The 288,358-nt window shown below is 37.0% G+C and overlaps 2 protein-coding genes and 1 long non-coding RNA gene across 5 annotated transcripts in view; 2 read left to right on the forward strand and 1 right to left on the reverse strand.

Moving 5' to 3' along the window:
• LOC146439219 (uncharacterized) overlaps positions 1-10,241 on the forward strand; it is a 10,547-nt gene extending 306 nt beyond the window's left edge. Inside the window, exons 1-2 of the long non-coding RNA XR_014851232.1 lie at positions 1-528; positions 10,030-10,241. The exon at positions 1-528 is cut by the window's left edge and continues 306 nt beyond it. This is a non-coding gene — a long non-coding RNA (uncharacterized LOC146439219). The remainder of the gene's footprint in view (positions 529-10,029) is intronic.
• A 15,554-nt stretch (positions 10,242-25,795) lies between these two features.
• SPATA17 (spermatogenesis associated 17) lies at positions 25,796-114,960 on the reverse strand. 2 transcript variants are annotated; one of them, XM_085054787.1, is made up of 10 exons: positions 114,756-114,952; positions 110,883-110,972; positions 108,616-108,697; positions 103,037-103,087; positions 97,333-97,436; positions 75,797-75,920; positions 59,094-59,306; positions 53,806-53,957; positions 45,151-45,289; positions 25,796-26,252 (listed from the first exon to the last, which is right to left on the reverse strand). In XM_085054787.1, exons 1-10 carry the CDS (start codon positions 114,860-114,862, stop codon positions 26,172-26,174), a joined length of 1,143 nt encoding a protein of 380 aa, XP_084910913.1. In that variant the 5' UTR covers positions 114,863-114,952; the 3' UTR covers positions 25,796-26,171. The 2 variants fall into 2 exon arrangements, with proteins under 2 accessions (XP_084910913.1, XP_084910914.1); XM_085054788.1 differs by lacking the exon at positions 103,037-103,087 and having other exon boundaries at positions 114,756-114,960.
• GPATCH2 (G-patch domain containing 2) lies at positions 96,244-233,597 on the forward strand. 2 transcript variants are annotated; one of them, XM_085054786.1, is made up of 10 exons: positions 96,244-96,272; positions 123,991-124,704; positions 129,772-129,833; positions 136,304-136,486; positions 137,476-137,555; positions 198,601-198,665; positions 201,371-201,410; positions 203,866-203,936; positions 217,821-217,903; positions 229,883-233,597. In XM_085054786.1, exons 1-10 carry the CDS (start codon positions 96,259-96,261, stop codon positions 230,050-230,052), a joined length of 1,482 nt encoding a protein of 493 aa, XP_084910912.1. In that variant the 5' UTR covers positions 96,244-96,258; the 3' UTR covers positions 230,053-233,597. The 2 variants fall into 2 exon arrangements, with proteins under 2 accessions (XP_084910912.1, XP_084910911.1); XM_085054785.1 differs by lacking the exon at positions 96,244-96,272 and adding an exon at positions 115,033-115,301.
• The last annotated feature ends 54,761 nt before the right edge of the window (positions 233,598-288,358 follow it).

Consider the following 288,358-nt stretch of genomic DNA (forward strand, 5'->3'; position numbering starts at 1 on the left):
GGAGGATGCTCTCAGCATTGCAATGGAGGGCAAGGCATCTCCTGCCGCCTGCCAGGCCCTGCAGCCGGGGAGAGCCTGACGTGCCCGGAGCTCCTCTGGGTCTGCCACCACCGCCTCACCGGGCAGAGCCAGCCAGCCCGTGTCCCTGCACACACCGGGAGAGGACACGAGGGTGTTCAGCTTCCCAGGGGCCAGCAGCCGGCTCGGGGAGTGGCCAGGCAGTGTGGCAGCTGCAGGAGCTGTGTGGTGGCCATGGCTGGCCAGGCTGGGCGGGCGGCCCGTCGCGCCTTGTCCGCAGCGCGACTGTTCTTGATTATTTCAGTGTTTGCTCAGTCAGGGCTCGGCACAGGTGCTGCTCAGCAATCCTCATCTCTGCTTCGCATTTCTGATTGCGTTTCAGAGTATTTGCTGAAGTGTTTCCCACAGCATGGCGACCACATCTGAGCAGGCTGAGGTTCCAGCCTCGCAAAGCTCTTGTTGTGCTGGGGACAGTCACTGCTTCTTCTGTTTTTACTGTTATTTGTTCAGGTAACAGTTATTTGTTGCGTAGATATTTATATAGAATACAATTATTTCTAAAGCATACAGGGAAGCTGGCTTTTCACAGTCTGCTGTTTCTTTGTCTTAATTATTCTCTAGTGGTAAATATAAAGAGTCTTTGAATTCTTTAAGATAACTCTTCCAGACAATACTAGAATAGCACTACCTACATGAAGAGTTTAAATATTTAATTAAAAATAAGTAAAAAAATTAAAATGTATTTACTTTATTCATGCACATATTTTCTCAGATGTGATTATGAATTAGTTTGTGCATGTAGACAACTTCTTTTGAGAGAGCATTGTGAAGTATTCTAGGAAAGCAGAATTTTTGTTCCTAAAAATTAGTGTTCTCACAATTGGACTCCATAACAGACTTATACCAAAACTAATCAATGCACTCTGATTTTGCTATCAAGTGTTCACATTAAACTCTTCATGAAAACAAAGGGTTAGCTATGCAAAAAAATCATTCCAGCTGCCAGAACAGATTTGGTCACTCATAACATCTTCAGGCTAGGTGGTGATAGATTCAAGAGCAGCCTGCGAATCTGCACTTCCTCTTGACTACATGGAAGGATCAAGAGTTTCCTCCCAGGTTTTTTTGTCTTCTGTTTCATACACATTGCAAGAGTCTAGGTTTTCTAGCAAAGGCTTGTTTACAGACTGTGGGCTCTTGAGCTGGGGGCCACCAAGACAACATGTAGTGTTCTGCATGTGGTCTGATGGATGCTGAGATGCACCCATTAGATAGTAATTTCGTGAGCAACTGGCTTGCTTTGTTAACATATAGATTGTTGCCTATAGAGACCTATAAAACTACAGATTTTGTAGCAGCCACATGCTGTGTGCCATTGGGTTGCACACTCATATTGTCCAAAAGACAGTGGGGAGGTCTGGTCATACTGTGGACTATCTTAAAAAAAAAAAAAAGGGTACAATTCAGGAACTGGTAGGTTTGTAAGAATTTTTGAGATTTTTGAGGATAAAAGTGTTTTGTTTTTTTGACTTTGTTCATATGTAAAATGTTACCTTTACTCTGTAGACAATGAGGATGTGTATTAAAGTGGAGAGAAGATACTCAAGTGCAGGTGGTCAGATTAAGATTTTCCCTTGTATGCTTAGAATTTAAACATAAAAATGTATTATATGGTTTCAGCATAATTTTTCTTACTTTGCACTAACTGCCAGGTTTCGGTGGTATCTTCAGCTCTGACTAATTCCTCACGTTCATCTTCAAACATATTATACTTTGTTATCTGTTTTGTCCTGTCACTTTTCTCCCCCTGTGCTTATAGGGTAAACAAAGGCAGAATGAGCCAAGATGGTCTTGTCTAGCTTTTGTTGCCTTCCCTTTACTCTGAAGTGAAAGCAGATGTCATAATACTGGGACAGGATATTTTTAAGTTCATGGGAGTTTCCAGTGGTTGAAGCAAAGCTCGGTTTGTTTTTGAAGTACAGCATAACTCTTGCCAAGAGTGCATCTACAGTGGTTCTCAGATATGCTCAAGACATAATTTTTTTAATTTATTCATTGATCAGAATGTTTTATGGGGCTGGGAAACAATGGGAAGTCTTTATAAAGTCAGTCTTTATTAGTCCAAATCCAAGTTAAATTACCTTCCTTGATTTCTTACTTTATTTCAATCTGGGTCTCATCTTTCTATCACAAGTTATTTTACCCAACACAGCACTGGCTCAGATCTCTTTGGTGCTAACTCACCACTTAGAATGATGCACCTTGCCTGACAGCTCTTCATGTCAGTCAAAAGTCTGGGTCAGTCACTTATCAATTGACCCTGTGTTAAAGGCAGACCCTCATTTCAGCACCCGTCAATAGCAGCTTTTGATGCATTTAGAGCCGAGGCTGCTTCAGTGGAGCTATTTGTAAGTTAGCATGTACAGGCTTTAAAGAAAGGGAAACATTTATAAAACTCTGAAAGCAGCTTGGGGTCTAGTTTGTTGGTATTTAGTACATAGATCTTCTTTTTGTCTTTGGAGGACAGTTTTTGTTACACCAGTATCACTGGGAGATGTGCTGATAGTGAGAAATGGGGTAAGTCCTACCAATGTACACAGCTAAAGCCCTTGCTAATCTCACGTCCCTTTCCTAATACAAATGAACACAAATAAAAGGCTGGTCTCTTGTACTTTGCTAATGTGGAAGGAGAACCTTTTGATTATTAGCTGCAGTTACCATGAGCTCCCAACCTGGGATGGTGTCTACGCTTCTCCTTCTGAGGTGTTAATCACAAATCTGCCAATCCTGTCCCACTTACAAGACAAGGAAAGAAATGTGAACATGTAAAAATTCACAGAGGGGCCCAGGAAAATTTCCCTGACACACTCCTGCTGTGACACCACAGCAATTGAAGAAGGCCTGTCATTTGGTTGTCAACCTTTGACCTCAGCCAGACATATTTTGAAATGATGTGAAAAGAATTGCTGTGCTGTACGGCTGGCTCCTTACAGCTTTGCATGTCTGTCCTTGATGTCAGTCAAAAGTAGTTAACTGGCACCCATGGAGTCTAAAAAAAAAAGCTCCTTTAAAATATCAGTAATGACTTCTGTTAGCAAGACTAGCTCTTGTCAAGTAATGACTTTATGACATAAGGTATTGTTTATCTAGGCATCGTTCTCTTACTTGCATTTTAATGAGCCTAATTAATAATAAGTTAGAAGTCCTCAGCTATTTCTTCACAGCTGGACCATATGCACTAATTACACTGAGTGTGCAAACTTAGGCTAATCCCTTCGTCAAAAGAAATATTTTAATTTAAAAAACCTCAATGTACTTTTTTTTCACCTGATTACTAAAGATGTAATCTTTTCATTCTGGCAAATTTGCACAGAATCAAAGTAAACCTGGGAGTGGGGGAAATCTATAATTTATAATTTTTCTAGTGGTAGACTTCATTCTTAAAATAATTGAGAAAGATCATTCAAGAGCAGAGAGGTGTCAGGTTCATTTCGGATGTGCGTTAGGTTCCATAAAAGTAAGGGATAATAATTTTTAAGTTGAAGGATAATCACCAGTCTCTATGAAAAGATCCTTGCTGAATAGGAGTATAAAGGATAAATATACTTTGGTGCAAACAAGTTGGGAGTGTTTCTATTCTCCAAATGCAACAGAATTCATAACACCAGTCATACAATTCCCCAAAAGTGATGAGACACTATTAGTTCCAGTCTAATAATAATGTAGTCAATATTAGATCAAGTATTACTGTTTGAAAATAGCCAGGGTGATTTTGCTGTAAATGTGTACATCTGCAAATTAATGAAACACAATTTACTAGGGTTTTTTCTTATATGGTAACTTACTTGACTGATATAGTGGATTTTGATTCTTTTTTCAGCCAGAAAAAGACCATACAATACTTTAACAAACCATTGACAACAACTATGACTACATAGCTGTCCATAGATTATAACATCAGGGCACATTAGGAGCTAGTATTAGGAGTTATAGCTAACTTCAGACTGTTTCTATCATTATGTGAGATCGTAAAGTACCGATATCAAAATAGTAGTGGTATTAGGGATCCATTTACTGAGAAGGGGATGTTAAATAAAAATTCAGTGTTCAAATCCTGTTGGCAGATACAAAAATGGCCAGTCATCAGACATCTATGTTTTCCAGCTCCATACCAGTTCAAACTCACATTTGTCTATCTTCACAGGAGAAGCAGAAATCAAAGAACCACCTTGGATGGCAGCACTGTTCTCCCTTTTGACCTATTATTTGTTTGAAGCCACCAGAGAGCTGAAGAGTCATCCATTATGCTATCATCCCTCCTCCTTCATATCTTCAGCCCTTACCCCCGTGCCAGTCCCAAAATAGTTTCAGTACTTTCAATCAATTCCCCAATATCTGCAACCTCATCCTACAGCTGGGTTCTTTCTTACCAGCTATGCTGTGTGCCTGAGCCCAAGCGTCTATTCTTAAAAAGTTACACTGCTGTGCATGGCTAGCAGCACTGTTAGCTGAGGTATCCATAAGTATCCTATTTATTGGCATATGGTTTTCAGTGGCAGAGCTGGAATGAGCACATGTTGCTAGCAGAAGGGAAAAAACTTTGGTCACCTAGTAAACCTACTATGTGTACACATTGAAAAGGTCTTTTCTAAGTTTGGTTATAAAGGAATGCTTCACTGATAAGACATTTTTCCCAACAAAATATGACAATAGGCAGTTACCAGTTAGCCTGGGTGCACATAAAGAATATGAGACCTTTCAGCAAAGGAAAAATTGACCTGATGTCATGAAATTTGGTTTTCCAGACAGAGACCCAGTTTCAGCCTGGAAACTCACTGAAGTGGAACTAAAAGCAGTTATTTGTGGAATTCCTACCCCCATGGGCTGGTCAGGGGCCACGTTTGTATAATTCACATGTTTTTCAGAGGTCTATGAAAACATGTCAGTTTTTGGGGTTTTTAATATATATACAGGCACAAAAACTATGTAAATGTGGATTTTTTTTTCCTTTTATCTACTTGTTCTGTTCCTCCCACTTACATTTTGGGGCTTTCACTGCAGTGTCAGGACAGTGCAATGAAGTGATGTAAGCAGGTGACGATAGGTTAACTTCCTTTTCTTGGCACCAATCCTGACATTGCTCTTACCACTATGGTTTATTCTATTGTATGTGGGTTCATTTTAGCTATTTCAGAGAATTTCAGTCATTCCAGTATATCTTTTGGGAGGCTGTTTGTCCATGTAACAAATTTTTCCAAACAGAATTTTTTCCTGATATGCCCACTCTAAATTTTCCATTTCTTATTTTCATTCCAGTAGTCTTTGCTGCATTTGACTGCACATTTCTATAATTATTTATCCCTTCTGGCTCATCCACCCTACAGACTACTGCAAACCATTAGCTCATCCTCCCTTACTTGTTGCTCAACTGAGCTTTCACTTTCTATCTTCAGGCCTTTCAACCTTAGTTTCAGTGAAGAGTTACTAACCTTTCAAATATTGACTTTGCAAATATAATAGTTCTTTTATAAGAAGCAACTCCACACATAGTAGTTTGCATGAAAATTTAATAATGATGCTTTATCTTCTATTTAGAAAAACAGTCACAATAAAAGAATATTTTTTACAGAACTATAACAAGCTATTTGATAAAACTAAAACAAGAAACAGAGAGAAACTTTCCAGGAATACAATTTTTTTGTTTGTGAGTTTGAGGTTTTTATTCTCTGTTGTTCTCTTGGAAATCTGAATGCTATTGATTACTTGTCTAATTTGTAGTATTTCCCTGGGTCTTGCCAGACAAACAGGGTTAGTACTGCAGACGATCTCCCCTCTTAGAGTTAAACACTTGCAGTCTAATCCTTTGAGTCTGTCTCTCCATGCACAGAAAGCCTGTGCCTGCTCCATGTAGCACCTTCCTTAATGAACAGACCTCACTGCTATAAAGGGCAATGTGCTGCTGGAATAGATATTTTTCAGAAAAGACAGTTCTCCCTTCCTGTTTGGCATTGGCCTATGTTCACCTTCTTTCTTGTGGAGATGCACATTTTTGGAGTATCTACAATACATCTAAGGGAAGTCCTTGATGTCAGGGTGAGCTCTGGAGCCAGATGCTGTCAGCTCCACTGACCTCAATGAAGCCTAGTGCTGAGCAGGGAGAAGAAAGCAGGAAGGACTGTGAGCTGAAGCTGAAGCTCAGGTGAAGATTCTTCCTAAAGAACCTGTGGTATTCAGGCCTGACCCAAAGCTGCTGGAAATCAGCCTGCTTCCCTTTTTGACGTTGTTATTGTATGTGGCAGCACTACCACTGCATGCTCAGGAACTCCAGTCCTGAACCAAGGCACAGACAGAAAGAGACTAACTGTACCTAAATTACCTCCTCTGTACTTAATTTATGCTGATGCTAAAGTTTGTTCTCTCAGGACCTTCCAAATATAGACACAAACCCCTGTTTCCTTTGGAAAGTGGAGAATGTCTCCCCTCCAGAAGGTTAGTGCTCCAGTTTATAACCTTGATATATTGTCTGAGCCTAACCTTGTTATTTAATTAAGTCTGGGCTCCAGAGCAGTGCAATTCTGAGGTGCTAATACTGTGTTCAGTGAAGACGAGGACATTGCTCTGCTTTTTTCAAGGGAAAGTAGCAGCGTAAGGATGAGTGTTTAAACACAATGCTAATTATCAGCCATAGGAATTACTTTTAGTGTTATAAAGCCTTTTATTCTTCTTTGCTTCCCATAAAAAATGATTCAGCTAATTTAGGTACCTACACAATTATTTTTAGCAGTGATTAATGGATTAATCTAACCATATGGAATTAGCGTATTAGTCTCAATATTGCATTAGATGTCAGATTATTTTTCTGGTTTAGGACTTGGAGAGTTCATAGAACTGTTCTGGGGAGTGGGGAGGGCTTTTTTTCCCATTTTTTAATTTTCTGGTTTTGTTGCCATTGTTTTTTGTTTAGGCTTTGGATTTTCTTTTTTAGTATAGAGTGCTATTTTTGGATTATGCTGCAAGCCTCACCTCTCAGTCCCATCATACAGATTTTTCCAGGGACAGTAAGATCCCTGTTGAGAGCTACAGGAAGTCTTTTTCATGTATTGTTCCACTCTTTTTTGCCATTTATGGCCCTTTAAAATGACATGAAATAGGTTAGCTGAAGGTTGCTGACATATCCAGCATTTACTATGGTTAGATAAACCTGCTTTATGTATAGTGGCAAGTTGTTTTGTGGGTTTTTTTAAGGGAGCCATTTGATGTTGATCAGATCTTTTAAATGATAGAAGTGGTCCCAGTGGAGATGGATTAGTAAGCAGAGGGTAGATGAGGCAGTCAAAAGCGCAAACTGCAATTTACCACATGGTCTGTGTAATTTATCACACAAACGCCTCTGACACATACATGGTACGTGTGTATCCTACAAGTTTGATTGTGTTGTGCTTATCTACCTACTTAAGATGTTACCCAGTCTTCTCCCAGCCCTGGAAAAAAGGCTAAGTTGCACTGGAGTTTGCTACTATTTGGTCTACAAAGCATGGTGTAATAATGAAAATATTTAAAGCAGAAATTCTTTGTGCTGAGGATCACCACAAAATTTATGTTAAGACAGATGCTGAAAATAAGGCTAACCCTCGGGTTAGATACGAATGCACAAGAAAGAAAAACATAACCTTAAGAACCTGACACAGGTTAATTTAGTCAGAAAATACTCTGTGTATTTCTATACAACCTAAAGGCAGTACTGCAGAGAGGTATCTGTGCTAGCTAATGCATAGAGATGTATTTTTCGTGGTCTGCAGATAACTGCATGGATATTAATGAGATTCAGTCATTTGTGCTAGAGGCAACATTTCTCCTAGATCATTTTATTTGTTCCATATTGTTATCTAGTGCTGCATCAAAAATTTTTTTGTTTGCTGGAGTTTCTTCAAAAATTACATCGTGAAAACAGTGCAGGCATCATGCTGTGTGCACCTGATAATGTTCTGCATCATCAGTAATTCCTACAACACTTTGTGCTATTATGAAAACACTGAACCAGAATCAATGCTTTCATAGAAAGAGCCTATTGTTTAAAAAATAACACATAGATACTATTTTTTTTCTACTGGGACTATAGCTCTTATGTAGCTCCTTCAACAATGAGAATGTTACCAGGAAATTGTGAATAGTTACCACTTCTTGTTCACATATAAAATGAAAAATAAATTCTATTTTAAGACAACATAAATAAATAAATTCTATGTTAAGACAATGTATAAAATAAATTCTATGTTAAGACAACAATGTCCACATGAAGAAAAACATGAGAATAACACACAAGTTTAAAGATAGATTTTTAGTGATGATGTAACTTGGAAAATGACTCATAATATTTTGCTATTTGTTAATATTGCCTGATTATTGATTGTAAGTATTTGTATGTGTAGCAAGGAGTAGATCCAAGATCTAGGATGAAAAATAAGAATTTTATTGTCTGAGGTTTTACCAAAGAGGTAATACCCAAGACAAATCAATATGAAATAGCTTGAAAAATACATGAATTCTTAAAATTCTTTAAATCCTTAAAAATACAGTAGCCAAACAGGATAACTCTCAAAACCACAGTGGAGATAGACAAGAGGATTTGTCACTCCTACCTGTGTGTACATGAACAATAAGTTATTTATCATCCCAGCTAAATTGCTGGTGAAAAATGGATTAAACACTGCACTTTATTCTATTTTGAAGGTAAGTATATTCCACATAATCCTTTTCAATGTTACAAAAGAGGGGGAAGTTGGAATTTAAGACAAATTTCAGAATTCAGATGAGTTTTGCTTTGTGGAATGCTATGAAAACAATGTATGCCAGTCACCATAGCTGGATTTGACTCGAGTTTTCTGCATAAGCCGAAAGATAGATTCCTTAATGGAAGTCCTTTTTTTAATAGTATCACAGCTTGAGCTGGGTGCTTCTCAAGAGGGACCCCCAAAAAATAAAACCCAATCCAAGTTCCTGACCCCTCATGTAATAATTTGGATGAATAGTAATATTAAGGTCTGGCCTTACTTTTATTTATTTGCTGTTTCGTTACAAAGCTGTTCTGGCTGGTTCTGTAGTTACCTGTTCATTTGTAGTATGGTTGCTGATGAACTGGTACTTAAGAAACCTACTAGAGTTGCCAGAGGAAGCTTGTGACATGCTGTAAGTTTAATTATGTTCAATTCATTAACACAATTAGAGCTGTGAACAAATCTATCGACACAGCCAGAATCACTTAGAAACAGCTAGTAAGTCATAGATTATGGGGACTTGTTCTCCATCCCTACATGTCGAGCAGGATTCCCTGGCAAAATACATCAGTCAGTCATTTGGGAACAGAGATTTGATGCCAGGGGTTTCCTCTTTTCCCTGGATGAGATTAGTCATGTTTCAGCAGAAAGGCCTAATAATGAAAAACCACCTGAAAGCGAAGCCTTTAATGTGCACTGACATTGTGTAGTAGTGAATGATTCCTTTGCTGGATGTACCTAATGATCTGTTTGTTGATAAGGGAGAGATACATTTCAGGGCCACAACTTGATCAAAATCAGAATTCCTGCATATTTTGGGGGGAACCCCTCTGAGAGCTCTAGTTTTCTTCCAAGCATTTGTAACCAAATAAGCCAGTGAAGTAATTTATAGGGGATTCAAGGAGGAATGTATAGGAGAGCTCTAAGGAGAAAAAAAAAGCTTCCTGAAATTTCTATTCTGTACTTTTGCCACAGCACCAATCCACTCCCAAAACTCCCAAAAATTTCTGCAAGGTCAGAATGCTCTTTGTGAAAGTCTTGTGATGCCATTGAAACTTCAGCTATTTCCCAGCAACCAGACTGCAGTTGGGTAGGATTGCTTATAAATCCCCTGGTTGTTTTCCCAGGCCCACTGCGATAAGTGAAGCAAGCAGATGGAAGGAATATACATGAAGTATTTTTGGGCTGTCTTCCCCAGTCTGTAGCTTGATTTCTCTGCTTTTCCTCCACCTTACAGGTCAAGAGATTTAAGGAAGTGAGCTAAGGTGGAATGAGCATCTTCACTTTGGACTGTGTGAGAAGCTTGTGTGAAGGGTTCCTTCAAATCACACATTTCGGAAATATGTTCAGGACAAGTCTGTGTAGTGCCAAGCTATTCCTAAAGATTGTTGAATGGTCCCAGTTTTATACTTTACAGATGGTGAAAGAATAAAGGTTGTGTGCTTATTAGTCTTTTCCTTTATTTTCTTTAATATCGTTTTAAGAGCTCTTTCACTTGAGCTTCAGGGCCTGGAATAGTCCCAGATAAAATATCAAGTTTCACACAGGTTTGCTTTTATCAGGCAGCTAGGAACAGCCTAAAATTCATAGCCACTGGGAAATCTACTTATGGAGGTGTGTAGTGAAGCATTGCAGATGTAAAAATCATATAAACATTTTGTAGGCACTTACAATATGCTAATTGCAGAGATGTATATAATATTATAGTAGAACTGTCTGATCTACCTTAATTGCACTATTAAAAAACATATATACTGTACATACACTATTTCACAAGCAATCCATAGAGCATCTGAATGTTTTTAATAGCCATCATAAAAATAATAATAAAATATGTAAAGGATAAGCTACCATGAAAATTGCAGAGGAAAATGATGACCTGTGTATTTTGAGATGAAGTATCTTACATGTATGTTATGGTGTTACTTACATTCACCAAAGGAGTTGTTATTGAAAGGATTCATTTTAGGGTTAGATAACCTGGTGGGTTAATGCACAGGCTTTCACATCAGAAGACTGAAGTCAATTTGATTTTGGCTGTGAGTTCAGTTTTGGTTGGTTCCACTTCTTAATGACTCTTTCAAGCAGCAAAACTATGATGGAGTTTGGTGTAATTCATCAGAATTAATCTTTCCTGCACAGGAGGAATCCAGGGTAAGTGTATCTGAGGCCACGAAAGAGGTTGCAATGGAAAAGCTGAACTGCAATCTGACCAATTACACCTTAATGTTATTAAGCAAATAAAAAATAATTCACTGAGTTGCTGCTATGAGTATTGCTCCAGAGCCAGTAATGGCCTGGTGATAACAGACAGCCCTTTTTACCATTGACTGAGAGACTGGAGAATGTGATTATCTGTAATTACATACATATCTCACTGTGCAGCTCCAGGAAGAGGTCCCAAGCCAACCCCAGGCAAGCTAGACCCAGCACTTTTAGGTACATATGCTCTAGTGCAGGTTCATGTGTCCATTCTGTCCATGGCACCTCTGTTTGGCACTGCACTGCACTGTGCTTTGTTGGACACACCCACCCGATTCCTGCATCTGCAGGAGTTTCTGCTGCTGGGCTGAAATGCACCAGTGGTGACTCCAGAAACTGATTTACCTGGTTTTTTACAACCCAGAAAGCTAAAAATGCATTACATTTGTAAACAACCCAAAACTTTCAATCTATAGTTAAGCTTTTCACTGTCTCTAATATTTTTCTTCCCATTAGCTTTGTGCATCCATCAGTCAGTGCATAACAGCAGAAAGTCACAGTGGATGTCCCATTGCCTTGGCAATGGTATGACACTTCCCTCTCATGATCAGGGATACAGCTCTGCCCCTGGCTGCCCAAAGTCAGGCTAACCAGCCTCTTGCCTACAGCACAAGGACTGTGTCTGCCTGGAGTTTGCATCAGGAGAGTGGCTGAGACCAACTCTCATGCACAGAAGCTGATTGATGAAGCATGATGCATCCCTTAATTAAGCAGAAGCTACTAATAAAAATGAACTTACTGGATGATTTGTGTGATTCTTGCAAGGCAGCCATATGTGCTGCACACTGGTAGTGGGAAAGGGTGGTATGCAGCTGATGCTGGGAAACTACAAAAGAGGAAACTTGTTAAGGGAGGCAGTTTGGGTGCTGTCACTATTCAGGGCAGTCCATAATTAATGCCCTCCTCGCTTATCCTTGTTTCTGTGATAAGTTGTCCTCTCCTCTCTCTCTGCACCCTCTCAGCATTAGTCCTTGCCATCGCTGCTGCTCCCACAACTGCGTCTATTTTTGCTTCTTCTTTAGCTGTGACTGCAGCATTTGGGGGGGATAAAATTCCTTGAATCTGCACATCTGTTCCCTTTTCCATGAGCCATAAGCATGTGTGTGTTTGTCTCAGCAAACCTTCACAACAGTCGGGGTCCAGATGCCTCTTCCTGTGCTTCTCCACAACACTTCACTGCAGCATTTTCCAAGGGAGCTGGAATGGGAGCACACTTGATGCACGGGATCAGGAGGAGGCTCCTGGAAGTCCTTCTCTGTGCCATTGGCCACCTGCAGTCGCTTTTCCTAAGTATGCTGTTCACCTCTAAGATCCAAAGGGGTTTCGGTGAGATGGTACAACCTTGTAGGGTTGTATTGCCAGCTAATCAACTAAGTAACAGCCTAGAGGTCAGGATGTTGTAAAAACATGGCAACACTTTCTTGGTTACTGTCAATGATCCGCAAGAATTCCTGCTGCGCACCAGAGATACGAGCACAGAATTTAAAGGGAGAAGTGATGTGTGACGCTCGTATCCTCAAGCTCCCCACTCCATATGTCTGAGAATTAAAATATTCCTTCCAGATGTGCATTCCTTTAACAGGCTGAAGAAAACTGACTCTTTCACCTCATTTGCTTGGGGGACATGATAACATCTTCATGTGAATAAATACTCTTACTCTGCAATTGTCTGCAGTGAAAAACAGCAAAGAGATCCTTTCTTCAGTATAGTCAGTCAACTTTTATTAAAAGCAAGCTGGAAATGAGTGGCAAGAGCTGTGTAGGAAAAGAACATGAATTTAGCACAAAACAAGAAATGCTGTCCTTAACATGTGATACAGGCCTTTCCTTCTGCAGGCCACAGCTAAGGGTGCTGCTGCTATGTTCAGTTTGCGAGAGATATCCTAATAAAGGGCAATAAAGGTCCTAATAAAGGGAAGGTAAAGGTCCTAATAAAGGGAAACCAAATGGTCAGAAGTCTAAATGGGAGCAAAATTAAAGAACTGGGATTCCTTGGTCAAAAAAAAAAATTAAAAATAGCAGGGAAACATAGGAGCCATCTTTCCATTTGTAAAAGACACCTAATTAAAAAAAAAAAAAATAAGAACAAACTTTTCACCATGTCCTTGGTCTATGGAGTGAAAAAATAGTGAGATTAAAATGGAACAGCATTGATTCAGAGTTAAACATTAGGAAAAACTTTCAAACAACAAGGATAGTTAAACACCAGAATAGATTGCCTAGGGATGTTTTGGAATCCCTGTGATTGGAGCTTTATAAGAACAGGTTAGACAAACATCTGTCAGGAATGATTTAGGTATAGCTGATCTTGCCTTGGGGTAGGGGGATGAACTAGACGACCTCTAAAGGTTCCTTTCAGCCCTCTTATGATTCTATAAAAAAATACAGGAAATGATTGCATGTAGAATTGAGTTTGGCACCTTTTAGTAAATCTCATTGTTTCTGCTTTTCTGTTGTTCACTTTGCAGCTCAGCCATGCTGAGGACTCCAGGTTTCAACAAGAATCTTAAAAGGCTGTTTGATGCCAAATAGTGCTCTGGTTCTTTTACACTGTTACATTTAATTAGGGTTTCTAATTAATCTTCTCTGTGTATTACACTATATCCAGCCATCAATGTTAATAAAATCTTTGCTTAGTTTAAAGATTCTCTGAAAGTTTTCATTTGGAAAGTGAGACCATCTGGCCTCTCTACCTCACTAGGATTAGATTCTGGGTAAGGCATACTCCATCTGTTTCTGAGATTCATGTACATATTACACAGAAATGTGTGTTGGGGCGAGGCTAAGGAGGGATTTCATTGCAAAGATAACTAAGATAGAGTCAGATCTGTCAAGAGAATCTCTTTGATATCCTTGATGCAAAAAATAAGTAAACTTTCTTTACAAAATGTTCTCACCATCTCTTCAGAGAAGGGTTATTTATTGCTTCCCATTGTGATAGGTGAAGTCCTCCACTGAGGATATACTTCAGTCCTGAACATATGTAGCATAAAATACTGGAATGGTAAACCCTGTTTGGCAATCACTGGGGCTCCCAAGAAAGATTCCTCAGCCTACCCTGGGTATTGCTGAGGAGTCCCTGACATACCAGGAGCTGTGGAACTGTGCTCCTGGCAGACAGTACAGCAGTGCAGAACAAACCTATATATTTAAACAGTCTGTGAGCTAGGATGAGCCTGATCCCACCTGCTTGTTCATTCCTTCAGGTCTTCTTAGAACCCACATATAGAGTCTGGCACCTTCCTGACTTTACTAAACAGGCAAATCAAAGGCCTTGGTTTATCAAACGAATCCTATATCTGATTTGGTATTGAACCACAGATCACGCATTGATATGTAACAGGAATATCAGTTTTCTAGGCCTTTTTTATTCAAATTTGTTTGCCACATTCTACAGATTGTATTCTCAGAAAAATGCCACGTCCTGCTGGATTCTCATCCTTCTTGACTAAAACACACCGAGAGAAGAGCTTTCCAACATCAAAACCACTCCATTAAAAATTGCTATGAGTATGTGGAATTGCTTCCTGTTGATTCAGCATGTCCTGGTTTTCTTCATGTGCAGTTTACCCAAAACCACGACCAAACAAGCAAACAAAAGGTAAACAAGAAGCAGAAGAGTTTTGAAAGGGGAGAGCATGACAATTTGGCTCCTGGATGCAAAGAAGCATTAGCTACAACTTAGCTTCCTTAGCACAGCCATTTAGAACCTCGAGTAGATAACAGTGACTTTCATTGATACTGGCAGATTTATGGGGCCATCATTAAAAAAGAGCAAAGTGGCCTTGATCAATGTTTTCAATGGATGAGGTACATACTTGCTTTCCATCAATATCAGACATGCATCACTACTTTTCCTGCCTGTTCTTTTTTTTTGAGAAAAGATATAAATTGTGACCAAGGAAAGACAAGATCTTCTCTTAGGCTCCCTGCTGTAGTTTTTCAGTGGAACAGACAGAGATCCACACAAAAATATTCTCCTCTTTGCATGTAACTCTTTTCTGATAACTTCCTCTTCAGGCATCCAAGTAAAGATTTGGGTTAATTGGGCATCAATAGTAATATTTTATATTTTGGAAAAAATCAACATGATTACTTTCTTTGACACATAAAAATAGAGAGGGTATCTGTCTTAGAATCCATCGCTGACTAACAAATACAAGCAGGTTTCGTTATCAGAAAGGGCATCACTGGGATCACAAGGATGAATAAGGTATTTTCAGCTTCTGATTACAGTTGACATAGAAAAAACTTCTGTTTCCATAATGTTGGGGTTTAAGTGTACTTTTTATAAAGTCAGCTCTGTCAAAAATTGCAAAGTGTTAAGAGTATCCAATTTTGCAAACACTTTCAGCAACCCATCAATGTATTATGATGGAGAGCTGTAAAACACACAGCTGCTCCCTCTGAGGTTCAAGGAGTGGTCCATAGCAAGGGTGGCAAACAGTGTCTGAATAGCCCAGTACACCAAGGCAACATGGCATTGGGCCCACAGACCCTAACCAGGGTTAGCCCCATCACTCTGAATTCCCTTCTCAGGTGGATTTTAAATCCCTTTCATAAAGCCATGTTTTCTACTTATAAAATTTTGAGTAAAATAAAAATAAATTTTGAGCAAAATACTTTTGCCAAATTTAACTTCTTTCTCCTGTTGGAGAATATTACTCAGTTGTTTCTAAGATTATTCATTTAAAAATTCTGCATTGAAAGTGCCAAGACAGATCCTTCTAGTCCTTGTTTCTAATTCCTAGACAGCAATAAAATACTTAATATTTGAATTGATTTGCTAATTCTATGTGACAATCTGAGTAACAGATGTATCAGCTAAATGTGTTCTTGCTGTGAAGAGACAGTTTATCAACATATTTTGAGAAAACAGCATGGCCAGACTCCTTTTATCAGTGTAAAAACTGGGGCAGCCTACTAGTTCTCAAGCTCATCAGAAGGTTAGTAGTGACTTGTTCAAGGTGAATCTTCTCTCCATCTATCTTTATGTACACATAATGAGGTGAAAATCTGAGTCTTTCAAATTTCAGCTGTTTATATGAGCTCTTCATATTTATAATAGAATCCGAGATTACCCAGAAGAAAAAATTCTCAAGAATCATTGGCACAGACACTGTTATTTTCTTCCCAAGTGGACATATACCTACAATTTAAGAAAAAAAAGTAAAATTATTAGCTCTGGCTAGTTGCTGGACTTTGAGAAAAAAACTATAACAAATATTCACAAGACTGAAACACAAGTTTCACTTTGTTTCTGATCTCTTAAATTGTCTGAATAATTTTTTCACCCACTAATACAATCAACTTTGTAAATAGATACCTGTACTTTCTTTGACAATCCTTTATCTGCTCTTCAATAAAAAAAATCTATGACCTAAGAACACATTTTTCCATCTTGAATGCCTTCGACAAGAACAGCTGTGAAAATCTTTTGCACCTGACCACCCTTACAAGTTTGTCTGTATCAGTCAGATGTGTGCAGAATGGAAGCAAAGACGAGTGAGAGGTGAGCAGGTACTGTTGAAATGTGTCGATGTTCGGAGCAATCATTATCGAAGGAGAGCCAAACAAGTGAAAGAAAATTACTGGGCACAGAAATAAAGATACTCAAAAGAGTCAGATTTTACATTTATCATTTATATCTCAAGGATCTCAAGATGGTATCATAGGAGAGATTTTCAATATTGGTAACACTCTCTGCATTCAAGCAAATAGTTAGTGTACAAATCCTCATTCATACCTGCCCTTATTCAGAGCTTCTAAAACCTCCCACAAAAGGGCTTTGCTTGTACAATGTGACTCTTTGCATTTTAGATAATGAATAGGTAGATAAGTAAACCTGCCAGAAACATTTTCAGTCAGAGATACTCTCCCAGTCCAGATGTGGTCAACTACCAGGCTGCTACTGAGCATCAAATCAACTTCCACATGCAATTCCTGACAGAGCTGTGAACTTTTAAGTCCATACAAGTGGAACTATTGCAGCACTGCTAGTTCCCAGTTGGCCATAGATTTATAATTTCTTCTTCGTTATCAGGACAGAGATGTAAGTGGGTCAAACAGTGATGCAGAAAAAGCTCCTTTTTTTATAACAATTGTACTGGAGAAGGAATCATGCAGTCTCCACTGTAAAAAAATGAAATGTTGAACAAGAATACGCACAATTGGAAATCTTTCAAACATCTCAAAGATGATTACTAGACTTGTTACAACATAGGTAATTTCATCTCAACACATAGGAGCTATGAGAAATTAAATAAGCATGCTGATAGTTTTTATGAGAAATTAAATGCACCATCACTGTTTTAATATTTCCAGAATGTGCTGGTGGTTAAACAGAAATAAAAACTTCAGAGCAACAGGAGAAATTATTCTTTTTTTTTTTAACAAGAAAAAAAACTTGGTATTGCAAATGATCAGATCTCACCATTTGATTATGCACTTGTATAGAGTCATCAAAAACCTTTCCTGATTCTTGGTGTTCAGCAACAGCTGTGAGATATATGACCATGAATAGACATGAATGAGAGCTAAATCATGTGTTAATCATTTCCAGAAGTAGGTCAGACATAAGCTCTCTCTTGATGCTTACAGACACAGCTGTCTGTCACGGTCATCCTCCTCAACTGTCATTAGACTGCAAGTGACAAGCTAACAAGTTGCAGGAGCTGTGGTACCAAGCAGTGAAAAGTGGTCTCTAAGAATTCCTGCCTTCTCATGGGCAGCATGAGATTACAGTGAATTCCTTACCACAGAGACCTGGTTTGAGTCACTGCAGCACAGATGAGTAGCTATTGCTGTTACTGCCTTGCTCAAAGCACTCAGTGACTCAAGCCACTGCCCAACACAGTCCTTTCTCTTCCATTTTCCTGTTTAAAGCCTGGATAAAGTGTTCCCAATACTTGCAATATATGGCACTCATTGGACAACATGAGCAAGATGGTTTCTATGGTGCATCCAGCAACCACTTTCCTGTTTGCCATGGCTCTCCAACTTGTCCTCTATTTTCCCTTTGAATTACTCTCCTTTTCCTTTTGATTTCTTCAGCAGTAACAGCAAACAAGAGGCTCTGTTCTGAATAAGACACACGACCACTTGTGAAACCGTAGCAATGTCTATCCCTCTAACAGACCCCTGCAAAAATGTAATGAGCAGAGAGCTGGACATGTGTGTGTGGAGAGATATATATATATATGTACTGCAACCCTAAACCTCTCAGTTGTTCCCAGTAGCCCAAAGTGTGGTCCCAGTAGCTCCCAGCATGTCCCCAGTTGGCTCCCAGCATGGGAAGAGTAGCTCCCAATAAGACCAAGTCAGGTTCCATTCACACCCACTATAATTCCAGCATGACCCTAGTGTGATTGTAGCCACTCACAGTACAGTTCCAGTCACTTCCAGGATGATCCCAATTGCTCCCAGTATCAACCCAGCTGCTCCCAGTGTGATGCCATTTCCTCTCAGAGTGATCCCAGTTGCTCCCAGTCACCCCCTATATGGTTCCAGTTGCTCCCAGTATGATCCCAGTTGCTTACAGTCTCTCCCACTATATCCCAGTTGCCCCAGCATGCTCATGCCCAGTCATCCCAGTTGCCCCAGCATGGTTCCAGTTGCCCCCAGCATGATCTCTTTTGCTCCCAGTATATCCCACCAGTTGCTTCCAGCACACACCCATCATTCCCAGTTGCTCCCAGTAGCCCCCAGTATGGTCCCAGTGTTACAAACAAAATAAAAAGTTTGAGTTCACTTAATCACCAGCAAGGGGATCAGTAAAAACCTGATTTAATATTAAGTGACAGCATGACAGAGTTCGTTGGCAAAGGTTCGCTCTGCTACTTGTGAGATGGTTAAAACACACTGAGGGAAAAAAGCAACAAAATCCAGTCAATCTAAACAGGAATTGAACTGAAAAGTGTGTGTGTGTGTGTGTGTGTGTGTTTAGGTGTGTGTGACAAAAAGATAGAAAGGGCAAGGACAAAAAGGAATATGGCCTAAAGGCTTAAAGGCACTCAAAAGTACTTAAACTTGACTTATAACTTAAATTTGACAGTCTAGCAATGAAAAAACACTTAACAGCATTTAAGTTAATTTATAACCTAAAATTAAATTATTTACAGGCCTAACTCACTTAGATATCTGGGGTACTTAAACATCTAAGAGAGCAGAATTTCCCCCAGATTTGCCATAGCATTTGCACACTTGTGTGCACACAGACAGAAAGAGTCAGTGCAAGGCATCTGTGAAAAATTCCCTCAAAGGCAGCGAAATGCTCACTCTGGATGCTTTTGCATCTCCCCAGTGGGCCAAGGGTTGAGCCTCAGAGAGTGAGGGAGCTCACTAGACAGCACTAGATCCTGGGAACAGACAGTATATATATATATATATATATATATATATATATGTGGGTGTGGGTGTGGGTGTGTATATATGTGTGTTTGTATATATATTTCTTTTTTCCCTACTCTTCTGTATCTAGATTAACACTACAACAAATATGTACTTCAGGGGAGTTGTAGGTGATCATATTGATTGCAAAAGACTTTGGAAACAGAGCCCAGAGCCTGGCAATATGGATAATTTAAGGAAGCATCTGGCCTAAAGAGGATTTAGGATTATTCTAAATTCTAGAAAACATACCTTTACATGCTTTAATATATTCTGAGTGGGATTAAGATATAAATTTATTCAGTCAGACTAAGAGTTGCATAATGATTATGTTTCTGGCACTGTCAAAGGTGTGTTCAGAAGACTGTGAGGAAGTCAGAAAGACCCTTCTGTTTCAAATATCTAGGTGTTGTTTAAGAGCCACACAGACTGCCTCAGAATACTCCATTTGCTCTGCTGTCTAGAGCAAAAGATTGATGGCAAACCAATTCTCCCCTCATATGCAGACGGCAACACTTGGTGGTGGAGGAGATACAGGATCTTAAGAGGGAGAGAAATATTGCAAACACGAGTATTTTAAAGATTTGAGCTTTTTACTCCCAACTGATCTGTAACTAATTTCCATCAAAGTTTTTTTATACCATTATTAGCATATAGTAGAAGTATCCTGTGATGCAGGGTAAATGGATCCAGTGGTAGGATAAAAGCAAAGATCAAACAAAGAAAGAAAACCATTGGGGTGAATGATTCCTAGCAGGTACACAGGAATCTCACCTAAGATTGATTTGCAAAATAGGAAAATGAAGCTATCAAATGTCTTCTGAACTAATGAGAGACCCACACTGGCAACTGTTTGATCATTGCTGAAACAGAAGTGACTACTAGGCATGAGTGAGATTATTACTGCCGCAAAAACAAAGTATGAGCAGCCTTTTAGTTTTTGTGTGTTTGTTTGGTTTGGTTTGGTTTTGGTTTTGGGGTTTTTTTGCATACTATGCCTATTTTCTCCTCTTAGCAGTGATTTACTGGCCCAGATTTAGGTCAAAACACCAATGAGAAAAACTGAGAGCAATCCTACACAAGCAAGAGAAGCTACATTAAGGGCACAGTCAAAGGAAATTTAGCACTTCTTGTGCTTATGTATGAGTGATCACAGATTCACAGCTCGCTTGCTTGCTTTCTTCCTTCCTTCCTTTTCCTTTTCCTTTTCCTTTTCCTTTTCCTTTTCCTTTTCCTTTTCCTTTTCCTTTTCCTTTTCCTTTTCCTTTTCCTTTTCCTTTTCCTTTTCCATTATTTTCTTTCCTTTTTTCTTTTCTTACCATTGAGTAGCTCAGACTGTATAAACCTGCAGAAAAGATGATAAAGGTTGACAGTAGAAATGATCTGATGGAATCAAATGAAACATGTGGACAAGGAAACACCACTATATCATGCTACAAACTCAGAGTAAGTGAGAAGGTGACTAAACATGGCCTCACCATATTCTCACACGAGTACACAAGATGCATCTCTCTCCAATTTATAAGCATTGTCCCTTCCTAAAAATGGAGTAATTTTGTGCACAAACTGCAACTGCAAGTTCCCCTTATTTGTCCTACACATACAGAATGTAGAAAGTTGGGATGTTGACATTGTTGAATATCTTCACACAAAACAAGAACAACCTTAACTTTCATTAGACATAAATAAATTAGGAGTAAGAAAGAGGGTTCAGTTTGGGATAATTCTAATCTAATTTGTACATGTTATTAGCTGTTACAATAACCTAAATTTGCATTTGAGGATGTCACACATAGAGTAGCGCAGTAAATGGATTTTTTTTTAAACTAAATATTATATACATGGAATCTCAATGCTTTTTTTGAAGTGGCTGAGTGATTTACCTCAACAGATTTCTGCACTTAGGAATTTCTTTACTCAAAGATTCTCAAAGGAAGCAGTTTAATGCAAACTCCCAATATGTCACATTTTGGCAGTGATTGCTTAATGCAGCAGTGCACAAATGAATTGCTCCACTGCATCCTCTGATCATGAATATGAATCTGAGTACTATAAACTGAACTCAATGTACTGATAAGTGACTGCATCTGATTGTGCCAGCAGCCAGATGATTTTCTCATTAATGAGCTGAACTATTAAAAGATGGAAGAATATGAAGCCAAGCCAGCATTGCCTGAGCCTCTTTGCTGACATTTTTCCAGCCGACCAGAAACCTTTGTCAACTAGTGAAAGGAAATACATCCCAAGAAATATTTTGTGAATGAAGTTAAAACAAATAAAATCTTCAAGGCTCAAATTCTGTTTCAGAATACATGGATGTGACTCCCTTGTAGTTGTAGTGTTTCTATTTTAACATGGGATAACCCAGATTTTGCTATTAAGGGATTATGCTCCTCCCTTGATTTTCAGTCTCAGCTGTTTCAAGTATAGGAGTCCATGGCTGCCAGGAAAAGACAGATAGCTTCATTGGACTAAGCAGGAGTTCTAAATCCATTAAACTGGGAGCCATGGATTTATGGAAGGCATGTGGCAAACACATCCTTTGGAATACCAGTAAACTGTCAGAAATATTTTCAGTTTGGATGCTTTCAGAATCTAATTCAATGTCAAGCATTGGTGTTTAAAAATCCATTATTGTTTTCAAGCATCACCATGTTGCTGTGCAGTTTAAACAAGGTCCCATCTCAGTTGGAAGCACCTTCAGTACAAGTCCAGAACAAGGCATCTAGATCAGTAGCAGAGCCTCTAATGTTTCTAGATCTCTGCTCTTTTAGAAATGTGACACGTGGCTACTTAAGGAAAAAAAAAAAAAAAAGGAAAAAAATAAAAAAGGAAAAAAACCCCAAACCTGTTTCTTGAAAGCCCCAGTACTGGACCAGAAAAGTGAAGAGCATATCTGCAGTCACCACCACTACTATGGCAAATCAGCCTCTAGAGGGCATTGCAAGCTAAATGTTTTCCCTGACAAGTGTTGAGAACATCTTGGACCAGCCCAGAAGCCAGTTCTTAAATTACCTAAATTAAGAAATTTTGCTGTTTACTACATCAGATATATAGCAGTCAAAAAAACTATTGGGCAGCGTTACTGAAAGATCTTTAATCCACTGAGCAACAGCAGATAGGTTTGGTTAGGATAGATGTTACCAGACATTTTCTGATAGCTGAAAGCTTCATACCTGAAGCTTCTCGGGATGGGACAGGTTGTGAGCAAATTTTTGCACATAGCTGCTCCCTTTTAATGACTTTGCCTGGATTTTTCTATAAGCACTGCCATCCCCACTGGTGGCTGAATCCAAAGATCATTGGTCATCAGCAAAGATGTGCAGAGAGGCTTTGAATCCTTGGCATCTGGCATGTAGGCCAGTGCATCTCATATAGAAATAAGTAACATTATTATTGGTCTCTTTCAAGATTTGTGATCTATTCAAATTTCTCTGATATAAGTGGAGATCAAAGTATTATGTTCCAAGCTTTTTGTGGGTTAGACAAAAGTACCTAAGTGACACATCATGACATCCTCTGGCAGTGAGCTGGTAGGATGGGTTCTTCCCAGTATGGGCTGTTTTCTAAAGGTGTTTTTAAGCCTCTGCAGACATGCAGTAGGAAAAATATAAACAGTATTTTTTTCCCTCTGTACACGTGAAGTAAATCAGTTCAAATTACAAAAACTACTTTTCAGCTCCTGAAAAGAAAGGAACATTCTCGTCTTGCTGCACACTGAAGCCAGATTTTGTTACTGCAGAGAACAGCAACCAGGTCCTTTTCCATAGTTTGGCTATGCATGTTTTATTATTCACATTTGTTCAACTACAATTAACTGAACATATAATTCAATGTGGCAATTCGAATAATTATATTTCTTTTTCTGAAGACTGATTTCTTATATTTGTCTATTTCCCTACTATCACAGTGATTCTTTTTTGATTTTCAGGCACTGCTGCAAGAGTTTTGCTGAATGTCATAGCCAACTACATTTCTAAGAGGCTAAAAGTCTTGTAGACTTATCAAGGTTCAGGAGTTCCTTACAAATTTTCAGAGTGCTCAGCTCATTTCTTGGTGCCTTTTTTCCTGGTGCCATTCCAGGTGTGAAGATTTTGTACTGTGAGAATAGATTTTTACATCTCCTATAAAACAAAAATGTCTTCTCTGAAGTACACAGCATGTTATAAAACAAAAAATTTTATTAATAAGGAAAACCCAGAGCATATAAAATGTAAAAAATGCAGTAGCCAAATATACTAGAAAAAGCAATTTGATAATTAAAACTGCAAGGGTAAACTATATCAGTAAGAAAGTTATACAGGAATAAAGTAAAATCACTTACACAGTCAGTGTTTATACTGATGGACATTTGGTTACATAATGATATCAAAATTCTTATTGTCTTGTTCATTATATTATCACAGTGAATAGAAATATCAAAATTTTAGTTTTAACTGGCTTTAGTTAAAACTGTAAGTTTGCTACATGCAAAGATTTTGATTTAAGCAAGATGGCAAAGCAAAATTGTCCCTCTAGAATAATTATCAAATGGTTTATGTAAATGTAAATGAGTAAGGGCTGAATATACGTAATGAGAAATAAAAGGATTCTGGGATTACACTGTGGCCACACAAAAAAAAATAGTTTGGATGCTATATGCCCATAAATGACATAAATTCTGTTTGAACTCCAGACAAAGAAAATTGGATTTCCTGGGAATTACAATTTGAGAAAGATGCCCAAAATCCAAACCTCACAGGTAATGTGTTTGCCACCTTATTAGTCTTGTGGGTGTTTATTTATCTAATAAACAAAACTGACCTGTTTTTGTGTGAAAATGTTTCTGGTTATCTGCTTAGAAACAGAAAAGTTTTGTGGTTTTTTTGATAAGAGGAGGAAAGGTGTGTGAATATCAAACAATCACGATTGGAAGTGTTGGGTTTAGCCTCCCTCTGTGCTCAGGACCCTCAGCTAGGAGCACTTCCACCCTGCAGCATGGGCTGCATGGTAGGCTCTGCTGTGTCCTGGGGTCAGAGATACTGAAAGGAAGAAAGAGAAAGAAAGATTAATCTGATAAAGGCATTGCCATTTCTAATCGGACTGATGGGAAACTGTGGTATGAAGTTAAAGAGGCAACACAGGGTGAATTACTGTGATGAACTACCTTAAAGCTGAAGCAATCAAATAGATAGCTCCCACATATAAAAATTACTGTGCCATCTTTATTCATCAACAGTTTTGCACAAGTGTCTCATGTTCAATCCCTTCCAGGAACAACTAAAGCACTCTGATACATTGGATCAGATTAAATCTTATCTGGGAGACTCAGCCACTGGGGTGGCTGCTTCCTGCTTCCCAAACTTAATTTCCTATAATAGAAATAAACTTTTTAAAGCTTGAAAGTAACAAACTCTAAAAAGTAATACTAGTAAAGGCCATGCCTGCACTTGGAACTTACGGGAATGGAACTGAAAGGGCTTTTACTCTGGTGTGTGGTAGCAGCAAAACTTTTTCACATAGGCTGACAAGTGGGAAAACCTGTAGGAGGGAAATTTGTAACTCCTAGTTTATAGAATCATAGAAAGGTTTGGGTTGCAAAGGACCTTAAAGATCACTGAATTCCAACCTCCATGCTATGAGCAGGGACACCTTCCACTAGACCTGGTTCAGCAAGTATTCATACAAAGAGACATCGAGGTTTTCTCCACATTTATAGGGGACAGAAGAATCACAATAAAGAACCAATAATTAAGGGCCTACCATTGAGTAACAGATAAACAGATATATTTGATTCAAATATAGTCAAATGATATGAATAGTAAATACTATATATTAGAAAAATCACCATAAAACTCCTGTAAAAATTCACTCACATGATTTTAAGAATCATCTTATAATTTACTCTTTAGATATGCTGAGATCTTCCCGTGATGCTGAAGTCTTTGAGCCTTATGAAGTGGATGGGCTCTGATACTAAAGATTTTGCAGGACTACTTGCTAATGAACAGAGGAAACAAGCATCAGTTTTGTGCCATCAAATGTGTTCTTCTCACCAAGCATCACAAAATTATGCATTCACAGCATACAGGACTAGGAGTAAAAGTACAAGTTGTGACAAAGAAAATTAAGTGGATATGGACCTAGTAATAAGGTATATATGTTTTCAGAATTTTGTCTTTTCAACACTGAAGTTCTTTCATCCACAGAAATGCTAGCAGGATGTAAAATACTTTCTTATCTTCCATGTAAATGCTTATCCTGCACTTCTGAAGTCACAGATCAGTCAAGGACACCTAACTGAAGAGGATGAACAGTGATGAACAGATACATTTATAGTTGTGAGAAGAAAAATATTTTTAAAAATTTTAAACTTTTTTTCTTTTTTAGTGTTAACCTCACTTTATTTATTACACCTCAAATGTGTAATAAATAAATGTGATTCCAAGTATTTTACCTGATGACTCTGGTTTTGTATCCTAAATTATTTATACTAAATAAAATATAGCATTTTCAGAAATTATTTTCTTAAGATAATACTTTATTTTTAAAGAAAAATACTTTTTGATAAATCTTGGAAGCCATATTGCTTGAAGATCAAGTTAAATCAATTAACATTACTTCAGACACAGTATACATCACAAAAGGAGTATTTTATGGAACATTCAGTCAACATGCTGCTGTGTAGTTGCTGAAACACATTTATTGATGACTTTTGGTGTGTCTTATGGTCTGTAGTTTCCAGGAGAATTACACTATTTTCCCAGCATTGGAGTAAGTTTTTCCAAACTTGTCAAAGAGAACAATCGATGGAAACAGTGTTTCAAAGTCCTAAGGAAAAGAGAGACAAAAAATTATAAGTTTGACTTAAATGGGTTTGCCCTTTATTTTTAGGTATTTTAGAACTCCAAATATTGTCTAGTTACAATTTATTATATAAGATAGAATGCAAATTATTCAAACTAGTGAATATTAAATATACATTTTTACATTATATGAATATTATTTTGAAGAAGAGCACAAGAATTGATTTAATTGCAAGAAAATATGTTTTCAAACTCTCAGCAACTATAAGCTCTGCAGAAATTTCCTGATCTAGAAATCATGGTATACAAAGATTTATTCTCCTCCCTGGCAACCAGGCAAGTTAAAGAAAACACGATAGCCTTGCTATATTTTAACTTTTCTACCTTTGTAAACATTGAAATATGGATATTAAACCAGGTCCATATGAAATGGTAAAAAAAATTGGTATATATAATATAAAGTATTAGCAGCAAAAAATTGATTGGGAGAAGCAGGGTGATTTCTAAACACAGGTTTTTTCCCAGGAAAAATCCTTGCTTATAACATTCCATTTGTTAAATGCAAATGCTTGGAAATCTAAATTAAATAAGAAAATGCAATTGAAACTGTGCTTTAAGGGTACAATGTCAATTCAGCCATAAACAAGAAAGTAAAACAAAGTAAGTGTTCTAAATTATATTTTGATTTGGCTACTTACTAATAAATACTCATGGTAAATGTTTAGCAAGTCCATGGTATTTTAGCGTTAGGTTTTAAAGCATTCTTAATAAAATTATTTTCTTTGAACCTGAAATATTGAGAATAGCATAACAATAGAAAATATATGTTTTGCGTCAAAATGGTTTTTACTTTTAGAAAGTAACATGCCACAGATTAACTATCAGCTTTCCAGGACCTGATGATTCATTTTTAAGAAGCTGGCCTGAACACTTTCTACCGTTTTCTACTGTCAACTTGAAGCTCTGCAAAAGTGCATAAAATTGCAACATCTTCATGGAATGTCTGAAGTCATGAGTGAATGAAAGTTTTACCTTTTCAACACATTTCACCATTTGAAGGGTTTCATTTTCTCTTAATCTTTTTTTAATGACATGAAACAGAATTATAATTCCCTGGACAATTTGGATTTAGCTACTTCACAGTTCAGTTGCATCTCTATAAAACAGAGCAACTCTGATTTCTAGTAAGTTTCATGCAAACACTGGCTGGGCCAACCTGTGTTTCATCTGCATTGCATGTTGCCAAACTGTGACCACATAATTTCTTACATAAATTTGTTTAGTATCATTCCTCGAAAATTCTGGTGAATAAATCTTAAATAGCAAGGCAGACATACATTCCAAATTGAATACTCCGTGTGTGGTGTGAAAGTGAGCACTATCCCATTCTTAAACGATTCACAAGATTTACTTGTTAATGTTTCTCTGTGCCTTGTACTGACCAACTTCTTACTCAACAGAAACAGCCTATTTGCATATTTTCATCTCAAACTTTAAGAACAGCACGACATTACTGCGGGAAAAGTTGTCCATATAGTTATTACAATAAATATTATAGTATCTGCAACACAGCTGCAAATGGTTTCCTTCTAAAGTAAAGCCAGTTATATTTAATTCAGTAGATTAACCAGACTAATTCTGTCCATGGGAATGGAAAATCAACAAACCAGCTCTTGATGCTGAGAAAGGAAGCAGATAATCCAGCAATAATTTAGGATTAAGCAGTAATTCAGAGCAGAACATGTATGCTTTATTTTTAAAATAGAAAGCATCTTATTAATTAACATGCAGGACAGTTATGTACAGTTTAACAAATGGTGTGTAGTTTAACAAATGGTGTACAGTTTAACAAATGATGAACAGTTTAACAAGTAGTGAACTTGGGGTAAGAAGGGAAACCAGTAAAACCTGTGCACCCCCATATCAGGATAAAATCAGGAATGGTAAGGCTGAGCATTGCAGAGATCTTCATTGCTGGAGCAGACGGCTTTTGCCATTAGGATTCCTGGCCAAACAAAAACAATTGGCTGCCAGAATTAGCTCCTTGGGACGATTTAGGAGCCTTTGAAGTGAACAGTGGTTTTGAGCTGGAACTAAGCCCAGGTCCAGCTTCAAACTCAAATCAAAATGACAAAGAGGAAATTTTCTATGCCACACGCCCCCTCAGTGTAAGATTACTTTGGTTTGGCAGCTGTACTGTTTATCTTGTTATTTAAAACTATTCCACTAGATACTCACAACTGAGCATTTAAACAACTGGCTCTGATTATGACGACAGCAGTTATGTTTGACTACATTTAGGAAACATTACAGAGTCTGATGGATGCATAAAAGCATGCTGGCTTTAGAGCTGCATTAATTGTAGAAGTTTAGGATGTATACTAGATAAATGTTGCACAGTATGCATAGAAAATATAAATATCTTTTTAGGAAAAAGCTTTTGTTTCTGTTGTTTCTGCATTTGAAGATAAAAATTTTAATCAGGTTTTAACAGAGTGATAAAGTAAGGCCTGAAATCACCACCTGGCCTTGCAAGATCCACCTAACAGCACTGAAGAGAGACCATGTCACTGTACCATTGTAGCAGCATAAAGGGAAGGGAATTGGAAGCCAGGTTCTCACATCCATCTCATTTGCTGGTGAAATGACAGCTCAAAACATGCAGAGAAGCACAGTGATGGACTGCTCATTAATTCTGCTAGGAATCATCTTGAATTTAAACTGTTTGCTACATAGCATAGAAGTTAAGAAGTTATGTAAATAATCCTTTTGAAGAACACACGTTGTGACTGGAGAAAAATAAGCTTTGAAATTATTTTCACCATTAGTTACTCACTATTGGAGTAACTAATGGAATGGAGTAACTAGCTGGAGTAACTAGATGGAATGAATAAGCTTACAAATAGGAACTCACACATATTGGTGAACTTGACCCTATAGTTTTGCACTCTTGGGATCACAGGAGCTTGGAGCTGAGCTTTATGGAATTTTTCCACAATACATTTTTAAATCAGGGCGTATAATTCTCAGCACTGAGACCTACTTTTAAATTCCCAAACAAAATTAATATAACACTTCCTTTTAAAACTTGTCCAGCTTTGACTCCTTTCACTCCAGTAAGTTGTAAGTGACTCAAGTTCAACTGACAGAGCATAACAAGACTTCTGGACCCTTTCAATGTATTTAACTACTTTACTGTTGTGAGCTCATCAGTTCGAAACAATGCAGTCAGAAAAGGTGGCATAAAGCCACCAAAGATTTGTCTCAATCAGCACTCTGATGTCATAGATTAGACTTGCCAAATGGTTACATAGTCTAAATTTGGAATGTTATTAAAGCAAATTCCAAAGACATTTTTCACCTGACTATGCAGACTTACATAAATACAGATCACGTACAAACGCTGGCAAATGAACAAGACCTTGTAGACCTTCATATTGGTTTGGAAGCCTTTGAAAATGCCTTCTGTGATATTCTAGAAACAAATTTGTACTAACAGTGTTTCTTCCCAAGCAATTTTGAGAGTATTGTACAATATCCTGTAATATAAAAATGCAGATTGAAATGAGATAGGAATTACAACTGAGTATCTTCTTGGAAATATAATGAAGTAGAAAGTCAGCTGCCTCAGACCAAAGCAAGAATAGGCAAACAGCAGTAGCATATCTACTCACACATTTTAAGGCCAGAGGATACTATTTTGACCATTTATTCTCAGCTCCTGCATACACACTTGAGGTGATTTTGTATATCAAATCTCTCAGTTCCGTAATAATTATGGAACTGGTAAGCTTGTGATAAACTTGGAACAATAAGCATACAATAAACTTGTGTTATCTGATTTATAACACAGTATAGTCTTTCCTTCCTCTGTAATGACAAAACTGGGGTTTGCAGAATAAGTAGAGATTTGGTGGTGTAACTGGAGATTAAAGTTGTGTTAGGTTGTACGAATATAGATTTCCTTCATAGTTTAGTAGAAGCAACATGTGCAGAGGTTTCAAATATGAATTGTATAATGAAAAGTATTGTCTGTAATGTGAAGTATTCCATCTGTAGGAGATATCCAGAGCTATGAGTCCTCTTCTGAGCCAATCTAAAAATACTGAAGACAGTGTATAAATTCATTTTGTCAATGAATTGTGTCTGTGTGGTGTGAAAAAGGTAAACAATTCATGAAAAATTTGCATCTCAGAAAAACTCTTTTGTAGTGCTGGAATTGTATCTGTTGCTCTATAATGATTTTAGGTCTCCTCTGTTCTTCTCTATATAGAACCCTAATTCTGAACGTAAATTCTGTTCATTAATGGCAGAAGGAATAACTGAAAAATTAGTGCAGCTGCTGGAATCATAATTCTATCTTCACGGTACTAGGTAAAACCAGGAAGCAAAACTTTGAAACCAATGTCCACAGATACACACCAAGACTTTAAAGGATACAGTGGGAAATTCTGCACAAATGTCCCTGCAGCAGGTACATTCTTAGTGTAGGACAAGCCCACTGTGCAATCTTGCTTTCTCACAGAGCTGGGAGACTTCCCATGTGCACACCTCCTTTGGAAACCAGGCAGTACTGCCAAGTGTCACTGTACAGCTCTGGTCTACAACCTCACCTGTTTAACATTAAGTGGTCATGTTTAAGTCTTGTCTGTGATCCTAATGCTTCTAATAGTAAAATTAGAGTTTTAAATTGAGCTGTCATAGTAAGCCTCCTGACCTGTTAATAGCCACAGAGGTCTCCAACAAGGAAGCAAACCAGAAACAGCAAGCTGTTAGACAAGTAAAATGTTGATCCAGCTAACTTTTATTCTCAGCAAATTTATCAATACTGGTTAACAATACTTCCAACTAGTACAGGGCCTTCTGACATGACAAAATGAGTGTAACAACCCATTCTGTCAATACAACACAAATGTCATTTCAAGTGCTCAAAACCCACTAAGCTACCCTAAAAAAGATTGATTTATCTGCTCCAGTGTTTCTTTGGGGCAAACTTTTCTCACAACTGAAACCAATTAGTGGGCCTGGCACTTGTAGTGCAAAATGTAGGTCAGCATCAAGTAATAAAAAAGTATTGACTTTTCTCTGTCTGTAAGCAGCATGAAAGGGGTGCCATGGCCTTGTCGTATATGAAAAGAGCTCCATTAATTTCACTTATTTCAACCAGGGCTGTCAAATACTAATGCTTCTATTGCACTTTTCACACAAAGTACATTGACACCAATCCTGGCCCCAGTGTAACAAGTTTACAATATTTCAGTCAGTGAAAGGGGTACTATAATTTTTAATTCCCTGTTGTACATTTAGTCTCTTTAAGCAGCACTGCTCATAAGACCTTCTGAGAGATATGAGCTGGGACATTAATAATGGCTTCACACTTCTTCCCATGGGCATCAGAACCTATTTCTTGGGCACAGCTTCAACAGCTAATTAGCCATAAAGTTCAGGACACAGTTGTTTGGCACAACTCTGCTTTTGTGGCTGGTGGGCACAGACTGCCAATTTTACTTTCTGCCATGGAGAAAAAAAACCAAAACTGAGGAAGAGGTCCTCTATGACTTAAGGCTATAAAATTGAAAAGCTAATGTGTTAACCAATTGGGTCAACCAGCCCCTTCAAATAAGAGATAATAACAAAAGCCTGGATCATGCCTTAGGGACTGGATCTCATTGTGTCAGCACAGAGGTATTGACTGCCAGGGAAAAGCGTGCCTAATCAGAGTTCCCTGCCCCACAGCTCACAAGTGACCACTGCTGGGATGAAGGCGGTAGAATTGCACCTTTCCCTATTCAGCTTACCAGCATGATGCAGAGGAGGAGAAAAAGGAACCATCATCTATCTCCTCCTTGCTTCAACTATTCACTACTGCTACCAATTCAAAAACCCCTACATTTTCTTCTTTTTGGTAGGAGCAATAAAGTTTTCATGGAAGCATAGGATGTTTTGTGAGCTTCTCCATGTTGTGGGTAGACACAGCAGAGGTCAAACTGACCCAAAATGTTATGATCCTGTTTCCCTCTATTCTCTGCAATTTGCCTTCTAAACTGACTTTTCTTTTTTTCAAGTGAAGTTTATGGTTCTTGTTGACAAGCTTGAGGGCTCTGAGTGTGATGTCTAACTCATTCCCTAATTACCTCCTGCAAATGCAAACATCACCACCAACAATAAAACTCTTTGATTTAAAAAGACTGGGTGACTATGGTAGAAGGCAATTTTCTACTTGCTTTAATGACTTTGTAAGTCTTACCCTTTGAATCAACTTGCTATTAGATCTTAAAATAAAATGATATTGTATAGCCATCATAAAAGGCAACTTTATAACCTTCTGCGTTATGCTTACATCAGGCAAGTTTTTTTCCATTTGTTACTTTTAGTCTTTTATTGACATTATGATAATGTGTTGTAAAAAAGAATCAGGAAATTATGTTCACAGTAGGAAATTTAACAACACTATTTTAATATCCTATCTTCCAAACAGAAAGAGAAAACATTAATTGCTACTTAATTTATGTAACAAACATTTCATTATTTTTACACTTAATTTTTCATGGATATTTATAACTATCACTGACTCTTACACATTTTATCTTTCATGAATTAAAAATGAGAAAGCCAAACTCAAACAGTGCTTGCTAGAAATAATGAAACATTTCTAATGATGGTTCATGAGTTAGAAAAACCACTGACCTGATAATTACATAGGTTTAGATACTTTCTGTGTGATGTGTCAAGTATCCACAGCACAGCCATGTGTGCTCCCCTGGGACACCCTAACACGGAAATTATAACTCCATTCCTCTCTTTCTGTAATATTTGGAGAAGGAAGTGTTCTGCTACTAATCTGTGCCCCCTGAAGTTTCCTTTTGTAGCTCAGCAGCTAAATTGTGTTAATTTGTGTTTTGGAGATAGTTGGAGACAACTGACACAAATCAAGGTCTAAAGCTTCTTGTCCTCATCAGCGCAAGGTGGGAGAGGATGTGTTCTAGGCTTGAAAAAAGCCTTTTTAAGCCTCCTGCAGGGTCAGAAGCAGCTTGGACAAAGGAACAAAAGTGTATCCCCTTTCAAAGCTGCACCAATTAAGCTATGACTTGACAGAAAATAATAATGCTCTTCAGAATGCAATAGTTTGAGGCATTGTACGAGGAAAACACAATTTCTAAGTGAGTAAGACATTCAGCGATAGCCGTGTTTACTAAGGATTACAAATGTGTCAACCTTTACTGTCCTTTCTCAAAAGCAAAGGCAAAGCATTTCTTGGCTTTGATGGAAGTCTTGCGCGAGGAAGGACAAAGGAAAAAAGGGGAAGGATTTGGTCCAACGAATTACTTTTTCCTGTTAAGTATTGCCTCTGTAAAATTAACCTGGGATCTGAAACTAGGCTGTCCTTTTTGTCATGTGTAATATAACCAGCAATGAAGATTTGTGGTCCAAATTTGCATTTGTTACATTTACTTAGTACCCTGCAGTCATTGTGGTTGCCCAAGGGGAAGGAAGGGCGGGATTCCCAGCTGTACCCTCTATGTTCATTTATTCCATTTATTAATGATCTGCAAGCCGGGCACTCTCTGGTCCTTCCTCTCAAACATGGACTAGCTTTGCAATGTTTTAGAAAGCAATACATTTTCCATTATAAATAACTGTTCAGACAATTAATTTCTTTATGTGTATAAAGCTAATCTACTGAATAAGGATAAGTCACCTCGATGTAGACACTTTTCAGGTACTTTTAGACCTGTTCAGAGTCAGTGTCAATACCACAAGTATAGTTTGCCACACAAAGCTACAATGCATGCTGTACCATACTTTAAGCAATGTTATGAAACAACATCACCCAAATTTTATACTGAATATCTGTATTTGAACCAAAATTGCCAAAGATAATACTCTATTTTTTCAACTATGTATCCTTTTTTTTTACAAGTAAATTAAATTAAGAAACCAATGTGAATTTCTCCGCAAGCTATTTCATACTTGGATACCCTTGAACTTTACTGAATCTGGGCTAAAAAACAAATGTGCAGTTGAAATAGTTCAATAAGTATTCAGAATCCCAAGAGGTGTTTATTTGCCATTGTCATGCAAATTTCTACCTCTTGCAGTGTATTTTAACAAAATATTTTTGAAGAGGGAAGTAGAAGTTCATCTTAATCTATTTAAGATGTATAAATAACATTGTCAAGAATGAAAACCCTCTAATGAGAAACATATAACCCTTTAAAGAAGTTATTAAATCTGAGGTGGAGCTATGCCTAACACTACATTCCTGTGTACAGAAAAGTACAGACTTAAAAAGCATCTGATGAAAAAGAGTAAAGGACATATTTTTACCATAGTGTTTGTATTTTTAAACCAACTTCTTGTCCTGCCCATCACACACACTCTGCTATCAAGAGGACCTGCAGTAGAAACTATTGCACTTGGAGATAAACGTCTTGACTTATGCCCTTTGTAAGCTGCCCTTTTCATTGCCTAATCTGTTCAACTACCACATTCTCTTTCCAGCTGAAAAAAAGCCAGTGCCAAGTGCTGACTGCCAGGACAAATTCAGAACCACTTTTAACCTGCTAGACTGAAGCCAGAAAATGTTTAACCTGACAAGATCAAGTTGCAAATCTCTCTAACTTGCCAAAATCACGCCACCAGGAGTTAAGGAGGAAAAATCTTGAGTCGAAATCCTCCAGTGAAAATACGTTTTATCTTATTTGGCTTCTGATATGCAGTAAAACTAGTACTCCCGTTAGATTTCATCTGGTTTCACATTGTTCTGGATGACACTTTCTAACCTGATTGCTTTCTGTGATGAAATGACTAGATATGCGGATCAAAGGAGAACAGTGGATGATGCTGTCTGGCTGAGCTTTAACAAAGCTTTCAACACAATCTCCCAGAGAATCCCTTTAAACAAGTTGGTAAATTAGAGTCTAAATGTGCAGACTAATATAATAACTCCCTGGAGTATCAGGTTCAAAGGGTAGCAATGAATGGCTTCTGCTCTAACTGGAACGTGGGTACCAATGTATTTCCTCAGGTGCTGTCTTGTGGCCTATCTTTCTATCTTCCTCAGTGACCTGGAGGTGGAGATGGAATGCACTCCCCTCAAGTTCTTGGATTACATAAAGGTAATGGGTACCATGCATACACTTGAGGGCTATCACTCAGAGTGGTGTAGACATGCTGGAGAAATGGCCTGACAGAGCAGCTGGTATTTCTAGACAAACGTTTCAGTTCAACAATGTTCAGAAAAAATTATATGGATTGCACTTTTTAGCACAGATTTTAAAAAGAGATTGCTGAGCAATTCAAACTAAAACCTTGCTGCACTGGTTCTGATATGAATACATGTTATGTATATACTAAATGTAACAACTTGTGCAATGATATTCTATGGTAGTGAATAAGCAAAAGTTTATTTAATTTTTCAGCTGGATAATTTCTGAACTAAATTCTACACTCCGTTGGCCACGTTGAGGATAGAATTTAGCCTGACACTTTAACATTTACTCCTTTAATGTCTATACAGAGCTTTCAATGTATGGTTGAGTATGATTATATCTTATAAATGAAGAGGAACTGGGAAGTTTTACAATGTTTTATATGCTAATTTATTCATTGACAGTGTAGTATCAATATAAGTTATATTGTAAAGTTTCCCATACTTCTCTGAAAACTTCAGATTTGAACTGAAGCATGGAAATTCTTTAAATAGCAACACATTTTGGTCTTCCTTTTGCCAAAGGCTTGGACATCTGCAAAAACTACAAATCATGCCAAACTCTATGAGTGATATATGGAGGACCACAACCCACTAGGAAATAAGCTAAGACGAAGTCATTCATTTCATTTAGGTCTTTCAGAGGGATTTGAACCATCCAGCCCACAAACCATGTCTCATGAGATTGCAGTGTACATCCAGCCCACAGTAATAATGATTCATATACATATATGTGTATATGCTTTATTGCTACCTTTAGCTGGATTAAAAGCAATATATCAAATTTTATATTTCTGCTTCTTTTATTAGCTTTCTAGCACTTGATCAGCTGATAGAGGCAATAATGAAATATTTTTTTATAAACTGGAGTTTGTAAGTCCTGTCCTGAGAATGCAATATTTCAAAAAACAGCCTAAGCTTTGGGGAAAAAACCAATTACAGAAACAGCATTAAAAATGCCAAGCACTGGGCAGAAGCAATTCTGGATCAGTTTAAAAAAGTGATTGATGAAACTCTAATCTGAGCTGAAGGAACAGTTTCACGACAAGCTGTGACCATTCCACACACTTCATTAGCTGCCATAATTAGCCTGGTGTTTCAATTTGTTAGAACTGGTGGGGACAATTTTACTCAGAATGCAAACATCAAAAAACAGGGTGCCTCAGACTTCAGAAGAGGCTGATGAGAAGCTTTTCTAGTCTCTGTTAACTAAAAGATTAATTACAGCTGATGGGAGGCTGTACTCTGATTGTCACTCTGTCTATGTGCATTACTTTTAGCATTAGAAGAAAGACATGGTTGACACTACACTGCTCAATCAAGCAGCTTTGCATTAGTGTGCAAAGTCTGTTAATATGCAAGGTTTTTATTGTTTCTCTTTTTCCTTTTCCCACCCCTAAGTTTGAGACTCTCAAACTAACAAGTTATTCTTTAAAAGAGCATGGTGTTTGGTTGGTAATGGTAAGCACACAGCATTTCTGCTGCCATTCCTTCACACAACTACAGGTGAGAAATTCTAACACATCTCAAATCTACAAGTTGGGAATATTATTAGTTCCTATTATTGCAGTCAAAATGTAAATTCCTACTCAAATAGTCTCACTATGAGAAACAAAACCAATACAGCTGTGGGAAAGCTACTGTGTGTTTCATAGTCTTTGTGCCCTAACCCCTCTACCTGAGGTGTGCTTACCTCTATACATTAACTCATCAAAGCTTGTCAGATTATTTATATGGAAGTGAAGTTTGAATTTGAACTGCAAAGGTTATTCCTGAATTATTCTGTAACTTTCATTCTAGAACATTACCACATGGCAATACACCTACTCATAAAAACACTCCTTACATGGATATGCCTTTCAGTTTCCCTACATGTATGATGCTGAGATCAACAAAAACTGTAAGAGAAGAAGTAATATAGTTTATCATGGTGGAACATCCTTTGAACCTGAGTTTGTAAAGGGCATATTGAAACCAGATCTTCATTGTATTAAAGGAATAAACACTGATCTATTCCAAAGTGGGTATCATTCTATGATATAAAATGGGGCAAATGAGTTCAGAATTGATTCATAATATAAATTTCAAAGAAAAAAGCAGTAGATACTTACATCAAATCATTAAGACAACGTCTCATTCACTCCAACATAACTGCACAAAGCTTTTAGTGTAATTTTTCCTTTTCAAAGTATGTAGGTTACTCTAAAATTCATTTTTCTGCACTGAAGTCCTGCTGCTCTGAGAAAAATCTACTTTTGTTCTCTGGATAGAACACCAAAACAAACAGAAAACCTCCAAACTTACAGACTTTCTAATAACTTGGGCTCATACCTGGCAAAATATCTTAGAATTCTTCCAGAACACCTATAGGTATTATTAGCATTTAAATTATGAAACTATACAATCATAATGAGTCAGTGTAACAAAATCTCTAATTCAGATATCATTTCAAGATGCAACAGTCTATAGTCCTAAATGTATCTGTTGCAAGAAAGTCATAAAAATGTCTCTGATCTTAGACCTCAATTTTGCAAACTCACCTGGAATGTGCATTTAAAGACGAGATTTTAAAAGTCTGTTTTTCTGAGAACATAGGTAAGACCATTTTTCCAAGAACATTCTTTCTGAATGGCATGTATTTACATATTGACTATATTCACTATGGGCCAGATCCTTACTGATACCAATTAGCCTAGCTCCATGGATATATCTCAATTATTCTAGGCCTGAGGATCAGCTCTCAAACCTGCAGTTTCCACAGTTGTATGGCCCATGTAATTCTCAGAGGATTGTGAAAAGCTTTCAGTTACTTTAATTTCAACTCTATTTAACAAGCACAAACAAGGTCGCGGTGAGCATTATCAAATAATAAGTAGCTTGCTTTTGCAGATAAGTTCCATAAAGAATTTTAAGTAACTTCGAAATATAGCCTTTTTAATTCAATATTGTGGCAAATTGAATTGAGTTGAAATACATTATGTTTGACATACATATAAAAAAATCTACTTAATTCCAAGAACACTGAACAGCCTATTCAAAAATGACATGACAAGGCAAAGCTATGAATTTCCCAGTTCAGTGTATGGATTTTGAATTCCAATGAACAAACTCATATCCAAATAGTCAATGCCTAAAACCAATATAAACAAAACAAATTAGGTGTAACTTCAGTATCTACTGTTTCTAGATTAACTGATTCTTTTTTCATTAAAAGTTCTGCCACAAGTTACTGTAATGTGCTCTAAGCACATACTGAAGGAATTGGTCAAGATACTCTATTTCTGAAGTGTTTCTGATTAAATAAGAGGCTTTAAAATGTTTAAGCAATGTGTACAATGGGAATTTATTTAGAAATCTTAAACATACATACATCTCCCTCAGAGAAATACTGGTTGAAGTTAACTCTTACTAAAAAATCAAGATTTTTCTTTTATACCACTAAGATGCAAGTTACATTATTAAATGAGGAAGGCAGGCAAAGCAAGACATTTATCATCCAACAGACAAATGACACAGGATTGCTAGTTAGACAGTATAATAAGTGCCATCTAATTTTCTCTTTCAAATCAATTTATTCTTCAAAGCCTTGGATCATCATCAAGGGACTGCATTTTCCCACTCAGAAATTACAGAACTGAAAATCAGGTTTTATAAAATATTCAACTGGTTGCTCACAAACCCTTACAAAAAACCCCTAGAATGTATTTGATTAGAATAATGGTGACAGTATCTCTTCTTATGCAAATAATTGACCGATTTGATTCTTCTTAGTCACTACTTTCTAGCATTTCTTCAAAATCAGATTCAGTAAGTCAGTAAATAAAAAGTTTTCAGCCTTCCAATCATCCACATGTTCTTTTCTGCATTTAGTTAAACAGTAGCCAAGGATACATTTTGTGTGTTTTAATTTGCTTCACATTGTTTATCATCTTTCTACAACTAAGAAAATTGTCTGAAAGCTCACTGATAGTTAATAATCATTAATAATTGTATATCAAGCATAGCATTATCCAAAGGCAACCCAACAGTGGTGGACTTTAAGGATTTTCTCAAAGGAACCAATCTACAGCTCAACAACCTTTCCAGTGGGAGCACTGAAAGTGATCTTCATAACAAAGTGTATTCCTGTAAATAAGATACAGTCATAAGGAACCTGGAAAGATAGTTATGTAAACCGTCAAAAGTTGGAACAGTCATTTGCTTTCCTGCAAGACTGAATGGGTGCATCTTACAAGAGATTTAATTCTAGTCCTGTGAATGAGAGGTAATGTCTAGTGTTTCCATTTTTGGACATGGCAGACTCCTGTTTTCCTTTATACCTTTCCTGCTAAACAGTATATTATGACATTTACCAAGAAAAAAAAAAAAAGAGAGAGAAAAACATCAGAAGTAGAAGTTGCAAAAGTGGCTTAAGAACATTTTCTGCTACTCAGTTTCAGAGGCCACATGCTTAATAAATTGGTCTGTGATATTCAATTGGGCAGCACTACTCCTTTTTTGTACTACCTAACCTGGCAGCCAAACACTGGAGCTCACAGCTCTCAAGAGTAATGCTGCTGTGGAATCACCCTATATGGAGGCAAGGAATCACTCAGGTTGATTTTCATGTGAAGATACAGCAGCATTCTGACTCCAAGTGGTTCTTGTGAGAGCAGACATTACGTTACAAGGTAGAAAAGACAGAGTTTTCGTGAATAGTGTGAGATGTATTGTTGTAGGACCAGACCCTTGGATTTAAATGATCTGGTTTGGTGCAGGACTCAGGATAGCAAAAAAAGTGAGAGAAAGCAGTTTTTTGTTGGAAGCAGATAGTTGATAACTCAAACTAAGGGTCCATTTGGAGCCTCTGAATAGATACATCAAGTCATGCCAGCAGCAATAACCATACAGGAGCCATGTCATCACCCAGGGATCGCTGGAGTGCATCACACTTTGGCAACAACTCTTATTATCCCTGACATGGCTCATGAGGAAACAGGTACTGAAATAAGCAAACTCTTACAGCTCGTCTAATAATTCCCTTCTGGCTGCTACATTATGCAAGCTCTGCATTGCCTTGGACAACACTGAGGCTGGCCTGGGGAGCTAAGAGTCTGGTATTCCAAATACACGCTAGCTCTTCTCATGTGCATTAGTAACTTCTGTCACAAAGCACACTGGTAAATATGGCCTTTAAAGTTCTAAAAGGTAATAAAGATGACAGTACAGATGCACATTCATTGGCCGCTTTCACACTATATTAGAATGTATTCTTGGATAATCTTTTTTCCTAATTAAAATGAAAACAAGCAAATTTATTTAATAAAAATGAAGTCACAGTCTGAGCAAGAAAGAATTTAAAACTTCACACAGGTCATACCTATTCTCAAGCCAAATCACCGGAAGGTTAGAAAAATTGAGTTAAGATGGAATTTAAATAAATTCCAGTATAGTCAGGGATGGGAAAGCACAAATAGTGTATCAAAAATTCTGCCTCATAATGACATCATCCACTGGACATGACTGCTGTGTGTGTTAGCCCAACAAGAGATAAAACTAATTTTCAAACAGAAAAAATCACTTGCCCTCTCTACAAGAATTTTTTTCCATAATTTCTTTTCTCTGTTAACCCAGATTGAAAATCTGTCAGTTCTTGGACAAAGAGCCAAATTTATGCCTACTGTAAAGCAATGAAACTCTATACTTTTCATTATACTTATGTTGTAACATTCTTTATATAAATGCTGGCTTGAAATATATACTCATGCTTGTGTTTATCTGTTATATATGTCATGATTTAATTAAATACTTCTTCAACTCCATGCAATTGCAGTTGAAGGCAATCACTGTTCAACAAAATCAACTGAAGCTGTTGATTGTGCTTTTATCTACACTGGCTGAATCTGAGCCTGTAATTCTCTGCCTCTGGTGACAAAGATGTAAGTGATATAATTTATATATGGGACAACTATTGCCTGCTTTAATGGCTACACAGCACAGTGTAAAAATGCCAGCAGTGTTGACCACAGCCCTGTTTGCACTGCTCCACCAAAAGCAGAATTGTGTTGGTGGTGAATTACAAGGGCTATTTTTTCTAGCCCAGGCAAGGCCATGATAATCAGAAATACTGAAGTTGATATTTGATTAACACTGGCAGTACTCTATAAGTGATTTCCACTAGACAACATCTAATTATTTAATTATTTCCCATTATTAATGGAATGAAACAATTCAAAACAAACAGCTAGAAAGACCGTTTTGCAGGAAACATAAACATCAATTCATACATGTAGAAGACTTACTAAAATTATATCAAGCTGGCCTACTGAACTTGAAAGGCATATTTTATCCCAATCAATGCATAAAAGTAAAATTATCTATAAGTAAGGCATGTTTCTGTGCTGTACAGTTCAGCTGTAATGATCCCCACACACTGCACTTGCACATCAATTATGATAATCATAATCACGGTCATTAAGCTGAATGTTCATTATTATCAGGATGCTGGTGACAGCAGATTCAATCATCGGGTGCAATGGGCAGGCAGTCACAGTCCCACCCAAGTTTCTGCAGACAGCGTTGTGCCACATTAAATCTACGATGTGTTCCACATCCCACTCCATTCCAAAAGCTTTAGACGGTAAAGGTCAACTTTATGTTCTGTGCAATATGCTTAGGTTCTCTAAATTAATTCTTTGCAGTCCTGGGTATTTTTATGCTTTGTAGATAATAAAATCCTGTTTAGGGCCAAAATGCCTGTGCAAATAATGAAACCGTGATTCAGATGTACTGTAATTCACCTATAATAAGGCATCAGAGGGAACAAGCTATCAGAATGGAACATCTTAAACTATCACTTCCTGAATTTTACAAATAAGAAAACATTAAGTGCTGTCATTAAAGTCGGTTTTCTAAAATGCATATGCAAACTAATTCCAATACCGATTAAAGACTGTAAGCTATCATTTCTGCCTCAGCAAATATGAACATATGTGAGTGTTTTGACAACTGAAAGATTATAGTTAATGTATTTGATCCCTTGACTGTCCATCTTCCCTGGAACCTATCATTGTAGATTAAATTCACAGTGACTAGTAAATTCTTTATATTGAAACTTCTCACATAAATTCTATCAAAGGCATTCCAATGTATTTAGATATATAATGTGAAACTTAAAATATGTAAGCATTTTTATTTTGTATACTGAGTAAACTAAGTTGATTCAGTTTCACTTAAGGTATATTTTTTCCATTCCTTGTTTATTTATAATGAAGAATTAGAACACTTTTTCCCTTAACTCAAACTTCTTTGAAATGTAAACCAAGTGAGATAAAAATTTTCAGATTATAACTAGATGAAAAAAGGAACTATTAACTTTTCTTCACATAGATATGGTAATTATTATGTTTAGAGGAAGCCTGTGTTAATACCCTTTCATTTTCCAGAAGAAATGTAACGAGGCAATATTTTTCATTGTTGTTCATTTTGCTTCTAAAGTAATTATATCATTTACATACTAATCTTTTTGTGACTTGAATTAAATTGCCTATTAATAAACACATGAAAACTTCAGGAAAATACAACTAGGACATGCTCGTGCACAAACACACAAGGAAACTTTTTTATACGCAACATTAAAAAAACCCAGCTAATATCAGCTAATATCAAATAATACTTCAGCAGCTCAGAGGGGTCACAACCACTGACCACTGAACTGACTTCTTGGAAGAACTTTTACAGTCTTACCAGTAACAATACATGAAAATTGTTTAGTATAAGACTGTCAGAAATTGAATAGAAATCATGGCAGTGTTATCAGCTATTCAGATTGTAATAGAAGCTACATCCACAGAAATATAAGCTCATAGGAAACTCAAAGGAGGGTTGTGTTAGGAAGACAAACTGTTAAGCAAAAACCTGATTTTTTTTTTCTAATATTTTGTTACATGACCTTTAGCCGTGTGATTCATTAGAACAGGATAATTTTGTTCATAGAACTAATATATCCAAAGTTTCCATATAGTTTAGAAATAAGAAAGTGACAAAGAATTCTATCAAATTTAACAGCTATGAAAGTATGACCTCACACCTGCCTATAGGCCTTTTCCATTAAATTGCAGTGAGAAGCTTGAGGTTTTGTGGTTCCTTTTGGGTTCTTTTTTCCTGATAATAATGACCCATTAAAGCAGTAGGTATGTCATAAATAGCTCTTTTCTCCTCTTATCTCTCTGTTGGGGTAAGCGGCTCCTAATGGAAGCTTCATATTGATTTAGAATTGGGGTTGGAAGGCTCTGTGTCATGTTGGGTTAATGTATACAGCTATTCACCTCCAGAGATTTAGGTTGATATCTCCCCAAGATCACAAGTAAAATGAGTTGTTTCAGCTAAGTCCATAGTTTATATATGTGTGATATTATATAGAGTACAAATATCTTTAGATTTTTGATATCATCGTCCACGCCTAAGCAAGAACTACTAAGAACTGGAAAACCAAATCTTTACAGAACAAAATGAGTGCCAGGAAGAAGACATTTATGTCCTTTTTTATATATCACACTTATGCTGTGGGACTTCAGCCAGTCATATCTTCCACTCAATGCTTCTGAAAGAAAATAATCTTTTGTTTTTGTTTGTTTGATTGTCGATGTTTTATTTGAAAGGAGATATAATTAATGCATGTTGAAATAGCAAAATTTTACTCTGAGCTCATTTTTAAAGCCTAAAGTTTTGAGAAAAAAAATATTTAAAAATATATGGCTTCTCACACAAAGATACCTTGGAACTTGCTGTATACTTATAAAGATTAAACTGCTTTCAGGGAAATAGATTCTCATATCTTACAAACTCCTCAGGTAGGAAAAGACCTCTTGAGATCACCCCGTACTGCCCCCTTACTCCGCTAGAGCCAGTTGCCTAGACCATGGGTATATCCAAGGATAATTATTCTACAGCCTCTTTGGGCAACCTGTGCCAGTGCTCTGTCACCTTCAAAAAAAAAAAAAAAGTTTTCTTGTGTTCAGAGGAAATTTCATGCACTTCATTTGTGTTCACCCTGTTCTTCCTTTGTGACTATCTGGGTAGGGAATGCAGCACAGAGCAACAAAGTCCATAATCTTTTTTGTACACAGGAATTTTAACGTGATTAAGACACCTTATACAAATAGAAGTAAGGCAAACACTATGCAAACTCATGTTTTGAGAAAAATTACCTCTTGCAGCACTACAGAACCAGAAACATAGGGGATGCTCCTGACAAAGCAGGTAATTTAATGAGATGATCTTAAAATAAAAAACAGCTATTCACTAGTTTTAAGATTTTTCCAAAGAATATAAACAGTAAAATATTGTGTTATTTTAATCACGTTTTGCTATAATTTCCTAAAGGTTTATCTTAATGTGCAAGAGTAAATATACAACCTCTCTTAGATAGGAAAAGGCAATACAAATAGAATGAAACTTAGCAAAACACATATAACTGAAGATTCACTTAATGAGGGTCTTAAATCCTGGTCTTGTAGGGCTGACAGGTGTTGAGTTTCCTCAAAGTGAACTTACCAGAGAGTCAAGGAAATCTAACATCTCATCACATCAGCACTAACTATGTGTTTTTATAACATGCTAAAAAGAATCCCATTGGATTCCATGATCTCTGGATCATACCAAAATTCACTTAGTTCTAATAAAACAGCAATCTCAAAAAGTAAAAAAATCCTTGATTTTTGCAGTGACTTACCTTATCTACTATCCACTTCTTAGGATATACGTCTCTGAAGTGTTTAGTTCCATAAGCTTCTTGGCCATATTTGCCTGCCCTACGAAGTGATGGCTCATGCTTCTCTTTATTTTTATGGTATGAAGAAAATGGCAGAAATCTGAAATTCAAGAATATTTTAAAATCAGTTATGCTCTTCTCTAGATGCCATAGGATTGATGTAAATAATGGATATCAACGCTGCAGGAGATGACATGGACGCATGTTCCTGCTATTTTTCACTACCTTCTTAATGTTTCCCCCCAGTATTGTGAGAGGATTACTGCAATTTCTCCTGCAGCTTCTTTCAGATTACATTTGGAGCAAAGAGATATAGAGGATAAAATGAAGACTTCATGCACAAGGATCTAGCTTGGTTTGCTTGCATTAGTAGATGATTGCTTTGTCTGAATCTGCACTAACAACTGATGGAATGTACAGAATGATCAGAGTTCCATTTGCTGGGATGTGCATGTTGATACCTCAGGTCTTTGCAGGCAGTGCTGCCTGTGCCAGCTGTCAGTGGCAGGCACTCCCCATGCCCAAGGATAGATATCACCTATGGAGATAGGTATTCATTGGTATCTGATAACCAAAGTTAAATAAACTGTATTCTTATTTAACAACAGAAACTTGCATGTATTGGTAAACCACAAAACAGAGAAATTGTTTCTTCAGAAGTTACAGATTGTGTACTTTGCTCTTAAGTTATAATTATGTCCTAATTAGCAATCTTTTTGAGCCAGATTCTTTCATTTTAGGTCATAATGATGATGGACTTCCTGCTTACACAGTGCCAGTAAGCAGTGAAACTCCAGCTACCTGCTAGCAGGGGTTTTCAGATGGATGTCCCTAACTGTCATGGACAACCACAGGTTTTCTGGGTAGATTCCACAGCAAACTGCATGGAGGAAGGTGAAAAACATCTTATATATAGAAGATCTGATATACAAACATATCTTAGTTCTATTTCTTTTTCCAAGAGAGTCATGAGAGCGAACACATTTGACTATAAAGTAAAATATTGGGAATTAAGTTTATGGTATTCTGAAAAACTAAACATGCATTCTTTATTCTAGAAGTGCAGGAAAATATATTATTCAGTAAAATTAGACATATTTGCTTCAGAAGTCTAAAATAGCACTTTTAACTGCCATGACAAGTGTAGTTAATTAGAACCCTTTCCTAGCTGAAAGCTGTTCAGAATTCAGAGTGCCTATAAGAGTTAGGCAAACAAGATTTTGATAAAGATGAGGATTAAAATACCCTTTGTCTCTCATCTGATACAGATGCAGAAAATTATTTATTTTGACTAACTGATTTATCAGCAACTGTTTGAGTTTTTCTTAAATTATTTTTCTTTATTTCCACATCATAAAAAGAAATTGTTTTAAAATCTTTCCAGCTATATCAACTTTTTCTCTCATGTGCCACAAACAAATGTCATATAAAGTTAGTGAAAGAAAATCCCTGAGTTAGCAGACTTTTAAATAATAAAAAGCTCTAGTAGCATGTGTATACCCATGGGAAAGGACACCCTCACACAAGACAGATTAGGGTACTTGTAATGCTAATTTGCACATGGGATGGACATCACACACACACAAAAATTAATGTGGCCCCAGTGTCCCAGAGAATACATCGAAGGTGCTGTGAGCCGGCTGCTCCACTTGCAGTTTTTATCACTTCTGAATTGCATTTTAATAGTACATTTTTCTTTTGTTCAGACATGAAAGAAAATTGGCTTTCTCAGGGGATTGGATAGCTGAGAAGACAAGGCTTGCAGTTTAGGGATTTGCCCATATATGCATAGAATTTAGTTGAGCCATAGCATTTGTAATTTAATATGAATACCATGTCTGTAAAATTTCTACACAAAATGATAAAAAAAATATTGAGGAAAGTGGAAGTAAATTATTACAGTTTTCACTATAAAATTTTCTACATAGAGGTTTTGATTTTACCGTGGATCAGTTAATCTTGGTGGGTTTGGCAAACAAATACTCAGAGTAATGCAGGTTCTACTATGATTCCAAAAAAAATAGAACCCAAAATGAACACTTTGAGACACAAATAGCAGTATGTTCTACATGCAATTTAGCACAAAGGTGATCTGCATTCTGCTGTATACCTCCTCTAAGAGCATTAGTTGGAGTATGTGCCATACAGCTTGGAATGGATGTCTATGGCTGTGTAAAAAAAAAAAAAATTTAAATATCAACTTTTGAGGAAGAGCACTGCACAATGAAAAATACTAAAATTTAAATGAAAGAACAATAAAAATACAATAGGATATAATTGTATCAAGTAAAAGCTTTTTCTTCTGCTTACAATTCTGCTCTCAGAGTTAGGGGGCAGATCCCTATAGTGATGATGGTCTAACTACAAGAAAGGATCATATGCTTGTAAATTCAGTGTCTCTTTAAAGTAAATGACAATTTTCATTATGTGAATAAGTAATTTAAAAAACTACAACAATTTTTCCTGTTAAGTAGGGTAACCAAATTAATGAGAGTCATACAAAAGTCATTATACCCCCCAACCAATAATAATAGTAAGTAATAGCACTGCAAAACACTTCAGTAATGGTATTATGTTCTGTATACACCTGACAGAGCTTTTCCCAAAACTAATGACAGTATGTGCTCTGAAAGTGACAGAAGAGTGATGGAAGAAGAAAATTAAATTCAGACAATGATATGATACCATTATCAACTGCACAAGTTTAGATTTTAATAGTTTACATTTCAAAACATTCACTCACTATTCCTACATCTAGGTTTCAGTTTTTCCTTGCAATTTAAGTGCAATTTCAGAAATCCTTAAAGGTTTTCAGTAAACATGACAGAGGCAGAAGTACTAACCAAATCAGAATTAAATTCTGTATTGGTGTTTTATTGTGCCATAAGACAAAATCAGTATGAGCTGACTTCCCAAAAGATGATGATTTAATGGAAGGGGATCTTTCCCTAAAGAAATATATTGAAAAATGAAAAATTATTTAATGTCAGCCTGAATGAGAGATATGCCAAAGAAAGGGGAAAGTGTTGGAACCAAAAATGGGACTCCATCTCAGATCCCATAAATGGCAATATTACTCATATATAACCTGAGGAAGGACCAGGACCAAGGCTGGCTGTGTCACTGGTGGTGAAGTCCAGCTGCACCACTGCCAGGACCCTGCTATATGGGAAATAATTGGCGTAAAAAGACCTAGAAGCCTTCACTTAATAGCCAAACCAGGACCTGACAGCTGCTAGTGGTGTGAATTTAAATTTCAAAGACACCCTAGATATTTTTTGTTAACAAAAGTAAAAGTCGCTTTATCTCTCCTCTTATCCTGTCCTGTACCTTTCCTCTACTATTAATTTCATCTTTCTAATCTTTTTTCCCCTCACATGTTTACATCTCCCTCCATGACTTTTGTTCCTGCATTCCTCACCTACCATTTCTTCTCCCTGTTCTGTCTCTTTTATTTCAATCTCTCTGACTATTTTGAAAGGAGATGGAAGAGGCCTTTTAGATGCTGAAGCCTTTCCAGTTGGATTGACAGATGACAGAAGCAGCAGCAGGAACTGGTTCCTAGTGTCTCTGGCAGTGTGAGAGGAGCACAGCAGCACCAGCAGGAAGGAGTCAGGTCCATCATTTGTTGCTGGGCAGCAGTGTCCCAATGCTATATGTTACCTTCCAATAGGACACAGGACAGAGGCAGTGACTGTTGATCGAAATTTAAATGACAACAAAAAAACAGTGGTCCTTCAGTGTGTTCTCCAAACCTGCCAAAAGGCAAAGTCTCAGCAGTCTAGCAGAGCAAGCTGGTAATTTTGAACCCAGAAATGCTTCAAAACATTCACAGGCTTCTGAGAAAGAACGGCCAGATCTACTGCTGGACTTCCAAACGTGCTACACTGCCAGGGCACAGCAAGAAATATAAAACCCCGAGTACTGCTTATGTGTTTTTTCAAACTTTCATATTGGTATGTACTGTGCATTTTTGTAATTTAGTAATAAAAATACCAGAATAATATTAACTCTGTATGACATTGTTAAATTTTTATCTAAAGTGTTTTTATGCAATAGCAATTCAATTCCTTGTTGTCTTGATTTAATTCAAATAAGACAATTTTATCTCACTTTGAAGAACTCCATGAACAATTAGCTCCAAATAAACCTTGCTTCTCTATCAGGAATCTGTGACTATTTTATCATCTTTTTTTTTCTTTAATACAACATGACATTAATTTTAAGCTTTCAAATTTGGGTTATACCTGAAGTAATTTTTTAATCAAATCCAATAGTGTCTATCTCTTTACATAAGGTACAAAGAAGGAAGCATAATGGTTTTCCATAGCAAAACAATTGCAGCAGGGCAGACATTATTCATAATGCATATATATTAAAATCAAAATATTAGATACAAGAATAAAGATGGAATATATTACTTAACATATCTAGTGACATTATCTTTAGTGCACTATTTTCGCCATGAGAAACATGCTTGGGTAAATTAGTACAAATACTGTTTTAGGTAATATACTAAATACACAGTTTATTGAAAAAGTATCAATCACTTTGATTGCAACATCAGTAAATCTAAAAAATCTTCTGCACATTTTTATTTAACCCCTGTCTGCAATAATGTCAAGTGGCAAATAAAAGCACAGCCTAGTTCTTGTAGGAAGTAAAAGAGATCTCTTCTGCAGCAAATCCCGGAACTTCTTAATTATACACAGACTTATTATCTGCATCCCCAGTGTTATAAAGTACCAGAACTTCATTAGAAAAATTAAGATGGAAAAATGAAGGCGCTACTTTGTAAATTTCCAGTGGAAATTAGCTGGAAGAAGCAGAGGAATACTGGATCAAAAGAGGGTAATCATGCTTAACTGTGCCCTAGAGCACCCGCATGTATAATACGATTTGCACAGTAACTACCTCTCCTATTACTGCTTGTTTGGAGTATTCTGTGTTAATGGGGTTAGCTAATTTAGTATTTTAACTTAAAAAGACTCTGCTGATTAATAAATGTTGCACACTGTGCTAGTAATTAAAATAAATGGAAGAGTTACAAATAGAAGTTGAATTGTTACGAAAACATTATCTGAAAATATATGATAATCCCTGTTTATCATAATACAATAACAGTCCGGAAAATATGCAAATTGCTGAAGTTGCAAAGCATATGACAAACTAAATATAATTTGAAAAAAGTTTTCAGATGTGTTTTATTCGTATGACATAAAATGTAGTAGCCATTTTCACTGCAGCTAAGTCAGAAATACTGTAAAAGATTTTATAACTCTGGAAATTAATTTTTTTTTTCTAAATTCTAAATCTTAAAGTGACTTGCTTTTTAAGCCTTCTTACCATTAATTCCAGGCAGTTCATAACACCAGTGCTCTCCAAGTACAGGACTTATTTAGGTCACTAATTTCTCTGCAAGTGTACCTGTCATGCCCAGCACAGGATAGAACAGCAGCACCTAAGGTGTTTCCAAAGAAAAGCCCAGTCTTGCTGAGAATAAGCCCATGAGGATCTGGGTGCTGCAGTATTCACACAGCATGTGAGAGGCAGAGTGTGCAAACATTGCTGCACACGAGTGAACCAGTGTGACCAGGACCAGGCTGTGCATCTCCAGCACAGCACTGAGCACAGGCATGGCCAGAAGCTGAGATGTGACTGATGTCACACCAGAACTCTACAATAAATCAGGAAACCTAAGCCTTACACTATTGCTATCACCCCACTGCATCTCATTCTGATGTTCGTTGACTTCATAAAGATGTTTAATAGTATACTTTGAAGTATGAGGCATATTATATGAGACAGATTTCATCAAAGTTAATGAAAATAATTTACATTTTTGTTCTCTGGAAAATTAGGCCAGCTGCACATAACTGAGGAAAGAACTTCTCATGCTTCGACTAAAACTGCTGGATCCAGCAATTGGCATCTCAAACTAGACACTATATTAAGTGGCCATCCCAAAGGAATGCAATTGTCATTCCTATCCAAGCAGAGGGGGAAATCACTTCATTTGTATGAAAAATAGCACAATAAGCTAGTAACAGCTTCAATTACATGAGAAAAAGGAATCATTCTTATTAGGCTGGATTACCCAGTTGCTCTTTCATTACAGAATAGGAAATTCCAGCAGTTGCTTTAAGTAAGCACAGTATTCTCTCTTGGTTTCATTTGTACTGCTTCTGCCTGCCTCAAACTCTCTCACAGCTTTTCCAATTTTTTTCTATCTTTCATCAAAACCAAGAACTTTCTCAGAGCTTGCAACACTCATCCTATCATCCTGTAAACATCCTCTTTAAAGAACCCTAATAATTAGAGGTGTGTGGAAATTCTATAATGTTGAAAATTTCAGGTACATGCCAACAATCTTTCCGTCTTAAAAGACATCATACTCTGGAAATATACATATCAAGGATTTGGTTTGTCATTTTATGCAAACACGAGCTTTCTCAACAAATGCCACATACTTCTGCTGCTTGTTTTGTCCTTATTTTCTAAACCAGAAGAATAATCAGCATAGGAAGCACTACCAGGAAGAAATAAAGTCCCAAAGTACACAATTACATAGCAAGAAACAGAAATTTGTCAATTCATAATAGACACTGCTGATAAAAAAGCTACTGTAGAATCTGAGTAACCCTTTGCTGGCTCCTCCCTGGAGACCAACATCCCACACAGCAGCTGCAGCATTACTAGTGAGCATTAGTCCTGGTGATGACCTGCAGCTCTGTCATCACCTTTTCAAGGTTACAGATGTGACCCTTGCATGGTTGGTTGAATAAGAAGCACAAATGGAATGATCACAGCCTGAAAATGTATAATACACTCTGCATTTGGTGTGCATGAAGCTGAGAATCATTGATTGTTAGGACATTGCTTCTGTGCATTAAGGATAGCACTAAATGCTTCCTTACCCACGAGGTAAATAAAGACCCTGTATCAAATAGTATCTACCAAAGTTGGAGGCTCCAAATTTAAACTATTCAAGACCAAATATTCACAATTGCCTCACTGAAGAGTCAGTGAAATATTTATTACAAGGTCTGACCTTCTGAAACTGTTGACACAGTGACATCTGGGGTAAACTTCATCAAATAAAGACTGGGCAATGTACTCATGCCTACAAATGAAGGACATAATCTATCCTCAGCTGGAATGCATCAATCACTACTAATTCAATGAAGAAAACACTTTAAATGAGAGGTAGAATATTAATTACTACCTAGTGATAGGGGTTGTTTTAAATTTTAGCAGAAGAAGTTACAAAAATGAGAAGACAAAGCACAAATTTAAGCTGAGATGTGAAAGTTAGGTTTCTTCCTCCTTACACCAATACATAAAAGAATAGAGAGGAATATAAAAGGGAAGTATATTTGTACTTGTAACTGAACTCCGTTAGGATTTTAGTATGAAAGAGATAAAAAGTGCTGTATCTCACTAAAGAAAAAAAAAATTAAAAAGACCACCAAAAACATTGTTCAAAAGTGAAAAAGTAGTCCAACTAAAATATTTTCATAATTTCAAAACTGTTTTTGAATAGAATTTTCATTCAAAGACACCACTAATTAAAAATCAGGGGAAACAGTCCAACAGTAAAAATATAGAATCTAAACCATGTAAACACAATTGATTCTGGCACCTTTAAGTCCCAGTGCTGAAGCTGATACATAGCAATATGGAGCTGATAAAAAAGCATGAAACATATCAAAGATAGCAAAGCATCATGTGCCAGTGAATCAGTAGATCATGGACTGCTCATGAGGAAAAGCGATTCCCTTCTGTCCTGAATTCTGGTATTGAAGGGCCAAAGGACTGCCAAGAGCAGTGAATTCAAGGAAAAAGTTGAGAAAACATAATTCTTTTTCTAGTTACAAAGCCAGAGAAGGTGACTTAGCAGGCTTTTATTATGACTGGACAAAATGGTGTTTAACAGTCTATTGTGTTAAAAAAAAAAGAAAAGGAAATATTTTGGCAAAAGCCTTACACCTTTGGGACAGCAGCCTTAATTTTTTTGGGATGGATTATGCCTGTATTTGAGATTTTATGGAAAAGAACTGGCCTGTCTGACACTATTACAGATGCTATGGTGTAGGAAATCAAACTGCTTCAAAGATGATTCCAGTTTTTGTATCATGTTCTAATGTGAACATATGCTCCCTCCCCTTCCAAGTGAGCTGTGCTACTCTACTGGGAGAGAAGACAAGTCTCATTGGCATGCAACACCATTTTTTTCCTCCCATAACCAGGAAACTCCCAGAACATGAAGACTGAAACAGTATTTTTCCTTTGGCATGGTGCATGTGGCAAGACAGAATTTGCATTTATTTTCTTATTTCCCATTAAAGCCATCTGTTGCATCACATATTATTATTATTACAAGTTTCTCTATAGATTCATAGATTTGGATGGCACATGTCACGCAACTACAAGATAGGGTCTCTGCCCTGAGCAGTTTATAATCTAAGGACACAGAATTTAAAAGCATATATACAAAATGTTTTCTAGTAAGCTGTCAGGTTTGACACTTCATTTTGTCAGGCATGAAAGGTTTCTGAAAGCAATGGAATAAAGAAAACATGCTCATAACAATATAAGAAAAACCAAAGAACTTACTGACTGCCATGTATAAGATTTCTCCATTCCTCACTTCGTGCTCCCTCTATGGCCTTGGCTGGGGGTGAATTGCTGGATTCTGCCACTCGCAGGGTTGGCTCCAAAGGCTTGTAGCGCTGCCACAACACCTCCGCGGGATCGCGGAAAGGCCCCTGAAAGGTGTAGAATAACACAAGGGTTTTATTTTGGGGCTACAGTTCTTTTCTTTCCCCCTTTTATTCATGGCACATCACTGACGAAACGGGATACAGAACGTCTGGGAAGTGTAGCAAGGCTTTTCCTCCAAAATGATTAAAGCAGTTTGTTTTGATAGAGATGTACAAATAACACAAAGGTTGGTAACATAGTCTGTAGTTTCAAAGAGAGAGTGAAAAATGTGCACTCCAAATTTATCTAACTACTAATATATACTCAGTACTTTTAACAAATATATTGTTAAAACTGATTAGGAGAACTTAGTTTTTCCTTAGAAAAAAAATTGGTGAAATAAAAACTAAGTATGAACTATACCTAAATTCTGCTTAAGCAGAAAACTTAAGTCTTTTACTTTGCATAGAACAAACCTTAAAGACAATGCTCTATTCAATGTAACTATAAAGCTAGCTGGAAGGGAACTTCATGAATGACTTTAGATATAATTCTTCTAATAGAATTCAAACTCATAACTTCAGTAGTATAGGCATATAGTCCATTTTTTAAAAGTCTGATTTCACATTAACTTTGTTATTCCTAAAAAATACACCTATATGTCTTTTTTTTTTTCCAGAGTATGTTGCTTAATAACTGACTGTATCAGCATCTACCATTTAACATAGAAAAATAGCAGCAGGAAATCCTCTTTTGTGCTGCTGAAGTGACATATCCTATATGTCTCGCTTTTAGTATTAAACCTCAAAAACTTACCTGGAATATAATTCGTGCCATGTGCCACTCAGGATGGTTTAATGGCAACCCTGGACTTATAAGTATTACTAATTAATTTTTATTTTCATCATTGTTGATCTTGCAATGAACTAGTGAAACCTTTTGAAACTATGAACAGACAAAGAATCCTAATCACAGCCTTTATTCTTAAAGATATCCTTCTTTAAATAGGTTATCACTAACAAGTCACAGCTGGAGTTACTGCAAGCACTGAGTGAAGACTGTGGGGCTAATAAAAAGAAATGATTCACGCCTCATTTATGTTCACTTATGTTTTACATTAATAGAAACCAATAATAGGAACCAGTTACCATAAAAGTCATGGACCGTAAATAACACAAATGGCAAATAAGTATCATCTAGTACTTTTCACAGCTGGACAGGAGGATTGCTATATTTGAAAGTAGTTAATGGATTTTTATTGGAACTTTACTTTTTAAAGGCACAGCACCAAGATTTGGAGATCATTTTAAAAGTTCCAATAAGCCAATAAGCATAATAAATACACTTCTAGCTGATATTTTCTTGCTTCTGTCTTTAAGTCTAACTAAAAAATCTGTTCATTCCAAAAGAGTGTAAAAGTCTTTAAAAACAGAATGAAAAGTATTACCACTCATGAGAGAATAATCAGTGTTAGAACAGGTAATTAAAATTACAATGTTCTAGTAATACGTAACTTGATCAAGTTATAAAAAAGTTTAAAATTGATTAAAAAATGAATACTTTTTATTACAAGATGCTTGCATTAAGTGCATATATGGAGGAAGCAAGAAAGAAAAGTACTATTACCAAATAATACCAAGATAAATATGTTTGCTTTTAAAAGTAGTCTTTCAGAATATTGTATTTTTTCTTCACTGAAAAATATTCACTCGTATTCCACCAGGGTAAGGGCCAAATCAGATATCCAAGAAAGGGGTTTTCTCCACTTTTAATTTCTAAGACCTAACTAGGAGTTAGGTACAGAAAAAAAGCCCAGTCCATAGTTGAAATAAAATTGCAACTGCTAATAGAAGGAGAGGGGGAAAGGATGTAACTGAGCAAAAGCCCCTCAAAACAAGACTTTGTCATCACTAATGAAAGCAGGGTATATGTATTAGAATACTGAGATAAGCCTTAACATTCCCTGAAGACTTTTCCATTCTTCTGAATCATGTATTTGAAGGAATTATTTAGTAATAGGGACCTCAGGAATGTCACTTAAATGAAAACATCTAAAAAATCTGTGTCTGTTTCCATTTTACAAGACTTGTGGAAACTGTGGTAGAGTAGTGCTTAAAAATGTTTTCAAACTGAAAATGCTTGCAAGCATCCTGCTTCAAAATGGAAATCTTTCTGAGGAGATAAGACTGTGAAAGGAAGGAGTCAACCAACAATTTTTACCCTGAAGAAAATTCACACAGCTCTATGCTCTATGTTTGGAATTTGTACTGAGTAGCATAAATCTTGATACCAACTGGTTTGCCAAATAAAGGTTAGCAGATCAGCATTCTTACTACTTTACTATAGCATCAGAAATTAATGATAAAAAATATGATCTGCGTGAAATTATGTATTCCTTGCTGTCCCCATTCCACAACAGATAACAGCGTACAAAAAATTTAAATGGTAATGTGCATTCTGTTATTAATGCCTTTTAATGAACAGATGACTAATTTTAGCATTATCCATGTTTCTATCAAACTTTAATTCTAGTTAACTCAGTAATAAAAATTATAGATCAACTGATGTATAAGCATCATTAAAACCTTTCTTTTAAAGGCACTATCTTACACACACAGAGGTTACCTATTAAACACTAAATACCCATTTCCCTAAGACAAAACAGAAAATAGGGTTTTTTTTTCTTTTAAACATATATAATTGACATCCTCGTATAAAACACCTAAACCTATGGGCAATAAAAATTTTAGATACCTGAAAGAGAGGAACAAGTGTCTCACAGTGAATTAGACATATTAGAAAAAGAACCTTGTTGCCAAAAAGTGTTACCACAAAGAACTAGGACACAAGTATATCTAGTAATTAAATTTCTTATTGTCACGCCAGACAACTTTCAGGATGATGTGTTCTGATGGGTTTTCATTTCCAGCTGTTTCATCAGCTCAAACCAGTGTCCTTTTCTTAGACATACCACCCTAAATTGTCAAAGTGTTGTGCAGGGATTTAGCCGTGTGACTCCCATTAACATCAATAAGAGTCGGGCAGCTAAATCCACGCGCTGTGCTTTGAAAATTTACCCCACAGTGTACATCCCAGGGTGCTGAAAGGATTAAAGTATTATATAGTAAATTCCCTCTTTGAGGTGCAGAAAATAAACAGAACTCTTCTGGTTTGTTCTAAAAGGCTATCTGTGCATGACTGCTGTGAGTGTGTCTGAACTTAGAAAGGTTTATAAAATATTCCAAATCCAAGCAGAAGCTTGTAAGATACTTTATATACGGTAAAGCAATTTTGCAAGAACACCTGAACAATGGAGAAACTATGAGTTATCTACTTATTTAAAAGCCTGATTTCTGCACCATATCCACAAGGCAAAATCTTTCCCTCTTTCCTGAGAGACAATGCATCTCAAGGACTGTCATAGCCCCCTTGGTCCCAGAAGGTAAAGCTATAATGTCATGTTTATGTCAACTCCAAACTCCCTGATCATCCAAACTGCTTGTTGGCTCACATTTTGTCTCAGTTCTAAAGTGAGTCAATGAGGTCATTCAATGAGGAAGCTGAAGCAGTCAAGGTAGGGAGAGCACAGAGAAGGACAAAGGTGGAGAACTGCCCTGAAGTTGATTCTTACTGTTATAAGCAGTGGGCTCACCTCTACTTCTCCTGAGATATTCCCACAGGCCTGCACCTTCTTAGAATCATAGAATCATAAAGGTTGGAAAAGACCTCCAAGAACATTGAGTCCCATCTTTGACCAAACAACACCTTGTCAACTAAACCATAGCATTAAATGTTACATCCATTAATTTCTTGAATGCTTCCAGGGATGGTGACTCCACAGGTTCTCTGGTCAGCCTGTTCCAATGCCTGACCACCCTTTCAGTGAAAAAATTCTTCCTGATGTCCAGCCTGGACCTCCCCTGGCACAGTTTGATGTTATGTCCTCTTGTCCTGCCACTTGTTGCCTGGGAAAAGAGACTGATCCCCACCTGGCCACAACTTCTTTTCAGAGAGTTGTAGAAAGTGATATTGATTCAGAGGAGTAAAACACCAATTAAGACATACATACATTGCTTTTTGCTCAAGTTGTTACATTTCTGCAGATAGGTGATACCTTCACTGAGAATTACTAAGAAGGATTCATTTAGAAGCATTGTCTTTTTAACCAAGATACAGATGAGAAAATTTAAATACAGAATGGAGTAGAAAAATGGTCGGAGATTCTCAAGACATTGTGTCACTCAAAGTGAAATCAGCGTGAAAAGTGTTTTTGTGAGCTAAGCAGAAGATTCAGTAGACTGGGGAAACTGAAAGATTTTTCAGAATAGAGGGAAAGAGACTATTTCTATCCCAAAAGTCATTGTATCTGGCACCTACTGGCAAAAGCTACATGTCATTGTACAGCCATCAAGTGAGGAGCACAAAGGTCTCAAAAGTTTGTCTGCTGTATATATTGGTCACATTCTGAGCAGGTTTTGATAATAAGGTGGTAAAAGCTGTTTTGCAATCTTGTGAGGAGTTCAGTTTGATGCATTATCTCACAGATGTCCATTACTTTACAGAAGAGAAAAAACTATCTGCAACATATGTCGGCATCAACTGAAATTAAAATTAAGACCATGACAGTTAAGAATGGAAACTGGGCAACTCTGCTGTGATGGAGGACAAAATATAGAAATCTTTGTAATTAAAGCTGACACACACCTAGTGGACACAAGAGAGCAGGAACTATTTCAAACTGAGAGCATGCCTCAGTCTTCATACAGAAAACAATTGCAAAATGAGGAAAAAGTTGTCACAACTGTTTAATTTGTCCTGTTACCTTTCACTCCTCCTTTTTTAAAATTGATTTAAGATTGGAAATTAAAATTTCTAGCTCTTATGAATCATAATATTGAAACTCAATTATACCAGATCATACCTTTGAAATATCATAAATTACACCTTTTTTCTCCAAAGGACAAAAACAACATATAAGGAATCATATTTCCCTGTTTTTACATAACACCTACATTTCTTTTTCTTTAAGTCAAATCTGTGTCAAAGACTTTATATCTAAAATGCAAGCACTAGATTTATATTAAAAAAGAAAATCCACAAAATGGATTTTCAGACCTGGAGATCCAACTCAAGAGATTCTGTGATAATCTATGATAAAAGATGTGAGGAGAAGCTGCCTCCAAGACACTGGAAAATGTTACCTGAGGTTTCTGTCTGTCAATAGGCAGCAGACGCAGTGCTGTGACGAAAGCTGGAGGCTCTTTACAAGTTGGCCAATCATAGAACTCATAGACAGTGGGACTCTTATCTTCCTTCCCTTGCTGCTTCCTGTGGGTCAGTGGCTTTGACTTCCGTAGCAGCAGTTCCATTGGATCTGGGGATTTTCTGAATGGTGAATTGTAGACGCCTGGAATCTGAGCAGAAGAAGATGGGCTTATCTTTGAGTTCAACTCAATTAAATGTCTATATACAACAGGAACAAAATCAGACAGTGGCACCTGCAGCAATTTTCAAAGTAAAACAGTCATTAGTTGAGGAGAAATAGAAGAGAATCTATGGAATACCAAAACCCAGTAATTGTTTTTTCCCAAACTGCCCACAATAAATTCCTGAACAACTATTACAATGTCATCTGTCTTAATAGCATAAAACATGTGAAAAACAAAAATGTAGCACAAGGATTTCTAAATTGTGACTAAAATTGAAAGGTTAATTCGTCACTGAATTTGATATTTCAGGTTTTTGTTACATCACTAATTGTATCACTAGTGTGATATACCAATTACTGAAATAAAACATACATTTCAAATTCTGTTCTAGTAATCTACATCGTTAGCAATCTGTGAATATCTGGCAAGTCAAGACTATGTGACAGACTGTTCCCAAATCATACCTATAAATGTAGGGATTTTATCAGTTGTATATAAACAATTCCCAAATAGACATATGTGAGTTTACTGAATTAATTATGAACTGTTAAATATGATAACTCCTATTCCATATTGCACAAGCCACTAAATTTCCTATAAAACAGATAATATATACTTAAAATACCCCAAAATCAGATCAAAGACACAGTGTTGCTTTAAAGATAATTATATTTTCTAAAATGGTATACTAAAATTTTTAAAGTAGACTTGCTCAGTTTAAATATATTGTCCTTTGCTTTTATAATAAGTCTAATTACTAATAAATATTGAGTAATAATAGTAGGAAAAGAAATCAGTTTCATGATGCAGGGAAAGTTAAGGAAAAGAGTAAATATTTAAAATCTTGTATTGCTCCTTTGGAACGCTACTAAGGACCCATGAGAAAACTACGTATGGCATCAGCCACTTCATAAAGTATTAAACTCTTGGGGCTGAGAGGATTGAACACCTCCCAATTAGCTCTAATGCATTTTTCATTAACATATCCTACTGGGTAGTTCCAATTTCTTGTGTCAAAACAATTAAATAAGGCACTTATTAAACATAGTGTCTAATACACAAAAGTATTCAGAGATGGTAGCTTATTCAAAATACTGTTGGGCTATTCAAAATAGTGTTGGGCTATTCAAAATTTTATGGGCTACATACTTCAAATCTCTAAGTGATATGGGTCTAATGATAATTTATTTTGGTCCTCTGTTATATGTTCTCTTCTTGGTGCAAACCCTACAAACTATTTCACAAATTGTGTAAATGTACAATGGGAAAGAGGACATGAATAGAGGTAAGTGGTAGAAACATATGTATGCCAAACAAACACTGGTTGTTCCTTCAGCTCTTCAGGATGCCAAATTAGAATGGCAGGGATCCATGCTTCAAACAGCAGGCAAGCAGAATCTCTGGAGTGAATGTGAAAGTCCAGGTCCATCTCTATGAGCTGTAAAATCTGGCTGCAAATTGATCTTTTGTTCTGCAAGTCGGGCTCTTACTCACATAAACATCTCATAAAGTTACAGATTCTCCTCATGATGTTACTATTTTTGTATTATTTCATATATTGTTGCATTTTCTTATCAGCCCAGTAGAGTTTTGTGTCTTTTTACTTGGTGCCCTGTAAGTGCTACATAAAAACAAGTTCCATATGTTGTCTCAGAAATTATTGCACTGTCCCACAATTATTGAATGCATTTACACCATATACATGTTACATAAGTTCTCTCAAATATAAAATGCCGCAGTAAATACAAATTCCATATAAATGGAATACATTTGACTCATGCAAATTAGATCCCTTCCTGCAGATACACAAACCATCTCTGTATCGTGGTCATTATATCTCTTCACTCATTAGTCCTACCACAGCCTTCGGATCTGCCTACATTATTAAAAATTATATTTTCGCCTTCACTATGTTGATGACAGTAAACAGAAAAGTAATAGCCTGCAACTCCCTTTTTTACATATTTCACTGAATTGCTACTTCATCTTTCCACCCCTTCCTACACCATTCATATTCAGCTGTGGAGATTGTATTCTAGCCATGCCATAAGTGTGCAGAGGTCCCCAGCTAGAGCGAGAGGTTTTGCTCTCATGGTATGTCTGTGGAACACATATTTTATAGAACAAGACAATGTCACTGAAAATGGAAACGTTATCCAGAAGAAAAACATCTCCATATGCATCACTGAGAATCAGGGGGATCCAGAAGAAAACACTAAGGCATTATAACAACTGCCTAAAGTTGGCAGGCACAGATTTGTTGATCAGTAATTGATCAGGGCTCTTCCCAAAATATACACCCTTTTTTAAGCCTTTTCTTAAAAAAAAAAAAAAAATAAAAAAGAAAGCTGAAGAGGAAATTTTAGAAATTCATGAAAAAATATTAAAAATATTAGATTATTTTAGTCTACAAAGCACAGGTTTCGGTCTTGGGTTTTGTTGCTCCAAAGTGGAAAAATACTATAAATGAAAGAATTTAAATGCTTCTCCTCTGAAAAATTAAACGCAACAATGACTATAAATTGATGTGCTGTCTGGGCACTTCTTTTAGTCTCACTGAGAGATAGTATAAGTGTCTCTGTGAGTAAAATGGCTTTCTGAAACTGCATTTTGCAATCTCTACTGAGATACTATGTATATTCTACTTTGTATTTCTTTGATTAAATGTTTGGCAGTAATAAAAAAACTATAGTTCATAAAAGGTCCATATACTGTGAAATGTTACTGAGTATCTCCAAGTGCACTAATAGAATTAGCTTTCAGCACTTTTAATGAAACCAAAATTAGACTTAATAGATATGGAAATCCATTGATTCTGTACCTTTTGAATTATTATTCCTGAAAATGTATCTTAACAAAAAGTCATCTTTTGTTGCTCTTTTTTTACATACTGTCAGGTCAAATGCATACAGATATTATATCAACTATGAAAATGGATTTGGAGTTCAGGGAGGCCAGCTGGACACTTTAAAATTTTTGATTCTTCTACAGATGAAACTCTTTGTAAGATCTGGGTCAAAATTGATTAGAAAGTGCATATTTAAATAATGATTTTTCAAGCAATCCTTGTTAATTATTTTACATTTTAATTATATATGTTCAAGTATTCAACAATACACATAGCAGATCAATCAACAGAGTTAGTATCTAGACAGATAACATTAGTACTAATTTACTCTAAATTCCCCAAGGTTTTTGGTAAGGTTAGGCCTAGATTTAAAATCAGTAAAATTTGGTTGGAGAGACAAGGGGATGAGTTTGATTCTACTTTCCAGTTCAGATCAATCTCTGGAAAAATTGAATCCATTATTTTTTTTTTAAATATCTCTTCAAATCTTAGTCTTGTTTTTGGAATTTCTTGCACTGTGCAGTGTGGTAATGAATATCCTATTGAGTCTGTCCTCTGCAGGGAGCGGGCAGTATACAGAAATCTAAGAATTTAGGGGATCAAAGCCTTTGGTACTTAATATATTTGCATATTTTCTTCAGACAAGTAAAAACATTATTTCATTTTTCCCTACTTTAATAGAATATCCTGTCAACTACAAAATAATTGTACTTAATACTGCTTTTTCAATGGTAGAAAAGTATCTGTCTTGGATATTACTTCATAGTATGCTTTCAATATTTTCCTCACCTTTAGACCATAAGAAAATACAGAACACTCCAAAATATTATCATAGATTACAAAAAGTACCTCTGGTCTGCAGGGAGAAGGACACATTTTTCTGTACCCATGCTCTTCAACACTAGGAAGGGACTGTGTCAAAGCCATCTTTCGGGACTTCATTTCCAAGAACAATTTTCTAAAGTGACAAACACTATGGGGAAATCTGTGCTAACTGTTAAAAAACTTACAACTGAATTATTTGCAGTACTGTCATGCTAACTTCCACCTCAATAAGACCAAAGAAATCTCAGGAGGGGACTCTGCTAATAGCTTCTTACTGACCTCCTTACATCAGGCCCTTCTGGTGAATGGTGGCCCAGTGGTGAATATGGCAAATGAGGTGTGAAAGCAGAGATATATTTTTTTTAAGGCTAGGGCTCTGACTCGTCAGGGAAAATAAAAAAAATAAAAAATGAAAATAAAAGAGAGAGAGAGAAATGAGTTATACAATAGATATATTTTCCCCTAGAATTCTCTGGCTCAGACCTTCCATCATGGAAACCCAAGCATGACCTGGAATATTAATTGTGTCAGGTCAAGCATACTGGCAAATGTACCATTTGTTACCCAGTCATCCTTAGCATTACATTAATATTTTGAATCATTTTGCATTTCTAACACTCTATCATTTAGTTTCCTCCCAATCATTTTCTTATCTTTATAATTAATGGTCACATATAAAGGAAGAAAAAAAACATAAGAAAACAAATATTAATTTAATGACCATTTGCAAAGAAAAGATTTGGGGGTTTTTTATAGCCTGAATTGCTTCCACCACTAACGCTGTATTTACTCAATGCTAAAGAAGATCCATTTTTGTCTTTTCCTGTTTATGATTTCAATACAGAGAGAAAGACTTAACTGTCTTTCTTTCTGTCTAAATTAATTTTTTTTCCATAATAAAAGGGAACAATTATTAAGGAGTTGCCTTCAAAGCTAAACTATGAAGTAAGGCAGCAGCAAAAGAAATAGAAAGGAAGGAAGAAAGGAAGGAAGAAAGGAAAGGAAAAAGGTGCAGGTAGAAAGGGGAAGACAAGGCTATGTTGATTATGCTGGACAGTTCCTCAGAAAAGATAGGTGACCCCAGGTGGTGTAATAAATCCTGAGTAGTTTAGATTCTGCAATTTTCATTTATTAATTAATTATTTCTAAGTCTTCTTTCCTACTTCTTGGCTGAGGTTTTAAAGTCTACGTAAAAAATTGCAAACCAAATATGTTCCAAGATACGGCATAGCTACTATGCTGCAAATAATTACACACATGCAAAATTAAAAATTGACAAAGCTGAGCTGAAGATAAATTGTAAGCATTAACTCAATGGAAAGTGTATTCTGATATATTTACATATTTTTACTGTAATTTAACTAAACAATAATAAAGACATGCTCTATTTTAATTACTTTTCCACACCAACTCTCAAAGACTGAAATAATCAACATATATCACGAATATAAGTGTTTCATTTAACAGTCATTTAATCTTGAAAAAAACAGCTTTGTAGGAGGAAGCTTGTGCAAGTGGTTGTCACAGTAAGAACCTAAATAAAGTGCTACTTTCTCACTCTGGTCTTTTTATGAGGAGTTAAATAAGAAAAAAAGAACTTCAACAAAAAAGGGACTTAACTTGAAAATCCTTTCTTGCTCCATTGTAATTTGTAAAAAAACCCTAAGCAAGCTGAGAGGAGAGGTAAGAGATCTTTAAAGGCCATAAAAGTAAAAGCATGAAGGAGAGCTGTGAATGAAATATTTGCTAGAGATGGGATTGCTGAATCAACACTGACCAGTGCACTTCATCATAATTATCAGGACATACTACTGCCAGGGGATTTATAAAAATCCCACTCAGCAAATAATTGCCCTGCTGTTAGGAGATAGTCGGAGTGTTAACACACTGTCACAGTCCAGCGTTTAGTAAGATATTCAACATTCAATTACTCTTGCTGAGAACTAAAAGGAAACATGATCATTTCTCAGCTACTGCAGTTATGCTTCCACATGAATTCCAGCCAACAATCCTGCTAATCCCTAGATATAGTTTCTCTAGGAAGGAGAAGAAATATCTTAAAACATATATGATTCACAAGGAAATAAGTGTTTATATAATGCTGCAAACATGTCTGTAAAAGAAAAGGAATTTTAAACTTCTAAATGACTAGCTTTTTACAGACTGTCAGAATATTTCATATTTAGTGAAAATAAAAGGACAATATTTAATGTGAGATTCATTGTAGAAAGAAGATCTATAAAAACATCTGTAAATACTGTTCTGGCAACAAGTATAATAAAACTATGTCTATGAACTCAAATTTGAAACATCAAAATATTTAAGCTACAATGGAATGTATTCTACTAGGAAGAATTTGCAATTTTTTAACTAATGTGAACAGATTTTTGTATTAACAATTACGAAATACATTGTAAAGTTTATGCAGATGTTGGAAAAATACCATATTATGGTTTAGCATTCCAGTTTGAGATAAAACTTTTTTACCATCCCTGACAACAGGAAAAATGTCACCCAGCTTTATAAACATAGGTTCAGTTCTCACTGAGCTAATGCTACTTCTTAGGCCTGATCCTCTAATCCCTAAAAAATATACTCTCACGAATTTCATCTAAATAAGAACTGGAGTACCTAACCTGTTATTGCACCTAAGGTATTTTACCTTTCTTTGAGATACTGCTTTTATGGAGAGACTGAAGAATTCATAAATGAGTGATGAGTAGCGTATTTTCTTTCAAGTGGGATTAATTACCTGTCTTCTGCTTAATATATATTCTGTTTAAACAGAGTAATAGAAGCATTAATTATTGTTATTCCGCCTTCAGATTGTAAAGCTTGGCTCAGTCCTTTTCATCTGTGAAATGTTTGCTTGATATCAAAATAATAGTGCAATCACATTTTAAATGCACTTGTATAAGTAAACCAGGCAGCAATTTTATGGACTATACAATGAGGTGCTCAGGAAACATTCAAGTCCGGTATCCTGGCCACAGCCCATAAAACCAACCTCTAAACCTGCAAGGCACTAAGTTCAATTGCAGGAAACAACACTGTAATTGAGTCTCCAAACAGGTACCAACTGCTTGGGTATTTAGGCACCAAGACAAAAGAGAAACATAAGCTTAGTTCACTGCATGAATCACTGTGGCACAATATCCAAAACACAGCAGCCCAGCAGATGCAGAGGATCCCAAAAATGCATCCACCTTTCATTGATTCTCTCTCTTACTGAGGCTTACTCTGTCAAATCTAATTCTAAAGCAGGCTCTTGATGACTTGACTAGATCAGGGATAATAACTTGAATGAGTGAGTGATGGCATGGGAAACAATACTCTTATGATGAAGAGACAACAGTGGGACAGCAGATTCAAAGTTCTCTTACTCTCTTCACATTTGATTTCTGATTTCAAAACAAGCAGAAAAATACAACTTAATTGATGAATGGCTTTATTTAAAAATAGGAATGTGACATTCCACTAGTTACTGTTATTTTCTCTTTAAGAAGTGCTAGGCTGAGTATGGGATAATATATAAATTATAAGAATCTCAGAAAAGAAACCTGTTTTTATAACCACCTTGTTTGAGTGGGAATTAAAAAGCTTAGTCTTAAAAACAATCTCTGAAGGTGATTTTATTCTTCTGTGTCTCAATAACTGCCTGTAAACACACAGACAGTATTTTCTTCCTTTACAGAGCTATTTTGAGGCTAAAATTATTTATGCTGGTGAGAAGTTTTCAAAGCCTTAAAACACATACCTACATATGTGATATTACTTATATCTTTAAAATTAAAATTCCATCCACTGTCATTCTCATAATGGAAAAGATTAGCATTGTACAAAAAATCTACTTGAGATTCACTCATTTTCTAACTGGACTGAGAAAAAATCCTTATAATTATACCACTTAGAATCTTCGAATTTGTAACACCCAAGTCACCTGCAACAACATATTAGAAAACAGGAGAAACTCTTTGTGACAGCTAGAGATGGAAATCATATGGAGATTTCCTTTGTCAAGGAAATAATTTCTAAATAGGGAATTGTTTCACTCCTCAAAATACCTAGGTGCAAACAAAACAATGCAACATATCCTTGCTTTTCCTTGTGCCTTATTTCTGTTGCACTGTGCTTAGATGTGAGTATTCCCTAACAGACATATATTCTGACAGATTTATTAAACAATTTGCTGTAGTAAATCTATAGGATTAGGCAATGAGTAAAAACTCAGAACGTAGCAGAATGTTTAACAAAGCAGTCTGCAATGAGACCAATAAACAATGAGGGGAAGGTTTAATGAACAGTCATAGCATTGTATAAGGGAAAGAATAATGAGGGAACAGAACCATGTTAGTCTGATTAGCAAACGTAGTCAGAAATTAGTAGAAAAGAGTGACATAATCAGAAAAAAACCCAAAGATGAAGACTTTACTAAAAGATTGTTGAAATGGAAAAATTGAAAGCAAAGTAAACAACAGACAGAGGGAGAATAAAGTGTTCATCATATCCCTTGCAGGATAGACATGACTCCCAAATTAACAGTATATATTAGATACTAAACTAAAGCACTGAATATTGAATAAACAGCGCAAGTTAAGGATAGAACTTTACAATTATATATTCTTTTGCCTAAGAGCTGAAAAACAAAAGAATTGGTGTGTACATCACTCATCTTGAAGTCTCATTAAAGCAAGGATACCATCAGTGCCACTTCTTAATCAACAAGAAGGTTTGCTGTTGAGACTGCATGGTATTTTATCTTCATGACTTCTCCCATGCCATTCCTAACCTCTCTTTTCTTATGCACTTATCTCGTACTTAGCACTTAGCATGTACTTCTAATATAAAAGGAGAAAAAAATTACCTGAACAAGACCATAGCTCACATCAAACATGGTTAAATACCAGATGGACTATATGCATCAACCAAATTTATATCAGTAACTATTTCAACAATGTCAGTGGAGTTCCACTGCTTCTAAATGGGGCTTTGTGAACTATTTAGCTAATGTTGTACTGCATTGTGATTTCCTTGCAATATAGATTCTTTCTTAAATGTTTTCACCGTATCATACACACAGCCAGCATTCAATATATAACTCATTTTTACCAGCTTTCTGACCCTGCAGCAATCCAACCCTTTTGCCACCCCAATTGACAGTAATACACAAAATGTGGTCATGTTTTTCTAAGATCTCAGCATGTACACTTTTTGATAGATCACACAGCTTGTCCTTTAAACTCTGCCATTAATCCTACCCACAGGAATTGAGCAAGTTTGTTGCCTAGAAAAAATCCACACGAATAGGGATTATGCAATTCAGATGCTGAAAAAGACAGTTTAAGTGCAGGAACCTTCTAGCCAGTGGATTTTTAAATGACTAATGCTGAAATGCTCAGTGCTATAATACATGGTAGATACAGAGAGTCACTATGCCATTATATCAAGCTTTGTGTGACATAGCTAGTAACAAGCTATTTAGAAGAAGCTCTGAGAAATATTGCCATGTCTACATGGATATACCTCTAAAAACTAAGCTTACACAGGATCAATCAGAAAACAGCTCTCAAACTTTATATTTTATTGTGTGTTAAGATCTTTCTAATGAGAGATGAAATTTTTATGCAAACTTTCATTTCTTTGAACAGTTAACCAGTTCTCAAACAAACTGAAATTATTTTGTAACAAGCAACCATTGGGAAAAGTAGAGTTTACAATACTGTCACAGATAATGCTTAAAAGCTCATTCACTGACTATCTTTAAAGAATAGTAAGTGAATACCTTGTTTTCTGGAAGTGGGACAAAAGGAGATATTATTGATTTCTGTTGGAAATACTTTCACTTACCACTTGTGCTAGGCTGAGACTTGAGAGAAGAGTGAATTGGAGGGAAGCACTGTTCACTGACACTGGGAAGAAGCACATCTGAAGTGGTGCACAGCCATGGATTTCACAGGAGATAGGTTATGGTGTGAGCAGATAGCACTTCTCCATCCTCTCCCCACTGCTCCCTAACCTACACAGTTGCCCTTCATGGGCATGAAGATCACCATGCTTACCATCTTAGTTTTGACTTTGACTGTACTTGTCCTCCCTAGGGAGATAACCACCATTTCTTAGAGAACAAAAATATGTGATTGACAAGAATATGAGCAAAACTGGAAAATCTATGGAAGTTATAAATTTTGTAACTAAATTATTTTGGCAGTATGTGCACCAGATAGATTGTGGAGATTTATTTTGGCTTTCAGCTCTTGTCCTCTTTTTTACATCATAATGATACTGTTGAGTAGCAGAATTACAGTTCTCAGTGTCCCCACGACAAGTTATCCCAAAGGGCAAGAGAGGGCAAGAGCTGGACTCAGTTTCTAAGAGAACTAGAGATTTTCAATTGTGTATGCAAATAATTTAAAGGTCGTTTTTGGAATTTAGAGCAGGTGTTCAGGTACAATGTCTTTCAGCATCACAAAATTGCTCAGTTGCTGGCTTCTTTCAATTTACCTTACTTTGTCCTTCTTACTGACAGAAACATTAAGCAACATGAACTGAGATCCCTTCCAAGTGAACTGAGATTGTGTTTACAGTGCCCCACGAGGCACAGGATTTGAATGATTTTCCTAGAGTGAATACCTGTGAATGGACTGATACTTCTGGCTTCCAATGAGAAGTGAATGCACAAAGAAAGCATGCTGATCAAACATACCTGTCACAAGTACTGTCAGAAGGAATGTAATGTAATTTCCAAAGTTGTGAACCCTATGGAAATAATATTTTATAAAAACAGAACACTGCAGCATAAAATGCTTCACATACAAATGCAATTTAAATGTAGCTGTAAGCCTGCCTGAGAACTAAGAAAGCTCACTCTCTCCTCTTTAATTTAAATAGGATTTTTTATGGTACAAGCTTTGGAAAGTAGTCAGAAACATCTGACTGCTTGGCAGAGAAGTGATGAGTGGATATTAAACACCCAGGGATAGGTGGGGATGTTCATTGATTGGGGCACCTAGAATAAAAAAAAAATTGACTATTTTAGTTCATCTTCAGGAAGTATTAGTACTTATAATGAATGATAATTTCATCCCCTGAATGTTTTAGAGACAGGATAATAAAATTACAACAGTAAAGAGGGTGGAAATAAAATGTAAAAGATAAGAGCTAATTCATTCTTCATGCTAGCTCAGTCCTTGGCCTTTCCTGAGCAGACACTGCCAATAGTAACAAATTATGTATAATCATTTTGTGATGTGGACTGTTCACTCGGGACTAAGCTCAAATGACCAAACTTGCAGCCTTGTCTCTTAAACTGTGGATCTGAAGATCAAAGGCTAGGGCTTTATCCACTGAGTCCTCACCTTTATAAGAATAAAACTGCCAGCTGTCCAGAGACAGAGTGGATGTCAAACAGTGTCATTTTAGACCAATTGTTTTTCAAGTTCTTACAGGACAGCACATTAGGTTAGAAGCATATTAATCAGTTGTGTCTCCTGAATATTCATTAACCTGCTCCAGGAAGGATTTTGTGGCCTTTTTTCTTTCTCACTTAGAACATTAGACATTTAGACCTGAAAAAGCACAGTAACTTCAATAGAATTAACTCCTGATTTCCAGCTATGTGAAAAGGGGACAAATGCAGTCAGTGCAATGATTATGAATTGCCATCTCTGTTGACAGGAAAAATTTAATAAAAGAATACCTTAGCATTGAATGGAATTTTAATTTTAAAAATGTTACTCTAGGAACTGACAAATGCTAAAAAAATATGGAAAATTTTGATAGAAGTGATTTTGAGTTCTACAATAACTACAGAAAATCAAAGTGAAACTGGTCTTAGAAACAAAAGATGAAAAACTGGAGCATGTTTTTACTTCCTTTATATTCAAAAGCCCTAATGCAGAATCTAGAGAAGTTTGATAGATGGTTCCCACTAACCTAAGGTGGAATTGCTTATGGAGATACACAGAGAGAGTAAAAATGGAAAAAACTTGGTTCTTATTTGTCCTTTCCAATGCATAATTTCAATGGAAATAAATGTGGGCCAATACCAGCCACATATCTAAGTGCATCAGCCTTGACTCAGCAGAGAGATGGTGACACACTGGAGCAGGCACTGAAAGCTGATCTACTGTGATCCAGAAGGATGACTCATGTCCTGTTACTAAGAGGAATGTCATAGTTTCTAAAACTTCTACAGTTATTACACATGGACTTTGCTCTTCCCTTGCAGCTCTAAATTACCAGGAATTTATGGGCAGTTCTGTTAATAAACTGCCAAAGGACATCAGGAAAAACTGTCACCCTGCTAAAGAAGGCTGAAAAGTAATGGACTTTAGTGCTGTTTGGAGTGGAACAGGCAATCCCCAGAACTACATCAAATTGTGGGGAAAAGAATAAGGCACTTCACAGTTGCATATTCTCCTGTGACAGAATTACAGCAATGCTGTGAAATGAACATGCATGAGCAAAACGACACTGCAAGGAGAATGAGTGAACCTGGTCTTCCATGGAAGTACAACTTGAGAGCTTGTGTTGTGGGCCCAGATCTCTTAACCCACTCTCTCTGTCTAGGTTATTCCTTCTCTGGGTATTAAGAGAGGCAGGAATGGAAGTAATACAGAAGCAAAAAAAATGAACACGTTAATATTTCAAAAATAAAAAGATGTACAACTAAAAACTACAAGACCTTCAACTACTGTTTGCTGGAAACTAAGAGAATATTTTTGACAGTAATTGTATTGCCCCATTGCTCCATTTTATGCCTCTTCCCTAGGCCCTGCTATTGGCCACTGTCAAAGATAGGATGCTGGGCCAGAGGAGTCATCAGTCTGACTCAATCAGGTCTTCTAATTGGTCAGGGGCTAACAGTAAGAAGATGCTATACAAAAATCAAGAGTAGACATACACATGAACAGCATGATTAACTTTTCTTAGGTCTCAGTAGTTAAAACATTCAGATAGGACAGAAGTTCCCAGAGAACAGAGGACCAGTATTAGCTCATCTACCCTCAACATGATTTATCACTGAGCAGGAGGTCCAGGTTTAGAAATGAGGCTGTGACTCAGTCCACCAGCCACAGCAATGATAAGCTTAAGCGATGCATGTATAACATCCCACTATCAACAATGTACAAATACGTTCTGCACTTTCATGACAAAGCTCTCAAGCTTCTGCAGATCAAAAGAAATTTGGCTTCCTGGATTAGTTGTACATTTATTTTGTCTGAAAAAACGTAATTGTGTTTGTCTGTTTAGAAAGAGAAGAAATGTAGAAAAGATAATTAAAATTCTCTTTTACCTCACCCAGTACTGTTTGCTATATAGTAAAAATCTATAAAGGGAAAAGATCTGTTGCTCTGCTGCTTCTCCAATCCCTTTCTCAATGACAGGAGAAACTGAAATAGCAAAAGGTCTCTTCAGCTGTGGCACTTGGAGCACTTTCCATAGGACTCTTTTCCTGATCTCAGTATTTTAGAAGACATACACCACTTCTGCTCTGTATTTCAGTTACCACTGGCTTCTGTTCTCCATCCCACTGTGGACTTGCAGGTGCTGATGCACCTTCTCCCACTCACAGAATCACCTCAGCATTACTGCTTGCTCTGTCAGCAGATACTTAAAAGAATACAGGTCTGCATTCTAGTTCTATTCTGGATCTCTGGATGTAGACTGTCATTCTCCTGACTCTAATCCCCATTGCAGACAAAGAACAACTGCAAAATTTCTTGAAAGGTTGGAAATACCAATGACAGGAATCATGCAGTCACATATTTCAACACAAGTGGGCTCTTCATCCCCATTTCTACAAAGTGCCATGAATGTATTCAGTGCTTCCCTCCGTCGTTGACTTTAAAGGTCATTTGTCAGCACTTGGCAGGGGATGGCCCTCACTACAAATGTTGGCCTTGAAAATACAGCAAAGAGCAGAAGCAAGAACCAATTCAATTTTAGGGAAGGTTGTTGATACAGAAAGAGGAACTACAGGGATATAGAATAATAATCTGCATAGGTAAACATGTTTATAATGGAAAACCACATTTAATAAGCAGTTCATTTATTAATGACAACTTGAAAAAAAAGGATCATTACCACTGTAGTGGAAATAGCATACTTTGATTCTGGACTAACAAGAAAAACTTAATTATTGTAAGTTTCACGTCTCAATAAGAAATCACAATTTAGTTCATGATAAAATAGGTAAAAATGATGAAAACAAACTGTGTTACCAATAGGAAATGACAAGAAATATTCTTAACAAAGACCTCTTAAGTATATAATTTTTATTATGTTCATAATAAAGTTGAAATTTATCAGACTGATAAGGTAAAAAACACACAAGAAAATTATGGTGTTATATAAAAATTTTAAAATCTGAAATATAGAGAATCTTATTTTTAAAACTGAATTTGGTTTGCAAGACTCACAGCTGCCACCTCATAGATTTATTTCTTGCTGTATTTTACATTGGAATCTCTTACAATAAGCAACCAGAAAGTGTTTTGTCTTTATAAAGGTGACAATTTCTGAAAGAAATATATGCTTGAATAGCAAGTTAATTCATGAAAAGGACAAAACATTGACTTAATCATAGGCCATGTTATTATATACATACAAGACACCCCTGTATGTTCCTGACACTCACATTCTTCAGCTTTACTTCTTGAAATGTAGAACAATGGGAGCAATTGGGAATGGGCACACCTTGCATACAGACATAGATCCAGATATAAAGATATATAAACACACTTCTGAGATGTTGTTGTGGGCTTCAGCTTGTAGGGAGCAGAGAACAAAATTTGACATGCCTTTCTTTACAAAAATTGAGGGGCAACAACACCTTAATTCTTTTCTGTCAATAAGTAAACACCCTTTTCTCACCCTTTTTGCCCGTATTAAAACAAAAATATTCCAAACTATAGGATATATTTGAAACAATTATTGCAAGTACAGATTTTGTAATGCTGTCCACATAACAGGGCATGGAACCAGTAAATTCTGCATGGAGATAATTTGCTCTGTTTCTTAGCAAGATTTTGTATTCTACAACTATGTGCAATTCTGGAATACAGACTTTGACTGTGGTAAGTAGTTAACTTCAAATATATCTTTGCTGGTTTTCAGATTGTCTGTAGGTTTTGTATTGATTTACACTTATTTATGTTTTGAAATACTACCTGCAAAAGAAGAGGGTTTTTGGAGCTCAGTTCTGTGATAAAGAAAAAATTCTGTGGCCTCTGAGTCTCAGTATTCACAAATCATTTCAGCACGCAAAACCAAGCATTTTTTTGTTCTGCAAAACACTGCTGGCTAAATTCTAATTCTGACAAAATTAGCAACCCAAATTCATCAGAACATAACAGTTACTGCTGCCCTCTACCAGCAGTCTTCCAGGTGGATGGCTGAAATGAGGTACTGCGTGCCATTCCTTAAAAAGTGTTACCATTTGCTAAACCTGTATCAATAGAGGTGAACTAAGCTTACTAAAATCTTATTAGACCACAAATCACTCAATATCTCTAACCCAACAATTTTTGTACTCCAGATAAGCATATTAATATTCATGCATTTGTTTATACAAATTGTACTGTTCAAAATAAGAATTCCCAATTTTCTACAGTTTAAAACAATATAAAATACTGTGCAGATTATTCTAAATAGCCTTGATATACACGTGGAAAAATAAATTAAAATGAGCTGATTTCAGTCATTAACTAGCTTCCCTAGTAGCTACTGAGAAAGGTTTCTGTATTATTTTTTTTACTTATATTATACTATGCTTAAAAAAAACCAAAAATTCTTAAACTTGATTTACCCATTGAGTTCTCATAATTGATATCCAGTTAATCCAACTGCATTTCTAGCTATAGGATAGATCGCAAATGAATCCCAAACAGAAGGGAAGATTAAATATTTTGTCACTAAGTGTCACGGTATTTTTCCTGCATTCTTTAGGATTAGCAGTTCTTACACAGATTATAATTAACAATTTATGAAAAGCAAGCATTTAGTTCATACTAAAATGTCACATTAATTTCATATTCATATGAAGAATAACCAGCGACCAAACTTTCATGGAGAAAAAAATTATTTTTTTTTAATGAAAGTTCACAAAGGAGGACTAAAAAAGGGCAAATCCACAAGCTTTACCAATCATACCAATTTTACATAAGACATATCTACTGGCATATTTACTTGCCTGTTTAAAGCAGCTTGCATAAGAAAGCTTGGAAAAATATACTAGTAATACTGACACAAAACAAATTAATAATAAATATTTAAAATTTATAAGGAATTTTTCAGTGAAAAAATAATGCTAAATAAGCTGATTCAGGCAGTTCTAAGAAAAGCTTTAGCTGAAAACCCACATTTACAATCTCTCCTAAGAACAAGCAGAACACTGCACCAACCCAAGCATTAGCTCAATTAAAAAAGGGGAAAAAAATGAAATCCCTTCTCAGCTTAATAACTTGTTAGTTCTTGACAAGTGCAACAACACAACAATAAGCCAGTCAAAATGAGTTTTTAAAGCGAGGTTATGCCCTTCATGTTGTGTTATCACAGTGGCAGATCAAACTGCTGACTTGGACTCTTTCTGCCAGCAGTGCTGATGCTGCCTCTATGAGCTACTGTCACAGAATAGTCATGGTACCTGCTCTTGCCTATAGAAAAGCACTAAATTGAACTCGAAGTAGTGTCTTTGTGATATCTTTTCAACAAGTCATGTCCCATTCAGCCTGCTAGTTTATCTCTGTCAGGCTGGGGGCCCAAGTGGTTTGCATGAGCTGTCAGGGACAGGTCTACCAACCTGCGCAGTGCTAAGGAGGTAATGCATCTTTCGGGCTTGGTATTTCTTTTCCTTTTCTTCCTTTTCTAGGTCTTTTATTTTGTCTTCATTTTCCTTCATTTCTGCGTACTCTTGAAGTTCACTCCTGTAATAAAATAAGTCTGCTAACTACATTAAAACAACAAAAGATGTGCTAGTGTTCTATTTTATTTTAACCCTTTCATAGCTTTGCATTGTTCTGTTCTTATATATTAGCAATATACTGATATCACTGGAATGTAAAATTACTGTTCTTTTAGTTCCACAGCAATAGGATACTACATGGATATAACAATGAAGAAATAGGTTAAAATGATGAGAAGTAGGAACAGCATATTGGTTCACATTGCTCACAACTCAATAAAATAGTATTCATTTATGTCCTTTTATTTGCCTTTAAGTGTCATTTTACTTTGAATTTCTCTAAGCAGAAACTATTATAATATAGTGATTTTCCTTCAAATGGTTTCAAAATATAGGTTGTTCACTTATGTTTTGGCTAGTGCCTTGCAACACCCCCTGATCTGCAGACAGGGGAGATCTTATGGAATGAGAGAGGATAGTAGACATGGGATAAGAGGTGATATTCACTCCTGGACCCTTGAGCCTTTTATAAGGTTGAAAAAGTAGCCATAGAGAAAACCTGGATGGGAACCTTTCATGCATTTCATTGTCCTTAAGAGGAGCTTGTGTGGCATTGGGCTTCTTGCACAGGTCATTTCTGCTCTGGCTTGATGGGATCTGTGCAGGCCACCACAAAAGTCAGGAGTGAAACTGCTTCATGAAGCAGACAGAGGTGTGCAAATACACAGAGTCATATAAATGTGTGAGTCTGTGCAAAAAATCCTTCCATCATAAAAGAACTATGGAACTATACCTAATACCAGGTTTCAAAGAATGGAGAAAACTCATGATTTCAACTCAATATCTAGAGAAAAACTTGAACAGAAAATGGGCAATGATTTCCCCCTCAATGGCTCCTCTTTTTCAAAGAGCCAGGCTTGCCATAAATTATGCAAACAGTAGAGTGAATTAATGTTCTATATGAAACAAAATTCTGTGCTATTGTGCACAGGGCACGTGTGTGGAATTTTTTGACCCAGTTAAAATAGGTTAGTTTGATTAACATTTGTTATTTTTGTTATTACAAAATGGCTAGTTCAAATTAACCTGTGTGCCAAAGACACCAAGCATATCCAGTCAAGCATTTAGATTGCTAAAAAGTTAATTAAGTGAGTAAATTCTAGTCTTTATTTTTTTTAGCGTGTGTATATATGATTGTCAGAGATTGAAATAGTTCATGCCTCAAACATTGATATAAAGTTTTGCTCATTATAACAAAAAGTGTATAAAGAAGCTACAATCAAAGAAGCCTCCCTGAAGATACCTGACTGAGACTTTGGACTGAGTCAAACTGCTGAGATTAGATAAAGGGAAACCTATTGTTCAATCATCTCAGGCTGAGGGAAAGGTATGCATACACAAAGGCCAAAGCCACCAGCTGTGCTGAGAATCATCCCTGGCTGAGTTTGGGGTGGGGGCAGAGCACAGCTCACAGAAGCCAGGTTTACACAGACTGGCCCAGCTGTGGAACCCCCAGCCTCACTGGCTACATCCACGGGACTTTCACGTGAGAGGCAGCTGAGGGGGAGTCACAATCCATCACAGACCCCCCAGAGTGCTAGGCCTGGCACCACAGGAGTACACGTGATGCAAGCAGAGTCTGCGGCTAGAGGCTGCCCCCTCCCCCGGGGGGGCATGCCTGGACATTGCCCCTGGCCTGAGTGTATATTAACCCATGGCATTCTGTGCTTTTCGGGGGGACCATCACCACCAAGGAGACCGGCTGGAGAGGATCAACGCAACATCGTTGGGATCCACGGATGGTGATATTTACTCTTTCCCTCTTTCTGTCCCCCCCACCTCTTTTCTTACTTCTCTTTTTTTCTCTTTTCTTCCCTCTCTCTCTCATATTTTCTATCAAATAAAACTCATACTATTGACTGGCATATGGTCTCGTTTGTACCTTAATTCGGGCAGAGGTATTTCTAAAGAACCTTAATAATTAGATCATAACATTTTATTGGCGTAGTCGGCAGGATAACATTCTCTAACCCGAAGTGCCTTTCACAATACTATTGTCTTCTCTCATCAAATAATTTCACGTTCTTCCTTTTATACTATTTAATTATTAATTATTATAATAATTATACTTTATCATAATTAATTATACTATACTATGTTAGTATACTATATACTAACAAATATAAACACTACCTTTTTTTTTAAAGGGTGGTAAGAGTTGTTATGACTCCATCCATAACAATTCTCTTACACCAACTTTCTTTGACGGGTTGTGCATATCCTAGTTTGTTTAAATACTTAGAAATTTAACTGCAATTTTCTCTGAGTACATTGTGGAAATTGAAGTGTCATCTCTGGGGGCCAGAAGTTATAGTAAACTGATATGGGGGTTCTAGTTCCCTTTAGTGTCTTTTGCTGTGCGAGTCCAGAATTGGCAGGTTTTCAGTCCTGAAGCCAATTCTGCTGCTTGTGTCTCGTGGGGAAGCCTTCCTATCTGTAGTTTGTAGTAAAAGCCTCTCCTTGGTGTTTTGTGCGGAGCTAGCGAAGCTCCTGTTCGTGGTGTTGTGCGGAGCCTAAAAACTCCTGTTTGGAGGGGACCCATGCCCCTACTTTGTGCGGAGCTGTGAAGCTCCTGTTCGTGGTGTTGTGCGAAGCCTAAAAACTCCTGTTTGGAGGGGACCCACGCCCCTACTTTGTGTTTTTTGTGTGTGTTTGTATTTTGTTGTAAAAAGCCAAAATTGACAGGTTTCACTCCTGAAGTCACTTCTGCAACTCTTGTCTTTTAAGAAACACCCCCCACCACCCTCCCCCCCAGTCTGTGGTTTGTGTGGAAAACTAGAATTGGTTCTAACCCTGAAGCCCATTATAAAGCTGCTGCCTTGTGAAGATAGTGTTGTCCCTGTACAAGCTTAAGTATTTTTCATGCAGCTTCCTCTGTTGGGAGGCTGTAGAAAAAGTTTAGGGGAAAATTCCTATCCCAAGCAGCCAGTAGAAAGATAATGTTGTATTGTCTTTCTTTAGTTAATTTGTTACTTGCCTGTCTACCCTAGCTTAGACTTAGTGCAAGAAAAAGTGGAATAAGAAGCAATTGGTTACAAAAAATATGCTTGGTTACTAAAAAGGTGATTAGTTCTTCAAAATGTTTTAAGCAATGGCATCGCTTGTCACTAAATTTAATAATGTCCAAAAAAAAAAAAAAATCACTAAAACTAAAAAAAAAAAAATTAATGCAATTAACTTGTTCCACTCAGGCAAGTATTGCCGGAGAAGCTTGTTTCTTTTCTTTTCTAGGGATGTCAAACACTCTTGCATTGAAGATAAGGAAAACGAGTATGAGAGCAGAGAATCTGCAAACAGCAAAATCATGCCTAAATGTGATGACCTTTTCTTCATGTAAAGTCTATCGTTTAGTGTTAGCAACAAGAAGTTTTATTTCATTTTAATAATTGGCCTGGTGGGCCACATTTTCACTTTTCTTTTATAGGAACGTACCAACACATGAAATGATGCTGCATGAGAGCCAGTGAAAATTTAAAATGTCACCATAATTGCTTGCATTGTCAGTTTGTTAACATTTGTAATTTATTCGTGTTGTCATTGCAAGTAACTTGCTAGAAAATCAAATATTAGTTAAAATATTTTATATATTCTTATGTTTGATTTTTATCTAACTTATTTTGTCTTTTTACTGAAAAATAATGTGGCAAAAGTTGTTATAGATGCATAATTTGTCTCAACCAATTTAATCCTGAGAGTTGGTATAAGAATTTATACAAAATGCACTAATCATCTCGGTTCTGCCTTAGAAAAATTTAAAATTATTATAATTTGGCTAAATTTTTCAAATTTACTAAGTAGTAAATTAAAAAATCTTAACAAAACACAAACGTTATATGAAATGACGTAAATAAAATACAGAAAAGCCTTCTACCAGCTCTCAAACCAATGACTGTTAAATCTCCTGCCATATATCCTAAGAGAGTATTTTAACTCTGCCTCAAAAATTCATGAGAAAAAACTAGTTGAGATAATACAACTGAATTTGAAAAGGAATCAATTTCATTTTTTAATTACACTGATTGTAAAGCTATAATTTCTAATTTGTTTCAAAGCTAAATTACAACAGTGCTATAATCTGAATCTTAAAAAACAGAGCATAGCCCTCATATAAAGACAAGATTGCTTAACAATAATTTTGATAAAATCTTTTGTATGTTAATTTTGTATCATAAAAGTAATTTTCATGATGTATAGAATTATCCAGCGAAAAAGAAATATTACCTATAAAATTCTACCAATTATATGTAAATGTGGTTGAGAAAGAAACATACATCCCTGCTAAATCCATCCACATTTATACAAAAAAAAAAAAAATGAAAACCAGCTGTATAATTCTATAACCAATTTCCAAACATATTAAGCTAACATCTAAGAGATACAATATAAAAATACCCCTCACACCCACCACCCATTTAAAAACACTAATTCCTGGGGTCGCGGGGTGGAGGTACTGACTAATGAAAATTAAATTGATGATTACAATTAAATTTATGCTTTGAACTATTGTACCTATTAGTATAATTGCTCATGTTATTGCTTCTACTATTTCTATCTTTTCTCCCATTATCTTTTTTTTTCATCACCTCCGTAAACAACCCATAAGCTAAAGAAGATTGCTAAAAAAGAGACATTTATTACAATGTTTGAGTCACGGGGTGGCTGTCAGAGACTGAAATAGTTCATGCCTCAAACATTGATATAAAGTTTTGCTCATTATAACAAAAAGTGTATAAAGAAGCTACAATCAAAGAAGCCTCCCTGAAGATACCTGACTGAGACTTTGGACTGAGTCAAACTGCTGAGATTAGATAAAGGGAAACCTATTGTTCAATCATCTCAGGCTGAGGGAAAGGTATGCATACACAAAGACCAAAGCCACCAGCTGTGCTGAGAATCATCCCTGGCTGAGTTTGGGGTGGGGGCAGAGCACAGCTCACAGAAGCCAGGTTTACACAGACTGGCCCAGCTGTGGAACCCCCAACCCCACAGGCCACATCCACGGAACTTTCATGTGAGAGGCAGCTGAGGAGGAGTCACAATCCATCACAGACCCCCCAGAGTGCTAGGCCTGGCACCACAGGAGTGCAAGTGATGCAAGCAGAGTCTGCAGCTAGAGGCTGCCCCCTCCCCCGGGGGGACATGCCTGAACATTGCCCCTGGCCTGAGTGTATATTAACCCATGGCATTCTGTGCTTTTGGGGGGACCACCACCACCGAGAAGACCGGCTGGAGAGGATCAACGCAACATCGTTGAGATCCACGGATGGTGATATTTTCTCTTTCCCTCTTTCTGTCCCCCCCACCTCTTTTCTTACTTCTCTTTTTCTCTCTTTTCTTCTCTCTCTCTCTCATATTTTCTATCAAATAAAACTCATACTATTGACTGGCATATGGTCTCATTTGTACCTTAATTCGGGCAGAGGTATTTCTAAAGAACCTTAATAATTAGATCATAACAATGATAAAACAAAAAGAAAAAGTATTTTTCACATAACTGGATAATTCAAATATTCCTGCAAAACAGATTATTTAGAGAGGTCTACATTAATAGTCTCTGTTGTTTCAATGAGTACCAAATAAGATATTGTGAGGACATGGGTCAAATTGTGTCAACATATGCACATGGATAAGTTTGCTGATATGAATAATCCCATGGGAAAGTCATAATGCTACTGAAAATGTTTTTAAGATTGTGACTCAAGACTTACTCTTAATATTTTAATTATCATTAAATTAGTTCATCAAAATATGTGAAAGAGCAATAATTGCTTTATAACTATGAACACCATGAAATCACATTCTTAAACACAAGTTGCAATGTAGAACTTTTGTTTCATGTTATCTTTCAAGATTTTGTCAATTAAAATGAGTAAAGTATTAAGTAATTAAACATTTTATTTTAACAGTAAAAGAAAAATAGAATTAAAGGAAATACAGATCAGAAAAGATGCATAGGTATGTTTCAATCTCTGAAAATATTTTTTGTTGCAGTTTACTGTTAAAGGCTGCTAATACAATATTTCATACAAGGTTACTTATGAAGCACACTGACGTTTAAAAATCACCATGCTATGCTTTTGCAGCAGTGTAATTTTTTTCCAACATAAGATTAAATTGCAAAATAAATGAATTACTTAGAGTGGCATGGCCCCCATTTTGCCACCCTTCTCTTGAAAATTGCTTATTAATATGAAAAAAGAAGTTGGAAAATAGCCTGTTTTACTTTATGCACAGCATTCCGGGGCCTCAAAGCCTGCAGAGCCGGAGTAGCTGCACATTTTAGATTGTGTTGGCAAGCGGGGACGATGACCTTTCTGACCTGCATCTCAAGGCTATTATTAATCGCTAAGTAGCCTGGTAAAGCCAAACAAATTTGTTTCCATTGAAAGGATCTCTATCTGTGTCTGAGAATTTGTGCTGTACCAAACAAACCTCATTAACTGTGTCCATTTTTGACAAAGAACTAGGAGTTGGAGAGATTGGCGACCTTTCTTTGTCCTCAAGGTACAGATTTCAGAGTCACTATATGTAGGTACATAAGCATTTTTACTAGGAAACTCTTTGTTCTATATCCATCAATCATAAACAAATTAATAACTAGACAATTCATACAGTATCAACTTTGTTCTTTTATTTTATGCCCCTTTACCTTCAGTATCAGAGGTTTACATATTTAATACTATTCCTTTTAGATTATAGAGCCCTCTATTCAGCTTTAGTACCCCTATCTACAAATGATGAAATAACTATCAGCATATTGCTACAGGCTATTCATGTTCTTATATACTGAGGTACTCCTTCCTAACAGTGAATATGGAAGCTTTTTGATTAAGAACAGAATTGGTGATAAAAACCCACAAATAATGTCAAAAATATAGACTTGTATTCTAGAAATAATAACAGGATGCAAAATGTTTCCTATTGTCATGAACCTGAATTTACCAGATTGTTTTGAATGAATGATATCAACAATCATTACTTGCTGAAATTAAATGAAGTCTAAAATGCTTTTTGAAGTCCAATGTAATTTCTGATCTTCTTAGACAGTGCTATTATCCAAATTATCATGATCATTCCTGATTATCACATATCCTCAGCAATACTCATACCATAATCCATGTAAAAGTTTGAAATTTTTAAGCAGTTACAAATAATTTTCAACATACTTTTGCAGCCTACACATTTTGTCAGTTGTTCTAAAATATCTCTATCATCAGGCATTATACTGTTCTGTACACTTGTACAGAACTTGCAGACAATTCTCTCTCAGGGATAATAGGTCCCAAGATGATTCTCTCCTGAGAGGCAGTACAAAATAAGTGGTATGTAGAATTCCAAACATTGCTTGGCTGGAAACATAGATGTTTTAGCATAAATACAGATTTATTTTAAAGCTATTTCAATGTGGAGCTTTCATCTCTTTTACCATACTTTCAAGCATTTGAAAAGGAGCAACAAAAGCAGAGAATCTAAGTCAGTTAGATATGAATATGCTTCTTCACACATTAGCAGATCATACTAACATGTCATGCACTGTGCAGTGGTTTCACTGTTACCAAGCAGAATGATGTGTAGAAAGATAAGTAATACTAAAGACAGAAACTTAGCCTTCCAAATGGAGCAACAGTTCCACATAGGTAACACGGAAATGTGTTCACTGAGACGTTTCATGCTTGGGACCTTCTACATGTATGCCTTCCCAGAGAAAATAAATTCAAATTCTATTAAAGTCAATTGGAAATCAGTAGAAATTAAATGATTTTTGGATTAAATCCATTCACTTCCTGCCAGCCTTCTCTTTGTTCACAAGTATGATGGGTTCATTGAGCAATCTTATCTTGGGGTACATGGGTATCATCTCTGTGACACTATGAAAACTAGCTATGACATGACACTCCCTGGATTCTGGACCAAATTTGCTTCAGGATGAACCTTTCCCAGTTCAGTGTGACGTGGAAGAAGGCAAATTGTTTGGCCTGCATTTTTAAAGCTTCAATAAATTGTGTAGGAGAAAAAAAGTTCTGCAAATGCAAAGCATGTTTTAGGTTATTTGATAATCTCCTTCTATTTTTGTAAATGATCTGTCTGTTGCTTGGTTCATAGCTGGAAAAATACTGCTTATTAAAATGTTATAACTTTAAAGTTGGGTAATTATTTTAGCACATAATCTTTTCCTTATCTTAAAACTTATCTCAGTATATTAGCAGCATCTATTGCATCTTCCTGCAAACCTGGCTTCCCATATAAGCTTAGTCTAATCAGACTTTCTCCCACACAGATTTTTATGGAATACCTTTGTAGAGGAAATATGTGGATGTTTTAATAAATGTAGTGTCTTATCATGATTTGTAAGTTATTAAACAAATCAGAAGAATATCAGTGTTTACCAGTGCAAGTTTAGGATGCATTTTTTTTACTAAAAACATGAATACGCTGGCTAACACAAAGTATGTTGTCCTTATTGTAGGGAACGTTTCATGTAATTGAAAATAGGCATAGGATTATCAACATATGTGCTCAAAACACACAATTAAAAATGATTTTGTGTGACAAATCTGTTAAGTAGATACTGAATTGTTAATGATAAAGTTATTTGCTCTATATAGTTCAAAAATAAAAAAATTCCATCTGACAAGGTAACTTATTGTTATTCTGGTAATTCATTATGCAGTAGGCAATGGTGTTGGCTCCTGCTATGAGATGCAAATTCAGTTGACAGTGCTCCTGCTGTCTGTATAAAGGTTAAAAATACACATATAATATTGTTCCTGGCACTTTTGGAAAGGTCTTCAAGTGATGATTTCAGAAATATACAGATTTTAATAATTCTGCATAGAACTGCATCATTTTACAAATTCACACTGACCTACATTTATTAACTTTATCAAACTATTGCATTCTGTTCACATTTTCGCTGGCATTCTGTGGTCTTTTGGCCAAATAATATTACAAAATTTTTATATTAACTAAAGTAAAAGGCATCCAATAAAAACCAATAATTAGTATAGTTGCCTAGAGTATCCAAAAAAAGTATTAAGTTATTGTGATTTTAAATACTCCAGACACAAATCTTAAAATTCTTGTAACAGAGGCAGGAGGCAACCTTAGTTTACGAGGAGGTAACCTAAATCTATTTAATCTTCCTGACTATATATCATTCTCCCTGCTCAAATACAGAATATGGAAGTTAAAATAAAGTTAGCAAGAAAATAATTTTGGTATACCACTGCATGCCACTTCATTTTACATCACATTGGTGTAGGTGAGAATTGAATATGACCTGCCATGATAATATCATTTGACTTAATCGATTAAATTTGGGAAAACAATGAAATATATCTATAGACTAGCCTAGGATGTAAAAATAGTTTAGAGAACTCTGTACTTTGAAGGCAAAGTTTTAACAGAACATGCCTATTACATACTTAAGTTACCATTAGACAGCTTGGTCATCCTCAAATTTTTCTGATTTTTTTAATTAACCTGTTCAGATTTACTAAGCAAAACAAGGCACTCTGTAACTCTCTTCTCCTGTCTCCCTTGATGTATAGTTCTGCATGTATCCTGACAGAATTCCTTGACCAAAATATTTGACCTTAAGTAGTAGTTAAATAGGTGCTCAAAGTAGCAGTCAGTTATCAGTAATACAAGGTATCTTACTGCCAATGAGATCTACCACAAATAGATGTCCAAAATTCTTACTAATTTTAAATGTGAATGTTTACATCAATCCATTCAACAAATTAGTCATGACACTCTCTTCAAGATCTGGAGGAATATTATTGCTCTGCATTGAATGTCATTGCAGTGCAGTGAACAGGAAATATGACTCCTTAAGATGAAAAAATTTAAAAGAAATAAAGCCAATGAGCAGGCATGTGAAAACACCCTGTATCTCCTATTATTATTATTAATTTTACAGAAAGAAAGTATTAACACCTAAAAATCCCATTATAATTTGTACATAGTAGCACATACTGTGTCCATCTTCCCTTAATCACAGTGCACAGTGCCAATGGAATTAAGTGCCACACCAGTTCCACTGTCAAGGTCCACAAGGTGATCAATACACCACGCAGGAAATGTGATGAACATAGTGGTGAAGGGCACACAGTGAATGAATACCTTGTGCAGATCAGATCAGGGCACAGCATGTACCAGACGATAGGGAAGAACAGACTGATGCATCCTTCTTATCCTTCCAATTTCCACTGCTGCACAGTTACTCAAGAGAGTGCAACAGCCTTGCAAGCTACTGATTGCAGAGACAGCTTAGAACTAAAACCAGAATATTTTCCTAATCCATTATGCAGAATCTTCTAATTAAGATTTCAATAACAACTCATACAGAATTTTTCCTCACATACACTAAAACCCCAAATTTTTGTCATATATAGTCTCTTAAGATTATTCTATTTTCTTGAAATATGCAAACATTGGTCCAATTGTTTGTCCCTTGTGTGTATATATCCTTAAGGCAAATTTACTTTATCCTCATTGGCAGCACAAAATGCTGTGAAGTTAAAAATAATTTTTGTAAAAGGTCCAATCTAAACAATGACTTTTAGGCTTAATTATTTTGATTTAATTAAACTGTAAACCTCACCCATTATGGATATGGCATAAGAGTACTTCAACATCTAAGCTTCTGTTGGCAGAGGAACCAGATCCAAGTATACTGGTTCACCTCTATTTATTGCTCAGGTCCATACTAAAAAACCTAACAACAGAAAAAATGTTTTTACTCAATGTCTGTTTGCTATCAACTCCTTCATGAAGAATCTCCCTGATTGATTAGCTTAAATAGTGAAATTAGTATTTGATGATTAGCTTAAACAGTGAAATTAGTATTTGAGGATAACAAAGGCGATCTGGCCCAGAATGGATAACAAAGCCCCAACACAATTTATTCTGACAGCAGTTTAGCAGCAGTGGTCATTTTTAGCACAGTGTCAGTGCTAAGCTGCTAAGAGAGCAGTCGTGTTCCTAATTTTTCCTGCAACATATAAAAGAGGATGTCTAAGCACAGCCAAATACCACTGGAAGTTTTCTAGTGAATGTCATGTGAAAGTATCTGTTATCTTTTGGCACTGCAATTCCCAGAAGACTATATATGCTACCATCTGCACAGTAATAACTAGAGGAAAGCTCACTGCTATGTTTTGCTACAGTTAAGCTGTTCCCAGTACTAGAATGAACTCATTTAAGCTAACTGTTATCTCTCTGCTGCAGTGCAGTACAATGTAGACATATCTGTACTTCTTTTACTTTAATATATGGTACTTGGCAACATTTACAATATTCAACATTATGTGATTTAGAAAGCAAACATGATGTTCCAGCTTCTAAAGGTCATCAGCTAAGTTGATTTTCCTTCTCAGAGTATTATGAAACAATTTGACTGAGGTCTACTCACTAACTCACATCTTTCACTTCCTTTCACATAAAAGTCTGCATACATTTGTAAACAGAATGGTACACTCTGTCCACATTAAACAGATTTTACAACAGCAAGGCAGGGAGAGCTTTTATGTAATGACCTATTACATACAGCAGAGCAGCAATGCCAAGTCTCACAACTTCATACTGATTTTCATGGTACCTCATGGTTTTCTAATTTCATATTCATAGAATGGTGTTACCACTTGAACATCTATGACATCATTTTTATTGAAGCACAAAACATTATGAAAGACATAGCAAATGACTATTTTTTTATTACATAGCAATTTTAATTATTTTGGGAGAGATCTGACACGTATTTTTAATACAGCAGTGCTATTTGTAAGTATGTGATTTCACAGCAGTGGCTCATTTCCCAACTAAAAATATCAACTAGATCCCAATTTTCAGAAGTGTTAGGAAATCATCTCTCTTACTGTCTTGAAAACTTTGAAGTAATCAACACCAGAAAAATAAATCAGGCACTTTCAGTATGTCATGCAAGAAATTACACTCAGAATTAAAACCTGTTCTCTGAAATTTTGGTTCTACATAATAAAAGAGACTACACTTAATTATAGATTTAGACATCCAATTATACATGCCTAAAGAGTTCATCCAGCAAATATATTCTATTGTCTATATCTAAGCACATAATCTTCTGGTCAGAGTACTAAATCCTTTCCCGAGGGTCCAAGCACAATGGTATAGGTGGTTGTGAGGCCTCTCACCACCAACTACAAGCAGGCAAATGATTGCTGCACTATTTTGGGTGTCATGCAAGGTGGAAGACAAATCAGTTTGTTAGATGAGGCTGTAAACATTTAGAAATCAGTTAGTTAATTGGACAAGAAACGAACAGCCTACTTGGAGAAGAGAGGTGGAAAATGTTGCTTTCTTAAAACACTTTGTTGCTTGATTTGGTTTGCAGGTAGCAGGAACTGTGAAGTTCAAGGTAAAACATTGGGATTTAGCTTCACTGTCAAGGATAAACCACATAATGGACTCCTGCAATTACCCCTACAAGGTGAAGAGTCTGAGGAATTTGAAAGGGATATAATAATAAGTAAAAGTTTCTCATAGTTTAAAAACAGTCATGCTCACAATATGAAGAATTATGGTTTTTAAAGGAGGTATTTCAAGTAGGATTCATAGATACCAAGAAGCTCTTTCATGTGATAGAAAAGTATACAAATGAATGTATAAACTGACAATACAACAGAAGGAAATATAGATTTTTTTAAATTTTCTAGTCATCATAACTGTGCTGAGTTCAGATGCTGATGGTATTTTAAAGGACATTTGAAAATCAATCCAAAGTGGTCACAAAAATTATTTTAAGCAGAGACATGTTTTGATGATGTCCACTGGTTATGCCTAGCACAGAGTTTTCAGTCTAGTAAAGCTGAATATAACACGAAGCAACGGTTCAAAGATAAAATGAAACTGTTTCAGAGGGGAAATATGGGACATACTTTGAACACCAAAGGTAATTAACTCCTGGATTAGAATAAAAAAAGAGTATTTACTATCTTTTGATGGTATTAAATTGAGACTAGATTGTTCAGTGAAAGCTTAATGGGCTTTTTATAGATATTGCTATAAATTTGTTATTGATAGACATCATATTGATGATAGATCTGAAGTCAGACTAGAACATTTTTTTCATTATTACTAGAAGAAAACGCCACTTTTTTGTAATTACTCACTACTGTTCTAGACTGCAGAAACCGAAGACCAATAGTTTTCCTGTTTTCTACTCTGAGTGAGTACTTCAGAGATTTAACTCTCCTTAGATAACAGAAAAGTCTATTTATAATGATTTCAATAATCAAAAACAATTAACTAACACAATTTTTTGATCCATTTTTTTTCCATTTTGGACATTTTTCCTTTAAAACAAAACAAAAATGTGCTCATGAGACATTGTGTACTGCTTTTCATCCCAAGCTATTTTATTATACCTCATGTGACATTATAGGATATACCAATTTAAGCAAAGGACTTTAATTTTCCACTGTAAAAATATCTAAAATTCCAAAGAAAGGTAAATAAGCCTTCATGTCCTCAGACAAAAATTAAAACACAGACTTGGGAAAATGCAATGCAAAGTCACCACCCTTCTAATAACAAAAACAACTGTGATGTGGCTCATTTTAAAGGTCTTCACCACTGTCATTTGTATTTCTCTGACATCAATGGGAAATGATAAAGGGAGCCTAATCTCAAATGCCTTTCACTGGGTAGAGCAGTGCCAAAGAATACTATTTTGTTTGGCCTTCCTTAACATTCTGCTATCTCTGAGCATTTTGCTGAATTGTGAGGAATGCCTCTTATTTGATAAGGAGTTATGAAGTATGGGAACAGTAACTGGCAACTTCCTAGTGGCATTCAGACAGAGTATCTTACATTATGATTAAAACAAAATAGTGATGTTAGATCAAATAGACTGTTGTGTGCCAGCTATGAAAAACTACATTCATGTCTTTTGATTATTTTTTTTCTTTATACATCTCAAAAATACCTTACATTATAGCATGTTCTGGAAAATTCATATGTGTAAATTAAGTACTCACTGATGTACCTGCTGATATGCTCACATATGAGCTGGAATACTTGGGTAGTGTAGAGCAAATTTAGTTACACGATTGTATAAAAATTGCTTCTACAAATAAAAGATATATCTAATTTTCTTATGTAACACATAAATGAATGCATTTAAATTTTATGCTTCATTATTAAGCTGAAAATTGTACAACAAAAAGAACCATCACCTTATTTTAATAACAATAGAATTGCTTTAAGTCAGTTGAGCAAATGGCACATAAAATTTGTCACACTTCTAATGACCTAAACAGCTGAAGTGACTATGGCACATGAAAAATATTTATATACTTCTTCAGGAGTCTTTAGTCTTCAAGTGGTAGAGCCCTTGCCTGATAACCTCATATAGCCTGTATATAGATGGCCTGTCATGTCTCTACAATTAGATAAACCAGAACTGCTATAATGTAATCAGTTACAACCTGAAAATTATATTTTGAAAATCAAGTTTATTAATATGTAATCTTTAGGTAATCATATTTATCCTCCTAATTTACACAATATTTATGATAGTCTACATGTCCTTGAAATAGGGAACAGGGACACTACACTATGAAAAAGTGGTCTAGCTGCTGGAGTTCATAAATTTTGTTCAGCTTTGGATGAGTTCAAAGAATTGCCATGTAAGAAAAGCCTTACAGAGGGAATTTATCTGATTATGGCAGTAATAATTACCCAGCTGTTTATTGCAGATAGAGAAATAATTCATGTAGGCAATAGGCCGTGGTGGCAATGACACTCCGCATTTAGTAAATATGCAAACTGTTCACTTCTAATTAACCAAGCTAGAGGATGCCCTTATTAAATGTATAAACTAAAAGTGCCTTCCTGACAAGTGATGAATTGTTACATTGCACAAACTCTTGCCACAGAATTACTGGAGTGAACTTGGGGCTTAACTTCATTAAGAGATCTTGTGGGATAGTTAAATGAGGATGGACAGCATAACAAGACCTACCTGACAGTCAATGATATGTTAGAGCTTAATGAAAATGTACCTCTTCCCCTTTTCTACTTATTTTACAGTGAAGATCCTACTTCAGACAAAAAAGAAGACTGTGAAGTCTGTCTATATGAGACAGTTTAAAACACTAAGATTAGCCAGTCTTTGTCCACAAAAAATGTTTTATGAGCTGTCAGCAATTCTAACAGACCTATTACAAAATAAAAAATCTATCCAGCCACTACAGTGCCTTCAAAGCTCACAGGTAAAGAACTATTGTTATTCTACAATACTGTGTTGCCACACCTGTTTTATTCTACCTTCATCAAAACTCATCATCTACACCAGAGACTTGGTCCAATGTAGATGGTCCAATGATTGTATACAAGGATCTCAGATTTCTTTCTACGCATTTAGATAAAAAATCTAAAAAATTTTAAAAATTATAAAAAATTTTGCTTTGGATACAAGTGAAATAAAGCATAGCGTTTAACCTGTTGTTCCTAAAAGTGTGTTTAGAGCTCTATAAAAATACATGAGAAAATTTGCTTTCATATTGTTGAAGAATTCAGTCTAAGCATCTACTTATGTTACTTACAGTATTCATGTTTATCCACAAAACTTCAACTATTTACACAGAACTAGCTAAAAACATGGTAAGATTGCTTCCACACCTTGCTTAAGAGAGACGTGGACAGAAAAAGCCTCATGAGGCATGTGTAGCTGAATCTGTGTAGGAAATTCAGTTTACAATGTAAACATAATGGTTCCTACCTTGATCTCACTTAACCTCACATGTGCTTTCTGTGGAGTTAAAAGAGGCCATTGATTGCTCTATAACTTTAGACGCTTCATTTCAGTTTCATGATCGACCCCAAAAGCTCATTTTTTAGACCTTACCTATCCTAACAGCATCAGGTTTGTGGCTGTGGATGTACTCTGGAATCCTCAGTGGATTTCAGTTTTAAGATTCCTACAAAATCTAGCAGTTGTGCCTAAAATCCTCTGGAAAAGGAATTGATATCCCAAAATTAGTATTTAAATAAAAGAGAGCATACTTGGCCCATGTCTCTATTTCTGTAGCTCACAGAGAAAGCTGACAGGATAAGCTTAGATTCAGAAAATTCAAATTACAGGTAAGTAAGTTAAAAAGGATCGTGTATTTCCTCTACATATCTTTGAAGACAAGTAAAAAAAGATGAGTTGAAGATAAAGTAGTTAATTAAACATCAAGTAAAAGACAACATTACAAAAACGAGGGTTTTGTTGTTGTAAGAATTCCAAGGAGCTGTCTGAAAGGCTTTGGCACTAATTGAAAATAGACTACAGAATCAATTGCTTCTGCAGTCAATGATGAGGAACATTTTAATTGAATTATAAGACAATATATACATTCTCCAAAATACTTTGACACTGGAGAAAATGGCCAGCACCTGGACTTATCTGTATCAGAAAGGAACAGACAGGTGGAGGCTAAGCAAGTTCTCCTCATATTACTATGACAGGAGATGATTTATTTCAAGCCCACTCCATGGAAAATAGCTATACCTCAAAAGTTTTAAGAAGCTAAGTACTTACCATGTTAAAAGAAAATAGACTTCAGTAAAGGTCTAGTAATCAAGAGTAAGATAGATAATCTCACTTTTTTCCATACTGCATTCTACGCATATTTACAGAATAGCTAAAAAATAAGTTAGATCACCAGCAACATGTAAGTACTATATTTCCCTCTTTTTTAAGATTATAAAAAAATCAAGCTGCAGAAATGATTTGTGAATATACATATTGCCAAGGAAGTGATTTTTATCACTTTGTATTATCTATTTCCCTGGCATGCCTTGAAGACCTAGAAGTTTTAGTGATGGCTGTGAAATTAAACCTGCTGATAGAACAGCTAGTCAAACTTGGATCCAAGTCACACTCTCCAGGGCCACTCACTACTAATGCCAACAATGGAAAGAAAAATTTGGTGTGATCCTCTCAGTGTGTGAAATTCCTGATTTATAAACTTGACAATGTTTACATAGACTATGATGCTTATTAAAGGTAGACTCAGGTCTTAGTTTGTGACCTTTAAGTCAGTGTTTACGCAGTAGCCAAGAGAGCTGAACCACCTGCCTAAATTACATGAGAACCCCAATGCCAGTACTTTGCCACTGCTTTGTTAGTTTTCTGATACTGCTATCTTTACCCAGTTCTGTGCCCAGGGAAAAAATTAAATGGTGCCATTCATCAGTAAATGGAGGACTACATCCCAAAATCTTATCTCTACTTGCAAACCTGACATATAGCAAAGTTGCTTTACTGTAGTTTAAAGGCCACTGTGTAGATAACCTTAGGAACAGAACTGCAAGTTAATCACACAGTTGGGCAACTGACATCATCCATAAATTCTTCTGATATAATGGCACCAGCATGCTAATTTATGTGAAGTGATGTCCATTTGCTTATCATGGACTGGAAACTGTTTCACATAAAACAAAATTCTAATGCATCATATGGAGTTATAGCCTATGCTAATTGCTTTTGGCATATTTCCCCTTGTAACCATTTAGCCAGCTCTTAGAGATGGTTAATGCAGCTTTAAGAATGTTTCAAAACAAACTATTTTCCCTTAAGATTAAATACACTAACTGCATTGATAAGTAATGAAATTTACTTTCATGCATATATTTATAAATTAAACCACCCAGTGAATCCATATTCAGATAGAATACAGTAGATATTGGCACTTAAATAAAAATGGATGCTATAGATGAGAACTTATTACTAAAATCTAAATAACTAAATTTAGTAAAATAAATATTTAAGAAAAAGTTTCTTGCTTGGTTCATTAAGAATTTCCTATACATTTTAGAAAGAAAAGAACTCACAACTAATGAACCCATTTCATCACTACACAGGCTAAACAGTCCAAATATTAAGAAAAATCTGAGTAGGTCCTTATGTTGACAGAGTTTAGGGTTCAAATTTGTTCTTTTCCATCTCTCAAGGGATTCTTTCAAGCACTTCTGAACCTAACTTCCAGGGACTCTGCTGGGGACACCAGCAGCCATCAGACCTAGAGGTTCTGTAGCAGTAGGAAGAGGAAGGCTGGATGAATTTAGCCAGTCTGGGAGCTAAAGCCAAGTTATCTTCAGTTTGTACAAAGACAGTGCCTTTAGTCTGTTAAGTCGAACAGTGCCATAACCAGCCTGTTAAGTGAGTGGAAACTCACACATAATATGACTATTATTATTTAATTATATTTTAGGTCAACTTCTGTTAAATCAATTTCTGTTAAACTTAATTACATCCCTCTATGGCTTTAAACTGGGGCAGCTTCTATTAAGTTTACTTTCTCCTGGGGTTTTCACAGTAAAGACAAATGATAAAGGTCTGGCTACTAAATGAGGGCAGCTATTAAATAAGGACGGCTTGTATTAAAGCTGAATGGTAAAGATATGGCTACTGGTTGAGAAAACCACTTAGAACAACAAGTGTCCTTTATTAAAATAAAAAAAATGTGAAAGAAGAATGAGAAGAAAACAAACTTTGGTCAATAAGTCTTATAAGATACTCTTATAAGAAACTTAACAGAATGCCCAAAGTTTTATGACAACTTCCTCTGAAGCTTCTCTTAGAAATGAGAGAGGGATGGCTTGATACAGGCTCCTCCTTAATGAAAGAGAAGAAAATTAAGCACAAACTCTGGTTCTGATGTCAAAGAGATAGAACGACTTGCAATGTGATTTTAGATGAGTGTTGACAAATAAAAATTCTGTCAATGTTAGATGTAGAATAGATAAGACTGAGAACCATACAGTGTAGCTCAGTTTAGCGTTCCCTCACAATTCTAGAAAGAATACAGCTTAAAAATTCTTTTGAAATTAATATCTTTTGCTTTTTTCATGGATGAGGCAGGGGACAGTTTCATGTACTCACATGCATTATTTCATGTACTATGTTGTGTTGTCTTACGTTGTTCTAGAGACGTGAAACACTCAAAAGCACTCCAATCTGAGTGAAGAAGTGTATCACTATCTCTGTCCACCAACATGTAAATTTCCATAATGCTGATATTGGAAAAAAACCCAGCCATTTCATAAATGCACTCCTTCTATTTCTGAAAATTCCTTGTGTTTTTTACAGTGCAGAGTTGCAATAATCTTTTTATGCACAAATGTTTATGAGCAACAAGGTTATGCTTGTCCAGAGCTGACGTGATGGCTGATGAAAATAAGAGGAGAATCTTTCCTCCACCTGGCTCAATATTCCACATAAGAAACACAGTGGGCCACCTTGGGGCCGAAGTAGTTGGCAGCAACTTAGTCCAATGACAGGAAAAATCTGTTTGGCTTAGGGCCTACACCTAATCTTCACTAAACATCTGTTAGATTTCATAAGAAGAATGTTGAAGGTGATATACATATTAGTTTTCAAATGTACCCCAGTAAAGGGATTACTGCAGTGATTCTTGATTCCACTTGGGAACTGATGCATTTTAAAAACTGAAACAATAAGATGAATTCGCCCAAATTAGCTCAAAATTTCATTTTAAACTTTTTTAAACTGAAAAGATGGATTTTTTTTTTTCACCTGAAAGATAAGTATTTCTGTGGACTCTGGAAGATAGAACTCAAATTAGCAAAATATCAATATATCCATTGCCAGGTAAGAGCTCACACAGACCAACTTTGATACATTTTGATGTACCTGAAGTCGGACTGCTCATCATACCTGTTTAAAACCACAGAAGTATTTCTTGGTTAAAATACCTACACAGTGCATAGGTTTTATGGTTTTTAATGACCTAAAATAAATACTAGAGAATTTGAACAACATGTCAAAGTACTGCAAACCAAATATTTTTGTAGTCTTCCAAAGTTAGGTATACCCAGCAGAGACCTATTGTGGGTGTGGGGAAACAAAATTCTCCAACCAATCCATGTTCATAGGTGTAGCAGGAATACCACTTGCTGTCTTGTTTTGCTGACACACATCAAAGGTCAATCTAACTAACAAGTCCTGAGCCATGTTCCAGGTTTAGGCAGGGAATGGAGAAGAGTGATATAACAATTACAAACAGAGAAGCAGGTTATGCCTCTGCAGTTCATCCAGTTATATGGATTTTAAACCAGAGAAGTTAAGGCTTCACTTGTTTTCCAAGATTTGGTCTAGTCTTCCTGGGATTCTACCTTTTCAAGAAGAGAGCATATTTCCAGGATTTCAGATCAAGACACAGTTGAAGATATTACACAATTTTTAAGTCTGGTTTTGCTGAGTTGGGACTTCTTTTCTTTCTGCACTGAATCCACTTAAATGAACAATAATGAGAGATCAGAGGTAGGTGACTATCAGTATGATTCATTATAGGCAACAATGTAATGCACAAGAAAAAATGTTATGACAAAGAGGATGTAGCATCAGCTGTACTTTGGAAGAATATCATTAATAACCAGCACACAAAGGTAGAGAATCCTGGGTTTTTCATATATAACTTGCATATGTTGCTTTATGTAACAGTCTTTGCCATGTGATTTAGACAAGATTTCCAGAAATATCAGTTTACTAGACTCCCTTACATTTCTATGCTTGAGAAAGCACAGATTTGTCTCAGACATTCTGAACTGCAAACACTGCATGAATTTTGTCCAACAGCTTTCATTTCCAGTGAGAGAGTAATGATCATGGTCTCCCAGAATTTTGCTTGTTTCCACTGTTATCTGACTAATGGTCATGGATCAGGATATCAAATCCACTAGAGGGACATAACTACCTCTGTTTTAGAGAAATAGGGAAAGACAATGCATGAATAGGAGAAATAGAGTAAGAACATACAGCAACAACAGTTCCAGCCAGAAATGTGACAGGCTATTGGTTCTCTTCTTTAACTATGAAAAGAATCTGCTTCACTGTATCCATGCCAGTATCTTTCCCGATTAATATTCATAGTACGGCTCATGCAAGTAACTTAAATCCAAATCTGCCCTTGCATTCATTGTCAATAATCCATATTCAAAACAATTATGAAAAGAAATTTTTGGTTAGCTTGTGTATACTGGGAAAAAAAATCTAGTTCAACAAACCCTATTTAGGGCATAATAATCTATGAGTTCTGAGCACAGGGGAAGAGCCAAATCCATTTTTATTAAACTGGTACAAACCCACAGTACACCTAATTAATTCAAAGAAATTATTCTGAATTCATAACAGTGTAAATGAGAACAGAATGTGATGCAACATGAATAGGCGTAGGATAAAGAGAATGATGATTGATAGATAGATATATTTGATAATGGAGGGGAACATACACTCAAAGAAATAGTTTAATTAGTGCCACAAACTTTTTACAAATGAAAGAAGAGGAAATGAATGCTCTACCACACGGAGCTTTTATCTTTACCTGACAAACGCGTTTTGCACAGAAAGGGCGTTCAGGTATTTCTTCAGTGCATAAAAACTATGGATATATTTCCGAACATAATAGCCTCGCCATGTTTTCTGGATCTGGAGGAAATAAATATTTGCTTAGTATATTTCAAATCAAAAGTTTGCATGCATATCAAATAAATGTAGTATATTCCAAGTATATATTTCCTTAAAAGTGATACCAAGTAGTAGCACCAATAAGTTTCAATGAAGAAAATTAGGGTAGGATGTAACATGTAGCTAAATGGCAATACGAATGTACTATTAAATGCCAGCATTAAAAAAATTTTTAAACACTGTTTCTATTGGGGTGTGACAATGAAAATAAGTGTCTTCTACTTACAATAGTGGCACTTACAATAGTGGCATTGCTCTATATAAGAACAGTAAAAGAAGCAGACAACAGAAGTAGTGTCTTTTCTCAGGTACAACACACACTCCCTACTGAGTCACCACCTCACCAACATCTCCTGCTACACTTTCCCCTTTGTGCTCTGCACGTATTGTAAACTGAATAAAAGCCTTCCAAGTAACTCAATTAATCAGACTTTCTGGAAACTTCAATTACAAATTGCAGTTTTTTCATCTCCAGTGTAAAATGAGTCATGTCTATTTGTTTCATATTAATCTTCTCACAAAATACTATTTTCCTGCATAACAGAGAAAACTTAATCTGGAAAAGGAAGCCTCTTTATCTGTAGCTAGTTAAAAAGTTGTATTATGAATAGAAATTAGCATCCTCCACCAGAAAGGATTAATATTTTGGTGCATTTTGAAAAGCATCAGTTGGAAAAAAATTGATTTCAACAAAAGCATTTAAACCTTTTCTGATACTCAAAAATTCTAATCATGATGTGTCTGAAATCATTCCCTGTTTACCAGCTATCTGTTTTGTGGCATGGGAAAGCAAGCATTAAGAATGGCAGTGGAGTCACCATCCCCAAAGGATCTCAAGAAACAAATGAACACGGTGCTTAGTGCCATGGTCTAGGTGACAAGATGGTGATCAGTCAAAGGCTGGGCTCAATGACTTTGGAGGCCTTTTACAGACTAAATGATTCTATAATTCTGTGATTCTGTAATTAGGTAAAAAGCCAGCAGGACTGCAATTTGATAAGTTATATTTATCCTTATGCAATGACATGTATAGGTGGAAGATGTAACTTTATTCAGTCATGCTGAGGGCTGCTCTTGCTCCTGATTTTCTTTGCCATAAGAGGTCAGTGTACTCTAGATCTCTACATTGGAAAAACAGAATAACCATCTTTTCCTCTATTCTCAGTGTCTAATTCCTTTATTTTTAAATTCTTCCACCCCTGACCTTATTAATTTTCCTACAAAATATTCTTTACTTCCTTCTTTGCATTTTGTCTCCTTTTTTCTCAATATTTTCTAAGTTAATCCCCCAGTTTCTATCTTCTAGTCTGCAGTACCTTCATTTGTTCCAACATCCATCTCTTTAACCTTTATAGTTTTGAAATCTTAAAAGACATAACAGCTGAAAGGCAGAATCTGCATTTTAAAAGCAGGAAATTAGAGGTTTTACTATCCAGAAGCATCTCCAAATGGGAAGCTACTCCCCTTCACTAAATGCACAGAAGAGAAAAATGTTGCAATGTACTAAGAGCTCTCCTTTTCCTGTGGGTCCCCAGTAATGAGACTTTTCAAGAACTTATATTCTTCACTGTATCCATCGGGAACTTTTTTTCCTTCTACATCAACCTTTCTCTTTCTAGAACCAAGGGATAACTTGTTAAATGGAGTGAAATCCATGCGGCTGTGGTATGGTGGGTTTCTTCCTTAGCTTATCCCTTTCTAAATAAGCACTTTTTTTAAAAGGGAGGGGAAAGAGTGTCATGTTTTTGTGTTTGATTCAGGAAGGCAAAGAAAAAAAAGCTGAACATTGCTCGCATTATCAATAACCTTTGCATTCAGTAACTACAGAATCTTTATCATCAAGTCTTGGGAGTGCTCTTCAGTAACAGGCAAAATTCTCTCTACTCCTACCAGTTCCAGTGCAGTCCAACACTATACCACTGTGACAACTGACAGAAGTTACTGTAATTTTTCCACCTTCAGACTTTTACTGGAGCCATCTAAAAGGAGATCAACGAAAGCAGGGCTGAATATTTTCTTGCTTTAGCACCATTTTGCAATCACAAACCCCAAAACACTACTCTTCAAAGTAAAAACTAACATTTGCCCTCAACTGATGGCACCTTGGAGTACAGTTATGATTGTCTTTTTCTGTGAGATTTAACAAAATAATCAGAATCACAGAAAAGCTTTCAGTAAGTCTTCAAGATATGTGTTAGTTATTAAGAGGATATTAACTTCCAGTGTTAATATATTCTCCTATTTCCCCTCTGTGCATCAGCATGTATTTTCCTCCCTTCCCAAATAAGATTCAAAACTAATTTCAAAAGTTGTTATTTTCTTTTACCTGTGTGTTATTATTTATTTGGGGGTTTGTTTGTTTGGTTTTTTGGTGGTCGTTTTTTTTTTCTTTCTTTGTTTTTATGAATGAATGAATGTAAGGGGTTTGAACCTCTAGATATTATATATGTTATAATATGAACAAATAATAGTTCTGGGAACAAGAAAGGTTCTAAACATGCTGCTTTGCACTAGGTGATAGGAAATTTCATATTCTTTGCAACACTACTTTCTCATACACAAGCTTATTGGGTTAAAAAGGAATAGAGAAAGAGCAAAGAATGAGTATGCCTTCAGAGATCTGGGATTAAGCAAAATCCTTTGCATGTGAATAAGGATCTTAGCTATGTTTTTCTGTTTGGCTTCAAAATTTCTCAACAAGAGCAACTTGGCTCCCATATAGCCATGTGCTCATTAATGCAGGATTATGGTCCCTTTGAAACTCTTTCTGACAGTCTTCACCTCACTGTTATAAATGCAGAACTGGATATTTCTGGGTTAAAGGATCAAAACTCAAACTGAAAGACAAAAGGCTAAAATTGTATAAAGCTATAATTACCTCCAATGGGCTCAGTGTACCAATTAAATGCTGCACTCTACCTTTATTTACACCACTTTCTATTCAGAATGAACTCACTGATTTCAGCTGAATGAAACATAAGTAAGAAAAACTGCATTGTGTCTCAAATTATTTTATGCCTGATTTCTGTTTCCCTAGTACTGTATGTCATAGATCCCAAAACTGAAGATCAATCTTTTTAGGAAAGACCATTTCACAAAAAGCTTCTGATGATGCTCATATTTTCAATGTGAGAATTCTAAATGTTTGCTTTTATGAAGAAGTACAATGTTACAACTGCATTTCTTTTTAATTCCAAGGTGAATGTTTAAAAAATTCTTGAAAAAAAATAGACAAGTGTGTGAGTATGCCCTTCAAAGTAATTAGCAAGTTTCAACAGTGATTGGTACAAAACAATTATTGTCATTGATCAGTACTGAACAGATAATTTTAAACAAAGTCATTGTGTGCTCAGCAGATTACAGCTTGTTAACGGGCAAGTTCTAAATGACCTCTTAAGCTAGTCAAATCAATGATGCATATTCCTCATTAAGTAACATCAAAATGTAAGTGGTCTTATAAATAATGTTTATTTTGAGCACTAAAACAAATGGCAAAACCTTGATATATCAAAAGCCATCTGGTTGCGGATTTTTTTTTTATAGGATTACTTTTGTTGCTGAAAATTTATAGCAACCTTAAATCTTTTAAGAAAGAGAATCAGATTTTGCCTCGAAACTGAAACTGATTTAAACAAGATCTCTGATTTAATTTTAAAAGGTGAAACTGATAGCTCTGATTACAACCACATGCAATCCAGAAAGACAAGATATGCAGACTGGCTTCAAAACTATGAGCATGTGTATGCCCTCAATGACACTGCAAATGCCAAAATTGAAACTGCCTTTCTTAAGACTGACTATAAACTGAAATAAATATTTAATAATACTATGAGACAAAACTAAGTGGCAAAATAGAAAAACATACACAGTTACTGTTATATTTTTAGACCACTGAGCTATATTAACCATGAATCAAACTCATGATGTGTGAACATAAGGCACAGTTGGCTTAGGAAGCCTAAAGTCTGAGCACACATCATCTATGCAGAAACTCAACAGGCCTGACTTGCACTTGTCCTGGACCTTGGTTAGTTCTTCAAGAAACACATGACAGGAAAAAAACCCCAGAACCATTCAGTGTTTCAGATCAGTAGCATTTTTAATCTGCTCTGCAGATGTGGCTGCACAAGATTTAGATAGAGGAGAATCAGATTCTGACATTTGCAACTAAATAAAAATCTGTTCTATTGTTTTCTACTGATTTAAATTTCCATTAAAGGAAAGGACATGACTGAAAAAAAGGTACTTTGAAGATTTATATCACCTAATGATTCAACATTATATTTCCATTACAAATGAATGGGAACACATTCAATTTCTTTTAAAAATGAAAGACCAAATGCAAAACTCCATTTGACTAGAATACATAATTACCTCTGAAATTTGGTCTTCAAGTGTCTTCTGAAAGTACAGAGGCAACTTTTAAGAGCTGTCTTACATCTTATGTTTTCTCACTGATCTCAGCTGCATGAGTAAACAGCATTTATCCACTGTGGAATACTTTCAAACTAGCTAAGTAAGGAATGAACTATAACAACAACAAAAAGGTACACTTGTGAGGTATTAAACTGCTGTTAAACATGTTCAGTTCTCTAACATGCACCAAATGTAAGATTCTACTTTGTGCCTTTGAGAGAACCAGAACTAAGCAAAACACCTGATGAGTACAGCTCTCTTGACTGTGTTATTCTGGACCCAGAGAGGCCACAAAATTTAAATCCATTCTGAGAATCTTTCTACTCTACAGGAGTTTCCCTGGGTTAATCTCCATTGTCACCATATTCCTATATTTGGTAGATTTCAAAAGGTAATGTGCCTGGCCTAAAAAGATACAGGCCCCTAAAGTAAAGCAGTTTTATATCACAAAATGAAAGAAATAAATAACATAAAAATACTTAATCCCAAAAATTATTTTATGTCCTTCACATATTTCTTCTACATATTTGTTCAAGTGCAATTTCAAACTAGTTTCTAGTTAAATACATTTTGCCAGTTCACCCACAAAAAACTTGTTTTGCTGTAGATTCGTTGAAGTTCAAGGACTGTTTATACTCTCCTTCATCTGGCAAAATTCACTTATGATATCACCAATGAGATCAGTGCAATTCCACCTCTGTGTTTAAGCAATGAAATTGTCCTGTGCTGTCTGAGTAACTCTTGAGATCCAATACATCAAACGTCATGTACGAACAAAAGAAAAAGCACAGCCACATCAACAAGCTTAAAAGCCCTGTAGTTTGTCAGAATTGTAAATATATGTCTACATTTGTAAGAACACTGGCAGATAGAATGTTTGGGGGTTTTATTAGTATCACAGATGATAAGGTCCAATGAACATTTAAATGGGGCAAGACACATTTAGGTACCTAAAATTCAGCTACAGTTTTCAAATACAACCCTGACTACTCAGTGTAACTTTAATTTTTAACTACATACTATTTCCTGCTGTTGCCATCAGCATATCAATCAAGTGTATATTATTCTGCTTTGCTCATTTTATTAAAAGCAAATTCGGAGCACAATTGACTTTTCATTTGTTTAACAAGTGAAGAAATATTTACCCTGACAGCCATTTCATTGTAGAAATTCAGCTTCTTAATAAAATATGCTGTCTGTGAATCAAGAAAAAAAAGATGGCATATATTTCAGTTACACAAAGACAGTCCTGCTATTTTTACATATAAAAGATAAGAATCTTTATACATAATACATAATAAGAGTTCTAGGCTTAGACAGAATAAAATCAAACTTTGTATTGAAGAGATAGGCTTCCTAATACATAATGCAGGCTTAACCAGAAAAATCTATGGTAGTCAAACTAGGAGCTAATGGAGATATATGATCATAAAATGCTCTCCGCTGAGTTTGATAATCAATGGTGCTCTACTGAGAGTAGAATAACAAAGCAGAAATATTCACAAGTGCTGGTGACATGTAGTATTGTATGATTTATTCACTGGGGTTCTTTTAGCCAAAACTCACAGAAACATAAAAGGAATTCATATTTCAAGACGTCTGGTTTAATGAAAAATTCAGAGAAATGCTGTCTTCAGTCGAAATCGTTCAAGGATACGGATGCAGTGATGGAGCAAAATTGTGCCTTCCAACCATCTGTACTAAATGTTATGTACTTAGCTGCCTCCCGAGTAATCGTTGGGAATTTTGTTTCATTTAATATTCATTTTAACATCATAAAATCATAAATACAATGATACCATGTTACAGTGAATCCCCTGATATAGAAAACATTTCCTGAAGTCCTGGTTTCCTTCCAATAAAGTAGAATTCCTCTCGTAGTGAACAAATCCCCTATTATACTAAGCAATCACTTGGCAGCATAGGTTATTTTAATGGATACAACACTTTAAACTAAGCTTTCACATCTGTTCCGCCCTCTAATTACAAATGCAAAATGAACATAATTCACAATTGTATCATAAAAAGTAAAATATAAGTACTTTGAATGCAAGAGTATGTCCTTTATTTAGCACAACATGCAGCTTTTATGTGTTTCTCATGTTTTAGACACAAATCAAAGGCAAAAGTGCTTTCCCCTGATATAGTGATTTTCTCCCCCATGGCAAACAGGAATTCACTATAAAAGGGTTTCACTGTAATTAGTGTTATTTGAATTGCCTAGTCTGATCCAAAGCAAATTGTCTGTGGAGAGCAGCAGGACTGGATTATTTATCAACAGTCTGGGCAATTAAGAAACAGTTGGCTGCAATATGTTATTTACAAATGAACACAATGATGCTACTTCATTTTAAATTCTCTTTCTTCATTACATTAAGCAAGGCATAATTCCTGCAGTTTAATTAAGGTGCATTTTAAATGCTCACTTTAATATCATACCAATCTACTAATAATGGAAACAGTACAGAAGATATTTCTTAAGTGAAAGAAAATTGCACGATTCTTAAAGTTCAAAGAAGTTTCATGTGTACGTATAGATGTATACATATATATTCAAGGGAACATCTACCCCAAATGTACAAATGAGAATAAATAGTGGACTGTCTCTCTCCCCTTTAGTCTCCATAAATATTTACCAAGTGATACTAACTGTAGATAGCTAATAATGGATTGGAATAATGTTTGCCTGACAAGTATATTCCTAAACTGTTTGATTAAATTGATAAAATTTTGTTTTGCAGTTCATCTTTTCTTTGTTTGGAAGGGAACATAAGAGTTACCCAACCATCAAATAGATAAAATACATTTTAATGGAAGTTTCTAAGCTTAAAAATGTTCCTCTGCTTTCTGTCCATCAGTGATTAAACTAAATAGTCTTACATCTTTTTTTTGTTCTTCTCATATTTGAAGGCTGTGAGCACTCAGGTCTGAACGCATCCTGTTTCATTGAAGAACTTAATCTGGAGACCCAACATCATTAATGCTCTTTATATCATCAATACTGAAAGAAAATATGGGACAGCTTTCCCTCTGAGCTTGGCAAAGTATTGGAGAACTTTGTCTACTATTTACAGAGATAGTAAATGGCAACTAAGGGCCTATCTTGCAAGCCCCCACTAAGGTTTGAGGAATACAGGCCTTACCCTCCCATCACTTAACAGGGTCATTCACAGTAAGAAAGAATTTACACATTCCTGCTTTTACTCAACTCTTGCTCTAAATCACAAACTGCCCAAATGCAGAATTGCTCATGCATTGAGCTGTCTTACAACTTTATTCTTGCACCAACAGCCAAAGGCTGTGTCACCATCTCGGTTCTTTTGCAAATGGACTTGCCCTCTGTTTTCTAATCCTGATTAGAAAGTTCTGCTATTACAAATGATGGAGAATGTGTTTATCGCTATTCTCAAAAGCAGAGTAATAATTTAGTGTTTCAATCCATGTCTACGTTTATGTGCCCTCCTGGTAAACAAAAGATTGTTTCCTGAACTGGGGCCTGCTTGTCCAGAAGACTCTTCTCTTATGCTTAAATGGAATTTCCAGCATTTCAGCCTGTGCCCTTTGGATTGCCTCTCATTTTTTCACTGACTGCCAATTCAAAGGTGACATTGACAAGCTGGCTCTTTGGAAAGAATTTCTTTCCCAGCTTATCCATGTGCCACCTCTACTTCTGAGTCAGGATGTCTTTGTCTTTGTCCTGAAGTCTGGCGTTAATGTACAGGCCTTCCTACCAGCTTAATTTAAGTGCAGGTTTTCAAAATATATTTGAAGCCTTTTATATATAAATTGTTGTATTAATTTCTCCTTTGTATTTAAAACCATGCTTTGGAATCATCTACGAATGTGCTCTCATTGATGTCTTCTTTCGCTTTAAAGAGTTAATACAAAATGACAAATTCAAAAGAGAACCAGAAATCTGATTGAGTTTGAGACTGAGACTGAGATTGAGGTTGAGAGAAGGAAGTAATACATGGTCTAACTTGGAAACAGGGTGGTGGTGTATTTTGGGGTTTTTTGTAGACCAAATATGCATTTGCCTTATCCTTATTGGACTGGAACTATTTAAAACTGGTTATTGAGTTGAAGCGAAATCATTTAGGGTGGTGTCAAACTGTATAACATAAAATATTCACTTTTCTCTGCATGTCCTTCCAAAGTAAGGTGAAAATATGGCCATCATGCATGCCAACTTCATATAACAATGAAATGTTACAATTCCCCTTGCTTTAACAAGGGATTCCTTGGCCTTGAGAAAATAGTAATAAAGAAACAACATTGTATACTTTGTTTCATTTTCTGGTGTTTGCCTGATTCTAAAATTCATAGTTTTCTGCAGATCATGCACACTTGCAGCATCCAATCCAACCAATGTAACCAAGTTTTTAAGAAAACTGTAGGAGAGCAATTTTTAATTTTAGCGTGAGATTAATTAAGAAACAAAGCTTTATATCAAACCACGTATATTTAGAATAGAAAGGCACATAACATTAATCATATAGATGCCATCAATAGGTACTGGTGTTTTTTACTTAATATATTTTAACAATCAATGGAAGAGGCACTAGAATAGGAGCAAATGAAATATTAGTAGCACTGCACATATGGATGGCCAATCTGATGAGACACAGCCTTTGTTATTTTCCGCATCAGTACCATTCACATTTCACAATTTTGAATATAATCATTAAAATGATTTATTATCAAGCAACCATGGGTATTTTGGGCATATGCTTTGCCTTGTTTGCTGGCAGCAGATACCAATCCAATCATAATCAGCAGACAAATTTTAAAGTGACCATTGTATTTGAGGAACTATCATGTCAAATGTATGATTGTGTTTCATAGTCAGGAGTCATTACAACAATTATTAATAAGAGTTCATTGCAAATGTTACCTGATCCTTTAACTTGAAAGTTATGTTAAGCTGCTGAGATTTTGCTTTTTACATATTCCAAATTCAGCTAATAATTGAGTAAAGATAGAAAACCAGCAACTATAAGGTATTAACTCAAACTTTATATTTAAGTCCACTCCAAAACACTCAATACTGAATACAAGAAGTTCGAAGGGAGTAGAAGGTGCCTTTTTATCTGCTACTTGTGTGGTTCTCAGGTTGACTTCCAATAAACCTGTCCTATTTAGTCTCCTCCAGTCAAAGAGAGGACAAGAACAAAATGAAGTGTTAGAGAGGAAAATGATAATTTTCTAAGCTGAGTGCTGTAAAATCTGTAAGCTTTCTGACGAGATTCTCTTTCTCTAGAGCCCTGGCTAGCACTGGATAAGTACTGGAATCCAGAAATTGGATGAATTCATGATCTGATTTAGAATGTGTGTCTTAAGTAGCAGAATTTTTTGGCCTACAGTATTCCACAGACTTCATATTTGGCAAGAATTTTTCAGTTATGTCTATTTGAAGAATTAAATATGCACAAGTCTTTATTGATTGGAGACTTTTTTATTTTATTTTTCAGAAATATAATTCAAGAACAAACAGCTGAGGGGAGTTAATGATGTTAGCTCTCTCAGCTTTGCGATTACAGGCAATCTGTTTGATCATGTTGATTTCCTCCTTCCCTTGTCCCAGTGACTGCACAGATCACAAATTTTAAGACACATTGTCATGTCTCTCGTCTACAGAAGCTTTCCTAGATTAAACAAACCTTTCTTAAACTCAGGAACAATATTCAGCTGAAGTCCTACTTTTTCAAAACAGAACCCAATTCAACCATGGAGCAATCTGCTCTGTATTCAATAATTAGTTTTAGAAGATGACTGAAAACCATAGCCTGAGAGGATGGCTCATCATTTACTAGTCAAGCCAATTAGTAAGTTGGAAGAGAGAAAATCTTTAAATAGACTACTGATGATAGACTTGATGGAAAAATAAACAATCTTTCAGGTATACAAGTCCTGCTACTTGAAAACATAGTTTAGTAGGAAGTATGAACTTTGATCTGTAATATACATTTTATTACAGCACTTTTTTACTTCTGGAATTGTCTGTTTTGACTGAAACACAGCAATTTAACAAAATTAATCAAGAATAAATTACTAACACATTTAACACTATTGTAGAACAGTAACATAAATTAAGAAATTAGTGAAATAAACCACATATTAAAAACTATTTTTTTTTAATGTTAAAGACAAATTATTTTCTTCTTAATCCCCTAAACCTGTTAATAGAGGTTTTAGCTAGTGTGCTACCATACACTTTCACTCTCTTCAGGTCCATCACGGGAATTAGATTGACTGTGATCTGCTGTGTGCCTTAAGGCAAAACCTCAAATACTTCAAGGTTCATTAAGTAAGAAATTTAAACCACTAAAACATAAAACAGCAATCTGTAGACACATTGGTTCATTTTATTTTCAAAATTAAAAGCTCTGCCAGGAAAAAAAGAAAAAAAGGCTCCAAAAAAAAGGCTCTTGTAAGGCTCCAATCCTGCAATTAGCATCATGTGGACAGACTTCTGCATGAGCAGATCTCATTGCTGGTTTGGGGACCAATACTCCATAGCTGCAAACACTTAAACACTGACTTAGTTTGACTGTTATGAGTAGGCTTGCTGAAATTAATGGTGCTTTTCATTACAGTAAAGTTAAGTGTGCGTCTGTGTGTATAAAGAATCAAGTTTCAGCTTTCTAATTTCATGATGAGTGAATGAATTATTCATATGTATTTTACAAATAACCAAACAAAATTGTAATAAGTACTTTTCTACCTCCACTGTTTCTGTGAAGTTTTTTCTTCTTAGATAACCTCTCCACCACTTCTGCATCACAATTGCCATTCTGTTCAGATGCCTAAATGAAATACATCAGCAAAATAATGTTTTTTTTCAGACTTTACAATTAACTTTATTTTTTCATAGTAATAAAAAATAACATATAGTGTATTATGCCTATTTATTCCAAAGAGATGACCACTACAAACATACCTTATACACATACATGTATCCATTTATACACAGGCACACAAACTCAAGTAGAATGTTATAAATTTATTCATTCACACATACTTTAGTTTTTGGAAAACATGGGTTACTGCAAACTTACTTGAATACTATTACAAAAATTTAATGAAAAAGCCTTACAAATGTAATTTGCATAATAAACAATTTTATTTTCATGGATGGTGTTAACCAATATATCTGAAATTTTTGTCGCATGCAATATTTTCACAGCCTTACCATTTTAAAATATTTGACAAATCAAACTGAAAGCTGGAATTTTTAGACATTTTATCCACTTTTAGACACCTTATTTGCTTTTATAAAATTACACTTAGCTTAATTTAAAATATTTACTTATTTACTTATTTAATATATATATACACATATATAATCATGCCACTAAAAGTTTCATAATTGTCTCACATCAATTTTTGCATTAAATAATAAAGTAATTACTTTGGCACTGCTGAGACAAAGCTGTATAAGAGACCACTCATACCACCTAACTATGGACATCAAACCTATAAGCCTTGTACTGCACTCAGTGAGAGAAGTCTTTGGGTAATTCAGAACACTGAGAATTGGCTACATTGAGCCTATGCTATTAAGTAAGCCAGAGAGAATCACAGAATTACGGAATCATCAATGTTGAAAGAAACCTTCAAAATGATCTAGCAGGACAATAAACACCCATAAATTATACTCCCAAGTGCCACCTCTAAACACCTCTTAAATGCTTCTGGAGGTGGTGACACTACCACCTCCCTGGGCAACTTACTCCAATGCCTAATCACTCTTTCATTGAAATTATTTTTTCTAATATCTCATCTGAACCTCCTCTGGTGAAACTTAAGTAGTTTCTTCTTAGTGCCCATAATGACTATAGCCTACCTCTGTGTGAGGGACAGATTGGCCTTTGAGTAGTTAATGATATTTAAGCTAGTAATTCTTTAGTTTTGATACAGTAGTTTTGGATGATGTACAATTACTTGTGACAGGCAAGAGTCAAACTAGAAGATGTAACAATCCCTCTCCCTCATGGCCCTAACTTTTATAAAGATGCAGGCGTTTGAGCACATGAGTTTGGCCAGTTGGGCTTAGGATCATAAAAAATAGAGGATGGTTCTCTGGGAGAATGGAACCACAGCTTCCAGGAAATTTGTATCAATGTTACAAAATGATAGAATCACTAAGCTTGGGAAAGACCTCCAAGATTGAGTCCAGAGTTGATATGGCATTTTACAGAAGGTGAAGGGTGAAGGCCTTTATGAAGAGCCTTGAGGAGAAACCATACAAGGAGTGGTTGAGGTCACTTGGTCTGTTCAGCCTGAAGGAGACTGAGGGGAGACCTCATTGCAGTCTACAACTTCCTTACAAAGGGAAGCAGAGAGGCAGGCACTTATCTCTTCTCCCTGGTGACCAGTGACAGGACCTGAGGGAGTGGCCTGAAGCCGTGTTGGGAAGATTTACATTGGATATTACAAAAAGATTTTCACACAGAGGGTGGTTGGGTACTGGAACAGGATCCCCAGGGCAGTGGTCACAGCACCAGCCTGACAGAGCTCAAGAAGCATTTGGCCAATGCTCTCAGGCACATGGTGTGACTCTTGGGATTGTTCTGTGCAGAGCCAGGAGCTGGACTTTGAAGATCCTTTTGGATCCCTTCCAACTCAGGATATTCTATGATTCTATATGAAAAGTCTCTGAAACAGCATATCCAAGGGACATCTAGTTGTTTCCTTTTTCTTCCAGTCAGGACAAGATTTCTTAAGCAATACTGTGTATCTATTCTGAAGATAATTTCCATGCTTTTATCATCATGCCTTTTTAATTGTATACAGTTCTGAAAATCAAAAATTATTATTTCTTACAGTGCCACAGCATATATTTCATTCTGCTGAAAACTGGATAAAACTTGTTGGTTTTATGTTTTTTCCCAAAATGCTCCCATTTTATTAAAATCAAGTAATACCATGAGAAATTTTGAGGAAAAATTCAATGCTGAAACATGGCTTAAGATAGGCTTAATATACTACCTTAGATAGGCTCGGACTCTGCATCCTCGAAACCAGCTCTGGATCTTGACAGCAGCTTTGTACTTTATTTTTCTGTCTTCATCTATAGCTCTGAAAATATAAAAGTAGTAATACTTCTCAGCATGATAATGTAGAACCAAAGCACAAACATTATTCTAAATATGTTTTATTGTTGCAGCTTGGAATGCTTTTCACCAGGTTTTTCACTTTTAATTCTACACAATTCAGTGGTAGCAAAGAAAAATATACTTTATATTAGTTGCACAGTATAAAGGTAACAAATATTGCAGCTCATAGAGGATGTAAATTTTAAGAGTGGGTATTTCTTATTCCCATACAATACTTAAACACCAGCATGTCATACGGACTTCTCCCATTGTAGGTGAAATATGTGGATAATGCTTTAATGATAATTAGGCCTGAGTTATAACAAAAATCATGTAACTGTATAAAATTGTGTATCTACAGTGTTTGTGACAAAGCTAAAAGTCATGTAAGGAAAACCATGAATTTAAAAGAGATTAAAGAAATACATTATTAGTCTGGAAGACACTTTTCAGAGAGCTCAGGAAGAAATCATTACCATTACGAGTTTCAATGCTGAGGGGTAGAACTCAGCTATGAGCTCACCTCCGGCTTTTATTAATTTTTTGTTTGTTTCAAAATGTCAGCAACTGTCAAGTCTTTGAACTTAAAATTAAATTTTAATTTTCATGGATTTGTTCTTCCTTTCCCATTTTTATTAGGAACTCACCAAGTTCTTTAATTTTAACACATGATATAAAATAACAATTAGGTTACTAGTAGTCAGTTTTCTTAATTAGCTGATATTAGTTAGCTCTCCTAAAAAAGTTTTATGTCAACATTAATTGCCTCAGTAAATACCAACAAGCTTATTTTTTATCTGATAAATTAGGATTATCCTCATTATGTTAGTGAAAATGAAATGAATTGCAGATTTACTACCAGAGATCAAGAAACATTAGCTCCAGTCATTTTGTATCATCTGGTGCAGCATTTGCTCTCAAATCACATTAAATGGGCACAAATTTTCACTGTCATCTGATGTGCATCAGACCTTCTCAGTAGCTGAAAACTCTGGGAAACAGACTTTTTTTTTTACCTGAAACCACAAAATGAATGGTTTTCAAAACTGGCTAGAGTTTTCTTGTTTTTCTCTTGTGCAGCTTCCTAGTCTTCACAGGAAGCAGACACCTCCAGAATACTTTTACTTGGAGGGAAATGATTTTGATTAAAAGGGTATGAGCGATTTGGCCCTTGACAGGCAGCCACAATTACAGCCTAGAAATGAAGGGCATGTGGGACTGGCTGTGTCAGAGGTGACAGCTCCAAACCCAGTCTTTCCCCCTTGGCAATTACAAGAGTCCTCTGGAAGAGCAGAAGCCTTCTCCTCTCTTACTCCCTGTTAGGTTTTTGTTTTGTTTTGTTTTGTTTTTATAGTTGTTTTTGTTGTGGTTTTTTTTTGTTGTTGTTGTTGTTGTTGGCATTCTGTCTTGCCTGGCCAAGTAGAGATAGAAGTCCTTATAAAGTTTATTGAAACAGACCAACAGCAGACTTGTTTTTCTCACAGGATATTTCCACAAACACTTCCAGCTGCCCTTCCCAGCAAAAGTATTTTTAGAGATGTAAGTTTCTCAAGCAGGTATCTTCCCTCTTGATCAGATTGCACAGTTGTCATACTGCTTGAGTTAAGCTCTTGAGAGCCACAGACACTTCTCAAAGGCTGCACTGGAAGTTAGAAAGGCCTACTCAAGCAACTGACATGCAGATGCTACAGTAAATAAAAGCAGGTTCTTGAATGAATGATAAAATTGTGTCATACTTAAGAGAATGAACTAATGGATCTTGTATATTCTAATCCTCATGCTGAGGGTATTTCTCAAAATACAGTCTTACAGTATTCTTGCATTGTGGTATCATTGGGCAAGTCCTTCCCTAGAAAGGTGTTTTCTCTAAAAAGCCAGTTTAGGACACCTCATACCTCTCACATAAACAGAGTTCTGCATAAAGCACAATAGAAATGTTATTAAGATCAGAAAAACGCTATTAAGATTAGCTGCTGAGCTGGACTCTGAATCCTCTCATTTGCATTCTCAGCTGCAAGTCTGCATTTTCAGAAACTGATGGATCATAGCCTATTCTTGAAAGGGAAACAATTCATTTTTGGAGAGCTCTGCCAAAAAACAAATCCCCAAACATCAAGTGCGCTGCCCTCCAATGAATTTCCAAGTCTGGCTCAGACTGCTCTCTCTAACCTGGAACATGTGAAATACAAGCACAGTCTCCTGTAACTGATGTTTATTTAGTGAACTGCTGTGTGTACAGCCACAAGAGTATGAGCAAAAGCTCAGGGAAAGAAGAGAAAACACAACACTTTACATGCAGGCAGGACTTGATCTCTGCAACTTTTAGTGATGTTCAGGAGCTCTGTTATTCATGCTAATGATGTTGTAATTAGATTCAAAAAATAAATGATTCATTAATTAGTGAAGAAAAAAATTACATCTATGCTAAACGTGTTTGAGTATTTTTCTGTTTGAGATTTTGCATTATGCATAGAGCAACAATGCATCAAGTAAAAGGATTTACAGGAGAAATCTATGCAACATTTAAGTGCGCCTTAAAACACCTAATTTCCTAAGATTTGGTATGGGAAAAGTTGGCCACCCTCATTTTAGGAGTCAGAAAACTCGGCGGCACAAACTCTCACAACTGGTGCGAAGGGTAACAGGCGATCTGATCAGATCTCTTTCAATTAACCTAAAAAGGGAAGAAAAAAAGAAAAAAAGGTAGTGTCCTTGCAAAAACACAAACGTCCAGGCAGTCGGAGATCTGAGCCACGAGCGCAGGGACTCAGGGCTGGCGTTGCGCATCTTGGGGTGCCCATGGGGGATCCTCCAGGAATAACAGCGCCGCTAGGAAGAGAAGGAGGTGGGAGGTTCCTGAAGCGGGGCTGGGAAAGGGTGTCTGGCTGCCGAAGTGAGAGAGGGCTGAACTTGCGAGGCTGAGCGCGTTTCAGGAGTTTCCAGAGGCTCCTTTTCTCTCACAATGAGCAGGGCGGCGGGAAAAGGATGGGACACTCAGTGTTTTCAGTGTATAAACTGACCCCTTAAAGGCGCTGCGCCGCGGCCACCAGGTCTCCGCAGATCGCTCTGGCAATATTTGGGAACAAGGCGGTGGGTTGGTGCTCCCGGGAGGGATTTTAAGGCGAAACACTTTTACAGAATCACGTAATCACAGAGTGGGTCAGGTTAGAAGGAACCACAGTGGGTCATCTGGTCCAACCTCCCTGCTCAGGCAGGATCATCCCAGAGCACATGGCACAGAATTGTGTCCAGAGGGTTCTTGAATATCTCCGGTGAGAGAGACTCCACAACCTCTCTGGGCAATCTGTTCTAGTGCTCGGTCACTGCACAGTAAAGTTTTTATTCATATTCAAAAGGAACTTCAAGTGCATCCAGTTTCTACCCATTGCCTCTTGTCCTATTGCTTGACCCCACTGAGAAGAGCCTGGTCCATCCTCTTCACGCCCCACTGCAGATTTTAAAGTCCACTGATTGACACTGATGAGGTCCTCTTTCAGTCGTCTCTTTCCCAGGCTGAACAGATCCAGCTCCCTCAGCCTTGCCTCGTAAGAGAGATGCTCCAGTCCCTTAATCATCTCCCCAGCCCTCCACTGGACCTTCTCCAGGAGCTCCACGTCTCCCTTGCACGGAGGAACCCAGAACTGGACAGTGTCCAGGGGGGCTGCCGCCATCTCATTGCCGGGGGAGAGCCGGGCTCGCCCGCCCGTCCCAGCTCAGCATAAAGGAGTGTATCCCGCGCCACCACCGGCACGACCCAGGTACCTACCTGTTCGTAAGGAAATACTCCTCCCGGAGTTCCAACAGCCTCTCCTGCAGCCGGGCCAGGGCGGCCATGCTCCCTCCCTCCTCCCGCCCCCAGGACGCTGCCGCCATGGCAACGGGACCGTCCCACTGCTCTCGGGCGCGGGGGTGGCGCTGCTCCCGGCCGCCCGGCAGCCAGGCACAGACAGCGCTCCGAGAACAGCAGGAGCTCCGCAGAGCTGTTCCAAACCCGCGGCGAGGGTGCTGCAGGGGACGCGACGTCCCTGGGCAGCGGTGGGAAGAGAGAGGGGAAGAGGCGAGGTGGTCGCGTCCGGCTTCCTCCGGCGCCGCGGCTGTTTCCGGGCTCTCATCATGGGGGACTGAGGAGCAGCGCCGGCCGCCCGCGCCCTCCCCGCCCGGCCCGAGCCCTCCCGGCCCCCGCCGCCTCCCCTCGCCCAGTCTCTGCGAAGCGGCGCCAGCCTCCTCGGGGAGCGGCCGGGGGAGGCGCCGGGTTCATGTTCCGGGTCGCTGAGCCTACCCCGACCCGAGCTCAGGCGGCGAGGAAGAGCTGGTAAGCCCGGGGGGAGCACACGTGTCCGCCGGGCTGCGGGGCCGCTGGCTGCGGGAGGGGAGCAAACACCGGCACCGTGCCGCGGCTGGGCATTCGGAACGTGGGGCGAGGGGTGGCCCCGCTCCGGCCCGGCCTCCCGCTGCTGCCCCTTTCCTGGGGGGGAAAGGTGCTGGTGGCCCGTCAGACCCCGGGGGACGAGGGGCTGGGGGGCTGAGAAGTGCCACTGTCGCGTCGTGGCGGCTGGACGCGTTTGTAAGCGAGCAACGGGCTGGAGGAAGAAACTTCCTCGCCTTGTTGAAAAAAGGACGGTGGGCGAGGGATAAATCAAAACTTTTGTCCTAATTCTAGTTAGGTTTTCGTGTGTGTTTGGGTTTTTGTAGTGGTGGTGGACTCTCTAAGGCCTGAAGCCCTTGCAGCGTGCACAGCTGAGCATCCAGTGCGGTGTGTTTGCTGCTCTAAAGCTTTTCTGTTGCCAACCACGAATCAACAAGTGCTGCTGTAGCCATCAAGCAGGGAAAATATTGGTAGTGCTCCTGCAAAAAAGTTCATAGATTTGCTGTTTTATGTAAATTCCTTATGCTAGGAATTTACATAAAATTTATGCATTTGACCCCAAAGCATTGTGACCCAAAAGGCCGTATTGTTTTTACTGTAGCACTGTAGGGAGGAGAAGCTGAGTAAAAGAACAGAAAAGGTCAGTGTTGTTAGTAGACCGTGGAGATGTAAAGACTGATAGTGGAGAGACTTGATGGAAGCAAGATGTTCCAGGCAATCAGCTGGGAAGCCTTTAATTTTCTTCCTGAAATGATGGGTACCTTGTGATATGTTTGGTATCAACTGGTGTGTGGAGCTTCTCGCTCATTTCACTTGTTAGTGGAAGCAAGGAGGATTGTGCTGGGGTTTTGTTTGTGGATTTTTTCTCAAATGTTCATAAACATCTTTAGAGGCTATGTTACATATGCGAATACCTGCTGGTCGATTTCCCAGATCTGAAATAGATTTTCTTTCATCTTTTTCTTTGTTTCTTTTCTGGGGATGGGGAGGAAGAGGAAGGGAAAGGTTTGGGACTTTGTTGTCTTACAGAGAAAACTCTGTTTCTCCTCCACTTTTGCTGATACCACGTTTATTTTTTTCCTGTGGGTACTTTTTCCCTACAAATGAGAAAACTTTCAAAGAGAGATTTTTATTTGCCCAGCTGGTATTTATTTGCTAGAACAAGTTTTCTGGTGTTGCTAGGCATCCAAATTTGCCTGGTGTAAATATAACTTAACTTCTGTTGGTGTAATTCAGAATGTTTCAGAGAATGAGGTATATACTCCAGTGGCACAAGTATTTTTATTTGTGTATTTATGCTGCATACAGTAGAAACATTGCCTGAAACATTCCAAAAGACATGTATCTGTATTCTGTGAAAGTCTTCACTATTTAACTGACCTGACATTTTTCTTTAAAGTTTATTTTATGCTCACATAAATTAATTTCGTTCCAGAGGCTTTTAGAGTAGCCTTCAGCAGCATGAAGTGTAGGCATACTTTTCTGTAATTGTCATCAGACAGTAATGATTTTGCTTATGCAAGTACTCTGCTCAGAGGAATTCAATGCAGAGGAAAATATTGAAATATTATCCATTAAAAATCTGACTACTCCTCAGAGCTGCTGTCTTATTCTTATACATAAGTTATTTCAGAAGCTGTCTGTTAAAGGAGGCTTGAGTGGGATGCAGGAGAATACTTTTTACAGTGTCTAATACTTGATGCAGAAAATAAAGAACTTGTGCTTTCTTAAAACACTAAAACCCTAAAGAGGTGAGTAGGTTCAGAACAACCACAGAGTAGAAATTTTCACTTTGGGTTGTAAAGCTCCTCCAAAGCAGAATGTTTTTCATTTAAATTGTGAATTCATGTGGCAATTTAAGAATAGTTTGCAGTTGGGATACTTGCTGGGCACTCTGATTCTTTTGATAATGGCTGTGGTGCTATAGCGAATTACCATGATTTGACAGTTCATGTGATTTTGCACCTTGACAATTAATTAATGAAGTCATACTTCTGAAAAGGGCAAGCATATCAGTAAATGGCAGCAATGGGATTGTAAGAATTGCTCCCTCTCATGATAAATTGCTCTAAATCTCATTTCTGGCTGACCAATTCATTTGTATTAGAGCCTTGTTAAATGTAGTTCATGTCAGCATCTTTCTGACTGTATGCCATTGCTCTGTACTGAATACTTTTTCACTTTTAAATATGAGTGGACTGATAGTATTTATTGTTGCTCCTTCTTAGATAAGCAGCAGTTTTAGAAAAGTCAGATGTACTTACTGCAAGTTAGCCTGGCCTAATTTTTAGGGGGATCAGCAGTATAATAGGTGATGAAATTACATCATTCCTGAAATGCTTTTACTATATAGGACAGAACCACAGAAATGGTCAGGCTGGCAGGGACCACAGTGGGTCTGGTTGAACCTCCCTGCTCAAGCAGGATCATCCCAAAGCACATAGCACAGGACTGCATCCAGCTGATTCTTGAATATCCCCAGTGAGGGAGACTCCACCACTTCTCTGGGTAATCTGTTCCAGTGCTTGGTCACTCACACAGTAAAGTTCTTCCTCATATTCAGGTGGAATTTCCTATGCATCAGTTTCTGCCCATTGCCTCTTGTCCTGTTGCTGGGCACCATTGACAAGAGCCTGGTCCACCTTCTTGGCACTGTCCCTTGAGATACTGATAGCCATTGATGAGGTCCTCTCAGTCATCTCTTCTCAGGCTGAACAGGCCCAACTCCCTCAGCTTTTCCTCGGAAGGGGGATGCTGCAGTCCCTGTATCATCTTCATAGCCCTGTACTGGACTCACTCCTTGTCTCATAGTGAGGAGCCCAGAGCTGAACACAGCATTCCAGGCCTTAACTAGGGCTGAGTAGAGGGTCAGGATCACTTCCCTTGACCTGCTGGCTGTGCTCTTCCTGACACACACCAGGACATCATTGGCCTTCTGGGCCACAAGGCCACTGCTGGCTTAGGGACAGCCTGTTGTCCACCAGGACCTCCAGGTCCTTCTCTGCAGAGCCACTTTCCAGCATGTTAGCCCCCAGCCTGTGCTGGTGCTCAAGTGTAAAGAAACTCCTGAAGTTGTCTGAGGAAGTTTCTGTAATACAGAGTTGGTACCAAGAATTAACATATAGTGTGTGACTGGAGGAATAAAATGTTGTGTATGCATACATGCAAGTGTATGCATTCAAATATAAGGGAGCTGTATATTTTATATAGAAAAATATAGGCATTTCCAGCAAGTGTAGTAACTGTATTTAATTGAGCAACAGTCACTTCCATAAATTTTCTTTTCTTTTTTTCAAAATTCTGCTATACTTTTGTTATTTTGTGAAACTTGCTTATATACACACATAACAGATTACGAAAAAGGGGAGTTGGCATACCTTGAAGATGAAAAATAGCCTGGGATTTTGGGGTTGGTTTTCTCTTTTCATATATAGATATGTTCCAGCATGGTATCCTGGTTTGTCTCAAGAGTCCTCATCTTTTGTAACTTTCCGTACTATCTTATATGAAAGTCAAAACCATTTAATTCCTATAAGTGTCTGTTCTGATACTGTCATATTTTTTAAATTTTATATTATGAAAATTACATTTGTATTAAGTTTCTTTGGTCTGCAGGTCAGATTTACTTTGAATGTGTTGCCAGTGCGTTGGCTCTTAGTCTTTACAGGAATGAGGATCCTCAGAAGTTGGAAAGTATGGAGCTTTTTTGGTAGGTAGCTGTTATGCCCTGCAGTGATGGTTGATAGGGGGTGAACGGGGTGGCTTGTTGTGTAGCTTTGCATACCTGCTTGTCCAGCAGATAGTGCCTAAGGACATAAATAAACTGGATGCTTTGCCACCTCTTAGCAATGGCTTTTTAATGACAGGGGAGTATAATAGTCTAGGCACAACTTCAGTTTCTAATCACAGAATCATTATGTTTGGGAAGACTTCTGAGGCAGAATCTTACTGTTAATCCTGCACTGCCAGATTCACCACTAAACCATGCCCCAAGGGCCACATCCACATGTGTTTTTGAACGCTTTCACCAGTGCTTCCACTGCTTTCCTGAGCACTCTGGTTCAGTGCCTGACCATTCTTTCAGTGAAGAAATTTTTCATATCTAAATATCTAATCTAAACTCCCCTGGTACAGCTTGAGGCCATTTCCTCTTGTTACCTGGGAGAAGGGAAACATAAACTTCTGTTTAACAGAGGTTTACCAGTGATTTCCTAATCTACATTGTCTCTTGCCAGCTTTTTAATAATTTTTACTTAATTGTGTTGCTTTGTTTTGCTTCCCCCTTCATGTGTCCCAAGAACCATGATAGTTCTGTTTTTTGAATCTGTAAATTCTTCAAGAAAGGCAGTGAGATTTATCATGTGCTGCTCTCTCCCAGATACTTCCACCTCTTCAATCCAAATTTCAGTCACACTCATTAATAAAGCAGAGATCTCAAAACTTGTGTTTCTAAGGCTTTGTGAAAATAACTTCTGAGGTAGAGAAATGGGATTCAAATTAGTGCCTGTCTGAAGATAAAAGTGCATTGTGAATACAGCTGTGTTACAAGACATCAGAGAATCCATATGGGAAAAGATTATAGGAAGTCAGGTTTTATAATCCTGATGTTGAAGGAACTATTTGATTTTTCTTGTGCTTTTAGCTTGTGATCAAGGTGGGTTGTGAAGGAAGCAAAACTCATGGTTCTTTTCAGAATTGATGAGGCACAGATGCAACATGAATTTAGCTTCAAGAAGCCCCAGTCCTATTTAACAGGATAAGGTGTAGAACTAGAAAGTAGACGTAGATGCAGCTGTTGGTTTGGTACGAGATGATGCTTCTCCTTAAGAGTTGTGCAACTAAATTAACTTTCCCATCAGTGTGTGTTTGTTAAATATTTTGTGAGCAGTCAGAGCTCTACATTGTTATGTGCTTTGGGTGGGCAGTGAACACAAATGATACTTAATTTTGACTGGAAAATGAGTGTCCATTATTTCCATTAGGATTTTCTATTTGAATGTTAACACTGAACAGAAACTGCTGTGATCTGTTTTGGAGCAGGTGACAGCAGTTAGGCTGTTTCCTGCAAAAAGGACTTACATGGTCTGTTCTGGTAAGGGTTAGAGAGGGAATGGGTCAGCCTTTGGTGAACTACATTAAAATTGCTTCAGATAAATGTAAAGGTCAGTGTAGGCAAACTAGATTTTCTTGTACTAAAGTAGGATCTTCTCCTAGTGAGGACATTACAGTTTATTGCTAGCTGTGGGCTGTTGCTGTAACAGCATTTTTATAGCCTTATGTGAGTCGTGCTAAACTGTGGCTCATCTTAATATTTTATGTACCTCAATATGTTGTTCTACATTCATTGTTACAACCTTTGAAATTTCTTGTCTTACTGAATACTGCTGATACTCACAGGTAATGTCCTTAATACTTCTTGCAGTTATTTTTCAACTTCTTTCAAATGCAAATATTTTTCTTACAGTACCATCTGCAGCAATGATTAAAATTGCTTCACAGGTTTGGAATACAAGCTTGACAGCTGGTTGCAAACAATGGAGAAAGTTTCAAAACTGAGTCTGTCTGATAAATAGTGCTGTAATAGAAATGTGCTCCTGAATTTTGAAGATAGAAAAGTTAATCTGAAATCTGTCTGGCTGCTGCCTTTGGTTTTTTTTTCAATTATAACAGGAGAAATGAGAGCACCAATTAAATTAAGCAAAAGAGGTTTTTTTGGGTTTTCAGGAGAAGGAGTTTTAATGTGGACCACTAGCATGTTGAAAGTGCAATGTGAATAAAAAGCTGAAATGGTTTATGTTTGTATTCTCAATCTATTTCAAAGGAGCTTGCACTGTCCCAAATTGATCAAGTAATTCTTGTAATTATCCTAAGGAAACATATTGAAATAATTATAGCATTAATTTGTCTGATCTGCCTTAGAGGTGATGCGGTTATATTACAGTTACGTTATACATTGAACCATGGCTGCAATTTTGAGGGCAAATAAGGTCACTGCCCTGTACAATTCAGGAGCTGCAATGAAGAGACTTGATATTCAGTAGAAAAGATTAATTGTAGGAGTGCATAATATTCAAAGTCATAGTCTGCTGGAAATTAAGTCCCTTTACTGCTCAGATCTTTTTAAGAATCGTGTTTTCCCTTTACTTCAAAAATGCTTGAGGGTGTTCACTTTTCTTGAGTTTCATCTTTTGATCTGGCACCATCCATATTGACAGTATTTTGGGAGGAATTCAGGGCAAGTTTCTTTCAGGTATAGAAATCAGAGCTGGATATATTATGTTTGATCTTGAAGTATTTGGTGGAACTAAGGCAATTTTACTACCATACTTGTGCCATTACCTGGAGTAAATTGGTATGTCCATTCTAGGAGCTACATTGATTTTAGTGATATAGTTACCCATACAGATTAGGGATACTGAATTGCAGGAATTAATCATAAACTGTGGGGCAAGACATTAGTGTTCCTGTCTTCTCTTCCCCTTTTGCTTTGTGCTGCAGAGTCACCAAGAGAATGGTCTGCAAGGGATTTATTTAAGCCAGTTCATATTCTGGCAGGTTAGCAAAAATCTGTTTGTTTTGAGTTCTAAGTCTGGGTTCAAGCCTACAAGTTCACATTCTGGTGCTCCTCCACTTCTGTCAGTTTGCCATAGATGCAAAAGTGTGTGGCAGGAAGGGCTGGGCAGGCGCTGGGGGAATTGTTTTCTCAAATTAACACCAACTGTGCTGCAGTTTCTATTCTAGTGTTATGGCTTCTGTTAAATTAGTGCAGAAGTGTTAGAAAGCCCCTTTAATCTCAAGGGCACCTTGTTTCTGGTGTGTGCGGCTGTGGGGATTCCTGTCCTCATGGGGGTTTAACAGGAAGGCTGAAGGGGTGAGTGGCCTCCCCTCTGCAGCTATAGCCATGGAGAAACATGGGCTAATACATCTATTTACCATCTTGTGAACCAGATGGATTAAGGAGAAAGTGTAGTGCTCTTCCAGAGCTGTCTCACTATTTACAAGATGATATAATTCTGCTGTACTAAGCCAGAGAAAACATTGAGGGAGTAATATGACTAGGGGTTACATCAGGACAGAAAAAGAGGTATGGGAAATAAATGCAAGTGACACAGCAGTTTCAAGAATTTGAAATTAGCTTATGTTTCTACCACTTTCTGTACTTTTATTGTTCTTGCAATTGAAATGTTTATAGTAAGTATTTCTGAAAATGCTTTAAGAGGAGAATGTATAACCTCTTTGGGTAAGATATTTCATGAGCAGCTTAGATTTCTTCTTGAATATGTTCTTCAGCTCCCCCACTACTATTTAAGACTATCCATTCAACCATCACCATTAAATAGCTTTGATGTTGGAGGTTGTGGTAAGTGGCAGAGGGAAGCTGTCTGTGATCTGTCTAGGTTTTCTCCACATCTACAGCGCTACTGAGTATGTGTAGAAAACTTGTTATTATAAGTTCCTCCAGCCATTTATATTGTAAAACAAAGTGAAGAGTCTTGCTTTTGAATGTCCTCTACATAATTTACTGAATGTACAATGTTTTCCATATGTGTCAGTTAGTGCAATGTAGTAGCAAGCAGGAAAATTACTCTCTGCTTTACCTCAAGGAAAGGGGTCTTATGATGTGTTGATGTGAGAATCTGATTGCAGTGTTTATAGAGAAGGTTCACAGCCTTCAGAGAAGGATTAGAGTTCAGCAACAATCATTTAATGTTTTTGTAATTACATTCATGCAATGCATGGATGAACTTACTGAAGCATACTGAGTTAAAGACATGCTAAATGCCAGTGGAATTTGAAAAGGAAGGCACAAAACATTTAAAAGGGTAAGGCCTTAATATGACACTCTGTGTTATGGGATTTTTTTTTTTTAATGCAAGCATATGATTCTATGGATGCAAGTGCCCACATGTGGTAGGAAGCTTTGCATTTAATACTCTAGAATTATCTGTAGCTGGGTATTTTCTCAACTTACTATAACTTCACTGTATCAATATTTTTTTTAAATCAAACAGATATCAACCATTTGGAAAGACGTAATTAGTTGCAATTAGGAAAAAAGTCATATTATCAAAGATTTGCAGTCTTAACTTCGTTTTGGCATTTAGCAAGCATCAAGAGATAATTATCCTTAAAAATATTTTATCATAAAGAAAGCCTTAAACAGAACTCCTTAATATACATCAAGGAAGAATATTATGTGTTCCATTTCACATTCCTAAATTTAAAATGTGCTCCTTACCTACATTTAGAGGGAATGGTCTTTGTTGATGCTCTTGCCATGTGGAATCCCTGATAGTCATATAAGTGGGATGAGATAATTAAAACCAAACAATAACAGTGAGGTCAGAAACAAATGGGGGAATCCCCTGCTTGCCTCTTCCAAGACAGAAGTTTGGGAAGATACCTTTTAAAAGGAACTTATGCTGATGAGTTGCAAATTGCATAGGACTGCTTGGCAAGGTTTTGTCTCTTGGCACAAATAATCAATGTCCATCCTATAAAGATTATTCTACCTTGCCTAAAGCAACTAAAATGATTTTGCCAAATAAAATTGTTGTAGCGTATACTTAACACTTTTGATTAATTTGTTGTTTTCTTGTGTGGTTTTTTTTTTTTTTCCCTTTAAAATCTCTAGGCATTTCAGTAGGACTATGGAGGAGCTGGTTCACGATCTGGTCTCGGCACTGGAAGAAAGTTCAGAGCAAGCCAGAGGAGGTTTTGCCGATACTGGAGATCATTCTCGAAGTGTGTCTTGCCTTCTGAAGCGACAGGCAAGGAAAAGGAGGGGACGGAAAAGACGTTCATTTACCACCCATCATCCCTGGGAGACTGGTCACTGCCTAAGTGAAGGTTCTGATTCCAGTTTAGAGGAGTCAAACAAAGACTACAGGGAGAATCATGCTACCAAGAAAGACCACAGTGATTCTGATGACCAGCTGCTGGTTGCTAAACGTAGGCCTTCATCAAACTTAAATAACATTAGAGGCAAAAGACCTCTGTGGCATGAACCAGATTTGGCTGTGGACAGTTTGGGAAACAGAACTTTGCGCAGGAGAAGAAAGGTAAAACGGATGGCAATAGATCTGCCATCAGAAGTCTCTAATGCACTGACAATAACTCAACAGCAGGATAACAGCAGAGATCAAGAAATGGACAATAACAATAAATCATACCAACACCAAGAGTTTTCCAAGAGCAAAGTGAAAAAAAGAAAAGTATCCGCAGCTCGACAAGGACCGGAAATCTTGGATGAAGGAGTAGTTATAGAAAATGAAGAAGTTAATCAAGCAAATAAGGACAAAATGGAATATGAGGAGCAAAAAGGCTCAGATGAGAACATGAGTGACAGGTTATTCTTTCTTTTCCTTGTACAGAAACTTTGGATAATATTTGTTTGCTTTTATTACTGTTGCATGTATTGGGAATCTTTGGATTTTTTGCTGATCCTGGAGTTAAAGTTCTAGCATCAGTAGTTTCTGTTTTAACAAATTACTCTTAATTTTTTTACATCTACTATTTTTTATATATTAGTTGCTCAGATTAAGGAATTCAGCATAAAATAGAGAGTGATGTAGCAGGAGAATAACCAAGAAAATGGCTTCATGAAATAATGCATTCTAATTGTTTCAAGATCAAGAATGACGAAATATACATGTGAATAACACAGGTTTTTCTGGATATTTCAACTGGTAACAGTTCTCAGACAAGAATTTAGTGTTTTTCCAATTTCTAGATATTGGTGCTTTGATTGTTATCTCTATTCATCAGAAAGGTTGTCAGTGTTTAGTTACCATTTAGACAGTATGTTCTGATGTGTCATGGGCATAAAAAGTCTGCAGGTTGCCAAGGATATACATCATTTACTAAATGCAAAAACCAATTTACAGTTCAGAAACACCTGAGCTTGCTATTAGAAAAATGGAGGAATGATGACCCTTTGGCAGTACACCTCATCCATCCATTCCAGACAGCAGTCATACTACAATGGTAATTGTTTCCAAAGTACTATTTTGACAACACAATAAGGTGTGAGTCATTTTTCCACATACACAAGGGATGTTAACTGCAGGTCCTTGTAAGCCTTATTATGTTTATTCCACATGCCAGGTTCTGAATGCAGAAGTGTCAGCAAGACAGACACATATTAAAACATATAATTGTGATCACTTCCTTGATGGCACAAGTGTCCCTGGTTTTTTTGTAGGCATGTAATCTATAAACTGTTAAGCCTTTTCCTTACTGGACAGGTAGAATCAAGATGCAGAGAACACCCAGGGGTTTTGACCAGAGCAGTCAGACTGGTTAGTGTAATAACAGCAGTGTTGGTAAGTGACTAACTCCAGTTATTGTCAGAAAAGTCCCAAGTCTTTTTGTTACATACTAGCTCCATCCCTCACCTGTGAACAAGAAGCAGCTGGAAGAGCTGAATAAATCCCAAGCTTTAAACATTTTTCCTTATGTGTTAATTACTAGAGCAGAACTCATCCTTCAGGGCAGCCAGTGTAACTTCAGACATCTCCCTTTGACATGCAAGTTAAGACTCTGGGCTGTCAGGAAGCCTTTAGAACACTTCTCTCTTCTTTGATGATACTCGGAGTCTGTTTCTCCAAGTTTGGAACCTAAAGACAGAGGTTTAAAAATTTCCTTCAAACTAGGAACCATTGTGTAATTTTTCATATCTCTGTGGTATTGTAGTGTTTTTTATTTATAAAAGACTTTCTATTATGCTGCATGGTTAACAGTTCTTCAGCTCAAAAATTCTAAAGCTGATTTTTGGGTGGAGAGAAGAGTGATCAATAAGGATATTCTTTTGTAGACTCCCAGAACTGAGCTAGTATCAGGTCAGTCTGAACCTTTTTTCTCAAAAGAAACATTATTGTTTTAAAAATTGATCTTCATCTTCAAAATGCTTGATGTTTTGTTACCCCAAATGCTGCAGTTGCTCGTCATCCTCCAAAATGCTTGTCTATGGCCCCAGCAAAAAAACCATTCTCATCTTCATAGTGTTTCCTGCTCATGCACGTGGGAAAGTGATAGGCTGTCATTCTACTGGATTTCTTTCAATGGTCAGCTGTACCAAAAAGCTTTGAAATCACTGAATTAGAAAACTTATATTTCACAGTGTAATTAGAAATCTGCCATATCTAAGCCTCTCAGGTGATACTGTATCAGAATATTTTGTGTGTGCATAATTTTAACTCATTTTAATCTAACTTAAATGCAATAGTGCCTTTATTAGAGATCATTTAGCTAGAAGAATTTGAAAGAACTGCCAAACTCCTAAAAAGAGTATGTTCTGAAAGTGAAAGCTGAGATTTTAAAAGGGAACATATGATTGCACAAGATACAAAGAGCTAACAAAGCATCTTGGATAACAGTTGCCCTTCAGCAACACGTGCTGGAAGAGGAAGAATAAAAAGTATACAAAGTTGCTCTTGATTTGTACACAGTAATGTCTGCTATAGTATTGAGTGCAATAGTTCAGTAATTACTTCTTTAAAAAAGGACTATTATTTTAGAAATTTGTTTTTAAAAAACAGAACAAAGCTGATAATTTTTAATGGGAGTTAAATTGCTTGGTTCTAAAACCAGTGGGAGATTTTCAGTGTATATATGACATTATTTGAAAATAATGTTTTTGAGATGCACATTAAAAATGTTAAGTGACACTTCTTTTGCAGTCTTTTATCTCTGTGGGTGAGTGTTCAAACATGAAACACAGCAGTAACCAGGTTTTAAGGCCATAATTCAGAAGTGCTAAGAGAAGTCTTCAGACTCTTCAAGTGTCAGCATCTAAATGATCCCAAAGATGAATTCCTGTGAGGATTGCTTTAAGCACTGGAAATGAGATTTTTGTGATCAGAGCTTATCTATCCTTATCAATGCTCAGCTTTTGGCCAGTTTCAGCCAAATTCAGCAGTGTGTGGTATTCTGGGTGTTATTTAATCCCCACAAGCTTTGGCGCTTGTTGGTGTTTGAAGTGACTAAAGAGAGGTGAAATCTCAATTGCCTATTTTGAAAGGGAAGCAGCACTGAGGCTCAGAGACACCACCCACTGACCTGCAGCCAGGGGGAAAACAGGAGCTGAGCAGTTCCTGGGGACAGCACAAAGCTCCTGTGTCTCAAACAAAACCAAGGTACCAGACAGCTTGTTAGTCATAGGAACTGCAAATGACAAGTATTTCTTCTTTGTTTCCACAAGTGTAGAAATAAAGCTGTGAAAGCTTTTTGGATCGCTTAGCTGTTCCTTCCAAACTTTTGCTTGCACACACTATTTTATAGGACTAGAAGGAGTCTGTGGCTTTTTTCTTTTTCATGGAAGTCTTACTGGGAGCGGAGTTCTCATTACAAAGCAAAGGAATTAGCAGTATACACTGCAAAATTAGATTAAAACTGGAAATAGATTCCATCCTAACAGCTTTCATGTACTTAGATATTAATGTATTAATTCCAAGGGGTTTGAATTTATTCAGTGAAATGACTGCCATGTAGCAATTATCTAGACTGTAATCCCTGCCCTGTGTGGCTGTGGCCTGAGGAGTGTGAACGCTGTGGCTGCCATGGATATACCAGTGTTAGTTTAAATCAAAAATTTTTTAAAATTTTTTATTTTTAAATTAAAGTAGTTATGTTTTCATGAGCTGGCTAGTCCTTCAGTGAGAATAATTTCACATTTGATATATCTTATTAAAAAAGGGAAGGAGACTGTTCTCAAAATTGGAAATTGTGGTAGGGAAAGTGGCTGAAATGTCAGGTTGGCTTTATTTTTAAAACTGCGATTAAACAATAAATGGGCAAGAAGAATCAATGAAGAAGGGATGTTTTTTTCTTTGAAGTGGATGATGTAAAATCATGCACACTCAAATCTGAGGACAGTAAAGTCATCTATGTTATAATTAAAGCTAGAATTGGGTGCTTGCTAAAAGGGAATTACTAGGACTTGCAACATTAGAAAGTTCAAGTCTTGGTCTCCCTCACAAAAGATAGTTCCATTCTTTTTGAATGCATGTCAGCTTTTTTCTTTTTAGGACAATTGTACAAATGCTTTGTGTCGCCTGCTACCATATTGTGTTTCAAATCCTGTTGGGAGGCCTCCGAAAGGATGATACTAAAACAAATATATGCTTATAATTAAATACAAATTAGACAAATGTTATATAATTTATATATTCATATATTAATACATTAAAAAAATTGAGAGTTACTTCTGTGAGAGATTAGAATTTAAAAGGAAACAATTTTCTTAAATGTACTAGTTATTTAGATAGAAAAATAAAAATAAAAAAGGTAAGATAATTGAAACCAGTTGATTTCAAGTATAGGACAGCATGCAAATTGTAATATGAATAAGTGTACAAAGGTAAACAGACCTTAGGTTCTTGTGAGTAGCTTGTATGGCACATCAAGAGTAGCCATAGTATTTATAAAATGTACTTGAATTTGTGTGCTGATCTGAAGTGTTTGAGGGTTTTTTTCAGATTGTTCTACATCTCAAATTAGGTAAAATGTGATAAAATTTTGATGAGAATATTACCTCCATAACATAGCTACTCTCTTGATAAAAAGTGAAATAAAGGGTTTACGGAAAAGTCCTTTCATGTGAAACTCAACAAACTACCATCTGTTTTCTTGAAAGACCAGTCTGATTTACTGTTTAGAGGCATGTGGATTATTGTAACAGTGTGCATACAGCAAAGAACTAAATACCTACTCATGCCTTTGAATTTGAGATGTGTGTGCATGTTGTGTACACACATTCTAATTTTAAAGCCATGCTGGAAGTCATAGGAAGGGAAACTGTACCTTGCTTTTTTTTGCTGATGTTATGATCATGGATCATACTTACATTTTTCAGGGTGACCTTTATTTTGATTTAATTGACTACCTTTGTTATAAACTTTTTTTGTTCTCCCTGAGTAGTATGTCATGAAACCTTAGGCAGTGTCTTTTCCAGAATATTTGCAAATGATGTTCAGAAAGGTAATTTGATTTTCAGACTCTTATATTTCATGTGCTGAAGGAAGGCTTAGGCTGCTTTTGATTGAGACTTTTCCTATTTTATTGAGCAGTGGTGTTCCAGGATCAAGCTGAATTGCACAGCATAAGAAGGGAGCAGTGAGCATTTGATGGAAGCAGATAATAAAATGCATCAATTGTGTCAGCACCTCGTTGCAGTCACATCTGGCTTACTGTCAGGGTACCATTAGATTCCCATGGTTTTATGTTCCAAAAATAATATGCTTTGTAGTTAATGGAACTGGGATATTTGCAGTTTGATTAAAAAAAAAATCATCCTATTTCTCTCCGATCTCTGTTGGGCTTAAGTTCAATCTGAGCACAGCCTTGTCTCCTTAAAATTTTACGACTGAAAGATCAATTGTTCTTTTGATCTGTTTCTTTCTTTTTCTTATTACAGTGAATCCAGCAGTCTGAGCAGCAGTGATGCTGGTTTGTTTACCAATGATGAGGGAAGACAAGGTATTGAAACAATCTTTCCCTTCTCCACCCCTCAAACCACATCAGTTGAAATTCTGTAAGCGTTACAAGTTATTTCATAGGTTAATTACAATATTTCAGTTGATATTACTGTTTTAATGAGTTGAAATGTAGCTTGCTTTCTGTTTTGTTTTTTTTTTAATGTTAGCAGAGGGTGTCTTCTATGCATGACTTAGTCAAAAAGTGTCTTGAGAAGCAGTCTCTCTAATGCGATAAAGTTACTTAAAACTTGAGCATCTCCTAAAAATCATCTATATTAAGTTTTAATTCCTCACTTCCTCCAATTTTCTGACAGGACTCTGATTGTAATACTGCTTTTCCTGCTGTTCTTGAGGTGGCTTTTTTTCTTTCTTTCCCTCCAAATTGATAGGGCAGGATTTTACAGTTCTTTTTCATTCAGTAGTTTGTTTAAAAAGTAATTTCAAACAAACTACTTTTTCTGCAGTCTAAGCCTGAGATTAGAGCTGTTTAACATCTCCCCTCTGAAAAAAAAATTCTTTAATCTGAAATGCAGTGAAGATTGAAACTTTTCCTTTAGTATGCATAATGTTCTCACATGTTTTTATAAAACTATTGATGGTGGAAGTAAAAGGTTGGTGTTTTTATCAACTTTAGTCTTTATGGCAACACATTTACCTGTATTATGCTATGATGGAGTAGGAACTCACTGTCTTTGACAGAATATAAAAATGAGGCAAAAAGTCTCTCAGGTATTAAAAAGACTTGCTTTTCTGTTGGAAATTAAGTTAACGGTAATAGAGGATGTTTTCTTATATAGCTTGCCAAAGGCTACTTGAGTGCAAGAGAACAAATCCTGACCCATTCCACAAATCCAGGTTAAAGGAATGTTTGGGGCTTTTTCTTTTCTTTCTCTAATTTCTAATTCAGTCTGCTTGTGGGGGAAGGGTAGGGCAGGGTTAGTTATCTTTAGTAGGGAGAGGATTTTTCATAGTTAAAACAAAAGTGTTAATTTCTTTGTTCAATGGTAACTTGTGCTATACAAACTGTACTTCCCAGTCTGAGTATCTGTTTTCAGTTGTGCTCATGTTTTTTCAAGAGTTTAAGTTCTGTTTTCAAGTGTTTAAGTTCTGTTTTAACTTCAGGGCTTCAATGCATTAAGTCTTTAAGTACAAGACAAGTCAAAAAGATCTGCTTTTACTTCCCTGTTGGAATGTCTCTTTTAACTTGGAATTTTTAAAACATTTGTCCTCTATATTTATATGTAACATGACCTGTCACACTTCTTAATTGCATGTTTTTCAGTACCCTTCTGATATTTCTATCAATATTTCTATCCTTAAATCCTGAACTATATTATTTAAATCTTTGAATAATATGGTTGAAAACATCTCAGTTGCTTTTTAGTTTTTTTATATATTTTGTGGGAAGAGGAAACAGAAGGAATCAGTCACCAATTGTTTTTTCACTGGTGTGGTGTTACCTTTTTTACTGTTAGTTCTTTACTGTAATGTTGTAGTTCTTATTTTTGTCTGTTTGATTTCTGAACCTTGTTTTAGTTTGCAATTTTCAAGCAGAAAGCATTAGACCTGAAATAGTATTCTGAAATACAAGTAAGAACAACACTAATTAAACCTGAAAAGGATATTGTCATGACAAAACATTATTTTTTCAATCTTTCCTTTGAACTAATTATTTTATGGATATGATCAGAAGACCATTAGCTTCACACTGGAGATCAGACACTTCTAGTTTTGCTTTATAGCTTTGGTTTTGTGCGACTTTTCCATGAAGTCCTATCAGAGATCCTACTTCAAAACCAAAATTGTTGATTTTCTAATAATGCTTATTCCCTTGACAGTAAATACTAGTAATTTTTACTCTCCTTAAGTAAGGTAAGGTTATTTTATCTCTGTGAGTTAATTTGTACCTGAACTGAGACATGTACAAAATTGACAAAAATGAAAGAAGGAGAAAGTTAATCTGATAAAAACAAAAGAAAAGCATAGGTTAGATAAGCAAAGCTGGAAGAGGACAGGATGAAAATGTATTAAGGGAAGAAATGGCTGGTTTTGTTTTCTAGTTTTAAAGCTAGACCCTAATTCCTACTTTACCAGTATTCCTCCTCCAGGATATATATAAGTATCTATATTTATATATGTTCAGAGCACCAGCATCTTGACCTCATTTGTAGTTCAAATTTTCTGCACTTCTGACTTCAGGTCTCTGCTATGTCAAGTGGAGAACCAGAGATTGATTAATGTTGCCTGGTGAAATACTTGGTTTAAATGATGTGCCTGCCATAATTTGGAAGTTTTGGTAGCAGAGGACTAGAGGATCCTGTTCTTCCGGGCAGCATTTGTTCATTTTGTGTTTCTGAGATTAAGAACCACATCTCATTTATTGCAGATAAATAGTCTTTATAAAACTTTAGTTCCCAGAGCATCTTTATCCTATGGGACTAACATTCTAGACAGGAAAGTGACTAAAGCAGCAGTTTTTTGGAGCATTTGGCCAGTCAATTAAATAGTTGAGTATTTACTTTTGAACTTTGGAGTGCCTGACCTTGCAACCTTTAATAATTTCCAAATATTTTTCGGAAAGGATATAGAAATAAATTCCATTACAATAACTAATCTCCAGTAGATAGACTCTCAGAAGAGTTTCCATTTTTATAATTTGATTGAAGAAAAGCAGGTGTAGCTTTAATTGGGGTAGTGCTAGGTACATTTTAATTGTCATCAATTGCTATGATAAAATTGTTGAGACTTGAAAATCTTCTGTTCAACTTCTAATATGTGCTGTGCCATCTAACATTTTTTTAAAACTTCTATTTCCATGAAGATCATGGACAATGTTTAGTGACTGTACAGTCAGGGTAGAAGGTAACTGCTGAACTATTAACAAACCTCAAGTGACTTTTTATGGGTGGTATTTTTTTCAGAGGTTTTCAAATTGGGCAATTCAGGGATAAGATTTAATATTAAAAAAATACTGTAATTCTATCAACTTCTTGAGTATGGAGGTTAGAGGGTCTGCCAACAAAGTAATTGAAAGACCTGAACAGCAGTTGAAGTTTATGTATGAGAAATCCTTATGACTTCCGGTTTTCTTCTTTTTTGCTTTTGTTCCTACTGGTATTTTCATGGCTGTTTTACAGTTATTAAGAACTTTAATGACAAGCAGTGTTATGCCTGGTATAGCAAAATTTACAAGAAGAATTTTGAACCAACATGTCTAGTTTTACACTGCAGCATAAAATACAACTCTAGGATAGGCCTAACTGGTAGGATCTCCTGCAGTTTCAAGGCACTTCACAGGTCTGCTTTACAAAGGCACTTTACAAGTTAAGCCTTCAGCACAATGTTAACAAAACTATTGTTATTCAGACACTAGTGGATGATACCCTGTTTTGGGGGAAGAAATAGTTAAATTGCAAGGATGTTCTGTAATGAGCTTTGTAGCATGGGTACGGGAAATAAAAATCACTGCATTCCTGGTTCATCTACACTTACTCATACACTTGGGGAAATTCAAAATTGACTTAAGACCTCTTAAATCATGACATGCAGCACTTGAAATGTCCTTTAAGATCTAAGCAAGTAGGAAGGAATATTATGTTAATAAAGTGTTAAACAGTTAAAATTGGAGAAGGTCAGGGAATGTCAGAGTTCCACTGTAGATGTGGCTGAGTGTTTAAAGATAGCTGTTCATTATTTTATGATTAAACATATATTCATTACTGTGTCCTTTATGAAAATGACCCAGTACTGATTCAGTATAAGAGTTCTAGTGAGGAACTAATTTGGACCTTGTACAGCATGTCAGTAGCTGCAGGTGACAGGGTGTGTTTCTCCATATAGTAAAGAAACAAAGTGCACAGTGCAAAGTGAAATCACACCAGGTTTGAACTGTTATGGCAAATAAGTTTATAGTCTTTGCAAATGAAAAAGGAATAATATGAAGTTGTTGGATATGACCTGAGTAGCTGAAGTCCTAAATATTTATATAATATACCTTCATATGTATATCTTTTGTCAAGGTAGCTCTGTAGAGCACAAAAAGTAAGATGAAATGTTCCTCTGTGAAGGGGTAACTTCAGCTTCGGCTTTCCTGAAACTCTTTGGATGTGTTGCAGTGAATATCGTGATATCTCCAAACGATTATTACAGCTGTTAGCAGTGGGGTGTTTTTTTTTTTACCTAGAAAGAGAGACACTGGTCATGGAAATGAGCCTAAAATCCTGGAGTATTCCCAGGCCCTGTGCTCTTGCTCTCTGTGTGCATTTTGGTGGATAATGGAGCAGCACAGTATCATGTGGTGTTTGTAGGACACTGGTGCCAAACTTTCCACAGTAACCTCTCAAAGTATCTTGTGGTTGTTATAAGCAAGCACATGTACTGGCTGCTATTGAGCGTGGTCTGGCCATTTTGGATAAAAACAGGAAGAGAGGTAAAACTCTTTCTGTGCGCAGTGGAAAGTTTGTTGTAATCCTGCACTGCTTTAGCTAAAATAAGATTCACGTGAAACTTTTCTGAATATGAAACTGATGGTCATGCAGAAGGTGTCTGTGCCCACAGAGGAACCACCAGAAGCCCACACAAATAATTTTCTAAACTTCTTAAAGAAGGAGGCAAGGAATTTAACATGGAGTAGTAATTAGATAAATATGTAGATACAATAATACAGAGTGAAAATTAGGGAAACAGTCATTGGAGGGAGGAGATAGCCTCAAACTAACTAAATAAATTAAGCCAGAAACTGGCCTTGAAATTTTAGGATTGAAGTTGACATTTCTGAGCTGTAAATTGACTCTGTTGTACTGATCTGTACAGTTATAATTGAATGTAAATTGCTCTGAAGTAATTCCTTGAAGCATTACCATTACACACAAACAAGTTGATGTATTTTAAAAATGTTTTTAGGAGGACGCATGGACTCTATTTTTGAAGATATGGAGGTCTTTCTACCTTTCCTGTACCTTGGAAAAATACAGTAACTTGCTGTAGTCCTGTGCTGAATCAGCATCTTAGGAGGAAAGGACAGTGTCATGAATATTTAGAAGTTTAAAATGTTGAATTTTTAGTACTCCTAAGATCACATTTGCTATGAATACTGTGCTGCCTTTTGAAAGCTAGAAATTAAGCACTATAAAATCCAAGTGTTTGGGTACCAGACTCCTGAGTGGGGAGGCCTCTGTGTTTTATTGCCTATATGTATGAGTGGGAAATTAATTAAATGCAGTGGTCTTCCCTGACTCTGAAAATGGCATCCCTTCAAGCTGGGGCAACTAGTAAGCAAAATGCCTGTGAGTGCTCTTACCTGGATAAGAATATTATTATAGGTTTATGCTTGCCTCAAGGTGATGGTAGGATTTAAAATGTTCAGAGGATTCAGAGTTGTTTAATTTCACAGACAAGGAAGCTAAAAACCAAGTATATCTGTATCCTTCTGTCATGTGGAGAAAGACAAAGAAGTTCAGATCTGAAGTCTGCCTTTGGCAGTAAGGAACATAAGTGCTCAGGGAAGTGTATAATAGCATAAAAAAAGGTGTCTTAGGAGATAGTTGATTAACATACTAATATTTCTATTGCACAAAAAGAATTTTTTTTTCCCAAAGAGCTGCAGTTGGTATATAGCAAAGATACCAGTTTCCTTCCTTAGCTGTTCTTTGTCTTATTGCACATTCCCATGTCTTATTTCCCATGTCTTTTGAAGATATTTTCTGTTCTTCTGAAACTACATGGTGTGTATGAAATAACCTGTTTTAAAACAAACATAAAAATTTATTTTTAGTTGCTAGTGTGTTTATGAGCTAATTTTAAGATCAGATTTTCAGTCTTGTCTTATTTCTTAATTTAAATCCAGGTATTTAAATTCTACATAGATAAATACTGTCAGTAAAAATGACCAACTTTGTGTTAGAATATGGTGTAATTCTCAATCATGTGAGACTGTCAGTTTTCATTTAAAATCAACTTTTTCAAAACTTATTTCTAAATGAACTTAATCAGATTAACTTCATTTAGTCACATCTGTTCATGATTGTTTTCCCCTTTTACTAGCCATACAAATCATGAAATTAAGCTAATTATATACCATTATCAGCTGCAAAGAACCAGTTTCAGTTTTATACCTTTTAATTCCCTGCAGGAGATTAAGGCTTGTTTTTTTGTTAATATGTAAAGTGCAGTAACTTAAATGGATTTCCCCACAGTTATTGCCAAAAGGATTAACTAGTTTATTATTGTTTTCACTATTGTAAATTGGTTTTAAAACATTACATTTTATGATGTTTCATTGATGGCAATGCTTGTCATGCTATTGAGAAACATTTTCCAAATAAAACTGCTATATAGGAGTAATTGTTATACAGCTATAAAGCAAAAGAAATAATAATCCTGTCAGAGTATTTATTGATGGTAACATCTGATTTTTATCTTCTCTGCTCCTCCCTCTTTTTTGGGGGATTTGGGGACACTGTCCTCACACAGGTGATGATGAGCAGAGCGATTGGTTTCATGAAAATGAATCTGGTGGAGCATGTGGAATTACAGGGGTCATTCCATGGTGGGAACAAGAAGACTCCACAGAACTGGAGAGAGAATTGCCTGACCCAGTCTTTGAAAGTATCTTAACTGGTACTTTCCCTCTTATGTCCCGCTCGGGGAGGAGAGGTAAGTAGCAATCAAGCAAATGTAAGCTGTAGAATCACTTGGGTACAGTAGAAAGATATCTGTGGATTGTATGAAATATGTAAAATGTGGACAAAATCTTGGAGTTACCTGTTCGTTTCCTTGAACTTATTAATTTTTAAGATATCATTGGAGAAAAATAACTCAAAGTCAATTATTAGAAAAGTCAGAAGGTGTAAACCAGCTCATTTTTGTAGCCTGCTCCTTTATTTGTTGCCTCAGTGTTTGCATTGAGAATTTTTCAGCATTATTTAAAATGAAACTTGATATTCTGTTTTGTTCCTAGCTTCTGCTGTAATGTATAGAAAATACCTTTTCTCTTTATTTCTAATTTACTTCCATCCACTGTGGATCCAGTGTAACCAATGGTAAGTTCTACTACTGCTGGATTGCATTTACAGCTAGGAACCCGCTCTTGTCCAAAGATTGAAGTTGTCAGAGCTGAGCTTGCTGCCAGAGAATTTGGTTGTACCTTCCTCTGCCACAAGGATCTCCTTTCATATTCAAATACAGCTCTTCTGTGTGAGCAATGGTCAAATCACATTTAAACTACTCTGCACACTGAATGTACTGAATTCTTTTGTGAGGCTTATTCTCTAGACTCTTGGAATTGCTTCAGAGGACTTGGTCTCTGCAGATTGGCCAGATTTAACATTTTCTAGTGATAATGAAGTAAGTGATGCAAAAATCACTTTCCTACTGTAGTTCAGTATGTTCTGTTTATGCAGCCAACTGTGCATAGATTCAGGATGGCAGTAAGAATAGCTGCAGAAATGTTAATTTTCATGACAACTTACTCTTTCTTTCACTTTTCCCATTCTGTGCTCTCTGTTTGCACCAGCACAATGTTCGACAATAAAATGGTTTTATTTATCAGAGTTCATATTGATAGACCAGTGTGTAATGGTGAATTTTACTAGTTCTGTGGTAGGGAAGATATTCTTAAATCAATTTGTGCTTCTTTTTGGTAGGTTTCCAGAATAGATGTAGTCATCTTCATGGAATGCCAGCAAGAAGCATAAAAAAGCCTTCAGGAAACCAGAACGCACTGGTAGGTGTTTTCATTTCTGTAAGCTCATGGGCACTGTTCTGAGGAGTTTTTTGTTTTTTTTTTTTTAAAAAAGCATATTCCTCTCAGGCTTGTTCCCTGATGTTGTAGATGGGTAATGGAACTGTAAGACTCGGTACCACTGCTGCCTGATAGTGTGTGTTTGCTCTTTTTAAATATTCTGGCTCATCCCACTGCAAAAGAAAGAGTCTGTTACTATTTCTCAGTACTTGTTTTGAACTAAGCAGAGGAAAAGGTTTTCAGTGCAGGTGTGTCTGTATAAGTTACCATTTTCAGTATATATTTTATATCTATAAAAAACATACTCCAGTTCTCTTACAATGAAAATCAACCCAAATTTATTCTGATAATACAAAAATTCCAGGATGCATTATGGTACAATTCAGGTCATTTTTTAATCCCAAAAAACTGCTTTGAAAAATATGTCGTTATTCTCTTTTGTTTGGTATATATCTGTGTGGTCAAGAGAAAAGGGTAATACAAAAACAATTAAAGTAGGTTATCTGTGCGTTTGCCATAGACATCATGCATTTCTTTGGACTGAGCCTGTTCTAAGTCTGAAATGAGATGTTTGGGAATTTTTCATACCTACAGCCCTAGGAGCAATGTTTGTAAGTGGAGGAAAAAATTGAACTGTCCTTGCATTTCTGTGCAGTCTAATAATTGGATTTTCCCACAGCTTTTTTCCAAAATAAGTTTCTGATAAATTTTTTTTGAAATTTTTCTTTGGAGAAGGGCATGATGAGAAGAGAAATTTGACTTTTTAAATTAATATGCTAAAATGTATTAATTATAGCCCAGTCCATTCCTTTCTTATAAGAAAAATATTTGGAAGAGGATGTGGGAGATCCTTTATCAGGTGTAATAAACATAGGCCAGGACAATAAATACTGCAACATGGATATTCTTTATTATTTGAGACCATTAAATGTTTTCAAATATAAGTTGCCTAAACAACATAAGTTACCTCTGAGAAATGTATGAGTTACTATATGTGGAAGGAATAGAATGGAACTGCTAGAAATTTAACTCATTTTGAAGAGGCAAGGTTTTTGTAATTGAAGTTCCTGTCCAATAATTGCCATTTGGAGCTGAATAAGATGCTTTAAAACCTTGGCCTGTGATCTCTGCTGTTAGTGGTCATGAATTAGATGAATGCTGTCTAGTACTTGGTTTCCTATCTACCTATTTTTATTTTTGGTTCAGTGCTTGCTTGAGCATATCTGGGATTTGTAGCCCATTTTCTAGGCTTATTGCAATTTCACTCTGGTATTTTATAGGAGCTATTATAACTGATAGGTTAGCTTCATGGTACTGATGATACATGGCTTAACTACCCTAAAACCTGCCTTTTCCTGTAAATTGTAAAAAGGTGATTAAATTTCAATTGATGAAGATATACTGTGAATGTATATATACAATCAAAAAATCCTAATGTTTATTTTCTGCTACACTTTCTGGATTGTCTTTAGGAGTCTATTTTTATCTTCCAGTCATGATATCACATATATAAGGATGGTATTGTAGTTCCCTTTATAACAAAAATCCAGGCCAATCTACTAAAGACTGATAATTCAGTTACCTTCAGTTATTAAATGCAGCATTTGCATAATGCTGTGGAAGGCTGGCATGTGAATGTATCTTCTGAGTCACTGTGTCTAGGCAGGAGTCACATATAGGAGGGATGTGCTGTTAGCTCTGCAGATGCAATTTTCTGACCTCCTTAATGACTATTTATGTTTGTGGGCACATCTGCTGCATCCATCTTTGCAAACGTGGCATTATAAACCAGAGCTCTTGTGCTTCCTTTTGTCAGTGATTGCTTCTTAAGGAAAATCTTCTTTAGATACTTCAATCCAATGACAAAAAAAAGTCATTTAATACCTGTGACATCTGATAACACAGAACAAGAAGTAATTACTGCTATTAGATGGTAACAGTGAAGAAGAGCAAGAATGCTTTTAGAAAGATTAATATCCCAAGGAAAGAACACTTCAGACTCAAGTTATTGAACAGAATTGTGGTGTGAATTAACTCTTTTTTAACAGCAAGAAGTCTGATGTCTGTATCAATGCTTTTACATAGGCATGAAAGGGAGACAAGAAAAAAAAAAAGCAAGAGAGAGAAGGTACACTACCTAAAAGACACACATTGTATCTTGTGTTCAGTCTAAGGATGTGTAATTTGTATCTAGGGAATGTGAGCATGCAGTTGGCCTTTTGCATACAGTCAAAGCTTAAGCCTTTTTGAAAAGCTTGGTTGGAGATTCACAATTATAGCAGCCAGCGGAGCCTGGGTGAGATCACAGGTTTAGGGAAGGCAGAATGAAAAACTGTGATAATGCCTTGATACATACCCTTATTCTCTCTCACAAAGTGTTTAATGCCCAACTGTTTGGGTGTTTTCTTCTAAGAGAAGTATCAGGCTAAGAGTGTGAATATTGCTTGCTATAGACCAAGGAAACTGCCAGTTCATGTCCTGTTCACACCACAGTGGGAGCTTAGGATCAGAGGAAGAATGCTGCTCTTTATGGACCAGTTAGTGAACTTTAACCTGAGGTAGCTACAGCTGGCACTTAGATCCTCTCCAGAAGCTCTACCTGTGTTTCATTAATGAATTGCTTAATTTGAGCAAACTCATGGGTGTTTTTTTTAATCAGATATACTGCCTTTGAGTCAAAACACTTTTTTTAATCATCACACAACACTGGATAAGAAAGAGAGAAGTAAAAACCTAGCATGCACATAGTTTGAAAATCCTTACCTAATCCAACGTGCAGGTTGAGTGAGTTATCATACAGCTGAAAAGGCTGAGCAAGAAAATTAAAAAAAATATTCATCACTGCTGGCTTAGAGCCTTTCAGTTGGTTGTCCATCATTTAAGATAGGCATATTTTCAATGGAATCTGTAATTAAATAGTTTGTCATGTATATATTTTGGGTTGCAGCTATAATGCTGGCTTTCCAGGTCTTCATTGCTTTGTTTTGTGACAGCATCATCTGTAACTAAACTTCATTTGAAAAGAAATAGAAAAGCATGGGATTTCTCTAATACCATGTTAAGTTGATAGTGGTAGCTTTGTAGTCAAAATGAGAGAAATTATACATTTGCTTTCATATCTAAAGTACTCTTTTAAAAATATGTATATTGCATGAAATCTTACTGGGGTTGAATTGAATTGATTGAATTCTGCAGTTATTTAAGACCTGATCAAGTTAGTTCCAAGCCCCACATTGTTTTATGTTAGGCATAGGCAAAATTTCTGAAATTCAGAAGTAATGTTCTCTGAATGGAACTGATTTCTTAGGAGTGCTTTTTTTCTTCCAGTCTTTGTGTGTGTCTACATACTTGGCACTAATCTAGTGACATATAGTTGATATACATGTCACTTTTCTGGTTCTGCATCTGTGTTCTTTCTAGCAAATTGCATGTGAAACTTTGATATTTCATAGAACAAAATCTGAAATCTAACATTTTAGATGTATTAGAACTGCAAAGGTTCATTTCTATGATGCAGAATACTAAATTACCTCTTTACCTAAAATGATTATGGTTGTCATTTTTTTCTCAGGTGGGTTCCTGGGGAGAGCATGAAACCGTTATTAAAGAAAACAAGAGTTAATTATAGTTCGTGAAAACAGAACATGACTATTTTCTCATTTTCTTCAAAGTGTTTTGCCCAACTTAGTATTCAACTGAAAATTTAGACTTTTACTCTCAAGTCCTCCATAGAAATAAGTTTTAAAAATGGGTGCTGCTGTTTTAGCTATTCCTTGTATGGTTCTAGGTACTGTTTCTTCTCTGAAACAGGGAGAGACATTGCAGGGTTTTGTTTGGGAACTCTTACGCATCGTCTCTTCCTGCCTGTATTCCCTGTCTGGGCTGGAAGCTGGTAAGTGATTTCACTGAGCAAAAGTGCAAAAAATATGACCAATAAAAAACGTGCTTTGTTTTGACTCTGTCAGTTTTTCCATCCATCACGTTTATGTCATGGGGTTTGGTTTCATTATAATAGAGACAGCCAATATTAAGTCTTGCACTCCTAGATTGATTTATTTTTTTGCACAGCTGGACTATTGTGCTTGACTATACACAATTGTAATTATTGAAAATGTGCCTAAAGAATGAAAGCTACATTTCCAAGACCCATTATCTGAAGGTGTCTGGATATTTCTGTCAAATCCTGTGATTTTTTTTTTTTAAAGTTCAAAGATGAAAGATCTTTTCTCAAAAAACTGTTGACAGGTTAACAGTCTATTGACATGAGGAGAAAAGATGCATTGAGCACTTGTGCTTTTTTAAACAGCTTTCAAAATGTAAAATCAAATCAAACATTCCTACTTCTAAGTTCTTTCTAACTGAAGAAACAGCAATGTGTTTTCAGGAGCTTTTCTCTTGTCAAAATATTTTAGAAATAAAGTGAAATATTACTGGGCAAGAAACCTTACTATAGATCCAAGGAATATTTCCTTAAAGAATAATTTGGGTGTTGTTTTTACAATATTAGTCTGAGGCCTCTTTGTGGATGCTTTGCAACTTTTGGAAAAACACTGTTTCTCCAGTTAAAGTGTATTTGGTGGTGTGAAGAATTTGTTTACATTGGATGAGTGGTGTACAGTCAGATAAAACAATTCAGTATTAGTGAAGTGCATGAAAGAATTTATCTTCAGTTAATGATTTTCTGTCATTTGGAGCAATAGTCTCTATGTCAATGTGGAAATGTGATGGTGTTAGTTTATAACAAAACTAAACTCTTGGTGTTCACACTTTGATTCATTCAAGAGAAGGAATATTAGGCCTCTGAGGGTGACGTTCTGAAGCCTTGTGCTGCTATGATTGCAAATGAATTTACCTTTAAGTGAGTAGGAGGGTAGGGTTTTTTTTGGTTTTGTAATGGTTTTATTAAGACTTCCTGTCATCAAAAATATTCTCAGCTATTTAAAGCATTTCTCAGTATGCTTTTCCTGGGTGTTTTTTTGTTTGTAATTACTTTAAATTGATACCTTATGTAAAATGTAATGAATGTCGTGCTTTTTTAGTCCTCTCTTTAACTCAGTGCCTTAGTTTTACAATGTAGAGGGATAAAACTTCCTTAAGGAGTGGGTGGTTTCCTGCACTTAGGTGCTTCTTGCAGATACATTTTTTTCAGGCAGAAAAATTCATGTTCTTAGGAGAGGAGATGCAGTGTAAGCCTCACCTTTGATTCTTCCAGTGTTCGGTAACTGTTGGCAAAAATGCTACGATTGTCCTGAGGAATGAGTCAAGTGGCACACTTCTAGACTTCAAAATTTAGTCACATTGAAATAGCTTTGTTTTATAAGAAAACCATAGTTTCTAGCAGAAGGTGTCCCTTCCCATGGCAGGGGGGTTTGACTAGATGGTCTTTAAGGTCCCTTCCAACCCAAGCATAGGAACAAAAGGGAAAAGAGTTTCAGTCAAATTTCAAAATCCCATTATAAAAAACATAGGTTTTGAAATGAAATATATATTTTGTGGATAATGTTGAGGTATATGTGATGTTCGTAACTTCATGTATCTATTCATTTTTGGAGCAACTGCTCACTGTTCTTATACTTTTTAATCTTCACTGTGTATTCTGCATAGCAAGAGCTTCTTTTTCCATAATTTAATTTTCCAGTGCCTTTTTGAAAAGCTTTCACTTATACCGATGCAAGCCTAATATAACTTCCATCTGCCATGGGAAGGACCTGATGGAGCTAAAGCTGCTTAGTGACTTTTGTAATAGCTTAGCATACTTACTCATCAAAACGGTCATCATTAAACCTGTATCATTTTTCATGGTAGGTCAGGAGTTCTCAAAATGATTCTCATCACTAGTAGCACCAACAGTGGTAGCTTATGTAAGACACAGTTGGTTTGTGTTTTGATTGTTCAAGGCGGAGCACTGCAATTAATAGATCGGGTTTGTCAATGTTGATGTCATTGTTATGAAGGGTTTTGATTTCTGCCTATCACTTATGAGACTTATGGTTAAATGAAATCTGCCTTACAAACTGTTTGCTTCAACTGCCAGTGATTTTTGTGTCACCTGAAATTGTCTAATGAAAATCTTACATTATCTTGGTGTCATCACATCAGTAGAGAGGCATAAATAATACCACAGCATTTCTGTCTCATTTGAAGCTGCAGTTCCTTAGCCAGAAAAGAGTTACTGATGAAAGTGAGCCACGTGTGTTTTCTATTCTTTCTTCTGTACCACTTACCTTGTAAATTAGAGTGTAGAGTCTTGAATTGTGCCCTACTGTGATTCTTCAAAATCTAAGACTACCAAGTAAAAAAGTTTAAATGCATCAGGCAATTAATAGCTTGTGGAGATAACAATTGTACTTTATCAACAAAAGGAAGGTATCTTTTAGGTGTAACCACTAAAAGAGATGCTCTGTGTCACAAACCTCACAATAGTTCTTCTTGGTATAGTTGACCTGCTGTGACAATCAAAGCATACCCTTAAACTACCAAAGATTAACTTCTGTCTAGCTGAAGTGAATGTGGTGACTTAGTCTCTTCTTGGACTCTCCAGTATAGTGTCAAAACCAGCATCCCACTTCAGCGAAATAGTTGCCCTCCAGCATTAGTCTCAGAAATGCCAAATGTGCTGCTTAGTTTTTTAAATGCGTTTTGTGGTTTATTCGTGGTGACAAGTGCTATGAACTGTTAGGCTAAGCAGTATTTCTTGTAATTCACCTCAACCCAACCGCTCAAATGATTGTCATCTACAATTTCATTTAAGTTTGTTTTAGAGGAGGACAAATAGCATTATGATATCCCTTTCATTCTTCAGTTAGTGTCTGTCTTGAAAGCACATTTAATACAGTTTTACAGCAGTCTTTACAAATAATAATGATTTTAAAAACCTCTGACCTCAAAATACGAAGCAACATTATTCCTCTTGTTTTCTGCAGCTTTAAAAGAAATCGCATTTCTGGTGTGTGGCTGCATGAAATGTTTCTTCTGTAGACATTCAGAATTTGCTTATTTTGACTCCCCAAGTGCCTGTGGATTCTTTGGTGTTTGATGTTTTAGTGCAAGTCTAATGGAAAAAAATACTTTAAACGTAATTGCCCTTAGTATCTTTTCTTCAAGAATTTCACTCAGTTGTATTTCTTTTAGAAACTTCTTAATGCCTCAAGAACATAATTTTGAAGAATTAATGGTAGAACAGCATCTTCTATCCAGAGTCAAGTTAGGAGTTGGATTTCCTTGTGTTGAGTTTGACGGGGGAGTTGATCATGTAATGCTGATAACAGATAGAAAAACACATGTAATAGGCAAGGAACTATTAGATTATAACAATGCACAGATACTGTGGCTTACCTGATAAGCAACATCTCATTTATGCTGTAATAGCATCATAAACATCAAGTAAATAATGACAGTGATTTCAGCTAACACGTTGTCTAACATTTTTTAACTGAAAGCAAGTGTAAGATCAACTACAGCTCCTAAACACTTTGGAAGTTTCTTCCTAATTCAAACCATAGTAACTCATTCACATGATTAGGTTTTTCCATCATGGCTACTGATAGGTGGTGCAACTTGAAAAGTGTCCTATCTCTTTTTTCAGTTGCTTTCCATGTGGTGGCCATCTATAAGGAAAATTGGCACTTTAGATATCTAGAGGTAAGCAGAGTATTTCTATTAGATATCTAGTTTAAGCCTATTAAGTGACCTTCTAGATTTGTTCTGCGATAAGTAGTTTATATTCAGGTGAATTAATTTGTTTTGTTCACTAGTTCTGTTCCAGAATTACTGTATGTAATGCATATTAAAAAAATCTTATGCAAAGTGATCTGATGGCATTTAGCAGTTTGTCTTTCTGATCATAACTATAAGACAATGATGGGGAATTAGAATGTTTTAATCTTTGGTTTATAACAAAAGCAAAAATACAAACTCCTATGTAAAATGTTGGGTTTTTTTTTTACGTACAGTCTGAAATCATATGGCTTGTACCCAGAGTAAGAGGTGTGATAAAAATAGTGAATTAAACTGGATCTTTAGTGTTCTCTCCAGCAATTCATCATGGAAGTGCATATAACAAATTACTTCAAAATAGAGGACAGAAAATAAAGTAGGAAATATGCATGATATATTGTGTTGAAGTCGAGTTGACCAAGAAAATTACTCTGCTTCTTTTCTGATGTGTGAGGTTATATGGGAATGGAGAGCTCCACCTCTGCCATTCTCTGTTATTGCTCTGACTTCAGTTAGTGAGATGCAAAGACAGTGTTCTAACATGTTAAATATAACCAGAAAGGAGTTGTACCACAGTTGTTGTACCTATCTTACTTCTTACTTATCTGGAAAAGTGACGTGCTTGCTACTGTTTGGTTTCTTGAAATAAGAAAATCAGATGTGTGTATTGAGAGCATAGTTTTGAGAAGGCAAAAAAGTTCTCAAAGCTTCTCAGGGACTGCCTCTTCCAATAGTTGCCACATGGTATTTGTAGCAAATAAGCACATAACTGCATTCAGAACCTTTTCTTTACAAAAATGTAGGCTTTGTTTTATATGTTTCTGCAACTCATTCACTTAAAACAGATCTTCAAATTGAACACTTTATAAAACATGTTTATTCAGCATCAGAGACAGCAATGCTAACTTTAAATAAAATGGTGGTAAGCAATCCTAGAATGGAAAGGTCATTCCGCAAAGATAATCAGTACTTTATGAAAACTGTGAGTTGTGAGGTGAGTCACAGGAAAACTCAAAGCTCCTCAGTTTAGTGGTCTGTTGATGTGTGGGAAAGCCCTACATAAAACATTGGTATGATGTTTTCAAAGTCATAGTTATTACTGTTTTGTCTGTACTCAAACCATTTGTCTAGTTACTGATTTTCATACAGTATCTAGGAATAAAGAGGACAAGAAGAAAAGGTTTATTAACATCAGCACTTCCAGCTGGAGTGGTTCAAGGGTGTATTAGTCCTTGCCTGTTAATTACTGTCCCTTCAGCTGCAGCATAGCAGGTGCTTTTTTAGCTGCTTTTTGAAGGGAAGTGTAAATGCGTGTAACTGATCAAGTGAACCCTTCCAGTCCAACAGTTTTGGTAACAGCTCAAAAACTGTTCTACTCAGCCCCTGAAATTTGACTCAGCAGACTCTTTTACTTGCTCCTGATCTGATTTTTGCTGTGCATAGTTTTTCCTTTTCTCACTGCTGGCTTTGGATAGTCCCTCATTTGACACGTGGTTTTAAACACCTGCATTCACAAGTAGGAGACTAACTTTCTTATTCTGTTATTTCTCAGCTTTGACTTAGCATTCCTGCAGTTTGTGGTTTTAAAGGTCAAGGCAGAAACTTGTTTTCAGTTCAGAGAAGTGAAATTTATTTATTTAGGGAGTCATTCTCCTTACTGTTACCTGATGGGCAAACTCTGTTGCACCTGTCCTGCTTCAGATGTATATTTCTTTAAATACTTGTGTAGTTCACTTTGAAGTTCTTTCTAGATAAAATGTACCCCATTTTTCCTTTACCCTGACCCCTTTGCTTTGCATAAAGCTTTTAAAAGCCTTATTTTACAAAGATCCAAACAAATACAAACAGTGTGTTCACAGTAGGTTGCATTTTTATTCTCTGTAGAATATGGTCAGACTGGAGAAAACCCTTTTTCCTGTTTTCTGTCGCACTGTTATGCTGTGAAAAAGAGAACATGGCATGTGTGGCAATTGAGATTTTGTTGCCATACTGCAGCTTTTGTTGGTGTTTTTTAAAAATCTGTAATCTAATTCTTGGTGTAGGTCTAAGGCAATTTAAAACTGTTTGCAGTACCTAAAAGAACTTTAAGAACATTGCCTCTTAAAAGGTACTCTAAGCTCACTTTTCCATGCAGCAAAAGATAACATTTAAGCAAAAGACAAGAAATGACTGCATAAAATAGAGGAGGGGGAGGGTTTGCACAAATAAAAGCTACCATTTCAGTGTTAAGTTGGGCATAAATAATATAAAATATATTGTTATGCCTTACTCTGGAGAACATTTAACTGGATTTTTTCTGATTGAGAATAAGCATTATATATTATGTGACTATCAAGTTTAAAAACTCTGAAGGTTTATTAAAGTTTCTTTTGTACACAAAGCAGTATCTTCATAAAATTAATTCCCCTATACCAGTGATGCAAATGCATATTTTCTTTAGGATTTAATGGTTTGGTGTTTTTTGTTTCAGGAAAACAACTTCATTTACATAGGATATTTTACTGAATCTTATATTAAATATTACTAGAATGTGGAAAATGTTTTAAAAATATTTGGGGGTTGATGGATTGGTACTCTTCAAAGGGAAACAAAACACTAAATATTTCTAATCCTGCATTATTTACCGCATGGGTGGTTAAATGCTACTTTAAGCCCCATAAAATTAAAAGGGAGAAATCTGCCAACTGTAGCAGGAATTGGATTTAGGAAGAGTGGTACAGAGCCAAAATATTGCTACAGAATTAAATGTCAAAAATCTTCTTTAATAGTAGATATATAGTTCACAGTGTCTGGTTATGATTAATACATTTAATCTAAATCACTGAAAGTTGCTCTCTCCTTTTCCATAAAATACAATAGGACACAAATCAGTTTTACTGTAGGTGGATAACAATTGGAAAATAATGCATCTTCCCGCCCAATAAATTGTCAGTTATACCTTTTAACTAAAATCGATTCATCTTTCCAAAATTTATTACGATTTCTAATAATAAATCTTTTCAAATGTTTATTCATTTGCTTTTTGATACATTTGTGCCACTTTTGCTATGGTCTAATGTTTTTTCTTTTGATTCATTGTAAATTAGAAAATCTATTTTGAGTCAATTTTCTAGTTAAGAAGTTAAAATCTATAACCCAGCCATTTTTTCATAGTCTCCTTTGCACATTTTAATACCCTTGAACTTAGATCCAATCCAGTAAATCCTGATCAGAAGGTGATTAAAAGACTTTTCACTGCAACTTCTTGACTGAGGGCCAGATTCGTAAAACAAGTACTTATGAGATTGTTAGCTGGCTTTTTCCTGCACATGTCCCTGAGTCAAAGAGGAGGATTGAAACAATTATAGCAGATGAACAGATACCTAGGTTTTGGTCAAAGATTTTTAATATGGGCAATCAGACTTGCCCTTGTGGGTGAGAACCCGAAGAGGGTGTGATAGAAGCCTCCTTTTGCTGTCCCTTTATAGCAGCAATACAATGGTAGTAGTGGTGATTGCTAAAACATACTCTGTGTCCCATTATTTGCGGTGTCTGTAATTATCCAGTGCTAGCCTCTTCAAGTGTGGTCATCTGCCGTGTAACATTCTTAACACTTCTTAAAGATGAAAGTATTTTAAAACAAATTTTTCATCACTTTCTCTAATGATTGATCTTCTAATCTGCGTTTGTTTTCACTGTTCAGCAGTTTCCTGCTCTGTATATAATGAAATGTGTCAGAGGGGGATCATCTTTTTTTTTTTTTTAAATCTCCCAATAAGCGTATTTCCTGTTATGAACCCGTTAAAAAATATGATCTTAATCAGATTTCTGACAAGAATTATGTATGAGAAGGTTAATCTAGTATGTAGCCATCTCAAATGTCTCAAGGCTCAATTGTGTTTTGTTTATAGTACAAATATGGACATTGGCAGAATAGAGGAAGAAGGCTGCAAAATGTTTGAAACATAACTAAGAAAATTACAGTCTTAATTTGAACTTGATCTACAGTATCACTTATTGGCAAATTTGTGTAGCTGAAAGCATCTTGGGCTTTAAAGTGATTGATTTCAAAGTTAAAAAAATCATTTGTGTGGATGGATTGGAATTCATTAATTTTACTAATTACACAGTGAAGAAAACAGATGTTTTCTTAGGCAAAGATCAGGCTTTAATTGCAGGTCTTACCTGCTTATCTAAAAATAGTGTCAATATGTTCATGTCTCTCTCTCAAAGTTAATATCTTTTTTTTGTATGGGAGTATGACTTTTTGCACATTTTAAGCTTTACTCTGATTATGTATAAATACAAATCTAATACTCAGAGTACATACTGAAGGGTACAAATGTCATAATCACGTATTAACATTTTTCAAGAGTAAGTTGCGTGCAAAACTCCTCTTTAAATTGTCAAAATCAGTACTATGCAGTGCTACTCTTTCTGATTGTAATAACGTGTTACAAAAAGAGTCAAAAACATTTGCAACAAAGCTGAGTTTCCAGCAGTGATAGAAATCTGTGTGACCTCCCCTTAGGACTTCTTACTCTGAGATATGTAGCTGGTAGGACTACAGCCTACAAAAAAAAGGCAGAGAAAGCTGCTATAGAATTAGATAAACAACTTAACAGAGGGTTTGTGTATGCTAGTTTTGTGCTTTAACCAATCACGATAAATGTTGTCTGTTTTAATTGCTTTAAATACGTATTTGTCACTGCTGTGGGGCAATGGAAATGACCTAACTAGTGCTAATAATTGGCACGATCCAAAAAGACGTGGCTTTTGAAAAAGGAGCATTTGCAACTGATGGTGCAAGAATAATTCTATTTTTGCCACATTTTTCTGTGGTAGGAAGAAGCATGTGGGGAAACAAGCCTCAGTAAGTGTAACTGGTATAGTGAATATTTAATGTTGTCAACTGACACAAGGCTGTAAATTAACTCAGAAATGTAACAATTGTCAGAAACACGATCATCTTAACTTTGTGTAAACTCTTTCTAACTTCAAAACATTATTTTCTCCGAACTACATTATACTGTCCTTTGTCAGGTTTTATTGTTGGCAGGATGCTTTATTTATTTCAGTAAGTGCATATGTTGTATGGAAGGGAATTCTCACGTCTTTTCAGGGGAAATATGTTTTCTTCTGAATTATAACAGTGTGCACAACTTCTAAGAAAGAAAATGTATTGAGATATGTGTACTGTAAAGCAAGACAAAATTACAAAATGTAAGCAGAGTCAATATAATCCATTAGTAAGAAATTCCAGTGGTTGTCCAGATGTTCCATTATTGTCTTCCTTCCTTTTAGATGTTATGGGGTGGGGAAAGGTACTTTCTGAAAAGCGATCTGCTGGGTGTTTTCTCAGGGTTTTGGTTGGGGATTATTTTTGTGGGTTTTATTTCTCTGGAGGGAGATTTGTACCTCATTTGCTTATTTCAAGGGAGTTTCTGCGGCAGGGGGTACGATCAGAGCTTTTCAGCAGTCTTAGAGTGCAGCAAGCCCAAAAACTGCCATGACCATGAAAAACTTCATTATGACTATCTGCTTCTAGTTGTGATGTATTGAGAGGTTGTGGTATTTTGGAGAAATAGATCCTTAATAATTTAGTGATCTTTTAATTCTAGTTTAACAGATGTGAAACTGCTGTATTGTGCTAGATTGCATCCATTGTCTCTGTAGTCTGCTAGTTTACCATGTAGTGATGAGAGAGTAGAAAATACTTTCCAAGAGAGCTTTCAGTAAAATTACCCAATATTATTGAAGCCTTGATATACTCTTTGTTGCTGGTTCTTTGGGAGAAGTTGGTGACCTTTCAGTTAATGTTATTGTGTGGTTTTTCTGTTCAAAAACTTTGGATTTCTTTTGGATGTGTTTCTTCTACAGTTTTTCCATTAAATTAGTAAAGCACAGGAACTTAATCTCAAAATAATTGAAATGGGAACACTGCAGTGTGGAGAATGTGCTTGAATGAATAGCTCTCAGTATTTATGGTTCCTAACTGTTTTGATAGGATCCTGAATGTTGTTACACCATTCACTTTTAAGTTTCACCTTTGTTGCTGTGGAGATCAACTGTAGAAGTATTATTCTTGAAAGGAGATTAATTCTTGCCTCGTGTGCATAGAAGTGTTTAGGGAACAGGTGAATGTTTAGACACTCTTGCTTTGGAAGGTAAATAATATCCTTGAGGTATTGTACGCCATGGCTTTCAAAATGTGTTACCGAGCACAACTATTTCTTACGCCTTCAGAAGAAAATAAACAGGCTCTTGTGTCTACCTTAACCTAAAGGGAGACAGAAAAGTGCCTGGAGATTCAGGTACATCTGGTGTCTCCTTTATTCTCGCTGTCTTGCTGGAGGAGCTGGAAGTGGCCAGCCGTGCTGTCAGCCTACACATAGCCCAGAGGTCTCAAATGGCCTTGGCTTGTGCAAAATAGATTATTCCAGTAGGGTGACAGAGCTGGTCGGCCGTTAAGAGAGCTAATCAAAGCAGACACAAACCCAAGTATAATACTGGTTATTAGAAACTCTGCTGGCATCAGACTAATTAAATGTAAACACCTAAAGCATTCATTTATTTCATTATCAAAATTATCAAACTGGTGAAGTGCCCACAGCTGGGGAGAGGTGGGACTTTTTGACCTCACTTAACCTCTCTAGTATAACTAAGAGGATTTGTCTTGGCAGCCCCCTCTCCAAGGGGAGATCATCAAAACCATTAATGATCTATCCGTTGGCAAAATGCCTGGCACAAATTCTCTCGGAGCAGACTTTTTAAAGCTTTGTGTGCTTTCCTTAGCACACATCTTCTGACTGAGCGTTCCGAGGAAGCTGGTGGTAATTGTCTGGGTTTGTGCATCAATCTTATTAAAGTTTTCACGGTTGTATGCTTTATAGAGGTCGCTCTTCTTGATCCACGTGCCTCATGTATGATGTAGATGTTGTGTGGCCTGACAAAACAGTATTGCTTATTGTTTGAGCAGCAGCACTAACACACTTCAGAACTTGTCTCTAATGAACAATTTGTAGAAGGCTGGTTAACCCTAGGCACGTTAAATTTTCTCTCACAAAAGTGATATCCCAAACCAGCAATCCTCATCAATTAGGCCAAGCAGGAATTCTCATCAATTCTCGTAGTACCAATTACTCCTGATCAAGGGTCTCCCAAGTGTTTGGCAGGGACTCATTTATTGTGCAGCAATGGCTGTTTTGACAGGTGTCAAACAGAAGAGGTTAGATAGGTAGGGTTTTTTGGCAGGCATTGCAATGAGTTTTTGCCTAATGCAGCAAATGGTAGCTTGTAGAAGGCTGAGACTGGGCAGAACCCCTTGGAGATTTTCCTGGTGTTTTGCCATGCGCTTTCTTTTAACTTCTTTAGCCTCTTCCAAGTGGAGCAAGTTGACCTAAGAACTATAGATTACACCAGGTTTTGGCTTGTTATTTTTGTGTTTCTCTCTCTGGCCAAGAAACGTACGTGCTGGCTAGGTATTGTTAACTTGTGTGCTCTCCTGGCTGTGTATGTTTCTGAATTCCATGTGTATTTTTTGTTTGTATTGGGAAGCTCTGACTTGGTTTTGTGGGCTGGAAAAATGGGTGTTGTATCTAGGACTTTCAGTAACAAGTGCATGGGTTTACTGTGTTAGATTTCACATGGAAGACATTGAACATGGGTTTTCAACAGGTTGAAGATTGAATTGAATGCCATGTTTGCTTGTTGGGTGTTAGCAAATACAGCTATTCTCCACCATCTCAAAGAACTTCAGTTTCTTAAGGATTTCTTTCTGCTGCTATTTGACAGAATTTTTTAGCTGCAGTAGCTTTTTCTCCCCCTTCCCTTTTTTCCTGATTCCAGATTCTTTTCAGTTTCCAGTGATACTTGCAGTTCCCTTTCCATAGCTATTTAAACTTGCATAAATGTGTGCAACCACCATAACTCCAAACCACCTATTTGGAGAGGGGCAGTGTATGATGTGAATTGTTCCAGGCTCCACGTGTGAGTTGGCTGAGTTTGTGCTGATGTCTCCCAAAATACAGCTTCAAGTGCCTGATTGCTGTGCAGATGTGGAGGGAGTGAAGTCCCTCCCACTATAAGCAAAGAGTAGATTCAGGATCACTTGATGAAACTAAATAGCCACAAGTCTTTGTGACCTGATAGCACGCATCCCAGGGATGGGGGAACTGGCTGATAGTGTTGCCAAGCCATTTTCCATCATATTGGAAAAGTCTTGTCTATCAGGCCAAGTCCCCAGTGACTGGAATAAGGGAAACATTGCTCCCATTTTTTGAAAGGGGAGAAAGGAGGATCTGGGGAGCTACAGACCAGTAGGTCTCACTCTTGTATCTCGTCTGTTCAGCATTTGTCGCCTTCTGGCATCTCCTTTCTTCATCCTCGTTTGTGTCTCCTTTTGGCTTTTGCCTCCCATTCCTAAATACTATTTTCACAAGAGCAGCAGGGACTCCTGGTTCCGTTTTGGTGTACAGTGAGTTGATTTTTCCAACTTGGAGCCAACTGGTACCAAATGTGACTGGCACAGACCAGTCCCTGACCACCTCTACACTCTATTGAGACTGTTAACCAGATTAATAGAAGCTAAATTTCAGTTATTTCACCCAATCAGAGCCTAGTATTGTCTATTAGTTAGGTATCTCTGAGTAATTAAAGCTACAAAAATCTAAGGAGCAGAGACTTGGGTGAGTTTACACTCTGTAAATCTGTATTTATCTCTGGGTTTTTCATATATCTGTCTAATAGCTAATAATACCTTCCCTTCTGTTTGATAGGAATGCAAGAAGAAAAAACATAGCAAGTTGAAAAGAATAGGTGTTAGAGTATGGATTATAAACATGGAATCATGTAACTTCTATTAATTTTAAAAATATTTCTGTTCTATTTCTATTTCTATTATTATACTATGGGACCTATTTCTATTATTATACTATGGGACCTATTTCTATTATTATACTATAGGACCATCTTAGTACTCTTTGTATGGATAACAACAAGCTCTAGTGAAGTTCTTGATGAAATATATCTGCTTTTAAGCTGTTGATTTGTGGTAGTTTGTGAATTTACTAAAAAGGATTCAAGTAGCATCTTGGGAAAAAAAAAGGTGTGATACTGGAATACTGTCAGAAGAACCTTGAAATTGAATTACAGCTTTAATATTCAAACTGGGGCATGTATTGTTATTTGTAGTGTATGTAAAATGACTTTTATAGATGAAATTTAAAATCGGTGGCGCAGAATAGGGTTTATAGTGCATGGTCTTTAAGAAGAACAAGGAAAGATCTTTGATGTAGAGCATGTAGCAGAAAGATGCATATTTATTAAATAAAGGAATTTTAAAATGGGGTATGGTAAAAGAAAAGGTTGTTCTTTCTGATGTGTTAGGCAGATTGTAGTATGCATTACCAAAAATAAATGCAAAGTGTTTCCCTGTGATTAAGTATTCTATTAAGTAAATGTTGTTTAGATTCATTAAAAAAATTAAAACCATAAACTATTTATCTTGTAAAACAATGAGAAAGAGACTTTTCAAATCTTAGTGCTTGAGGCTCTCCTTTCAAGAGAGCAGCGCTGTCAGTATCACCTGTGTTTCCAGCAGGTTGCCGTGCTTTCTTCCCATCCCTGGCGTTCTGTCTGAATTGCCAGACTTGGCCAGTTAGGCCTCTCTCTATCTGACTTAGGTATGTGAATTCCAGATAGCACAGGAAAGCTGTGACATATTCCTTAGGACTCAGAGGACACATGCACATGAGGAGGAGCAAGTGTTTGGAGAGGCTCTGCATAAAGTGGCAGCTTGGTGGCTCTGTCATGCTCTGCCTCATTCCTGTCCTGTGGCCCACTGCATGTATTGCATGACCCCAGACCATTAAGCTTCATATATTTAATAACAATGTTCAAGAGTTCTGTGTTGTCCAAATACAAGCTAAAAACGTCTTGCTTAGTTGTACTATTTAAGACAAAAATAAACCAGAATGTCCTTTCTTGCATCAGTCCTGCCTTGGACTGCCACTTAGTGTCACTGCAAGGGCAGGTCTGGAAGAGGATACAGGGAAAACCACCTGCTGTATTGTCATATGTATTGTTTCATGGACTCTCATTTGCCAGAAATGTTTCATGGCATTGTCTCTTTGGGTCTTTTTGACAGTGTTCTTTATTTGTCACTTCCTTCCTTACCACATTGTTTGCACAGGTTTTGGTAGTCATTTTAAATAAATCTATTTGTCACGGTAAAGCCTAGTGCTTAGTTCTGCATTGCCATTGAAGAGTGGTGACAGCAGAGAGTGAAAAGCAGTAACAGGCCTTGCCTGGCAGTGCATCAGTGCTGAAAACAACACCCCAGCTGCTTAGGAACATTATAAACTCTGGGCTTCCTGAGACTGATTCAAGACAGTCATCCCAGCAGAAGGGATTTATTTGGATTGCAAGGGATAGAGTATTGTAACCAGCAACCTTCTTTCATTCAAAGGGGAAAATTCTTAATACTTTGATAAAGATCCTTGGCACTTTACCAGGAAAAGTCTGCTTTTTTTCCACTACTCAAATTACATCAAAAACTTTGTTATGGGATGATTGTGGAGGCTGAGAGAGGAATGTGGTTTTGAAGATAGAACCCAAATAATCAGGAAGACAATGCAGTTGTTTTCAACATACTTTTGATATTTTGAATTTTTAACTTTTAGTAGTAAGAATAGGGTAAATGTTCTTTCTGAATTATTTAATCCTCTATTCAACCTAAAATGTCATGAGAAACATTTCTAAAGGACAATCATGATATATTAAATACACTTGTCACTGTCTTGTTCAGGGATATCAAACTGGCTTGCTGGGCAGTTACAACAACTTTAAATTCCATTGACTTGATAAGTATATTTGGAGGGGTTACACATTCCAGTGGAATTAAGAGGTGCTCTCAAAAACATCTTTTCATTTTATTATCCACAGCCATTACCCAGAAGCCATTTATGAATTTGGATTTTACCTTTGGATAGGGGTTAGCTATTAGACATTAATGTATTACTGGTTGCTGTTTATAGGAAATGGGGAAGAAGAGAAATGAGAAATATTTTCTCATTCTTTTTAAGATTCCAATTGTTGAAATCCACTTTGAATGATTTGTGCTGGCTCTTGCTTCTAATGTTCTCTGACTGTAGTTACAAGTAAAATAATAATCAGTCTTTTAACCATTCATCACAAATCTAGCATAGCACCATGGTGAATGAACAGTTGGCCTTATTAGCACTAATTTGTTATGATCAAAGTTGTAGTCCAATTTGAAATTACTACGAACTTGATGAATTCATTTGCAGAAACAGCTGAAACTTTGATTATATTCTAGGCTACAGCAAGTAGGGCAAACACAAAGAGCGGTAGCGCTGCCAAGAAAATTTTTGGTCTATACAAGTGTATGCAATAAAGGTGACATCATTGTTTCTAAAATATGCAATTATAGCTTTATACATTTAAGACTATTCTGAAATAATCTCTACAGTTTTTTCCTTTTTTTAAGACTTGTTTGTCTGCCTTTTAACCCTATCACAATTAACTTTCCATGGTGATAAACATGAAATGAGAAATCATAAATAACTATTGTGGAAGACATTAATTAACACTTGTTTAACTTGAGATACTTGAGACTGTCCCAGCTTGCCTGCTCCTTCTCAGTAATCGCTCTCTCGATACATAGTTAATAGAATCATACCTCATACCCTTTTAGTAAGGATTTACTACCAAACTTTTATTTTGAAATTTGCTTAAAGTATATTTTGCAGACTTGAAAAGAAACTCCTATTTTTACTGTAATATGTTTTTTAATATTAAAAATAATAATAGTAATGTTTTTTCTCATGGTATATTACAATGTGAAATTGTGTGAGGGTTTTAGATTTGTATATTTTTATTGAAATTTTTTAAAACTTAGTACATCTAAGGGACAATGATTAGGAAAGGTGGCAAGGTCATTGTGAAGTAGCATGGGGAGAATGTGTGGGGGCAGTATTATACTGTAAGAAAGAAATAAGGAGTCTTTAGAACTTTTTTATTCCCAACTCTTTTTCTTTTCTCCTTCTGATGTTCATTTTACTGAGAGCTGCCTGAATCTGAACTTTATGACAGTAACAAGTAGTTGGAATGGATTGCAAAACTGAAAACTGAGAGTTTTTCCATGGTGTCTTTTGCTTGACTTCATTATGTAAATTCAAGCCAATGGTAATAAAGTTCGTTTCAAAATGTTCCTACTTTTAGCTTGCATATTTTTCAAAATATTTGTGATGTTGCTTGCCATCTGAGCTTTGCATACCATCTTGTCTTATCTTGTCAAAAGTACCCAAGAAGCAAACCCCTCTGATTTGTATGTGCTAAGTGCATAGATTTACTGCTGCAGTTTGAACATTTTTAAATTAAAATATATTGCTTGTTCCAAATGTATTGATTTACACATCTCTTTGTCAATATTAAGTAGAGCAACTTTTCCAATAAGTTAAAAAAGATCTGGCAAGGCAAGTTACATTTAGTGGATTGGTTGAAGTTTATATTTCTGCATTTTAGTTGTTTGTGTGTTCTTGCTCTTTTGCCCTTTATTCTCAATCACTGTTACAGCTATATGTAGTGTCCCTTAACTGAGAGGAGATGCTGCCAGTTGCACTTGGAATTCATACAAAGTTGCAGTCATTCAAATGTGACCCTTCTTAAGTTTTCCCTCTGAGTTTTTCAACTCCTAACAAGTGCTTAAATGCAAAGGTTCTGCCTGAGGGTAGGGTTTTTTTACTGCCTTAAAGATCCTAACAGGAGCCTCAAAGCTCCTAAGCTTAATAGTAGCATAATAGTAGTGAATTGTCAGAGTTACTGGTTTTATTTTAAGTGCTCTTCAGTAAAATGTTTCAGTTGTATCTTTTTTGAGAAGGCAGTGTAATCACCTTTTGTCCACTTGTAGTTATCAGCCAGCTGCTTGTGCAGTAATCATTTGTTTTTAGAATAGGTGTAGGAGTTACCAATGCAAACAATCTAACTGCTGCTCTCTCATCTCAATTCTCTTGCCCCTGAGTGTTAAACTATTATTTTGTCCTTAGTAAGCAAATTATTAAGTGTGTAGTAGTTGATAGGCTATAGGGGCATCCTGTGACTTACTTTGTTAAAACTTTTGTCCATTTCTCTGCCTGCTCAGCCTATTTTGCTGATAGCTGGTCTGAAAAACAGCTGAGATGTAAAGCTGGGCATAACACCTAATGTGTATAAGCTTGATAGTGGAACATCATTCTAGTGCAGATCAAGAAAGCATTCCAAATTGGAGGGGGTTTTTGTCTGTAGACTGAGGTCACACTTAAGTTCATAAAAATCTTTCCAAATGCCAGTTAGACCCCCCTGGGGGACTTACCAGTTCTCTAAAAACTGTTGTGATGTTTTTTATTTTTAACTACTGTCATTCCAGTTGCTTAACCTCTAGAAAGTCACTAAGAGATTCTTTTTGGGAGTGATGGCTACTGAAAAAGAAACCAGAAGTAATTTTCTTCTCACTTTTAAAAGGTCAAAATTCTTTCTTAATGTGGTCTGGCTAGTGTGTTTCTATTGTTATTAAACATGCATGTAATTCTGAAAGTAAATATCTATTTTAATACAGTACTAATTTTTAATCTGAATACTTGCAGCAAGTTGAAAGAATGGATTATGATTGCAAATGCTTTGTTTTAGTGGAAATGGTAGACTAAGGAAGAAAAGGAAAATTGTAGAAACATTTTCATGAGCTGTTAAAAAAAAATCTTCATTTAAGTGATATTGAGCAGCCATGTTGTAGAGTCACTTCTGGAAACTGGGTGCATAGTTTCTGTGTTTAGGGATAAGTTGAGAGTGACTGCTAGAGCCTCATAGCAGTGAAACATGTGAGGTCCATGCTGTGAGGTCTGTACTGTTTGCTCTGTACACAGTCAAGAAAAAAATGTTTGTCCAGAGTTGCTGTATATCAGTAGAATTAATATAACTTAGAAGGAAAAAAATTCAACAATTTTCTTTGTCTCTCTAAATGACATTACTTTGAACTTCTAGGCATCTTATCTTAGATTTTCTATAATAATTGAAATGTAGATCTAGATTTGTATAACCTCTGTTGTTGATGATACATTCTATGGAGTTGGTGCTTCTATTTTTTTCCAGTGTAATAAATCTGTTTTGTCAAGAAGAGGGAGAGAGGTGTGTTATCCATTGTCATTCTCTAGTGGAAAGCCTATTTTTTATTGCCTTTTTTACGTGGGTTTTCTATGGAAGTGATGTAAGCTGTCATCACTTTTCTTTCTTCCTTCTTGCCTCATTCCAATATCTTCAGGAAATTCCAAGTTAATTTGACAATCCACTTAAATGTGACAGTCATTCAGGTGTAAATGATTATTAAATACCTCAAGTTTTGTGAAAAAATGTAGGCAGCTGAAGTGACAAACCTAAATTTATTAACTCCCTTGAGGAAAGGCTTATGGCATAAACTTAGTTATTAGCATGAGAGAAACCCATGTGGGAGTAACCTTATAAATGCTTCAACATTTGATCAGTGTTTGTGCCTTTGTTAGACCTCAAAGTCACTTAAATGTCAGGTATAAAGCTATAAGAAACCAGGTAGAGTTGCTTGATTTTTTTTTTTTAATTTTTTTTTTTCCCCCAGTTTGCTTTATCTCCCTTCAGAATGCATCATGAACAGCTAGTTAGTTAGAACAGAAACTTCAGAAGCACTGATTTTATTGATTTCTTGGCCAGGTCATTTATGTTTAGTAATTAGTATCCTCTGTTATCCTTAATTATTTTAGACAGTGTTATTTATATTTCAGTTAATTATACTCGAAGCTTTTTTCCAACAGAAGCTATGCATTTTTTTTTCTTATTTTCTTTTTTTTTTTTTTAATGTTTAAGTGTATGGCTGTAGTGACCTCTAAGACTTACTTTAACTTTTGTTTGAATATTCTAAAAATGTTGTGTTTTCCTGTTTTAATAGTGTCTAAGGTTAAATTTCCCTGAGGTACTGATAAAACATAATGCCAAGAAAATTCTTGGCAAATTTTCAAGAAGGGCAGGTCCCTTGAGTTCCAAGAATGATGGGTCAAGGTGGAAGCAGCATTTGCTTTCTGGTAGCCCAGAATAAGAATTGGGTCTGTGCTAGGTTTAGTCAAGTGAAGCACGAACAGAAATGACAGCAGATTAATTCTTTGAATTTGAACTGTATATAAAGCACATTTGCATCCAAGAGCACTAATAACTATTAAATAAAATTAAATTATTACTGTGCATGCATCTTCCTGCTATCTTTTTTTTATCTGTCACTTGGAATTCTAATCTCTAGAAGTTCAGTAATTTCAGTCCTTCCAATTTCCTCTTACTTTGTACTATGTCAGCTGCCAATCTTGATGTTTAGTTGGACCAAATAAGCAAAATGAATCATACAATGCTACTGAGTTGCTTGAATATGGTGAGTTTCTTCCTTTGGTTTGCATAGAGACAGAATGCATGGTTCAGTCCTTCTGATCATGGAGGAAAACTATTATAGCAGTGTAATTCTGTAGGAATTTAACACTTTTGCTGGAAATAAATGTTTTTCATTATTTAAAAATAATGACATTCAGAGATAAGTGTTTTATTCAAAATAGAACTTGACACGATCTGTCTGGGGTTTTTTCCCTGTATTTTTCAGTGTTATTAGCATCCTCAATAAGAATTGCAAACAATTAAAATTTATATTAACTTAGCACAGCTTCAGTATCTTTCATTTACACTGATTAACTTATGTCCCTTATATTACCCTGAAGAAGTTGAGTCTCTGTGGAATCTAGACCACAGGAGCAAATTGTTTGCCAAGTTTTTGTGTAATGCTTGTTCCACGTTGAAATACACTCTTTACATGTGTGTCTGTGTTTAAAAAGAAATTAATGGAGATGTAGCCAATGCTAAAGCCAGACTGCAGCCTGATAGGTATATCAGCTGAAATAAATAATCAGAAAGAATTTCAGGTCTGCCCTTTTCCCCATTACTAGAAGTATTTAAAAAGATTTACAAAATAGCTGTGAAGTTAACTTCTTAAATGTCAAAAGTCCACTGACTTCATGAAGGCTGCTTCATTTAACTGAGAAATTTTTATGGTTTCATTTATTACATTGAAACAGTTCTTTAGAACTAAGAAAAATACCTCTAACATAATTTAATTGCATTACTTCATGGCATTCAGATAATTGAGGTTGAAGTGAGTTGTCAAGTTAATGTCATGTCAAACTCTTGCCTTAGTGGACTCCAAGACTGTATTTAGGATTTGGCCTGGTTGTGTGATTGGCTGGAAGGCTAATGTATATAACTGCTACTTCAGGACATGATCAGAGTTACAACACTATATTCTGTATGGTATATTCCTTTCCCATCTGAGTTTTTTTTAAGGTTTTCTGTAGGGAAAAAAAAAAAAAAACAGAACAGCAATGCTAGCTGTATGCTCTGTCATCTGCTTAATCCTTATCCCCTTCACATTGTCAATACTCATCTAATTCCACTTTAACAACAGTAATTGGCTGATGGAGTAGCAGATATAGATTTATTTTCCTGATGACTCCTTGACTTTTTTCCTCTGGTAATACTAATAGAATTCCAAATCCTTACTGGTGTGATCATGTCATGAGTAGGTCAACAGTCATGTCAAGGTCCTATTGGAAACTTCATAGCCAACATCTTAATTTAGACTTAGCTATCTTTTTCTCTTGTATGTGCAATTGTAAGCAATTCTTTCAAGTATCACACTCATTCCATTATAACAGAATTCGTTTGATGCAAAGGGAAGCAGTTCTGCATGTGAATTGTTTACTGAATGGTAGTGGGTCACACAAGTGCTGTAAGCCTCTTCCAGGTGTGATGCTTTATCTGAATTATGCGGGAAGCTTGAAGGAAACAAAATACTGCTTGTTTGTTTTCACAGTTATTCAGGCTTTCAGTTAATGAGAATTGAAATGGATATTGTGGCTTTCTAATATTTAAGGAGAACATGTCTGAAAGTTTGAAATGTCAGGTCTCCGGGGTAACTAAGTTGATCGAGTGGTTTCCTGTCATTGGGAGGCAAAGGCTTGCTTCATTTCTTGCTTTCTTTAATTCTATCATAGCTCTTAACCTACCTGCTCTAGGCCATGTCATTCCTGTCCTACATTTTGCCAGAGCTCTGAATTATAACTCATTTCTGAGTTACCTCAATCCACCAAAGCAGGGAGGAAAAGCCACAGACTTTTGATGTTAGCTTTGTGATCTTAGTGAGCTGGAAGTGATCTGGAGAAGGAGAGAAATAATCATGTCTAACACGTGAACGTGAAGCTGGGAGCAAGATGGAAAGAGGGTATGCAGGACAGCCCCTTTTAGCAGTAATAAGTTATTTAGGACAAACTGTTTCCTGGTAGGATTTACCTTTAGTTTTTGATTATGTAAGTTAAAATTGAGAAATAAGACTGTCAAGTTGTTTGGAAACTTCTCTAGGTTTGATGGACTAATCATTGTCTTTCGCTTCACCATCCAGCTTTACTTTGTCTTTCCTGTTATCTGAAGTTTCGTGTTAATTTCTGGCACCAGTGAGTAGCCAGTCTGGAAATGGGAAGTATGCTGTGTTTCCTTTTGTGGACTTGAAGTAATATTGCAGAAGTTTTGGGGATTGACTTGAGTAGGAACAGAGTAGAGTGCATATACTCAAGCTGTCAGAAAAACGCGTAACAACTGATTAAACACCTTTTGTCTCTTAAAGCGTGTCAGACTTAATTGAGTGGTTAAGAACGAGTTTTGGCAGAGACTTAATCTCACTTAGTCTTTTGGCTAACTGAATATTGCTCAATATTGAAAGGGTGCATGCAGTCTCTTGATAGAGATTTATGCACTTGACCAAGTGCTTAAATTTTACAGGGAAACATTTAAATTCAAGTGCTTTGGTAGTCCTACATCAGAAGCAATGCCTGTCTTGGGAATTGCCACTATTAAATCAGCAAGGAATATTAACCAGAGTCTACAGCCTGGCTTGACTACCTTATCAAAGCTGCTCTTTTTATCCTCTGTCCAAAATCTTCACTCTGTAAAGCTGTTGACCAATTATAGGGAGCTCAGCCATTAGCACTTTTCTGTCTAGTGTATTAGCTTGGCCTCTTAACGTTTTTGTATGAGTGATAGGTAGAAAGCAGAAAGGGGCAGAGATGAGAAGAAAAACCCCTCAAACAGAGCATTTCCTGTTTAGCAGGGAGGTTATCTTCAGTATAAGGTTTCTTGTTGCCAAGCCATGTAGGTGTTTAACTTCTTTAAAGTAAGTGTAGTCCCCTAAATGATTACATTTTCTAAGAATCTGGTCTAATATATGAAATATGCATATGGAAATATTCCTTTAGACTAAAAAACAACAGACTGCTTTGCTGTAGATAAAAATGCATATTATTTTTTGAATTCTTGATTATACTGATTTGCTGCTTCTGGAAAAAAAGCCCAGAAAGCACAAAAATAGTAACCTGCACTTAACTACATGTTTTTTTAAGTTTTCCCCTGATCAGTAACTGAAGAAAAATCCAGTAGTTTAGCATGTTAATCTGTAGTTTTAGAAACATAAATTGCCTCAATATCAAAACCCTTATTATGAGTTGTACTGTTATGCTAAATTCTTGTGTTGAAATATTTTCATTTCATAATTTTTGTGTAATAACATACTCTTAAAGTATGAGCAAGTGGTACATCAAATTTTTATTGGCAAAATATTGGCAAGTGCCACATCATTGCTCCATTTTCTTTTTAATATACATTCAGCTCCCTTGTTACATTAATTTCATCCAGCTAGTTGTCAGATGGACAAGAGAATGTAACTGAGGCTTCAATAAAATGACCAAAAAAGTCTTTAATATTAATCATGTATTTGTATTTCCTCATTGCAAGTAAGCCAAGACATTACTATTTTTAAAAGCTAAGCTTTGTTTTCCCTTAAAATTAGCATCTTTCTTGTCAGTATCTTCTATGAAACTATTTAATAGGCATGAAGTTCTTAAAACATTTATTGTGAAATATGGTTTCAAATTAATAATGCCAGTAGTGTAAAAGAATTGCAAACTTCTGCTATATTAATTAATCTAAACTTATTTATTATGTCATTCTTAAGGGAAATGTTTTCTTGGATTCTTTTCCCTAATATATACTAGGTTTACTTGTGGTTAAGCTTGTTAGGTTTTAGATTTTATTTTCATCTTTCTTGTTCAAGGTAGAATATGTTAAGTCAGCAGCATAGGATTTGTTTCATTGAAGTATTTGAAACATTCTTCTATTGTAATGTCCCCCCACCAGCACCCTGAAGGTTAACAATTTATTTAGTATCCTAAGGAGAAGTTAAATAGAACAGCCAAACTGGCTTAAAACAGCTTGCAGTCCCTAAAGGAGGGGAGGGTAAGAGGATGCACATCCTTGGTTGATCCTGCTCTTTTCCATCTAGTGAAGTAGTTGACCATTTCACTGACATTTCTCTACTTGAATTTGTCCACTTGCTTTCACCATCCCATCCCACCCCACTTCTCAGCATTTGGATGGGTTGAATCAGCTCACTAAAAAAAAGAATTGAAAATTACACAGCAAAGTTAGACCCACTGTAGTCTAGAAAAGATAGCAAAAACATTGGCAGATTTAATATTACTATTTTAATTGGAGTTTATCAGTAATTTCTAACGTGTTTACAACTTGAGATTTTTGTTCCTTGTGGACTTGAGTCTCACATACTTATACTTGTTTTCTGTTATTCTCACAAAGTAATAGGTACTTTTCAAATGTAAAAAGCACTGTTCCTGCCACAAGGAGATAAAAACATACATACAAAGGAGATTGAGGGAAATAGCATAGCAGGATATGTGACTGTTGGCTGGTAAATAAGAATAAGCTGTTCTGTTGGGGTTTTTAATTAACTTGTCAGTATAAATCAGCTGGGATTTCCCATGGGCAGCATGGCAGATGAGGGTCTTCCAAAGGGAATTAACTGGAGGAAGGGTGAAAGCTGTACAGATGAGTTTGTGAAAAATGTTCTGTGTACAAGAGACAGGAAGAAGTCAGAGAACTGCTAATACTAGGAGCATTTAAAAAAAAAAAAAAGTCAAAAAAATTGTGGAATCTGGTTTCTCTAGCAAGGGAGAAGGAGATGGCATGAAATAGAATGAATAAAAATATCTGGGGTGCATGAAAAATGATGGAAGGCTTGAATTAGATTTCTTGATATTGGTGGTATAATTCAACTAATATGGCAATCTTTGAATTTGAAACCTGAACTTTTGTTTAAGGTGAGAATAGCAGTCTAGGAAGGAAGACTGGACCATCAGTATCACTGCAAGTCACAGTTTTGTAGGGTTATTAAAAGCTTGTGGAAACAGGAACAAGAAAGAGGTGATCGGGGTTTGTTTTGTTGTTTTAGAACTGTATTAGTGTTAAACTGACATTGAGACATCAGGGTGATGCTTCAGGAAAGGAGTTGGGATCTGCATTAGATGAAAGGTAACAGCTGGAAGATGAGCACACTTGAGAACCATCAACACGGATGTTCTGTGCTGCAGAACCTCAGCTTCCTCTGTTTTTCAGGTTGAAGAGTTTAACATCCTCCAGTGTGCAGGCCTAGCTTGATGAAAACCCAGCAGATACTTGGAGTACTTCTGCATTTTATTGCACTGCAACAGAAAGTAGTTGAAACACTGCTCAGACAGGATTTTGAGTGTGTCATTGAAATTACCTCCCATTTCAATCAGACAGAGCACAGGACCAGTCGTGGGAAGACAGTGTTTCTCCAAGGCTTTCTGCCTTCAAGGAAGTTCAAGGACAATGGGTGTTTAGAGCTCTCTGTCACAGTGAAGTCCAGATTGTTGTATGATGTGCACAGCTGTGCTTTATTAACTGCTCTGGAGATGGTGTCCAGCATGAGTGGAGGAGCTGGTTCTGGGGAAGTTGTTTCAGAGGGTCTAACACTCGAGAATTCAACTCTGGAACTGCAGCTCTTAAGCACTTGGTTGGCAGAGGGATTCTAACAGTGACCCAGAGCATTGTATATGTCAGCAATTTCCATGTCACCATTCTACCCCAAACAAACTTACCTCTGTTGGCAGAGGCTCTACATTCTCTACACAAGTAGATAGTAATGATGTAAAATACAACTCTCATATATTTAAAACAATGCTATTTGGTTTACATATTAAGATACCATCATGACCAGTTTTGCTTTGCATGTATTTTTCAGTTATTCTATTAAAAGAAACCTGTGTTTCTGTGAAGCTGAGGCTTACAATCAAGTGAGTTGAAGAGCTCCCTTATTTGCTTGCTTGAGCCTGAATTTGGTATTTCCTTCAGAAATCTCTTTATGTGCTTTCATACTGTCAAAACATTATTCTGATTTCAAGCCTGATTTTTATGGTGGTATAATTAACAGACAGACTATGTTGATACAAAAAAAGACATCTACTGGTTTTGACACAGAGAATTAATTATGAAATAAAAGACAGATTTGTGCTCAGGCTAGCATTAGCCTAGCAGTTCAAAATATAAGCAGTCACCTTGGAATCATGTAACAAAAAGTGACACCCTTTCTTTTACTATAGGCTAAATATATCTTGTGAACTTTAGTTAGATAAATCATCTCTGTGTCAGTTCTATTTGTTATTCTATTTAATTAATTTGGAAAATAGTTGTTGCTTTCCTTTGACAAGCAGAGACTTCATGTTTGTTAAATACTTTTAAAAAATGGTTATGCTTTTTGGAGTGGATTAGATTATTATCAGAGAGGTTGTTCATTCTTACTAGAAAAAGGTGACATTCAGCCTATCATTGGTAGCCAATTTTAAATGAAGTTTCAAAAGCCTACCCATAATACCGTTTTTCAACCCCTTTAATTAGTTTTTGCATGGAATACTTTGCACAAAGTGCTGGCATCGTCCTTCACTCTTGTTCCCTGCAAGTGAACACAATTTGGGTGCCTTTAATGCAACTTTCCTTATTTAGTGGCAACAAAGACTCCTCCAAATATCTCATGCTGGTTAATACAGAAAAAAACATTGTGTTAGTGTGTTAATCTTGAGCTCACAAAGAACCACTGGAGGGTAAGAGGAGGGCATCTGTTGGATAAGCTTTCAATATGATGGGAATGATAACAGACCTACAACTGGTGCAAAAAACAGCTAATCTTTTACAGTATGTGATTAAAACCAGTGCATATCTTCTCAAAATTTGTTTATTGATGCAGAGGGGAATAGCAGACAAAGAAGGGCCTTACTTTTGAGAAACCTGGTTGTTCCAAGCTGCCACAATTTGTACTGGCTGCAGTGACCATTTCAAGTTTTTAGGCCTATATGTTCTGGGTGGGTTATTTTTGTGATGGATTGTCACTGTGATGGACGATCTTCTACTACCTCCTCTATGTATTTGTCAGTACAATTGTAGTTGTAGTAGGTTTTAGGCTTTTATAGTAAGAATTCTTGGGAAGATCAAGAAGTTACAAATTGTCTTAGAGTTTCGCATAACTAATGGAAAAGCTTCTTGTATTAAAATGAAGGAATGGTTATGAGAAAGAAAATGAAGATGCTGAGAACTCTGCTTTGTTAATCAGTAATTTATTTATTAATTTCCTTCTGAATAACAGGACAGACAGTCCTTTGTGCATTTTCTAATTCCAGTGCAATTGACATTCTGATGCAGATTGGACCTTTCTTTAAAAGACAGGGATTTTCAAAAATTTAGAAAAGACTTCAAACTATTCATGTTGCTTTCTGAAAAAAGTTTAGCAGTTGTGTCCCCTATAAAGATGATTAGCAATCAAAGTATTTACAAAAGGGTATGTGATAGTAAGTAAACACTTTCCTAGGCCAAAAAGTGTGGCAATTTTCAGACGTTTATGCTACCTTCTGCTTAGTTGGCAGTGAAGCCACCAGCAGGTGACTGTTGATTATTCTCCAGACTTCCAAAACCCACACGTAGAGCTAACTGATTGCTGCCAGGAAGGGTGTTCTTAGGTTTTGTACATGAGTGTTTAGTACATGCACTAGGGAGCTCTTCAGAGCTTTATATGAATGCCATCTCTTCCTGTAGGTTGGCAATAATTAAGGTAAGTCTAGAAATTAATTTAGTGCACATCCGAGTTTGTGGGAAGTTAGTTCTGGTCCACAGTCCCTTCTTAAATGTCATTTAAGAAGTTGCATGCATTAAAAAAAAATCCTGTTTGTACATGTTTTCTGAAGAGTAACCAAAGATAGACATGACAGTGTAGGTTGAAGAGTTTGGGTCTCAGTTTTATACACAAACTTGTTACGTTTAATAACACTTCCATCAAGCAATGTGTAACATTTTATTTACCAGTGCTGTTGAAATTTCATTTGAACTTCAGAGGTACTTGTGTATTCATACATTTTTCATAAAACAGAGGAAATTAGTGCTTCTAGTGTCAACTACAGTAATGAAATGAACATGGAAAGGAATCAGGTCCTTTCTCATTAAATTCAAAAGCACCTGCCATATTATTATTTGGCTGTAAACCAAAAAAGAATGGTTTAGTTAAAGCTGAGGGGAGGGGGAAAATCACTTAATCAAATTTATACAGCTTTCAGAAAGTTACTGGAACTAAAGTAGTTGGTGATGTAATGTATGAAGTCAAAGAGTGTTTTGCTATGCTGGAGAAAACTAATGGAAACATTCACTTGGGGTAAGACAAATGGTATTAAATGAGAAAACACACCATGAATTGCAAATGGAGCTGAGTTAATTTGTTGCTACAGTAGTGTTGCCCTACTGTTAAATGAAGGCTGTGTAATTATCTTGCTGGCAGAGATAATGTCAAAACCTCATTTCTCCTTACATGCCTCATTTTTACATGAGGGCTAATTGAGCTGCAAGGTGACAACTGATTATATATAGCTATCATCAGGTCCTCTTGCTCAATTTGCAAATAATGTTATCTTTTTTAAGTGATGATTTTTATCACATGTCAAATTAAGGCATTAAAAAAACTTTTTAAAGCTATTTTAGTAATTTGTAGCATTGCATTTCTGTCACCATTTTATTTATATTTTTCAATATTAATTAATTCTTCCTCCAAGATCCTTGGCATCCATTTACTTACAGTCCCTTTATTTTAAGCAGAGAGACATGTGTGCTAGTCACTTTTTCATGCCTCTTGATCATCATGAATGAAAGGACACTTCATAATCCCAAATATATTAAGAAAACTCTTCTGTTGTGTTTTCTTGTTTATTGGAAATACTGCTGAATAATTTTTGTTAGTGAATTTCAGACTTAACAGATATCTTTTCCTTATGCCCAAAGAAGCCAAATGATACTGTGTCAAAGAGCAGCACCATTACCTGTCTTGATGTAAAATCACAGAGTGGGTCAGGCTGGAAGGGACCACAGTGGGTCATCTGGTCCAACCTCCCTGCTCAAGCAGGATCATCCCAGAGCACATGGCATAGGATTGTGTCTGGATGGTTCTTGAATATCCCCAGTGAGGGAGACTTCACCACTTCTTTGGGCGATCTGTTCCAGTGCTTGGTCACTGCACAGTAAAGAAGTTCTTCCTCACATTCAGGTGGAATTTCCTGTGCATCAGTTTCTGCCCATTGCCTCTTGTCCTGTTGCTGGGCACCATTGACAAGAGCCTGGTCCACCTTCTTGGCACTGTCCCTTGAGATACTGATAGCCATTGATGAGGTCCTCTCAGTCATCTCTTCTCAGGCTGAACAGGCCCAGCTCCCTCAGCTTTTCATCAGAAGGGAGAAGCTCCAGTCCCTTAATCATCTTCATAGCCCTCCAGTGGACTCACTCCAGGAGCTCCATATTTATCTTGTACTAAGGAGCCCAGAACTGGACACAGCACTCCAGACACACCTCACCAGGGCTGAGTAGTGGATCAGGATCACCTCCCTTGACCTGCTGGCAATGCTCTTCCTAATGCACCCCAGGATACCATTGGCTTTCTTGGACATGGGCACTGCTGGCTCATGGACAGCTTGTTGTCCACCAGGGCCTCCAGGCCCTTCTCCACAGAACTGCTTTCCGTCAGGTTGTTCCCCAGCCTGTGCTGGAGCATGGCATTAGTTCTCTCCAGTGCAGGACTATAAGGATGATATGAGAGGCAATGTCAAAAGCCTTGAGGTCAAGGTAAGACAATATCCACTGCTCTCCTTTCATCCATCCTGGCAGTCTTCATTGTAGAAGGCAATCAGATGGGTCAAGCTTCATGATGATCAAGGGGCGACTTCACTTTGTCGATGCAGAACTAAAGCACAATGTCATTTGCCCTGATGTTTTTTCTTGGTATGTTTGGTCCCTGCTTTACTCATTGATACAGTGCAGTCTCTTTCCAAGTTCTTTAAGGTGTTTTTTTTACTCTAGCTGCATTCACAAGAACTAAAATAGAAACAGTTAAATTTGCATTCCACAAATATAAAGAAGCCAACCTGGATTTCCATGTTCTTGCCCAACAGTGCTGAGCTACAGAAGCAATGTGGAAAACGAGCCTTAAGACTGTGCTTGGGAAAAGAGAACTTCCAAAATCTGCTGCTAATGCTGAAAAATAAACAATTTTTGCAACCCTGCATAAACTTCTTGCATTTTTTTTGAATACTGTTCATGAAGTATGTATAATATATTTGAAAAATTGCCTAGTCTGCAATCATCTTACTGTGTTGGCTCCACTTTGTCCTTGCACATACAACTTGCACTGAAGTGGGGCCTGGAAAGTTTGATATTCTTGTAATGGCTGTTACAAGTCATTGTGTTTCAGAGTAGTCAGACTCTTACCAGGGAATTGATTGTAGTCTAAATAGTATTTAATAAAAAATGTAAAACAGGAAAATATTTTCATTTGTAAAATGTAAAAATGGGCTTAGTTTGTGTTGCATTAAATACATCTCAAAAATGAAGCATCAAAGCTTCTAACTGATTGAAGCTTAATAATGTGGGACTGTTATTTGCTAAGCCCCTGTACTTACTTAGGATTCTCAGATCTTTTATTAAACTTAAATATGTGGGTTTATATTTTAAGTAAATAAACCTCTTCCTTGGACATGAAGTTCAGCCATGAGGCTTTTAAACAAGTGACATAATTATGTAAAACCATCTGAAGTATTTTATTTTACTCTATACTAGGCAGTAAGAGAATAAAACTTCACTTTGAGATGAAGACCTGAAAGGTGCCTCAGTATTTTCTTATACTGACACTCTTTTCCAGACTAGTTGTATCTTGTAGGGTAGGAAAGATACCCTTCTTTATTGGAAACCTCATGACTGAAACCTTTAATCATATTACTTTATTAGATCGTTTGGCATTTGGAAATTAAATGATGCTGCTTAAAAAAAGAAATTACACCAAGACAATTCTGTCTCTTTCTTGTCTGACATCATGGGAAGGGAGAAAAAAAAATCACACAGATTCTTCTGGATGAAAGGAGTTACTTGAAAGTGAAATGTGCAAATCCATCAGTGATATTTTAATAATGCTGGGTCATGTTGAGTTCTGAATAATTTAATCATTTGGTGTATGTTTGCACTTCTGTATGAGACTTTGTTAGAAAATACCTTTTTAATGACTGACTTGAATCCTGAACTATTTTTTTAATAACCTCAATGTTCATGTGATAGTTTTATAAATCTGAGAGTGTATAGTAAGTTTATACTTATTAAATTCTTCATAAATATAGCACAGTTCTCCCTCATGCAATATAGCTATCATAGCAACTGAAGGATACTGCTGGTCTAACAATACCAGAGGAGTTTGGGTTTTATTGGGTTTCGGCAACATATGTAACTGTTTGCCAAGTCAGACTGACATTTTTTTTTAAAGCAGCACCTTTTGAATGTGTTTATGTAGTACTTACTGTGAGGTTCTAGTTAACTCTCTTTACTGATCACCTTCAGCCCAGCTTAAGCCTGAAAATAATTTTTGATTTTTTCCTTCATCAAGCCACTTGACCAAAAGTTTGAATTTTTCCCTCCTGCCCTAAATGAGTGCCTGTAATGAACAGCAGAAGCATTAGTCTTATTTTCTGTATATTAACTTCTAGAGGGTTTAAAATATTGTAGACATTAGAACAATTATCAGGTTTTCTTAATAATATATCCATGATTGCTATTAGAAAATAAATCTGTGCTTCATAAGATTTTTGCTTTAGATAAAGCTAATTGTTTTAATAATGGAAAAGAGAGTATTGAGAGTATTATAATAAAACCAGGAAATATTTTAGACAGCATTTGTCTTCTTGAATATTTACCAACTGAAGAAAACATCAGCAGTGAGTAACAAGTTTCCCCTTTTAAAATATTTATGTAATAAGTAACCTGTGGTAAAAGTACATGACTCTCTGTATGGCATTATTTTCTGAAGCCACTTATTTTTTATTTGCTTAACATTAGCACATTGCTCATCTTGTTCTTTTGTAGCCTGTCTGAAAGGTACACTCCCATTGTACTTACATAAAATCATTTCTTTGCAGATACATAAAGTAAATATTAGTTTACAAATACAGAAGAGTTACAGCACTGACTCACTGGATTCTGAATCAGGTGTAAAGTTTTGCTATGCTGTTAAAGAATTAGAACGTCAAGGATGCTCTGAGGCATGTGTATTCCGTAACCACAAACTAAATCTGGCGTTCCAAAACATCCAAGATAGTTCCTAATATACCAGGAGTATCATTGGTGGTATTCTCTGCAGGTGCTCGTGGGCACTGGCAGAGCTCTAAGGATGTGAAGCTGCCCTCAGTTGTGACCTCATAATTTCCAGAAGCAGGTGGAGGTGGCAATTATAGCTATGGCCACTATCTTGAACCTTCTGTAGTAGGTGATGAATTGTAAATGGCTAGACCCGGTGCACAACAATAAACTCAAATAAATCTTCAATGTGTAATAATGACAAGACTGAAAGACTGGCAGTTATAACAAGGCTGCTGTTGTCACCCACTTTACTGTAGCCTTGATATCCATCATTATCAGCTGGAGCTAGCTCAAGAGTCGGACAAGAAGGTCTGAAGAAGGATGAGTTGTTTGCGCTGAAGCGTCCAGTAGGTCCCATCTGGCAGAGAGTAAATGGGATTTTTTTGCCTGTTCACTGGGCCAGAGCTGTCCATCATTTTGGGCAGATATCTGATCACTTCATGCTGTGGGACAATATGGCTTTGTGCTGTTTGGTACAGCAATGGCAATTAAAATAACTAAATTTTTCATTTATTTCGAGCTTCTGTTTTATGTTAGCCGAAGGTGATCCTAAGAAGGGATCTTTGCATTAGCAGAGCTTTTTATTTCTTTGAGTAAGGAAGTCAAGTGAGACCAGTCAACGCCAAGTTAATGAAAACTTTAGGGTGGTAATGCAAAAAGATTTAGAAATACATGCACAATGGATATTCTTGTCTGTGTTTTCCCAGTAGCATGCTTTAGAGTACCTGAAAATATCAAAATAGAGCACAGAAACTGGCGGAAATGCAAAATCATCTTAAATGCTTGTACAGAAGTAGCAGGGTTGCTTAGCCCCTGGCAAGTTTCTTGTAATTACTATAAATCCTAATTGTCTTAATGCATCTTAACTTGATACTTTTCACTAAGTACAACTCTGCTGGGTTTACATCACATGTGCAGCTTTCAAATGAATTTATCAGACAAGCATGAAGGATTATTCCCAAAAATGTTGTACACAAGAAATAAAATGTGAAAACTGAATACTGCTTAGTTTAACATGTCAGCTTATCTAATATTCGCTTGATCTTTAGACTTTTCAATCAGATCATAGGATTAATCAACATAACATGTTAATCAGCGAATCCCAGATTGATTCCCCCTGCCTTAGAGGTATAACACGTCTTCAACAGAAGACAATTGAGTTTATTGAATATTAATTTATGAAGTCAATATAATTGGACTTTGTAAATTTGTTTTGTACTTCTGTTGTAAGATACTTAGTTGCAAGAAAAAAACCCCATCTGATGTCATAATTTTAAAATGAAGGTGATTTTACTAGAGGTTAGAATTTTATAGTATCTCGATTGCAAGCTGCTTAACAGCAGTTTGTTCTGTAAAGCTGTCTTATTTTGCATTCAGGGTAGTTCTTACAAAGCTTAATCCTGGCTTTAAAAGATTCAGAGTTGTGAAGTGATGCATTATAGATATGTAGAGTCAGGTGTTCTTTTAATTTTAAAAGTATTAAGTGCAATGGGAAAGTGTTATTCAAGCTTGTATGTTTTTTGTTTGTATTTCAGGAGTGTTACATTTTATACAGCCTCAGCTGTGTGATAGTGGTTATTTTACAAACATTTTAATGTCTGTGATGATTAAAAGTCTATAATGCAGGTTCAATAACTGATGTCCAGGCCAACTGACATACTATCATTCATTTTTTCTTTATTTCATAATAAATCTTGAAGCCTGAAGGCATTAGACCCATGCAGATTTCTCTGCATTTTAGTGTCTTGACAGAATAACAACTTCCAAATTTGAAGCAGCAGCATATTGTATTCTATCTCTATAGACTTAGCTCAAAACAGCGGTAGCCACATAAAAATATATGTCAAGAACACTGTTTTCTCATATTGGAATTTAGGCAATTTGTTTTCAGTCAGAGAGCTGTTTCTAACCTATTTTTGGAGCCCCTCTGTGGCCTGACCATACGTTCTAACATAATTTATGGTGGCACTGTAACATATGGACTTTTCATCATTGTCCAGCTGAAATCCTCAGTTGGACGTGGATGCAACCCCATACACAAGCTCCCAAGGCAGGTATTTTAGAGTACTATTTAGTTTTGTGTAAGCTGAATTCATCAGTGTGTCTAGCATGGTGTCAGGGTTGTTTTGTGTTTCTTCTCTTTTTAACAGTAGTGAGACTATTTCTTGTGCGTATTTTGTCTACAAAATGTCAATTAAATTAGGAATTTTTAGCAAATAAACTAATTCCTGATGAGCATAAGTGTCATGAGAGCCCAAAACTTCAGTTTCTCATTGGACTGGGCAATACAGAAATAGAAAGCAAAAACAGTCCTAGACCAGGGAGCTTTGCAGATTTAAATACCCAGAACAGTAGAAGCAGGACGCAAAAAATTTAACTGCAAGTACTGATACCTTGTGACTGAAACAATATTGTGCTTGTAATGAGTGTGGGTTTTTTCTATTGCTCTTTGGATGTGAGAGCATAAATTGAAGGAGGAGAAAAGACCGTACAGGACTGCTGTCAGGAAAACGAAGGACAGTAAAACAGAATGGCAAGAATTTGGAGACAAGTCACAGAGTATAAATAAATTGAAAGACAGAAAAGAAATTCTTAAGTGCTTTTGTTTTTATTTCCTGTAGGAACTGATACAGCTGATATTAAGACTTGACATTAATTGGGAACTGTGAAATTACATAATTACTAATCCTAAAGTAATACGTGTTATTGTTGTCTAATAGTTGTTGTCATCTTTTAAAAATAATTTAAAAATCTTTCTCCATATACCCTTGCTTCTTAAAGTCTTTGTCCAACCAAACAGAAAAACTGAGATTAAAAATAACTTACATTTGCAGAAGCCTCGTTCTCTTAATTCCCTATTTTTTTCTTAGTGTCTTCCTTGTTATCTATACCTAATAAATCTTAATTGTGTGAATTAGAAGATGAAGTTTGAGGGTTTTTCATCAACAGTGTGTCTCAAAAAAAAAGAATATTTTTATCTTTTGACTAATGACAGACGAGTTTACCAAGAGGATGTCAAGCCAAAGGTGTCAGCACCTACAAACTACACTTCACTAAATACTTTGCTGGCTTGTGCTTGCTACAGAAAAATAGATATAATATTTTTAAAAAATTGTTCTGTTCTCTAGACTCATTCAGTGCATGTGCTGAACACTGGGCATTTCAATGCCAGGTGAAAAAAAAATTGCACAGATAAATACACAGAATTAGCAAATGTACAGGTATGACTGAAACCCTGTTTTTCATACTGAACTTGGACATTTGAGTCAGGATTGTAGGCAGGTTCTTTCTCTTGCTGTGGATGTGTCAGCAAGCAGAATGGAAAGTAGGACCTGTGGGCGAGAACCAAAGCAAGCAAGGATGTAAACTGTTGCTTGAATGCTTAGATTTCCCTTCTTGAAGTATTTCAGGGCTTATAGTGTTATAATCTCTGCTCCAGTGTGTGAATCTGCACAAAGGACTGTTTGTACAATTACATACATAAATTTGTACTGAATTTATCCTTTGGTAAAAGAAATATGTTTTTATAAATATTGCAATTTGGCACACTAATTCAAGAATTGGAAAGAGTCTGTATAAAGATCTGCAGAAGATCTGGCTTGTGATCGTGGAGGTGTGAGAATTTGTGTTAGGAAGAAATTCCCAAGTTCTTTTCCAACTAAACTTTGAGCACACTTCATCTGAAATTTGAGAAATAAAAGTAGTCTGGATTAATACCTTTAAAGGAATTGCAAACTTTCCTATAGCTTGTGCTCTGATAACCCTGTACCCTTTTGTTACCTGGCTAGGTTTTCTCTTTTAAGAAAATGAAACAAAAAACCCCAAAAGCCTACAAACAGAAAAACCACCTCTAATACACTGTAATTAATTTGTCATCAGAGCTCTGAACTGTAGTACTGTTTATTAATTGAATCAGTGAGTGTATTTAGTTTGTGGTGAAGTTGTCTTATTAACACAATGGAGTTGAGATACTGCAGTGATGGATTTGAAAACCTGTGTGTGAAGTGTCACTATTGTCAAAATCAGCCCAATACTGGTGGTTATAGTAACGTGTTTGTTGCCTGTTGGACCAGAATGATGTTTTTCTCTCTTCTACAGCTGCAGTTACCTGGCTTTTTACACAGCAGGTCTTTTATTGTGTAAAGAATTAGTACAAGAAAACCTTATAATTCATAACTTTGTTCACAGAAATCTATTGTGTAACAAAAGTTGCAATGGAAGCAGAAGTCTTCTTAGTCTGTTCTTGGTGGTACAAGATACACACTTAAATGGTTAAACACTGTCAAACTTGTAGCAATTACCTAATTTTTAACTGTTCCTTGCTTGATTTTCATACTGGAGAAAAGTGCTCAGGGTTTTGAAATGTGATAACCATCATACCGATCCAAGAACCTTCGAACACATGTACTCTTGCTTTGTTTACTTTGTTCCAGTGGTGTTTGTCTTTAGAAAGATAATAATTCTAACCAAAGAATATATAGAGTTATGATAGTACCTAGTTTGGCCCACTTTGTACAGATGTATTGCAGCTCAACTTAGTTTTTCTTTAATACAGTAGAGCAATATCTCTACATGGGGAATTGTCCTGAAAATCTAAGCTAGTTTTATTACAAAGCTCAGACATCTTTGCTGATATTTTTAATTTCATAACTGCTTTGTCATTTCTACTGTTTGCATTTGCAGACAGTTTATTTTAGAGAAAAAACATTCCATCATTTATCCAAATAATATCCATTACATCCAAATAATCAGTACGAGCTGATTATTTGGATGTAATCCACAAGATAAATTCTGAAAGACTCTAGAATCTCTTAAAATGGTCGTTCATCATTTTGAGGAAAATTTTTAGAAAGGCTGTGTAATTATAGGATAATTGTATAATTGCACATCTTAATTATTATATTTCTTACTTAACAAGTTATATATATTTGCACTAATTATGCTACCAAAATGTTTAATTACTAAATTATAGTTGTGTGGGGGGAGACTCTAATCTGTCAGCTGAAAACAAGTTTGTAGCTTGTATTCTGCAAGCACAGTTTTGTTAAAAATAAATATATCCTACAAAAAAAAGATTGTATGCTATTGTGGTGTTCTCAGGATGAAAAGAAATAATAAAATTATTGTCTGAGAGAAATATTCATAATTATATAGCTGAAGACAGAATAGGGATATACCAGTAGATGGAATAGTAGAAAGAATTTAGTATGCAGAATTGGTGTTTAATTGTTACAGCAAGGAACAAAGAAAACCAGTTTTTACAAGAAGACATGGTCCATACCCACTGTCTATACCCACGTCACACAGTCCTTCACTCTCACCTCTAGTATTTCAGTATCCCATCTGTGCTGTCATTATTTTATTTTATTTTTTTAATATATATGGCAGTCACTTATTTAATCACTGTGGAGAATGCTCCCAGCCTTTGTCATATCAGTCAATAGTGAGTGTCAGCTTTGACTTAGCTTTCTTTCTAAATCATGTTATTTGGCTGTCTTGCTAAAGAAACAACCTTTCTTTTTCTGTCTTTCTACACAATTTTAATCTTTTGCTCAGAGTCCCATCTTTCTGTATTTTCTGTTAGAGTTTCTTGTCTAGCCTTGACAAAATCATTTTTGCCTGTTTATATCCATTTAGAATGTGGTGACAAAGATGGTTTTCTTAGCTGAATGCCTTTCCAGTATTATCCTTTTACTGCCTTCCCTTTTCCATTTTTTTTTCCCAAATTTAAGGCGCTTTTCTTTTTTATAAGATCCTTTCAGGTTTGTTTATTGCAGACAAGACTCCAATACAGAAAGGTTTCTGAGTTTAAAATCTAGTTTAAGATTCATACCTTGCTTTTCAGGCTATTTCATTAATAGTCAGAGATTAAAATTTACATAGTTTCTTAGGGTCTTTGAAGCCTGTATATCATTCTTTCCCTCTGTTTTCTTTACACTAAGCCACCAATATGGTGTGTGAGGAAGTTGTGATACAAGTAAACAAAGTCCTTTCACCATCATTCAAGTCAGTTTGTTCCCCGAGCACAAAATGGATCAGGTTGGAAGAGACCACAGTGGGTCATCTGATCCAACCTCCCTGCTCCAGGAGGGTCATCCTAGAATGATATCCTCTTCATGAATTCATCAGTTGTTTCATAGCACACAGCTTCCACTGCTTTTTATAAGAAACAGCAGTGAAAGGCTGGAGAAAGCCCTTGTGAGGTTAGTTTTACAAATGTCAGTCTATATCCTTGAACAGAGTTTTGATAAACCAGTATTTTCCCAGGAGGGGAGATAGGAGTTTAAAAAAATAATTCAGAGTGGCCAAAACCCAGTAGCCTCTTTCAAAAGGACAGCTTTAAAGCTATGAAAGCTTGATTTGTCTGCACTTGCTACAGTTAGATTGCCTGCGTGCCAGTTGCTGTGACTTACTGGGTTTTTTTCCTGGTTTTGCATTCTTAGCTTTTTGCTGTTCAGTAGCTTAATCAGACTCTTTGTGGAGTGCTGCTGGGAATATGTCTATTGGAAAAAGATTCCCTATCTGTAATTATTTCTGAAGATGATCAGCTGTGATTTTAATCCATTATATATACTATATGGTGTATTGATTTTTGACTAATGATAACTTTTAATAGACCTGTCATGCAGTATCAAATCAGATTCTTTAGAGAATTCTTTAGGCTTAGCTGTACTTCATAACCTCTATATGATGCAGCAAGTGTAGCCACCTTAAAACAGTTGCGTTATCTCAGTTGATGAGACTTAAGACATTCTTCCAAGCATGTCAAGAGGATCACTGCCACAGCTCTGTTTGTTGCCAAAGAGATGGTGTCTCGCACCAAAACCAGACAATAAACCTCACTTTTTTTTTTCCGCAAACACCATTTAGTACCAGTAATGCTGTGTCTGATGATGTGTTTGCTTCATTTGTGTAATTAACACCTAAGAGAATTTTGAGTTGTATAAGAAGAGTTCCATTTTATTTTGTGAGAATAGGAGACTTCTAAGTAGGGGAAGTAAACAAATTATCAGTTTTATTTATCTCTCAGTTTCACTGAACAGATGTAGACAAGTGATATGTCCTGATAGTGAGATCTTTGGTCACAGTCTCCATGGATGAATTCTTGGTTCTTCCTGTGCAGTCATTGCTGACAGCTGCTTAGTCTTAGTTTCTCTATAAATGTATTCTACCTTCAGTTTGTAAACTAGAGCCTATTTTCACTCTACTATGTAATTGTATGTTTATGGAAGGTGTTCTCTGATACCAGTTCTTAGATGTCTCGGTTTGTGAATATTGGAAAGGAAGATGTTCTTACAGCTTTTAGTGGCTAGGTAGTTACCTGGTTATTATCAAGAAAACTTTAAAGGACTTGAAAAAAAAGTTACCCTTTTGTTCTTAAGTATTTTTTCTTATGACTGCTGACATTTTAGTCTATTTCTGTGATTGCATGTTCTGGTTTTCAACTGAAATATTTTTTTGTCCAATAATAATTTTTTGTTCATAAGAAATATGACATACTTTGCATCTAAGTACATACTTTCAGAAAAAGGAATCTTTCTTTTTAGAGAAAAGATACAAAGACATATGTACACACTTTGTGCACAAACATTTTAATTTCTTTTTTTTTTACAGTTAATTGAGGTAGCATACTAGTATACGAAATAATAAAAATCTCAATATATGAGATTGTTGTTAAATCCACAAGTTTTTATCAAGGCCATATTTTGTGGAGGATACAAATCTGAAATAGAATGCTAAAAAAACATTGGGAGAGTCTTCAGATATGTTGTGCTTTAATTTATAATGTATAATCCATATATACTGTATAAACTATATAAAGAATCAAGCAATCATGTCTTTCAGTGTTATCTATTGCCATCATTCCCCATGCATTGAGGCTCTCACTATAGCTATTACTATAAAACGTTCCCTAAGTACATAAAGGCTCTAATCGTTAAGATTTTTATTACCAGCCACACATACAGAGCTGCAAATTGCCTTGTTTCAGATTTATTATGTATTACTCTAGAAATTCTATAAAGATCAAAAGAACTGATTACAATGTTGACCTTTGCATTAACTCATCTGAATTTAAATTCAAGTGTTTGATTTGGGAAAATAAGTCCATTTATCATAGGTCTGCTACTGAGGGGATTGTGCAGCCCTGATTGGGAGTGCTGAGACCAAATTTATTTATTGAGCATGGTCTTGAAAATTGTTTGTAGGACAAGAGGAACAAAAGTTTGACCTGCCATTGTGTTGCACCCAGGGAACAATGTGGCAGCTGCCCTTTTCAAATATCTAGCAGTTTGTTTTTGCTGAAGAGCCAACAGATATTTATAGTTTAAATACATCTAACTACTTCAAAAAAGGAAACCAATAAGCCTTTTTCCCTCATGAAATAATTAACTGTTAAGTACAAATATTATGGTCTAGCAATGTGGAAGAAGATGTGGCATTCTGGATCTTAACATTTCCTTTTTCAAGTCTATTTGAAATTTGCTGTCCTGGAAATATAAATATTTATGAGTGTACATTTTAGAATTGACTCCTCAGCTAGCAGAAGCATGGTAGCTTTATCAATTAATTAATTGAAGCTCATTTAATGTCCATATCTATATCAGCTGAAAGGCCAGTCCCTTCAGAAAAGTAAATAAGTGAAAGGAATTGGAATTAGCAGAGCTAGAAATCACCACACAAGCTGGAAATATCCACCCAGAGTCTCTGTAGTAGTATTCACTTTGTAGTGAAATGCTAAAGGTGGGGGTTTTGCCAAATAAGTGCAGCTTACACTTGAAAATGTTGGAGTTTTGTGGGCTTAGTCTGAGGTTTCAATATTTGAGAAATGTAATTTACTTCTTAAAGATATTTCCCCTCTGTTTTGAAATAAACTTGTTACATTTATTGTAAACTTTAAATAATTAAATTCTGATAAAATGCAAGTCCTTATTTGTTCATCAGGTAGCGACAGCAGATCTACAAACAGGGTGCCATGATGCACCACGTTGTTTGTAAAACAAAACATTTGTTGTTTGCATGCTTGCGTTTTTACTCTCAGGCTGGTAAATGCAGCAATGCCACAGTGACAATGCACCCAGTACATTTATTGCTGTTTAACTTGATTTTTTTTAGCTTAATCTTAAGGGAAATGTGTATTATAATCAATTATTTCATCAGAAAATGCTTTTGTTGAAACTTTGGTATGTTGGGAGTGTGTTGATGTCACAACTCTCTCCCCAGACTATTCAGTTAAAAGAACAGGCAAGTGGAGATGAAATACCATTTCTGGTATGAAAAGAGGCTTGTCCTGTCATGTAGGTTGCAACACTTTTGACTAATGTCACTGCAGACAGCCAGCAGGAAGGGTCAGTTTGAGAAAATAAAGTTAATATTTGTTCCACCCCTAAAATAATACATACAGATTTGTTTAAGACACCTAACAAAGTATGCTTTTGGAAATTACTGTTCAGTGGAGGCATTTTTATTTATGGATCTGAGTCATGTGGCTGAGAAATTAAATACTCATAGTGATACTGCATTTTTTGTCTATTATGAAAAATCCATCTTTTAAGATACACATATCATACGTTAACTAGAAGTGGTACTACAGCTTAGGGTTCCTAGGGCTTTCCATTTTGAAGTGTTCTTAAGGTTACCCACCTATTATTCTGTTGCTGCATAGCATCTTTAAAACTTCATGTTTAAAACTTTAGATTTTTGCTTCTAAGAGCCAAATTTGAGTGATGATTCAATAATAGATGAGGACTGCTTTAATGCATGCAAAGAATTGTGAGTACATCCTGTCCTAACCAGCCTCAAGTTTTATGGGTTCTGAAGTCAGCAAACTTTAAAAACAATTGTGAGGGATATTGTCTCATCTCCGGTGTTTATTCTCTTTCAGGCACCTAGTAGAAGCCTAAGTGCTCTATTAAAATGAACGGCTGCAGCTTTGGGGAATTAGTGGGTTTTTTGTTTGGGATTTGCTAGGTCTTTTTAGTCTACTGCACTGCTTGTTATTGGCCCCATTGTCTGTAGGTTTATGTTTTTGCCATGTGAGGAAGTGTATTCCAAAGCTGAAAGGAAAGAGCTCCATTGTATTAGGGGTAAGATTTCATTCTGCTCAAAAGTTGATAGAGGTTTACTTAATGAGGATTCCTGAGGAACTGTGCAAACTTGAACTTTTAGGAACTTCTTTTCAAGTTGTTAAGCTGGCAGTTTTCCAGTGGGAAACTAACACTCAGCCTAAGTGTCCACTTTCTTTACTGAGCTCCCATATTTGTAATGTTTTACTTCAGTAAAACATCAGTAGGAATTTTATAACTCTGCCATAGATCGCTCACAGTATTTTAATTGGCGTAAAAAAAAAATCTTTTTATAGAAACCAAAGCCTTTTGAGAGGATGCAAAAAAGGGTGTTTACTTCTGACTTGATCAGAATCCTAAAGCACTTCTGGGGGAAAATATTGTTTATACAGAGAAGACTCTTCTTTTGGCATGAAGGCATTCATTGATTGGATCTGTGAGGTGGAAGGATAACAGACACTGGTATGTTTGGCTTTTAAAGGTGGCTCCTTTTTTGGAACTGCAGTAATTTCCTAGCATAATTTGAAAAATTGTGTTACTACAGCTATACCTACAGAGTCAAAACAGAATCCCTTGGTCCTCCCAACCCTTGCTCCCAACCCTTGGTCTTTTAAATTGTAAAATGTGAAGCCTGTTGGCATGATGAAGAAAACATACTCCAGTTGCCTAAGGATGTTCTGGAAGGATGTCATGTCTCAGTCTTCATGTATCAAGGGTTTTTTCCCCTGCTATTCTGTGTTTGTATGTTTACCATTTGACTTCAAACACTAAACCTTGGAGATAGAATTCTTCCTAAATATTTTTAAACAGCAGAAATAACACAAGTGTTCAGGTTTAACAAACCACAATGTTACATAATTCTTGTATCAATCCAGAGCACTGCATTGTGTTGTTTATTTATTTTGCTTTTCAGTTGATAGGTTTTTCACGTAATAAAACTATGACCTTACCTAAAGATGAATGAAACCCATTCAAAGAATTCCAGGGGCATGGAAAAACTCCACAATAGAAAAGAAGAACTTCTTATCACAGTAAAATGGTGCTATAATGGTGGGTCATAGAAAATTGTAGGAAACAACTTCAAAGATTTTAAGCTAAGATACAAATGGAAAATACACTCTTGCTAATTTAGCCACAAAAAACCTCTTGAGGAGTTTGATATGAACGCTTCTGTAGCTGATAGGCTTTTACTTTGAATCAATGAAAATAGTAGTACATTCTCCATATCTTGTGATAGAAGTAAGTAGGTAGTTGGTTAGAGTAGAAGCTTCCAGTGGTAATCTCTCAGATCCGCAACTAAAATAAGGAAATAACTCTGAATTCCTGTACTTGACCGAAGTCAAATTCATTTCTGAAAAGGTTGCATGGGAATAGTAATTTACCCTGTACCAGAGACAAACTATTTAGTTGTGAGAGGAGATGAGGCAAGTATTTTAAATTGTGTTTTTAAAAAGAAAACAGAGTATTTCTTTGTGTATCAAGTTATATGAACATGGAATTTTCAGGGTTCAGGACACTTCATCATGTTTGAACTTCACGTAGTTGATGTTATAGACAATAGGCTAGGCAAAGGATATATGCCTGCATTCCTCAGTTTCAGAGTTGGCAATATTTTGGTTTTGTTTGGTTTTTTCCCCTAAAGATTACTGTGTGTGAATGTTGCTTTTCCAAGAAGGTGTCTTGAACCATGTAACTAATGCCATATTTTCCCCCACCACACAGGACAGGCACTCCCTCAGTATGCACCATCTTTTGATGGGCAGATGACCTCTAATTTAGTCATAAGATGTTTCATTCCTTATGGATGTGAACAGCTTTGATTACCTTCCAGAATTTTCTGTATGTTTTTTGTTTTGTTTTTTTTCCATTCAATATTTTCCTCAGTACATGGCTATATGCCGGAAGAACTTGAAAATGTTCCCAAATATTTCATGGCACTTATGGCACCTTTTCAGTGAACATCTATTTCCTGCCAACAGCATTCCTCTTAATTAATACATCACTGTATTTTTTATTATTTTTAAAATAGTTTATGAAATGTCAAACTTTATTTTGTTTTGTGCCATTTAAATATTTGTGGGTCATAGTGCCAAATTCAAATGACTGTTTCCCTAAATTTTTCTTCTTGGCAGCCTGCACAATTTAATGCTATTGAACATATGATGTATACAACAGAGTTTTCTGCCAATATATACAATTTATTGAATGCTGCCATCACATGTAATTTCATAAGAGATTCAGCCAAAATTGTGGATGTGCCTGGTTTTTTTTCTCATTAATTGAACTGTTTATAAATTCTTCTTAAACTCAGAGTTCCTCTAACTCTGTAAATGTTACAGTTTCCAGTTAACTTTGTGGAATGCAGTATTTATGCTGTTAGTGTCCAGCTAATAAGTGATTAGATGAACTTTATCTTGACCAGAAATTTTGATTTTTCTAGGAGAAATCTGAGCATCTTATGTACAGTTTGGAGCCTACCATATTTTTTAGTGTTAAGCCTGCCTGCAAACTAAACCAGGCTTGATCATGTGACAGGTTGTCTCAATTCAGCCTCTAATCTGGTACTATTTAAACATTTAGGTGTTTGGTGGGAAGTGGAATAGTCTATCAGCATAGTATTGCTTCAGTAGCTAAATTCGAGGTACTGATCCTGAAAGTTGCATTTACTAAGCAAACGTCACAGATGTGCTTTGACAGGAAGTGAAATGAAATGAAAACATAATAACTCTCCTTGAAAATTTTATACCACGACCAACTTGAATGGCAGGTAGTGGGTTCAGCAAGGCTTTGTGTTGGTGGTATTTACTCAGCCTTCTTGGGGATGGTACAGAACATGAATCTGAGTATATTGACCTGCAGTCTTTGAGCATTGAACAAAGCAGGATTTAAAGAATTCCTCAAGCACCATTTCTTAAAGAGAGAGTTATTTTCATCACTCAACTGTCTACTAGTTTTTAACTTACTGCAGATTTCAGTCAGGGTGTTCTTTTCCAAATACTGTCATTTTTATAGTAATATTTGCACACATATTTCATTCTGGCTAATTTTCTCATTTCTTTGCTCCCACACTAAAATCAAATATATATTTAAGCATCCCATAGGAGAATGCTTATTTTTTTCCTACTGGTAGTAAAAATACTTCCCTTGACTGAAAATGAAGTTTGCATCTTGAAGATCATCCAGTTATACCATGAATACTCCATGAAAGCTTCTGGACATGTATAAATTTTAAGCACCAAGACTGTCACTCATAAATAGCTGAACAAAATGTACACCCATCTCCCTGTCTTGGATGTTGTTTTGGTGAGTCATTTCACACTGTTACACAAGTTGTTTTAAGGACAATTTGTCTTTATTAGGACTAAGTTAGCTCTAGCTGTTTCTGTAATAACATGCCCATAAAAACATAAAATGCTGGGGCTTGGATCAAGATCTTCTCTGTGTCAAAGACCCTCTCTTTGGCTTCTGATTTTTTTCATATCTAATAACAGGAAAAATAATGTTCTAACTCCTCAAGGGCAACTTAGGTTTTCCTTGGAGTTTTGCTAGGAGTTGCTGATAACCACAGGCCAGAATTCTGTGATGTATGGTATCTACCCTGAGGTGGGTAGAAAGTCACTCTTCTCCAGGACCTAGCAAAATGTGCTTTACAGCTTTGTGTCTGAAAAACAGTGTTGTTCTATGTGCCCTACAACACATTGAATGCAACAGAGAGAAAAATGTTCTTTACTTGATCCTCTATATGGTCAGGACCCAACAAACCAGTTACTCCTTTTGTTCTTGTTTCTACAGTGATGCTTTGTAAGTAGAAAATATGGTTTTGGTAGGAAAACATTTCCTGTACATGATTTTATCAGGAATTTCAGAAGCCTAAGGCAGCTAATGTGTTGCAGAGTGACCTAAACCTGTTTTCATAGATCTGGCCAGAAAAGTAAAATTGATGCTACCAGAGTCATTGGGGAGAGTGAATTGTCTTTCCCTCAAGTCATTTCCAGGAGCAGAAGAGCCTGCTGTAAATGAGAACAGTGCCCTGATTTCTGTCCTGCAACAGAAGCAGCTACTGTCCTCACTCACACAGACACACATCTAGGGAGTACTTAAACTGTTTTCTGTACATTGTTTCAGATTTTCTAAGAGCAGAAGTTTTTCACATACTGAACACAACTTTCCGACAGAAACATTGTAGAATTCCATTTACTTGACAGCACAAAACCAGCAATGCTATTTTCATCTTGGTGGAGGAGAGGATAGCAGACAGAAGCAGCTTTCTGCTCCTGGAACACAGGCTTCCCTTCTTTTGTGAATTAATGTTTTGGGGTACTTACAATTGTAATGCACTACAAGTTTAAATTACCATGAGGAACTCTAGGGTCTCTTGAGATCATACTGTGGTATTTTCCATCACACAGGGCTTGATACCATACAAAGAGGACTTTGGAGCACTCTTACTAATAAGGGGGGATTCAAGAGTAAGAAAATAAAGTTTAGTCTTCAAATCAAAGTTGATGACTTTGCACAATCCATTCATGAGCTTAGCAAACAGTAGGATACATCTTTCGGATCTGCATTATGTTAGAAATTAAGAAATGCAATGCAACCTTATCCAAGTGTTGATGTCCCAGTGTGGCACTGCTATTAAACATAAAAAGCTTGAGAGTTTCTTTTAAAATGTATGAGTGGAATTCCCACTTTTGATATTTTTTTCCTATTAGAACGTCCTTGTTTTCATTTCTTTTATAGTAGAAGTTATGAATTATTTATATTTGAAGTCAAGGGGTTGGAAAAGCTAGAGAATGTCTTGCTAAGGAAAATTATATTTATTGTAATATGTTTTAAAATGCATTTTATTTCTATGTTGTTTTGCTTGGGGAGAAAAGTTGAAAATATATCTTAAGCTTGAATTTAGCTTGACCTTAAAAATGCCCAATGAAAAGCTGTTTTCTGAGCTTCTGCTTGCTTTTCCTGTTCATCTCTGCTGCCATTTACAGTTTGAAACAATGGTTATAGTTGTATATTAGAAGTTCAGATGGTACAAAAAGTGGCAAATACAGAAGGATTTCTAAAATGTTAGTCGTAAGCATTTTCGTGTGAAACATTTACGTACAGACCAGTTCAAAATAATGAGAAATATCATCCACATACATACTGTCAACAGTGAAACTGTCCCTAGTTTGTGACTGAGACTCCTCTATAGCCCTTTTCCTGTTGTTTTACCACTGTTGTGAGCCCTTCTGGTGATAATTTCACTTGAAATGAAGAAAAATTGTTTTGTGGGCACTGGTTATTTAAATGTTATCCAACCAAAGGGGCAAAAGGTCATGCTTTTATTTTAGCAGTTCAAATGTGTAAATTCCATAACATCTGTTATTGATCAAACTGTATGGATTTTGAAAGGTGTTTTATCCCAAATCTTAGCAAAGTATAACCTTTCAATCCACAATGTTCTAATACCTGAAGTATTTTCTTCACATGGGAAATTCTTAGGTACACTGCTATCAGCATTCTCTTGTGCTCAGTCTTCCTATCATCACCTTCTCCTGATAAAAGTTCACATACTGTCTGGTTTTTATTGTCCAGGCTATAATACAGCTCACTGGGTGCCTCTTGGAAAAAACAAAGGAAAGCAAGTTTTTCATGCAAATGAAATTTTAACCGTTCAAGACTTAAAAACCATGCAGGACTGTAGGTGTTACAGTAGAAAACCATTTGGTGGCTGAGAGGGAGAGGATAGTCATCCTACCAGATCTGCCAGGGGGTGCAAATCCTAGCCTGTTTGCCAGTCACTGGAAGTATGGTGGTATGGAAAAGATGGGACAGAAAGAATGGGATCTCACTGTTCTGTTTGCTTCTGTTTTCTGGAAGACTGGGGGCTTCAGTGCAAAGCAGGAAGTGGGACATTCTGTTTTAATTGCAGTGGTTGGCCATTTGATTTTCATTTCATTCATATACTAAAATCCTTTTTCTTTTTTGTAAATAAAAAGGCATTGCTTACAGCCTGCATTCTAGTCAGTATTTTTCTTCTGTTTTATGATAATAGAATCTAACATTAATGTGTCTAAATATGTTCATGAGTATATAGATTAATGGAACTCATGTCAGCGTGTTTAAATGAGCTTTAATGTATAAGTAAAATGGAAAAACTTTAAAGCAAATTATTTGGCTCAAAGCTCCGTTTATATGGTGTATGTTTCAAGCTAATAATCAGGAATTACTGTGGGTCAGCATGTCATATCCCAGTGGTGTCTAGTGAGATGGAGGGTTATCTTCTATGTCAGCTAGATAACCCTGTGAACAATTTGGAGCAGTGGAGATAATGGGACTGAATTCTGAAATGAGGTGGAACTCTGCAGTGGGGCAGAATTCAGAACAGAAGCTGGAAATATCACAGGGTGCAGGGCTGCATGTGAGCACCATACAGCTGCTCGTGAAGGCAATCACCTTTTGGCATCAGTAGTCACTTGTTTTTGACAGTAATACTTCTTGATAAGCTGCAATTAAAATGTGAGAGAATGGCAAATCAGGTACACATTCCTAGAGAAAAGTGAATTAAAAAAAAGAAATCTCCATGCTACTGGCCCTGTTTTTTTAATCTAATTGTTTTGGGAGGTTTTTTTGGTTGGTTGGTTTTTTAAGGTTTTTGTTTGTTTCTTTGGTTTTTTTTTGGGGGGAGGGTGCTTGGGGGGGTGGGTGTTTTGTGGGTTTTTTAAATTTTGATACAGGCATTGTACAATAATCAAATAAGTATTTTTGTTGTGTTTTGGACAGCTTTTCTCCAAGACTTGTTGTCCACAATTATTGTGTTTTTTAAAAATATATCGTTTATTCTCCTTTTCATCTTCAGAAAATATAATTTTTATGTACTTGGAGGAAATTGTAGGTCATTTTTGTGGCAATAGAGACACTTTCATACTTTGGGTTTCTATTTTTTTTTTTAAATACTCATTATTTTACTGATTTTAACTTCTATATAAGAAAAAGGCCAAATCTTTTTCATTTATGAAGAGAATAGTTGTGTCATCTCTGGTTTCATACTTCTCAGATGATGCAGCAAGCTTTCTAATTGTGCATCTAAATCAAACTATTGATACCACAGTTGAAGTAATTCACTCTTCACACAAAATATATAACTTCTATGAACAGATAAGACACTGCTTCAGTTTCAGGTTTGTTTCCATCTTTAGAGCTTGCACAGTATATCCTGCTGAATTCCACTGTCATTTTGGAAAATGGACTTCCTCATGTGTGTATTTGCAGCATGCATTTGGACAAATCTCGGGAGCACTGGTATGAAAGGTGTTTTTCCTGCTGTCTGTCGTATCACTCACCTTGTGCTCGCCGTTTGTTTTTAGCCCCAGCGTAAGTGAATAATTTAGCACCGACAAGCATGTTCTTTCTGTTGCATTTCCTCCCACCCTGGCTAACCTCAGTCAGAACTCAGAGGAAAAGCTTCGTGACTCCTGTAGCCTTTGGTCAGCCAGTAGAGGCCACTCACAGCTTGCTGTGAAGCTGGGCAGCGACTTGAAACTGGGGCTTTGTCGTGTGCTTGGGCTTTGAATCCACGCCGAGCCAGCTCAGGATGCCATGGACTGGCATCCTACAACTTGGAGCTGCAAAGGGCTCTGCCAGGAGTCATTCTGCTCAGATATGGAAATGCATTTAGTATTGATGTTTGTCTGTTTCCTGTAATAAGTCCTGTGGCAGCAGGAATAAAAATCACCTTCCGTACTTCAGGCAGACTCAAAGCAAATGCTCTGATGGCATCCTTTGTTGCTGCTACAGTCTTTACTGTCATTATATTATATTACTTTACAAAGTAAGGAAATACTGTTAAAAATTGCTTGCAGAAAAGGAAAATAGGGTCTTGTTTATATGTTTTTCCCATTTTTCCCAAATGGAACCAGCATCTCCCAGGTCAAGGCTAGTAGCCTAATCAGTGCTCTGCTCCTTCCTCCTGCCTGTATTACTGTGGGTAACTTCACTTATTGATGATGATAATTTTACAAGTTAAAACATTATTTCAGCATTTTAGATTATTTTCAACTAATAAGGCTACAGTCTCAGCACTACTGAAATCAAAATCCTGTTGATTTAGTGAAGATTTCACCTAAGAATAAGTTCTGTATTTAAAAAGACAGCTAAAATGTCATTTTTTATTTATTGATTTATTTATTTATTTATGCAGCATATTATTGCAGCATTTAATTAGTAGCACTGTTTCCCAAATAAGGTAAATCTGGTTTGATTAAAAGAAAATTTGTTAAATACTAGTTTTTTACAGAGTACTGAAGTAGCAAACTTTGGGCCATTGTTTTGTTTCACTGCTGCCCTGAAGATTTCCCCTCTCCTAATATAAAATATTGAAGTAGTGGTGCTGTCTAGTGTGGTTTTGCAGTGAGGAGAATCTTGCATTTGCCTTTTAACAAAGAGTTGACTTAGTTTAAATATAGAAACTAAGAATTTCTGCTTTATATCTTTGCAGTTGTAAGCTGGTTTTGGAGCAGTAGTGCCACATAGTACTATTAAATTTTAGGAATCTCAGAAGAAACTTCCCTAGTGACTTCCTTGCAGATGGGAGACTTAGGATTTTCAGTTTACCTGATGCTTTCTCCTTAGACCAATTTTTTTTTGTTAGATTATATATCAGTATTATTTCCTCTAATAGCTCCTCCAGTGTTACTGCATTACATATCTAAAGACAGCAGGAATGCACTAATATATATCATTATAATACATCATTAAACTTACTCTGCCTATACTATAGTATGTGAAAGCTGGTCCCTCTGACAAAGATTTGGGACAAAACATGGTGTGTGACATTTTCTGTTAATGTTACTCTTTTCAAAAAGTCTCTTTTCAAAAAGTACTTTTTTGTTTTAAATTTATATTTATAACTTCAAATTCAGGTTTTATCTTAAAAGTAACAGAGAAAAACTGTGAAACAGCGAAAGTTTACAAAGAAATTCCCTTCTTTGCTTTGACACATGGGATTGAAATTTTCCATTTTTCTCTGGAGTAGCTAGATTCAATGGTAGAGTTTTCTTGTTTTTTGTCTCTGATATCATGATATTCCTTTTCCATCTGCTAATCATTCAATTGAAAGCTGTATATCAAGAGATAGAAGCAGTTTGATCAGTTGTGTGAAGAGAAATGTAGAGAAAACTCTTAACAGTGTGTGAAATCACTGGAGAGATTGGAGAGCTGGAACATATTCTGTCACGCCAAGAAACTTACTGATTCTTATTTTCTCTCTTTTTCTTTAATACATTAGGAGAAAACAGTAAAACATGTACAGGGAGGTGCCTGTTTGCTTTAGGATTAAAGTCCATGTCTTTTGCCCTGTTTTTCTTACAGTTTTTTATTCTTTCCCTTTCACTTGCATGTATTTTGCAAGCAGAATGGCAATGATCCGTTGATTCTTGCAAGACTCTGTTATTAAGAGGTTAATTTTAAAGAAATATGACTGGAGTAGCAAGAAACTGCTTTAGAACTATTCTGCCAGGGAGCCATATCTTCATGGAGACTTTGTAGAGTTTGACTGAGCATCACTTAAAGGTAATCTGTACATTAAAGAGATGCTTCTCTGGAATGGTCAGTTTTGGCCCTTCAGCAATAGTGTGCTTTCAGAGGGAATAAAAATGTAATGGTAATGTCAAGCAAGGGTTATGGCAATATTCCAGTAATGTATACTGTGAAAGCTATTTTTGTTCTCTTACTTTTCTGTATTGCTCCAAGTCAAATGTGCATCTATATTTTTTAAGATGTATTTTAAATGCAGAACTTTGTTAAGTGCATGTACTTTCCAAGGTTCCTAGTGAAGAAGGGATGTAAAACGAGTAATACTTAATAAGTGCTGAAAATAATAAGGTATTGCTATTAATCAGTGCAATAAAATGTGGAGAATAGATTTTTCTCTGTTTTTCCCCCGGATAAAGTTTGATTTAATTTCCTATAAATTGACAGTTGCAGTTCTGTGAATTATGAAATTGACATTGTCATGCTGTAATTTCTGCAAAATCCTCTTCTCCAAGATTTTATTTTAATTGCATTTTATTTTGGAAAACAACTTATTTGCAGAAAATCCTGCCTGAGAAAATTGGATTTGCTATGGAACTTTTTAAGCTGTAGTTGATCGTAGCAGTTAATTTATACACTACAAAAAGGAACCTATTATTTCATTTGGGAAAACAGCTAGCTTATTTGTGTAAATAGTGTCCAGAAAAATTTTTCTGAAATTTTACTGGTTTTGCAGGCTATGAATGTGACACACTGTGATGACTAAGCTAAGCATTCAAGTCTAATAATTCCATAATTATTTATGTGGCTTTTTTAAGCACATCATAGACTCATTTAGATTAGAAAGGACCTGTAGGATTGAGTCCAGTCGTAAACCCAGCACTGCCAATTCCACCAAATCATAGCAAGGAAATAACATCCTGTAAAAATGAGCTCAGTAGTGTCTTTTCATTACACGTGCTAAGGAGTGCTTGGCATAAAATATAATTCAAAACGCAAAAATATCTCATTCAGTGTTTAAAAATTACCTTATCTGTCAGGAAGTTATTTCTTTCAGTAATGGAAAATATACCTGAGGAACAATTATGAGTAGGACATAGTCTGTGTTTTTCCAAAAATATGTTTCCTAAATTATGTTTATAAACATATATTGTAAATGGGGAATGTACCTGCTCACTTGATTGTGTGATAACCTGGGAAAAAATAAGGGAGAAGTATGGATGAGTATGCACATATTAAGGTAGTTTGTATTATTTTAAATATTAAGAAAATATGGAGTCTTGAACACATCCGTACTTGGGAGCTTTGTATCATAAGTGTCTTGAAAAATAATTAATGATTTTCCATGGGCTATTCAGTAACTGAACATTAAAATATACTTCAAATGAGAAGTAAGCAGAATTGTTAAGTGATAATGCAGCATATTTTTTTTGCATTAATGTGCTGTGGGTTTTTGTTGGCACGATAGTACCTTTTCTTTAAACTACAACACATGTCCATTACAACAGCACTATCATATTTAATTAGAAGATGCATAAATGGATCCAGTAAATTGATTCTTTTTCTTGAAATAATGTTCTGTACAGACTGCAGCCTTGGACAGCCCGTACCCTGTTCGTATCAAGTAAGTGGCAGTGCTCTAGCAGCCTGTGACTGAGCTGACTCTGCTCCCTGTCCCTCTGTGGCAGGAGCAGCTGCTCCAAGGAGGTGATGATCTCCCAGGATCCAGCACTGGCGCAGGCTCCTGTCGAGTGCTGTGTGCAGTTCTGCACCCCACAGCTTAAGAAGGATGCAAAAGTCCTTGAATGTGTCCAGAGGAGAGAGCAAGGCTGCTGACAGCACTGGGAGGCATGTCCTGGGAGTTGTGGCTGAGGACTCCAGGCTTGTCTGGTGTGGAGGAAAGGAGACTGAGGGGTGACCTCGATAATGTCTTACAGCTTCAGGAGGAGAGGAGGTGGAGAGGGATGTGCTGATCTCTTATCCCTAGAACACAGTGATATGACGTGGGAATGGTTCAAAACTGTGCAGGGGAAGTTCAGACTGGACATCAGAAAGCATTTCTTTACCAGGGGAATGATCAAACACTAAAGCAGGCCTCCAAGAGAGAGGGCTAATGCCCCAAGCCTGTCGGTGGTTTTGGACAATGCCCTTAACAACACACTCTAAATTGGTCAGCCTTGAATTGGTCAGGCAGTTGGTCAAGATCACTGTAGGTTCCCTCCACTTGAAATACTCTATTCTTTATTATTAACATTTTAAAGTAACAGTTAAGGTGCTTGATATTATTTTTGAAGAGTGAAATACTCTTTCTTGTCCTTTTTCTGTTTAATCCCACCATTTTTCCTTAAATTACATTTGAAGTATGTCATGTGTAGTATCTTGCAGGGGAGGATCATTTTGGATATTAGGCAAAATTTTTTCACTGTGACTGGTTAAGCATTGGAACAGGCTGCCCAGGAAAATGGTAGAGTTGCCATTCCGGGAGGTTTTCAAAGAATGAGTAGACATGTCACTGTGATATGGCTTAGGGGGAATGGTGATACTCAGTTGAAGGTTGGACTTGTCTTTTCCATCCTTAATGGTTCTACCATTATGTGAGGTTGGGCAGCAGTGTATGATGTTGTGTACCCTGAGGGAAAACCCTTTAGTGTTGAATACTTCTTGATTTTTCTGTGTCCATCAGTTTAGGTGATAATTTCTCAGGCAAAGCAACCTTTGCAAATCAGAAAAAATTTGTCTCTGAGTTGGAGTACCTATGTCTCAGGGATTCTGTGAACAGGATGCAGCCGCCGTTTTGTCATCTCATTCAAGCAGTGATGGAAGGACCTGTAGCCAGATGAAATTAAGAGTTCCAAAGATGACCCTAAACTTTATTAATATTAAAACAGTTGCATTAACTGTAAGTTGCAGTATTTCTTCCTGGAGAGACTTTTCCCAGGAGGAAGATGAAAAGCAAGGAGGCTCAAAAATTTCCCTAGTTTCCATTTACAGTCCTGCTTACATTGTGGCTTTATGCAACTAAGTCACAGTAGACACACAGCACAGTTGGTCTGTGTGAAGACACGTGGTGTCTATTTTGTACTTATTGAAGGCCAATATTGTTCCTCATTCCCCAGGACATCATTCATAGTGATTTGATACATCTAGTAATTTTATTTTTTTTTAAGCTGCTAGTCTTAATTAGAAAAAACAGTTGTAAATACTTTCACTTTTATATTAGTTAAATTACCTAAGTTTCAGTATGGGTATGATTATGTTTGGTTATGGGGTAGTGTGACTTCTAAAAACACAGGCTATTAAATAGTCTGTTAAGTAGTTTAAAAGCTAATGAAAAGCTTGAATGATATTAGTGGGAATTTCCTAGGTGTTCTAATGTCTCATAGAAAGCAACTTTAGAAGTCAGAATTTTATTCATGTGTGTGCACACTTTTAAGTGTGCAGTGATTTTTTTTCACACAAGTTTATCCATCAAAAGATTTGAAAAAAAAATCACTCTATTTATTTTATGAGAAATTATCATCTACCAGATGAAGAGATAGATAACAGGTTTTTGGGTTTTTTAATGAATGCAGAATCTGAACAGTTGAGAGGGTATTTGTTTTGATTTTAGTATCTTCAACCTGCTGTCACTTTGGAGCCATTGGCGTTTACTTCTGCGGACGTTCAGCAGATCTTTGGAGATTTTTGTAACATTGAGGTAGCAGATGAAGGTGGGCAGTGGGTTTTGGTTTAGCTTTTCACACCCTGGGTAAGTTTTGCAAACAGGAATTAATTAGTGTGAACATATTGGGAATCTAACAATAATCAGCAGTGAGTTTTATGCAACGGTCTGCGTTGTGTGTACATTATGAGTTTAGTTTTATAAATACTCTGTGGCTGTGTGGTAGCTGTAGCCATCTGGGATGGGCAGGAGAAACCTGAACACTGTACTTTGTGATCAGTTGTAGCTGTATTCCAATCAAGTTCATATTCTCATATAAATTGGTGGAAAAACATACTTCTGTGGTTTCTATAGTATTTTAAAACTGGCAATTTATCAACTGAATTTTCTTGAAATTTCCATGCTTATTAAATTTCAGATTATGTATTTTGAGTAAGCTGGAAACTTAAACTTGTTTCCATAAGTATGGCTGCAGGTAAACAACCAATTTTAGTCCAGAAAATAGCTTTTGCTTCTGTCAACATGTTGTTTATTTTCTCCCTGAGATAAAAAGTTCAGTTTTCTGATATTTGTACCAAGATAAAGTCTGTAAACAAGATTAATATAGTGTGGAAAAGGTTGTCAGCAGCCCTGGCAAAGGAAATAAGTTGCCTGTACACAGAACATACTGTAAACTGAATAAAAGTGTCAGGTCCACCATGAGATAATGTGATCATGAACCTCTAACAAAGCATGACATAGGCACAGTCGGCTTTTCTTATAGCCACAGTGTAGAAAATGGATTACTATATTCCAGGGATACCCACTGGAATAGCATGAAAACCTCATTTTGAGATTAATGCAGGATATAACTCTCAAGAGCTGAGCTGCATGCTTACCTGTAGTGTTAAAGTAACAGTTTAGTTATTAATCTTAAAATTTGGAAATTACATATTAAAATACTGGCTTATATTTCCAGATCTGTCTTTGTGAATGGCCATTTCTCACTTTTTTCATTAGATTAACTATGACATTGAAACATTTGGTCAGTGTTTTATTATCATCATGTGGCTGTATAAGGCCTTGATCAGTCTAGTAAAACAGTAAATTCCAAATGGGAATAAAGCTGTAGGTGCTGTTCTCCCATGTAGCTGCCAGGATTTCCTCTACTAGTGATTTGTATGTTTGCATAGATTTTTCAGAGGTAAAATATTACCAATTCTTCTTAATCCCCATCAGCCACAAAAGTGACAGCACTTTATTGTTTCTCAGTTCAGCCCAGAGTGACATCATTCTTCAGGTCAAAGAAGCAGAGTTTGGTCAAATACTTGAACCACGTAGAGCTCTCGAATTATTCAGTGAGCATTCTTTGAAAGTTTTCCAGACTTGGAGCTCTGACTGCCCTGCCTTTTCTCTAGGACAGCAGCAGATTAATAGGGATGTTTTACTTTGAAAGTTGAGCTCATTGTTCTTCTAATAATGAGCAGGCTGCTTTTATCCATGAATCTACTGCTTATGTACCTTTGGCAAGCCTGAGCCATATAAATGTATTATCATTGAGGTTTTGTGGTCTCCTGTCAAACCTGGCAGAACATGTGACTTCATTTCACCTCTGGTTATCTCCTGATTATGAAATTATCTCCAAGGAACTGAAAATTTGTTCCTTCATTCTTTCCATCAGGAATAGTTTGCCTTCTGCTCTAGTTCCTTCAGCATGTGTATCAGGAGGGGTCTCTTATTCTTCTGCTTTTACCTATCTACACATGCAGATGAATTAAACATTTTGCAAAAATAAAAATAAAGCTGTTTGAATCCATTCTTCAGCAATATCAGAATGTCTTATCTGCAAAAGTGTGCACATGCACAAAAGTCTGCTCTCATGCATTCTGAAGATGATTCTTCAATTGAGGCTATCACATATTTTAGGTTTCAGTATATATAAAGTACTAGATAAGGACTACAATAAAATGTGATAAAAATTATTTTACCTTTGCCTTCTATTGCATGTCAACTTGAATTTCAAAAGCTTCGTGCTGTGAGGGGATTTTTAAAAATAAATTTATTGCTGTATGAGCCACAAATAAGGACAGCATATTGACTATGATTTTCAAAACATCTAACATACTTTTTTTGAAAATAAGGTATTTCATGGGCTATGCGGGCAAATAACTTATGCCTTTTACATTTGTAAATATCTATATGTCTGACATCCAGTCAGAATTGTTCAGAAGAGATTTTGCTGAATCTTGCATATATATTTTCTGCACTCAGACTTTACTTAAAAATTGCAGATACTGCTAATTGCATTTATTGAAACTAGTATACAGTCTCTCTTTTGTATTCAATATTTGTGATGTATTTTCTTAATAAGCAATCATTTAATGCATATGCTGCCCCATAATTCAAAGACTTCTTTTTTCCTTCATGTTTCCATTAGATAACTCCAGGACCAGGCGGTAGCAGGAAAACAGTTCACTTGTCCCAGGATTCTCTTCACCATGAGTGAGTATCAACAATGGGAGTTACAATTTTTTGTAATGGTTTGCTTTACAATGGTACCTCCATCCCAAGGCCACATTTTACAACTGCACAAACATGTGATGAGAGCCTCAGCTCAGTTATGTGACAGTCTTTATTTAATAAGAGTACTTAACAATCCTCTTTATTTCATTTTATGTTTCTTAAGGAAACGTGAAAATCAGTGCTTTGTAAATATGTTTTTATTAATTTGCTAAGTTAATCCTTTCCTGAAATGCAAACTTGTTTAAGGCTGGACACCAAAACTGGGTTGTTTGAAAATACCTCTTTTATTTTTCTCCAAAGAGAAATTTAGAAATGCCAAGCTTGAATGGATGCAAATACATAAGCATCACATCTTCAAGTCTTTCACGTGATGTATCATGTGAGGAAGAAGGGTATCATAATTTTCACAAAATTACATTGAATTCATTGTTTAAACACATGTAAATAGGGAATGTAATTCACTTTGTTTAGTTAGTCTAGTGTGTCATTACTGTAAACTCTTATTCTCTTCAGCTGACATAAGCGAACAGCATTGTTCATTGGTTACATCTTTTGAATACTTAGAAGATTAAATTTTCCTTTATTTTTCAAATCCAAACTCTAAAACAGACATACATGATGAGGAAACTGTATATTTGGAGATAAATTTATGTGTTCTAACTGCTGCTTAATACATCACCCACAGTTTAAAAGAAAACTTGCCAGAAGATACTACAAATATCAGCTCCTCAGTACCATTTTACACTGCTAATCCACCTGTTTCATCTCATAACTTGATAATGTGTGTGTAAATTCAAGAGGTTGTGATTTCATACGTTATTTCTACCATTAAGTAATTCAATTGTGATTTTAGGGGGTTTATTTTTGTTTATTTTGTTAAAAGAAACAAGCAAACAAGTAATACTGTTATTAAGGGAATGGACAAAATGGTAAAAATCAATGTGATATGAGTATTATTTTCTCATTAAAAAAGGTCCTATTCTTTATGAAGGGTTTTTAATAGCTAAATATGAGACGCATTCAAATTACTTTCATATACCTTTTCACTAGAAATATGTTTTATTGATCATTTAGTCTGTAATCAACCAGTTTGTCACAATCCACAAGAGTTTATGTGGAAGGTACCCCCGATTCCTGCTCCTCCTCGAGCAGCTGTTGACACTGGTCAGAGACAAGACACTCATCTAGGTAGAGTTTAACCCATTGTATTTGTGATCTTCATCAGCCCCTGGACATTTGTGACCTTATTTGTTGACTCATTTGCAAATGTGATGTTTTTACTTTTCATCCACTGCCATCTTCAAAGTTGTGCATATGTGAAATTTCCCTGTTTTCACCAGATTTTCAGCTAGAATGCAGTTGAATGTTTCATGTCCAAAATATAAAGATGTCTACCTTATCTCAAGGCATACTTTTAACTTTATTGCTGTTGTTCCTTTTTAATTTCCAACTTCTTTTCCTTAATCACCTTAAAAGTAGAAAAAGGGGTATGGAGGTTTTGATGACAGCTGATCTTTTATGCAAGAATGAGAGGGTTGGCTGCTCATTATCAAACTTAGAAAAGCTGAGTGACAAAAAAACCACAAAACTTTCAGATTTGTGACTTAATAAAGGGATTTCAGCCAGAAAATTCCATAGAATCTGAATCTTTTCAGTATACTAATTAAAGTAAAAATTCAAGTGTCATCATATGGCTGCTTGGGGGAAAAGAAAGGGACTAAATTGTATTAAGTGTAACTTCCAGAAAAAAAATGGCTAGGTTAAGTTTGTAATCTTTGTTTACATTTCTAGAGGAACATGCAAGCATAATAGCAGATAGTGTGCAATATTTTGCACGTATTTTTTGTGCAATATTGTGATGGATGAAATTATTTTATCCTTTGACCAAAACCTATTGCTTGCTTACACAAATAATATGTAGATACTACATTTAACTTGAGATCCCCCTTGTTGCAGGCTTTTTTTTTTTCCTTCTCCTTTCTATTTGGAAGTGTGCAGGTTTGTATAATGGTTGCTAAAACTCCATTCAGATGGTAATTCAGTTCTGTGTGATCACAGTGTGTATGTGAACCAGTATTGTTATGCTTTGCTGCTGTTGAGGGAAGAGGCACATTGTGGCATCCCTGCATGTCAAAATCTTACTCCAAATTTCCATCTCTATGAAATAAGGCTGCCAATAGTCACAATTTTGCAGTTGTATGAAGATATGAAGCCACTGGATTTTCAGACTTGACATTTCACTTTAGATTCAAACTCAGACCTCAGTTTGTGAAATAATACATTAACAACTATCAGGTAGTTCAAAGTGCTTTAAAGTCTTTTCAGCTATAATCATTAATAAGTACCACTTCAGTACTAAATATGGAATTACTGTTAATTTATAGCATGTGCATTGTACTATATTAAAATACCATCATTTATGTATTATTTTAACTTGTTTGACAAAATATAATTACCTATAAAGCCAGCAGCTACTCAGAAGTGAAATCTGTGATGCATTCTTTCAGAACTGTTGCAAACTTGAGAGAGTTCAATAAAAATACCCCATTAAAATAAAGCATAGCCAAAGGCTGTATTTTCCTGGCAGGCAATAAAATACCCAAAAGCACGCACAGACTGGTCATATGACAGCATGTGCTTTGTTAGTTATATTGTTAAACCTCTCTTTTCTTTTTCTCCCACAGTCACTGGTTTAGCCCTGGGGCTAGGAAGGAACATAGCCAGGTAAGAACTGCTTTGATCAAGAACAGTTTACTTCAGCTGTATAAAGAACTTTAACTACCTCTACTCCACAGGTAGTGGGCTCATATTTTAAGAAATTGTAAACAAAGCAGGTATAATTTCATATCTTCTTGTAAGCAGACATATTAATGGAAGTGCATTTCCAAAATTCTCTTAATTAAAAATCTTTAATTAGTCACTTAACTTCACCTCAGTATTCTTGAGGTTTTAACATTTAAATGAAAATACTGATTTTTTTAAAAGATTTTGACAATTGTTATATCTCCAAATGTTACATTTCTCAAAATGCTGGAAAGCAAAACATTTCATCCCTGTAATCAAGAAATACGGAACCAGTAACACAAGGGGGGAGGCTTCTCTAGGAAGATCTTCAATTCCATAGATGTATAGTTAACTTCAACTATTCAGTAAAAGTAGCTGAATATATCATTAATGCATTGAAATTTAACACAAACATTCCATTTTTTGAAGTTGGAAATAATTGAAATAACAGTTGATTTCATTAGATCTGTGCCAGTTTGCTGGTACTTTTGCAAATGTAAATAGGTTTGAAACTTCAGAAAGGAAATAAAATCTAGAGTCTTTGGAAAGGTCATTTTAGGATAAGCCATCATAAACACTTACAGCTCCAGTAAGTCATAGTTTAAATCTTTCCTGTTCCCTCCCCTTTCTTTTGAACTCCAGAGCAAGTGATATTGCTTACCCAAAACAGCCAGAGTGGATAAAACATAGTCATTTTAGCTGTGAGATTCCAGCATGTTACAAAAAGCTGACACTTAACCTCTAAATAGACAGGTTCATATAATTCACATTTAACTCATTATTTTGAAATAAATTTCCTAGTGTAAGAAACATCTAAAAACTCACTAGGTTACTATGACTTTGAGCAATTTTTTTAAAATTGGATTTTTAAAATATTGATTGTCTCACATAAGAGGGTAGTTAATTGAAGTTGTACTGTTGACTTCTTTAAAAGATTCTAAGCTGAAAAATAAGGAAATTTCCACTTTAAGAAATACATTAATGTACGTCATACATGCCAGAACTATGCTTCAGCATAAAGGGTGAGAAATGTCTACTTAGTTGGTATAGAATGAATCAATCAATTTTTCTCAGATAATAGTGGATTTGAGTTAGTTTTATATTTTACGTGGGTTTTTTCATCTTCCTTAAGAGCTCTGTTTTCAGAGCTTATCTGAAGTTAACTGAATTTGTAACTTACAGATTACAAAGGAATTGTGAAGTAAAGCTAATGTCATGAATTATAGATGTTACTGGTGCATAATGGGTTTGAGCTTTTAAGACAGAAGAAGAAAAGAGAGTGATGGTGTCATGTAATTTTGACAATGAATAAAATTCTCACTAGATTTATTTATATAGTAAACTATTTTACTGCATCTGAGAACTAGATAGTTGAAATGACAAGAAGGATTCCTTATACAAAGAGGGAAGCTCTAAAGAGTTGGGGAAAAATTGTTTAATTTTTCGGACTGGTGGCATTTTTTGGAGTCCATGCTCATCTACAACATGAAGGTGTGGTTGCCCAAGTCTTAGAGTTGATAATTTCCTAATTTCCACATGATTTTTAAGTGTCTTTGCTGTGAATATTAGGTCCCTTTACCTCTACTTTATTTCTAAACAGTCTTTCATTCTATTTTTTCTTCAATAGATGAGAAGTTTCAAGTAACATTTGTAAGGGTTTTATACTGTCCAGTTTTAATTTCTTAAGTGTAACATTTTGATAGTTGTGTTTTACTGTTAGCGCATCTTGACTCATCTGACAAACATCATAATGCTGAAAATAGACTTTTGAATGTTGGAGGTGGTCTGAATGAAAAGTCTTACTTTATTTGCCTAAAAATTAAATAAATCACAACTTGTTTCAGAAGCTGAGTCACCATTTCAGTTAAGCAAATCCTTTGCTATTCCTACTTACTCACTATTACAGGAAACTTCAATACTGTGTTTTTGTTGATTCTGCAGCTTGCAAATTAATAAAGCTCCTGAGGCTCAGAAGAGTTTATAACTGTTTCATAACTGCTTAAGTACAAGTGCTAACCTGAATAGTTTTTTTGTAAATTAAGTGTCCTCCAACGCTTCTAATTATATGGCATCGAAAATTTAAATTGAAATTGTGAAAATTATAAAATTTTACAGGTTATTGTGAAATTGTGTCTTGCATGGCTTTCTAATATGATTTGGAAATGCTTTCATTCTTACATTTTCAACTGTTTAGGCATTTTAAATTGGTGGATAAATATTTACATATTAGCTACTATTGTAAAATTCTATTAATGTCCATTTCAAAGTCATGGGTGAAAGCTATTGACAGATTACTCAAGACAGGAAATAACTGCATGGTTGGGATAAAAATCCTAAAAAGCCAATAAAGGCATTGTTTGTGAGACTCTTCTGAACATGTGGGTTTTTTTAATAGCTTCAACTCTTGCGAGACAACCGCTCGGAGAGAGGTCACAAGAAGAACAGCTCTGTAAAAACAGCCAGCAGGTAAGGTAATGTGGCAGATGCCATTAGTACAGTTTATGAATTTGTTGATTTCTCAACTCTCAAATCTTAATATAAAAAATGAGACTATTCTTTTGGGGTGTTTTCCGAGGTCTTTTGGGGTTTTTTGTGACTTACTTTCAAGAATTTCTTTTGTATAGCATAATCTTTGCCTTATATTACACCTTTGCCTTGTATTAGACCTTTTTGTTGACTATATGTTTGGCAACTGCACTTACCAAACTTGATCTCTTAAGAACATCAGAATTAAATGGATGCCAAAGTAAGGTTTGTGCTTCTGGCATGTAAGTTAAGTGCTGAAAGCATATGAAATTATATTATGCATATCTGAAATCAAGAAGATAACTCAAATACTATAACACTTAAATTGTTCTTATATTTTGACAATAAACATTTCATTGTGAAGACTTAATAAAAACAAATCTAATTCTATTCTCCATCTTCTTTCCTTCCCCTCAAAAGACAAAAAATTCAACACTCAACTTATAGTCACTGATGTAACAGTCTGTTTCTAATGGATTTTTTTTATGTACAAGTCACCTGCTGAAGCTATTCTATCAAATAAATATTTTAATTCTAGAATCTTTTCAAATGAGAAACTACAGAAACACTTACCTTGCTATGCACAACACCTTACACAATTTTTATGTTGTTCTGTAAAGTTGACAATATGCTATCAAATTACTTTTTTCAAAAAGTTGTAATAAATTTATATCTTCATGTAGTTCTATGGTACCACTTGAGACAGTTTTCTTTCAGTCAGTTGACTTTTAGTATATCTGTGGTCACCCAGACCAAATTTTTATTATTTTAAAGTAGTTGCTTTGCTGATTACCTGGAAAGGGAGACAATTTTTTTTTTAAAATAGGCATATTAAATGTTAATGTATTTCATTGTATACAAATTCTGGTTACATGCTCTCAAACATAGGATACAGAAGTGTCAGTCATTCATCTATAGAAATTTTGATTATCTTTGTCTAGCAAACCTTTTATATTAAAATTATGAAAATTTTTGCATAGATTTTCTGGCAAGTGTACTTGTTAAATGATATTTTCACTCCAAATTTTAGAATGAATTAACTTCAGATAAGAATATTCATTCACCCTAAATGCACCCTTACTATCAGACTGCTTGCACGAAACTGAGAGTATAAAGTGGGCTATAAAGTGAGCAGTAAGAAACAGATAATATTCAGAGTATTTTAGGATCTTTTTTATGCTGTTGCAAAGTAAAACAGAGTTTGAGGAATTCAGAATCATAACTTACGTGTTTGTTATCCTGACCAGTGAAGCTCGTGGGGACTGATTGTTACCTGCACAAGCAGTTAGAATAGAGATTTGTAAAATGGCATTAAATACATGATCTTCGATGTCTCTTCATGTCCAGTCAACAGTACCTTAATAGACTCTTATCCCAGTAAATATGTGGCACATTTATGTAGAAGTAATAGGTGGCAAATCCAAGATTGAAGTTTACCATTTTCAAAAAAATATGTGTATTGTTAAAATAGAGCCTATGTAAATTATTATTTCAATGTATTAAAATGTACATAAAGCTACAGTCCAGATTAATCCAAATTACTCAGGTTATTTCAAAATAGTTATTTGCACTCTTTCAGAAAACCACCATTATCCCTGTCTACCATAGAAACTTAAAGTGACTTTAAAGAAAATTTTCAAACTACTACAAAAATCATATTTAATAGGCCATCTGCTGTCCTGGAATATCAAAGTCTTGTTTACAAAATATATATTAAATATGTATGGACACTTCAAGCTAATTCAACCCTTAAAAAGAGGCTTACAAAAAGTAGTGGCTGTGAACTCATATTGTCTTACTCTTTGTTGCCAAATGCAGTAAGAGAATAGCAGCAGTGGACAAGTTTTGGACATTCTATAAAATTATTGTACTTATCCAGAATACAGTCTAATCTGTTTTTATTCCAAGACTGAATTTCTCTGGATCTTTTTTTTTTTTAATAATTTTCAGATAACTGCATTTCTTGTTTCTTTCCTGTTCAGGAAGACTATTTTTCTGTTTTTCATGTGTGTATTGAGATGTGTACACACACACATTTTTCTATGCTTGCCTTGACTTTTCTTACCCCTTTTGGATGACTGAACACAGTTCTTGTCTCAGCATGTAGACAATATGTAAATACCCTTATTACATTAGATCAGTGACTTGTGGAATAATTTACTCTGTAAATACATCAGAAAGGTGTGGAGCTCTAAGCATGGCCATGGTCTGCAGCTGTCTCATTGTGGTGGAATCATGCTGTCTGGGATGAGCGTTTCTGTGTTGGGTTTAATGTCTTAGGCTTCTTCTGTCAAAATTAATGATAATTATGTAATCCTTTACAAACTAACATGAACTTTTGCTAGTGGCAAGATAATCAGATTGTAAAGAACTATTGATATGGCTACTTATGGGCCAGGTGTTAAGGAGGGGGACAGTCCTGCGCCACAGAACTCAGAACGTGAATAGATCAGTCAATAGAACTTGAATATTACACTGATACAGTTCAATATATCTATCTATTTATTCTACCTTTACAGATCAGATTTAATCTACAAATATGTAGCTTTCCCATTCATTATTTAAGTTATTAACAGAACTAAAAAATATCTCTTTAGAAGCTGCATTTTTTTCTCTTATAGAGCCTTGAAAAAGTTCTCTGTTTACATTATCTCTCTGCATTAGGATGAGAACAGTCTCCTCCCCAAATCAGCTACACTGCTTAAAGGTGATAGATAATTCTTCCAGCTGCTTTTTTTCACCTAGTATTCTTTTTCCAGTAAAGAAGATTTTTTTTTGTCTGAATTTTTTAATATGCTTTGGGCAAAATCAGCCTGGTTAGCTCAATTCACCTATTTAAATTAAATTGGCTGGTTTTGTACAAACCATATTAAGGCGTGCTCACATGATTTCTTCCTCCAGCAGAGCTGTGGAGATGATAATCTCCAGCAGATGTGTGATAACAAATAGCTTGGGATAGTAATGTCTTCATCTGGCGCAGTTGTTAGCAGACCAAATGTCTGTCTGTAGCCCGAGGCAGTGGGCAAACAATTGCACATGATTGAGTTACAGGGAGTTAACAAGTTGCTGCTTGGCAGCTGCACTGCCATAGCTGATCATGTGCTCTTTGCCTGCCCCCCTCATCAGGTAAAGTACGTTTTCTTAAGTCACTTTTCTTAAAATTTTACAAAAAATTGTTTTACCTAAAGGAGATTCCCTATGGCTAAGAAATTCCTTTGATCAGCAATGGGAACAGTGTTGAAGGATATTTTACTGAACTGCTGTAACATGATTTTGAATGTGTGATTGCATTGTTAACTGTGTGGGGGACTTCCATCACACAACTGTCTGCATGTCTTTAATACATAATGTGCTTATCCTCACAATTCCCTTATGAAGAGGGGAAGTACTTTTATCCTCATTTGACCGAATCACCAGAATATTTTGCCTTTGGTCATACAGTCAGTGCCGTAACTAGGTAATTTATGCTCTAATCTGGAAGTAAGAGAATTTCAGGTTGGGAAAACAGTGCGCTCTGCATAATGTACACTTGTGTAATTATTGCCTTTACATAGAGGTCTTGTGTCATATTTCTTTTGTAGTGTGCTTTTATTAAATATCATGAGTTATTTCATCTACATATTTATTTTTTTCTTACTGTATTGTAACTATAATTTAATACATGCCTGAACTGAGAAGTTAAAAAGAAAATAGCACCCAAATTTTTACTACTTACCAATTTCTTTTGGTTGAATCTTGATAATTCTGTGTTGGTTTTCCACGTGCCAGCGTTCCCCTAGAGACCTCTAAAGAGGGGGGAAGAAATCTACGTTTAATTCCTGGGCAGTTCATTCCTGGCTTGAAACAAGGCTAAGTCATACCCATGAAAGTGGTTTCAAGGTGGACTACAATTATATATGTCCGGTTTAAGCTACCTAACTGAGGCTTTGTTAACAATTTAATCAATGTAGCAGCAGTTTAGCATGAACTGGTTTGCCAGTTCTTGTGGCTGTAGAGTAAACCATAGCTTGAGGTAGAGGTAGTACCTTGATATTTTTTTCAAAATCAGCAGGAGCTCCCTACTTGGCCTTTACAGGAATGTGACGGGAGGATTCTGTGCCAGTCCTGCAGTGATCACCTGAGCTGGCAGGACATCTTGGCAGTCTTTTCCTGCCACGGTGAACAGCACAGACTTAAATTCCCCATCTTTTTTGCAACTCTCACTTTCCCTCCTTTCCATAGATGTTCTCAGTCCAGTTTAAATTTGTGCCTTGTGCTGATGCAAGAGGATGACTCTCACGTATTTTCACTTCTTGTAACTGTGTTCTCTGAATTTGTATTTAAAGAAAGCTTATAGGAGTAAAAATGTCGCCAGCCCTGAGGAGGACTTTTCAAAAGTGTGTCATTGCTTTGGTTAAAATTACAACTTCCTGTCTTTCCCAGTTTGAGAGGATAAACCCTATTTGTACATTTGTGCAGCACTTGTTCATTTTCATCTGATGATATGGAACATGGTACTTTTTTGTACAGATGTGACAAATAACATTACAGCTGCTCTTTATTTGATCTTATAAAGAGACAAAGATGTGCAAGGATTCTGCCTGCTCCTTCTTTCCCATCGTGTCATCTGTTGTTTGGGAAAGAGTCCTAATTTGCAACAGATACAAAACTATTTGTCGAGGTGCAGGTTTGCCAAAAATAAATGAAACCATTAATTACTACATTTTTTGAGCAGCTGTTAATGGGTTGGGATAAGAAAACTGTACATTAGACTACTGGTTAATTACAAGAACTGTAATTGTTTAATGTGGCTTTTGCGGAATGAAATTACAATACCAGAGGAGGTAAATTCAGCCAGTTTTTGAAAATTATACACGAACATGTGCACATACTTACACTGCAGAAAAGCAAAGGAATGCATAGCTGTTTTATGAGGTGATTTGCTTCTGCCATCACATGAACACATATTCTCAACAAAAATACTTTAAAATAAAGTATTATTTAAACATGCCTTTTAATTCAAGTGTAAAATTATTAAAGGTAGTAAGTTAATGTCTTGTAACCCCAGAGCTAATAATGCTGGAGATTCAGATACAACATTAAAATCCAAATGTGTTTACATCATTAGAAATTAACAACTAAGCAGTTTTATCTCCTCTTTGGAGTGCCATGAAGCAGTAACTGTGCTGTTATGATTGCTGCTTAATAATATTTGCAGTTCCAGATTAAATTATGTGAATGTTTGAGGACACATTGCTTCCCTCCCTTGCTGTCACCCTTAGGGACAACATTATTCCATCAGTTTGGTATTTTTCTTCTCTGGAAAGGATAAAAGATGGTGCCGTTTCGGGAGAGGGCAATTCCTGATTGAGTTTTCTGTACTGTGGCCTTATTTTTAAGGTGCTGAAAAGATTTTCACTGGGGAGAGGAGGACAGGGTGATGGCAGTTAAATTGTTATTTCAAAATGTAGCCAGTGTGATGCTTTAATTTTATGGAAATCTTTGAGCCTCAGTAGTGATTCATGGGTAGATTTAAAGTATCTATTGAATAAATGTGCATTAGTCACCTAATGTCTTTAAAGTGTTGCCTTTTAACTCAGCTTCTGTAACGAGAACTTTTGCAAAAATAGCAGAAATTTTGAAGCATGCTGTCTTTTGAAAATAATATTTTCCATGAATTCCATCTGAGCAATTTCTTTTGCATATTTAATGCAAAATTAGGTACAAAATCACAAGTTAAATGTTGTTGTTCCTGCACTAAAATCTAATAGATTTTATAATAAGGTACATAAACAAGCTACTAAATGAAAATTTGTCATTTAAGATTGAATTCTAGGTACACAAGGGTATGTTAGCTCACAGGAAGTTAATTTTTCCTGATATTAAAAACATGTATAATAAAAAAGTCAGATAAACTTTGAAAATTATGTACTTCTGGATCCTCCTGATGTACTATCTGGATCGAGTTTTTCCCCTGAATGAACTGATAGCAAATTCCTCACTTTGAAGTAACTAAATTTTAGCACATGGTGTGCTTATTTCTCACATTCAGCTGCGTTAGATTCTCTCTCTCGCTCTCTTTTTGCACAAGTTGGTGCTCCACAGCTCACGCTTTGCTTGTCTCATCTTACCTGTTAAAACACTAATGGCATAAGGATAAAGTTAATTTGGGCTCCAGAGGTCTGAAGACCCTTCTTGCTGTGTAAGGTCTGAGGAGGAGCTCAGGAGGGATTTACACTGTCATCCCACAAACTGGTTAACCTGTGGTTAAGCAGCTCTGCAATCAAGGAGGTTGTTTTGCACTCTGGTTTTCCACCACTCATTTGTCCCATCATCTCCCCCACCATGAAAAGTTCGGTTTTGTCTCTATGTGTTTCACCACAAAGGCACGTGAAAGCTGGGTATTGTGAAGATGATAGCCATGCTTGAAGGAACGGTGGATTTCCCTCTTTCTGGTTTTATTGCACAGTAAGTTGTTAGTACAATTTTTACATCACGTTCCTACTAATCTTGAAAGGATCCCTGAATCTCATATGTGTAAATCAGTATCCCCTGGTGTATGTTCACTAAAATTCTGAGGCACAGGCACACTGACTTCTATTCAGGCTGTGGTTTTGTGTAGTGACAGAGTTTGGAAGAAAATTTGGATAGTTTCTTTCAAATTACATGAAATTTTCATGTTTTGTTTTCCATTCTTGAGCTACTGTATTACATACTTGGATTTTTAGTGTTGCTTCTTGTTCCTTACCTGCTTTAAAGTATTTTGGACACAACCCTTAATGTTTGCAATAATTTAAACTAACTCTATATGAGTGTAATCCAGAACTTTAAAACGTGCTTTCAAAATCTTTTTGACAAAATACATTTGTCCCATACTGGGTTTATTTAGTGAATATCATACTTGGTAAACAAATACGTATCCAGAAATATCTGGAAGAAATAGTGTAGCTGAGTACACTATCCAGTCCTTCCATTAAAGTATCTGTTCAAAGCCATGTTTGCTGCTCAAGTCAGAAAGAAATTTTCTAAATCACTTCCGAGCTGGATCATGGCCCGTATCTCTCAAATATCAATAATGTTGTTGCAAGATGAAGAAGAAACCAAACAATATATGCTTTAGAATTTGTGAAACCATATTGTCCTATAACAGGATGATAATCTATTACTGCAACCTATTTTCATACTACATTTCACCATTGCATGAATATAAGCATTATTTTTGTCATATATTGGTTGACACAAAACAATAATGGAATTTGCCATCAAAAATACTTACAAATATTCAGAATGAATATGAAATTTATACTCTGAAAGAGGATAAATATTTTATTTCCTATATTGAAAATGTGAAATCATGTCATTTGTTAAAGAAAAATGAAAGTTTTTGCTATTTAATTTTTGACAGAAGTGTATTTTTTGGGTTTACTCCCAAGTGTTCCTTGGTGACTTGTTTGTACACCAAGATATTGGTTTGGATTTGCCTTTGTGTAATTCATATACTTTTGATCAATTCCAACTCATGCCCAATTATATTACACTAAATTAACATAATTCAACAGATGTTGATATTTAAATGTTTTCTGGCATTCACATCTTGGACAGCTGTCTTAGAGCTTGGGGAAAAGGCAAACATTTAGAGTTAAATGCTGAACATATGCTTAAATTACTAATTAGAACCAAGAAAAAACAATGCATTATCCTTTCTGAGGGCAGTAGGCCTCTACTACAGAACTATTCTTTTAGGGTCTCTTCACAAATAAAGTGCAGAAGTTACTTGAGTTTGTGTGTTAAGACATATGTAGTGATGCAGGTTTTTATTTTCCATCATGTGCACTAAAATTACGCCAGTGTGGAGTTTAATGTGTCGATTTGTAGAGCTCAGATAAATTTTGGACAACAGTGTCTGAATGACAAAAGTACTGCAAAAGATAACAGAAAGGAATGTGTTATGGTATAGTATTTAATAAATGATGGGGTAATCTGATGGGCCAGGGAAAGATTGTATTCTAGTCATAATAGGATTGCACTAGGACCTTCAATAGTACAGATACATCACCCTTATGCTTGAAGTTATGTTGTGAACAGATTGGCATTGTATGAAAGGAGTTTGATAGAGTTGCCTGGGTTTATCACATGTGTTTAAGAAGTAATAAAAGCGAAATAAAATGCATAGCTCTTCTGGTTAATGTAATGGTTTTCACACTTGCAGTTGTAGGTGAAGCAATCTATTATATAGCTGATGTCATTCTTTAGAAAAGTTTGAAGAAAAGCTTTACTGTTTGTAAAGGATGGGGAGGAATCAAGCATGGAACTGATTTCACCTGAATGTTGTCTGAGAAAAGTGACAAGAAGAAAGCAAGAGAGCAAAAAAAGGCAGGTGCCTTCTTTGGAATGGGCAAGGAACTGTCCCTCTCTAATTGTCCATGGGGCAGATGCTTTACTGCACGTGCTACCCTTCCCTGGGAGTTCAAGTAGACACCAGGGGCTGCATTCATGCTTTGGCAAGCTGTGTGACACAAAGGAAAGAGCATATCTTTCCTTATAAAATTCCTTAGCCATAGTTTTTCATATATTTTCCCTCAGAAATAAATTTGCCTTGCATATTTCAGTGTAATATTATGAAATCATCGTGTATCTTTTCTGTGGTTATATTGATATACATGCCAGAGGCAAAAATTGTTACACCTAGATAATATAGAATAGTCTTCCTAAATTTACAGCCCCAGTTGCTTAGTACATGTATTTGGAGTGATACCTTTTAATTTAATCTGTACTTCTGGAGACTCAGTCAAATGGAGATGTAAAATTTTATGTTTGTCTTATTTAATTAGCTATTAGTGTTATGAGATGTGTAGAAAGACATCTATAATAGGGAATTAATGGTGTTTACCTCTAAACTTATCATAAACTGTTCCATGGACTCCAATGCTCTTGAAGCCATTGCCTGTCACTTGTGGGAATTTACAGTAAGAGTTAAAGTTCCACCAAACTCCCTCATTTCAGCAGTGCTAATGGATGTGTTCCACTGGCCACCACACATAGCACTGTCTGCATTTTAAGCCATGTAAAAACAAGATAGGCTGTACTACCAGTCCATTCTGTGCACGGACAGTCATTTGTGTGATATTTTTCTGTAAAGGGTACTTAAATAATGGGAGGTTTGCTCAGAGTATTCTTCGATTTTTATAAAGTTGAGCTGTTCCACACATTCTGTTTTTTAATCATTTTATTGGCTCGTTTCTCTGTTCCACAATTGAGTTCTGGGTTTGCCATCTTTCACTGCTGCTGTGAGCATTGCTTCAGTCTCCCAGCTCCATTTCCATCAGTTTATAAGAAACTGTCCAGTAATTTCAAGCTTACAGTGAATTGTCCCTACTGCATTCTCTCTACAACCATGTCCATATGAATATCTATTTTTATCAATATTTTAAGACTGAGAACTGACAGTTTCAGTTACATTTCCCCTTCAAAATAATTCTTTCAAGTCCCTTATAAAATACAGACCAGCTAACTTTTGCCTTATTGTGATCTCTTGTGAAAGAAGTTAACTTTAAAACTTTCATCAAGCCTCTCCATTAGCTGAAGCATTCAGTGGTGATAAACTTACAGAGTTCTACAGCCATCTGCAGGAATGCACTGATACTGTGGCAGAACAGGGTGTCACTGTTTACTGTGTGTTTCTTCCTCAGGTGAGAGATGTTAATTTCAATATTATGGATAGGCAAATATTGATCATTACCAATTCATCTAATTACAGAATAGAAATCAGTCTTCTTGAAAACATTATTACATCATAATAATATGCTGCATCAGATTTTCCAAGTTAATGTATAGAAATTTGATAAATACTGTGAAACAAAAAACGCTCTTCTACCCCTGCCTTCATTAGTAAATTTTGTTTTGTTTTTTTTACACCTGGGATGATAGTGAGTGTAGAGGCAAGTAATAAACCAGAAAGCTAGAACACATGTTCAGGAGTATCTACTGTCTTACAGCCATTTTATTGTGTTGTTCTTCTCAGTGACTAGTGAACTTCTAACTCTGGTGGTGGTAAGTGTGATAACTACCAGTGCAAGAGTGAAGAACCCCATTGGGTCCTCAGTTGCTCAGAAGGTGGATTGTATTTAAGGCAGCTCAGCTGTAGTTTTCCCCAATAATAAGACGTTTATTTGGAGAATGTAACCACATGGTCCATGGACTGCAGAGGTTAGGGTAGATAAAAATCTGACATGGCCTGTTACAATTGTCCTGAAGACATGAATGTGTGTAACTGCTGAAAAGGCACTCATCAAAAATATTTGAAGCTATGAAAATTATAGAAAAAGAGATTGTGTTGTTTAGGCACAAATATAAATGTTTGGGGAGCGTAAAGAGACAATTCTAGACATGTTACCATAGTAAGGGCAATTACCTTGAGAAAAAGAAATTATAAAGAGACTGCAACTATTTAACGAGAAAATAGTGAAATTTCCACCAGAGGGAATGTTTCACAAAAATGCATAGATGCTTGTGAATTGCTTTGCACTTCTATAAAAGTGTTTGCTGTATCAGATCTGTGGGGCTTATTTATGGGATTTAATAACTAAACTTTGTGGGGTTTACTTATTTCAATTGCTTTTTTGTTTTTGTTACTGCTGCCTCCCAAGACTGTCTTCATTTTTGCAGCTCTTATTTACCATGTAGAAAGGAGAATCTAAACGCTGTGTGCAAGATGAAAAATGAATAAAAATTGACAGCGGCTTTTCCAGTGTTTTGTTAAATACGTTGAGGCATGACACAACAACAACAGCAACAACAACAAAAAATTCTTGGCATGCTAGTGTAAGTTCACACCAGCCTGGCTTTTGCAGCCCTCTTATTTCCCTCTGCCACAACTTTGCCGCTGCTGTGACACTTGCAGGCCTGCTCGGCCGTGGTGCAGCTGATGCCCTGTCCATGCTCATATTTTTCTTATTGACAGTGAGTGTTCTTGCCAAACGCCAGGGACCATAGTCACATCTGTTTGTCTCCCTAGCTTGTCTGAGGCTGCTTGGGAACACTTTTTATCCAGAGGGCAGCTTTAACTAGGCCTAATACTCTGAAAAGCCTCTATTTGTAAATGCATACAATGAGGCGACAAGTTCCTGTTGTCTTTCCTTAAAAATTATTCCATTTGACACTGCTTGCTCCAGTCCCTGTCACCAGCACGTCAAAAGCCAGGTTTTCAGGCAAGGTGGTCTTAACAAGTTTTATTTTTTCCCTAATAAAATGCCTAGCTTCCCTCCAGAGCACTATTTATAAATGATAGCTGGAAGCAAGTTGGGGGTAAGTAGAGAGAAGTCAGGCAAATTGCTTTCTTCCTTTCTGTAATCCACGCTCTTCTGATTTAATGCTAAGAAACATAATGCTGAACTTAGCCTGATTGAGGGTCAGAGTTCTCCCTACTTTATAATACCCCCATTACAGACATTTCAAAATGTACTGTGCAGCTTCACAACTCTGCTTCTTTTTGTCTAACCTGCCAGTTCCAGAGCAGTAATAGTTCTTGTCTGATCCTCTCTAAATAAATAAATAAATAAGAGCTTTTTGTTTTGCTGTGATCTACGCTGGCAGAGCATATCGAATGTTAAGCCCTGGTGAAGGCAAATGCTGCTTCACAATCGCAGGTTAGCTGAACATTTGATGGTAGTGGCCATAAAACTGGGTTTGACAAAGCTTAATTGGTGCTCCAGCGTATTGTTATTTATTTGTGGTGCAGGGAATTTTTGACGACAACAAAGAAATACCCACTCTCACCTTGGCTGGCGATGGGGTTGTTGTGATCGGCAAAGGCGAATGATTCATTTATGCTGAAGGAACAAGGCTGCCTTTCAGACGTTCATTGATTTTAAATTAAAAAGTAACTGCTGTGTTCTACATGAAGGGTGACAACAATAACAAAGTAGTCCTTACTTAGTGTTATTTGTTGCAACTCCATTCCATGTGCCTGGAGGAAAAGTGGGGAGACCCCAGTACCATAATCTTACAGATCAATAATCTAGATATCTCAATGTAGTGTAACAGATAATCAATTCTGGTAAAATAACTCAAACGCTACTCACTGTTACTGCTGTGGCTCAGGTCTTCAGGTTCAATTGCCTGACTTTATTAATTTTTATCTTTCATCCTACTTGTATTCCTGGAGACTTTCTCCCTTTTTCAATCAGAAAACAAGGGTTTCATGCTGTAGAACATAAAATTTGTCACACTGCGTATTCTGCATGTTTGATGCCAATGTTAAATAGTGATCTATTGGTGATCTAACATCTCAGATATCTTTTCTCTGATAATTGTTTCACCATATTGTATTTAAATTTTCATTTTCTTTATCATACAATCAGTTATGAAAGGGTTACACTTCTTGATTTCTTTCTAAATTCAGAACGAAAATTATCATCCTGTTAGTTTACTTATTTAACTGTGTTGAGTTTCTGGATGTTAAAATTGGATAGAATTTCATCTTGGAATTGCAAGGAAAATATGTCTTAAAACAAAGGGAAAAAAGTGTTGAAATAAGGGTTCACTAGGTGAAGCTAGAGTGCATTTCTTTTTGAAACGTAAGTTTCGTGGACTATTTTATTATTTAAATGCAAGCACTGTGGTACTTGTTAATCTACTGTAACTTTGTAGAAGAAATATGCAGAGGATTGTACATTGTCATCTTATTCATCAAGGCATTGTTGTCACTCTTTTACATTATTGAGCAGATCTGAGGTCTCTCAACAGTGTATGACCATTTGTTATTCATTTAGAAGCAGCCCAGCTTTAAAAAGTTTATAAATGCAGTAAAGGCTAAGTCATATATCCACACTGAAACCAGATCCCATGAGTGACAGTGTTACTACACTGCAGTAGATTGTCAGATGCAATTTTCAGCTTGTAATTTTATCAAAATTCACTATGCTTATGTGGTAAGAAACACAGTTCTCAGTAACATTTATACAGACATATTAAAATGGTGCTCATAAGAAATTATTGCATTTTTTCCCCTTCTGTTCTAGTTCTTAAAAAAAAAAGTCATCTACATATATTCAATTCTGCAGGTGTTGTACATTACTTTAAGATAAATAATAACTGTAATTGTCCTTTAAGATGGTATTCCAAAAGTCAACACTTGAAAATTCCAAATTTAACATTTTCTTGGTAACTGACTTCTAATAGCTGGCTTTATTGCAATAGCATTTGCTTGTTTGCCATCCTCTGCAGCTCCATCAATTTTCCAGTCTCCAAGTGCAAACTCGTAATTGTTCAAGGAGTCTACCAGATATTGTGCTTCCATGGTATTCTCACAACTTGCCAGAGAATTAGAAGAGGATAAATTGTTATACAACGAGTTTATTTCATACTCCTTTAAAGAGTTTACTGTTTCATCTTTTCTCATTCATTCTTCATCTTACCTTAAAAAAAATTGATAATATTTTCCATGTAATAAATGCTGCTCTGACAGTCAAGCATTACCAGCCAATTGATAACCTACAAACAGCATTGTGATCTCTTTAGATAATTAATCTTAGCTATTTTCCTGTCAGGAGCAACAGTGTTTTTGTTTTATGTTGAGCTAGAAAGATTGCCAGTTTTGAAAATTAAAAAGCATTCCCTTTATATTTATATTTATTCATTCCAGTAACAATTTATGATGCTGCATTTAGATACTGAGTGCTTGTCAACAAACATAATTATGTTTCGATATAAACAAGATTGGTGGCTTGACTGTGCAGCTTCATCTTGGTTGAGAATGTTTTGATATAGGTTCAGATTATACAGGCTGTGTATTTATGTGGCAGTTTTCTTCCTTTGTTAATAGTTCTCTCCTATAATTACTTGCAGGCAAACCAGTGTACATTTAGGATCATTGTGCATGGGAGACATCAAGCGGAGAAGGAAAGCTGCTCCCCTGCCAGGACCCACAGGTAACCAATTTCCCTGGGACAGAGCACAAACCACAAGATGTTAAATCTCTAAATACAAAGCAGTAGGTCAGTGACCTGGGGAAAAGCTTGATAAATTCAGTAACTTCCCATATAACTTCAGATATGTTCTATGCTTATTTATTAATAAAGATTAGGAAATAAATAGTCTCTCTCCATTCTCCTGCAAACATTGCCAATTTCCAGTCCTTTGTAGCACAGCACTTCTTTAAAGACAATAAGTCTGTTTTCATGTACTGAGGCAGCAAAGATTACTGCTTATTACTGTCTCTTCAAACATTACAAGGAAGGAGACCTGAGGCATCTTTTTTTTCTGCATATGAATGCTCTAAATACCCCGCACAATAAAGTTAGGATGTGAATTCTTGGGCAAACAATCGAAAATGTGGTGATAAGGCTGTGAAACACAGCTTTAAAATTAGTGCTGTAGATTAAGCAGGAAGCACTCGCAGGCACATTTCTGAAAGATTTTTACAGATGCGAGGTCACAACCATTGGATGCATTTTGCTGATGTCACAGCTGTGAAATGACTTTTTCAATACTTAGCAGTGATTTATAGGACTCTCATCAGTTTGTTGTATTAATTATATATGTGCATACTGGAAGGATTAGGCTGTATGTGTGCCCATGTGAGCCTTTATATATATTTCTAATATAGAAGTCTGGATTGCATGTCCTAATCATACATAAATTACTGCAGCAACATTTGCAACACATAGAATTCTTCAAGTAGATGTCTTTAGAGAAGCCTAATACTTGTATTCTAGCTGAATCCCCTTCTGAAACTTCTTTGTTTCAAACCTCAGTGGCAGAAGCAGACCAGGAATAATATTAAAAATGCTATAAAAGCACCTTAGTGGCAGCAGTATGAAAAAAAGAGAATCTATGGGTCAGCTTCTAAGACTCTGAACATATGTGAACTGAGAAAGAAAAATACATAATGGCTGAAGAGAGAATAATGTAATTATTTCTACAAGGTGATTTTCACTTCACAACTTTGAAGTACTAGAGGATGTCATTTTGTACTGAGAGGTTATCAAGTATCGTGAAATTAATTTTATTATTCGCTTTACCTTGGGCTTTCAACGTTCAGAATTTTATTTTACAAGCTGGGTCTTCCGTGTAACTTTGCAAAGCCAATATTTTGATACTAAGGCAAATATGTGGTCATTCAGTGTTATGTATCCATATACTCACAGTTTTAGAGATTGTTTTGCCCCAAAGTTTGCCTTTATATGAACAGTGATGGAGAACAATGGTGGATAAAGGTATCTTTTAACTAATGTGCCTTTTTTTCTTTTCAAGTTCAAGGTAATCTTTTCAATTTTGTTCTGAGCAAGAAGATTGAGAATTTTTTTTGTGGTCTTACAAAAGTTTTTTTTGTATGTTTCATCATTGTGAGTTTTTAAGCAAATAGAAACTTTGGTAAACATTGAATAAGCTTGTACATATGTGTAGGTAATGTATAGCATTCTAGAGATTATTACAGTTTTCTCAAAGGCTAGCCTTCCTACTGCTAAATTACTGGTTATCTGTCACAGACCTTGTTTTTTTTCAGTTTTCCATATCATTTTATGAAAGAAAAAGGGTTTTCTTTTAGGATGAATGTGCATTTGGAAATTTGGATTAAAATAAAAGACTACCTATTTGATTGTTCTTCTTTCAGTAGTTTTAGTTAGCTAAGATATAGGAATAGAAGGACTTGATTTTATGTACAAGAATTTGTGGACCTTTCTCTTGAAAGAAAGAAAAGGACAGAAGTTGTTTACATGAAGAGAAGTTGGAAATGAAAAAAGCATTCTCCTAATAATTGTTCATATTTAATATCATAGTGAAATCTGAAAGGCTGTCTGTAAATTACTCATTTACTGCAAGTGTTTTCTTGAGCTGCAAATTAGCCAAGTTTCATCTAATATGAGCCAATGTGTTGATAACAGTATTTTCTAAATTCTCATCTGCATTTGAAAAAAAAATATGTTGGTAAACTAACTCTTGCAAAAATCTGTGCAGTGTTGAAAATGGTCATTTATATCTTTAGGTTCAGTAGTTCTGATGAGAACGACTGGTGATCCTACCGAGGTATTGAAATGTGTTCCCTGGCTTTGAGTCTCACAAGGGTAGCACCTGCTACTTTCAGACACCTTACAGAGCCACAGACTTCCGTAGCAAGCAGTGTGATTGGTTAAACGTTTATTAATTGTGACAAGAACACCCAATTTATTTCAGTACTCCAGCTTATTTACTGCTCTTTCACCTTTGTATTTTGTATTGAAAAAGTAAAATGAATATTGATAGAGTTAGATATTGATTTCTAAATTTATAGCCCGTTCTCAGCCTGGAGTCAAAGTCACATACCAATAGGTTTGTGTGTATTAGTAACAAAGGATGTAGCTTTACTTGTACAGCATTGAGAAACTATTGAAGCAAGAAAGTTTCAGCAGCACAGAGTATTTTATAGTTTCAAAAATGTCATTTGTAAAGGTGAAGAAAGGATGTGTTGAAAAGCAGTGAAGAAAATGGGAGATAATATAGGCATGGATGGTTAGGAACTGACAGGACTGATACAGGATTGTCAATTTGTGTCTTTTTTGCTAAGATAAATATTCTATTTTGTGAGTGTTTCATTTATCCCATTTGTTTATTATTGAAACTAGATAATTAATCAACTAGAAACTGATACTAGTAAAAACTGATTACTTCCCACAATTTAAGAATTAGGTGTTGTACGTCTTAAATACTCTTTTGCATTACTCCTTTGATTAAACCAATATTATTCCAGTGATTCTGGTCACATGTGGGACCAGGTCATTCTCAATGACCTTATGCCACCTCTGACTACCTGAGTGGTAGAGCTATTTTGTGTGACACCCTGACATATTTCACTGTAGCAATACAATGCCCTCAAATTCGTCTAAGAACCTCTTAGACAAACTAATCCATTGGCATGGAAATACCCCTACCAAAACTGGGTCCAGTTTAATGAAAATAATAACAAAATAGCAACAACAACAACAACAAAATTTAATTCTAGAGAAGAACATTCTTTGCAAGATAGTGTTGCTACTTGAAACACATGCACAGGGAATATTTGCAGTAATTTCAGTCTTGGGTTATCTAGTTTAAATCTCATATCAAACCAGTAGGTGCTACAGAATTTTAGATGCCATACCCTGAATATGGATTTATCCCAGTTCCTTTCCAATTGACTCTTCTTTTGTGCAAGATTTTTTGTTTTTATAATCTCCTGTTAAATCCCCGAGATCTTTTCAATTTTTTTTTTTTAATAACAAACCTCTAAGTCTTAAATGTTGGGGAAAACAATAATCGAATTCTGCTTGACATCTGATATTTGTATGTCTTGCAAATAGCTATTTATTTCTATTTCAAAACAATCTTTTTACTCTGGTGTTACATAGGGTGGTTTATAGTTTGGAAGAGTATTAAAAACCTGCACAAACCAATTATAAAAAGAGAAAGCTATTTTGTACTTAAAGCATAGAAAATGTGTATATAAAATAGATAAATTACTCTGTGTGTTATGGGCACTTTAATACTTATCTTTTGCAAAAACAAATTTCAGATGTCATATTCTTTATCTAGTTGGCATGTTGCATGCACATGCTACACTTCAACCTGGTCCTGATTGAAATGACCAAGTTGAAAGTCTCATTTTAAAGAATGTGTTTTAATGAAAAATATGACAGTTTCTTAATTACAGCAGAAATAGTGAGCACTGCTATAATGCCATCATGACTCACTTTAACAAGGTAATCAAAAGGGTACATGTTTTCATTCCTTTTTAAAAATTGCCAACGGAACAGCTAAGCAAACTATTTTGCTGATGCTTAATATGTCAGTGATTAAAAATCAGACCTGAGTATTTGCAGAACCAAAATGATGATTTGAAAAAGATTGTGATTACAGTGTGATAACAGAGGGGTCTGAGGCTAAGTTTGTGGTGAAGGTCAACTTAGTGTGATAGTTTCAAAGGAAGGGTAGACTTTTGGGTATTTAGGTGAGCTGGCCTTAAATTTGCAAAACTCTAGACAAACTATTGTACGCCTTTTTTTTTTTTTTCTTGATTCACTGCTCTTCTGTCTACCAAATGCACAGCTCTCTAGGCAGAAGTACCTTGTCACAGGGCAATACAACAGTGGCGTGTTGTGAATCCTTTCCCTTTTTGCATTTTGCCATTTCTTATCCTCAGTCTGCCAAAGTCCTTCCTGGCATACGCATCATGCCTGCTTGGTTGTCCAGCCCTTGGACACTCATTTTTCTTTGGTTGGTATCTGCCGCAAGGAGATTTTAGGGACTTCTTTCTGTTTCTTTGTTTCTGCTATGATATTGTCTCACTAAACTTAGAAGACTGACATCCAGTATTGGAAGCTGCTGTCCCTTCAGAGCAAAAGGCTTTCTGTGTTGAGCTTGAGGTAGCTGGTTCTGGCAGGGCATCTTACTTATAAGCACCAGAGTTCAGAAAGTTCAGTAACAAACTTTGGAAGACCTGCAATCCAACCAGAACAAGCTTACCCTGGAAAACTGCTGATGGTGTTTCTTGTGATCTAGAGAGAAGACAATATTCTACAGGCTGTACACACAGCCACTTTAAAGTCAAGGAGAAACATTTGGAGTGGTAGAACATGACTGTACCTGTCTTTTCTAAGTGCTGTTGTCTTCTGAAATGTGCAAGCTTCAAAAACAATTCCCCAAGTTACTTGTGGAGTCTTTCCTAAGAAAGCTGTTTCTGGTTATGGAAACCATTCCAGTTGCCTCCCGTGGGAGCTGAACTTCATGGTCCTTATGGGTCCCTTCCAACTTGAGACCTTCTATGATTCTGTGGATTTTTTGGACTTCACTTTCAAGAGCCATAAACCATCTTAACAGAGAATACAACCTTTAATGTAGTGGAAATTTCAGAAAAAAATGCTAAACCCAGGCATTATTTTCAAGTTCCAAGGGTATGTTTCATTAAACAGTTGTACACTTGAGGAACAGCTTTCAGTGAAACAGAGATGTCAGTAGGGAGACTCATCCTGAAGGTCAGTTATGTGCTCTGCAAGTTCTGCACATTCTCTGCCAGATACCATAATAAAGTGGCTCCCCACAGAGAGGAGCCACCTCCTTTTCATGTGCAGTTTTTTATAAGCATCACCTTCTTCAGATGGGCAGATGGATGTCCTGTAGTTTTCCTAGAACTCAACCAGAAGTACCTGATGTTTCTATCAGTCTGTTTTAGGCTGGTAATACCGAAGGACTTTTGGTAAAACACAGATAGTTTGGCAGTTAAAATGTGTCATTTTTCCTCAGTCAACATAACTTTTTATCTCAGCTGTCCATAACAATATGTTGGTTGAGGGTGACTGGTTTTTCTTTCGCCACAGTAAATAGGGAGCACTGTTGCAAATTGCCCCTGTTATAGATTATGCGAAAAACACTTTTCTTAAAGGTTTTTAACCATATGGTTCACTTTTTAAATAAGGAAGGAGGTCTGTGCATTACCCTGATAGCTTTATGCAGAAGGTTTTGGGCACTTCAGAGGAATAAAAATACCTGTTTAACATGTGAGAAAATAATATCCATTGATCAGGTTTCAAGTTTGAATTTCTGTCTTTCTGTACAAGCTTTGCAATTGGTGGAAAAGTTCTAGATAAAATCTGTTGTACATACTCTGTATTTCACAAAGAAAACTTTTGCTTTGGATTTCCACTGGGTTTCAGTGTAAGGCTGCAAGTCTTTCTGTAAAAGTGAGGGATTGCTTATCAGATGGGATCCATTTTGCTGAATTTTGAGGGGTTTAAACAGAACTTTGGAATGTACCCCAGTGAGAATGCTTCTTCCAAGGTGCCATGCAGTGACAGTGTTTCTGTCATCACAGACAAGGTGTAAAACTGACCTTCTTCTGACTCAAGTGAAAAGTCAGTCTTGGATATTCAGGGGATTCCCCTTACAGAGGGATAAATGGCAATCTGAAAATACCAACTCTTCCAACTGTTTTCACAGCAGTAAAGACTGAATGGGTATGAAGTTTCACTCTACACACAGTGTAATTCAATGAAGAATGGAAGGAGAAGAGCACCTGCAAATCCAGTTCCAAGTGATCTGTGTTTCTGGATAACCAGCTGTACCTAAAATTCAGTGTCACACTTTTCACTGGTGTGTGCATTTATGTTTCTATATTCAGGAGAGTTGAAAATAGATTTAAATCTAGAGTCTGTGCCACAAGATAGGGTGTTTACCCAGGCCACAGTTATGCAATTGTTCTTTTAATGCCCCTTCAGATGGGGCAGTAGGAATGAAACTATGGCCATGCAGACATCAACAAAACTCTGCTGTGGATACAGGATAAATACAGAGGCTTCCAGCACCTGCTGAAGTCATAGCTGTGTCCTCTTTGCTGTTCTTATCTCTCTGTTAGCTAGAATAAAATTCAATGCAAGCAGACTCACCTGAACTATAATAATGTAAGGTTATTCTTTAGACAGTCTTAGACAGCTCAGTGTGAGTGATATATGTAAGTCTGCTGAAATAATGCACTCTCAAATATTAGCTGAATAATTTTCATAGCATTCTTATAGCTGAGTTGTTTTAGTTTTGGTTCAGTGTTTAGTGGTTTTTGTAGATATACAGCCATAATGTACTGAATTTTGAAAACCACTGCAAGTATGGAGTTTTAAAACCACCATGCAGCTGTTGGCTGTGCTTCTGAGGCTGTATCTGTGCAATTACCCAAAACAATTTTAAGAACATAAACATCTAGGCAGTCTGATTCCCATTTTGCTAGTTAGAAAGAGCTGGCATAAAAAGATAGACTAGAGCAATGTATTATTCTGATTAGGTTCCCTGTAAAATTGTCTTGTGTATCAGGATCAGTCCCTACTGTTCTGAGCTCATGTCTGGTGAGGAGTCAGACAAGAAAAAGAATAGATGAAATATTAAATGCTTTCAGAAAAAGAGGGGGAAAGTGCACCAGCTTTTAAAGAGAAGCAGCATGTATCATTTCTGCTTCCATTGGCTGTTTATCCAACATCAATACAACACTTTAGGAGCCAAATTACTAAACAAGCTGCCAATTAGGCTTGCAGTCAGCTGGATAGATTAGTGGCTAAGAGAGGCAGATACAAGATTTTCATCTCTTGAGCCAATTACGCAAGTGAATTACCATCCACAATGCTCCTTGGAAGATTTGAGGTAGAAAGACTGCCTCTGCTGTGATAGACATAAGTGAGATCCAGGGTAGGGGGTAAGGGTTAGCAGGCCATGTATTGCAAAAATTACCCAAGCAAAAAGAGATCCTTCTAGGAAAGGATTTAAAGGATTTAAGGCTGCTGGGAGCAATAGAAGAGGAAATAACAGTTGTGGTATGCGCTGCGAAGGCATTGCTGTTCTGCTCACAAGTCTTAATCATATAAAAGAAAGATGAAAGGGCAAGACTATATTTATGTACAGTGTCATTTTCTCAGAACTGTTTAAAACCCTGTTTTCTTAACATCAGAAATAGTTCGGTGGCCAGAGATGAAATTACTTCACTATGCCTTCATTTGTTTCTTACAACTTGGGGGGGCTGAGAGGGAAAGAAAGAAACACAACAAAAACCCCACACATTTTCTCAAATAAGGGTTATCTGAGAACTTGATCCTAGCTGTATTCTGGTTTTATTCAGCCCAATATAAGCCAAACACGCTTGATGTTAGTCTTATCCAGCAGTTGGACCATACAAATAAATATTGCCCCAGTAGTGGTTTATGAGGCCACAGCTCCTTTATTATTCTGTAGTAAATGATAACTTCAATGGTGAGCTTTGAATTTTTAGAAACATTTTGCAAATAAAATGGGTCTGTCAGATCAAAACTTCATAGGCTCATTTGTTTCCTGCTGACAGTGTTGTACACTGGTGTAACATTGTTTCTTAAATATGAAGCAAATTTAAAAGCTGAACTTTTGCAAGCTGCTGTATCCAAAAATGATTAAACAGATGTGAAGCCTGCAGCAGCATTAGACCTCTGATCTGATTTTAGCTTACAGATGGAATTAAATTAATTCATGGCAATCACTGTAAAATCAAGGGTATGGCACTGAATGCTAGTGTACTGTTTAACCAGGACATACCTTTCTCAACAGCTGTTAAGAAAAAATTACATACCTTTATTTTTCACTGAAACCTGCCTTTAGTGCCATCATAAATATCATACCAAAATTAAACAAATATGATGAGTTTTTTGCTTTCGCCTTCCCAGGTTTGTCACTTAGTACTCACAGGTTTCATATTCCATGTATGTAAGGTCATATGCATAAAACATATAGACCTTGAAGTGTATCTATTCACAGACACAAAGGTTTGAGGATTGGCCTTTCCTTTCTTTAAGCTGGCAGCATTGCAGAGAGAAGGAACATAAGTTGAGGGTATTGTACAGTGCTGTCTTTTCAAACAAGTTACTGTACCTTAACGTTTGCTCCTCCCTTGTGTAATGGCAGCAACTTCTGCTTGCAGAATACTCATCTGGTAGATCAGGAACCAGTTGTTATGGTTGCTAAAAACAGTTTCAGTCTGTAGAAAGAAAAGGCACTGCACAGGAGATGCCTACAAATTATTAGTGCAGAGACACCCTCTTAACTCCTGGAACCCCAGGAAACCTCATGCAGCGATAAATTTAGAAAAATGTATCGCCACTTCTTTCTTTTTTTGTAATGTAATTCTGCATAGTTATTTTTTGTGGGACAGCACAATGGGTTGGTTTTGCTCTTGCTTCTGGGTGGGTCAAGACTGAACACGTCCCAGAGGTAGCACAGCCCTTTCCAAGGCCATGTGCTTGGACCATTCTCTCTAACAAGCCCCACTGGCTAGTCCAAGAAGTGCCACAGGCATGAATTAAAAACTGAACTTGAAGATGAATATTGCAAGGACAATTACTGCTTTTAATTAGAAAATAAAAGCCCAAAGCACAGGAATGGGGGTCAGGGGAATAGCACACAGTATAGCATGATTTTTAAGAGCTCTCTCCCGTCATGCCTTCAATCAGCAATGCAAATGTTGGGGTTTTTTTCCAAATTGCTGATTGCACATGGAATGGAGGAAGAGGGCAATACCACTTTCCCTACTTTGGATTCAAGTAAAATATGTTGCATTACAGATAAATTTTTCAAGTGATGGGTGAAAATTGCAGGAATATTAAAAACAGACATAGGTAGTATTTATATAAAAACTGACTATACTGTGAAAGAACAGCCAGTGTATATTAAATATTTTTCACAATTCAAATACAAACACCTCACACTGTATTCACCTCATTTACAAGAAGGAGTAATTAGTCAATTAGTAATATAGGCAAGATGGAATGGAGTTTTGGTTTTGCGTTATTCCTGCTGTAATACAAAGCCTCCAAACATATTATCCTTTGGACAGTGTATGTTATTTGATGTTGTTTGCCCAAAAGTGGATTGGGAAACCAAGTTTATGGTGGCTTCTTTTCTATATCTTTTTCTGTTTTCTTCAAGAGTAAAACAGAGCTCTTAGGGAGAGCTTGTGTTTTAATAGGAGATAGAAAAGTATGTACAGTGGAGGACAAATGGTTATTATATATACATTCTAGAAGTACTTATATGTCTTTAAAAACAAATTATTCCAATTATCCTGTCATGGGAAAAAAAAGTTGAACTACTTCAAAAGGTATCAAAAATAGAAGCACCAGTTTACTAAATAACCTGTCAGGGTACAGATTGTTCTTTCATATATCTTCTTCGTGAGGTTTCTCTGGCTGTCTCAAGAACTGAAATTCATATAGAAAGGTACATCTGTAACAGGAAAAGGTCTGTGAGTTTTTCCCCTGAATAGACTAAGACAAAAAAGCTGTTTATGTTGTCTCAGGCTATGCCTTGCATAGTATTCCAGCAGCATTGCTGCCTTTGCCTAAGCAGCATTATGAGCAGTTTCATGTTTCCAGTTTCTAGATGTCATAAAATAACACTCTTGTGCTTGCTCTTTCCTGCTTGGCAGGTCTGTTGGATCTTTCTTCCCTTTGAAGTTTTCCCCTTAATTGTTCCACAAACATTTACGGGAATGATGCTTCATTTCTTACCATCAGTCCTTATAAAAAGTGGACCAAAACACACTTCCAGGATTTTACCTGTGAGGCTTACCGGAACTTTTGTTGAACAGTACACTTTCTTCTTCCCCTTTTTTTTGAGCTAGAAAGAATAATCAGGAAGGTTGCAAAGCCTGTGTTGTGTATGCCAGGCAGTGCCAGGGACTCATCTGTATGAAAATTGCCTCTGCCTGTGGGGGCCTGAAAAGAAAGGAAGTCTTGGACATTGAATTTTGTGCTGGTCAGTTCAAGAGGAACCCTCTCGGGGACTGGAGGCTGCTGACTTAAAAGCCTTTATTTTAAGCCTAGCATTAAGCAGAGCTTCAAACCAGTATTAAAGGATGCCTTCCCTCAATGCACTCTCTTTTTTCTTTGACTCAGGAACTGAGATACTAGAAAGCAGTCTGCCTTTTATGTAGCCAGTGTTTTACTGAATATGAACAGATCTATAGTGAATAATGCTGGAGTATTGTAAATTCATCATCACAATCATCATGAGGTTTTTAATGGGCACCCCTTGTTTTGAATTTCTGTCTGTGTATGCAGTTTCCACTGTGGGATTTTTGTGTGTGTGATTAAATGAGGCTTTTTAGAAGCTCGTGTTCAACTTTTTTGTGTTTTTGTTTAGTAAGTTAATATAATGATAAGCCAGCTGCTTGTCAATGGTAAATTCTTGGCTGAAGATATTATAGTCTCCAAAAACTCAAAACCACAGTCTCCTACTACAGTATTTTTCAAAAAGTAGCTAGGCAGAATGAATAGAAAATTTAGCAGATAGTTTTTGAAGCTGGGCACATTGAGAGTTTTTTTGTTCTGTTGTTGGGGCAGGGAGGTGTTGAATAATGCTGAAAACAAAATCCAGCTGTCTACATGCAGCTGCTTGTGTTCCAACACTTTATCCCTTTTTAAAATTGTGTGGTGGAACTTTAAAAATTTTAACACAGGTTCTTGAAATAAGTATCCCTCATGCAAGATATTTATATATGGGAAGGCTTATCCATGCATCATCTCCAGATGCTGGCTTGGGGAGTTTGGTTGATGAAGGGGAAAAACCAGCTTTGTTATTTGACTTTACTTCTTTTTCCTCTTTTCTTTCTTCTTTTTTTTTTTTTTAATGATGCATTTGTGGGAGAAACAAACTCCTGCTATTAAAAAAGGGAATCTGTTATACTAACAAACATATACCAATACTTGCAATGCTGGTGCTCTTTTCTGCAGTATGTGTGCAGCCTTTCTCAGAGATCTCAATGCTATGGGGAGAAGGGTGTAAACAACACTTAATAACATTGAAAACAGCAAAAGTAAACTTGGCTGTATCAAATCTCACAATGTTCAGTAAAAGAGAAAGTGAGTAAAGGTATAGCTGAATTTCAGAGTGGTTGACAGCTGTCTGTACTGCTTCTGTAACAGCTATAATTGTTAAATCAGGGCTTATTTATTGAGGTTTTTTTTAAGGAGATAATTGATAAATATTGCTAAGAACAGAGTGATGGTCATGTTACTATGATGTGTCTCTGCTTAGTAACTTTATAGGACTAGAAATTGAGGTGATCTTGACAACGTATTGGTGGACTTCTGCAGGTGATTTATGTTCTTTGAGGCTGATGTGAGATCCACTGTATTGGAATATAAAAGATCTGTGACAATATTTGTGTATGTAAAAACTGAATGAGTCTTCAAAAACATTAAAAATAAAAGCATAAAACTGTATTAGTTAGAATCATATGCAGTCAAGAGGTCAACATGTGCAAAGACAGCCTGTTCTAGAAAACTGTTCGATGAATTAGGAGAATAAGAAGGTTTAAAGCTTTACAGGAGATTATCCTGCCCTTCTCCACATGGCAGGCACTGCTGATTAATGCTGTGTTTCTTTAATCTCAGGGTTTGTAGGTGAAAACACCCAACCAATCCCAGAAAACAACATTGGAAACAGAATGCTTCAGAGTATGGGCTGGACCCCCGGCACGGGCCTCGGACCAGACGGCAAAGGGATAGCAGAGCCCATTCGAGCCATCCAGAGACCAAAAGGACTTGGACTTGGATTTAGCTGACAGAGATGTACTCTGGCTGCCTGATAAAAATAAAGCCCAAAATTAATTTAAAAAGAAAGAAAAAGGAAAAAAGGCAAACATATTATTTGTTGCGATCGGCAAATCCAGTTTTTCTTCTCTCAAAGATGGCTGAAGTCAACGAGCTTCACAAGAGCTCCACCAGCTGCAAGGTACAGCCACAGTGACAGAACCGGCATTTGTCTAACTTCATAATGGTGCTAAAATGTACAAAAACTTCTACTTTTTTATTTTCTGTGGTCTTAAGGTTTGTATTAAGCATAAAATTCAGTATACTCACTCTTTTCGTAAAAGCTTCTGACACAGCAGGTTTTAGTATATAAGTAAATTTTGGTTTTTAAGTGTAATTTCATCTCAAGAGCCTTGATAAGATTTGTTGAGGAAAATGGAACTTTTTACAGCTCTTGCAGTTTCCCCTTTTTTGGGCAAAGTTTCCAAACCTGGTATTTATAGTGTTTAACAGTATTTGAGTATAAGCTGTCATTATGCCCATAATACTTACACATTTCCCACTGGAAGGTGATATGGTATGCAATTTTGTAGAAGAGCATGAAAAACAGTATTGTTGTCATAGGAATGCCATTCCAACACCATTTTCTGGCAATGTATTACTGTCTTCCATATTCAAGCTCAAGAGTAATGCATTTATACTTGTTTTTACATTTACAAGATTGTCTTTCCTCAGCAAATATTTTGCAAAGTTAAAGTTTACTCTGACTTTGGCTTTCCCTTCATACTAATAATCCTCAGTGTTGCCACTGTGTTGCTATTTAAGAATAGTTTGAGCTTGAAACAGGAAATTGTATTTTAAGGATGGCTGTGTTTCAGTGTTTATATTCTGGGGTTTGGCATATTTTAAACAATGCAGTGTTCAACATCGTTTGGTTTGTGACCATGCTGTTGCCAATGAGCCACAACCTTTAAGGATCATGAACAGAAAAAGGGCAAGGAGAAGCAGGATTAGGATGGAGGAAAGGAAGGAAAAAGATACTTTGATGGCATCTCACAAATCTAAGCTAGCAATTTAAAATCAAGAGGGATCATTAAGTGTTTTAATCAGTATCCTAATGTATCTAATGTCAGCAGAAGCAATTTCATTAAGCACCAACCAATCAAGCTCCTAGGGTACTTATTAGTCCGCAGGATAAAACAAATTCCACTTTAAAATTAAATGATAGGGCTGAAGGAAACTGTTTTTCAGATGGACTAAGGAGAAAATGCTGCCCCTCTCACCACCCATGCCTGTATATTTACAGGCTGGCAATATTTACCCTCACCGTATAGGGAACAGGATTTGATACTCCAGTCTTTTTTTCTCCAAGAGGAGGATGTCCCTACCAAGCTCCCAAGCTGCAGAGAAAATACCTAGTTCCAGGTGCTTGCAAAGATATTTCTTTAGGATAAAAAGAGCACAGCTTAGTTCATGTGACTGTGAAATACAGTGATTAATTTTATTACATGTTTTTATTACTATCAGCTTCACCTATTTTTCCAGGCAAATAGTAGCAGGAAAAGGAAAAACAGCAGCATTATAGCATTAAATTTGCTTAAAAGAAATGTTCATACTTTCCACTTTCCAGTGTGATTACTGTCAGTTTGGGAATGTTGTTTCACCATACCACCATAGTGTAGAGATTACAGATTAGTACCTGCTGTTTTTATGGTAGTTGAATGCACATGTTCTCTGAGTTTCAGGAAGACTATTTATTGCTGTTTAGATATTTTATATGATTGTGTGGTTTGGCTTTTTCAAATTATAAGAAAGTTTAAACAGAATTGGGATTTACACAGCAAAACATACACTTTTTATTGGAAGGTTTTGGGGCATAATATAATGTGAGTTTGCCACTTCAAATATCTGTTGCACAACTGAACTTGGTTAAATACATTCCACATCCAAAGAATTTCAGGGCCACATAGTTGCAATGGGCCAAGAGCCTGGAATTCTGCAGCTGGCAGAGGTGCCCACTTGTGTGTTACTCCCAATAATGCATTTCTGTGGCCTGCACATGTTCTGTCAGTGCCATGTGCTCCTGAGAGCAAGTGAATTCTGACAACCTCTTTGGTTTGTACACCGCAATCAGAAATCCTTTAAAATCATTTTCAACGTGGGAATTGTGAGAGTGAATCTTTTAAGATCTGTTTGTTGTAGCTCTATCTGCAAAACTGTAAAGGAATATTCAGTCTGTTAAAATTCCATTGTTTTGCTTTAGCTCCAGTACCTGCATGTCTTGGGCTGGAAGTATGGCACCTATAACACTTCTTTGAAGTATTTCTGTGCAATATACCATAGCAGTAGTTCCTCAAGAAATAAGTGTAGAGCTCCAAAAGTACTTGAAAGTGTTTCCTGTTTTTAAAAGGTAAGAGGAAAATAATGGATACATGTTGAGGGAAAACATCTTTAGCTTGTTCAGTTCTTTTTTCATGCATTCCTTACAGGTACAGTGAAGCAGCCAGCCTAGTAGATAGTCATAGTGGAAGAACTATGTAGTGAGATTGAAAAATCTTATAATTTTTCATTTTAAATCAGCCTATTAGTGAGAACCCATTAGACATTAAGATTAGTTAAACTGGTTTTGATATAGAGATAGATACACTTTGTTTTGCCGAGGTATTATCAATAGATGCCACAGCTGACAGTACACTTTATCTGTTAGAAGCTGTAGAACAAAGTGATTTATTAAAATATTTTAATGTAGTGTTTTGAGATATTTTTGTGCAGTAAAATTCCCATTCTGACTCACACTATGATTTTTCATTTCTTTTTTCCACAACTCACAGGAGTGGTTTTAGAGATACTCCAGTAGTGTGATTTCGCTCAGTTAAAGTTAGTGTTGAGAAACAAAACAAAAATTAATTGTAGGGTTTTTTTCCTTTTTTTAAAGCCATTGCAATGTTATTTGGCTTTGAAACAGGTCAAAGTACTTGGATTTACTGTTTGTTTTCCTCAGCTCTTTCCTATGTCTAACTTGCAATCATACTATGATACCTGCTATAAAGCTGGCTCACATTATTTTGAAATGCATATACAAGTATTTTCAGATGATAATTCTTTATGCCTGTGACACTGAAGGTTTTTTTGCCTACGTAAATAAATATGGGATCATCTTGTATCTAAAAGTTGTCATCCATCACTTACCAGATTCTTTCCATGTAAGTATTTGAATCAGTAGCTCAGCTGTTACCATATTCTTCCTCTGCAGAATGTTTAGTAAAGAGAAGAGACATTGCCTATTATCAGCACTGTGTTTTGCTACATGTTCCATGGTGTCTCAAAGTTCTGTGAATTGAGCCATTAACTGTTAATAAAAGAAACCCATGAGCAGTATCTTACTTCTAAATAAATATTTGTTGAAGTCAAAGAAGCATTATCAATATGCTTATTTTAACAAGTTTGTCCCTGCATTTGTCTTTCTGCAATTAAGTCAATAATGGGTGTAGAATGGCAGTAAATAGCTAAATAATATGTATAGAATGCATTGCTTTAACAACACAAATGCAAGAAGAAATAAAGTAAATAGACTCAATTCTTCATGGGCTTTGTATGTTCTTTTCTTCAATCTGCCCTTTTCAGCAGTGTTGTTATTGCACAGGTGAGTACAAAAACATGCCGCTTCTGAAAAGATAAATAAAGTGGCTAATATCATGTACCCAGAAAATGCATACTATGTTAAAGCTATTACACTGCCTTTTATGTACCTTTTAACTAGTACTTCTCTCCTAGGTTATTATTATCCAGCTGAAGAGGTTACACCAGAATGTCAGGAAATGCCTCGTATAAGATGTTCACAGTACTTTTGTTATCATAATCTTCTAAGACTTTTAAATACAAGTTCCCTTCACTCCTTAGGTATGTGTATGCTCTGATAACTGTGACAGGGCCTTGTGCTTCTCTTCAAACAGTTCTCCGGAATTGTTTCTCCAAGGAAAACTCACACAACCTTGGTTTTATTTTCCCTCTCCCCACACTCCCAGGGTACTTGTAGTAAAGGCATATCAGAAATGGGAATCCCTTCCCTCTTACTCAAGTCAAGAAACTTTCTAATTAGCCTTCCATCCCTAGCAGAGTTTTCAGGAGCAGTGGGGTAGCTGAAAAAGGATTAGCACACATTTACTTGCAACTTAACACACTAAGTTGTTTGGGCTTCTTATGATTCTCTTCTGTCCTACAACAAAACAGATATTGGAGCTATTTTGACCATGATGCTTGTATTTGAATATTCAATCATTAAGTAAAAGGCTGATCATGGAGATTATGTAAACCTGATCTCCCCCACCAATGCAAACGATGTTTTTTAACAACTGTGAAAAGTGGTTTAAATTAATATGAGGTATGCCATCTATAAAAAGTTGTTATTTTGGCCTGCTTCTAGCATTGTTATGGTGAATTTAAGTATTGGGAAGTTTGACTTCTGAAACTGTGAGTATAAGTTATTAGCCTCTGAGGGATATATGTATTATTGTAATATATTTACACTGATTAAATATGTGAATTTATTGAAATATCATCATATTAATATTTCATCATTTTAATTGTGCCTTGTCCATAGTGTTGTCTTTCATCCTTAATACATATCTGTTTTTCTGAAAAACTGCAGCCCTGTGTATGTTTTTAAATTATAATACCCAGTGTTTCCTCTCTTGAAGCATAATCTCTTGTATGTGCCAAGTGATACCACTCAAGAGTTTTTGTCATTTCTACAACTCTACAGAAGTTGCTTTTCCAGCCTCTTCCTAGGCCAATTTCCTGAAGTGCCACCTGTTGCCTTCATCAGTTGTAAGAGATTTTGACATTGAAAACTTGAAATTTCTTTGTCCTTGGGCAGGCTGTTGTGTTGGTCCCTCTCCTTCCTTTGGCCCCAAGTCAGTGGGAGATTTGTAATACACCATGCACGAATCTCCCATTGGCTTCAAGATGTGAAGTACTACTTAAGTCTAAAAATAAGCAGCATGGGAGCGTTTGCAGACTGAGGCCTTGACTTCCTTCTTTGTAAAAGATACAGTCCTAAATTTTCCATGGCATCAGAGTTCCCTCAGATCCCAGCTGCCCATTTGTGGGATCATGCTGGCCCATCTTCAGCATTGAGCTCCCCTAGAGCTGCTGTTGGGCTGCTGTAATGTACAGGTTGCCTGGTGGTTATGTCTGTGCTTTCAATACCCAGGGCAGTATATCCCAGCAGCGTGGGGAGTCAGGTTGCCATTTCAGCCTGGAGTACCTTGATTTTGCACAGTTCAAAATAAGTTATAATAAGTCAAACTTATACAGCAAACCACTTGTATAAGGTTGCCAACTTAGTGTTGGGTGGTTGATTCTGTAGCTGGGATGTGGTCTTTTTTCAATTCAAAAAGGATGCTGCAGGAAAGTAAGAGTTGTAGATAATGGAAGGAAACAAAAATCACTTCTGAAGCTGTGATACAGTGAGAAATTTGAAATGTCTTAAATTTGGGGACAGATAAGTAAGTGAAGTCATGTATCAGATACACACAGAAAGAAAATGTAAATGTTCTAAGTAATATTTTCTCTGCTTTACAAAAAGGCATCTGTTTGGCAAAACAGGCTCAACATTTTCACCCACCATTGAAGTATGTGGGAGGATTTAATGCCTGAGGTAAGTTGAACTTCTCATGCATCTACTACTTTGAACCCAACAAATTTTCTCTGTGAGTCAGCTTGTTCTACACCTGTCCACTCTCAAAGTTTCTTCATCTTCTCAAGCTTCTTGTGTTGGTGGTGCTGGACCTTGTATTGCTCTCCGCACATCCATTCCCATGACTTTTGTTTTATTTTGTAGTGAGGTGTGATTCTTTTCATCCACTTCCTTGGAAGTTGCCTATAATGTTGTTTCAACTTACTATCCTATAAGGTAGATTTAAGTGGTGCAAGGAGATTCTTTAAAGAATCAGCACAAATTGGTTCTGGTTTTTCTTCCCATAAAATGTTTCTACATTTAGTTCCTTGATGTCTTTAAAGACCCTTACTGCTGTTCACCATTGCTTTGTCTCTTGCACCAACTTGGTTGTTTTCTTACAGAATACTGTGGTGGAGGGCACAGGAATTTTCCTGGTTGCATTTGCAAGTGTGCAGATTTTCAGTTTTGTGCCTTTGGTTACAAGTCCTCAGAACTGACTCTGAGTTCCATGTGTTGCTTTATTTTTTTCAAAAGGTTCCATGTTATCTAGATGTTCTGCCTGTTGTGAAGAAAATGGAGTGTTTATCTAAAATTTTCTAGATGCCAAACACTCAGTAAATGTGGTGCTGGCCCTCACACTTCCCCTAGTAACAAACATGATCTACAACATAAACCATAGATTTGTGAATAAAAAAAAATTTAAAAAATGGGATTTACTGTGTAGTTGAGAAAATTATTTGCCTGCATGTGTCTACACAAACACATGTAAGCATAGAGGTGTAGATTTCTACAAAGAGCAATGTCATCCATAAAATAATGGAAACAATAGCTAAATACTAGGCCATTTGGTACATGGCTACCCATGAACCTCACAGAAGTGTGACAAAACCTCTGGTTCTGCTGAGCCTGCCTTGCTTGAAGGGGGTGTGTTGCTTCCATGAAAGTCAATAAATCTGCCATGTATTGTTTCATATTCTGTCTTTATGTAAACCTAGCCAGGTTTTTTAGTTGTCTTCTTCCTAATCAGTGGTAAAGTGCATTTAATAGCTCACTTAAGGTGTCATCCATTACTATGAGTTACTGTTAGAACTAATTAATAGAGCTGAAATTATTTTGTAATGAGAAATTGAAGTATTGCAGTGTTGAAAAAAAATTACCATTCATAGCTAATTAACGTTTAACAATGCAAATAAGTCGATAATTATTTTTCAAGCCATAGAAAAATTCTGTGACATTTTATATACTACCTTTGTGATCTTAATTGTTTCTGAGAAATACCTGTAGAGATAAATAGTCTGAAGAAATTTCCCTGGATAAAAGGCATTTGCTGAATCACACAATGAATGAAAGCTCTCCCTTTGTTCGTGTGGGGCCACATTCAGCAGCTGTTCCTCCCTGTAAACACTGATGAAGTGAAGGAAAAATTAAGGGTCACAAAGTTAGATGGAAGGGAGAATTATGTGGGGTCTTGGGGAAAACTTCCAAATCAGCCATTCTCTTTGGCTGCTGTAGATACTACAAATGTGGCTCTAGTGGGGTGAGATCCTTCTGTTTGTGTATTAGCCTGCAAAAATTTTACCTGGAAAACATCAGTGTTCCTGTACCAGAGGAAAGGGAAAAGAACAGTGAAGGTAATGTTTTATTTTATTAATTTGTTTAATTATTTTAAATTGAAATTATTCACTGGTGAAAGACAAGTTCTGAGTCAAGACTTCCAAAAGTTTAGTGTTGACAGAATTGATCCTGTGAACCAGGTTCATCCTTTGGTCAGCATGAGTCATTGTAACCTCTTAAAACAGGGGGGAGAAGCCTGTAGGCCAGCAGCAGGTTACTGTGCCAAGGTTTTGCTGCCATCAGAAATGTTTGGAACAGCACTTGATGATGTGTTCATCATTCTGGATACTGATTTAATAATTAAACTCATTCCATTGGTAAGCCTGCCTTTGGTCAGCATTTTATACAAGTTTACATCAAATGTTTAATAGCTGGTGTGGTTGAAAGGTGTGACTTTAAGGATTCTGTGGCCAACTTTGATTGATGTTATTATGAGGCCCTGCCTGGGTAGTTTCCATATCCACTACCTCACCCCAAGTCCTGCTTTTCATTCCCTCCAGGACCAAGCACAGGCTTGTTGGCCACCCCTGCTTTGGACCTCTGGCAATCAGTTTCCCTGCTTGGCTCAAAACAGTTATTTATGATAGTTTGAGCACCTCTTGATGTACAATTTGTGGATATTTCACAATTAAACATTTTTTCCATATTTTAATAGATATTTGAGAAATGTAACATAAAAAGTAATGCTTCCAGCAGATTTTCCTCATCAGTCACCTGTTTATCATCTTGCAACGATGGTGTCTGAAAACCTTCTGCTGTGTGTTACAAAGCAGTGAAGCAATTTAGAGATGAAGGCTTTCAGGGCAGTTTGTAGCTGAAGTACACAGATTTTTCCAACTTACACCTCTAATTCAGCCACACAGTATCAAATTTCTTAAGGTGTTGGCTTAATTGTCGCAATTCAGGGTGCACACCACGGAGCGTGGATGCTTTCAAACATTTTAATTTCTGAAGGCATCCCTACAAAAGGCAGGGGAAGGCTGAGAAGCTTTCCTGTAGCCGCTCTCACGCGCTTGTGTTTCTCCATCACGCCCGTTAACAACTACACGAGAGAAACAAGCAGCAGATTTTTTTTCCACTCCTCGAGTAATTGTCTGCACAGCAGTGACAGATGTGCAATATAGCAGCTTCTTCAGGAAAAAATTAACAGTTTGTCCAGCATGTCAGCTCGCTCTTTTTAGTGCTTCGGAGGTCTTGGCCCCATTATGGATGATTTAGAAATTGAGGCAAGCTAAGACCAGCTGCCTGGGTTGAAAGCCTTAGTTAGTAGCCCTCATCTGCATTCCAGTATTCACTTACATCTAGAAATTGGTAGGGCCCCTCTGGCCACAAGATGAGTATGGGCTGACAATGCCTTGATTTGTTGAGAGAGAGAATAAATGGGTTTTTCAGAAGATGAGGAAATATCACCATTACTGGCCAATTTACAGCATTTTATCTGTTCTTCAAACATGTCACTTTTGTTATTGTTGCATGGTAATTACATAGTGAAACGGAAAGAAAACAAATTCTGGTTACATATTCAGATGGATTGCAAAATCATATAATCCTGATAAATGCCCATTTATGATACACACGGATGAAAGGTTCATTTTAATTTTGAATAGCTAGCACAGCCATAAATAGGATATAGGATTAGATCCCACAGAATCTGATTACCTAAAAGCAAATTGTATTTTTCTTCACTTTTTTCATAACCAGGAAATTCAGTGTGTGCAGGCTATTTAAATAAGTAGGTTTTCCACTAAAATATATGAAGTATATAGTTCAATAATTTCTATATTTTAAATATAATAATTAAGGACTATTCAGCTAAGTCTTTTCTGAAGTACTTGTTTGTAAAAAGACATCAACCCTCCAATACTGCTGAGAAAGATATCTCACAGCTGTACCCTGTTGCAAGCTGTATATTTATGACAAATGGACGAAGCTTTGCTTCTGGGGTATCTAGTGCAACAAAGCAAAAGATGGTCAGTATTGGGCATTTATAGGGAATGGCAACTGTTAGACCTTCTTAATTGTTTTATATGGAGTTTCCAGGCAAATGATGAATTTAAAATCAAGTTCTGACAAAACACCAGGCAGCTGCAATTTTGCCAGTAGCTTTCACACATGAAATAAAATACAGGAAGCTCCATTTTCTTCAGTGGAAAGGCATAAGGAAAGGAGTGGTGTGGAAATACATGCACAGATTCGCAGAAATCTGTGCAATTGATTCTTGATTATTAAAGAAAAGAAACTGCTTTGTAAAGCTATCTGCTTCATAGATCATTAGTTTCCAAATTATCTTCATGAGATGAGACGTTTTCTCAGCTTTAGGGAGGGTTTGCCACTGCTTCAAGAAGAGTAGGGATGGCAGGGAAGTTTTTATCAAACCCCCTGCCCATGAACAGACATCTCTGTCCCTGAAGGGAAGCCAAATTCGGGGCATCCTGACAGACATGGCACAGGCTGCCTGAACTATGTTAAGTGAGCTTATTTGCAGGAATGGCTACTGCAGCTCCCATGTGCTTCCAAGAGAAGGAAGATTTGAAAGCTTCAGGTTTGGACATGTGTAAGTATGATGCCACATGGTGCTAGGGCAGTCTTCATGTTAGAGGTTATGTTCTGCAGCAGAGAGTTAATGAAGATGGTTAATCAAAAGGAGTATAATTAGGCCCCTACTAAATGTTTACATGTAGTAAAGTCTAGCCAGATTTTTTTTCAGCTCTTTTTATTCAAATATATCATAAGTGTAAGTAGGTGCCAGCAATCTGAGGAAACAGACCTCAGTTAGATCTGGTCTCCAATGATTAAGTTTTATCTGCCTGAACTTGTTCACCATGTAATCATTTAAAGGTTTATAGTTTGGAATCAGTTGTTACAGTTCAGTTTATGACTGAAATAAGCCTGATGTTATCACAGGTAAATATGACCTAAACTGGTATTGTTCTCTTCCTCAACCTTACATTGTGTTTTTAATAACCTATCTTTTCTCTTACTTCCTCTTGGCAAGTCCTTAATCTATATATAGCTATAGACAAGGCTGGTACCAATGGAAGATTTCAATACCCAACTTTACTGGGGGTCAGACTTCCTGAGAGTGGGAAAGGGAATGTATAAAAACCCTGAATAGTTGGTCATCACCTTTAAAAAGACCATAGTTTTTCCATGAACAAAATTATGAAGAAATCATTCTTCATTATTATTATAATCCTGAATTTCATAGTGGCCCTGAACCTTCAATAATATGCAGCCATCTGGAACAATTGCTTCCAAATACAGCCTTACATTTGATTGTAGTGTCTGGAGCATCAGCCTGTAGGAATATGCTCCTAAAGCATCTTCCCTTATTGTCTGATGTGAAACAAATGGAGGATGTTGCAGTTTATTCAAAAGCCCTGGGTTTTTTATATCACAGACATATTCATAATAGATGGGATTGTGCAGGTGATACCCCAAGAAGGCAAGGAGAAAGCCACACCAAATTTCAATAAAGCTGAAAGCACAGTAAGGATGTGGATGTACTTCAAATGTAATTAAGATGAAGTGCAGTTATCTCAAGGGTACTTAAAACCACTTGTTGATTAAAAAATAAAAAAGCTCTTTTCCTGGGAGCTAGTATAAGGTCACTAAAATGAGGTTTGACAGCAGGAGTTAAAACTATACCATCTTCATTTTAGTAGTAGAGTAGGTAGTAGTCAGCTTTCCAACCTCTGCCAGCTCCAGCAGAGAGAGGTCTGGAGCAGGCAGAAGGAAATACAAGGCTGGCACAGTCCCCAAAGCTGGGAAACATTGATTCTGCTGCTGCTCCTCGACCTCTGCAGCAGGACAGGGATGCTGCTGTGCCCTCCAGCCCTTCTCTCACAGCAGCATGCTTGGAGCAAGGTGGGAATATATCTGTATGTACAGGTGAAAGGAACTTGCCACAGAATAGTTTTTCACTCTATAATGCCCAAGGAGTAGCCAAGCTCACAGCATATAAGGATTTGTATTGCTGTTCTGAAAGCCACCATGTTTTTGCATGGGTAGTGTTGTGTTTAAAGGACTTTTCTGCAGATTTAGAGATGATGCCAGGCTTTCCCTGGCACCTTAGTGAAGGCATTTAGTCTCTCTTTGATTCTATTCTTCCAGAGAAAACCCAAATTATTCCTCTGATATTTGTCTGTATATCCATTTCTGTCTCATTTTCTGTGACAGCTTCAAGCTATAACCTTAATCCAGCTCAAACACAAGAGCAGTCCATGGGTTTAGGTCAATCCTGATTTCTATTCTCCCCTTAATATTTCCCTTTATATCTGTCAACATCCAGAGGCTTAGGAGAAGATGTATCTTTGCAAAACTCAAGGCATTTGAGAGCACAGTGGTCTAAAGGAACTGGCTACACTGCTCGTAACAGATGCCTCAGCCAGATAAGGGGTTAATGGGTAGTCCTGAAGTCACAGCTTGTTTTGTTTGGAATTCATGTCTTCAACCTGCCAATTACTCTTCATTTCCTCTGATATTTTACTTACACAGTTAGTCAATAGAGCAGTTTTTAAGGCAAAGCCATTTTCATAAATTATGTGGTTAATCCCGTGTAATACATAACATATACATGTAAAATACAAAACAGGCCAAGAAATAGCAGTGCTGTTAAAATACAGTGGATCAATGTGCTGCTTAGTTCTCAAGCCCTACGTGCCTCTTACCAGCACCCAGACCCTTGAAAAGTACTGTCATCAGCTTTGCACAAAGACAGCTATTTTCTCCCAAGGTGTGTGGACTTCCCATCCATAGCCTGGATTAGTTTGGTTACCCTACGTGCTACTCTTGTTCCTTATGTGACATGTTTGGGTTAACAGTGTAACCTACCATTGAGTATGAGACATAATACCCTTCAGCCACAGAAGGAAGGGTAAAATAAGCCTTCAGAGGTCCCAGAACTTGCCAGGTGATCTCGCTGGCGTGTGTTAGTGACAAAATAACAAACAGCACTCCTGGGGTCTGTGTGCACTCACGGAGTTGCTGCAGTTGCAGATTTTTATCTCCACTGCTGTGCAGCCGGAGGATGTCATCACAAGGAGCTCCAGCAGAGCTCAGTGAGACTCCTGTGGCACAGGGAAAGAGGGTGCTGGTAGTGGGGGGCTCCTGTCAGCCCACCCAGCACGAGGGTCAGCACTCACTGATGGAGACAGGATGGAGACAGCTCAGCAGCATCACGTGCTATTTAAAGAGTAAATGCTGCAGGCTCAGATTTGAGGGACCTGGTGGCTGGAAGAACCCAGTTCTCTTTCCATAACAGCAGTCATCACTGCTGGTGACAGATCACAAAACTGAATACAAGCAACAGCTATTTTTCACCCTGTCCTCTGCCATTCCCTCCTGTAAATAGCAGGGGTTTGTATGTTAATGTTTCCATTGTTTTAATATTCTTGTTTTCCTCATTCATATTCGAAGGTATTATTGTTAGTGCCAACTCACTTGATTTATTATTTAGAGCAAGCATTTGTTCAAAAAGTCAGCACTGGATATTAAATGATGATTGCTTGCAATGAATTTCTTCTTAACATCTGCAAAGACAATTTTGCCTTTTCTTCTTCCACTTAACTCTAAATGAGAGATCTTAAGCATAGTTAAATAGGATTCATAATATCACGCTGACTGAAAATCATCTTGAAGTGGGAAATATGAAGGCAAAAAGTTATCCGCATATAAAGTCCTCTTCCCTCTGAATTTTAAAGCAAGAGGTAAAGGCAGAATGTTTGCTCTGGGTGCACATAGCTGTTCCTGGTTATGGATGTAGTGAAGAGAGGGCAAACTCCAGGGTCAAAGCCATGGGTTTACTGGAGATGCAGATCAGAACCATTGGCATCCTCTCCCTTTCCCCAGGTCTTCGGCTGTTTTAATTAATACTTTAGTGTGTGATTAGCAATCAGGAAAACAATCCATGAAATAATGCAAGTATTTTTTTATCCTCTTAACTTACAGGCTGCCTAAAAATACAGCTAAAGCCCAATGGGTTCAGCAGACATTTTCCACTAATTTGTGTAAATGTTGTATCAGATTAATATTCAGTCAAAAATTTTTGGTCATTATTTTTTTTTGGCCAAGAGAGTAACATCTCAGTAACTTTTTCGTCAACATCAGGGTCATGGTAAAGAAGCAAGATAATGCTTCCATATTCATTATCATATTAATTATCATTTTTACAGAGCTTCTTTAAAAGTTCTTATGCAAGCTGAGCTGCTGAAGGCACTTCATTTCATTATACTTGAGAAACAAACATGAAAGTAACTGTAAATAATGGTGCAGTTTAGATGTTCACTGCTACTAGCCAGGTTACAAAGCTGGACAAAATGAGAAAAAAATATAATTAAATTACAGATTTAATTAAAGATTACCATCAAGGAGAATGGTAAAAAAGACAAGTATAATATTTTATAAATGTCCCAGCATGAAATGCATGAAGAGACTGAACATTTTAGCAATGATTTTATGATTTGACAGGTTTTTTTTAGTTAGATTTTTTTAAGTTTTGGGGGGTTTTTTTAGGTGTTTTCTGTTGGTTTTTTTTTTCTTTTTTGGTTTGGTTTGGTTTGGTTTTTTGGTTTTTTTTTTTTTGTAATACAACTTTTTTTCCACTAGTGAGAAAATACTAGTGGATAGCAGCTGACTGCATCGATGTTGTACTTTTCCATAGGGGAAAATTTGAAAAGCAGCTTTGGTTGAAAATAGTTGGCTCCTTCAAAACATACAGCCACAATTAAACACTGAAGCAGAAAACAGTTTCTGGCATAGGAAGCAGCATTGTATTTCTGAATATATTATTATGAAGCTAATTGTCACAGAATTATGTTTGAATTTTGTGACACATCCTAACAACAGTGACATGAGATGCAGAGCAGGCATTTCTTACATAAATATTTTGCCCCCTTCCCCTTTAGACTGTGACAAACAGTAAAAATAACTCCAGCTACAGCACACTTGGAAGCCACAAACAGATTGTGTTCTCACTTTAAACCTTGTAGTTTGAGTACCTTGCCCTGCTGCTAAATCTTACACATCTGCTAGAGAAGGGGGAAACATCATCATACAAATTGATTTGATACTTGGTAATTATAAGGGAATCAAGAAGGGCACAATAATAGAATATTAGCTTAATTTTTTCTCATTTTATTCAGAAGATGTAGTTGTTTTATTAACTATCAGCATGCTTGATAATGCGATGTGACCTACAGTTTATTTCAGCATTCATTAGACATGGTTTTCTTAGCAAGAGGAGAATTCAGACTCAAACCTGCCACCTATGCCTTTTTTTCTGAACCATTATGTATTCCACGTAGGCCACACAGGTTGCAAAATATTATTCTGCAAACAAATTATTCTGTTGCATTGGCATTTTTTTTACATGTCTCTTCATACTCCAGTTTGTCTTATTTTCTAAAGGCCATATTATGGGTTTTGAAGAAGATAAATTGATAACTAATGTATTTTAGAAGTCTCTATGATTACTTTGGAATGGGTAATTTTCAAGACTACATGTAAATGTGTGTGTGAATATAATTCTTCTTATCCTGATTTCTAGAGGAATTTTCAAAAGGTGATGGGCTGTCATTGGGACAGACAGTAACAAGCCTGTGTTTAAATCTCAGGGACTGCAGCTAAATTCTGTGCTCATTAACATTGCTCTGAGCAGGAATACTTACCTGACCTAGGACCATGTGGAAAAGATGCTTTAGAAGATAGAGGTGCATAAATAATCTGATATGGTTTTGCATCTGCATTCTTGGGACTTGAATGTGAATCCTTGGCCCGAGGCAAGCGGCATCGGAACACGCCGTGGTGGGAACGTGCAGCTGGCTCCCCCTGAAACCACCAGGGCAATTCCTGCCCAAGGTAGGGCAGTGGTTGGAAGGGCTGGGCAAGGCTCCCAGCCTGGAATGGGAGCAAAACATGAGGCTTGGTAAAACCTCCTGGATACTGACCTGGGACAAGGGTGCTCGGTGACACTGCTGGGAAGCTTTTCCCACATGGGGGACGTGAATGAGACTGTGATGATTATTGATCCAATAGGCTGTAATTGCACTTTCTGAGCCAGTAGAGATCTGATGTATAAATCTGGAATTGGAGACTCTTAAATAATCTCTGTGAGTCACCTGACAGACTAAAACTGCTTCCAAAGTGATGCTGCAGTTTATGGTGTAAATTCTCAGTTCCCAGGTATCTGGGCATCACCTCAGAGACTGCCTCACATGCTCACCACGCCCAAGAGCTAAAAACATTAGTGTTAGTGCTAGGATTTGTGATTTCCTTAGCTCACGTCACAATCATCACACGTTTTAGCCTCTTTTTCATATGTCCAACCAACAGCTACCAAATTAAAGAACTGAAATCAGCTGAAAACTTTTTGTCACAGGAAAAAGAAAAGCTTTAAAAAGCAGTTAGCTGTTTGCTTGTGTTCTGTAATTTAGAGTTGTTGTGTACATGAGCTGCTTTTTCTCTTTTGTTTTTCTCTTGTTTTTCTTTTTTTCCTTTTTTTTTCCTATTTTCCCCCCTAAAGTGCTTCTGGATTGCATCTTTGCATATGAAATTTCAGCCTAGAGCTAATTGTTACTGTTGATGAATTATAAACTGCTTTAAATGAGGGTTAGGAAGAAATTCTGGCTCATTCTTGAGTACAGTAGCATGATCTTGCTTCTCTGTTACCAAAATAAACCATATATTCCTCCTTAAATAAGTTCTATTAAGCCATCCACAGTTTTCAAACCCTCATGCTTTTCTTTCATGATTCCCCTGTGGAGTTATCCTTGTTGTTTTGAAAAGGATAGTCTCAAGTCTGAGCCTGTACTTCCAAGTCCCCACTTTTTGTTGCCTTAGGAGTATACAAAGGTTTAGATTGCATCTTTTCAATGCATTATGGCACTGCAGCCTAAAGCCAATGCTTGTTTTTTAACTGGCAACCTGCCTGTACGAATGGAGGAAGCAGATTGCCTCTTTGCTGAACACTTAGACAAGGTACTGATTTAACAACAGTGGACAAGCAGCTGGGAGCTGGGCTGTCAGCCTGTCACACACTGACAAATCTGTTGTTCATATTCAGGCAGGATGTTCCAGTTAGATTGCCATCAGTATCATCCATCTAGCACAGGCATGTGAGGAGCACCAGCATCTCCTGCATACCCATAGACCAAATGCTGGTGATTCAGCTTTCTGGGGGAACCTCAAGAAAACAGTTATCCCCCCTGTTTTTTCTTTTTTTTTTTTTCTTTTTCTTTTTTTTTTTTTTAATTTTATTTTTCCCCTTGCACTGGTCTCCAGCAATAAGACCAGGAAGGCAGCAGATTCAATTTTTGCCTCTCTCTTTGTTCCCTCATTTGGTATGCTGGAATTATGTGTGCAAATTGTTGGTTGCTCCAATTTCATGTCTCAGGCATGAAAGGAAACCTCTGAATGGAGCCTTCCCACTTTTGATGAAAAGCCACGAAAGCTTTTGCAAAAGCCAATTCAATAAAATGCAGTCTAACTAAACCAGAAATAATAAAACTAAAAATGGTGATTATTAAAGATACACTGGAATTACATTGTTCTGGCTTCCAGATTAATATTGAACATATTTTCATACAGCTGCTAGATTTGTAACACTAAAATAATACAAACTCCAGAACTGTTTCATTCTCATAATCAGGCTCAGTCTGTGGGTGAGCTCTGGGCTAAAACCTGTGTGTTTTCTGGCTCTATATTCATGTTAATCAATTGAAGTCAATCTCTATTGGCTTTGTGCATAAGAATGAGTGGGGGATGGAGTGTTTACCAAAGCAGTAGAATATGTGCTGTATTAATTTTATCACAGACCTATACTTGCCTTTTTCTTTTTTAATTTGGAGAAGCTGCTTTTAAATATGCTGATTATATATTCAACGGATTATAGTTTTGTATTGTCTGTCCTTACACCAGAGTTGGCCAATTTGTGGCCCTGTGTGCCCTTCTCCTCTTCCAGCTCCAGATCTGTAATCCCAGAGACCACAAAAAGAACTCCTGAATTTAGCTAGGGGGAAAAAACTGCTGCATCTGTATAGTCTCATCAGAATTTGTCATCTGATTTTGCTGCTGCCTGTTCATCACCTCTGAGTGATAGAAATAACCCACAGCTTTCTCAAGGAGGTGACAGAGGAAGGAGTCCAGTTAACTTGCTACTTATTCTCACAGTGGTACAGACCATTTTACATTTTTAGACCAGCATTGGTGTAATTTAAAACAGTAATGGCTCTGAGAAGTGGCAAACCAGTCGAGTTCTTAGTATTAGTCTGTATCTCTTTACATGTCACCTCAGTGCTGTAAAAATCATAATGTGACACACATTTATTTAGTGTGTTATTTAATCAGCTAAGATCTCCAAGTGCTCTTCCCAACCTCTTCAATGTAATACCTTTTCTGCTCAAGAAAGCCATTTACCTTCACTGTATTTTTCACAGTAAGATTCAAGATCTTCTGGAAAACACCAAGTTTGTGCAGATTAGTAAAGTGACCTATCTAAAAGGAAAATAATCTTCCAATTTTCCTCCTCTTTTGTCTTGTTTTGGTTTTTAGGTATGTCCATCAAAAAGAAAGCTTGTAAATGGAAAAAAGAGTAGTACAGATTGCAGTAAATTTTCACACAATGCTCAGAACAATATAAAAGGTCATTAAAAACATGCATAAAGAGGGCAGGCAGACAATAATCTATATTTCTTACATGGTATACTGTTGATCCTTCATTTTTAAAATTAGTTAATTTTATATAATTTTTCTTCCCTCCCTAAAAAGAATCTCAGTTATTATTCTGCACATAAGGGTGTAAAATCTGAAATTTCTTTAAATAGTTCATATGTGTGTGTACATATATATACACACACACAAGTTGAGTTCCCAAATATGAACATTCGAAAGAATTTCCAGGTGAAAATGTTTTTAAATTCATTAAATTTGGTCTTGCTTTCAATAGTATTGAGATGAGTAAACTACATAGTAGATATCCCAAATGGTGAGCTACAGCATTTTTTAATTTGTTGAAGTCTACTGCCTGGTCTTCTAAAACAGCCCTACGAGTTCATCAGGCAGTGAACAGGCAGAGAAAATAAAAACATTTCTAGATTCTTGTTGAAAAAAAATCTGAAGGAATCAATCTACTTTTGTGGTGGAACACGAATGAAAAACACTCTTTAAAGTCTTTGGTACATGGCCACATGTTGAGACAAAGCTCCTACTCTTCATACACAAAGGTAACATTATCAGTTCCTTATCTTTATAAAATCTCTGGGTGTTCTTTGCTCAGAAACCTCTGTGATTTTTGATTGACAGAGAGATTACCTAATAAACCTTCACCACAAACTAATTAATCACTGTGAATACAACACTAAATTGGCAAGTATAAAAAAGCAAATGAGATGGGTGTTAAAGACCGATTTCAAATGACCTTAGTTAAAAAACAAGTACAGAGGGTTGAAAGCATCAATAATACTGCACTGCTGGTAAACTTCCATCTTTACCAGAGCTGCCTGCTCACAGGGGGCATGTCAGGGTGAGATATTAAGCTTTACCATTTACAACTGCATGAACCCAAACACATTTTGGTCATCAGGACCACAGTAAGAATGGACATCACCTCTGCTGAAAGGACATGGGCAGGATGGGGATCTAGTTTCCAGCTCTTGTGCACTCTATTTGGAATTATTGTTTGCAAGTATTTTTCTGAAAGAAAACATGTTGTTGTGGGAATTCTCCTGATGTAGAAATGTCACTGCAGCCTCAAGCCAAGGTTTTATTTTACTGCACAAGGGTGGCACATTGGCAGTGCAGCAAGTGAGGTTCCTCTGGTCATAGTGGCTCCTGCAGGATGAGAATGCATCTTCCCCAGGCACAAGTTTAACACAGATAAAGTCACCACAAAGTGATATTGCTGACAAGTTTATCTAAGTCTGAGGCTTAGGTCAATATAGGATCTTAGTTCTCTGCTTTCTTTTTTCTTTTCTGATGATTGAATGCTACCACAGCCTTATTTATGGCTCAGGTATAGGGTATACCAGCATCACTGCAGGAAATACACTTGTCAATTTTTTAAGCCTTGAAATTAAAGACGGGAGAAAGCTCTGATGGTTTTTATCCTACTCAGATTGTTCCCTCTGTTCAGGGAGGCTAATATCAGGGATTTTGTTCTGGCAGTCCCTGCCAAGGTTGAGATACACAACCCCCCCCGGAATACATTGCCTTTGATAGAGCAGCTACCTCTGCTGCTAATTCACTTCCCTGTGGAGGGGTGGCTTGGCTCATGGGGGCAGAGGGGACCACGGCATCAACAATAGGGTAGAAAGAAGCTGGGATGCAGGAAGGGATTGTGAAGCCCCTCAGCCACTTAGAAGTGTGAAGGAACAGAAGAAAAATCAAAAGTAAATTAAGAAAACCAAGATGGTGGGAAGGGTGATGTGAGATTTTTGGCAGATGAGGGAAGCAGAAGTCACATTTCTGTCGTGTTTTCATCTATAATTGCAGATAACCTCTGTTTCTGTATCCTTTCTGCTGTGTTCTGCTGCCTATCCCAGATTAACATCCCTGTTGTGTTGCATTAGGGTTCACCCATTCATATTAGGAGAAGGTGAAATAGGCTTTCTTTCCTGCAGTTTTCAAACCACTATCTGCATAGCACCTCAGTGGCTTGCTGACTTTTTGGTTCTAATCTTCTGCTTCTTCAACAATTCTCATGTATACTAATGGAGAATGTTTTTCTGTGCCCTCTAATTGTGAACACACATCTGCAGTGACTAACTTCAATCCTGCTGGTACCTCTGCATTTCCCATTCATCCACTTACCTGGAATTCTATCTAAATAAATATTTCAGATCGGTGGACTTGGGTTTTGGTGGGTTTTTTCTTGCTAAGGTTTTGGCTCACTTTTTTTAATGATTTGACTCACTTGTAAAATTTTTTATTTTGTAAGTTAAAATCCTTTTAGGTTGTGAGTAGGGGAATAAATAATCATAGAATCATAGAGTCATAGATAGTCATGGTTTCAATTGGACGGGACCTTAAAGACCATCTAGTTCCAGTCCCCCTGACATGGGCAGGGACACCTTCCACTGGACCAGGCTGCTCAGAGCCCCATCCAACCTGGCCTTGAACATTTCCAGGGAAGGGGCATCCACAGCTTCTCTGGGCAACCTGATCCAGTGCCTTGCCACCCCCACAGTAAAGAATTTCTTCCTAATATCACATCCAAACCTGCCATTCTTCACTTTAAAGCCATTCCCACTTGTTCTCTCACTACATGCCTTTTTGCAAAGTCCCTCTCCACTTTTCTTGTAGCCCTCTGCAGGTACTGGAAGATGTTATAAATTCTCCCGTGGGCTCCTTCATTTCACAGTCCCCTAATGCACACAGACCCCTCTGGTCTCCAGCCTCCCAATGCCCTGCAGCTCAGCCCTGTACTTGCTCCATCTCAGGAGCTAAAGAATGAAGCCACTTTCCAGCACTGCAAATATCCAGTTCAACTTTGGTACAGCTTCAAATGAGAACAGAAGGAATGGTGTGCAATGGGTTGCAAGGCTGAGGCCGGGTAGAAATTTCAAACTGGGTCCAAACAAGCATCACCCAGAGCTGGACTGTCAGTTTTCATCACAGCACTTTCATGTTTTGTCCCCTCCCAGTTACCCACGTTGTTTTTATGGGAGTGCAGGGGCAATTAGTGCCCCCCCTTGCCCTGGTGGTCGCTGCCCTGGGAGCAGGGTGGTGGGTTGCTCACCCGGGGTGGAGGGGAGCTGCCTGCTCAGCTCCCAACCAGCCTGCCGAGCTCCAAACACACACATGGCCTTCCCCAACAAGCAGCAGGCACCACTGCTTCCAGGGATTTAATGAATTGGCCGCTTTTCTCCAATCCACTTATTTGCCTCCTGCAGCCCCCCGCCTCCCTGTGCCGGTCTCCTCCCTCCCCGCTCCCATCCTGCCTGCTCCCAGGCACGGGGAGAGAGGAATTATTTATTGTGTGCCTGTTGAAAATGAAAGGCTTTTACATTTTAATGAGCACTAAATAGGAGCGAGGAAATATTGTTCATTAGCTGTAATCTGTGGAATTGCTTGAGTGAACTTCCTTTGGAGGCCGCTTTAAACGGTTCACTCAAGTAAAGCAGTTTGTATGGTAATTAAGGGAGCATTTTTCTGTCAACATCTGTGCTGCTATTTATAACGCTGGAGGTAGCTTATTACTCCACCAGAGAAACATTAAAGGAGGTGGGCAGAGGGGAGGTTGTATTTTATATATATGTATGTACATGTATATATATACATAATATTTCTGTTTTCTCTCTTCAAAACCCCTCCCTTTTCCTTGTTTCCCTTTTCGCTTTCTTATTTTGTTCTCACTTAACCCACCACCCCCTAATATGCCAAGGAAAAAAAATCCTGTCCACTATTTCCTGATAGTAAGGATTATCAGTCTGACATCTTTTCATTAATCACACCCTTGCTCAGCAGCCAAGCAGGGACTCTCAAGCTGCTTGGCAAAAACGAGAGGCCTGTGTCTTTGGAAACCATTCCTCGTCCCACTTCTCTCCAGAGGAAAATAGATGCCTTTTGGCTGGGCTGTCGCTGTGTCCCCAGAGGGGCAGCACAGAATGGCCTCTGTCCTCCTGGCATCCCTCAGGTAGCACTGCTGCTCCAAAGCCAGCCCAGGCTCCTGGTGCTCTTCAGGGAGGATTGTGAGAGGATGGGAAGGGATGGGGAGAAATAGGCTTTAGCATACTCAGTGTTGTTAGACTATTTAAAATTTGAAGTTGGTGTTTTAATTTTGCTGCTCTGGGGAAAAGGATTTGGGTTTAATGACAGAACCTGAGTTTTGCATACAGAAATAGAAGGATTTTTATTTGTTTGCTTTCATTTGATTAATACCCATAGTTTTTACCCCAACAAGCTACACTGTGCTAGGGCAAAAAGAAGCCATCACCAGGTGTAGTTTTACCCTTACTTTTTCCCTTTTTCATTTTTCCTGTACTCAAAATGATGATGTTTACATCCTACAGTTCATCACCTAGGGATATAGGAAATTATGTCCTTTAAGAGTTGGAATTGCTGAGGAAGAGAATCACCCAACCTTGCCTAGCAATTTCTCCCACCCCTCATGGCTCTAGGTGATTTCCAAAGACCTGAAAGCCATCTTCTGTCATGGATGTGTGCAGTTTCCACTTGACCAAATCTTTCTCCTTCCGTGTCTTCCTCCTTCTCATGTTCTGAACGTTTCTTTTGTGCTTCCACTGGTTTACTTCTCCCTTTAAGCATCTGACATCATTTTCTCCCTCACCTGGACTAAATCCAAACCTGGGTTGCTTAGATGGATATTTCATTGGTGTTTGAAATATGCTGTGAAGACTTTAGCCCTTTTACTAAAAAGAACCTCACAGTGGACGTGGAAAAAATGAACAAGGAAAGCAAGAAGTAGAGTTAAGCTTGCTACAGTGCCCCAGCTCCATGGCTCTACAGAAATTAAATATGCTGTGCCAGAGCCAATAACTTGTATAGATTTTTTTCTACCTGTAATGAAGGAAAAACATAAATGACTATCATAAAAAGTAAACATTAGAGATAGAAAATCCCTTTTACAGCATTCAGTCCATCTTTCTGCCAATAACAAGTTGTTCCCTGTAGTATATTTTTGTAGTGATTCCTCCAGTCTAGTGTTAAACATTTCAAGTGATGGGCCTTTCTGTTCCCCTGAGAGATGAGCTGAAAGCTTAGTGCATTTCAATGTCAGGAAGTTTTTCTTGGCAACTTTAATTGTCTCTATCTGTATTTCTTCCTATTGGTCTTGGGATATCCCTGTAATTACATGTGTTCCTTTGAATTTTCTGGTTCGTGGTGTTTTGGAGTTTTCTGTATCACCATTTCATTACCCTGCAGCAAATATTCCGACTGCACATTTCTTTTTCATTCTTGGCTTACAGTTTAATGTATCAGTAAAGTTTCCTTAATGTTTGCATCACATTCACAGTAAGAGAGTTTATCATATCACCAGACTCAGTATTGCTATTCTTTTATTTTAACAGGTAACCAAATCATGAGACCCTGACGTCTGCTATTTTTGGGAAGGGGCCAGGAGTAGTTTTGGAATCAGGAAAGAGCTTCCAAAGAGAAAAATTACAAGTAGACAGAGAAAAAAAAATAGAGCACAAAACTGTCTAAAAAGTAAAAAATGTCAAAGACAGATGGGAGAGGTTTTTCTGAAGAGAGCAGGTGAGTGAAGGCCTCTGGTACAGAAATCAGTGATCTACCTGGGGATTGTATGGTCAAGGAGGAATAGGAGGTTTCCTGGACCCATTCTGAAAGGGTTATATCACACCTGGTGTGACACCCACCAAGACTGGAAGGGCTACCAGCACTCCTGCGCTTCGATCAGTGGATGTTCAGGTGTACAGCCCCATGCAGATTGGGATCACAATGAGCAGCTGGGGGCCACTCTGTGGGGCTGAGGGATTTGCTCAAGAGTTGGAGCCTTTCCATTAAACCACTCGCAGGAAAGGTAGAGGCTTTTTGCCATGGTCCATGTGAAAAGGATCTGCATCTTCCAGGTATGGCAAAAGGGGAAGTGCAGTCCAGGTTGTGACATATCAGAGTGGTTGAAAAATTAAGACTCTGTCTGGACTTCTGTATGTCTAATTAATTTTGTGATAAATGCCAGGACATAGATCCTGGAAATTTTGTCTATTCATTTTTTGTTAACATTTGTAGTCTATATGAAAAACATATTTTGCAGGCAATTGTGTTTGGAAAATGATCTCTCCCAGGGCATCCAAATCCCCAAGGGACATAGTGATATTCCAAGTTGCACTGGAAAAAGACATTTTTACTGTATAGGTTGAGTAGAAAAGGTTTCAGGGCCCAGCCAGCTTCAAATGAATGGGATGCTGCAATTGTATGGTCAGCCAGTAAGGGACTAAGAAAGAAATCTTCTAAGTTGTTACTCATATCTCCTACAAGACATATTTTACTTATTTTTAGTAAACAATTAGTTTGGTCCAGTTGTTTAAGAGGCCTTTTAGTGAAATAAAATAGCAGAGTCACAAAAGGCAGGTGAGGAAGAACGTAATCTGTGCAGTAATTGTTCATTTTCTCTTCCATTATATTTTTAGATGAGATGCCAGATGAAGAAACAACTTTAAGCATATGAAGTATTCCTATTTTTTGCTCCTGTTGAGGTAAGAAAACTGTATTTTAGAAGCATTTTTCTTCCTTACTTGTCTCCAACTTGTTTTTCCCAGCTCTTTAATGTGGCATCGTGTAAAAAGCAGCTTTACCAACAGCTGGCTCTGCAGCATCAGTGCATTTCCTTGCAGAGAGAAGCTCACATGTGTGCTTATCTTTAGGAATATGTAACTTCTACAGGAGCTCAATGGAATTTAAGCACATGGAGAAACTGTAATGCTTTGCTGAGTGGGAGTGCATTTTAGTATATGCTCAAGTATTTTTCTCAAGAGGCTTATCTATGCATAAGACTTCTTGAAAGGCCCTTCTGAGTTAAAAATACCTGAAGTTCTTTCTAATGAGGATCTATAGCATTCTGCTCTAGGTAATCAAGGCTCACAACATCTTGTATTTCAAAGTCCTTATTATGAAAGAATATAAAAGAGTTACAGTAGATAAAATAAGCACAGGTTAGAGGGAAAGATAAAAATGGAGGAGGGAAACAGTAGAGCAGAAATGCGTAGGCATCTCTTACTGAACTTCTTCCTTTGTAACCTTTCTTAAACTACACTGTATTTACCAATTATCTCTTTAAGGCAAGGATTCATCATTCTGCAGGTGCACAAGAGGTTGTCCATGTTGTTCTGGGTGCAATTTAATATTTAAAATCAGATAATTTTCTATGGATTTTATGGAGTTTATTTGCTTTGATACCATTTTGTCATTTATTGAATATCTGAACAATACAATAGGCACACACATGCAGTGAATCATAATATTTTACAAAGCTCAAAAACATTCTCCTGTGTTTTTGGAAGTTATTTCTGAGGCTTCCCAGGCAGTGTACCATTGTAACATAGTATTAACAGGTGACAGGACATGTTTCAGAGGTCCACTAATACATCCTGTGGATGTGCAGCCTCATGCATTCAGTCACCAGAGGGGAGTATTAATGGACCATTAAAACATGCCCAGGAGTGTCTTAATGCTATTACAGTATGGCTCTGCAAATTTTAATTCAACTTTTATATAAAACAATTCTTTTCAAAAACACCTATTTTACTATACTGTGAAATCTCTCCTATTCAGAAAAGAAAAGGCTTTTGTGGCATAATAATACAGAAGGACATGGATTTAAATATTGTTTTTTGCTACCATTTTAATACATTCTCCTTTGATTTTATATTGTTTTATAAATAGCATAGTGCTAAGGCCTGATTCTCTTTTTTTGCTGACCTACCTTTCCACTGCTCAGGAAAGGTAAAGGAGTCTTAAAATGCCATAAATGTAAATCACACCCCCAGACTACTTAGCTTGGTTGCTAATTTCAATAGACATTTCTAGGTTTCTAGGTGAGTAAGACATTTAAGCAGCTTTGGACTTTTGTTGAAGTAGCAAAACTAGAAATCCAAGCAGTTTGCCAAGTAAGTTTTGTGTTAGAAAGCTAAAACTAGGGAAGGAAAAACTGGGTCTCTCACAGGTGGTCCTACTGTTTATACCCTCAGTAAAATATTGTAACTGACCACATCAGTTTCAAAGCTAACTCTCAATTTAATTAACTCTATTAAATAATGTTATCATTCAGGACTGTAATGTTATTGCAGTTGTATACTAATGATACAGATATTCTTATTTTTGTTATGCTAGTGCAGCAAACAATCATCCATGATTTCATACTAAATCCTGTGTGAGCACACACTGCAAGCTGTGAAAGAAAACTTATCCTTCTATATCACCTTTTTATTTAAAAGTCAGGAGCAGCATAAAGAACTTGGAAGTACTTGAGCCTGACTAGAGAAGATGTCTTTAATAATAGTGCTTTGAAAGAAGGCCACAGACCACACTTCAAAAAATCTATCTGTCCCAAAATAAAATGCTGTCTCAGGTTAATTAAAAAATTGCATTTTGCTTTTGCCTTTTTTTATTTATCTATTGATTACTCTGTGCATTTAGCTGAAGGCAGCAGTCATTTTGAAATAGAGCATTGCCACATATTGTTCAAAAGAGATTGTTCAAAGCCTTACTTTTCTGTTTCTTCCTAAAAACTATTTAAGGAAATTCTTTGCCTCCTTCTGAATTAGTTTTCTGATAGAAAACACGACAGTGGAGCTCAGCATTTAAAGTAGGATGGCTCAGGGCTGTGTATTAATCATCATTATCATAATAATAGCATTACACTGTTATTACATATTGCTCCTCCTCTGAAGTGCAGAAGGCACAGCTAGCTGCAATTTGTAAATACCAGCACTGCTTCAGCTGCACTTCTCCTTTCTGCAGGAGGAGCAGCAGAGTGATGCCAGCTTTACCTGCAGCAGCATCTCAGAGCATCAGGACCTCAGCCACAAGTCGTGGCTGCTGATCCAGGTGTGGGCAGAAGGGCTGGAGGGACACAGGGCTGGTAGGACAGCAGGTGGATCTGGGAATCTTCTCTTCCTGCTGTCTTCCTAGGAGAGCTCTGGTGCCTGTCAGCCTTGGAGCAGGAAGAGCTGCTCGATGTGACTAGTCTGACAATTTAGAGCATTTTAACAGCCAGCTGGATTTCAGAGCTTTTTCTCTATTCTTCCTGATTTCAGCCACTACACTTTTCATCTGTGGGAAGGAAATGTTTTTTAAGAAGCTCTTTTGAAAAGAGGAAGAAGGGATGAGGGGTCACTTGTGCTTGGAATTTGGGGGGGGTTAGGGGCAATTGACTGGATGCAGTGCTGAGTTCCTATGTCTGCAAAACAAAGGAAGCTATTATTGATATCCCTACTCATGAAATCTCTAAATTTATTAGAGAATTTATGATAGAGCTACATTTGCTTCAGGACTCTTCATAGGTGTGAAAAAAGAACCAGGATGTAATGCTGAACCAGATTATATGAGGAGAGTGGGACTGAGAAAAGAATCTAAACAGAGAGGAGCAGGATGGGGGAAAGGATAATCTATAGGGGAGCAGAATGAGACTGCCAGTCTTGGGGGATCCATGGAGAAGAATAGATCCATTACTGCCTGCTTTCCTCCTCTGCCCACAAGGGCCTGGATTTCTAACTTTTATTTTATATTTTTATGTCTTTTATATCTTATATAGTTATATATTGAATTGTATATTTATTGTATAATTTTATATTCTATTATTATTTTAATCTCATGCATTACTTAAAAGAGGGCCATTACTATTTATAGTCAGGACTCCAGGATCCATCTGTGATTTATAGCTTATACAACCTTAATTTACTCCTTACAGCCTGAAAAGTATGTACAACGTGGTTTTACCATAACTAGCGCTGTAATGCTGCTTCCAATATATGACTTTATGGAGTCTGCTGTTCCCTCCCTGAAAGGCAGCTTTTGCAAGTGTCAGCTTTTAAGATATTTGGAGTTATTCATAAAATAAATGAGGAGAATATTGTGTATTTATTGATCATCATAAAGTCGGGTCATAATTATTATAATCAGGAAGTAATGGAATTAACAAATATTTGTACAGCAGTTTGAAAAAAAAACCAAGAAGCATGAAAGTGCTCTGTACAGCTAAGTACTGGATTTAGTATTATGATAAATGATGCAGATATGACACCCCTCAGCAAGTGCCAATTATCTCTGGAGTTGTTTGAGAATTACTTTTGCAGGATATTCTAGGCACATCAGGAAAGAGAGGTCTTTTATATAGCACAATACAGAAGATACCACTGCCTTTACAGATACTGGGCTGCCAGTTCAGCTGGCATTTCATCCATGAGCCACATGGCTTCCTCCAAAATGGTCCCAGACTAGCTGCACCTCAGTTTTAAGACTGAGGCAAATATTAAAATAATGTCTTTTTTATAAAATATGGCATTGTTCAAAATAATGGGTTTTTTAATATAAGGGCAGTTCTGAAAATGAATTCAGATTCCTACCCTAAGCTAGCATTGAATTTTAATTTTCCAAAAGCAGCTTTCCAGACAAAGCACCTTTGTCCCAAGTCCTGTTTTAATCAAAACAAGAATGTTATAAGTTAATTAGCCAGCATAAGTGCTTTTCAGAAATTCTGCAGCTTTTATAGATTTCCAGGTGAGGGGGTAGAAATTTCCAAATGGTTGCATCTAAATGGCTTTTCCTACCCAGTTTTGTGTCAGTTTCTGTCGTGACAGGAGAAGACAGAGGAGAAAAGTGCATTCAAGTTCTGATTACAAAAAGCCACAGCAATATTTTTCTAAAATAATGCCCCATGACGTGCTCAGAGATTGATGCATGATGGTAATGATGCATAGAACAGCTCCTAAGTTTTAAGTTTTCCTCTCAAAGGCTCTGTGGTTGCCTCTTACTGGGAGAATGGTGTCATTGATAGTTTGGAGTCCCTCCTGGCATGTGGTAGTAGCAGCTACTTCAGACATGGGCAGATTGAAAGGAAGGGATCCACACCTCAAACAAGATTGCCCTGAACACCACTCTGATGCAAAGTTTCAAAAGAAATCATATCACATTACTTGAAATAGCATCATGCTGTGATATACATGCATTAGTTCACTCATTTGCTGAAAACACGTCACACTTTGAAGAAGACAATAACAAAAATCATCTCTCTTAAAAAATGCATCTCTAGAGCACAGATGTGGGGGAGAAGTATAAAAGCAGACTGCAGAGTATTTAATAAAGTGTCTTGAATGTAGCACTGTTGTTGCTGTGAGAGAATTAAAAACCTGCAAGGTGTTCCTGGGTAATTCCTTCACTGGCATAGCTTTAACCTACATTAAAATATTTCAGGATGGACACTGCCACTTAGGCAGCAAATACTAACAGAGACGAGATGGGTGGTGAGAAGGGAAAATCAGAGTATCAATGCACAAATGCTGACTGCCATCTGGCACAGATGTCATTTACTGCTCTTCATGAATCAGGAACCAGTTAAATTTAACAGATTTAGCAGTCCATCTATCCTTGTGCAGTGCTGGGTAATACAATAATTATTCTTTGAAAGCGCAAATTACACAGTTCGTTATTTTGTGAACAAAAATTCTGGAGAATTTTTTTAATTAACATAGTTTTTAGAGCAATATTCTAAATACAGAACATAGAAAATCTAACAGCAACATAAACATTTAACAGTATCAATTGTTCAGCTCTAGAATGTGTGTTTTTCAAGGCTGCTTTCTAAAGGACAGCTATTAAGATTTCTAGCTGAAGGGGTAACTGCTGAATAGGTGGGGGTTTTGATTCACTGCATTAAAAATGAAAGTTTTGAGCTTATTTTTAAAAAAAAAATGAAAATTTTTTTCTAAGAAATGTGTTATTTTGCTGAGTATCTGTGAATAAAGCTTTTCGTATGGCATTATGTAGCCATACATAGGTTTTAAAATGTATTATATTACATAGCACTAAAAAAAATCCATAGCATAATTTCAAATACTCTAGGGTGTTTACATTTTTTTTTCAGGAATAATTACATGTTTACAACATTTGGTGATTTAGTTAAATGTCCTCTGTCCAACATTTCCTTATAAAAGCCAAGCTGAACTCTTGAGCTCTTTATGAGCTGCAAATTAATATATTGAGGAATCATCATTAATAATGACAACCAGTTTATTTTGCTTACATGTTGGGTAACAAAAACATCCTATATGGGTGATAAAAGATATTAATTTTATTAAAGCTTTAGAAATTTCTGCCATCAGCCTCTTGGACTATTAAGATTTGATGTTGTAACTAGGAGAGACAAAGGTGTTTTCAAAAGTTTCTTTTGGCAGTCTAAGGCTGGGAAACAAAATGACAATGTTATTCAAAACAAAACCAAAAATGCTGAATTCTAGCCTGCAGGTGAGATAATGGCAAAAATCAGGGAAGTGGGGAAGGAGTGAAAGCAAAGGCAAGCAGAGCCACCACACCAGTTATAAAGCCTTTTTAAAACATGGTTGCTTCTAGAATTATACTGTTAGCATTAACTACTCTGCTAAATGTAATTTCAGAGCAGCTTGGCTATGCTGGGACCAATAATGTTTCAGCAGATGTTAACAGTGAGGGAATTTAAAGATTACAGAGTTTCATGGGTGTAGTAAAGCTGCAGTGGGAACAGAAATATTGCCGTAGCTGTTATGTTCTGAGTGCACCACATTTACTGACAAGTAATACATGAGTGATAGTGAGGACCATGGGAACAGAACTTTATACTTACTGGTCAGCAGCCTATAAATTCCATAAATTAAACAAAGTTTTATGTATTTTTCATTTCTTTTCAGAACGATCTTCTCTAAGGGCCTCTGCTTCATGTTAATTCCATTGACAAAGCATAGCTCTGTCTTTCAGCTTTTTTCATAAGGGTATTTCCACACATGTATGTTCCCTTGTCCTCCTCCCACTGCCCTCCACTCAGAAGGTTTTCTCAAGCAGCACTTTCTCCCCAGTGGTCCTCCATGGGCCAAGCCTTGACAATGAACTGAAGAGCCACAGAGAGCAGGAGGGTGGAGGTCTGTAGGAGGGAGGTCTCACACAGAAAGACCATTTTCCAAAAGTGAGGTCAGCCATCCTGTGTATGAATTGTGCCCACAGGTTCCAGGCAGGAAAATAATGGATTACTGAGAGAGCTACAGATTTACAGAGATTACGAAGTTGATACCTTTTAATTTCCCTCACAAAAATATTCAAGCTGCAAGCCTGAGATGAGCAAGGCAAACTAGAAAGGTTGTAGTACCATGTAACCACACCACATGCAGTACAAGCAGTAAATGGAGTGTGGGGATAAATAAATTGGCCAAATATTATATACACATGACACAAGGTGCATGTTTGCTTGTGGATCTAGCTAGAGACAGAGCTGCAGCCAAGGGGGCATTGCAGAGACCTAAACATGTGGAAAGCACGACCTGCTCTATCTGGGCTCAATTACCTAAGTGTGGATAAAGTGTTAAGATTAATTAAAGTGTCATGTTTAGTTGATATTTAGCTGGTATTCAGCTTCTCATGACCATGCTACTCAGCAAGAGCATGGCTTACCAGAGAAAAAGAAACTAGACTGTTCAGAGAAATAAAGAAAACAGATAAAATTTATGCTGTTTTCTGTCAAAAAACCAGGTTGTATTTTGGAGTGTGCAGAAATGTGATCAGGAAATGTGATCAGAAATGTGATTTCCTGTGCAGAAATGAGATCAGGAGAAGATAATTAATATAGTCACATTTTAAAGGCACACTCACAGACTATACAGTGCCTGCTGACTTCTTTCCTTCTTTCACGTTGGGCATTAGTAGGAAAGGAAAGGTCCTTTGTCAGCTTTTCCCATCTCAGAGTTCACCACCAGGCACCACTGCTGTAAAAGCTGCCTTTCCATCCTGCTGACTGTACAGAGCCACTGCCAGTGCTGGTTCTGCCCCAGACCTTTCCCTCAGTGAGCTGCATGTCAGAGGGAACAGTGCAGCACCAGTGTGATGCTCGTCAGGGTAGGAGATGCCAATACAACACGAGCCATCGTGAAAACCTTTTTATTTTGATGGCAGCCTTTCACTGTCTATCATAAACTTAGTGAAGCAGGCTTTCTCTATCCAGCTCTCCTTTTATTGGGCACAAATCACCGCTGACAGGAAGTTTTATGCCTAAATCCGTTTACTGTCCTTGTTGGTAGTCTTTAAATTAATATTTATAAGCTGAGAGAGGCCTAAAAGGATGCAGCAGTAAAATATCTAAATGCTTCAGTTTGGCTTGAGTTGAATTTTCTTCCTCTCGACCACTGACATTCCTTAATTACTACTGACCCAGGCATACATTGTCTTCACTGCTCTGAGCCTACAAATCACTGCCTTCTGTAGTGCTGTGGCTGACAAAAGGGGAGGTTCAAAGCAGACTGGTTTTTATGATATATTGGAAGAATAGATGTGGGGACAGGCTGGAGAGAGAAAAGGAAGTCACTTCAGACAAATGCCTTAAGAGAAGTAACTTTGAGCTGGAACAAATGGCTTGGCTTTAAGAAAAAATGAATAATGTTTGAATTGGCAAAAGCAGTGGATTTAGTTGCTATAATTATTTTAAAAATGGGAAACAAACCAGAGGGCATACTGAGCTCAAAAAAAAACCAACTCAGTTGAGCATATTCACATCTTGACTGGATGATACATAGCACACCCTCAGCAAAATGACCATTTTCATTAAATCAGTATGAAGGACAGTTCTTTTGCATATTAAAAACTGTTGGGCAAGCTGAAATTAGAACAAAGCTGATTAAAAGTAAAATTTTGTTGCATTCAATCTTTTCCTCCTTTTTGTTACTGTTTTGATTGTCTTTTCCTTGGTGTCTTATTTCTGTCAAAGTAGGCAAAGGGTGTGCAACAGAAAAAAAGCAAATATAATAAAAACCAGACCAGCTGTCACCGCCTTAGTCCATAAGCACATAAAAATAATGAGGCTGGATAGACTGAAAAAAAAGTAGAGATAACAAATGGTGGGGTCCCTTTAAAATGTCATTCCGGGGAAAAAAAACCAAACCAACCTGTAAAAGAGAAGAGGTACAAAGGATTCTAACCTGCAAGATGTGAATCTGCACTCTCGTGCTGGTGCAGTTCAAGTTTTGGCACATGAATCATTTTAAGCTTGCATGGGAGGATTCCCAAACAAAAAGTAGCAGATAGCTGTCCATAGAAATATGTAATAGACTCAACTCAACACTGTCTGTAGATTGTGTGAAATCTTTCTCATAAGGAATGACTGAGACTTTCATGTACCCCAGGCAACAGAGAAACAACTGAATCGTTTGTAACAGAACTACTGAAATATGCAATAAAAATCTTTCTAATCCACTACTCATGTCCTTGTACCTGTTAGAATCTCTGCCTAAAAGGAAGGTCTAAAAGATGGGTTAATGCATATTTGTTTCAATTTGGGAGTGAAGCCATTCATCATCCTCTTTTCTTTACCCTGCAAAGACTAATTTGAGGGCATAAATGATACTTATTTTGCTTAAAACCTCTGTTGACTCTTTCATGTATTTGCAGATTTGATTTATTATACTTGGCCAAACTTTCTTCTCCATGCCTGCCTGCTGTACCTCTGAACCCGTGTGCTGGTAAGTCTTTCATCACCTCTCTTCCCAGGAGTGCTATACTTCATACCTGCTGTATTCACACATTACAATAGGATACCTTTGATACATGGAAAGAAGACTGGGAAATAAGCCACTAATTCTGTAGTACCTCAAAACTGTCATTCTTTTTTGTTCAGAGGGTTAAGCTGCCTCAGGTAGTCTTCAAACTTCTTTATAAACAGTTCTCCTGCCGGCTGAGATAGCTAATGAATGTAACAAGCCTACTCTCACAATTATAAAACAGGCACGATTATCTGTTCTATTAGAATGACTCAGATTCCTTCTAAATCCTATTCTTCCCAAGCAAGATAAAATTATAAGACTTGTAGAATAAGCTGATCGTCTGCTGACGGCAACTAATTCCCATATAAGTTTCCCTGCTCTTGGGTAATCAAGCATCCAAAGTGATTCATTCTAGAGCTTAAAGGGAGATGGCATTTTGACACCTGGGCCACTACCCTGAATCTCCAGATGCAGACACATGTGTGAAACTTGAGGCAGAACATACATGATGGGATATGTGTGACCAGAGAGAGAGAGATGTAAAAGGCAGGATGATGCCAGACAGCAAATGTGCGATCAAGAAGTGCTAAATCTGCCCATTAACTCTTAACTCACCGTTTTTCAGCCTCACTCATCCTCTTTATAAGGGCACAGATAAGCAGCAATAGATAAGACTGAAAAAGCAATATTTGGCAATATTTCTCTTTGCCTCTTTTTCTTGGGTTTTACTTTGGACCCTTTAGAATATGTGAGGTATGTCATGAGCACAGCAGTCCCCTTTCTCTCTGTCAGTGGTTCTCTATGCCTGCAATGAGCCATCCTACCTTCCTAGACACATTGCTTCTATTCTAGTGAACCATAGGGACCACTAATAAGGGCTGCATCTCTCCTTGGGCCTTACAAAAATCATAGCTTTAGCCTCCTTTTGTTCAGATGTTCATTCCTCAGTCAGACCAGTGGACTGTCCAAATTCAAACAGTTTACTGACCTTTTGCTTTTTCAACATGTTTAGGCTTATTTGTCTGGCTGGTTTTGTTCATGCTTTTTCTGCAAGATAAACACATAACTGAAGCACTAAAGCAGTTTATAAATGCTTGGAGAAAAAAAGGTTTAAATGCCTTAATTTTACTCTAGCTGTTCAGTAGTTAAGATAACATTGTTAACAAATATACTGTGTTTCATTCTTTCCACCATCAGCACTGAAGGCACAATAGTTCTCCATCGTGTTTCCTGAGGCTGGCCTGCCAGCCACTAAACAGCACAGCAGTAACTAACAACTCCTCCACATTCAGATTTATACTTTTTTTCATTCAAGAATATGCCTGTGTGGAGCTTTACTATTGCAACTTCACTAAAAACTCCATGCCTTTTAGTGGTGTTTTTCCTCCAAGTTGGATGAAGATTAGGCACGCACACAGCCGAGCGTTTGTTGAGGGAATCTGTGCCTATGGCTGAGGGATGCCTGCTAAATGGACTGTCATGCTTTCTAAATGCACTTTCCCTGGTGCCTCGACCTGAAACAAAGCCCCATGGCAATCATTTTCCATAGCTGAGAGACCTTTAAATTGAAATGTTTGGAAGTTGCCTTTCCATTGGCTCCAACCCATTGTTCTCAATAGCCCATTTACTGTAACTTCCAGCTGTCCTAATAGGGACGGAATAGTCAGTTTCCTCTTCCGTGCTGTGCTATCAAATGCCTCCCTGTGTCCTGGTGTGCAAGCTTTGCTCCTTTTGGGGAAAATCCTTTAGAAATCAAGTATTTCTGGTCTGCACACCAGCGTGCTGAATGTCTTTGCCAAGATGTAAATTTTCTATTAAGTTATTTAGGCTGGGAAGGAAACAGCTGTGTCTGGGCTTTGCATTGGGAATCCTGGATGCTAACCCTGATGTTTTGGAAAGTATAAGAAAGGCTTTTTTCTTTTTATTTACTGTTCTGCTATGTCTCTGCAGGTGGCTTGTTGTTATCTTGTCTCAGTTCTGCTCATTTCCCATTGCTCTTCCTCTGCTTTTCTACTCACCATCCAGAACTGGATAGAAGCATCTTTTTGGTCTGAATATCCTCCCTTTATCCCATTTCTCCACATGTATCTTTCCATCTCTTTTACCTCAGAGCCCTAATGCCACCTCCCTGCCTTCCCTCCCCCTCATTTCCCTAATTAATTTTTTGGCAGGGGAGGAGGTCACGGTAACAGGACTTATTCCTATGACTTCAGACAAGACAATATTTGTTAACAGTTTCATGTGTCCTGCCTGAAACAGAATTTTCTTCAGGTCAGGCAGTGCTTTAGAGAGGGGATGAGATTTAGACACTTAGATGCCTTGAAGTCTGATCCTCCATTTCTTCTTCCCCCGGGCTGAAGAGATGAAATCTTGTGGCACTTTGCATAGCAAGTTCTCAGTACCAAGGGTGATGCTGCCCTCAGAGTCTGAGGGAATTACAGCCATCTGTGTTTGGCCAGAGTTGTGAAGGGCTGGACAGCAAAGATGCTAGAAATAAAAGGAAAAGGAAGGATTCTTCAGGCTGCGAGAAGGCTTTGGATGTCCACATCCAATCCATTCTCTAACGAAGCTCCTCTGAGTGTTAGAACCATAAATAAGGAGCTCTGAGCTGCCGCACAAGACTTCAGTGCTGCCACATCAACAGCTGTAAATCTGCTCTCGAGCTCTTCTTGCTTACCCTGTAGGGGAAGCACAATTCTGCCTGGATGAGGCAGGAGCATTTGGCGGCAGCACTCTGGCAAACAGATTTCCAGATGTTTGATGAGAATGACAGCCTCAGAGTGGGAGTGCTTGAGTGTTGTGCATGCGTGCCACTCTTTAAAATTCAAGGCTAGCTTGCAGCATTATCAGGGAGTGAAAATGTCAAAAGAAGACAGCGTTCATAGCAGGCATCGCATTTCAGGCCTTAGGAGAAAAAAAAAATGAGGAAAGACAGCACTGAAGCAATTTTAAAAAATAAAGAAGTGGGGGGCAGGAGTAGTTAGAACAAGTCTCTGAAATGTGGAACAGACTGTTACCCCAGTCCAAACCCATGTGCCAGCATTTGTCTGGCCTCATTGGGCAATTTTTCAGATCCCTGTGCCCCATCACATCTATTTGGTACCCCCACACCCTTCCCAGAACTCGTTTCCAGCTACACAGCATTCAGGAATTTGGGCTCTATGCTTTTCCCTGCAATGTCTGGCTCTTGCGTCTGACCTTCTCCTGACTTCTTTAACAAATGTCCTTCACTGCCATGTTGTTCCTGCAGTCCCCTCTCATGCTTCTGGGATTTTCGCTTTCCACATGTCCCAGTTTCCTCTATCCCTGAGGTTGTGTGTCTTACTACTATCCATCACCTGCAAAGTCAATGCCATTGCACAGCACACTCCCACACCATATCCTGTTCTCTCATCCTTTGTCTGTTTGGCCTATATATGTTGTATGTGTAATAGCAATAAATTAACCTAATCTAATTTTTTTTTCCTTTTCCCCACTATCTGGAATGTTATATTAGATTTTCTTGCTTTATTACATGCCTCCGTGGAAAAATATATTGATAAGGAAATCTACTGTGTAGCATTATAATTTCCCAAACACTTTTTTTCCCAAGATTGAGAGCTAATCATGTTCTAAAGTATCTCAGCTGCTGTCATTTCCATATTGGTTTATTTCCTCCTGATGAAAGCTTGTGAAAACCACATACTGAGGCCATGAGTATTTACTTGTAAAAATATTTTTGCATTCTCATTCAGATATGCTCCCTTCCATCTGGAATTGCTGCTTTCCAAACTATCTCATGTATGTTTTTCATTGCACTAGTGATCCTTGCGAGTCTATGCATTGCAAATATGAGCTTTGCTATCCCTGCAGAAAGGCAAATCTTTTGCTTCACAAACAAATATATTACAATCTTCTTTATTTTTCTTCCACTTGAATGTAAATCTCCTGTAATACGACCTAGATATTGCAGAGAGAAGAATCTTGGTTTGCTTTTGTTTGGACAGAGATTTCCTGTGGATCTGACAGTGTTGGGCGAAGCATCTAAGGGTCACGGTGGCTGAGTGCACTGATTGCACCTTCCCTGTGAGCCATGCTGAGACACAGGTTTTGACAAAGTGCTCGTGCATTATTCTGATAACCAACTGCCCTTGGTGTGAAGTGTCCACAGCGCTCTGCTGAGGGGAAGGAAGCTCATGGCTCACTGCGCCGCTCTTGTTCCAAAGCCTCTGCCGTCTTCCCTAAATAAACACCAAGGACTGATGCTTTCCCTGGTGTAACACCACTGACCTCTCCGAAATTACACCAGGCATGAATTTGATCAGATTTGTCATCAAATCCATTTGGTACCAGCAGGAGCACAGACGAACGAAGCGAGCCATCCCGCAAGTCCCATCCAGGGCTTTTCTGTTGCCCCTGCTATTACCTCAGGCTCCTTCCTCACCTTAGGCTGAAGGGAATGATAAGGTCCAACTTGTCAGGACTTATTACTTATTCACAAAACTATCACACCTTTGACACATCTGTCAGTTTTTATACAAAAAACGAATGAGCAAGGATGCTGAAGTTTCCTTTCAGCACACTGGAGGGCAGTCCTTTTTACCACACCCTTAAGGCTTTCATGTCAGGGCTTAGTTGCAGTGACAGAGCATGTGAGAGAGCTATCATTTCGTCTGGCCATACTATGCTTTCCTCTGGACAGATTATACTTGCCCCCTGGTAGTGAAGAGAATTAAGCTTTCATCCTTTACATAAAATATAAATAAATGAATAAATGCGGTATGTTGTTGTTAGAAATATCTATCATCAAACATCTAATTTACCTTAGTTACAGATTAGATTAAAATGTATCTTTTTTTCTTTTTCAACACTTCCTAAAATAAATTTAGCTTATTGCCACATCACAGAGATCAGTCTTTTGCAAAAGAAAATGGCAATTTTTTTTTTTTTTGTAAAAGTATGAAATCAAGAAAAACCAAGCACAGAATAGAACAATATATTTTCTAATGAGTTTGTGGTCAGATCTGTAATTTAAACTTGACAGTAGAATCACAGAATTCAGATTAATACTGAAGCCACCAGGGATCTTAGGAAACATTATGTTCAATAGAGTGTATGGCTAATGGTTACAAAGTACAAAGGATATGGATAAGCATGGCTGATTTATGAAAATTCTGTCTGTATACCGAATGTATTTATTCCACCATTTGGGCTTTGGTTGCATTTAAAATGAAAAGGAAGGCTGCTTATTAATTTTACATGAGCTTTTTTGGCTATCTTATTCAAGGCCAAGTTCCAAGCGATTTGCTGCATCCTCCTCTACACAGTCATTACATGGCTTGAACTTCAAAAGTGGTTCTAAGTTTCCAATGGTTTGATAATCCTGTTTTCACAGTCCCCATTTTATAAAAATCACCATAACTAGGAACAATGCCTTTTAATGCTTCAAATCATTAAAATCCCTGCAGGACAGAAAGGAAAGGGCCAAGTATGACAAAGTTCTTCAATGCCAGCATGCACATCACTATAGTATGAGCTTTTCTTCAGAATCCATAATGCATTCCAAACCTGAACTTCACAGACTTGACTTCATGGCGTGTTCCCATGCTGGCAGTGAGTTTGTCATTTCTTGTTGAGCTCATTTGGCTTATCTATATTGCAGTTCTCATGAGCATTGGTGTCTTCTCCTTTATAAGAGAGAATGCCAAAAAAGGGCAAGCATTAAATGATAGTATTTTCCCTTTGCTTTTACATGTTGTGAAAATAAATGTCTACTGGTGCTGTATACAATTGGGAGCCACCTTTTGTAAAGAGGTAAGGCTTATTCAGTCATACAGCTTGCATGTTTGTGTATTTGCATGTGTGGAGTTTAACCTATTCAGGTTTTAATTTTTTTTGTGATTTCAGACAAATTTTGCGGGGCAGTAATCTTCAAGATTAAAATAAAATTCTCTACTTCTTGTGGAAGGATGGAAGGAGGAGGATGGTGAAGAAAAGACACCCGATAAGGAGCCTGCCTAACAACAAGACTGCAGAGTGAGTTCATGCATTATTAACCATAAAGAATCCACACAGTATATCTATCTATATATTTCTCAGTGAGTGTGAGAGATGGACCATATGTGCCCCACCCCTGGGAAAAGCTTCAACTGTAGCTCACAATTAATTATGAGGCACAAAGCTGTAAGAAACAGGGCTTCATTAGCTCTGTTCTTGCAAAACTACTTATTTATGTTTTTATTTTCATTTTCTTTCCATGGCACACACAGAGAATGTGACACTTGAATGTACCTCAGGACTTCTTTAGTGAGTTATTTTGCTACCACTATTCAATCTGTGGTAAAAAAAAAAAAATGAGCACATACATTAAATAATATGAATAGCGTTGTTCTTCTTTGTGCACCTATTGCTCTCTTCATCCATATAACCTCTTTAGTAGTAGAAGTAGTAGTAGTAATAGTAATAATAATAATAATAATTTCAAAACCCATAGACTCTCCTCAGTGATGTCAGAGGTTGTTCCAAATATTAAAGCTAGCAAAAGCCCATTCAGGAAAAATAAAGTGGAGTGACCTCCCTACACAGCATTTCTCAATTTGTACCTGTGTATTAGCACTTAAACATGATTCTCATCATCATCCTTAACATCAATGAAATCAAACAGCCTTCCTGACTCTCACTGGTGGGGGGTGTGGATATGGAGAGGGGAAAGGGTGGCAATTACAATGAGGAGCATCTTCAAATGAGCCAGAAATGTTGTGTGAAACAAGCTCTTCTCCCTGCTTTGTATCCTACTTTCAGCTCCCACTTATTGGAGAGATGAATGAAAGCAGTACACAGACAGAATAACAAAATTACTCTAAAACAATTACATCATCAAAACTAACGTCATATGCTATCTCCTAATTGCTTGAAGTATCGTGGCCCAGAAATGATGTTTTAGTTCCTTCCTCAAAGAATCCTGACTGCAGCTGAAGTTGGATGAATTTTGAATCAGCTAAAGCCTTGTTACTGTGCTTTTGTTGCAGAAAAACCTCCCCACTGCACTGCCTTTCCCATTCCTACACAACTCAGTCCATGTACAGCTACAACACATTCAGAGTGCAGTCCTGCCCCAGCTGCCACTGGAGACAGCAGCAGGGCTCACCCTCACTTCAACTGCAGATGGATCCAAAGTAGAATGGGAATGAGCAGATACATGCTGGATGTTTAAGGAATGTATTGACTTCAGGCACTGGTTTTGCAAAGAGCAAAAGGAAGTTAAACAATGGTGAAATAATGATTGTTGTTTGGAAAAGGAGAGAGCAACGGGGGAGGTAAAAGAGCATCACTCTTTCTAATTATATGACAGACATAGCAGGATGCAGAAGTGTGTGATGAGACCCTGCTACAGCAACGCAGCTAAGCATAGGCTTAAAATTAGGCATTTATTTCAGGGTTTTGCTGAATAAGGATGAGATCATTCACATACTTAAAGTTAAATGTATGCTTAAGTGCTTTGCTGAATCTGGGCCCAGATACATAAACCATTAAACAGTCACTTTAAGAAAGCGGTGGAAAGCTGTTATACAATTTCTAGACCTTTTAAGTTACTTCTCCTACATTTCCCCCTATCTCTCTCTTATTAGCTTGAGGAGGAGGTTTTTAAAGCTCCAGTTCCCCAAAAACCATAGCATTCATTGCTATCCGATTGTAATTCAAATGGCTCCAAGCGTGTGTTCAAACATATAATCAAGCAAACAGGAGACTTCAGTCTTGCCAGTTGGAATACTGTCGGTCGCAGATGCCACACTTTTTTTTTCTTTCTTTTTTTTTTTTTAGGCATAAATAAGGAGGGGAGGAGAGGTTGATAAAAGCTGGCCTTTGCTGTCCATTTTTGGCGCTCTATTCCCGTGGCTTGGGTTATTTGGGTACATGTTGCTTTGTGTCTGTGAAGGCTCTTTTTTCCCCCCTCTCTCTCTCTCTGTCTCTCCCCTGGTCAGAGAAGCCATACTCATCACCTGGAGTGAAGGCTGACAGGAATGAACATAGGCAGGAAGCAGCGTGACACACACATTGTCATGCATGACTGACCAGCAGCCATCAACAGCAATTAAACATTGAGAGCACTGGATCCTTTTGGACAGGTTCAAGTTTCCTGGCACTGCTGTGATTAGATGTTTTGCACTGTTTCCCTGTAGTCAGTATGTGACACATTCCCTTTTGCTTGCTCTTTTCTGATATTTATTTTTGCACTGTCCTGGTGTTAGCATCTTCTCATGGAAAATTAATCACTTAGAAAGGGATCATTTTGAAGGAGACTTGTGAGGTGGGTGAAAGAGCAAGTGGATATAAAAAAAAACAGCTGGGTTTTTATTTAAACACTAAATTCCCCGCCTTCAGTCGAACATTATAGTGTTTAAGCATTTTTGAATAACTATAGGTGTGCATGTGATTCAATGAGAGAAAACCCTGTGAATGGCAGAAACCAGCAAAGAACAACATGGGCCTTTGGGTTTACCCAGCTGACTGCAGTTTTACCGTAATTTAAGACGACAAAACACAATGCCCTTAAAGGCAAGACCCAAGTGAAGAGCGGCTGCAGTTGTGCTGGGCTGTCACTCGCTTGCCCTCATTTCAGGGCTCAGATCCAGAGCAGTCCAACTTCCCAGGGTTTAGCAGCGGTCCAGACTTCCAGGGCAAGGTCTGTGGCTTGGCACAAGGTGCAGCACAGAGCCACAGCTCCCGAGGCTGGGGCGAAAGGCCTTTTGGCACGCAGAGAGGTCTCGTGCCTAATTGAATAGTCGCAGGGTCTGAGGCCAACAGGGCTCATTAAGGCTCCATTCTGACCTCATGGATTGTCGTCCTCTCCGTTCCCCCGGATTGAGTCCAGCAGCTTACATGTGAGTAATTAATTGCTTCTGTTAATTTGCACTCTCCTAGTCTCTGCAAGGACCAGGGAGGTCCGCTAATAAGTTGTAAGAAACCGACGGATTTCTGTGTAGGAAACCTTCATGCCTCCACCCTTTCCATCTTTCATCTTCCACAAGCAAGACATGCTCCAAACCCTGTTTTGACCAGTTGCAGTAATCAAATGGATGAAGTGATCAAAAGTAAAGTGGTTTCAGCACTCCTCAAGGATTAACGTGAGAGGGCAGCGTGATTTAAATGGGCTGTGCTCTGCTGTGCAGCCACCAGCCCAGTCAGGCTTGGAGCCAGTCAGGGTGTGAGGCTTTTTCCCTGCTAATTCCCCCTCATCTAGTTAATGAGGGTTGCCCCAGCCATGCATCTCTTTTAGCTTTGTATTCTTGCACTAGCACTTAGAGGCCAGAGCAACCCTGGGGCTTTGATACTGCTTCCTTTCATTGGCTTTTTCCCTCAGGTAGGTCTCTTGGATCATGGGGGCAGATCTAAGAACTGCTGTGAGAACTGGCTCTGAATTTGTTGCTCTCAATAGTCATTCCAGATTGACATATTTGTTAAAACAATTCCACTATTTTGTGAAGCTTTATGTATTGATAACACTAAATAAGCCTCAGAAGAACCATGTGAAGCAGAAAATGTAATTATTATTTCTGTGATGCAGATACAGAAACAAATGCACAAAAAAGATGAGTGAGCTGCCCAAGGTCATGCAATAAATCAGAAGTGTAAATACTCCAGAACCCCAGCGACATCTCATTTCCTTATGGTGTGGGTATATTCAGGAAAAAATAGCTGGCTTGATTCTATGATCTTTTGCAGTCTTTCAAAGCCTTTCTTCCTTTTTCCCTGTAGGCTTCCAGGATGTCCTGATAGACCATCACAGGCACTAAGCAAAGAGCATCAGGTGGTAACAAAGTCATGCTTGAATTTCTGTTACCAAAGTAGATGGCAATCAAATGGACTGGGCATCCAAGCCTGGAATATCTTCTTTACCTGTGAATCAGATTTTGGACATTCTGCTGATGTCTTGGAAAACTAACTTTGGCATAAGCAACGAGGTTTTGGATTTCCAGCCTAGGGGAACCATTGGACAAGTTCATAGACAACTGTCCTAATGCAAATGAAGATGAGCATGCAAAGAGCATGAAAAATTGAATATGCACTGGACAGACAGCACTTAATTCATTAAGTAACTTCAGAATTGAATTCTTTAGTGCTATGAGTAAACCTATTAAATCACAGCTGAGATGCATCAGGTTTTGCTCTAAGAATTGGAGCAGAGATATATAAGAACACAGCAAACTAGAAGATTAAAAAGTAGTACTGCATAAGTCAACTGCTAGTTGCTGACATCAATAAAATATTGTCCTTTATTATAGTCATTAGGGAACCTTTTAACAGTCATTAAAATTTCTTAATGCTGTAGTAAAATTTTTAGCTGTTGCCTGGAAAAAAGAAGATACTCTGAACTATATGGCATGCAAATATTTCAAACAAATGCTGTCATATGATGGAGGTATTAACAAGTACTTCTTAGAGCTGATGGGCTGGTTTTGGAACACACTCAGGAAGAAAAATATATATGAATATATATTATATTTAATACAAGATCATTGAGATTTTTCTGGCAGTGGAATAGGGATAAATGATTTAAGCTCTTTACAAGGGAGATGAAACCTATTAACTACAAAGTTCTGACACATTTTGACTGGGCTTTGGTGTTTGTTCCAGCTGCAGGATAGTGTCTTCCTTTTTATTTCTCCATTCTGTTTGGAAAATGTGAAATCATGAAATTAAACTGAACAGTTTCACAACTGAAACTGTATGATGATGGCTCTAAACAGAGTAATAGTAAAGGAGGATAGTATCAGGAATGTCTTGGAAAAGCAGTGGATAGAAGGAAATTTTTATTATTATTTAATTGATTTTTTTAAATAGAATAAGCTGATATTCAGTGCTACCTATATAATGTTTGCACTTCAAGAGCAGGCACACAGAGCCAGGACTGTACTCTTAATACTGCAATGGCAGGAGTATTTCTCTACTTTGACTGAAGTTCAATCCGTACAAGCTTGGCACAGGATGTGTGAGACCAACCATATGATTTTTCGATTCAAAAATACAGAGAGCTTAGAAAAGCTTCCCACCTGCTCTGTGTGCTGCCAACAGCCCACCGTGACCATAAAACTGGGTCATATTCTGATGTATTTCAAATCACAACTGGTAGGAGAAGGCGAGGGGAAGCACAACGCATCTAACGGCACCAGCAAGGATTAAGGCAAACAGAGCATAAAGTTCTTAAGCAGCATGTTGGCTGGGCAGAGGGGTAATGACTGAGCCTGGTAACATCCTCTGAGACCTTTTAGAGCCTTAAGTATTGAGGTTACACTCCACTTTTGGAGCTGCAGGGCCCCACAGAACTGAGCGAGAGGGCTGATGAGAGGTAACACTGACCAACGGCGGCAGAGCTGCCAGCAGGTGATTTCTTACCTGAGAGTGCAGAGAATCTCTGCTCATTGCTCACGGCTTTGATTGCACAGGGGTCTGGTCCAGACACTCTCAAACCTGCAGTATCTGTTTAAACTGGCTAGTTTCTGGTCTTACATTTAATCTTACTGGAACCTAAAGCAGTTAGCAAAAATTATATCAAATACATTTCCTTTCTCATAGAAAACCATTTCTACTGAAATGCACAATCCCCAGATTTTCTCAGTTCTGAAAACTCTTTTTGATTATTTGGATCTGAAGGAGAAACTGGACCATTTTAGGGAGGAATCCTCATGGCATCCTCAAAGAAACAGGTGACATCCAAGAATTATCTTTTCACTTTGCATGAACGTTCAGTAATAGATCCAATCTGAGAGTGAGACACCTGGTTTCAATTATTCTTATTGAGTACCTAATTTTCATCAACTTTTCGAGACAGCCAAAACTTTCAAAATATAAGGTTCTGGTTTTATCTGCAGAGTAGTTTGATGCAAGGTAAACAGGTGCAGGAAGACCAGGGCTATGTTACAGATCAGAGAATTGGATGGGGATTTATTAAAGTTGAACTAAAGCATAGGGCTTTAAAATGTACCATGTCCAATGAGGTTCATGTATCAGCATGTCCTGGGAGTTCATCCTGCCCTTTGCAGTGTTTTGTGAATGGGTGTTACAGTAGGGTGGCAATGGGATTTTCAGGGGAAGTGTCCTGGTTTGTCTTTCTCACAGTTAGAACCACCTTATAGCTGTGATTTTCTTTAGTAACCAGGAAAGTCACTGTGAAAATTTCTAGGGGGGAAATTTCCAGAATATTGGATAAAAAAATGTAAGAAAAGGAAATAGGGTTGAAGGACGCATTAGCCTGTTTCTTGTCATTTTAACTCTGCTTCATATCCTCATGGCACATTTCACCCTAGAAAAATTCTCTGGGCAACATGGAAGATCACAGTGCCCAAATGAGGAAAAAGAAAATTGCTACCCTTGGGCAGAGAAAACAAAAATTTAATTTAGGTCAGTGTTAGTGATTAGCAGTGTTTTGTCCACGTCTCCGGCTCACTAGTAACCTCCATTTGCTACCTGTTGCCACCAGCTGATGCTTGCCCTGTCCCTTCTTCTGCCACCACGAGACTGTCACAGATCTCAGGAACATGGATAAGGTGATTTTTTCCCTCCCTCCACAGCGCACATCGTTGAGAACGGCACTGGGGTGGTGGTGCAGACGAGGATCCCTTTCAGCTCCGAGGGCCGCCTTTCCAGTGTGTGCTCTGTTACTACCTAGTTTAATTAACATCTGTGCCAATCAGAGCAGCTGCCTATAAGATAGAGAAGGTTAGCCGAGCATTCAAGAAGATAAATGAGACAAGGGGTTGCCAAGGGGATGGTGTGTCAGACACGTGCCGTGGCTGCGGCGAACGTACACATCCCTATTAGCTGTGCTGCTCCTGAGGCTGGGGGCACAGCTAAGGCTTTGAGGAAGGGATGATACTGACTTTAACTTCACTTCTTTTCTCTTTAAAAATGGAAATACAGATGTATTGGGTACTCTGAAAGGGTGTGGGACCCCGTCAGTCAACTTTAACCCTGTATGAATAGAGCATTAAAGCAGCTAATAGAAACAATTAAACATTTGACATCTGAGAGAGATTTCAGGAATATGTATGGTGTTCCCTTCAGGAACTCTAAGAATACTACAGATAACTATGTTCAAATGCCAAAATATCACAAAAATAGAAAATTTACAATATCTTGCAAATTAGGGTTCTCCACTCTAACTGCATGCATCCTATCCCAGAGTCTCATGACCCAGCTGGTGCTATGGTAATATGGAAGAGCCTGAGCTCATGTGCCTTACTAAACTGGAGTGCCTTTCCCAAACCTGAGCAAACTTCAGTGCTGGTTTTGGATTTTTCAGGGTTTTTTGTCAGGGTTTGGTTCCTGTTTTTTGTTTTGTTTTTTTTTTTATTTATTGGGAAAACAAGCTACACTGAGATCATCGTATCTGGACATACTAGCTTCAGAATGATTGCAGTAAAATCTTTATGCCCCAGCACCCTGACAGCATTGTAATGCAACAGTCAGAGGGGCTCAGCATACAGTGGAATGGTTTTGCCATCACGATCTTGCATCCAAATGGCCTTATAAGACAATCCCTATAGACATGCAATGAAATCCTTTCCTCCAGTGACAGCATCACAAACTCTAATTGTTAGGCATTATTCTTTCTTTGACATTGACATGAAATCTGTACTGCAAAACACAGATCTCATGCAAGTTTACGTTGCTTTAGCACGCTCTATTATTTACCTACATACTAATTATTCTTCAGTTATACTGAACTTGTACAAATGTTTTGGCTTTTCAGTGTTTTCCTGGCTTAGGTACATTACAATGGTTTTGTAGGGAAGAAAGCTTGTTGATCTATATTTGAATAGGTAAACACCAACCCTGGTCTTTAAAGCTTTCAAACAGAGGGTTTGCAGTTCTACAACACAGAATTGTTTCTCCTCTTGTTTTTCCCCCAGAAACCTAAACTGTTCATAAAGCAAGTAATCCCAGGTTTATTTACAGCAGGATTTGCATTCTATTTTTCTCCATACCCTTTCATAAAGGAATCCTTTACAAGGTACTCGTCAACAATAACATAAGAGCTACTGTACACTTCTCTAAAGTTTTTTCTGAAGTGACAATGAATATTAACTCCCACTTTCCCTTATGCATCTGCAGCAGTGATACATTCACAGTAAGTTATAAAGGGTTTGGGTTTTTTTTTTTTTAATATTTCTAATTTCCTCTCAGCATTTCTTCAAGAGAAGATGACTGGTCTTGGAAGCTGAAGCTCACAGAGGGTATTACTGTGCTTAGGTCTTCTATTGATTTTCAATATAGTCACTTTGCTTCAGCAAAGGCTGGGCACCTCTGTGGTGAGCAACACAGGCCTCTGAGGAGACAGAGAATGTATGTACAGAAGTGGGCAAAGACACATATTTGTTCTTTTGCAGCAGATGTACAATCTAAGGGAATGCTGTTTCTGAGGATAAAAGCAGAATGAAAGAGCCATCATGGCCCCAGTCAAAACAAAAAATTCTTCCTTTGTTGGCACTCTCATCTGCTTTTTTATGTGCTCTCATCCCAAAAGGGAGCAAGGCTGGGAGCCACCCGAGCTGCACAGGGCAACCTGAAGTGAAAAAACCCTCTTCTCCTGGGAGTCTTCCAGGAGACCTTGATTAGTACCTTGGAGACGACCAGGGAGAAAAGATTCATCATAATGGAAAAATCCTAACTTTGCATGGGCAAAAAACCTAACCTTATCCTAGGAATGGCTCTAGCAGGTATTGGATGGAGTTAGAGGGAGATCACCCTGGCACCTCTGTAAAACCTCAGCAAGGCAAGAGTCTCTGGAGATGTTGGCTTAATCCCCAGAGAATGCTGGTGCCCAGCAGTGCAGATCCTCATTGGCACACATTACACAGGGAAAACATGAGTATACTTTGCTCTCTTGCAAGATTTTGCATTTCTGTAGGATTCCATCCATATAAATTCAAGAGATTTTCACAGTCTGTGTAGTGTAAGCTGTAGGCAACAGAGATGGTCCAAAAAATTCTGTTGACATCTGGACTACATTTTGTTGGGCCATGCCATCAAAGGTTGTGCCACCAGCTAATCCAGGTTTAAAGCACTTCGTTTTCCCTTGTAGTGACCAGGCTGACACTGACAGAAACCAAGTCAAAATGCAATCCTATTTTTAACTACCAAAAGAGAATGTGGGTATTCCACCAAGTCCACTACACACTTGAGCATCATTGTTGATTTCACTTGCAAGGCACTACTCCAGCAGTGCTGAGCAAGCAGTACAAACCCTCTAATAAAATGTTCTAATAAAGAAAAGTTCCAGTGAGTGGCAGGCACTTAAGCTGAAATGGGAGTATTGGTCACATGGGAGAACACGGTTGAAACAGGGGTGTTGGCAGATGAAGATAAAAGAGACACTGCCACCACTTTCATGGTGAAAATGGTGTGTTTTTATCTCAGAATAAAGCTAGGCTGAAGGCTTTGCATCTGAATATTTTCACCCACATAGAGGAAAAAATTCTTTTCATTAAAGAGTCCCAGTGTGTTTTAAAAATGCTTTGGTGCCTTACTCTAAATTTAATGATGCGAGTACATTTGCAGTGGACTCATTTGGGGTGCATGCATGCATACTTTGTGGATAATGAAGTCATCAGCAGTTGCTTGGTATTACTGGATAACTAAATAGGTACTACAGCATTGTTGTGAAGAAGCTAAAACAGCCTGAGGCAGCCCTATTTTATGCATCTGAGTTTTCCCAAACTGATTCTGCATTCATGAACTGTTACTATTTGTATCTGGAAGGATGAAGCTTCCAATTCCTTACTCTTTCTCAGCCTCTTTGGAAAATTTCTCCATTTTCAAATAAATTAAGTAGGAGTAACCCTTCATATGAAAGATAGAGGGAGGGGATGATGAACACGTGAAGACAGAGTCCCTCAAAGGGCAAATCACTTTTCAATCTGTCTTATGGTAGGAGCAGTTTTCAGATTAATTATTACTAAAATACAGTTTCTCGTGTATCAGAGTAACTGAGTTGTTTAATTCACTAATGTATCCACTTGATGTCACTGTCACTGCCCAGTAGAATTGTTAATGTCAAAGGGTTTTCTGGTCACAAAGACTTTGTACCAGTAGGTGTCTGAGCTGCACAGACAGCCACCTTTTGGACTCTTCCAGGTAGCTTTATCCCTGTGATGGTCCATTTTGTTGATGTGGACACTTCTACTTCCTGATCCGCTTTATTAATGTTTTGCATCTCCCTGAAATACAAATATTCATTTTTCCAGGTTGTATTTTCCTGCATAGAAACATTCAATTGTGTAATTTTCTTGTAAGGACAGAAAAACTTTGTACCATTACTTTAATAGTTTGTTATTACTCATTTCTTAAGGACAATGACAGTTTTTCAGAAATCAGTGAATGGCATTTGTTTGTTTATTTATTTATGGCATGAAGCTGATTCAGGGGAGTTTTAGGTTGGATATCAGGAAAAGGTTCATCACCTAGAGGGTGGTTGGGCACTGAACAGGCTCCTCAAGGAAGTGGTCACAGCCCAAGCCTGACAGAGTTCAAGGGGCATTTGGACAATGCTCTCAGGCACACAGTGTGATCCTTGGGATGTCCTTTGCAGAGCCAGGAGTTGGACTGTGATGATCCTGATGGGTCCCTTCCAACTCAGCATATTCTGTGATTCTATGTTGCATCTTCTCTTAGTACTCCTGTCATCATTACAGTTCTTAATTTTATGATGAATGAACAAAATTTTGCAGTTTTCCTCTCTTACTCATTCCAGAATGTTTTTCTGTCTTCCCATCATCTCCCATAATTTTGTTTAACCTTAAGGAAGCAAAAAGGTGATACCCATCTGTTCCCTATATATTTTTTTCATAACGAAAGTAGATGTTTCCATAAAAACCAGATAAAACCTAATTTTTAGTTATTTTTGCATCCCTTTCTCCTAGACTTATCAGACTGAGAGATCATCATGTGAGGGGGAGTAGAGCACTTAACTACTTTAAGCTGGGATTTAGGCAATCATCCACAGCAAAACACAGCTATTGCATGTGAACTGCTCCTTGCCAAAGCCTGTTGGCCAGGATCAAGTTCTCTGGGGACAGCTGTATCCTGGTTTAACAGGCCTTGATCCTTTCACTGTTGTCTTCTTGCTGCCCGGGTCATAAACACTTTCTGTCAGTCTGTAGCTCTGTTTTCAGTGCCAGAATAAAGACCTGACCTGACAAAGAGATTCAATATGTTCTTTGCTCCTTGTTCTGGGTGTCAGCCTTTTAGCTGTCCTCCTGCCCCCTCTCTAATGCCACTCTGTTGGAGCCCTTGGAAGGGCTGGAAAGCTGAAGAGCTGGCATGTGGTTCTGCATATTTGTACCCGGGACTTTATTATTTTTGTGCACATAGGTATTATTGTGGGGGCTGGAAAAGAAGATTGTAAGCATTTCATGGAAACATGCACCCTGAGCCAAATCCTCATTAAAAATTGCCTTAGCATCCAGGCCAGGAGAGAATTGCAGGCACAAAGATTATTTGTGTATACTGCACTTTCAGAGGGTTACTGAGATTCATGTTCCTTTCTACAACATCTCAGACAGTCAAGCTTTGCTCTAAGAGGAATAGCCAAGATTTTCCCCTGTGGAGCTACAACAGCTTTATTCTGCCCCAGAAGACCAAAGCGACCTTAAAACTGGTGAAGCAGGAAATAAGAGGATTATATTATTTTGAGAGACAACTTAGAGATGGCATTCTCAAAATCAACACCTCGCTTTGCTGCCAAAACAGGATGCATGGCAGTGGTGCTGCCTGCCCCAGTTCATGCTCAGCTCTTGCACTCCTGCCCTCTGGGCTGTTGGTAGCCGGTGTTATTTAGAGCTGTCCTTATGCTTGGACTGCAGAGCACTTGCTTGGCACACAGCCACTCCGGGCTCTGAAGATAGCAGAGGCCAATGCTTCTGCCCTGAGCTGCACACTCAGGCCATAGCAAATGATCAAGATCAAAGGGTTTGTCATTTTTTCTTCTCAAAGCTCTGGGGTTTAATTCTTTCCTGTGCGAGGACTCCTTTCGGTATATTCCTAAGAGCTGTTTTAAAGGCATTTCAGTCCCTCCCGTGGATAACAGTAATTACCAAGTTGTGCTGAACTGTAATTTTGGAGTAGACCATTAGTGGATGGCTGTAGCAGTACACCACCATTCCCAAAATTTACCCTTCGTCATGCATTGTGAATAAGGGAAGAACCCACATGAATGAAACTCAAGTCTGGCATGCTTAGGTGAGTGTGATTTCCTTTTCTCCTTCGAAATCTTGATTCTGTAAGAGAGCTATTTGTGGCCTTATTAGCATCCCTTTGCACTACGTGAGCAGCACAAGGAAGCTGGAACTACAGAGAGAGTCTGGTTCATTGCCATGAGCAGGGCAGCAGATGCATCTCTGTCCTCACAGCAATCTGCCTTGCTGCCATGTCAGCTAGTAGCAGCTGCAAAGATGGCAATTCTCCATGTTTCACCCTATTCCTCACTGAGGTGTGAACTTGCACACCCAAATAATGCTGTTTAAATGTTAGCAACTATAGGGTTGGGGTTTATGCCATTAGTCTGGTGTCTACAGACTTTCCGTTGGACTGAGGGTGAAATAAGAGGTGAAATCTGAAAAGAGGAAAACTTGCTTGTGAACATTATAGAAAGAATGGGAGAATGAATAATTTTCGAAATTTTATTCATGTCAGTCGCAAAATTGCAGGAGAGTGAAAGTTCTGAACACAGAACAAGCCAAAAGCCAGTTGTACACAAAATTTTATAGAAGAGGTGTTACATCTACCTCATCCATTACAGGTTTCTGCTTGACCTGGCTCATTGTGCTTCTCAACGTAAAGGTTTTGACTCAGAAGTCTAACAAATCTTCCTGCATGGAAAGTGGATTCTTCAAGGTTTCACCTGCTTTGCAAGGCCTGGTCCAAATATTTAGGAATAATAGGTTTTGAAAGATATGCTTATAGAGGTGCATCATACAATGTTTTCTGAATGCTGTCAATTAATTTTAAGGATTTGCTGGGTTTTTCTTCCCTGCATTGATAGGATTTCAGAATACCCTGCTAATAATGCCTTTGCTGACCCCAAGGTCTGACAATAGCAGTATAACTCCCAGCCTGATCTTTGAGACAAAATAATGAATTTAAAATGTTACAAGAAAAATAGGTTTTATACAGATTTGGATAGGAAAGATTAAGCTGGATGTTAACACACTATAACTACACATTTTCTCCACTGACCCCAGCAGAGTGAATGGCAGCAATTTAATGCTGGCCACAGAAATAGGGTGTGTTCTTCTATGCCTACTGGAAAAGTTTCTCCACTGAAAGGGTTGTCAAGCACCAGAACAGGCTGCCCAGGGAAGTGATGGAGTCACCAGCCCTGGAGGTATTTAAAAGACATCTGGATGTGGCACCTGGGGACATATTTTAGTGCTGGGCTTGGCAGTGCTGGGTTAATGATTGGGCACAGTGCTCTTACAGGTCTTTTCCAACCTAAATGATTGTGTGACTCTATTTGACTAACTCTATCCACAAATAACACAAGCTGGTCTTACATCTAGCTGGTGTTGACTCTCATATGTTTGTCTCAGACTTCCCTGATGCTGTATAACCACCAAATATTTCACGTAGTCTCCAACACTCCCCCATCTGATTGCCCTAAGATGCTTACAGTTAGAGAGGAGCCTCGTAAAATCACCTTTAAAAACCTGAAGGGAGAGTTGCTAGAATAATTTTGGTTTGCTTTTTCTCCTCATGCTTTTGTGCGAGAAATTAACTGCAAGGGGCAGCTGGGAGCATCCATAAACATAATTTTGAAGAAAATATCAGAAATCTTTTTTTCTGAATCATAAAAAGTTGTGCCCAAACTATTGATCAGTCTTTCACCAGTGCTCTAATTCTGGGTCCTAAACTGGTCAGCAGGTTTATAAAAGCAGCAGCTGAGGCACTTTCTTTCAGCCAAGAGCAGCCTCGGGAGCTGCAGATCTCTCCAGCTCACAGCTGCTTCCATGTAGATTTTGTTTTCTGAAGAACAAAAAAAACTGAATGTTTCTTTTTCTACGAGACAACAAAGATCTGTGTGCTCCAGCATTAGGCATACCACAGGAAGGGAAATTTCTGCTCCCAAGAAGCAAGTGCTTGTGAGTATCTGAGCCAGGCCAGAGAGAGGTCACTTGGATCTCCAGGTTTTCCAAACTTTCCCATGTCCCACAGCCTCTGGCACTGGAAAGTGCAGCAATGCAAAGTGTACAAAGGGACTGTCACTCTTTAAGAGCCAGCAAGTCAAAGAGAGTGTGAGGGGAGCAAGCTCACGCCCTACTTCTGAGTGGGTCCTGGCAATTGAACTCGCAGTAGGAAGGATATTCCCTCACAGGGAAAAATTTGTTTTGAAGTAATTTGTTACTGGAAGCAAGACCAGGAGGCATTTCTTGGGGTACATCTGGCAGTGTGGGATCACAGCCTCTGGGTGGCTCTGGGAAGGGTCAGACACACTGTCCTCACTGCACAGCCCTGGCCAGTCTGGATCAACTCTGTCTCCCACAGCGCTGCCCTCCTGCAGGAGCTCCTTTCCAGCCTGCCTTCCCAGGACAGCTCTTCCCATTCAGCACAGCCAAGCAGCTGCACCTTCAGCAAGCTGCTTCCCAGCCACCTGCTGCCTGGCCTGGTGGTCCAGCTGGTGAGCATTCCTAGGCTTTCACCCGATCTGCCTCTCCTTACCCCCGAGGTGATGATGTGTTCTCAGAGGAGGCCTCAGACCCGTGGCTAATGAAGCAAATCGTTCTTGGAACTATTTCCTGAATATTGGCAGCCTTGTTCCTTCACATCTTAAAAACAAACCCAGATTTTTAATATCACTTAGAGCAGTTTGTAAACTCAGGACAACTCTTGCATGTCAATGATCGTGCTGCTACTGTATGACAGGGTGGATAATCTCCACAACCTACTGAAATTCCCTTGTCTGTTTTCAAACCCCTTCTTTTTGATTCAATGCCCTTAACAGAGCATATAAACAGTGGCTAAGCCCTTTCCAAGCAAATTCCTTTCCCAGTTTTCAGAAAGCAGACACGAAGACCTCCCACTCTGCATCCATTATCCCCAGATCCACCAGTGTAACCCCACGGCAGAGCCCCTGCTCCTCATAAGGGAGCTCATCCCTGAGGCTGCTCACTGCCCAAACATTCAGTGCAAGCTCTGGCCATCTCTATTTTTTGTACACAGCCCCAGCACCACATAACTGCTCTGGCTGGCAACAGGCTGCAAATCAGTGCTAAAATGACTTCAGGTGCTTCAACACTGATTGGGAGGTCAATGTATATAAACTTCAAACTGTTTTTCTTTATCCTCATCAGGTGCTGTTTAATGAGGAAGGAAAGCCCTTCTGATCAAGCTGAGCCATCCAGGGTGGAACCACTCTGCTGCCAGGAGGTAAAGTCTCTCCTGGAAGTATTCCTCCAGTCTCCTCAGAGTGAGCCATCACACCAAGGAGAACCCCTTGTGCTCAGGCTGTCTTAATTGACTTGTGACAAGACTGTATTTTTGACAAGGTTATTAAGGTAAACAGCATGGCTGGAGATTTTTTTTTTCTTTATCATGCAGTCAAATTTAAGGAAGCCTATTTTAAAAACTTGGTCATCTTCTGTGCTCACCCTGTTAAGGGAGAAATGTGTGTCCTATTTGGGACATGTTGTGAAGGGATGGATATTGCTTTGATTTTAGTTTGGAAAATCTAAGGTTGGAAAGCACTGTGCTTGACTCCGGAAATCCTGATTTATGCATTTTTCAGAAAATATACTTCTGTGTTGGATCCCCTGACAAAATACAAACACTGTAAATGTTTTTTTTCTTGTTTGGCAAATATGTTTGTGTCTATAAGTAGCAGAACCACAGATTAAATCCTGGAAAACACTGTGAACCATTACAGGAAAAAAAAAATTATTTTGCCCAAGATACCCAGAAGCAAGGATTTATTTAATTTTTACCTTCCAGATTTGTGGTTAATTCTGAGCTTTCTGGCTGACTTTGTAACCTAGTTGTGCTAGTCTGCTCTGGGTTGTTTGGGTGTTTTTCTATTGTATTTTTAGTTGCTGCTTGGGCATATTCAACCTCTAGCATAAATCACTTATTGTATTTTGAAAGTTGGATAATGTGTTTAATGCGCCCAACATTGAAAATACACATCTGTTTTGATGTTAGGTGCATCATGCCAGTAAATAGCGTCATTTATCTTAATATTTTTCACTTCATATATAAATGAGTAATGAGTTTACATCCATAGAGGCATTTGTAAGCACCATGCTTTGGTGGCTGCTTTCTTTTTTTCTTCTAGGTTTTTACAACACATTGTTTGTTTATAGACAACTTTTTTAAAAAAAATTATTTGAGGAGGGGGAATGTTAAATTTCTGGGGGTTCATTATCTTATTTCTGCTTTCCCCCTGACATAATGTCTCCACTCTGCCTCTAACCAGGCTGAATTTTATACTTTGTGCCTCGCATGGGTGTTTCTGTGGTTTGTGGCTGTGCATTCTTAGTGTTCATCACCAATTGAACTTCCCCTGTCCCTGGCCTGTCTGAGCCCAGAGCTGCCATTTGTGTGTGTCTGCTGAGGGGGAGGAAGAGGGCAGCTATCCTGCTCTCCACTGCTTTGCTGACGCCAATTCAGTGTGGGAAGGGAATGCAACAATCTAGTTATTGGGTTAAGTACCAAAGCTGCAATTTTTATTGAAATACAATAATTCAGGCATCAGCGGCGCCTGGCAGATAATAGACCCTGTGGTAGTGAGTGTTCATAAAGCTTGAGGCCACCACATGCCCTGGGCTGCAAAGCAATGTGACCCTCAACAACCCTGCCCCTTGCTGCCCTTGTGTCTCCCAAACCACAATATTCTTGTCAAGCTGTTTAACAAGAATCATATTTTCTCATGGTGAGTTGCACTCTTTTACACTCTACCTCTTTCTCTCTTTGTAGGGATATATGTAGAAGAAAGCTCTTGGCTTCTGAAACAGTGTCTGTGCTATCATAGGTATCTACTTCATATTGTTCTGTTTAAAAATATAATAAAACCACATTGTAAGGTGGGAAGAAAATTGGGTTGCTTTCCCTCTTGCTGGAAGACAGCTCAGGATTCCTAGATCTGAGTCTCAGAAACTTCACTCCAGTTTGCAGACTGAAGTTATTTGGCCCATCACCCCTTTCTTAATATATGAACACTGTCCTCCAGCTTAAGCACTTCTTTTGTCTCCCTGGTGTCTACTAACAGTGACATGTCAGGAAACATCACTTATTTGCACCCTTGCTCTCTTTCTAGTAGGCACACCAAGACCTTTAATTCCCACAAAGTGTGTCCCTGCTGTATACAACTGAGTAAGAGGTTTCTGGAGTCATGCAGAACCTGGCCTAACATCACCACATCCTCCTAATTTCATGTCTGGCTCCTGCAGTTCTGAGGAAGGTGCTCCTGAAGCTCGTAATTTACTGCTAGCAGATAAATTCCCTGATAATGAAAATCTTCATCCTGCTTTCAAGGATGATAGTGAATGCCTCACCCTGCAGAGGTAGTCCTCTCAGATCACAAACCAGATGTGATGCTAAAGGCACCATTTGATGTTGGTACCAACCCAACCATTACTATTTGCTTCCTAATTTTGGTTTTTACACACTGTCAGATTTGCATCTGTAATCATCACTAAATTAAGAAAATTAAATTAACAGCACCAGACTGTGTGGGAAGGGAAAATAGGAATAGGATATGTTCTATGTCTCTTTTCAGTTGGCTTCTTCTTTCTTGTAATTAATCATTCAGATTGTGGTGACACTCCTGGAAACCGTCCCATATTTTATATAGTTTTTATACATATTTACATATGTGTGTGTATTTTTCTTAATTTATATATACAAAATCAAAGTGTGCATATGCATAGAGAGAATCAGAAATTATCTTGGACATCAGTACCTTACTGCCTGTAGCTCATGGCTTGTAACAGATGAATGAGAATTATATAATTTTCTGTCACAGAGAATGAATGGCACTACACAACCTCAGCTCTACCCCTGCTTCCCCTGTACATTTCTGGGAGATGGCATGTGGTAGTGACATCACCCCATCACTTCCAGCTCTGGGAGGCCCACAGGGTGGAGGGAGAAAAGGGAAATGTGTCTGTCTGGGGCCAGCAGTGGGTGGTGGCCCAAGGCCAGGTGTGATCCTCAAGCAATGGGTTTGTGGATGTTATGACAGTCTCATTGTGCAGCTGCCCTCCCTCTTTCTAAGCTATCCTAAGAGAAAAGAGGGGAAAGGCTCATGTACATGTAATTTAATGGCACCTCTTGGTAGCATCAGTGAACGTGAGACCTGACCTGGCAGTGTGTAGGCAAAATAATGACGTTCAGCCTGAAGCCATGGTGAAGCCCATGGGGCTTGGTGTGGACCCAGCAGTCTGGCCATGTGGTATCAATTTCAGGACCAGAGTCTGGAAGGAGATTGTTTTACATCTTTAATGCAATTTCAAGCCTGCAAGTAAAGCAGAGTAGAGTAATTGAACTAAGGAATTAAAGGTAGCTGGGAATTCAGAAGTTGCTTTGTGTCTTTCTAGCCCTGTTGCAATCAAAAAGCATTTCTGCACCCTTGCATTGAACTAGGAAGGCCAAAAGTGTGTGATATTTTTAGTGGGGCTGCAGCACACTCTGCAACAGTGCTTCTTCCAGAAATGTGGTGTTGTGCATCCTGCCACTGTACATATGCACACTAATATAGATTTGCCTGGATCTTTTATTCTGTGTTAATGGATAGTGACTTCTTTCTCTATTGTATAAAAATGTCTCTTGACTAAATTCCTTGAGCTATGAAGCAGTTTAAATTTTTTTTTTCACCTATATCCTGATGGA

This window comes from Lichenostomus cassidix, chromosome 3 (assembly GCF_008360975.1).
Source record: "Lichenostomus cassidix isolate B80296 chromosome 3, HeHo_3.0, whole genome shotgun sequence".
Taxonomy (NCBI): Eukaryota; Metazoa; Chordata; class Aves; order Passeriformes; family Meliphagidae; genus Lichenostomus; species Lichenostomus cassidix.

Coding starts and splice junctions, on each gene's coding strand:
- SPATA17 (XM_085054787.1), bottom strand. CDS start 114,862: ATGGCGGCAGCGTCCTGGGGGCGGGAGGAGGGAGGGAGCATGGCCGCC. Junction 97,437..103,036: donor ACAATGAAATGGCTGTCAGG/GTAAATATTTCT, acceptor TATTTCCTCCAG/ATCCAGAAAACATGGCGAGG. Junction 26,253..45,150: donor AGAAGTGGATAGTAGATAAG/GTAAGTCACTGC, acceptor TCTTTTCCTTAG/GACTTTGAAACACTGTTTCC.
- GPATCH2 (XM_085054785.1), top strand. CDS start 115,246: ATGTTCCGGGTCGCTGAGCCTACCCCGACCCGAGCTCAGGCGGCGAGG. Junction 115,302..123,990: donor CAGGCGGCGAGGAAGAGCTG/GTAAGCCCGGGG, acceptor TAAAATCTCTAG/GCATTTCAGTAGGACTATGG. Junction 137,556..198,600: donor CAGGAAACCAGAACGCACTG/GTAGGTGTTTTC, acceptor TGTTTCCATTAG/ATAACTCCAGGACCAGGCGG.